The sequence below is a fragment of the Anopheles coluzzii genome, chromosome 2 (assembly GCF_943734685.1).
Source record: "Anopheles coluzzii chromosome 2, AcolN3, whole genome shotgun sequence".
In the NCBI taxonomy this organism is placed as follows: domain Eukaryota; kingdom Metazoa; phylum Arthropoda; class Insecta; order Diptera; family Culicidae; genus Anopheles; species Anopheles coluzzii.
In genome coordinates this window covers 85,414,346-85,648,203 of record NC_064670.1, presented here as the reverse complement: position 1 = coordinate 85,648,203, position 233,858 = coordinate 85,414,346, and the positions used below count along the sequence as shown (strand labels likewise).

Genomic DNA, 233,858 nt, shown 5'->3' with positions numbered 1-233,858 from the left:
TTTATCCGGGTACTTTTTATCCGGCTGTCTGTTAATCCGGGCTGTTGAGAAATGACAGTTCAATACAAAGTTGACATTGCGTTATGAGGAGGATATTTGAAAAAGCGGTTTCATGGCAAATTTCAAATATTCTAATTGGAAAACCATGAAGTTAATAAAATCTGGGTTATCTTTATCAAAACATAAGATAATGTTCCAATAATTAATCAGGAATTGGTTATAAAATATATCGTTTGACTCATTATCTGTGTTATTCACATATCCGGGCGAGAAGTCCGGATAAACGGCGCTTCACTGTATTTCAAATTCTACTACGATGCGAAAGTTGAAAGTGATTAGCTCAACGCCGCACTGGTCAGTAATGAAGAATGATTTTATTATAAAAATGTAAAAAATAACTGTTTAGCTATCTCTCGTGCAAACGTTAGTTACTTAATTTATTTATCTTTTCACGAATAAGACAAGAGAAATTACCTGTGTACTAAAAATTAAAACCATAGACCATTTTTTAGAACATTTGATTTTGTAACAGAATATGAGTAAATTATCTTTTGGCTTTGTCATTAAATTAACGAAGGCATTTGAAAATTCGTCACAATCACTCACAATGTTGATTAAATAATTTCAATTAATTATTTAATTTCGAAACAAATGAACGGGAAATACTCAGCCAAGCCTTTCTCTCTCATTAGCTTTGGCCGCAGCTTGTGTGTAAACAACATCAACGCACAGTGGTCGTCCATTGATTGAGATGTCCAATCATTGACAGTTTGCAAGCAAACAAAAACAAACAAGCAAAAAGCCGCTAAGAAGAGAAGTGTGTGTTGAATTGCTTGACTCGGTCCCTGAACTTAGCATCGTACATAGATATTTTCGTCCTAAATTGAGGCGAGAGGTCGCCAATTCTAACCCAGTGTCTCAGTACAGTATTCACCGTCATCTTTTCTCAAAACAAAAATCTCAAATCGCGTGTACAGCCTGTGTACCACTTCATAGACGAAGTTGTTTTGCGAAGCATACCCAGTCTTGCAGCATCTCCGGTTTGCCTTGAATTAGAAAGTTGAACTCTGCAGCGAGAGTCCGCAGTTCGTCCAAGTCAGTCAAGCCTAATAGTCAAGCCTAGTGATGATGCAAATGAACAACATCAATCTCACCGAGGTTGGAAGAAGAGAGAATGACTTTCAGCACCCAATACTGGTCAACTATAGGTAAGGCCATTATTGAAATAGACCATTGGCGTGCGAATATTACCTTGTGAACGAATTTTTAACAAAACCTTTAACGTAATAGATCTCAAACGCTGAAGGAAATGCCCGCAAGGTTCATATTTGAATGTGCTCAAAAGTTGGAAATGAAACCGCTCACTTCTGCCACGGCAGCAATTTTGTACCATCGATTCTTCCGAGAGTTGGACGACACGGAATACGATCCGTATGTGAGTATCAGCAATGCATGAAATGGATTAGTTTTGTTTGTTTTTTGCTTTAGAATACTCAAGCAGTTTCAAGTGGCTGACTGTTGCAAAGGCTTAACGGGGAGAGGCCCTAAAAGTGCAGCCCGCTTTACTTCGCAACGCATTATATGTGTCCAACAAGTCGAGACGCCTTTGAGCAGCACTTTCCGAAGCGAGCCAATTACCTATCTACGCCAACAAACTGGTTCAAACTTGATCGACTGGTTGCTACATAACAGAGTGTTGTTACGCCCGGTATTGAGCCCACTTTTTGTACACATTTTCCGCAGATGATCGCATGCTCCTGCCTGTATCTGGCCGGTAAAATCAAAGACGACAAAGTAAGGAAACGGGATGTTATTAACGTGGCCCACAACACGATCCACCGTGGTGCCCCGCCGCTAGAACCGTGCGACGAGTACTGGTCGATGTGGGATACGATAGTGCAAGCCGAGCTGTTCATTGCGCGCGTGCTCAAGTTCGACATGACGATAGTGCACCCGCACAAGTACATGCTGCACTACATGAAATCGCTGCAAGATCAGTTCGGTGCGCAAGATTGGCAGGCGATGCCCGTTGCTAGGGCTGCCGCTTCCTTTCTGCAGGATTTTCACCACAGTCCCAAAATTCTCGACTACAAACCGGCCCATACGGCCGTGTGCTGCCTTGCGCTGGCATTTCAAGTGTATGGAGTGCCGGTCCCACTAATGGACGAAATGGATGAGACCACGCGCTGGTACAATGTAAGTTTGCATTTGCAAATTGCTGCTGCAATGGGTCGGCAATGAATCGATCGACTTTTCATGTTCTGTGTTTTATTTCGTTAGATATTCTGCCCGGAACTGACGCGCGAACAGCATTGGGAGATAATGGAAAGTATTATGGACGTGTACGACATGGAGACGATCATCAGTGAGAATTAATTCAATTCCAACGGATTACCACGCTACAGCAAAAAGGAGGCAATAGTATTTCGGAAGCACCACTTCCGGGCAGTATCTTCATCGTTATGATCGTAATCATCTACATACTTTGCATTCTTATCGTTAGCGAAAAAATGCCATTTGGAATTCTCCATTATTTCGTGATACAACAAAAAAGTGACAAAATAGTGATGTGCTCAATCGTGCTACTCGTAGCTGGTGGAGTTAGTGTTTAAGAATGCAAAATACATATTTTCTCAATTCTGTAAAACTGTGACATGTTTTTTTTGTTAACTGCTGTAAAACAGATGAATAATTTCACATCAGTCACCACACGTGGTTACATCGACGAGTTTACATTCTTCATGTTTTATTTTATGATTTCTTCCACTGTACTTTATTCAACATTACATTGTTGTTTGCCATCATATTAGTAGCTTAGTGTTTTGCATCTCTTTTTTTAATTATAAACACTGCGCCACGAGCGTACGCGCGTGCTGTAATTTGTTTGAATTGTGTTTGTTAAAACAGTTTTCTTCCATTTCATCGTTTTGTGTTGGCTTCTCGGTTCATTTTACGTTTGTTTTGAATATGAAATGTACACCAAAAGTTTTCCTCTCCATTTCCCTAGACCTACTAGTAGCAACACATCTCCACTGTGTGGGTAAGCTTATTACATTTACTTTTTTTTTTTTTGATTTTTTTTGTTTTGCTTTTGGGAGGTGCTTACTATGTATACCATCTGTTTATCTAACAGTTTTACAAAGCGGTTTGCTGTTTGCTCCAAAATAACAGTACATTAGACCATACGACGAAGTGGCTCATTTGAATGTGGTGTGTACTACACGCTAGTCAACTGGTTCAGGATCGTTTGTTTTTGCTTTTTGCTCTCAAGTTGTCCATTGCATTGGTTGGTATGTATCTTTTAGATACGATTTTACAAATATAGGTATTCTGTCCGCTACACGGAGCAGTACTTATTACTGACTTGTGCTTCTTTTTTTTATCTACACACATTAGCTCAACTGGTTGTGAAGAGGTACCACCATTGTTTAAATCAAACGATCTGTATAAAAATTCCTCATTCAACCCAACTGGGCTGTGTCTATATGGTTTTGCCGTTCCCTTTCCAGAGTTGTGAAGAAGAAAATATAAGAAAAAGTTTACTTTTTGCTCGGCTTTGTGGATGTACAAGTGTTGATCGGGGGTTCTCTTAGATGGAAGCAGAAAACAAACAAACAAAAAAACTTAAATTAAGCGCTGTACGAGATAGTGATAACGATAAAAATAGCATAACGAAAATTATTCCTTCATAGTTGGAGAAAAAATACTGTCTAGAAAGGAATGTCAAAATTGATTTCCTTCGCTGGTTGGTGTTTAAAACATTACTATCGAACAAAAAAAAAACAATATCGGTCACGATGTGATTAGCTCTTATATACGTCATTGTCATTGGATCGTTCAGTAAGCAGCAACACGTTTTATTCGGTTGTGTGGATATATGTGGGGTTTTTTTTTAAATACAAAACTGTATACCAATTGGATGACGATTTGAATTTTTTGATTTTTTGAATTCTGGCGCGCAGAATACGAAACTAGAACTATGACAATCGGTACTGGAAACATGGAAAATTGTGTATATTGGTGTATGTATGACGGTATTTTTGTTTTCACTTCTGTTCAGTTCAGTGTTAATCCATTGTCGTGTGTTTTAACTCTATGTGTGATCAGCATCTTTACCGTGTCAACACGTGCCCACACACACAAACACACACGCTATTACAATAATATAGCATTAGAATAAAAACTAAAAGTTAGTGTGTGTGCTTTCTGGACTAGATTTCAAATATATAGAACATACATAATTCTCGCTTCTCCCTGTTCCTCGCTGAAAACATAAATACACATTTTACACAAGCGGTTGAGATGGGGAGAGGATCATCACACTCCCTGGTTGACGAGGGAGGGTGGTAAGTCGATCTAGACTTTCCATTAATGGAGCTTTACTTCAAAACTTCGAACAAAAGAGAAAGATACAGAGATGTTACACCTTGTTGGATCTTCTTGAACGCAAAAGTAAAGAAGAGCAAAGCGAAACATCAATCAAAAGCACAGAATCAATCAAAATAGGCAACAAACTTTCCCTCCTGCAGGATTTGCTTCGTACCGATTTTCAATGTGTAAATGTGTCTGTGTGTGTCTGTTCTACATGCCAAACCATCACCAGTCCTCTGTAGCAAACGTGTGTGCAGGATTTGGGGAATGGCAATGGCCAACGGCTATCGTCTAGGCGACGACCATTACCTTCCCCACTTGACACAGCTTAGCACCATACACAACATTATCAGCTCGCACTCGCTTCCTCACCCAGCTCGTCGCCGGTTCGCCTTTCGCTTTACAATTCTTCCTAATTCGCACTAAATGATCCTTGCTTTTGTTTTCTTCTAAATGATGTTTTTTCCCCCTCTTTGTGCGATTTAGTTTCGTTGCTCTGTGTCCTAGGTTCCGTACTTGCTTGTGCGCTACTACGCCTTCACTAGTAATTATTCCTCTCACAGCAATGTTTTTTCTCTCTCCTTGTTTTCATTCTTTGCTCTACCGCTTTTCTCCACGCTCTTTGTGTTTTTTGTTGTTGTTTTTGTTTGTTTTCAAATGTCTTAGCAATGCACTGATAACTAAATAAGTTAATCTGCTCACTTTCGCCGCTTACATAATTAAGGAGGTTTAATTGATTCGTTTTACAGTGTTTCGTTGTATGTCATAGGCTGAAAATAAAATTATATTACCGTTTCTTATTCCTCGCATTAAGGATTAAAATAAATACCTCTTTTTTGTCGCAATCATACATATTCCTATATACCGTCCGCCAAACCGCCTAGCAATGCTACGCTTTCTACACAGTCCTTACCCTTTTTAGCCAACACTTCTTCCCTCGCTCTAACATACTCGCTCCCTATACTGTAGTGGCCAACCATACACAGCATTTCTTCTGTTCCTGCTTTGCCCTTAGCTTTTAATTTTAACTAGCACATGTACTCTTGATTCTCTTTATGTGAAATAATTATGTACAGATGTAATTTCCAACAATAGCGCTATCCCTCCTCCCCTCCAGTTTGTTTTCAACACAGGCTCAGGGAAGCAAACAGAAGCCGTTTGTTTGTTTGTTTTGCTTTTGCGTTTTGTTTTGTTGAGTTTGTTTAACATTTAACTTAATGGCAAAGATGTATGTTGAGTCATGTTTTGTGTGCTCTGTGATAATAGTAATTGGGATAGTAATAATATTTTACAAGCGCAAAAAGTACTTAAGCATAAATAACGTTTCCCAGCACTGCACAAAAGAGGATCCAAGCGTTCACGGTCGTGTACACTATGTTTATAGATGGTTTAGTTCCATTCTGCACTCATTGTTTCGGGGGTGGGAAAACCCCGCTAGCACATACTGTACGGTGAGAGCATCCATCCGGTCCCATGTAGGAGATAGTGGGTGTATGGTTGCTCACAAAACAAGAAGCAAAAAGTGTCACACTGCAACGACTGCGTTTGTTGTTGTTGTTTTTTTCTTCTTCTATCGGTGTTGATCCATTCGAAACGCTTCGCTTACTTCTTCTTGCCCAGCATTTCGCGCCATTTCATGAACTTTTCCTTCTCCTCCTCGAGAAACAGTGCTTCTACGCAGGCCAAGAAGTAGTCCGTTCCGAAGCAGCCCTCCCTGGAAAATGGAAATTAAGAAAGAGAAAAAACATTTTAAATTGAATATAATTTATTAGCACAAAAAATGTGTTCAAAAAGTCAAAAAATTGCTTCTGGTTTGTAGAGTACAAAATATCCGCCTTAAAATCCATGTTTTATTCAATGTTGAAAAATTGTATCAGCATTCAAACCTTGTCGTTTTTTGGTTCCTTTTCAAAAAGCAAATCCCAAGCAATATATTTAAAATACAAAAATGAAAAAAAAAAAACTGACAAGAGTTCTGACAACAGTTCAAGAAAACGTAAAACGATCAAAAACAATAAAAAATTCTAGAGAAAAAAAACTGACAGTTAAAGTTAAAGAAAACGTAAAACGATCAAAAACAATAAAAGATAGATTTGTTCAAATGAAATTGACTAAAAAAAAATTAAATTGAGACTTTGATGTTTAAAATTTAAAACGATCAAAAACGTTTCAATTCGATAAAAAATAATAACTTTTTTTTCTTAACAACGATCAGTACAAAAACCAACTGCTTCGAAATTTTAATAATATAATAAACAAAAATAATAAACATACCATTAAATCATGAGAACTAAATGCATCAAACATAAAAAAAAACACAACGGGTTCGGTTGCTGGTGCTCTGGTACATATTTGGTACTGGTGCCGATCGCTCGTTTCCACTGGTGGTGTAGTATTTCGTGTTTTGTCTCTCTTCTCTCGAAGTTTTTAATCGAACGAACGCTGCAGCAATCCCCCTTCCATCTCACATCGATTTGGCGTCAAGAAAATACATTTTTTTTCTTAGTATATGTAATCTATTTCCGCAGCCCGTAATATCTCGTTTGCTCGTCGATCGGTGTTCGTTTCCGGTGCTCCTCCCTGCTCCAACTGCTTCCAACAGATCGTCACAAAATGCTTAGTGTCGATGGTGTAAAGTTCCGCAATTGTTTGTGGGGGGGATGAGCGATGGGTAGAGAGTGGTGTAGGCACGAACAACACGCAGGTATGCACCGTGAATGCTGTCCCGCGTTTGTGTGTAGTATGTGTTGGGCGGTAGGTTTTATAACGTATTCGGATCAGCACCGTTTAGTACTTTTATCAGCGGCTTAAACTTCTCGATCTCATCCGTTAGCTGTAACGCGTCTATACAGCCTTTGAAGTAATCTGTCGTAAAACACTGCTTCCTGTAAGAAGAGGGTGATAAAGATGGCAGGATGCCCATTCGGGAGCGGTTTAGTTTTGCTATCCATTTTCTTTGCTTGTTTTTGGTTATAAAACTCATTATCTTGCTTTAGGCTAGTATTTGCTGCGATGCTGTTAGTAGGATGGTTAATATCTTGAATAAATATATATTTCGTTAGAATGTTATTTTGGTCAGGACACTAGTATTATGCCTGAAACATTTTATTAATTAGTTAATTAGTTTTAGTTTGTTGTTGTTGGTCACTAAAACATGAAACGTTGCACGAGCGGTGAAGCTATTTGTTTCCCAGTCCCAGCTCACCATTCTATTCAGTATCACAGCAATTGATGTGCAGTAAAAAGCGGTATCCATTTTCTGCATTCATTAAAATCAATCAATCCACTTAAGCGACTTTACACGCAATGAACATGCGTCGATAAATCACAGAACATTAAGCACACGTTCAGCAAAGCAATACAGGGTTTTCTGTGGGTTCTCATAGTTGTTGGACACTTCCTTGACTCTTTCATATTGGAAGTGAACGTTATACGTTGGAAATTTGACTTTATGGTACCCCTTTTGAACAGGCTCCTTGGAAATTCCTATTGTATTTGTCCAAAAAGAGTGCTATAGAATCCAATTCTTGTTATACAGTTCATTTCCAGTTAGAAAGAGTGTCCTGCAGCAATGATAACTCCTGGAAAAGTCTGTAATGTGGTTTGGTTGTATCTGCAAAAGTTTGTATAAATTTTAAGTTGATATGTATAAACTCAATTCCTTTTAGAAGTATTTATGTTTCTTTTGATACCGTAAGCTACAGCATAAGAAGAAAATAATATAAAAATTGCGACCAACCAACTGCATTCATTAACATCTTCAGTAACCTAAGTCCGTAGATCTGCCCCGCTTGGGTTTTGTGTGTGATCTTTTCGCAGCAGAGCAAAACACCAACCCCGCCCGACAGCTGCCGTAAGCGGTCGGTGGACGACCAGTAGGCAACCGCCCGTCGGTGAACGAGCGTCGCCAAGATGTCTGCCAACATCCCGGGCAGGCTGTCGTGCGCTGCACAGTTCCGCAATAGAAGCAATCGGAGTCACACCGAGCATCACAGCTTACGAGTCGTATTGCGTACGAGGTCAACGGTACATGAGAGTTTCATGCGATCACATGCACACACACGCACACTCACACAGACGTACGGAGTTATGTGCAGCAAGAAGAAACCGTTGCCCCTGCCACCTATTCCACCTAACCAATTGCCCTTTTTAACCAGACCAAGGGGCGCTAAAGCGGATCGGGCAAAAGACAACCCCTGCTGAACTAAACGTGCGGGGAATGACTGGGGGGAGTGCACGTACTGCTGACAAGAGTACCGTACAAGAGCATAAATTAGAAACGCGGGCGTCTCTGTTCACGGCTGTTTCTAGAAGCTGTGGCAAACGATAGACCCAGCGGCAACCTCTTGGACGTCTTGCTGCCCGTTTGCGGTGTTTTGTAAAAGTTTTTGCGCTCTCCGGCCGAAGCTAAACATTGATAGGGATCAGCTAGAGATGATGAAATGGCCACGCTATATTTAGTGCTCATCCCGCTACGGAAGCTATTATCGCCACGGGGAGATAAGACAAGCTAAACTACTCATGATTGTAATCGATCGTGGCATGGCGATCGTACGCCCAGCGTCTGCCACTACCCACCCCAGCCCAAGAACGCTATACTCGAACTGATTGCGATCTCGCGTGTCCATTTGTGTGTGTGTGTGCGCACTAAACTAGTTGCGGTATGAATAAACACTTGCGAACAAATCGAACAACGCCAATTAGTATTCAGCAATTAGCTTTAGAGGGTTAGAAATTAGCATGCACAAATCAGTGGGCAACAGCAAATGGGCATTTATGGGAAGGAAAATTTATTTCTGCTTCTTTGTCACAGTGTCTGACATTCGTGTTTGGGTTTTTGTTATCGCGCATGTTGAATTTATTAATTTATTCTCCACTTGAGTATTTCATTGAATATTATCGCTACGATGTGCATTGTGGATGAATTAGTGTTGTAAACAGACACACATGAGTTATGGATTGGAGGCTAAATAGTTGTTTTCTCTCTCTATTTATCTCTCTCTTTCTCTTTCTCTCTCTCTTTGCATTCTCTTCAAGCTGCTCTAGGGTTAGTGAAGTGAACTTTGAAGCCATCAGGGGACAACTTACTTGCAGAAGGACAGAATCTGGGGCTCCCGGAACAGCGAGTAGCAGTCTTCGCATATTCGATCCAACCGGTAAAAGATCTGTTTGTTGAACTGTCCTTTACATTCTATGTCAAAAAAAGAGCTGCGCTTCACGATGCTGTGGTGAGGTAAGGCGACAGTTGACAGTGGTACCAGTGCGATAATCAATGCCAACGAAATTGCTAGATTGCGGGAACACATCTGTAAAGAGAGAGAGAGAGAGAGATTGGAAAGGAACCGAATTAATCATGTATTCAACCATCCGTATCATCGACAACAGTAACTGGATATCCCCAAAAAAGGTAAGAAATATAATGAAATTGAATTTTTATCATCATCACGTTTCCTAGTACCGTTAATGAATTCGACAAAGTGTCAAAGTGAGATTTAACATTGTATGTATTCACTCTTTTTTATTTGTATGCCATTTAACAATCTTCTCAAGGTGGATGTATTTGCGTAGCAGTTGATAAATGCGTCATTCGGGGCTTTCCCAAATGTTTTGCTGACGGATGCAAACGCACAGAACCATCAAGTCTGCAGCCAGTTGTACGGCAGCCACCACTTTCGCAGTCAACTTACGCAAATATCTCCACCGATGAGTGTGTTGGGACGGATGGGAATGGCACAAACAAAAAAGACGCGCACACTTCTAGTGATAATTGTCACTTTAGAAGAAAAAAATGGAACCACATCGCAATAAAACGCTTCCAAAATGTCCTCTTTTTGTTGGTACACCGCACCATGCGTCTCCACCGTACGCGCGCGGTCCGATGTTTACCGAAAGGCTAATTTAATCTTACAGAAAAACCACTCTATCATTTAAATGACACCATGGGACACCGTTGCCAAGCAAAAAAGGCACCAAGAAAAGCGTACAACAACCCTTCACGCCAACTCCAAGCGCAGTATTTGCACGCTCATAAATAACAGGCGGCGGCGCGCGCGCGGAAGAAGCGGAAACACCAAATTTTCAAACGATGCCGACACCACAACCACCCATTGCATGCACTCGCAAGGCAGGCAGACGAGGCAACCCCCGCTCCTGGAGGGCAGATCGCATCACACCGATCCGATCCTACCGAGTGGGGCCACGCCGTTGATTAAAGCAAGAAGAAGTTGATGTGACAGAAAATGCAAATTAACAGCATGGTGGGCTGTGGGCGCGGGAGGCAAAAAGAAAACATAACGCTCCTTCTTTTACTTGTTTTCCCGCCACATAAAAAGAAACAGGGAGCGAATGCATTGGATTGAAAGACGCAACGCTTCCCACGGTGAACGGTGGAACTATAGCCTCTTCCCGTTCCAGTTTCCGCAAATGCAAAACAACCCCCTCGCTGTTTTTTGTGTGTGTCCATTTGTTAACTTCTGCGCGCAAGCGAAATGTTGTAAATCCCAGTGCTTATGCGCTTATTAAACATGTCCCCCCTAAAAACCCGGTTTGGGAGCAGGTTTTTTCCGGGTGGTCATATCATTTTATTTTAATTCGTAACTCCCCTCCATCCCAGCGAATGGCCCCCTCCCCCCAGCACGCACGGCCTCAGGCAACCGGTTCGGCCCATTAAATCCACTTCCTTCCACCTGTTCGGTGCGGTGCGCGGCTCGAATGACTTTATGGAGCCACCCGGTGATTCGTGGAAGGATGTTATAAAATCGAATTTAAATGCCACTAACAGCACACCCAACCCGACGATCCGAGTCGAGCAGACCGGCGAATGAAACGGACATAGCGAAGCGAACCGTCCAACCAACTAGCCAACCAAAAAAAGCTCTTTTAACACTTATAATAAAGACAAATAAATAAAAACCGAAAGTCGCACATAAAGATTTCACGCCGATTGCCGCCAATCGCGGCAGATCTGGCGAAGATCACCTCTCCCAACGCTCCTTTCGGGCCTTTCCTGCAACCTGAAACTTTACTGCCCCATTAATTCTCACCCTCCACCTCCCCTGTTTAACTGGAGATCCCGGCCTGGACAGCCGCGCGCGATAGTCGTTATTTATTTATTTATTTATCTCTTTGTCGGGAATGTGTGTGTGTGTGTGTGTCTGTACTGCTTTTTTTCTTCTATTTTGCACCGGTATCTGCTGCATGATCACATGGCACACATGGTCTGTTCTGTATCGGTCGTTTTGTTTTGTTCGTCGAATTCTAAATCAACCAAAATCCTACCTCGACCGGACCCGGGCGTGTGCGAGTTGTTCCTTTCCCATAAGTGTTTGTTCCTTTTCTTGTGTTTTGTTTCTGTTTTCTTTGCATCGCATCTTGTCTGCTAACCGTAAACAATTATTCGACATCTTTATCATCCCGGTCGTTGAAATATGCCGCACAGGTGCTACGGACAGTCTGCACCACTGCCGGTGTGTAAACATTTCTGTACTGTGCCGGTACTGTCTCCCGGCCAGATAGAGGCAGAGAGAAATTGCTTACGAGCTACGATCATTAACTAGCGCGACCGCAGCCGCACACGTGCGCGCTTGGTTTTTGGGCAGTTAGTCGGGCCAAACATTCGGTTTGGGGGTGCGACGATCATCGCCCATTAATCATCGCTAGTAGTCGTGCGACAGCACCGTCATCTCATTCATAAACAACTCTACCGATATGCCCATGCTGCGACGGTAGACCTAACAGCCGTTAACTGCAGGGGGTTTCGATGAGACTGACATGAAGATGACGTTTTTCATTTGATCATTGAATAATGTGTTGGTTTTGTGAAGAATGTACTTTACCGTATCGTTGTCGCTATAGTGCTTTTTATGTTTTATTATGCATAACCCATTGAACATTTCCGTATTGATCAGATATTTGCATCGATGTTACTAGACTATACAGTCTTTTCTAGTGTCAAGCGCGGTGCTCGACCTACGCATATTTGAGGTTGCGCGATTTTTTTTTAAATTTCAGGCCATTTCTCTCTTTAAGCCAACGAGCTGAAATTTCAGCCTGTCAGTGGAACGATATTCATCATCCGGGTTGTATCCTCGCGACAGTTACGGTTACCCATATTGGATTGTTATCTTTGTTCTGTTTGAAATGAGCTTTATTACTTCTATTAAACTTAAAAAGCATCTCCAATCAATTTTTAACCTTTCTTGGCACAATATTTATTCTTCAGCAAAAAAAAAAAAAAAATCAATCGCTAACCTGATCGCGCCCGAGACAAATCGACGTTTTTTATCATATTTTTTAGGTCGAAATGGGGCCCTTCACGATTCTAGTCAGTTTTTTGTTTGGAGTTTGACAGTTGGAGCCTGACATTCATGTAAACACTCCATACAAACCAATTTCCAGTCTAGATTATTCTAGCCTCAAAGCTAGAATTAGATTCGAATACCTGTACAAAAAATGGCAAAAAGGAGGTGTTTACATTTATCCCAAGGTGCATTAAAGAGATCTGGTGATGGTCTGGATCTCTGGTGGAATCCAGAATCAAAGTGTCTGTAGTCCAGGTGGTCTCATCGCATGTTTGTTTTATAACCAAATTTGAATATCACTTTTTGACAGGATAGGTGAAATTTTTTGTTCAAACAAGCTTTCTGGAGACTTGACGAATACACAAAACACTCTTAAAACCTTCATTCAGAAACAGAAGCGATAAAAATCAGCCTTCTAAATTCATACACCGTGGGATAAGCCCACCTGTATGTTATACCCACTTAGATAGCTGCTCGAAAACTGCTATACAATGCAAACAGCTGACAGGCGGAAATTTCAGTCTACCAACTTAAAACGGAAAGCACCCCTTTGTCAGTTTTTACAGCTTTTTTTTCCAATTTGATTCATTACCGATTAATGCAAAATATTCCACTTTTTGTTAAATGTTTAAAATCGGGAAATACTAGAAAATGTGCTACTGGAAATACTAGAAACTCATGCATATCTTACAACACTAAATTAAGTGTCTAAAACCACTTTTCATCAAAGCTATATTCCCCGTTTGAACCGTACCCGAAAGCCCCTGCTTAAGCAAAATCACAACCCCAAAACAAAAACCTACGCAACCGACACGATCGCGTGTACGCCGCGTGTGCCGCAAGCAAAAAGCCGTTTGATGTTGGGCGACAATAAATAAACCGATCAGCCATTAATCACTCGACCCACGGCACCGTTTATTAATCTTGGTCGCTAATGTCGCACGCAAGCCGCGAGCACACGACGGGCCCGTTTCGCTAGAAGCACATGCGTTTGCGAGCATCACTGCGTGTTGCGTCTTACAGCGTGTGTGCCCGCGGTCTCGACACTTCCGGGGGCGTCCACCATAACCCGGGAGACCGCGCGCCCTTGACAGATAAACGGGAGTTTTGGTTTGTTGTTTTTTTTTCTCCGTTTTTTGGATAGGTTAGTGAACTACATGGCGGACGTGCAAATTTTGAGCTGCAACGCAAATTCGCTCCTACCGCTGGCCACAGAATAATAATCCCCATGATCGGTGACTTGAGTCACTCACGTGACTGAGTTATAGAGGTTATTTTGGTGTGTTTTTGTGTAGTTGCTGTTGTTGGTTGGAGGTGGCAACCAAATGGCAATAAGGAAGTGATTTTGGATCGTTCATCATCCAGCAAGTTTGAAGGTTACCCGGATGCAACCTAGCACTAGATACTCATCTCCAGTCTAAGTTGTTTTAAACTCTCATATATTCTACCAAACCGTCGAGCTTGTTTCACTTCAAAAATTGTAACGCTCGCCCAAGAAGCGACGCGCAGAAAACAGCCAACTCTAAAGATTCTCTAATCAGATTCTTTCCCCTGAGCAACATGTGGCAATTTTGTAAAATCGTTACGTATTCGGATACCTTCAGCTAGCAAACGGTGGGAATTGACGTCAATGACGAGTTGGGCGCGATACGGTCATGCCGGACGAGGCTGCGATGCCTTGAATATACGCCTAATGCCACGATCGCATGATCTCCCGTGTGGAATCGCGTGCCTGTCCAGCATTCATTAACACCAGTAAGTCAGCTCGAGGACTGCCCAACCGTGACTGCGCCAACTGTGTGTTGGGAAAATGGCGGCCAGCAGATCGATAGCAGATACCTAGCTTGAAGATGTTTAATTGCGCACCTTTGGCCGGAAAACTGAACGCACCGCGTCATATCGTAAAACGGTCAAAATCGCGAAAATCTCCTCATCATTTCCAGCAGACCAGGTACGGAGGTTGGCAATTATATTGCCCACCGGTCGGAAAGAAAGGGTTAGATCGGCTGAAGCTCCGGCTCCGGTGCAGGTCGAGCATTCCACGAACCGTGTCATGGCCCTTGATCCTTCGGACTGGTTTTTACTATAAATAAACAGCTACTTGCGGGCAAAATACGCAATGATTACCAATTGGCTGCTGGTGATCAGATACTTTCCACCACGAGTTGGGGGCACTCAGCCCAAGAACCGACGGCCGGGGCGGTAGCAGCAGCAGCAGCAGCGATTGCAACTGCTGCCGTACCTGGGCAGCTGTGGTGCAAGGTGTTGTCGGTGTGGAATCGGTGCAATTGCAACCTTCAATGGAAGTTCGCAGGCACCTTCTCCTTGCCCCCCTGAGCGCACGGTGTGTGTGTGTGTGTGTGTGAGTGTGTGGGGGACGACGACGAGCGCTTTCTCACAGAAAGGAAACGGCGAATACCGGTTCTCTAGCGAAACCGTACTAACAAAACACAAATCACGCGCAACAATCGCACACACCACACACCGCTACGGCACTGGAGCGCGGGAGCGTTTGCAGCAAAGAACGATTACGGCCAAGCGCAAAACTGCGCCACCTTGGCGGTGGTGCCATTGTGTGGCCACTGGCCACAGGATCGCTACACTTGACTGCTAGATCGTGCCCGGGCACGCACACACATACACACACATATGGTCCATTATTAGCCCGCTCAACTTTTGCCCTGGCACGGCGCACGGTGTGGACGACGCTGATTTCAAGGCCGATCGCGGAACCATGGTCAAATGGGCTGTCGTCGTATCGAGATCGAACATCTCACTTTCATGCAGAACGCAGATCGGATGAATTGGCAAAATCGACGCTAAGCTGCGTCAAATGCGCTGCACACCGTCCTACGAGTTATAGCGTCTATCTACAATTGCACTGCACAGTACTTTTTTGTTGAGAAAGTAGAGTAAGGAGGTCTTGTTCCACGGCCCACTGCCAATTGCTTTTTTGTTCCAAGCATTCCCACACCTAATTCCGCGCACGTACTCGCGAACTTCTCGACAACCCTACGCGAGAGGGTGATCATCTGGGAGGTATTACCATGATGACCATTCATCACTCTCCGGTCAGCCATCGTGTCTTCGTGTACTTTTCTTCCTGCCTACTGTTCCATTAGCAAGTCTATTTATATCTCAACCAGTTCAACCGTTTAAAGACAATCGCGACGCCTTAAACGTTATCTTTGCTTCCAACGATTGTTCACCCGGAGGGAGCGAGCAAACGAGTTGGTCTTAAACAAAGAACCAGGATGATGGATAGGAAGCACGAGATACAAATATCGCTACCGAGTTCTTGGAACTATTGATCATTAAAATATAGGAAATAAATAATCGATATTAAATGCAGCTATTACAATTTTACATCTCGCACATGTTCGTCTTACGTGCCGGGAAAGCGAATAATGTCTTCCTGGCCTCGCTGCGGGGATTGACATAGTTAAACGAAAGGAAGCAACGCGACATGTGAGGGCTTTTTTTGCTGCCTGCTATTCTTTCGCATGTAATTGGAAACCAATTATATCGCTATAAAAACGCACCGCCGCCGCACCGCAATGACAGGGAGGGGAGGGAGAAACAGCAGGAACACTTCGGTCGGTCCGATACGACCCGGCGAGAGGGCAAGCAAGCGACAGCGTGTGGTCGGGCATGTATGATGGGCAGGGTGGTTTTGGGTTATTTTTAGCCCCCAACCGCGACCTAAGCACTCCAGTGTAGTGGAAACGGAACGAGAAGTTAGACGGAGACGGGGTGAATAGTACAAGCGATCCACTGCATCTTCCGTTAGTCACACCACGGCCGATACACAGTGCAATTTAACACCTTCCCTTGTCGCAGTTTCTCACCGCTCCCTCTCTATTTCCTATTTAACGCGGCACTTTTGTCCCACTGCTTGAACGGTGACCAACCGGGACAAGTCCGCCGGCAACCAGGCGTCAGCAGTAGCGCTGTCGGCGATCGGTTCTGAATCGCGACAAATTGACTACTTCGGCTTTAACTATATTGATTGATTTGTTTCCCACCATCGAGCGCGCGCGCACTCCCCGATCGAGCCGAGACGTTTTTTAAGACGCGGCAGCAAGAACTTTGAACATCAGCGCCAATTGAGTTGATTAGAATGTGTTCATCGGGATAAGAGAATGCAACATGCCAATGTGTCGTCCCGTGCTGCCTAAGCACCAGCAAACCGGTCATCGGGTCCAGATTGTGATTTATGGCCACACATTCTTGAGAGCACATGGGCCACGGGCTCCAGGCAGGCTTTCCGCGACGTGCCCCGCTTGTAGAGGTCACAGCCCGCAAAGGGCATCTCGCCTGCGACTCGGGAGGCAAACTGTTTTGACCGATTTAAAGTTCCGCCGCGCTTCGATTAGTCCGACTATCATGCGCCGCAGAATGATGTCATCGGTGTGTAGACTCGTTTGTTTGTAGCGACGAGTCCCCGCACCAGCAGGTCACTCCGTTCCCCACGAACAAGGATTTCGAGTGGTTTAAACGGTTGTGACCCGAGCAAAGCGAGCGAGTGTCCTTTCAAGTTGACGCTCCGTCACGCTCCGTCCCGCTTCTTGGAGCACTCAATTGCAGATCAATGAAGATCTCCGACCGAGCACAGCTCTCCACGCTCTGTCATTGACATATTGGCGACAAATCGGGACGTCCGAGAGGTGTAGACACCCTGTCAATAGTCGGCGCGCATGTCAACACGGTACGCTGTACACGCTCCCCATCCCTCCACTGCTCCTCCATAAGCCTATCAATCATCGGCACACGTTGGACACTCTCATATCGCCAAGTGTCATCTCGTGCTGCTGCTGTGCATGCTACAGAAACCCAAAGTGTCCAACAGAGCAAATGCTAGACAACTCTGTAATCACGCCAAAGCCACGACGGTGATGCGCGCTACTATTAATAGCCCTCATTTGTTTACACGGCCATCATTGACGGGCGGAAAGCCATAAATAGATGAACTATAATGGCACTGCAAGACCGACCGCGAGGTGTGTCCGTCGGTCGGCGGGTGTACGCGCGTCTATTTCCGATCCCCCTTTGCAGACGGACAGGTGAGAACCGCTCCGTCCGCTTCTAGCGCTTTTCGCTCGATGGAGAGGAAGCGATCGTTGGTAATTATAGACGCGACGAATGGTGTGATCGACAACTACCTGAACACTGCAGTCACGATCCAATCCACTGGTTGGGGACGATCCATTGATAGGAGGGAACAAATTCTAACCATTCTTTACGGGGAGCAATCCATCATTATGGAGCGTCCACGGCAAGGACGACACACACGCTTACGTCAAACACGCTTTGCAAAAAACAGAACGTCACCACTTTGATCGATCGCGATTTTCTTGCGTAGTAAAAGCTGTGTGTGTGTCCGTATGTACGTGGATCATATTCCCCGGTAAGACCCGTGTGGTATCATCATCAAACCACATTGCTTACCACGTGATATTGGATGCCGTGGTTCAGTGGTGTTCCGCTCCGCTCTTGGGCAAAGTACGCGCCCCTTTTGTCGGGCTGCCCACAAGCTGGCCAGATCTGCCTGTGGGTGTGTGTGTGTGTAGACATAGTGGATTTGCAAAATATTTGTTTCTTTTCAATGCTACACTAACAAATTGATCTCACTGTGAGCTGAGTGAAGCGGGTACATCTAATCACGAGCTCGCGAAACCGATTTCATGATTCATTATCTGCCGCGGCAAACGGATCAACTTGGAGAGATGAGTGTTTGTTTGTTTGTTCGGCTGCATACTTAAGAATTTTGTTTATTCAACAACCTCTCGGCCGCTCTGGGCTGCTTACTGGTACACACACACACACGATTAAATACTTCGGCATTAAGTCGGTCTGTGATTTGAAATCATTCCGAGCGGAAGACGGGGCACGAAATCTGAGGATTGAATGGAATTTCTATCCCTGCTTCCGTACACTGTGTCGTATTTCGTGTGTCGTTTTGGGAAAGCTCTCTGACCGCTTCTGGGCACGGATGATCCAACTCAGAACTTGTAAGTTAGAAAAAATAATGCTTCGAATCAAATACTACGTAATAACTAAGACCCCACAATAGGAGAACGTGTCCTCCCTTCCCCGCCCTGTCATGTTTGGTGGGTGCCGAGTTTATAACGACCTGACCCATTAGGATGTAACGACTCGGCCGAGTTTGATTAACCGTTGCGCTTAATCGTTATGAGCTGTTTTGATCGTTACGATCGCTGGGCCGTTTAAAATCATAAGTAAAACAATTAGCATTTAAACGGAATACCAGTCCGCGGAAACAGTTTTGTCGGGGCCGTGCTGCCAAATGATTTGCATATTGGAAGGCACGTTCCGATGACAAGCTGTATCGCTGGAAACGCGCGATGCTTGGAATGTAAAGCTTCTAATTAGAATTAATGCGTCGCTGGCAGCGTTGCTTTCTAGAACAAGGTTTCTAAGTTACGAAGCTGTTTGGGTGTACTATTTGAGGCATTGTATTCAACTTGCTCTTGACGTATTTTATTAGGTTCAAAATGCATCAATTCCAACCGCTCGAAGTTGAATTGCTCCAACAAACGTGTTATCCAATCAAACGCTCAAAAAGCTACCGCTAGTAATATCTCACGACGTTCCTTAAAAACTGCCGCCACTTTGCGCTGCTTGCACTGCGAAATTAAACTGTCAGCAAAACCCCCGATCGGCGGGAATACATCTCAATACGGGGTGGAATAGTGAAACCGGTTGCGCATGGCGAATTGCCATAGCTTATATATCGCGCCACTGCCGCGCCACATATGTGAATCTCGATCGCGACAGACAGTATGGTACCAGAGCGGCACAGAGAGCCACGACCGTCCACGAACAATCCAGCATATACATATGTGTGTGTGTGTGTGTGTGTGTGTGTGTGTGTATGTGTATGTGTGTGCATACCACCTGGCTTGTACAAACTATGTCATGGGGCTTGGTGACTGCAATGATCCGCAACTCGATCCACCAAGTTGCAGAAATGTTCGAACTCGCGCTAGTCGAACATGCGGCGATTGTAAGGATCCGAACGAACCAGCGTGAGACAAGCATACAGCAAACATCAAACACACACACGGGGGGCACTGATTCGCTGTTTCGTTTCCACCAGCGGTTTCTTGTGTGTACATAAAACCAAATAAATATGTAAATATAAAAGCAAATCTGATTTGCATTTACCACACGTCCGTCGGCGGCGTTCCACCACTTTTGCCACGGAGATACAAATTTCCACGCCACTCTTCTACTTTTTTTCTTCTGCTTCTTCTTCTTCGGCTGATGTGTACAGTGTACAAAACCTGCAGCCCGTTTGGCTTTTGATCAAACCGAATCGCGGCTCGATCTGGGGTTCGACCCGTGCGCTGGCCGAGTACCGAGGCCCGCGGAAAGCTACGGAGAGACGCGACGATCGACCATTCCGGCACCGCAATGTCTCCCCGGTGCGGCCACAATAGAAGCCGAACGAATTTACATTTTATTTCAATGTGTGCCTTGTCAGCGACAAGTTGACAGTACCCGCCCGGGCCCCGGGGCTCGATCGGCACTGCATTCGGCGCGCTCTAACTCTGTGGTGGGCGATGAAAGTCTCGCGGAGGGGCACAGTTGTCACCTGATGATAAAACTACACGCTTTTGGCGAAAAAAAACGTCATCATCATCATCATCATCATCATCGTTGTCTGGTGGTGGTGCGTGTTTGCACGCTGCATACTAATCGGCCACTATTGCACACTATTATCGTCCGACGAATCGCAGGGGGTCGTGCCATGCATGACAGATCCTGCACGATATAATGCTTGCCAAAACACCTGTTGTCGAGAGACGAGCGAGAGTTCAATCTCGCTGTTCAATCTAGCGGTAGTTTCCCACTGCAAATGTGAGGCAGCTGGCGAGATGATCGGTCGAATCATTGGTGCAAAAGGACCTACATACATACAGGGCCTGCTCCCCCTCCGCCCATAGTTGATCTATGCTGTTTTGGGTAGACCTCGAACCTGCTATCACTTGCTCACTTGCTTTTGCTCTTACTAAATCGACACTTACTGTGAAGGGACAACTGCTCGAACGGCACTCGAAAGAGAATACACACAGACGCGATACACTCGCACACGCACCACTGCTTCTTTTAAGTCTGCTACAATGGAGTTGTCGTACACTACCACACACGCACAACGAACCTTTTCGAAATAAAAGGAAGACAATATTCCACCCAACGAAGGATCTTTTGGAACTTGGATCACACGTCCACACACACACTTTGCGGCAGAGTATACACAATGAGAAAGTAGCTCGAAAACTGAAAATGCTCGTTTCTTCCGTCCGTAGACCGTGAATTATTCACACCGTATTGTGGGGCTCGATTCGCGCGGGCACACTCTCATGCGGCAACGTTTTGCTCGATTCGCGTAGTTCGCGCTGTTGTGTTCGATGGTCGCCGTCTCAGACAAGACTAGCCGATCGGCCCGATTGATCGGTGATCTTAATCCAATCATGATGATTCGTCCCCCACGACGGGGCGGCCCGATCATGGCGTCCAACTGCGGCCTCCCCACCACAGCGGCGTCTCTGCCATTCACCGTCCGAACGAAGTGAGCTCTCGTGAGCGAGCGCGCACCTAACACTGTCTGCGTGCGTATACGCTGCATGGTTGGAGTGTGTAGGGAGGGGGAGAGGAGACGTTACGCCGTGATGAACGCGATCGGTCTCGTGGTAGTGATGCTGGTGTAGTGTTCCTACTAGTGGTGTGTCCTCTGGAGCGCACCCACGACTCCAATCTGACTCAGGCAATTGTTAGTCCGATTCCAACTCCTGCAAAATCGGAACCAATAGCTCCACCCGTAGTCTTATTTGCCCGGAGTCGGAGTTGTCCGAAATCGTCAGAAGTCCGGAGTCGTCCGGAGTCAACCGAATTCGCCTGGAGACATCCCGAGTCGCCTGGAGACATCCGAAGGCGGAATCTTGCGGAGTCGTCCGGAGTCGCAACCGTCCGGATGTTTTATGATCAGGAATGTTTTTATGATCAGGAATTTCATCTCCGATTCCGACTCCTGCTGACTTCGGTCGACTCAAACCGCTATTCTTACAAAGAAAGGCCTTTTTCAGCCATGCATGCGCAAAGTGAAAGAGAAAAAAACTCTACGAAATGAAATGCCTTTGGCCAACTCCAGCCGACTCCGGAGGACTGCAACTCCCGACGACTCCAGGCGACTCCGGACGACTCCGGTTAATGCTCGGCGGACATAGCTTCTGGAATCGGTTCCAGAATTTCAGATCGGAGTCGACTTCGAATTTTTCCCCATCACTAGTTCCTACCATGCGCGGAACCAATACGTTGGTTGAAACGACCTGCCACCCTCATCACCAACTGAGTCCTACCCTCCTTTTCGAAAGTAAACGGAGCGCCAGACATTTGGGCGCGCGTGGGACCTGTTCCGGCGGGGTTTTCCCCCCTTGCTAACCGTTTTCCGCCGGAGGAAAAATGCACTGGGCGTAATTTTCTCATGTTCCAACCCGCTCCGACTCCCATCATACCCACCGTATCAGAGACCATTACACAGACAACCCTACCGGAGGGCGGTGGAAAACAACTGCGTCACGGCAGTTGCCCTAGAATGCATCTGACATCAGCTGGAATGAAATATCGGCCGGTCCGATCAATATTTCCCCGCAGCTTCCAGTGGAAAGTGCCCCGGGCATTCGGGTAGTGAGGATAATGATTGAAAATAGCCTATCACCGGGACGCATGCATCATGCACCTCCAATAGAACGGAAAGTTCCCTGCGCACACACCCACGCACAGCTACGCGAGGGTAATTGATCGTCGTGGGAAAATAATAAGTATCCCAAGGAGCGCACCGCAAAGGGTCAAGTTTAGAAATCCCAACGATATCGATGATTCATTCAAATGTGGAGCAAAGCGGGTTTCCGGTCGGCGGCGGCAGCGGTACGTGTCGAGATTGGACAAACAATCTCAATCATTCCCGCATTACTAACGGCGCAACTATGCGGCAAATGGGTTTGTTTTTGCCCATGACCTGGAAGAATTCCTCGCTCTCCTAATTAATGCACGTTGAAAATCTTGAGCGGTGGTGGGCGCCAACAATTCGGCTGCGGACATACACTATCGCCAGCTCATTCATATGTCATGATTCCCCTCCCTCTCGTCCCACTCCCTGTGCCGTGCACCGAATGCACCATTTACGCTAAGTATATTGTTGTGGCTTGTTGCTTCTTCCGACCTATCATTCAACCGATAAACACATATGCCGCATGTACGGCTTTTAAATGTAACTAACTGGTGTTCGCTAAACACGCGCGTTCGGCGGAAATCTGCTTCAGCTCGATCGGGCCGCGATCATCACGTCGATCAATCTCCGTATTATAAATATACGCCATTTCTGCAGCGGATGCAATTACGCCACCGTTCCGCAGCGCAGCGCAAACTTCCAGCGCAATGGCGCAGCAGCAGCGCAGAAAAATCGCCGACCGATAACTGCTCCTCGGCCCAAAGCAGTAGCAGACCGAGCATCATCATGTCGTCCTGGGTTAGTTACGATCTTCTCCCCCAACCGTTCCGGTGCATCCCAGGATCCAGGCCCAGGATTGCAGAACTACCGCCAACACTGCGTGCAAATGGCGTCGCATCTCGCTGCTGCGTGCGTTAATCACGAGGCCACCACGGCGAGGAAGCGAACAAGCGACGGGAGAGAAAGAAATATCGCGAACGCTGGAGTGTGTGTGTGTGTGTCGCGCTGCATCGTCATTCCTGCTAATGTGCGTACATTCCCCCGGGACGCCGGATGAGTTGGGCCAGTTGCTGCCGGCTCTTGTGGAGGCTGCCGGCCGTTCGGTTCGGTCGGTCAGATAAATAAATCAATTATTTATAATTATACACTTTTATCATTGCCCTCCCTTTTGGTCTTCCACCGTCTTGCTCCCGTTTGCCGTTACCTCGGTGCAACCCAGGGGGATGGGACAGACCACCGGCTGATTCACTCGATTCGTTCTCCCCAAGGGGTTTGCTCTCGCGATCGCTGCTCGGCAGACCTTAACGGGAAGGTTGTGGTGCGGGCTGGTGATGGGTGATACGGGCAGAACTTTTCGCCCAGCTGCCATGCACATGCACAACGAGAGAGAGTGCAAGCCAAGCAGCAGTTGGTAACCGCGAACCGGGACCTTAGAGAGTACGCCGCCGCCGCGCGCGCGTACGGTCGGTGTCAACGACAGCGTGTGGTACAGCTGGCGTACGATGACACACCCCTTTCGCACGGCGGCGCACATTTCATAACGTGACGTCGATCGGCGTGGTGTCGTGACCGGGCGATTGGATGCAACCCCTAGGTGACGGTGATGGACGTCACCCAACCTCTTCCACACGCATACACGCACGCACGCACACACGCCCGCGTTGACGGATTGGTAGTTGCTCACCTTGCCGCGTGGTCGTCTTGCGTCTTGCGCACCGCTATAGCGCAGTTGTTGCTGCTGCACGCGGTCCTCTTCGCCGTCTTGCAGATTGCAAAGGAATGCGTCCCACAAAAGGGGTGCTGCACTCATTTTTTTTGCTTTTGCTTCGTCCCCATTCACCCCTGCCCACGACCGCTCGTCTCGCGGCTGCCGCCCTTTTCCCTTTTTAATTTTGCGCTGCACTACGCACGCTGGGCGGAATACTGAGCAGATCCCCGCGCTGTTGGCTCCCGGTTGGCTGGGAAAGTACGCGTACGGCTTTCGAACCAGGCATCGATCGAGGGGCGGATTGGTATCGCTCGTGAGGTGTACGGGTGATACTCTGGCATTGGTGTGGTGGGAGCACAATGGAGATATGCATTGCGCGGGGTGGGTCTGTCGTTGCTGCAATGCACTCACCCTGGGTGGAGGGTGGACCATTGTATTTAAATTCGTGTGCCAAAAGGAATGCGGACAATTTAAATGTCAAAGTGTTGATTAAAGCGCTGCACCGCGAATCCGCCACGCCAGCTCCCACTTTCTCTCTGGTTCGTGTGCGCGCTGCGCGTTCTCCTTCCAGCGCGATAGAACCGGAGAACGGGCTCGGGGGAAGGCAAACGGAGCCAGAGCAGTAGGGTGGCTGAGTGGTGCAAAAGAAAAACGCATGATAGAACGCAATCGACGCGCCCGTTCATTGGCTATCGTAGCGGCGCGGCGTATCGTAACGCAGCAACATTACATCAATTGCGCCTAAAATCTGCTGGCGCATGCGGAAAAGGGCGCGCAAAGCAAGGGCAGCTCGAGCAAGTGTCACGTAGCATATTTTCTCCAGCTCCCGAGACACTGCGCTGGGCAAAGTTTGAAATCATAATCAAACGAGCGAATCAAAAGAGAAGTCAAAAGCCGAGAACGATAGTTCAGAGAATGATTACTTGTGAGCAATCGATGTTATTGTATACATTCGCCATTGCTCTTAAACATTCAACAAAGTGATACAAACATAAGCGGTTGTGATAAAACTCGATGATCAAAGCAACTGAGAAGAGAAGTAAACAAAACCTTTTTTTTGTCCACACCACCCTATGCGTTGTGCGATGGAATTTCCATGCGAAAGCATTTGGTCCCATGCCTGCTCTTGTAGACCCTCCCCACACGTGCCCGTTCTGAAGTAGCCCAAGAATGGTCGCAGCACTTCTTGAACACTTCTTGCCGGGCGTAGAATCTTGACCTGCCATTGAACAACAGCCCCACCAGCCGGACGGCGGCATCCCCTGAATGTTTGGACGGTGTCGAGGAAACGTGTCGCCGACGGTGCGTGAGACACTTTCCGTGACCGATTGCGCAAAGCTCGCCATGCGCAGTCGGTTTCCGATTACGCGTTTGCAGCACGAGGAGCCACCGATGGAATTAGCGTAGCACTCACCCGCAAGACTTACCCTTCCAGCGGGCCCAACAGCACGTTCCGGAGGTGCTGGATAAGACGCCGCTCCCCCCCCCCCAGACCTTCCTTAGCCATATGTGCGTTTGCGTGCGCGTAGTCTCCGTACGACCTTTGTGCTCCCGCGCTTCTATTTCGGCGATTCAACACGCCTAACCTAGAAGCAAAACATAAAATCTCCCCCGCTCCTTGCTTCTCGCGACACGTGTTTGCATCGTGCCGCGGGGCAGTCTGACCTTGTCGCGCGGCCAACCTATTGTTGGCAAAAATTGGCGCCACTCTGCCCGAGGATCGGGAATTTCTGTGTCTCCATCTTCGGGCGGCGAACAGTGCCGGTTGGCTGGCTGGCTGGCTGGCTGGCGCCGAATGGAACGAAAAACTTCGTTTGACCGATATGCTTGTGCCGCCGACGCCGCCGCTGACGGTGTCCTCGATTCCGTGTCGGAAAATTGGATGACAAGTTTGCGAGAATTGCACGGCTTGACGGCGCATTCCTCAGCGCACGAGGGCACGCTGGGAAGCTGACGCCTTCGACGGCACCGTCTGGCTGGTGGAAACGGTTACGAAAGCGAAATGGGATGTAAGATCAAGCGACAGGGGGACGACGCACGATACTCGCATCCCTCTCCAGAGAAGGAATGAAGTCTGCTCCCCTTCAGGTCCGATCGACATAAAAAGCAAAAGTTCAGAAGCAGTAATGTCGGCTAAAGGATATATTTTTGGCACATTGGTTGGTTAGCTGTTGTTTTGCTAATTGTTATACGCCGTTTTTTCGTTGTTGTCTCCGACCCGACCGTCAGTCATTTGTCAGCAGAAGAAGCAGGTTTCTCGGTACTGTCACAACACTCTGCTGTATCTGCTGCGAAGTTCCATGGAAAAAGCAGGCAGAGCTATAATCAGATTCCAACTAAAAGCGGACCCAGGCGGACCTTGAGACCTTGTCGGATGGTTGGTTTTTATCTCCTAATATCCATCTGCACGCAACCCTGGATAGAGGCGAAGAGGTAGCGTTTGTAGTTGAGACATACACAAAAAGTGGACTCGACGATCTGCAAAACAGCGATCTTCAGCAAAAAAACTCACACACACGTGTCCCGCTTAAAAGACTTTTTTGTGACATCTTTTGTGAATTTTGACCACCTAATTGAAGTGTGATTGACGTTACGAGTCGAGAGTAGTAGGCCGAACGTAGATCTTTTGGAGATAGCGATTGTATGGCAAAAAGTAGTCAGCCTTAACAGACTAGGCACGAAAACTATTTTCGCTGGTAATTAGGACAGATTTTTTTTGTGTTAATGTTGTCAGTGAGGCTTAAGATGGCTTCAGAACAACCACACAACTTAGTGATGGGTAAAGTTGGCAAACATCAGCAGTCGACTCCGATCCGACTTCGATATTTTAGGAACCTACTCCGGAAGCTAGTTCCACCCAGCACTATCCAGAGTCGTTCGGAATCATCTGGAGCCGTCCAGAATCGGAGTTGTCCGAGGTCACCCGGAGTCGCAAGGAGTCGCAGTCGGCCTTCGAAATAAAGGCTTGTATACGAAATATACATGCAAAGTAAAAGACAAAAACACAACGAAATTAAATGACTGATCACAAGAACATTGCACCGGACGGGTCCAGTTGACACCTATCGACTCTGGACGACTCCGATTTCGAAAGACTCAGGACTCAGGACGACTCCAGACGACTCTAGACGACTCCAGACGACTTCGGACGACTCCAACTACGAACGACTTCGGGCGACTCCGGATGACTCCAGACGACTCCGGACAACACCGGATGACTCCGATTTTCCCGAAGTCGGACTAACAATATCTGAAGACACATCGGAGTGGTGGGTGCGCTCCAGAGAGCACATCACTACACACTACCATTACTATCTACTACAAAGCATCATTACGCCTTACACATGTTCTTCTCTCGTTGCTTATCAGCGATGCGCCCTAATACCCAATTCAAACCGTAACTGTGTAATAAAAAACGGTCGCCCCAAAGAGTCAGAAATCTAGCGTAGAGCAACCTGTTACGGGAGTTGTTTTGCCTGCGGGCAACCCACCCCACCGAAAGCACACACTCACACACACGGCCGCATACACTCTGAAAATCTGGTGTAGACTTCGTGACGATCGCGCTAAAGATGGCAGCCGCCAATGAGTCTAACTCGTTCTCGGTGCGCAATCAACAAGTCGATGGGGTTAGATGACGGCTCTAGTTTGCCTACTGGGTAATTATCAGCCCTCCCGATCAGGGACCAACCAAGCCAGCCGCACACGTCAACACACACACACAGACCATCAAACGGGAAGATCGTGTACTGGACGCGCGGCAATATGCTTGTTGTGTCTTGTGTCTCAGCGTGTCTTGATTAATTTTCGTTTTGCTGCGTGTTTGGTTTTTTCACTTCTCTCTCTTTCTCTCCCTCTCTCTCTCTCCCTCTCTCTCTCTCTCTCTCAAATCTCCCTTAACGGCCTGCTAACTAATCGTTCTCCGCCGGTTTGACCGCTGGCCAATTCCTCCCCGTGCGCTCCTCCTGCGCTCGTCTTCTACGAAGCGATGCGGTGTTAATTGAAAAAGAATGTGTGTGCGGCCATTTCGTCGCTTGCCACAAGCGCGCGCCTCACAGCGGCCCCTTGGTGATGGTGGTGGACCCACCAGAACTGGTCCGCGTCCGTTTCAGTTCTCCATTTTCCGCGCACCGTTTTCCCTGCATAGCCTGCCTATATTCACCACCAACTGGAGCGCGTATGACGTAAACGGTGCGGATTGCAGTAATTTGAGCTCCAATACTACCCCGGCCTGCCCCGGTCGCGCATTAGTGCTGCTGTCAAAAAGACCGATCCTTGTTTCAGTGTTTTGCGTCGTTTTTTGCGAGGACACCACCATGCCGACGGCTCCTTCGACTTGGCACTCGTGTAGCTCGCCAAACCGACCGCCGTACACTTGCTGCAATAGGACGTGCCCCCTTTTTAAAACCGTGTGGCGCGCGCGAGCGCACTCACGCCCTCCCTTATCGGCGTGTGACATGCGGTAAACGGTGTGTGTGTGTGTGTGTTTTCCCGAACCATTCTTTCTGACCTTCCAAAGGCTCAGCGTCTGTCGCATCAAAAAGCACCGCAGGAAAGGTTTGCACGATGCTGGGGAAGAGAGACTGGGGTGGATTGGTGAGGCTGGTGCCGCTCGTTCGGTCTGTGCCGCCAGTTGCATCGCGCCTACCGAAACCGGTATATTCGGTATGTGTTTGGTGTCCACTTTCCGCCACCGCCATCTCCTCCCACAAGCATCATCAGCGTCATCATCGTCAGTTGACATCGTGCCGAGGGGCGCACGGGGTTTGGTGGACGATCTGATGATCATCATGCTCGTGGTGTGATCATCGACAGTTCGGGTGGTGCTGCACGCTGCTGCAGCTCGGTTAGGAGCTGCAGCGTCGTGCGGCTGTGTCTGTACGTTGTTTGATGAAAGTGGGCTCAGCGTGTTACGTCAGATCGACACGATTTGAGACGATCTGCCCCTTCGCCTACCCTCATCCCTTCCAAATGCGTACAACCCTCTCCCACCAAACGCTGTACGAAAGGGAGGCGAGTGGCGATTCGAGCAGTATTAGTGGCTAAACGATGTGAATGTGGCGAGCGAATCGGTCCACGAGAAGAGGAAATGATCCAACTAAGCCTGACAAAGTTCGCTCCCTGACAGACCGGGCAGCAGTGTACCAGAGAGATAGAGAGAGAGAGAGAGAGAGATAACGAAAGAAAAAGGGAGAGATTGAGAGATAGAGAGACGCGAGAAGGATGGTTTGCTGCGGCACGAAAGTAAAAGTAAAACATACACATTTAGTATCGGTCCTCAAGCTGGTCTCGCCCTAACCCCCTCCCTCCGGTTGGCCTGGCGCGCTGCTCGGAAGTATTATAGCACAATTTTCCGTCACATTCAAAGACCACTCCGGGGCCACCGTCGGGTTATTCGATAACCGTTTTTCTTGCGAGGCAAGTTCCGTTCCCTTCCCGTCACTTTTTCGACAGCCAACAGGGTGGAGAGATGGAGCCAACAGAAGAAGAAGAAAAAAAAACGACTTGCCAAGGGAGAATTGTTCCAAAGACAGTCGATGTAGCAGATACCATCAGTGACAATTGGTACACAGTTCACTGTCCTTTTGCAACGCCTCGCTGCTAGGACAACACTTCACATTGGTCCTTGTGTTTTGCGTCAACCACAAGAAAGATGTGATTGGATTTCTTTTCCAGCAATTACAAACAATTTGGTGACTTTCATAGAGCGAAAGTAGGAGCTGCAACGACTTCATCTACGATCCTGGTATGCGATTGAAGGAAAGGGCAATTTGTAGCCAACACGATAAAGCAGATAACGAATGGCAGGAAACATTCATGTGTATGGGTCGCAAAGTGTGTGTTTGTTTTGTCTGCATTTGCATTTCCTGTCCCGTAGCTCGATCGCGATTAAGATCTCTGTTACCGCGATCATACACGATCAAACATATACAACCACACACACACACACGCAAGTATCAAGCGGCTGCACTAATATCGTGATCGTGATCATTCATGCTGCTCCGTATCTCGTACCGCGTTCTCAATGGTGTATCTTTCTCGTTTTGCTCTTAATTTTTGACAAATGTTTCGTTTTGTTTTCATTTTACCGCCGACGTCCCCCCTGCTGGGCGCGGTTCCGTCCTCTTTGGTGGTTGAATTTCGAGCAGTTTTTGCCTTGCCATTCCCGCCCTGGCCCCACATAATTGCTCCTACCCCTTTTGCGTATTATGGTAGACTTTTCCCTTCATTTGTCTCCCCGACCCGGCAGGTATCTCTTGTAGCGAGATGCGAAATGCGTGCCACCGCGGTTGCTGCTTTTACCCGATTTTGTTTTATTTCGGTGTGTGTGCCAGTAAGTCAACCATTCGCCGCTTACTGTGCGGTTTCACACGAAGGGACGATTATGTGTCTCCCTGCTGATACCCCCTCCCCTCAAAGTCTAGCCAGTTTCGGGCGTTTGGTGAAGATGCAAGGAAAGACTCTCCGGATCTCAGGATTACCTTTTGCGCCTATCCTTTGCTCGCTCTATCTCTCGTGCGAGATAGTCGCGAGACTACGCCAACATACAACCACAGTTGTGCAGTTTCCGAGCACGGCCGCCGTCCACCGGCACTTTCCTCGGCGGTCACTGGCGGTTTGGGTGGAGGAAGGAACCTTCCTTCTTTTTTTTTTGGTTTGAAGACTCCTAGAATATTAGTCTCCTTGCGGTTGCAGATCGGCTCGAACGGCCGTCGCACATACACTGACACTCTGCACTCTGCCCTGCACACTTGCAAGTGGATCAATTGCCACGAATTATTGCCTTCGATCGCGCTTTCCTTTTACACTAACGCGCACCAACAGAGCGCCAACAATTCTGGGCGTTGTGGGTCGACTCCTTCGACTACGCGGCACAAGCACTGTATCATTAGACCGAAGTCATTAAACGGTTTGTTATGAAGGCAATATTGAACACCACCTCTGCACTTGGATCGCGTGTCCCCCTTACTTTGTTTGGCCGATCTTTGGCGATCGCAGCGGAGCGGTTAATTTTGTTTCCCTCCCGAACTGCTCCAAAAACCAAGTTCTGCCACAATATGAAGGCGATTATGGTGTGAACGGATGATAAATTTCCCCGCAAAATTTACTGCACGATTCTACACTTTACCGCGTGCCGATGGCGGGACCGTAGTAAATCCGTCTGCCTCAGAATGGAGAGCAAGCAAATGGTTTAAATTATTTATCCGCATGTATCACCGTCACTTGGTTTTGGTGACGATCTCCGCCAAAGATCGTGATCGAGGCGCAATTTTTACCACTCCAGATGGTTCACAACACCAAAACAAATGACAAGTAAAAAGACACACATTCACACACACACACACACACTTCCCACCACGCACAAGGCAACAACCAGCACCCAACTCTCGCCAAACGACTTCGGGATTCAATTTCGCTTTTGCGAACCAAACTTTTTGCTCTCTTTTTTCCCTTTTTTTCTTATTGCAGCCCCCACTGGCCGCCAATTGCCACTGTTTTCCTCGGTCGCACGGAAATAACGCACACGGGGTAAAGATCGGGTTAGCTGGGGAAGCAACTACAACAACGACAGCAACAACAAAAAGTACAACAGACGCACCACTCGGGTTTTTCTTAGCGTAGCTTGCGGTTTAAGGTACAACGGATTTCGCGATTCGCGAACTGGCACGCGCTTGCTGCAACCACGAGACGACACAGACGATTGCGCGTTTAATAACGTTTTCCGACGTTAGCGGGTATTTAAAGTACGCGCGGGCTTCAGGCGAATGCATGTTAGGCTATCCGGTGAGGAAGGTACGCTTTTTTAGGATGGAGGCAGATATTGGAAAATATTGGGCTAGTGTTGTTTTTTCTCTAGTGAAATATTAAGCAAATTTCATTTAGTTTGCTTGTTGAACAAATTGTATTCAGTATATAATTTTATAAACTCTTGTATTTTATCCATAGTATTGATCCTATGCTTATTTGAGTGTATCGAATATGCATACGCTAGCTGTTATTTTCTTGTAAATAAAAAGCATAGCTTTATATCGTATTTCAGTGTAAAAAAAAACAACTAAAAATACAACAATACTTTTATGCCAACCCAATATCTTTGCTCATGAGGGTGAGCACACACTGGCCAGAGCGACGGCAACAGTTAGTGCCATCCGAAGACATCCGAAGAGAGTTTGCTCTCGTGGCTTGTCAAATGGACGTCTGCACACTGGCCAACATGTATTCTCAAAATCTCACTCTTCAAGAAGGAATTCTGGGGCATATTGAATTCATAATATCAGCTATGGAACCATCTGAGCTTGAAGTAAATCAGCGTTATTTTTTTTTTAATTATTTGCGCTTCATAACTAAATGAGGAATAAATGTTCCCTCAGTTCCCCCAAAAATTTTTTCGATATAAAAGTACAAAATAATAATTAAAAAAAAACTTGTGTTTATATCATTCACAGCAAAACACAATAGAAATGACCCCGTAGACTCCTAATATCTGCAGAGAAACGCCCTTCATATTTTTCATATCTCATTTCACGAGCATTTCCAATGTTTTCATGTTTTATTTCACTCGCACATTCTCGTCCTCTCTGTGTACGGTATTTTCTCTCAGGAACATTGCTCGGAGAGAGAAAACCTATCGCTCATACATTTTAACCGATGTCTTCGGGTAGTTTGTTCCTTCTATTGTGACATTGGACTACTGTACAGAGTTTCAAAATTTTCCATACATCGGTAATGTTTTTGCACGGTAGTAATCATCAATTGCAGTTACAGTTGATCCGATGCCGTTGAAGATGTACAATTTTGTTGGATTTTTTGCAGTCCGCACTGCATTGTTGCAGTGAATAACAATTTGTGCGCAGTTTTATGGCATTGTTTTATGTGAATATCTTGTTGTTAAATTCATGACGAAAAATATGAACCTTAGCATCCAGAGTTGATAAATGACACCTTATTTTGGATGATAGAAATCTATAACCACAAACCTTGATCAATTTAATGGTTCAGCTGGTTAATGCTGGGTTATTCTTAATCAATATAGCTTCTAGGTATAAAAAAATACTCATCAAAAAGAATAAAATAAACCATACGCCTGTCTTTATACCACTTCACTTTCCTACCTTCCTCCGCACCTCACGCACGATGTATAATGGCCAACATAAAAAGTTGATCGCTCGGCGACATTTTCAGCACCATTCCGGTGGGTGAATTGGTGTACGATCGCATGAAATGCCCCGTCCCCAAACCGCAGCGCATCGTTACCAACAAAGTAATAGTAGTAGGCTGCCGTCATTCCAAATACACACCTAAACACACCTGTGCACGGTTTCGAGTAGAACAAAAAACACTTTTATCACTTCACTGCAGCAGTTCCACAGCGCAAATGGGCTGGCCCTTTGGATTCCTTTTGTTTCTGCAACAACAACAACAACAACAACCGATTCAGGGGTACTGTCAAAGCCAAACTAACCTGCTGCTGCTGCACTGTTACTTTGGCGGAACACTTTTGCCTCGTTTTGGGCTACCGCGCAGCGCGCTTTCAGACAAATGCATTTTCCCTCCGTTCGCGTCGAACGCATCATAATCACTTCGGGAAGAGAAGTAAAAGACATGCACGCACACACGAAAGCGAAACTGCGTTCCGATACAACTGACCCACACACATGCGCGTACCGATGCATCATGTGGTAGGAGAAATGCATTTCTCCCTCTCTCTCTAGCCCGCTGTATGCTTTCTTTTTGTTACCCGATCGCACCACCACAAGGTAAGTGCGGCCCGTGAGATGACAATGCACTTGCGCTGGTGTGTGTCTGTCTGTGTATGCTTTTGTACCTGCTGTGTGTGACTGGATTTGCAGTGCCGATGATGATGATGATGCCCATGATGATGATCGTGATGATGACGGTGCGCTCTACTGCATCGTTAAAAACAGTAGGGAAATGAATGCGCTGGATGAACCATTCAGCTGTTTCCCGAACGATCAAATGATCACTGGTTCAGCCGGTTCACGTCAAAATCGCTTGGGACAAGATGAATTCTTTTGTTTATTTATTGTTCCTTATTAATTTGTTTAACTCAGGAATCGTTTCAAATTTTGTATTTGTTATGGTGCTTCTAAGAAAGATCTAATTACTTATGACTGACTTATTTTCGGCACTCGAAAGAAATATCTTGAAGGTTTACATTCTAAATGCAAATACTAAGCTACTCTTGTATATGCAGTAAGCTGATAAACTTTACAAACATATATACAGTCTCTTACAACACACAAACAAATTAGGGAATGTTGTCTCGGAATCTTTGAGTGTGACTAATCAAAATGAATCTTTTCTTAAATTTGCAAGAATATAAAATATTTATTGCATACAGCAAAGGAGGAATGTTTTCTGGCACTTTTCAGATATAAAAAAGATAAAAAAAACAACCACATGCGTTAAAAGCTACGATTGATAGCAGATTTTTTTTTACAGTTTTATGGATTAACCTAAGGACTTGAGAACAATAATCAATAAAAGCTAGTTAATTTTATTAGTGGCTTAGGCAGGTTTAAACCTATTCCGGCTACTGCTTCAAGTTGGAAAAGATGTACAAAATAAAACAATGATAATGTGTTAATGTTGCCAGGGCATAACCGACCTGGCAAAAACACCAACCATGTTTGAGCTTTCGTCCATAGATGAGACTTGGGTCATGGATTAAAAAAAATTGTTATCTATATATTCAAAATGTGTTTAACGTTGTATGAGTGTGAGGACATGCGATATTGATTCTCAGCTGGCTACACTTGTAACACAGCTCATTAGAATTGCACAGGTTCTGTGAAGCAGTAATCAAGTGGTTTGAATGACAACTTGATCACTAGCCTACTCTGAATATCCTTTAGATTGCCCTCAAGGACAGAGTAAACGAGTGCGGTGATCACAGTGACATTTACAAGAAAATCTTTAGTGTCGCAACATAACAAGGGCTTATGCAATATCTCACTGCATTTGCTGAGTAAAAGTGGTCCTTAAACCTGGGCAAAATACCCAAATGTTTTACCCTAGACTTTAGTACTTTGGAACACTAAACTGTGAATCACCTGCAATGGATGAAGCGAAACGTCCAGGAAACTCCAGCTCATAGCAAATCCAACCACTGTAGACAGCAGTGGAAAAATCCAACCACCATACAGGGTTTCACACTTTATCTCAAGACCGCGGGACCCCTTCCCGAATCTGTCTTAGCCAAAGCCAAGACTGCGGTATGATGCTTGAAAACGTTGATGATACCTGAATTCATCGGATGCAATGCTGAATCTGCGGCACATTTCTCGAAACACACTGGTCCGCGCCGAGGACATGCGGTCGAATATTTTTTTACACGGATAACCCTTGTGTACATCAGTGTACTGAAAACAACCTATTATTTTTTTCGTGTTTTTACAAAAAAACATTATTTAAACAGTTCAAACTACTTTCTTGACACTTGTAAATATTTTAATTGCAGAAATATGCATTCACTCATTTTATTAAATTGTCTTTTTTGGTAAAAACACGAAAAGGATAATTGGGTGTTTCTCATACACTGATGTACACAAAGGTTATCCGTGTAAAAAAAATATTCGACCGCATGTCCTCGGCGCGGACCAGTGTGTTTCGAGAAATGTGCCGCAGATTCAGCATTGCATCCGATGAATTCAGGTATCATCAACGTTTTCAAGCATCATACCGCAGTCTTGGCTTTGGCTAAGACAGATTCGGGAAGGGGTCCCGCGGTCTTGAGATAAAGTGTGAAACCCTGTAAGACTGATAGGCGGGCTTTAACCTGTCACCTGCGCGGAACATTCCCCACCTCATGTGTCAATCGCGGTGGAATTGTACGGGCCAATTGCTTCCGACAGCAGCGGGCCGTGCGTAGCCTTCAAGCAGCTAGCTAAATGTAAAGCCCACGAAATAATGCACACCAATTCCATCATCCGTGCAGGGAATTGGTCGCCTTTGATCGCCATGTGGCCTTCTCAACTAGAACAATCTATCAGCTACTGTTTACATACATCCGAGCTAATTGTTGCTAATTATCTAACACTGCATTTGATGCAGTCTGATGCAATTACTCTGCCGTGCAGTGTAAGCCACCTGCCTCTAACGTTTTCCCGTGCCCCTTCCCTTGTTCTTCGCTTTTTCTTTCCGTCCGGTACGGCACGCATCGGCCAGTCACTTCAACGCCTGATCGCAACTGTGCACCGTGGGGTGTTGGGAAACATAATCGACAAACGATCACCTTCCATCGATTGCAATTGTAACACACCCCGCCAGGGGCTTGTCTTTTCCCTCTTCTCCTTCTACATTCTCCGCTCCTGCTCCCCCACTCCCCACGTTTGGGAGGGAAAGGCCTGCGACATCGCCAGTAGCTACGCGCTGCTGGTCTTCTAATTACCGCCCCAACCGGGATCGTATTGCCAGGCCTGCTGACACACTGCACAAACGTGCGTTCTTGACAGTGGATACAAAAATCAATTTCTCGTGCACACCGGTGTCTCCGGTCGACGTTGGGTTTGGTTTAGTAGTGAAGGCGGCATGCTATTTTTACCATTTCGACGGAAGAACGCGGATTGGACACTTGATCGTCTGGATCGATTTTCTCACGACGCTCCTAATCGGGGAGGGAAATGCACCTTGTTTGAAGGGAGTAGGAAGGAAATGATTCATAAGCAGCCGTACGACGATCGTGGCGGTATTGTTAGGAACGATGATGAAGCTAAAATGTAACAACTTATACCGGGTGGTGGTTATTAACGAGTTAAACTGATACCGTACAAATAGCGCTTATGGAACACGGCGTTGTTCGTGTTTTGCACAGTTCGCTTTTTTGCGTAGTTCCCCCACGCGCCTTTAGAAACAAACTGTTCCTTCTCGCGCACTTAAAAATAAAACTCTAGCTTTACTTAATGATTTCTTGTTCTTGGGGCGGTTCCGTGGTACAGTCTTCAACTCGTACGACGTATCAACATGCCCGTCCTGAGTTCTACTCTAGATTGGATCGTCCTCCCGTAGCAAGCACTGGCTATCCAGCAGCGTGGTATTTCATAATGTCTGGAAAGTCTGTATTAGTGTAGACCGACATGTCCGCGTAGGACGGCTACGCCACATAGAAGAAGAATCATTTCTTGTTGCATGTCAAATTGTTTTCATCTTTTTTAGAAGATAAATCCGAAAAAATAACAAGCAAGAAGGTTCATAGGCGACCTATGATAGGCTCATAGTTCAGGTTCAAAGAACACAGTTTACATAAAGATGTTGGCGTCTCCACGGTCTAATCTCCCATGGCGTTGTAACACGTGTTCGTAATGGTTCTTCCATTACCGCTTCTTGTGTATCGTAAAATTGATTTATTTTTAATTCAAACCTTCTTCAATTTTCACACATACAAACACATGCAAGGCGTCAATCTTACATTCAAGTGACTGAAGAAGGTAAGGGCGTCACAAGTCCTACCTTATCGATTGTCAATTGGTCGCATTCATATCGTAGAAACAGTTGCGCACACCACATGGGCGTAGACATTTCTAGAACACGTGTAAGTAGTTACCATAAGCAAGCGAACGATTCGCTTTACTTACTTCTTCCATGCAATCATGCAGCCCACATAACTGCCACGGCCAAATGCCAAAATACTTACTTTTAACATTGTACAGTAACAGTCTCCAATTCTCTAGGTGCTTTCAGCTCAGCAGTGCAGTTGTCAACGATCCGTTGCGATGCAGCCGATCGTCGTCGACGGACGAGAGTTCCGGGCACGGGTTTCTGTAGGTGTGTGTGTCGGTCGTATCGCTCGGTACCGTATGTATAGGTGCCGTCGGCCTTTGTCGGTGTGACACCCCGAAAAAAAGTGGCACAAATTATTAGCACAATTTCGTCCCGCAGCACACAGACCCCGCGGCAAGCGGGCGGCGGCACTACTAAGCTGCCGTACACTTGCGCGAGGGCACCGCTGCACACGTTCCGGCGCTAGTGTCGCGCAAGGGGCGATCGTTTTACGCACTGGCAAACAGTCGCAATACTTTTCCACCTTTTCCACGCCACCGAGCTGCTCTGCTCGGTTGTCAGATGAATCTTTGCGCGTCGGTCGAACAATCTGCAGCCGCGCACGCACCTGCATTCCATCACACGCCGGACCGAAGCCTATGGTTGGTTGGTTGGCTGTTTTGTCACACCTGCGAAGGACGCCAGAGTGCAGTGGTCCGACGGTTTTATGGCTCGATTGACCTCGGCACGTCACCACGGCACGACGCGCTCGGCTAGTTGCTGCCTGCAGTAGCGCTCGTGGAATCGTGGAATCGCATTCATGTTTTACAAAACACTGCTTCCCGGGCCACGGGCAGCTTTTCTTCCCTTGACGACCGGATGTGGGCTTCCATTTTCTTCCCTATCACACACTACTCTGCTGCTATCACTTTCGCTCTCTTTCACTCCTTGCTCGCGCTGCGACACCCGCTCGTTAGCTGTGTATCTTCTATCCCACTTAACCTGTGCCGCTGTCACTACCACTACCTCTCGGCGCCACAACAACCACCGCGAACGACCTACGCCCGTGAGTCTGGTACTCCAGAACCCTGCCAACGGATGATGTGACCGGATTCAGTACAATACTCAAATCTCCGCCTTGCTTGATTGGCCTACCATCACCACCCTTACCATCACCACCACCACCAGCCACCACCACTACCACTACTACTACTACCCCCACCACCAGCGGCAGCTGCTGTAGCAACACACTTCACACAAAATTCGTTGAACGACAAACAAAACACTTTTTCTGCCCCGTCGTGACAATTGTGCCAGCAGAAATGGGGAGAAATTATGCAGCTATGTTACTACACCCGTACCACCATTAAATGACACCCCACACAAACCTGGTCACACACTATTGTGAATCGATGTTAGACAGCTTCACCCTAGCACTGGTTTTCCAAATTTCTATCAGCCGCTTATATCCGACCGTATCGAGGGAAAGGTATTTGGCAAAACCCTTGAACGGTTTTGGGCGAGAAATCCAACAAAAAAAAAACCGTGTCGCTCTTGTTCAACTGATATCGTTGATCTGCGCTAGGCACACCATCACTGGGACCCTTCTCACGTAGGTCAGCAGAGGAGAGCTAAAACAGCGGTCTCACATAATGGATACGTGCAGCTCAGGAACGGGGCCTTCCGACGGTATGTCTGCCTTGCCCCGTGTATTAATGGATATGATCACCAACACAACCGCAGCAGTTCCGTCGCTTCATTGGGTAATTGAATTAAGTGTAGCGAAACGGTGCAGCACGCGTGTAACGCTGGGGCAGTGTATGTGTTCCCTGTTTAGCATTACTATCGCCGGCTTCCCCTTTTTAGTACCATTTAGTACAGTGAGTTCTAAAATGTATTGTGCCGAAACAAAGGTAGGAGTTTTTGTTTGAAATATCACATTCGAAGTGTTAAATTAGAAATGGAAGATAACAACTTTTAATAATCATTAGTTATAAATAAAAGATTAAGCAATTCACTACACTGCAAAACAATGTAAAATGATTTTGATTGCTTTCATAGATTCGTGTTCGCTAGACTATCTAGGACTGCATCAGATCATCTTGCATCATGGTTTACGAAAACTTTCGTAGGTGCATCAATAAGCATGGTTTCGCTTTAAATTAAATTTGATCACACAACCTACAGTGTGTAAGGTTGAAGACTTGCTACGCTACTGTTTCATAATTACCTACATTGATCGCTATTGTTAGTTATGATGAGTGTAGTTCGATGGTTGTTATAAATGTAACCGTAATCACGACAAGACAACTGTTGATTACGCAGAAACTAAAGGGTTTTTGCTTCAATGATCACCGTCTGATAAACTCCTTCTTATTAATCACACTGACTATTCCGCTTTAGTGTACAGCGTATTAATTAGTCATTCGCCAAGCGTTCTGATGGAAACTATTATTCATTCACTCCGCTACGGCTGTCCTACCGGGATTATCCTGTTATAACACTGTCGCTACAGCCCGCACACACCCATTCTCACTTCCAATTTCCTCCGTTGCTTCCGTTGCGTAAACGTGTTTCTCTCTACCTCGTATTTAATAGATCTGCGCGACCCGTTGTCGAGCGCTAGCAAAGAAACTGTACCGCAAATTCTTTAATCCATGCCTTTACAAAACGTCTTATCGACTAGCCGGGGTACTCGCTCCCGTACCTCTGTTAGTCTACGTCTTTGTTGCGGGTTACAGCGGCCCGTCAATCCGTCATTCAACTGGAAAATGGTTTTACCGCGTGCGAATCGTTTCCGTAGAATATGAATTGAAAAATAACATAAGCGCAACAGGTTGTAGTACGGGCGACAGCCAACGAACCAGCCCGGGGACAATAGGAATCTTACCGCTGTCACTAGCAAACTCGTAGCGGATTGTGCACGCAATGTTCTATGTTAGATTGTTTTTTTTTTCTTCTTCTATTAATCGCACCCGCAACGTTTCACAGGAAGTGAAAATTTTCCATTACATTTATTAGCATTCGATTAGGTGGAAAACAACGAGGAAATCATTGGAGAACAAGATGGGTGACTGTGGTGTGACATTGATACATTAGGGATACAAGTGTTAGCAGTGCCAATTAGTTGTTCAACATGAAAGAATTAGGAATATAGGAATATCTATCATTGTTGACTGAATCTAATGAACGATAATAAAAATGTATGCGTACAATTATAGATCTTTTTTGATCGTTTAATAGGTTGTTACAACATTATATAATTTTAAACAAAATTCCAAAACTTAATCTTCTGAAAACTTCTCTTTTCTTCTTTACTTTGTATTATTAAATTTTTATGAACTGGAAAAAGTTCAAATTATTCACAAAGTCAATAGACATGAACTAATTATGATGCAACATAATTAAAAACTACATGATGTAATTTCGATGAAATGATTGAGTTTATAAGAAAAGCAAAATGATATTAGTCCTTTAGGCTTTTTCGTGTTCTGACTTTTCTCCAAAATTTATCAAACCTCTTAAACTAATTTCAGAATAAAAAAACAGTTCTAATTGACGAACTCAGATCTCGATTTGTATAATCAGCGAACGCTCTGCACTTGACTTTTCACTCGTATCAATCGACTATAATTATGCAAAGCAAGGCACCATAAACCTGGCAGGTGCAGATCATGCGATACGGAAAATGATCGTACGATCATACCCCACGCTACTTGAACGCACATGCGCACTGAGTAGTTTCCAGCGATTAATTACACCATAATGACGCTAACAAATTGCCATTGCATTCACACAAGATCGTGTCACGGTAGCGTATCGGAAATGAGTTATCACGTGATTGATCGCGTTTGAAAATGATATTGTTTACCTTGATACTATCCATGCGCTGCACAGGGGCGCCGTTGAAATCCAAGCTCAAGCGTAGCGTTTCCTTCGTACCGAGCCGAAGATCTCCCCGTTACTGGATGCACTGGTTGAGTCGGCTACTCACGTTGCACACTGCTTTAAATTGCACTTTGAATCACTACACCGGTTCGATTCTCAACTGATTTCCTCCAAACCCGAGTGAGTTTGTTTTAGATATCGGAAAGTGATTCGGTTTAGGAAACGGAACGATTTGACTACCGCCCGCCACAAATCGCCAAAGAAGAACGCTTCGGAAGATCGAAACACTGTTACTACTGTTAGGACCAACAGTGAAATACTTGGCGGAGGCAAAATTGTTTTCTCATTTATATATAGAGGATAACGGCTTGGCGCTTCCACCGCGCACTACACGCAACACACCGAACCCGAGAGCAAGCATGGGCCAATAGCAACAGCAACAGCAACAACAAAAAACCCGAAGATAACACACACAATCCTCCCAGCATCCCTCAATTGGCCGAAAGTCCTCCCGCAACCATCCAATGCCCAGGCGGCGAAAAGAAGACGCCCGTCGCGTGGTTTGATTGAGCAGGAAAGAGAACCATCGATTCAGATCGTTGAGTGCTTTCGCATCGACTGATAGTGGGACTGCCGGCTGGTAGTGCGAAAGAGTCGGCAGCCTGTACGAGAGAACGGGAAACAAAAAGGCCACGAAAGCTTCGGTGAGCAAAAAGAAGCGATGTGTTAGTAGATTTTGCGCACAGCCGATGACGCTGACGCGCGCGGCGCGAGAAGCACAGTTGCAAAAAGGAAATGAAAGCTTTTTAGCAGGCGTTGGATTTTCTACCGAGCCACGTGAGTGAGCTTATGCTACGTTTACTAATTTTAATGATTGTAGTACTTCGGACATCGGTAGTATCACTATACACTTTATAGAAAGTGTGTACTTTTACTTCAACTTCATGTTTCTTTATTACAGAAACAAAAACTTCTACTAATTAAATGTTTACATAGGCATGTTTTAGTATCAAGCTAAATCTCATGTTTAAGATTAAATGCAACTTGCAAGGAATTTAAACGACACGGCACCGTAAGTGACTACCAATACGAATGGTGCTGACATTAAGTTAGGTCTGGGATTTTGCAGCAATGTAAGACATTGGGAATTTCATTTACTTTTTCATGATTTAGTTATTTATTAATTTATTCATTTATTTATTTATGTGATCTTAGCGTACAGGATGAGGAGAGTACACAATAAAATTTTCTTTTTTAAAGTTATGAATGCTACACAAAATAAATATAAGTCAACTTAATCACATTTACGATGCCTCAAGCACACATGTGCCACATTAACCAACGTTTCTTTAACGAATCGGCTCTTGTTAAGTGGCTTTTGTGTAATAATGCTTCATAAAAGCAGTGGACGTAGCGCTCGTTCAGCAGTAAACCATCAAAATACTACATAAAATTGCCTCATTATATCTTTTTATAGTGATACGGGTAATAGCACAACTAAGTTCGGCTTCTATTTTAAATTTTCTTTAAAATAAAAATCTTCATTGAGGTAACATTTTGAAGGCATAATAATCATTAACTTTTTGTGTGCTTACGGGATAAAAATGACATGTGCCGCTATTCGATCCACAACGGTGGGACACAAATCATTTTTTATGCTGATTTTTAAATGCCGTTAAAACAATTTAAAACATTGTCTACAGGTTACTGATGTTATTTTTAATTTTTGTCTGTTACGCTATCACACAAAGATCATAAGCAAGTACTACTGATGTTTGTGCTATATAATGTACATGCGAACTATCAAATAAATCATTCCACAATCCACGTGGGATTTTTATTTTTAAGCAAAGCTATTCTTATCTATTGCAAACATCTAAACCTTCATACAACGTAGCTAGATAGTTCATTCGTGCTTATTTTTATTCGATAGACAATAAATGGTTCATCTTGTTTGCGAGCATTTTGAAACCTCAGTGCGCTCAGTGGTAAACGAAATTGTCCATGTGCGGTAAAGAAAAAACAAATTTCTTCACGTCCTGAAAAGTGCTACTTATGTTCAGTGCTACTCCCATTCATCACGAGACTACCACTGCGAAGTGTCCCACTGTTATTGGGACACATGCGCCACAACTCATCCTTGCCGTCCTTCTCCTCATCCCAGGCACGAGGCAATAGCATCGTTGCCGACCGAGTGCTTGTAATTTAAGTTTAATTTTATACATTTTCCAGTATTTCCAGCGAACACCACTTCCCACTGGTCGCCCGACTACACCCACTGCTAGAGGATGTCGCGTGTGTTCGTGTATTTGTGGCCATAGAATTAGAAATGGCACGAGCGGATGTCCCGTGTCTATTTTATTCTAATAACATATATGATAGCGCTACACTGTCGCACAGACGCAACGGAGCATAAAGTGAGAGAGTAATCGTGCGTGCGGTAGGACACCAAGCAATACGTAGAAAATTATAGTTTTATAACCTCTGTGATCAACTCGGTGTGTCCTTGCGTTCGCCCCCGGTGCTCTGCCGTAAGTCAAAGGATGCGCTAAAATAGCTCCCGAAGTGGACGGAGTGGACCGGAGCGCGTTTGCAACAGTGTGGCCTTCGTTTCTTTGCTGCGGGGTACTGAACGCGTTCCCGCACAGTGCGTACTATCAAGGATACAATTTATGGGCAGCTAACCCGCTGGCTTACGTTTTTCCAATTAAACTTAACTGTACGGTCTGCGTTTTCCCCCTCGCTCAGCCACCACTGACGTCAGCACTCAGGGTTTCAGCGTTGTTTGTGCTTGTATCCTCCGAACGCCCTCTTAAGACGTAGCCTGCCGATAGCACTGTTTTTGGCTAAAAAATTGCCAACAGTTGAGGCTGTTATAAAAAAGTGTTGTTATCCTGTGTCCATGAATCAGGTCTGTTAAGCGAGGCTGGCGAGACCTTTCCACGCTTACCTTTCATTTGGTTCGGTGCCGCCGCAAAGTCTGTGAAATGTTTGGCAGGAATTTTAATCACTCCGCGCAGTGGTTATGTGCTCGTTTTGTGTGTGTGTGTGTGTTGCTTTTTTCACGATCAGCGTAACATTTGCTGCCACGTGAGCGTGTGGATGAACATTTTATGACTCATAAACAGCAATCAACTATCTGGCATATCTTCCCCAATTAAGTTTGGGGGGAAAAATCGTTCAGCTCGTCGGTGTCGTGATCAGCGCTAAGGTGGTGGGCAGAGCGTGTCGTCGTTTAGCCGGGTTTAGCCGTGTGCTAAAGTTCCCCAGTAAATCGGTGCTATCATTGATAAAACGAAACATCTCCTCTCCCTCCAGTCCACCACCATTCATTAACATTCGATTAGCATACAGATTTGACGCTTCGCTATTTATGGGCACCGACCGACCGATCGATGGGGAGCGATCGAAACCGGTGCCAGCTTGTCTGGCCGGTGCCGGGCTGATCTCTCTCGTTCAGGCGATCGGTTCATCCACACCTGTTTTTGCGCTGTGCACGGGTTTTATTTTTACTTCTTACTTTTTCCCTAAAAACGATTCAATCTCGCGATGAAACAACAGCATTCGCGAAAGCTTGTCATTGAGGTCAAGATTGTCGGACGGCTGCTTTGTAACATTTGGGAACAGCTTTAGGTTGCTGGGATGGGATCGTGCACACAATTTGAACGATCGATGAGACGAACCTCTGCCCGGTTTAGCCTGCGGGCCCCGCTTGTCAAAAGTCAACTTCACTTCAAACATTTTGCTCGAGCCCGCCAGCCAACCTGTCGATGCCATTAACGAGCCGACGCGAATGCCTCCCGAAAGGCTATAGGCCTGTCGCCCAGAACGCAGCCAAAACGGTGCGGCCCAACGGGAACGGAATGGCGGGGCGGGAGGAGCTTGGAAGGTAACCCAAGTGAGTTCAAACCCGAATCGAACCGGTGGCCATCCTGGCAGCGAGGAGCAGCGTGATGTTGCACCGGCACGCGGGATGACATACGGGTGAGTCATTGCCAAATATATATTTTCGCGTACTTTCGGTTCAGCTCCGACCCTCTCCGGTCCGGTGTAACTTATATGTTAATCGTGCACACTTCAGCACACTCGTTCGCCGGAAACCGCGCAGCGCAGCAAAACAGGTAAAACAACAAATCATTAATCAAAAAACAATTTACCTCTCCCACCGGAGCCGGTGAACCGGTTGTTGGGCAGTCTTGGGCGGTGGCCAAACGATGAGTTGCCTTTTGCCCAAAGGATCCAGCCCGGTCAGCATTTAGATTGATTCATTTGCATCCTTTGGAAGTGGACCGGCATCGCTGTTTGTGTCTGGGGATCGCGAGCGGGGCCAATCTGCACGGACCCGCGAAAGGCGGTGGCCCCGAATGGCAAGAACGAATCTATTCCAGAGTGTTCTGGGAAAGCACTTTTCTTTCCTGCCCGCCATGGCTGGCCCTAAAATAACACGGCAATAACGCCTTTACGAGATCATCATAAATGGTTTACATAATAAAATATGTTGGAATTGATTGGAGCCTCGATCCGGAGGGTGCCATTTTAAACGAAACGAAGAAAAAGCAGAACACTAATCATGGATTTCTCCCGGGCGCAAGAAAACATTAAATCAAAGTTTAGACGAGCCAACATATTCTTAGCGTTAGGCAAGAACAACAGAAAACTAGTCAGTGTGTTCAACTGGAGCAGGATCAATTCTGGAGGAACTGCGTATAGGAAGTAGAATTGTTTTGTTTCAGTGATATTAATCAGAGTATTAGTGAATTTCTTTTTTATTATACATCTCTTTGAATTGTGGTGGCTAAAATTATAAAACGTAAAATCATAGAGTAAAATGAATCTTAAAAAAAAGAGTAAAAGATCAATATAAACTCTTCGTGCTGAGTATAATCCATATATTCACTTGCAGGGCACAACTATTTCTTTCAGTTTTACTCAATGTGCACTGGTTATATATTTATTTATATACTTATTTAGGTTAATTTATTTTTAACATATTTACCTTTATGTATGAAAATAACTGATTACCTTTATTCTATTTTAATTTAATCAATCTGTTTTTTTTTTCGGTATAAATACATTAAAGAAGCTTCAGGGTTGATTATCATATTAAATTCTTGTTATACCACTTACAGCTGTTCCCCATTTGCTGTTTGGCGAAGAACATGCAAATAATCTGGTTTTGTTTGCTAGGCCCGAAAATCGCTTAGTACAATATTGCTTTCAGTTTTGTAAAAGCTATACGAAAACAAAAAGATGTAGGCACACTACACGACATACACGACCTCCGGCCAAGATCAAAACAAACCGCCAACCGATCGAATGTCAAAGCGATATTTGCACTGGCCGTAATCAATAGGGATTGGCACACAACGTGCCGACGTAACCGATGCTTCCCACACGCGAACAATTTAGTAAAATATGGTCGTTGATCAACTGGTGGCCGAGCGATTGTCCGAACGACAGCGATGCTGCCGCATCCGCCATCACAACCCGTGTGCAATTCCCAGGACCTCCCAGCAAGGGTTTCCAGAATGCAAATTCATTGTCTCCATGGATACGACGACGGCGGTGGTCGAACGGCAGCACTGATCGTGGGTAAACGGTTGACAAACGGTGTTGCCACCGTGCGAGAAGTAGTATCACAGGCAAGTTTTGTTGATGCATGATCGATACGTGCCATTCTTAGCTGCTGTTTTGCTGACTTCCATTAAGTTATGAGTCGAAGATCACTCTACTTACATGATGACAGTGGAATGCTGTATGTGCCACACACATACTCACACACACTCTGCTGTCTTACTCTCGCCTGTGCTCCAGCCCTTTCTGGGTGACTGCCCACATCTCATCCTCGCCTTGCCGCTCAGCCAAAGACGGATGTGCGCCAAGCTGTCTGACAGTGCACCCGAAGAAGTATATCGGTGTGGCGGCGATCGCTCGCGCCAAAGTGTTGCTGCCCGCTGCCGCTGGTGATCCGAGGGCAATTAATTTGCCTCACCGCCTCGGGATCGCGATTGCGCTAAATGAAAATAAATCACGCATGCAGCGGCAAAAGGAGGCCAGCCGCTTCTACACTGGCGTGGTGGCTGTGGCGCACCCGACGCCAGCCTACCGCACTTTGGCAGCTGACATCAATTGGCGTGTGGTAGTAGATTAAAACAACACGCTCGATTGTGCACGAGCTTAGAATGTGTTAAAAGAGTGGACGTTCGTTAAAAACGTTGAAACGCATTTCCGTTTAAAAACAAACATGTAATAATAATTAAAAACTGTTAAGGTCATTACGCCAAAAATTAACATCACGAATTGTAACACAGATACTCATGTAAGTAAAATAATGGTTACAAAAAATTTTATGCAATTTCTCACAAACTCAAAGTCTTTCTTTTTTTGTAAATCCAATACTTTCTGCTCATGCCATTCTATTGGTTTTATACATGCTGAAGTATGTCGTGAAGTTCCTTCATGTTAAGCTTTTTATCATGTGCAAGTCTATAGGTTGAGCTCTATAGGTCTATAAGTCTACAGGTTCCAGGAAAAATAAACTGTAAATTGATAAACTGAATTGAAATATTGTGTGCTTGACGCTAAGATACAAAAAAACACATCCCATCCAATTCAGCCTACAAACATACTACTTGTTGATCTTGCTTTTTCTTCTAGTCAACACATCCATGTGTCTGATTTTTTTTTTTGCGTTTGCTTATGTTTTGCAAATCAATAATCGGAATTTCTAGGAAATCCGTGAATAGATGGACAAGATATGCCCACTCATTGCAAAAAAACACAGTGGAACCCCTCATAACGAGTGTAATCCAGTTCAGTGACTCACTCGTTATGGGGGAAGTTTCTCCACTTTTTCTATGTCGTTAGTAAAAAAGTGATCAATTGTTTAAGTCTTTTCTTCAATATTTTCCAAAAACATCGTTTTTAGAACGATCTATTTTGGTTTGTGTCTGATAGACTTTTTTCAGAAATAATCCAATTCGATCATAATTATAAATTTGTTTTGGGATTAATATTCTTTAGCACGGATAAGGTTTTAAAGATTTCGATTAATGCATTGCTATCAACCCACTTGCAGAATACATATGTCATATGTAAATCATCTAAGTGGCAGCAATCACATCAGCATCGAACATGTATGAAGACCCAAATAACTTTATTCGTTATCCGAGATTTTACTCGTTAAGAGAGTTATATGTTGAGCATTTAGAATTGTTGGTTTTGCGAAAAACTCCTTGTAAGGCGTACTCGTTAAGAGGGGTTCCACTGGATTGTTATTCTATGGTCATTACAGACAGCTTCAAATTCCGTCAATACGCATAGCAAATCTTCGGTTCTGTGCAAGAGAACAACAGTACTCAAATCCTGTTGTTTTTAAGGCCGTCGTTCTCTCGGTCTAAGACACTCCTCCTTCATTCAGAATGGGATGTTCGGAACTTAAAATAAGTTAAATACTAAAAAGGTGTATTGTGAGTCTGAATATGAAGATTATAGACGACATTTTGAGGCGAATCAAAACATCCATAATTTTAAATATGAAACATGAAGCTCGAAACTGCCCGGAATATGAATCAAAATATTATTATTTATCGTTTAATTTATTATTTTTACTTATATTTTTTATTAACATATTGTTGTAATTGAATGATTTTTGCAATTTTTCGAGTAAATTTATTGATCATCTTCATTTTTTTTTATCAAATATTTGCTTTTCCAAAGAAGGTTTGCTGTAGTAAAATGAGTAATACAGAGGTTTGACTGATTGAAATTGAATTAGTTAAAAAATATTAAATCCCAAAAATACCTTAAGTGTCCTTAATTCGAAGCAATACATACTTCACAATTTATTTCTAAAATTAATTTCTAGCCAAGTTTCTAAAATCTCTTATTATTACACACAAAATAGTAACAAAATGTGAGGAAAATCACAAGATTTTATTTTGAATCTTTGTCGTTTGGCCATGTCGACACTACAGTTCATAATGTTTTTACTACCTAAATTTCAACGACTTTAGAGAAAATGCTAGTGTTTATACGCAAACCACCTTATAATCAATTAAAAATCGTTTAAAAAATACAGGGGGTCCCCGAGATACACGGTTAATGGGGACCGAAAACGACCGCAAAATACCGCGTATCTCGAATTTCCGCGTAAGCCGAATCTCGCGATTTTCAGCTAAAATATCACTAATTTTCGTGTAATGTTGCAAGTAGGGGGTGGTTTTAGTCACTATATGAATTATCTGATATGATTCTGACTGAATATAACAGTTTTAAACCTTTTGAAATAGTTTTTAACATTCGATCAAAACGGAAATTATTTGGCAATTTACAATTGATGTGTCAAATCAGTACAATTTGTTCAAAGAATTGTCAAATTTAGAATACCGCGTATCTCCGAATCCGCCTATAAGAGGTACCGTGTATCTCGGGGACCGCCTGTATCTCAAATTTGGATTGCATTTTTTTCCTTTTCATTTGTTTCATTATATTTGAATTAACGGATAAAGCTCGTTAGAAATGAGCAGCGATTTTATGGAAATATAACTAATGTGACTATTTTATATCGAAAGAAAATACATGAGTTTGTAAAATGCCATTAAAATTATCATCTGCAGCAGTTTTGAAAAGAGGTAAGAAAATTCGTTTTATCAAATGCCATGTGCCGACGACCACGCGTGTTCCCATCTGCTTGCATCCATTTTGTTTGGGCCATTTGGGTCATTATCGCTCAGCAGCTGTCAAAGTTTGTTTTGTTTTCGTTTGAAGCAGCTCCGTCTGTCTGTAGTTGGGTGTTTAAATTGGAATTGTAGCTCGATTCGCTTGATTTCGCCAACTATATGAAGGTATTGCCGTGTTTGCCAAATATTGGCGTACTCAAAACTAAAGCTCTTCATTGTTTTAGATCCCACCCATCCCGCAGCATGGTACCATCTTCCATACGTCCGGTAGCCACAAGGCGTCGGCAATATTCCTCGACGAGGAGCTCGTTATCACATCCGGATTAATTTTCAGCGATAACGAGAGTTTAAACCAAACGGTTGCTGACGCTACGAAGAACAGTTCTATTGTTGAACTTGGCACAGAGCTGAAGGAGATCTTCGACCTAGACTTTCGCGTAGTGCGCAAGCAGGAAAACGTGCTACAGCAACAGGCAGCCCGCGCTTATCACATCGTACATTCTCACCGGGTGCGGGAATGCATGGAAACGGTGCTAGAGGGATTGCATGTGTGCATCGGTGGCGATTTGAAACCGGTCCGATTATATGCTCCCCTATATGCTAGCATTGTTATTCTGTCTACTAACCTTGCCAAGTGTGTCTCATGGAACCACATTAAGACAGTAATCGACAGGCTTAGGCCAACCGGCAGCTCGGGTCCAAATCTGCTGGATGAGGTGGTCACAGTGTCCACACCCTTTGGCGATGAATCGTTCTTCAATACGCTGAACGTGGGACATATTTCTAACATTTTTGGAGATCACGAATGTCTGCTGCTGCTTGACACACACCTCAGCTCTGGCTGCCAAGGGGGAGCAGTTTACAATCGCAACATGTAATGGTTAATGCAAATGCAATTTTTTGTCATATTTCAATAGTAATGCCCGGTCTGGATTGCAGGAAACTTCAAGGAATTCTGATCGGTTCCACGTTCACGCATCGCAATGAAAATGTTAGCTTTCCGCTAGCGATCAGTATGGAAGAAATTGTGGGAGTTGCTTTGAACCGACGAAACCTCTGCCAAAGCTTACCGATGGCATTGCCGGTTCAAGCATTCCGCTCAGTATGTATGATAGACTCCCAAGGATGCTGGGGAACTGGATGCGCGTTCGAGTTGAACGGCAAGCGCTACATCATTTCCTGTTCTCACGTATTGGCAACGGTAGGTTAAGGGGAAAGGATCTCAAAACGGATAGTCTCTGTAACTCTTACACATTTTGTCTGTCCACTGTTAGGATAACATTACATGCGTATTCAATGATCAGAAAACCATGCACCCGAAGCTCATCTACAAAAATCCCATCTTCGACAGTGCGTACGATATCGCACTGATGGAGGCCACCTTCGAGGAGGCACAATCGTCGAACTGGTTCTGCCAGCTGGCAAATTACATTCCCCGCATCGGCCAGCGGCTGTATGCTGTTGGTTTTCCCGTGCTTAAGTCGTTGGCACGGGGGATAAACTTTAAGCCCAGCATCATACCTGGACGTGTCACCAAGTACAGCGAGGGACTTCTGTTCACGGACTGTTCTATTCAATGTGGTAAATGTGTTTGATGTATCTTTATGGCCCCTTTTCTCATTCCAATTCTCATACTTACAGGTCAAAGTGGTGGACCAATATTTGATGAAAATGGTTTATTGGTCGCAATTGCGGTATCAAACTTTAAAAGTTCTGTGGACAATCTAATCTACAACTGTCACAACATGTGCGTACCTGTGAAGGATATTTACAGCACGCTGGAACGTTACTCGATAACACGCGGTAGAGAAATTGTCTAATTTTTCCATCATTTCCGGGACTTTAAGATGATTGGTATTATTTTCTTTCCTTTCTAGACAAAACTTCACTCGACGGGCTACAGGCGGACTGGAATGTTCGGTGCAAATGGAAGCTAAAACCACCAGTTATTTTGAATAAACTTTAAAAAGTGGACAAGGTTTTAAAAGGGCTTTCAAAAAGGTGTATAACCAGGTATAAAATGGGGTTTACAGGAAATGGGTGTGCAATCGGGATAAAATACATTTTATCAGGTAATTGCTGGCAGAACAAGTTGTGCATAAATTTCAGACGAAAGAAACACTGACGTGTTTTGAAAATATCATAGATTTTTGACTAAGTCGTTGAAGGCAAATAATAACAAAAAGATGGACGTTTGTACAACCAATGAACCACGATGAGCACGGTATGCCGGTACTAACAACTATTTGGCTATGCAATCCATAATTTTAACAAAATAAACTCCACGTGACCACTCGCAATTGATAGCATATCAAATGAATTTTACGAACAAAAGATATCCAACATTAATTTGATGGAGATGTTTGATTAATTAAAACTGCGTAAATTCGTTGAAAAACTCTTTAACTACCATCGGGGTCGTCACTCTATGAATTGGAGCAACATACAAAACAGATTTACATTAAAGGGCAATATACATTCATAATTTGCCATACCTTTTGGATTCTGTGCATGTAAAAGTGTTCAATCGAAAATGTCTATTCGTAAAAATCTTAAGAATAATTACGCATACAATTAAATGTTTATTATTTACGCAATTACTTATTTAATTGCACGTGGCTAGTAGCCGTTGTAACGATCTTGTTTCAAGTGCACTCACTGCTTAAGAAACACTGACATGTAACGGCCCAACAATGATTGCGTGCTAAAATTCGTTAAAAAAATATTCATATCGTTAGGCGAACTCTTTTCTAATTAATCTAGGAGCAGCATTCGATATGTTTATTGAATAATTGTTTAAAAAAAGGTTTTTCAAACAAATATTTCATGTTTTTTTGCGCCATTCGACCACCGCCATTACCAGTGTGCCATCGCCAGAACGTCACTTCGTTTACGCGAGAAGTCACCGTGAAGCAGATTGAAAACATTTGGTGCCCGTGACCATTACTTTTTGTTCTGTGCGTGAAATAGAGACCCAAAAAAAAAGACAGACAAAAGAAAGAATCCTCCAATGTTGTGAATTGCGCAAAACGCACGAAAGGGAAAGAAATTCGTGAAAGCAATCAAAAGACGCGTTTGCCCCGCAAAAGGATACGGACACGCATACGAACAACGAATCGAACAAAAAAAACACACAAAACTACTGCGGTGGAGGCGGTATACGGGCGGAAAACTACATTTCAAGAGAATTTTAAGGAACGCATGCACCTAGCATGTATCGCGTCGGTTTCATAAGTACAAACGCAAACAAACGCATCATCGGATCGGAGCGGAACTTAGCCATCGATAGTTAGTTTTGCACGGTAGTGTTGATTGTTGTACGCGGACGTCCCCCATCCCCATACCGTAGTGCTAGTGGTTTTTGGTAGTGTAAAATCGTAGTAAGCTGTAGTGAAATCCCGTGGCAACGATCGAACTAACCAAGCACAAGTAGCTGCAGTAAATAGCGCGCGTGATTCGCTGGTCGCTAAATAGCCCTTTTTACGGAATTGACGCCAATTTACGCGAGCTCCTCCCCGGTGGAACTGTGGTGCATGCGGGAGTGCAAAGTGAACCCTCTCGGCTACCTCACGCGTAGTTTGGTCGGTAGTGGCTAATAATCGTGTGGTTTTTAGTGTGTACTGAGGGACAGGGACAGGGACACACAAAAAAGGCAGCCAAAAAAGCAAAAAAAAACGAGTCAATTAGATTAATTGTTTTATATGGGTTGTCGCATTTCGTCTTCGAACAATGAAAACCTGTTCACATCAACAGAAGACAGTGAAATGGCCACTACAAGCCAGCAACCGAATGTGGATTACAAAGCGCGTCTAGAACGGAAGCAGTGCCTGGTAAACGCATTACACCATAAATCATACCTCTGTCCTCCTCCCGTTAAGTGCATGCATTGTAGTTATCATACTATCAACACATTAGTTACTTTTGCTCGCTACAATCACGCTGGTTACATACTTCCCTACACCACCAGCATGGACGAAAATTATCGATTTTGAGCTAAATGTCCTAATTTTTACTGTTTTATTCTGTGGCGTGGGTTGCCCTACCCCTGCCCAACAGGCGAAGGAAACACCGGAACCAATATACGATTTGGAGGACTGCAACCTTAAGGATGTGCCCGCTGGCGTGTTCGTTATGTGCAAGGTCCTGCGAAAGGAGGCCCTTACACTGTCGAAGAACAAGCTATCCTCCTTGGCCGGTGGCGGCACGCTGGACGACCTAGTATTACTGCAATCGCTGAATCTATCGTACAATCGTTTCAAGAAGCTGCCCGAAGATATATACAAACTAGAAAACCTCAGGGTAAGAGATAACAAAACTTTGCTCTACTGCATGGTGGTGCACCTTATTCTAACCGTTTGATTTCCCGCAGGAACTATTTTTAGCTAACAACGCCTTGGAAAAGCTACCGATAGCGATAGGACGACTGAAGAAGTTGGAACTGCTCAATCTTTCAGCGAACAATCTAGCGACGGTGGAACAGTTAGCGTTCATGACCAACCTTAGAGTACTGGACATTAGCGGCAACGTGCGTCTTTCTCAGCTGCCCAGCCAGCTGGCAACGTGTGATAATCTCGTAGATATTGTGCTCGACCCGGAACACCTAGTGAACCCACCGCCGGATGTAGTGGCCGGCGGTACGTACGCCATCATCAAGTATCTTTCCACCGGTGAAGTGCATCAGGACCCGAGCGGCGGAACGCTGACGGCCGCACCCGATCGACAAAAGGCAATCGCGACGTCCTCGTTCCTCAGCAGCGAGCGTAACGAGCTGCGCCAACAGGAGCTGGCCCGCGATCGGTACGAGAAGGAGCGCAAGCTGCTCGAGCGCGAACGGCTGGCGTTCGAGAAGGATGTGCTGACGGAGAGCAAGCTGCACGAGCAGCAGCAGCGCAAGAAGCAGGTGCTGCTGCAGCAGCTGCTCGAGCAGCAGAGCGCCAACGATACGCAAGTGCACAAGCTGCAGCAGGAAAAGCAGACTGAACGGGAGCGGCTTATCAATAATATTATCAAAGGTAAGATACGGCAATACTTGTTTTTTTGTTCAACAAATTCCAAGCGTGTTGATTAAATGGTTCCCGTTGCAGACGAACAAACAGCGAACGAGCTGGTCAATAATCTCCTTGCGTTGAAGAACGGACCGGATCCGGCATTCCTCGAGCAGGAGCGGGAAGAGCAAAAGCGGCTGCTGGAACATTTGCACATCCAGCAGAACGATCTGCGCAAGCAGGAGATTCTCGGTGCGATGACCAACCTGCTCGAGAACGAAATCAACATCATACAAAACTTTCATAATCAGCGAGACCAATCTTCGCGCAGCATTCTCGAGCGCGAGTACGAGACGAACAATCTCTTGAACAATGTGTTTTTGAACTACGATAGAAACAGGCAGGACGTTATCGACCAGATCACGTGCAACGAGGACATACAGAAGAGTGCCGTCGCGGCACTGATCGCCCGGAACGACTCGCGCACCTGGGGTTTGGTGGAGCAGGTGCGAATCGTGGAGTCTCAGCTGGCCGCCCTCACTCTGTACGAGATCGAGCGCAAGAAGGTTAACCAAGATGATCAAATAGTAAGTGACTTGCATTGCATATTCCCGCTTGCTTTGATGATTTGCTTCAATTTGGGGTTTTTTCTTCCATCTTCTCTTTCTCTCTCTCGCTTGTAGATAAATCTGACCGACCAACGCATAAATTTGACTTACGTTTTAACGGATTTGCTCAAACAACAGGACCAACGCAAACAGCAGGTAACAGCACTTTCACCTTGCAGCAATAACGGGGCGTGAGATAACTTTTTTGTTTTGTAATTGTGATTTTTCGTAGCTACTTGACACGCTCAAGATGATTGAAAAGCAAAAGGAAAGCGAACAAACCGACTTCTGGTTGCTGCAGTATCAACGGCTGCTCGATCGGCAGCCCGCGGAGGTTTCAAACGACACCGCGTCAATCGATCCGGTGCTGGGCTACCAGTTTTTGGTGAACGGTGTAGTGCACTGTTTGCCGTTTTTGTCCAAACTGTGGCAAAACAAGGACAAGGAGCTGTGCAACATTGCCGACCAGGATTTGCTTAATGCTGGCGTGCAAAACCCTGCCGACCGGCAAGGCATCCTGCAATCGATTGCCAATTACTACGATTATTTGAACTGCAAGATTGACTATCCGGAAGGGGAGTCCGTCTCGGGCACGCCGATGGCAACGGCTCCCAGTGACGAAGGCTATTCGCCGGAGGCGAACGGTCGCCGAAGAAGCAGCTCGGTGGAGCTGGGTCTGGAAGTAGAAGCAACGCCGAGTGCACCGCTGTCTGGTCCCAGTGCCGGAAGTGTGGCCAGAGGTGGTGCCGTCATTTCGTCCGAACCAACCAGTCCCGTGAGTGGAGCGGCGCCGGTAGCACAGTTTGCAGAATGTGTTGTCTGCATGGAGCAATTGGTAAGAAGAACTGTGTTTGGTCACTTCAAGCGGGCTGTGGCATTAATGGTATCGTTTTGGGTTGTGTACAGGTACAAGTGATATTTTTACCATGTGGCCATATGTGCTGCTGCTCTGGATGTCACGTCGAAATTCACGATTGTCCAATGTGTCGTGCCTACATTGAGAGGAAAATTAAAGTAATACAGCCTTAATTGTGTGGGCCCGACATGCAGATTCACGCACCATTTTAACTACTACTGATTGTGTAAGCAATGATGAGCGTTGACGGTAAGGGAGTTGTACAGTTTGATGTAAAACATAATTTCACTTTCATTTTGCAGGATCGTATCACATACCACGGCAATAAATGAGCGGTTCATCGAGGAGAAATCGTATATCAAGCAGGACGTAGCAAGAGTTTGGATTGAATATTTAAACAAATGGGTAAACTAAACCACAACCATACAACATTAGTCAAATTAATATCCATTTTATATTATACCTCTAGTCAAAAGAATACGATTTTCATGATTGATTTGTGTTCTAACACACAAGTACGAAACAAAATTCGTATAGCTTTTCTCTTGACCTGCAAAACAAATCCCTCAATTATCAATATTTGCGACAATTTTTTCAACAGTTATTAAACGACAACATCAAACAAAATTGATTATCAAAAAAACGGACACATTTATACTACCTAAAGTACACCCTAATACTCATCAGTCAAATGTTTCGTGATGCTTTCGGCTTTTAGCTAAATGAAGATGAAAAAAAAAACAAAAATGAAAACAAAAATAGGAAAATATTCCGTACCCAAATAATCATACCTAAACGAGTAGCGAGTAAGATAAGAAAAAAACACCAAACCGTTTTTGTCACATCTAAGATAAATCTATAAATCAATGATATCGTTCGAAACGAACATACAACATAGGCTAGAGTATTTTATTCGGTTTTAAAAATCATACCCTCGTTACGCTCTACAGGTCTAGTGCAATCGCAAGTTTTAATTTTGTTGTTTTTATCTATTAACTTAAGAAATAATTAATTAAAAACTCCAATCAAAAGACATTCTTGTATTTAAAAAAAACACACATACATATTTATACAAGCCGCAATAATATGATTCATTGTTGATGGTTCGGCTTCATACAGACACGTACAAACACAAAATATGATTGTTGCGGTTGATTTTGTAACGCTTTCTCTAAACAATCGTTGCAAGAAGGAAGTTTGTTCCTTGTTTTAAAAATGTTATATAAATGTTCGCCATATCTAAATTAATTATTTCACCCCATAAATGCGTGTGCAATGAAAATTGAGATTTGTTTGGGAGAGTGCCTTTGATGCGTATAATAACTCTAAGGTATATATTGTAATCTAACGTGAGAAACCCTATATGCACACCCTTTTTCCACCGGGAAAGCGAGAAAAAAATGTCAGTTATGCTCAGTTCAGTTAAGGATAAAAGGGATATTGAATTTAATATACGAGTTTGGTTTGTTTTTTGTTTCTATCTTCTATCTTTATATTGAAACAAATCAATTTCAATTATTAAGTATCGAGCATTTACAGTTGCGTATGATAGCAATATAAACTATATCTATATACAATTTGCAAAGCTGCCGTGAAAGCTATTTAAGCTAGTTTTTGCAATCCAGTTAAGGTTACAGTAGTTGAACGCAACTGAACAGGGAAATATAAAATTAAAAGAAAAAGCAAAAATTACTACGTCGGCCAACGCTTTAAAAGCACCAACAATGTAATGAAATCTATACAACAATCACACATGTTTTTATTCGTTTTACTTTACTGCAACTATTGCATTTTTTCTAGTTTGCTGGTAAATATCGTTCAGATTATGGTTACGGTTTGTTATCAAGAACATTTCAATAAAGTTTTATTATCACACGGGCACTGGTGTTGTTATTTAACCATTTACAGGGTTTTCCAAGGGTTGTCATAGTTGTGGGACACTTTCTAGACTCTTTCGTATTGGAAGTGAACTTCATATGTTGTAAATTCGACTCTATGGCACCCTTTTTGGACAGGCTCATTGGAAATTCCTATTTGATTTTTCCAACAAGGGTGCTAGAAAGTCCAATTCCCATTACAATAAGTTCATTTCATGTAAGAAGGAGTCAATAAAGTTTCCCACAGCTATGAAAACTCCTGGAAAACCCTCTAATATATGTTGTTTTATAGTTGCAATTATAGAATGCATTTATAGAATGCAATTTCATTCAGTATACAATATGCCATTAGTAGTTTTCCTTGAAAGCCAATGACATACTACTTAATGTATTAGTTGCTGAAAGTGTCAATTTTGTTACTATTATAGTAACTAATGTGGAGTATCTGGGGTTTTCTTAAAGATGTATTCAATAATATAAAGACAAACGTTATAGTTTGTAAATTACTTCGTGTTTATTGGTAATTATACTGAAAAAGATTCGTTTTGTTTCGTGATTAATAATTACTACATCTGTTCATTGTACTGTAAATTCCTGAACACTATAACACACAGTCGTTGCCACCAGGCGTCTGGTCTGGTGAAGTGATGTGCTGTTATCGTTAAATATCTTACCATTAATGTATGTAATCTACTTGTAGAGGTAGACGTTTTCATAAAACGAACGAAAATACATTCAAAGAAACGATAACTCCAGAAGATTTGCATCGCCACGTGACGTGAACCCTACAAACCGGTGGTCATTATACGAAATAGATCAAACGAACGTTAACTGGACAAACAAGCAATTATTAAATGCTTCACTGGAATATTAAAAAAATAATTCGAACAAAAATCTCAAAACGTAAGTAATCGATCCAAGGAACCCGACCTGACAACTGTTGTCAACTCTTTAACAGGGCATGTCTACTTGCGACGGTGCACTTTCCCACCGTAGCGCACCACGAACGCATTCACGTTGAATTTACGCTTGCATCCGTCATAGTTCATGTACCGAATTTTACCAAAGATTTCGCGCTCCTTCCAGCCCTGATCGTGGATGCCCGCGATCGACCACATGCAACCGACGTACCCGTTCGGATCGCGCCCATCCAGACTGTAGCGATCGTTCAGATAGATCGCCGTCTCAAGCGCTTCCTCGGGCGTTTTCGTCCACTCCAGAATCTTTTTGGCCCAGTACATGCGCAGGAAGCCGTGCATCTTGCCCTCCTTCACCATCTGCAGCTGGGCCGAGTTCCACAGATCGTCATGCGTTTTGGCCGTCTCCAGCTCCTCCCGGCTGTAGCAGTACACCCGCTTGTCCTTCCGATGGTCGTCCAGCGTTTTGCGGGCCCAATCGTACGCACCCTGCAGATTGTCGTAGTTTTTGTTGTGGAAGCAAAAGTTATCCGACAGCTCCCGTCGCACGATCGCCTCCTCGCAGAACGAGGCCACGCTTTCGCTGTACCGCTTGCCGTGCTTCTTCACCGTCAGTACTGCCCGCTGGACCGCGATCTGGCCGAAGTGAAACCAGGGCGACAGGTTCGAGAGCGCATTTTCGGTCGGATCGTTCCGTTTGTCGTTGAATTTGCCCAACCGCTTCTCGACAAAGGTCTGCAGCGTCTTCACGCCACCGGTGTACCCCGGCGTGGCCCACTCGACGGCCTCCACCGTACGGTCCACCTGCAGCGTGTCCAGCACCTGCTTCCAGTTGATCGGATCCGCCTCAAAGTCGGCCGTGAACGGATGCTTCACCAACGGCGGGAACGGTGTCAGGTACGTGGGCAAATTTTTGTTCACCTTCGTGCGGATGGTGCGGGCCGCATACTCCAGCTTGTCGGAGGTGACCCACACCGGCACAATGTTGTGCGCATCGACCTGACACAGCGGGATCTCCATCGGGAGCGCTTTCCTCACCTCGTCGACCCACTTCATCGGCACGCGCAGCGGGCTAAAGTCACACACTACGCCACCGATTTTGTGTTTCTTCACAAACGCCGGCACATTTTCGCCCGCACTACCGCGCAGCAGATGGAACTGGATGTTAAGCTTACGGCACTCTTCGGCGACCTCCTCCAGGCCCTTCAGCATGAACTTAAAGTGCCGTATGGTGGCGTCCAGAAACTTGGGCACCAAGTTGAAGCACACGTGCAGCGGCAGATCGTTCTTGAGCGCCAGCTTCTGTGCGAACAGGAAGGCCCAGTTGTCCTGCACCCGGGCATCGCGCGACATCCAGTACAGCACGCCCTGCTTGCCATCCTCGATGGTCTTGGCATCGGACAGGATGCGAACGCGTTTCTTGTTGAAATCGAAATCCAGTATCGATTTGGCCGTCGCTTTACGGTCCGCTTTCAGCATCGCGACGTAATCCTCCCGACCGGCCGCGCTGCCTTTGTCGGACGGTTTCGGTGGGTCGTCATTTGGCTTTTGCTTTTTAGCTGCCGGTTCCAGCGAGGAGGTGGACGAAGACGAGCTAGCTGACTTTTCCATGTTTGGACCGGTCAGAAGAAGGAATCTGTAATACAGAGCATGGGAGAGATGCGGAGTATGCTGTGTTATTGGTGGTTTCCATGATGCCAGATTCAATCACAAACCTGCACGGTGCGTGGTTCAGTGAGCACTTGATAGAGAAGCGGGAAGCACGAACTAAAAACATAAAACGAAGGTGCAGCAACGCAAGCGAGCAGCGAATCGTTTACCAAACACGCGCGTTTTCCAGCCCCTGTGTATACAAACACATTTTCGCGGAATCTGTCACTTTTCAACATGTGACGAAATTGGTGCACTACGGGTGTGCTGCATTTTTTATTTTTTAAAACGGAAAAAATCCCATCCAAAGCAGAGTAAAGAAAATTATAAATCATTAAATTTTGATATAAAATGCTAATAAAATATGTTTAATATACGTGCTGAAAAGAATGACCGTAAAAGCTCCCACTGTGCATAGATACCGCACCGAATGTCAAACGGGAAATGGCGCTCTTTATTCCCATGTAAACAACATTCCGGCAGCTGGTTCCATTCTGCTTCAAGCGCTTGTGTATCGTGTTAAAAATCGTATTTGCTTCACAAACCTTTCATTTCGCAATGGTCGAACGAATCGAGGATCTGAACCTGCCCAACACATCGGTGACCAGGCTGATCAAGGAAGCGATTCCGGCCGATGTGAAAATCTCCAGCGAATGCCGCGTCGCGCTAGCCCGGGCAACTTCCGTGTTCGTCCTGTATCTCACATCGGCGGCCACCACGGCAGCGCAGCAAAAGAATCAAAAATCGCTCACAGCCGACCACGTGCTTAAAGGGCTGGAGGAAATCGAGTTCGAAAGTTTCATCGAGCCGTTAAAAGGCGAACTGGAGAGTAAGTACCGCAGTTCCGTTGGGTGGCGTTGGGTGGAGCTTGCTTAATCGGAGTGATATCTATCTATTCGTTTTTGATCGTAAAGATTTTAGAAAGATGATAAAATCACGAAAAGACAAGAAAGCGGCCAAACCGGATACGGATACGACGGTGGAAGGTGCGGTAATTGATTTGGAGAACATGGAAAACATGCAGGACGGTTGAATGGCGAGCCTCGCGCGCACGTTAGCGGTTAAGGAATAAACGATATTATTTTGTAATATTAAAAACGCACGGACCCGACGGTGTTGTTGCATGATGTTCGGAAAGAAGGAAACAATACTTCCGGGAAAGTTGTGTAGTAAAAACAGGCTTAAAATTGTATAACTATGACAATATAATGCAATAACAGTCGAAGCAATCTGTCGAAGAATAACCGCTGCGACTCGCTGCGGGGCGTTCAGCCGTTAATCGCTACCCATCGCTCCGATCCACGCGGGCAGTGCGGATTTTTCCCACTCCTTCTCAAACAGCATGTAAATCTTCATGGCGGCCCGTGCATCCTCCACCGAGCAGTGTGAACCGTCTTGGATGTCCTCGCGGAGAAAAACATACGCGATGCTTTTAAGGCTAGGCGTCCCGAACGAGCCCGCCTTTTTCGCTATTGGACGGTAGCGGGATGTGTCCCGAATGTTGCTGCAATGCGAGGGAAAGAGAGGGAAAAGCCGTACTGTACTGTAGGTAATTAGCGCAAAATACGCACACTGCAGAATGAAGCTTACTATTTAGGATGTTTTAAGTTCAGCACCATCAGATCGTTTTTCAATGCATGTCCTACCAGAATTTTGCCATGAATCAGCTGTCTCACTAGCTCACGGATCGTTTTGAAATCTACACCCTTATTCACGTGCTCCGGCCGAATTCCACTGATTTCGGTTCTATAATCCGTAACCGTTTCCTGTGGCTTCACGTAGCAATCGACAATCACATCGCCCTGCTCGTTCACGATGGACACGCGTGCCAGCATGTGCTCTTTGCCGTCCGGTCCAATGCCTACCATTTCACAATCCAGCGCGATCCGGTTCGTTACCTCTGCCGGTAGCAGAAGCGGAGATTTTCGGTTGCTCCTATTCCCAGTTCTTGTGACCTGAGATTTTACTGATAAATAATATAGCATTAGATATTTAGGAAGTTGATATGAGACACTCTATACCTACAATCCTTAACCGATAATTTGCTTAACTGCTCTTCCAGTGAGATCTCTGCAAACGAAACAACAGAACCGATCACTGTAAACACCACCGAAAACAAACATTACCGCGCAAGGGTTACGAGTTTTGATACCTTTTTCCTTTGTCTGGGACATTTTAACCACTAGATGGACATGATTTAACTGTACACGAAATCAGAAAGCTTTAAGAAAACACAAAATCGTCACAACATACTCTTCAGAATTGGGTTGAAAACGGGGTTTCGTTCCACACGAAGCTCGTTCGTTTGTTATCAAATAAACAGCGTGCGTGTTGGTGTTTACATTTTCACTGTCAAAATGTCCCGCAGGGCAAGTCGAGGGTTTTTGACGTTCGAAAATAGCTGCATCTCGCTCATTTTCTTTAGCCGTCCTTTACTCGCTTGCAGTGCTCGTTTCGTGGTTAGCTTTTGTGCCTCCCTCTCCCACTTCGCTCCAAGCGACTTCTTCCACCTTTGTCCACATGCCTTTCCTATATAACCTATATACAGTGAGCGCCGTTTATCCGGGTACCTTTTATCCGGCTGTCCGTTTATCCGTGCTGTTGAGAAATGACAGTTCAATACAAAGGTGACATTGCGTTATGAAGAGGATATTTAAAAAAGCGGTTATAAGAGCACATTTTCATAACAAAAAACGCTATAATTTACGGCACATTTCAACTAGTGATAAAATAAATATTTTTACTCATTATCCGTGCGAGGTTGAGTCCCGAAGAGCCCGGATAATCGGCGCTCCATTGTAATTACATTGACAGATAAAATCGGATGTGACGATCCGACAAAATAAAATAAAAAATGGTTTCTGTTGTACGACGAAATTGCACGTCCAACGTTATCTGTCAAATCATTTATGAAAACTTGACATTCGATAAAATCGCTTGCAATAAAGCGTTGCCTCCAGCCTTAGGCCGTTACCAGACACAGAAAAATTATCGTGACGATAAATGCTGACAACCGAAAAATAACGCTTATTATTGTAAACAAAGAAAAACTGAGTTTTATTTCTTTCAATTTTGATGTTGAAGAATTGTTGGAAAACTTAGCTTAAAACTTAAGAAAAATCCATGTTAAATTTATGTGTGGCTCAGCAGAAGCATGCTAACAGCAATTTCGTTAGGATTTCCCTCACCGATGGGTGAACCGTTATCTGTCGACCGAAAAAGCGTTACAATGCGTTATATTCGATCGTTATAGTGGTTTTTCGGTGTATCTGGCAGCGACCTTACCCTCATATCACTCTTGACATCTGAGTTTGACAGAATTAGGTGTTTCAGAAAATTTGGCTTGTTTACAAACGAAATCTCTGCTAAGGCCTGCATTGCAATGCAATTTGCATTGTTCCTAAGTTCGCCGAAGACTGAATCGTAAACCAACGCATTTTTCACCGGACACACTGCAACAATGGATTCGTTAACAGTGCAGAAACACGAAGTAGAAACTTTGTTTGGCTACGTTCAAGCCTCGATGCTAATATCAACTCTTCATTTGCAGCTGCCTCCCACCAATCAAAAACGAATGGTTGCATTCATCAATCACTTTATCGTTAGCACTGTGACGTTCCTGAACAAGTTTGCCTCCGACTGTGAGAGCAAATTTGTGACCTACGAGCAAAAAATACAAAACCTGGAAGCGTCGCTACTGATAGTAGAAGCCAAACTAGCGTCGATAGATGTTCTGAAACAGCACAACGATGGCCCTCCGGCGAGTGCGGAGATGAAACCCAGCGATAGCCAACCAACTGCGTTGGGAAGCTCCGACGGGGAACCTGTTTCAGCTGCAGAGTTGCAATCCCAACCCGAAATCTCTACGCTCAATCCGCCTGCCGTAGAGAGAGACCCTAAGTACGATCTGTACTTTAAAATGCTCCAGCTTGGCGTGCCGCTCGGAGCAGTGAAAAACAAAATCTCGTTCGAAGGCTTAGATCCTGACTATATTGACCGGTTTCTGTGATAAACAATAAATTGTGTAAACGGTCAGTTCGACTACGACTTGGGCAGCTGATAGACTCCGCCGGCGTAAACGAGCTTGTGTTCGCGAACCTTGCGCTGAAGGATGTGCTTCAGCTCGTCCTGCGTAAAGTCCACCTGGGACGCAAACATTTTCAGCATCTGGTGTATGCGGTCGAGCGGCAACGAGTCCAGGTTGGTCAGCATGGCCTCGATGTACGACCAGAACACCTGCAGCTCTTCCTCGCGCTGATCGCTGGCCGATTCCATCGCGCTCTCCGCCTCCTCTTCCTCGCACACGTCGTTCGGTTGGGCTTGCATCGCGTCGGCACTAACGTCGCTTTCCGTGCTTTTGTCGATCAGCACGAACAGGTTTTCCTTCGTTTCGCGTATCAGACCCTGCGATTGCCAGAACACGATGCGCTTCCGCAGTACGATCGGTGGCATGTTCATCTTCTGGCTCAAGCAATCCAATTCCCATTGCGCTAAACGATCGAGAGTAAATGAAAAAAACGATAGAAGCTCTGTTAAAAACCTGTCCAGGTGGTGATATGATTTGTAGCCAGATGATGGTACTTACGCTGTTCGCTAAAATGAATAGCTATTGCAGCTTGGGCGGGTGTCACCTGCATCTCCTGAACCTTCCCGTTGTGCTCCAGCTCTATCGTGACCTTCCCGTTCAACGGTGTCCATTGCAGCGTGCGGTTCACTTTGTACGATTCATAGGCTTTCGTGTACTTTTCAAACATTTCCTTAATCGAGGTCGGCAGTTCCATGGTTTCCTTCCGGAACGTAGGCCAAAACTGCGACGAAACGATCAGTGCGGACACCTGGCCCGATAGCTCCTCGGCGGTACCGGAGTCGGGTGACAGAATGTGTGCATTGATCCGTTTCGATTCGGTAATGTCCTTAAGCATGACGTCGCAGCTGTGCAGCAAACTCTCGCCGAACCGTGATTTGAGCAGCTCCAGATGCTTCACCTCCCTCTCTACGCTACATTCCGCCTGCGACAGCAACCGTTCCGCCAGCAAGTTGCGATACTCGTTGACGAAGATTTCCTTGCTCCCGTAGATGTCGACCACCATGGAGATGATGTCCGCTCGCTTGTTGGAAGCGATAAATTTCAGTGCGGCCGGTGCCATGTTTACCGGATCTGGCTGCCAGTTTTTCCAATCGGGATCGTCCAGTTTGTCACTGCTGGACGTTTTGAAGATTGGCTCCGTTTCTCCCTTTGCAAGCTCCTCGGCCAGATCGGAAGTGCCGTCGCCAGTGAAGCTCGTGACGACACAGCGTACCGTTTCGGTTCGATTGCGCAGATACTCCTTGATCGGTCGCGTGATCGATCGTAGCAGCACGGTGCTGGAGTCAAAGTGGGCTAACGTCTTCAGCGCTGCCACGTACCCCGTCAGTATGTCCGGCGTATCGACACCCGGGTGAAGCAATCGCTCCCGCAGCATATCACGTACCGTAGTCACGAAGCAGCGCTTCAGATTGATCTTACTCAGACACAGCTTCAGATCATCGACCGCCGACTGGGACATCGGGAAGTTGATGATAATCTGAAAGAACTGATCGACGATCGTGTTTGCGTACTTGTCGTACATGTAGAACAGTAGCTTGCTCTGCATCTGGGCGATGTGGCGCTGCAGAGCCGTATGATGCGGATGGATCTGGAGCGAACCTTTGTTGTAGATGCGGGTCAACCACTCCATTACTACCGTGTTGAGCCACTGTTCCAGACTTTCCACGTGCGAGGTCGCATAGTTTTCCTTCGTTTCGTCCACCTTCGCATCGATCCGCTCCTGTATCAGCAGATTCAGCGTGTAGCCTGCTATTTCCTCCAAAATTCCCATCATCGACAGATATCGGTTCGTGCTGGTGAACGCATCCGCGATCGCCTGGCACTGGCAGTCTCCGGCGGTCATGTCGCACGCGATGCAGCGATTGCTTTCTGCCACATCCATATACTCTTCCCCATCCGAGTGGCTGTAGATGAACACACGGAATGCGACGAAGTAGAACCGGTACACCAGCTCGTTAAAGTCGTCTGGAAGCTGCGCGTGCAGCGTAGTGTGAAAGTGGCTACAAAACACAACCACTTCGTTCGGTAGCTTCCGGTGCACGAACGGAACATCCTTTGCCGGGCAAACCGTTTCCAGTCGCTTTAACTGGCGCCGGAAAAAAGCAAACCGGTCGTACAGCTCTTTAACCGCATGCTGATACTGGATGAAGCTATCACGGGATGGCTTTTGGGGCAGCTTGGCTCTGAAGCGTGACCAGAACTGGGGCACCACAACATGCTGCAGAATGTTTTCGATCTTTGCGAAGAACGATTCGTACACCTCCGTCAGCAGTTCGTTGGTTTTCAGGCGCTGATGCAGCTGCTCCAATTCCTCCACGGTAATGGGTTCTGCTTTAAGCTGTAAGGGTAAATCATGAATGTTGATCTGATATCGATGGCTCTCTTTACAGTGAGAAGAATAAAACGCTTACTTCATTCTTGAAAACGGGAAAAACTTTATCTAACAATCGCTGCGTTTCCGCGTCGTTCGGCATTTTGCTTTGTTTTGGTTGCTTCGACCCGGCACCAGTGTGGCCAGATTATTTTGGCGGTTTTCGGTAGGCGCATCAAAATTTTATCGGTAGTTTTCGATAGGTTAAAACTCGAAACTTAACTCGAGTTGAAAGAAGTGAAACTGAAAGAAGTGTTAAGCGTGATGGGGGGGGGGGGGGGGGGGGGGGGTACTAATGCGCAAAATTAAAGTTCCATTTCTAAAGAATATGCATCCTTTACTTAGGATATGGATTAGATTTGGTTCAGCGGTTACACAAATGAAGGTCTTTCTGAAATGTTGATCTGAAAATGGTACTAGGAATTCTAAACCAAAGAGTAACTAAGATGCTCATTCTTTTTTCTCAGTGGTGACAAGTTCTTTTTATTGGGGCTCCACGCGACCGCTTAGGGCCACTGCAGTGCTCCATTGGATACGATTTTATCGTACGTGCTGTAATTTGATTTTCACTGGATTATTTAGATTGATTTGATTGTTTGGCTGAGTTTCATCGTTCAATGATTACAAAAAATTGAGATTTTTTCCTTCAAACCCAATGTATATATAATCGGTATTTCTGGTCACTTTGCCCACAGGGCAAGGCGAGCTTTTGGCGGCCACCGTCGCAAAACCGTCTCAAAACGTCAAAACCGGCGTCGCCAGCGAGCGAAACTCGTAACGATTTCGAGGCGCTGGCGACGGTCGTTTTTGACGTTTTGCGACGGTTGTTGACCTTTCGAGCGAGCTTTTGCCCTGCGGGCCAGTGTGACCAGATTATATTGGCAGATTTCGGCAGGAGCACTGTTAAGAACGCAACCATTTAACCGTCTTGTGTACAACCAAAAAACATTACGTAATCGTACAACCGCCTACCCGGGTAGGCCATACAATTTGTATGGAAGAATGATGTTTTTTGTGATTAAAAGAGTATGGCTGGTATTATTTAATCCGTTCGTAGCGGGAACATACGGCGCTCACATGAAATTCTAGGGATGGCAACACATTTCTTGAGCCCGCCCAAGTGCCACAAATCCACTAAACGACCACTAAACGGCTTCTAAACGACTCAAGTTCTCTACCTAAACGGAATATAGAAAGACTTCGTTTAGCAGACGGCAAACGACTCATGCATTCTAAAAATAGCGAAAAAGATGGTGGCGCTCTCTGTTGGTGGGATACCCCAACCAGTTGTGCTTCATCGCTTGGAGGAGAGCTTTCTCATTTCCTCTGTACTGTTGTATGGTTTCGCATTGAAGTTATGCATCGCTAGAACTAGAACGGCGATACAATTATTTAAATACTAAACTCCAATGGAAACCACCAGCACTGAAGCAAGTGAGATTTGAGTAATGGTCGTTGGTGTTGATACCCACGTATCTGACCACACGACCATTTATATAGATTTTTGCTCAGAAAGTTAGAAGGCTATATAGGCATGATAAGATAAAACTTGTCGAAACACATTGCAAGAAAAGGATAGCAATATAATAATCAGTTTTAATACGCCATCTATTGATCAAACCAATGAAGCTGTGGAGCTTTCATTTTTTATATGGATATTAAATTTTCCAGTCGTTTAAGCTTAATCTGTGGCGCTTGGGTAGACCATGCCATTGGAATGGTTCCAGAACTGACCGAAACTATTAAACCCTTTTACGCCATCCACATAGATATAAAAGGGCCATGGAATTCAATGATTATAGCTACCTGATACTACTGGCGCAGACGATGGTGCTAGACCAGAGGTGTCAAACACACGGCCTACTAAGAGCCTGGTCTGAATAAACCAGAAATGAGGTCAGAAATAGTCAGAAATATAAATTTTTCAAATTGGACTGGCAAGAGTTTTTATATAATAAAAAGTATTATATACTAGTAGCGGATTCAATAGTGGCCGCTAGAAGACTCGTTAGTTCTATGCCGATATTGGATTTTTTTTACAAAATTCTAAGCGGTTCTGGAACAAATCTCAAACACATCCAGCGTTGAAATCATATCGGTCCAAGTCCTAACCCGGAACTGGTCCTGATCCCATACCTGTCCCGGAACTGGTTCTGATCCCTTACCGTTCCTGAAATGGATACTGAACCTAAAGTGGTTCTGGATCAGAAACTGTAACAATGAACGTGACACATCGTGGTCTGGTCATTTATCCTGAATTGATATCGGCCTTGGAAGTAATCCTGAGCCCATTCCGGTTTTGGTACTTATATTGAACCCATATCAGTCCTGATACTAATCGCAAAGCCATACAGATTTTGAAGCATATCTTAAACCCATACATATCCTGGAACATATCGTGACTAGATTTGTGGAAAATTTACAAAAAAAAAACAGATCTGGATGGTTTCAACAAATTTCGGAATCAGTTCCGAAGGGTAGGTTCAATCAGACACGCAGGAACCACCCGGATACATCCGGAATAACCCATTTCGGTTTAGCCAGAACAGAAGAGGTACCGTGGGTGCGATCCGGAAGTTTTCGTATGATTCCATTTCTCTGGTGTCGAAATCTGAAACAACCATGCCAAAACCGGAGCGGAACCGTGGGTACGATCCGGAAAACCCATCTCTAATCCTGATCCTATTCTCATCATGGAACTGATTCCCAACGGTCTATGCCTGGAACAGATTCTGAATTATTATCGGCCTTTTAATCAATTCTCAATCACTGTGCCTGGACTTGTCATGGATTTAAGTCTCACATGAACCATTTCCCCGTAGTACGGACTGTCTATCCCGCTACGTGGTACTAAATAATTCCCGAAAGCCTGTATAAGCCGGCATGGAATGACCACGTAAGTCGTTACGTCAAATAAAAAGAACCTGGAGTTGTCTTAGTGATGGAATGGATCACTAACCTGTACCGATCCAGGAAACGAAACAGTACCTACTCGGACCCGCTACGATACTGGTCAATTAACCAATTCCAGTTTTTTTTAATAAAATTCTGAAAGAAGAGATTGAAATACAAATTGTCTGGGCTACGAGTTTTCCAGCAGATCAAGACTGTCGCAGATGTAGCGGTTAATAACGTAAGTAAGTATTCCATCAAAACGATTTGTTATCTATTTTCCATGGATTTGTGATACTACTTAGAAAAAAAGCATCTGCCACTGGTGATTTCATTAGATCTTAAAACGTATTTTATTACTTAATTATTATTATTTAATTTAAACATATTAACCTACAAAACGTCCCATGTAAAGGACCATTCCCGTCGGATTGTGTCTTACCAAGTACAGAAACGGTGTATCAAACACCAGCTTGCTATCCTGTACCTGTTGCGCATCGAAAGCGGAACGGTTTCGATACGCAAGCTTTCGACGATTGCGACGCATCAGTTTACTACTGCTGCTGCTACCATCAGCCAAATCCGTCGCTAGCACACTGTGCTTGACCAGATTGGTGGAGAAACTACGGAACGGCAAATTCCTCGCTGCTCCCAGCTCACCACCACCGCACATGGCAAACGAATCCGTCTGCAAGATTTCCGACAGATAGAGGTTGGAGGTGGACGAATCTTGCAGCCCGTTAAAGTTGGCCACATTCGGCTCGAACAGATTCTGCAGGCCCAGCCGTCGAATGCTTTGGGTCATGTTGTAGATGGTGGTTTGTGTGAAGTAGGGCAGCTGTACCTCGGTGTACGCGCTTCGAACCGTTTCGTCGGGGAACAGCTTCAGCACGCTCGATATGCTCTGGTTCCGGAGGTGTGTCTCGAGAGTGGATACATCCGAGTCGGGGGAAGGTTTGAGGAAAAACACCGACACGTTGCTGGTGGAGCCGGGCAGTGCAAGGATGGTTGCATCGAGAGCCTTGGAAAAACCGGTCGAAAAGCCGGAGCGGAATGATACGCTTGGCAGTGCAACGGAGGATGATGCAGGGCTTTGGCTACCACCGGAACGTTTAACACCCTGTGCGAACTGCATCGTACCGTAGGTCGTAGCGGCACTGTTACATTCATGCTACAATGAGCGATAATATGAGCAAATTAATTTTCGATATGTGTTAAACGTTATGACTAAGAGGTGATTGGACGTCTGATCTAGTGATGGGAGCTAGAAATCGGACTTGCCCGATTCCGAATCCGTCTTCGGAATCAATTCTGGAGCCGATTCCGGAGTCGACTCCTAATCCGGAATCGATTCCGGAATAGGAATTGGCTCCGGTATTAGAATCGACTCCGGGGTCGGAATCGATCAGGGAATCACAATATGTTTCGAAAGCGGAATCAGATTTGAGTCCAGAATTAGAATTAGCTCCGGAATGAGAATTAGTTCTTGAATTGAAATAAGAAGTTTCAGAAGCGAAATCAGTCCGGGAATCTCGATGAGAATGGATCGTTTACAAGTAAATTTGGTTTCTTTGCGGTTATCAATACATAGCATTGGACCCAAACGCCAATTCTAATGGAGATGCCGATTCTGATTTCTCAGCCAATTCCGATTTCGGGCCCGCTTATGATTCCGGACCCGATTACAATTCCGGACCCGTGTCCGAATCCGGAACCGATTCTGATTTCGAAGCCGATTCGGGAAACTGATTCCGGACCTAGTATTTGGAATCGATTCCAGAAAACTTCGGAGCTAGCCAGAATCGATTCCGCCGAAAACTTTTCACTAGTCTGATCCCAATACTTACGCGATAGCGATTCCTGCTGATGGACAGCAACGGTGAGCGCAGCTGTTTCAGCGTGTCCACATAGTCTCGCGGAAAATCTCCACTCATGTGCCGGAGCAGCATATCCTTCTGCCGGAAATCAACCGTTTCTGCCACTGCGGAGTAAATTTCCTGTACGCGTGCTTTGAAGAATCGCTGCAACCCTCCGCGCGATTCGTCGCTTAGCAACGTCCGGGAGAAGCTCGATCCTTCCTGGTCAACCGCGCGTGCAGTCGTGCGCCTGTATTTTGGCTTCAAATCTTCGGCGACCGATTTGAAGAACAGATGCGGATTAAAGGAAGTCATCTCGTCCAGCCCAATTACACCGTTGATGCGTTCTGCTGTGGTGCCACGTGTTCCGAGGAATAGCATCGAGAGCGTAGTTAGCGTGGCAAATGGAGAATACACCAAACTTTGTCCAGCCATCATCGATCGCCCCTCGTTGGATGTTGGGTCGTCCGTTAGCAGGTAGTTGTACACGGTCGTACCGAGCGTACTGCAGATGGAGAGGAAGCGCAACAGCTCCGTTTCCTCCTCGTCGATCGCTGCCTTCACTTCCAGCTGTTGCACGGGCGTGGGGTTCTCGTCCGTGGAGCTTACCCGTGTGCCCATGGTTAGCATTTCGCCCAGCTTCATAAAGGAAGCGACCGTTTCGCTTAGGATGGGTTGATCGGGCAGGATCATTTCCGGCTCGATGGTTGCCGGTGCATCTTCCAACGATGACTCATCTTCCCTCTTGTCAGTTTCATCTTCCGTTCGGTCAGCGGCCACTTCCTGGCTAGCGGTGTGGGGGAATTTCAACACCGACGCTACCGTTGCCGTACGATCGACGTAGTCGGTCATGTTGATTTCGGCAGGATAGTCGCTAAGTATGTTCATCTCGGTAAGGTTCGCCGCATAGCTGCTTTCCTTCGGAAGGCTTGCAAAGCTGCTTAAAAACTTCTCGATCGTGTCCATTATGTTGGTGTTGTAGTTGAAGCTTCCCGTTTCAGGCTCCGTTTCAGTGGATTCCACCACATCAGGTTTAGGTGTTTTTGCCACATCGGGTACCGACGAACTGGAACTACTCAAGGGTGTAGAGCTCGGTACCGAGATCTTTTCCGTGGTAGAAATGGATGCTTTGGTGGGAGAGTTGTTTTTGACAGTAGCTTCACTAACCGTTGTCGTCGGTTCGGCCTCTCCCGAGGTGGTGATCATATCGGTTGTGGTGGCAATGGAAAAGATGCCACTCTCGCTACCACCGAGCGCACCTTGGCCGAGCGATTGAATAATGGCGTTGATTGAACTCTGCGCATCCGTGTCGTAGCTCATTCCGGGAATGTCCTCCGTGTAGGGAGCTTCCTGTGAGTCCGCTTCCTCCGTCTCAATACTGGTCGAATCATCGTTAATCGATTGGAGTGACTCGATAATCTTATGTATAGCGTGCTGCGCATCGGATGGTATGGTGGAGGTGTCTTGCAGCGCGGTTTGCTCCGATTCGGTTTGGAAGAAGTAGGAATCGTCATCGTCATCTGATGCTTCGGCTGCTGTTGCTACTGCTGCTGCTGCTGCTGTTGTCGTTTCTTCGTTGTCCAAATTTAGAGAAGTGAGCTGCACCTCATCAGACTGTTCGTCACTGTTGCTGGCAGAATCTTGTGCCGTTGAGCTATCCATCTCGACTGAGGTGACGGTGGTGGTAGGAAGGGTATCATCCACCAATGTGCTTCCCGTGATCGCAGGTTTCGATTCATCATCGTACGCCGCGTTCGTTTCCTTGAAGATTGCATCGATCTGTTGCTTTGACGGCGAGCTAATAGGATCCGTAAACCACGTGATAAATCCACTGGTAGTCGCAAGCTCTTCGTCGGTGGAATTATACTCATCATCGCTTGTGTCCAAATCCGCCAAAGACTCACGATCATCCTCCTCCGTTACTGTATCTTTTAAGGTAGGCTCCGTAGCTTCCGATGTTACTACACGATTTGCACTAACCGTGGAGTCGGGGGTAGTACTATCTGATACATTCATCGTTACCGGTTCTACTGTCAGTGGCTGTTGTACTATTTCGTTCAGTTTGTTCATTAAAAGCTCCGTCGAAGCTTCCGATGATGTTTCCTCCGAGGTAGTGTAGGTAGTTGTTTCACTACTCGAGCCACTACTACTATCGTCCCACTTTTCCGACGATTGTTCGGTCGAATACTCTACAAAGTTGGTGCTTTCCGATACCTCTTCCGATCGGTGGGAGGAGTGTTCGACCGATTGTTCCGTTGGTTTCATAACTGTAGCTGAAATCTTTACCACCACCGGCTGCTCTGCCAAGGCGGGTAATGTCATTTTCGTGCTCGATGACTCAGTCGTGGATTGAGCCGTAGATGTCCTGGGCGTCGGTGCATCGGTGGAACGGACTGTAACCGTTGATGGGTGTGCCTGTTTCAACATTGGCGGTGGTTCCGTTGTGGTTGTCGCCGTTGTAGACGGTTTCAGTGCGGGTGTTTCTGTCGATCGTACGGAGGCTAGCGATGAGGCAGACCACTTTAGCATTAACGCTTCCGTAGTAGGGTTAGAGGTGGTGGTGGTCGTGGACGGACGACCAACAGTCGATTGTTTTATCGGTTTCGCAGTAGTCGTAGTTGTCGCCGTGGTGGTCGTGGTGGCTGCCGTGGTGGTCGTGGTGGCTGCCGTCGTGGTCGTCGTAGTCGTCGTAGTCGTCGTTGGCCGTTCCGTTGTAGTTCTGCGTGTGGTTGGTACTGTCGTGGATGGCAGGGAAGTCGTCTTGAAAACGGCTGGTTTTTCCGTAGATCTCACACTCGGTCTTTCGGTGGTCGTGGGTCGTTCCGTGACTCGTACAGTGGTGGTAGTTCTCTGTTTCGTTGTCGTCTCCACGGGACGAACGGTGGACCGTGCCGTGGTGGTACGTTCCGTTGAGCTTATCCTCGGTCTTGCCGTTGTCGAGTACGTTGCTCGTTCAGTTACCTGCTGTGCCGTGGTAGTGAACGGTTTAGGTGTCGTTCTTAAAATCCAGCGTGTAGTTAGATCTTCCAGTGGAGGAGTAGTGGTCGTTGTGGTCGTTGTAGTCGTTGTGGTCGTCGTTGTACGCTCCGGAGTCACCGATGGGCGTGCTGTCGTGGTCCTTTCCGGCTTAAACGTTACCAAATTTTCACCCAGCTTGTGCAACACATCGTACATGGTGGAGGTACCACCGGGGGGATCGTGCGGTGAATTGATCACGTCCGAGATGGGTAGCTGCTGCTGTTCGGCTGTGTCGATCGCATCATGCCCGTTCAACAGATTCAGCTCATTGTTCAGAACGTTTCTAACGTTCGAGACAACGCTCGATACGATGCGATCGTTGTTGTTTTTGTTGGCAAACAGCTTCAGCTCGGTAATGTCGCTGCCGGCCACGATGCTCTGTATCTCCTTGAACGTCATAATGCGCTTCACCACCTTGCCCTTATCGTCCAGCGTGAAGAACTCGTACCGGTCGGGATTGAGCAGATTAATTGGGCTCGCTATTAACCGTTGGCTGTTGGCAGCGGCATTTCTATAGAACAACAGCCGGACATAATCGAACAAAATTTATTCGTAAGGAGACAACGATATTGTTTGGGGAAGACTGTCTAAAGACTTACTTATTTTTGCAATTTTTGCACACTCCATTGCCCAGCTTGGCACCGTGCGCCAACGGGCCGATGATCAGTGTCAAAGTAAGCAGCAAAGCTCCGAAGCTCCCCATTTGAAGCTTGCAAGAAGCCAAACCGTGTGCGCGTATAGTGTGCCACCTGCGATCGACTGCGATTGGCGAAACAAACACTTCAAAAGAAAGCTGAGAATGCAGAGAAAATAAGACAAAAAAAACAACAACATACACAAACTGGGGTGAAGATTATGCTTGATGTGTGTAGTACAAGAGAATCCCCTTTTTCTCAGACACTCAGCTTTCTCTTTACCTTGCATTCAGCGCAGTGCGTGTCTTGGTGTTTGTTTTCTTCGCCGGCCACCGTCACGTACGGGACGTAGTTTCACACCCTCACGCTCGCCACCTCCCTGGAAAGAATATTTAAGATTTAATTACATTAATTTTCTAACAGGCTACCCTATTATCGACCTCCTCCCCCCTCCCCATTTCTTCACCCTTTTATTCGCCCGCTCGCAAGCTAAATCACGCGCGTAATATAGCAGAATCCGGATCGACCCGAACGGAGGAAAGGAACGATTAACAAATAGTTGGGGAAGCAAAACGAACAAAAAAAAGGAGACGATCATTCGCAACGGTAAAATAATGCTGCCATCGTGTGCAATTGCCGCCGAGGGCTGATTTTTGAGCAGATAAATGCGGCACGAGCAGAACGGTGGTGAGAAGGAACAGCAGCAGCAGCAGCAGCAACAACAAAAAACCGTTAAACGCAAACCGTCCCGTCCCGTCCGGGATGGTTTGCGGGTCGCGGTTTAAGACATTGCCGTGACGGTGGCTGCAAACAGCGCCTGGTAGCGAGCTGCGACAGAAAGAAGCGAATGATGTGATTCTACCATCTCCGTGGGGAGCTTAATCTTTGGTCAAACGCGTGGTCACATCCAGGGGACAAAACGCCACACAGCCGCGATGCAGTTCCGAGTCGGCGCAAACGGCGATTTCTTTGGCACACTTTTACACACAAACGCGCACGAATACATACATTCTTCACGTCCCGTTATGGGCTTCTTTGAATATTAAATGAAGTTGACAGATCAGAAAACTGCCTTCGCGCGAGCGGGCGCACACAAAACCGTTCGATTGACCGGGGACTACCTGGCTGGGGCTCCGAAGCAAATGGGCCAAAAATAACGAAACAGAGGTCCACCTGCGTCTAATTCCGCAGCTTCTTTATCCAGCCCCACTCACGGCTATCTTTGAGCAGCACGATCACCACACGATCGATCGATTCTTATGATTGAATTCTGCTTTTTGGTGAGCGATCTTTCGATCTACCGGCAGGGCTAATTAATGAGGGCGTGCGATCACTGAAGCCACTTGACTGTCGACTGTACGCCAAAAACCCCTGGCTGAAAGCTGAAGTATCGGGATGCACTTACTAAAGTACGCGGACCAAACCAATCAACCCACTGTGTCTCGATCACCTCTCACGACGCTACTGACATTGAACTTGAAACGGTGCGGATCTTGCGCGGGCTGCGGGCTCTCGAATGACCGACCGATTCTTTGGGATGTGTGCCGATTAAGATGTGTGCGCTCACGCATTATGCTCTTTGGAACGGAGAGAACGGGCCCGTGCCTCTCGCCCCGTGGTGGAGTCTCTCGCATGTCCAGCATGTTGGGCTCAGTACCTGGGGGCCACGCGTAGTGTAGCGCCTCCATGATACGGGGAGCAGCAGCAGTGCGCGATTTGTTCGTGGCACGCGGTGCCGGTGAGTTTTCGTTTCTAAGAGAGATCTTCTCCCCAGCACATCTCATCCCGGGCGCGGTGGAACGCAGGTGGTCCGTTCTCCCTGGGCTATTGAGAGCAGCACCAGCAGCAGCAGCACAAGCTACTTTCTATTCCGCGATGAGAAAGTAGTCAGGTGCTCTAGAAAAGATCGTCCAACCGCCGGCGCGTTATGCTCGCGACGGAAGCCACCTGTGTGGCTCACACCCAAACCCACACACACACACGCACACGCATGCAGTTGGTTTGGGGGTTTGGATGATGGGGTCGGTGTTCGGTCGATCGGTCGTGTTGGTTCGGTTATTTATGCATGAATCGTTTCGATCAATTCCCACCGCCCGGCAGCAGTGGCTCCGCTATAAAAGGCGAATGGGTTGCTGACGCTTTTACTAATGCGCAAGCAGATCAGTGCTAGCTTTCTCCACACCACACGTTCGCCTAGCGGGTGCGCCAGTATCTTCGGAGCTCTCCCGGAGTCCACGACCAATTGGCAGCACATTTTGCCCATATGAACGAACGAACGTGCGCAGGGAGAGAAGAAGAGCGATCAGCGTCAGAATGGGTTTGGTCATGCTTTTGAACGATGGCAACCGGGTGCTGCCGGTGTGCCGTGAGGGAAGGAAGTCTGCCAATTTCTTTCGCCTTCAGCTGGCACTCGCTGACACGCGAGAGGACACTTAACCGTAATACGTGGTTCGTAATCTTATCGTTGCGCGCTTCTCTTTCCCGCTCTCTCTTTCACGAAGGAGTTTAAGTGTCCGCTTGCCTAAAACCAAAATCATTAACGGAAATGCAGAGCTTCTGAGCGCTTCTCGAGACATTGGCACACTAACCGGCTCGTTGTGCGGAGTTCATCGCAAATGTTTACAGTGCTAATTTGCTTAACCGTTCTGCTTAAAGAGAGCTAAAGATTGCTTTGAAGGCGCTTGAGAAAATTGAGAAGCCATGGGAAAAAACAAAAGAGTGAGTTAACTGCCCGCCGGAAGAATTGCTCTTGAACTCTTCCCCTGCTCCTGTTTGCAGGCAGTGTTTTGACCGAAATCTCTTTCCGATTGGCCCGGGTGATTGAACCACGACGGAAACTTTATTTCGGGGTTTTTTTTTGTGGGACGAGGTTTTTTTATGATTCATTTCTTTATATGGCTCTATATGGGCGATGGTTGAAACCTACTTAACTCGGAAACGGAATTTGAATATGCCGCTATTCAAGTGATACTTTTTTTTAAATTTAAGATACTGATCTACATATAGCTGTCGATGTTTCAACACGTTGGAAAATGCCGTACAAATGTGTTGAGAAGTAGCGCTTCGGGTATTCGCAGAGACATCAACAGTGACATAAACTTCCGAGAAAACAATTCGAGATCTAAGGCATATGTCTTAAAGCAAAACCATTTAAAACATATTTAAAAACCGATCATTCTATCACAAGTAAGCGATTAAATTTAAATGAATTTTACACTTTTTGTAAAGTGCACTATTCCGTTTACGCGATTATATTAAGAACAGCCAATTGGAACTTCGAGAAGCGTGCTTCAGTTACTATTCATGCTCTGCAGCCTCTTTAGTTCACTTCTCCAACACTGACTCTCCAGTTTGTTTGATAAAGTCAGTTTAATAAACGATCTTAGACAGGATTGAAAATAATACAAAGTTATGATCTAATTCTGATGATTTACTATGAATTAAGGCAGCTTAACTGATTTTCCTTTAAAGTATGTTGTATATTGTACAGCGTATAAATATACTATGATTATTAGAGCTACTTTTTCTTATGACCTATTTGGTATTCCAAAATGCATGATTTTTACGTATCATGGGAATTGAATCGGGCCTGACAGTTTTGTCTGCATGAATAAATAATAATTTTCATAATATTGTCTGCTACAAGCTGGCTCACTGATCGTATACGACTGACTGGCAGACAGAAGTTGCGTAATAAGTTCATAAAACACATCAAATGCTTTATACAGATTTTTATTGTTTTTTGTTTTTGTTTTTTTTAAACATCTATTTTAAGACGTGTTTAGAGCAGTCGTAACAAAATAGGAATATCCAGACACTCATTATAATTATACATAATACTGTTTTGGTCAATAAGAGTACTGTAAAAGTCGTACGAATAAGAGTCAAAAGGAAGTAGTGATAAATTTTGTATTGCAGACACTTGGGTCATACTTTGAAGTGGGATCAATTTGTTGTCCACCCCAACTTGTAGACAACAGTTGCTGTGGCACATTTAAACATTTAAAATCCTTTTGTAATCTGTTGGCAAGCAGTTAAAATGCTTTATGTATTTTTTTTTAAATTTCAAAATGGCCAAGTGTATACTCATACACCTGTTTAGGATTGTGAGTATTTAAATCAATTAACAAAGGCCACAAAGGGAGAAATAATATTAATGAGTTTTCGGTTAAACCTTGTAGCATGTCTGCTAAACAGAATACACAGCACATGCTAGAACTAAGAGAAACTCGGAACATACAATATACATGGTTAATTCACTTTACCTAACACATGAAGAGCGGAACATACAATATACATGGTTAATTCACTTTACCCAACACATGAAGAGCGTAGGCAAAGATAGACAAACGCTTAATAGTTGGAACAGTTTATACATCGTACCCCAAAGCAGGAACAGTTCTACTAGTGTTGTGTTTCATGAATCTTTTGTTGAGATTCATTCATATTAATCTGCAGCGATGAGTGATTTGAATCTCTAAAGTTTCATTAATCCTAAATCTCCAGAGATTCATGGTTTTCAAGATTTTGAATTTGCGCTATCCGGTGGTACAGTAGACAGCTCGCGCGACTTAACAACATGCCCGGTTGGGTTCATGCCTCACATATATCGCGTTTCTCCGTGGCAAGGAATGACTATGCTGCTGCGTTGTACTTGCTAATAAGTCTCGAAAGTCTAGAATAGACAGGCATGATCGCGTAGATCAATCCAAAACACAGGAACATTTGCATCAAGACCCTGAGTTCTTGACAACAAAAGATAAACGCAACAAATCATTAACTTTCAAACACACAATCTGGAGCTAAATGTAGGCAACCCACAACAACACCGATGAGCATTAAAAAAAACCACCACCCCGATATTGGTAGGTCAAATTCGGTCGAACTGTCTCAGGATAGTACAATACCCTTCCAACAGCTTATTCATCATCTCAAATCAAGAGCATGCAAAGTAGTCCCCCTGCCTGAAGGTAAAAACTCTTTGCTTCAACACTTCTAGCAAGGGACACCTCTAATGGACTTCCATGGTCGCTTGGACGATTAATCGCAGGCTCAAATCAGTACGCTCTGCAAAGTTTTCGCTTCAGTGCGGCCTATCTCTGCCAAAACGCTGACCTTCTTCAAATGGTGTTTGAAGGCCGCCGTGTCCAGTGCACATTCGATCATAGTACAACTTGTGTTTTTTAATTGTATCCAAAACATTATTTAATTTTTGCAATTTGCAGGACAATATTACTATGCAAAATATATATGTCGGAATTGTTACAGTAAGAGCAATGCAAAACATAATCCTGGTAATTATTCAATAAACACTGCGAGAAACAAACAATTCGTATAAAACACTGAAAAACATGTTTGCTTGTTTACGCGGGACGGTCTAGAAGTCTAATGATGTACGCGGCAGCCTTCCGCAAGATCAGTCGTGGATATTTTCTCTACTAAGGCTTAATTCATTCAGAACTGGGGCACTTAGCATTGCGTGTATGTTTTATACCATTCATCCAATTAAAAAACTTTCTTTGAATGAATCATAGATTTTGTTATAATGTATTTAAAAAAATATGAAAAAAATTCTTCACTTCTTCTAAGAAATTCTCCAACTTTTCTGTTGATAGCGGTCTATTCACTGGCGCACAGCTGCTTCAGTCTCTGTTCTGGCCAGTAAATTCCATCAATTCTACATTTATATAATATCCTTAGTTTCTGCTCCCTTTTTATTTAATTTTTGATTCATTATTGTTCAATATCGCTCTACTGGGCGAAACTGGGGGCAATTTGGTGGATTCAGGTTTTTATATGAACACTTTATTGTATTGTACTATTGTAGCACGACCTGGATACTTAGCTATAATATCTTACTAGGTCAGGCCAAAAACATGACTTAACCAAACCTAATAAATGGCAAAATTGGTTTCTTAAGGCACTTTTTCTTATACAAAACCGAATCCATGTTCTTATTCGTCACAAACGCGGTGGTCTTTTTGCCACATGAGTAGATTCCTTGCTTGCGGGCAGTCGTCGGGCAGTGTCTCCTTGTACTTTTCATTCAGTGCAACAGTCCACTTAGGCAAACTTAACCGTTTTGCCAGCTCCCGAGATGACACTAATGGATAAAGCAGATAGTTGTGCACAATCATATTACGCTTCTCGTCTTGCATGTCGAATATCTTGGAGCAGAAATTGCACTAAATTGCATGCAAATTTGAAAAAGTGTAGTGTTTTCTGCTTTCAACAAAACGCTGTCCGAAAATTCCATTTTTGTCCTTAAGGGGCAGCACTATAATTCAAACAAAGAGCCCTATTTCTAAATGAACCATGCTTTATTACGATGAGAATGAGCTTCTTAAACCGCAATAAAAGGTAAAATGCACATCATATCATCATAAAGTCATGTTTGTAACATCAAGGACAATTTTTATGTTTGGAACAACACTCAAACACAACACTCAAGTTTATCAAGTCGATTAATCGATTTGCTTAAAAAGCACGTTACGAATAAGCTATCTAATTCCATTCCGTACAAGATCGCACACTCAAAAAATTTCTGACTACGGCCATAATTATTCTAAACCTTCACATAACGCCGTCTTATGTCGTGGATTGTGTAACAAATAATGAATGTGTCTAGGGTTTCCCAATTTGAAGAAATTATTCAACATTACATTACCTTATAGATTTCGCAAGTATACTACACGCTTCACTGCCACAAGTTACCTCTTCATTTAGGCGACTAAAATAACAACCCCATAGCAAGTGATGTACGCCGGTGTATCTCTATGTATGCAAATTTAATCACGATTCAATTAACTAATGCGTATTGGGAACATTAATCTTGCAGCAGAATTGTTCTCCTCATCCATCATGCGAACGCCCGTGTGTGCATTGGTTAAGCGTTACCACCCTAATCACTTGCGGTGTAAACGTTCACCAGCCATAACATGGAAAATCCGGCTGCAAAATCAAGCTTCTGGGCTAAAGTATGTACTGTAGTAAATGAATAAGTGTGGAATATAGTTAAACCAAATGTGCATTGTGTTGTTTACACTTCCCTACTCCATGTTGATGCTTATTGCTGTCTTTTCTTTTATACAGATCATTGGCCTACAGTTGCACGATTCCTACGAAACAGAAACCAATGGCAAAACACCCTCACTTTCAATCGTACGAATCCTGTACAGTATCATTCTGTTCGGTGCCTATCTCGTTGGACTGTACAAAGCAGTAGAACTGACCTTCGTAGTAGAATTTGCTGCAAACAGTCCAAGCATTTTTAAATTTGGTAAAGTATACTAGTCTAGTGTTGTTGTTACCTTATTACATCGCTTCCCTGTTCCGCTCCATCTCGATAGCGTACATGACACAGATCTACTCCGGCGTGCTGGCCACAATCATCTGTTACGCATCGTTGTGGCGTACCGATCAGATGAAGTGTATCTACATCGAAGGGATTCAGGGCAGCAATGTGAAGATAAACGATCGTTACTATCAATTCCGCAACATGCAGATACCGATAAAGTATTCCATCCTGGTTCCTTTTTCGATTGGAATGCTGATTATCCTATCGGTCTGTGAAGCATATGCCCAGTATAAGTAAGTCCGTGGACATGCCTACATGTAACATACACGATTAACCTTCCACTCCACTAACGTTTCGATTTCTTACCATACGCACAGCCATGGTTATTACTTCACGATCATTACTATAGTGTATCCCCTGTGGATGTTTCATATAACGATTTTGGAATTCACAACGTTGGTTAAATCCACGGAGTGCATTCTAACCAAACTGAACTGGTATGTCCCAAACGGAACCTTTCACACAGACACGTCTTAAAAAGCTCACGTTTTTTTAAAGGATGTTAGATACGTTTCTGGAGAGCTTGCAAAGACAGTCCACACCAAGTGTGACGCTCAAGGGAGAAAAGAATCCCACCAATAAGGTGTATCCTCTCAATCGTCGACCGTTCGTGCAGGAGCACGAGTTGATCAGCGGTGAACGGCTGACGTACATGTTCGTGATACACGAGAACGTGGCCAAGCTGGCCGAATTTATCAACGGTGCATACTCGACTCAGATCATTGCGATCGTGACGGTTACATTCGTCAACACACTGTTTGGATTTTTCATTGTAACTAAGGTCTGTCCACTACTCGTCTGTCTTTCTGGCCTCCGATCATCCTAACGTAACGTGTTTTTTTTTTATTCTTGATGACGTTACAGCTCCTATTTTGGAACTATCAAATGCTCGACCTGATACTACGGGCCTGTCGATATGCGTTCGAGTGCATTCCTGCTTGCTTGCTCGTTTATTACATGCTAATTGTGTGTGCATCAACCCACAGTGAGGTAAACTACGGGCAAAGCATACCATTTCTTCCAGTGCTGTAATCATGTTTTTTTCGTACCTTAACCTCTTCCAGCTATTTAAATCCGCCTCTTTGCTGCACAAGCTTCTGCAGTACAAATCCAACTACTTCATTGACGATCAAGCACTGTTCGAACGATCGAAAGCCATCGCCCTGCAGCTGTTGCATAGGAAGCGGTTTTCGCTGTTCGACGGAAGCGGCTTGTTCAGATTGGACTTTACGTTCATTTTTTCGGTAATTCTGCGCATTCTTGTGTTTTGATTGTACGATTTGACCTTCTACCGTAATTAATTTGTAGGTTTTCAGTGCTGCAACCTCGTACCTAATTGTGCTGCTTCAATTTGATCTATCTAAAGATCTAGAAAAGTCCACAATCACAGCTTAAGGCAATGAACATTTATGCACCAAATTCTATTCTCAAGCATGTTCATCGCTCTTTTTGGTGTTATTGGCATTAAAAATGATGTACTACGAGATTCAAACGAATATCAGACAAACAACTTAACGATCAGTGTGTTGTGGTCACCAGTGCGTCTCCATTAGATCCAAAGCGTGTGTCCAACAAAACAAAAATGGACGCAGTCATTTTTTTGTCCTTTCGAATAAAATCTGGCCCACAAAACTACTGCTTCGTAAGCTTTATCCGATTTAGAAGTTCCGCTATCTTAGGGCGGGTGTTGTGCAGAGGAATTGTACATACTACGACCGACACGATGGCCTGAGATTCAGGAAAATTAAAAATGTTAACGAAATGTGACATATATTGCACATTGATTCGCCCGGTGGTCTTCTAGGGACATAAGTTTTAGACCATCCGAGTGGAGGATCCTCTGGGCGTGATTGAGCGACGCATTCTGTGGATTATCTTTGGTGGTGTGTTCGAGCATGGAGCTTGGAGGAGAAGGATGAACCACGAGTTTGCTGAGCTGTAGGGTAATCAATCCAGGCATCCTGACGGTGGGAAAGGCTGGCAGGATACTTTGGCTGGGGCATGTTACGAGGATGCCGGGCTAAAGCACCACCAAGAAGGTGTTCGACAGCGAGTTCGTCACGAGGCACAGGGGAGATTTGACCGCTAACTGAGAGTTTAAGTTTGTGAGAAAAATGCACATTTGCTATGAATTTCCCTTCGCACGATTCCGGATGTTTCATATTTTGACTTTTAGGTGTAAACACCTAAAATATGCTATATGGTGATATGCTATTGGTGGAATTACACGTTACCCTCCATACTTTTTGCATTAGTTCCCCCGGTAGCACTTGCGAATAATTCATATTCTATCCACCGCTACAACTCCGTCTAATCCAGATGACCGTAAGGCTGCGTTTCTTTGAAATTGTAGTGTTTTCTGCTGGCCGCTGGCGAACACCGTTCTGTTGGGCTAAATTCATCCTATTTAAAACCTTCTGCAGGTATTTATCACCGTCAGAATATTAGTTCGTTGCATGCATTTTCATATTTTTCCTCAACATTCCGTGCTTGAATGGACCAACGGATCAATCAATTCGATTCCGCCCTTCTATTCCTAAGTCTGCTTAAGCACAACACATGTACTTGTTCTAGGTCTGCCTTGTATCCTTTCCAAAACGTCTGATTTTCCTCTTCTTGGTTCTTTTTTATCCACAGTGATAAGATAGGCCCGAAACCCCCCCCCCCCACTCCCCCTTCACCATTTGGACCCCATTTTTCTCTTTTTTTATCTGACCGAGCTTAGCGTAACTGGTAATCAAGCCTTGTCTAAGCCACTTTAGCATTATGAGACTGATTAGTATACCCACAAAAGGACAGTCATTCCATAAGAGATCCTTTTGCGACGGGCATGTGTTAATGTCAACGATTCTACGACTGTACCATGGGACAGGACTGGCATGCCTAAAATAAACAATAATAAACAACAGGTTCAAAATGAGATGATGCAAACAATACATGCCACCAAAGTTGATTTCAACGCGCCAGAACGACAATCGAATTCACGCAGACAGCCGGACAACCAAGAGACAGGCATGAATACTGCACAAACAAATAAACAACTCCATGAAACATCTCCAAAGCACAATGAAACTGCATCAAATGAGTAAGTAAGTAACCAATAATTCACAGCACTTGTCTCCGGTGAAAGAACACATCATACCATTTCGGATTTTGGCTTCACACCATAACACATGAAACACGGTAATTTGATACTGTTGGTAAAAACCGCCGATGATGTTACGGTTTTTCTCCCACCATTGTATTGAATTTTCACAAAAACGGGCAAATCTCCAGTACAGTGCACCATTCACCACTTCCAGCAGTTCTGGTTTACTCGTTCTCTTCCTCATCGTCGTCGTTCGAGCTGATTCGGAAGTATCGCAGCTCGTACAAATCCTTATCGTTGGACACAACACGGATCCAGTCGCGGAGACTGTTCTTCTTCAAGTACTTCCTGGTCAAGTACTTCAGGTAGCGCTTGGAGAAATGCACATCCGAGTTGACGTACACCTTCATCTTCTGGCGTTCGAAGCTCACGTTGCTGCCGAGGTTGCCGGCCTTTCCGTTTACCTTGAAGCGCTCCTTCAGATACTTTTCCTGTGAACGGGATGGGAGTCGGATGTTATTAGGGATTTGTTTACCCCTGGCTTCCGGTGCCACGGCATGTCAACAGTCTACTGTATACTTACAAAGTCGGCCACATCCATGATGTTATCCTCGGCGATGTTGGTGCAATCGATGCCATACCGAAGGTGCTCACGCTTCTTCTTGATGGGATTTTTGCCGCGCAGCACATTCTTCTGAGCCGGCTTCTGAGCAGCAGGCTTGGTTTTCACCGCATTGACCGATTTCTCCTGAAAAGCGAATAAAACAAATCCATCAGTTGATAGTGTAATAACACGCGCATTCACAACGATCGGAGGGAACACAGTAACATATCCATTATGCTAAACACAACACAATCGTAACCTATGAATCGTTCGGTTTGTCGGACAGCAAGGAACGACAGCCCCATCGAGTAAGCCCCGCAAGTCAATCGTACACAGTGCTGACACGTGCATACGCTGGGTCACATTTGGAAGGCAATTTTACGGTCTTCCCACGTCACGAACAGAACGATTCATAGCGGCTCACGATCCACTCGGCACACGGTACACGGTGAATATTCATTTTTGTGATTTTTGCACCGAAAACACGAGTAATTTAAGATTTTATTTAACCTACCACGGGAGACATGGCTTTTCCGGGCGATAGCTGAAGTAAGAAAGAGCTAGCGATGGGCGTTCATGAACGGAATCATTCATCCGTTCCGTTCGCGGAGCTGAAGCATTCCGATCCGAACACGGAACAAATGTTCCATGGCAAATATCGAAATGGAATTGATTTTTTAAAATAATTTTTCTTAACCTTTACAGCATTTTAAGAGAAACATATTAGAATTTGTGTTATTTGAAAGAATCTCTGTATATTTTTTAAGGAATATCTTTAAAGAATTCCAGTTTTTTTAAAATGTAAATAACAAAAACAAAATGTCAAAAATATTATTTTTGAGCAACATTTTTTAAATTTTAATTACCTTTAAATGAGTGCATACACCTGAGGTACAACCTGTGGAATATTATTTTTTTATTATAAACTTTATCACATGAATTGAAAAGACAAAATGCAATGTGTTTTAAAAGTCATGTTTAGGGTTAGGGTTAAAGAGTATAATCTTCGTTCATTTATTTTTGTAAGTTAATAAAGCGCTCTGCTAATTAAACTCAGAATTATTTGGAATTTATTAAAATGTGAAATAAATTATACAACATCTTTGAACAAATAATTCCGAACAAATTCATTCTGATCCGTTTTAATTACGCCATGCCCATCCCTAGAAGGAAATCGAAGGGTGATGTTCAGCTCAGTTGGCAGCAGTGCGTTTTGAAAGCAAAATACCAAGGTGCGTACAGACTATTGTCTATTTATCTTGTACACAGCTGTTCAAAGCTGCAAACTTCATACGTCGGCTTATGTATGCAAAAAAAAACGCAAACCAAAACATTGCCGTCCAATAAACATTGCCCAAAAGCCGCAAGCGGTGCAGATAGTGTGGAACGGCATAACAATTTTTTTTCGTAATATGCTCCGCTACAGAGGTGTTAAACAGGCCCTAGATGCCGTTTCTCGACTGGATGCATTTCCCAAAGTAAAGGAAGAATTCGTACAACCGACGCGTGTCGGTGGAACATGTAAAGCTTGAGCCTCTCGATTGAGTTGAAAAAAGAAAAAGAATGGCGCATATTAATTATCCATTACGGAAACATATTTTTTGCAGTATCCCTCATCAGCCGACTGGTGATTGTGTTTCTAATCTACCACGAAGTAACATACTACTTGGACTCGCGATTGGTATTTACATTCGTTCCCGATACGGATCTGCAGTCGAAGCTGAAGGTACACATTGACCTAACGGTTGCAATGCCATGCAAATGTAAGTCATCGTGCCACGTTGTGGCTGTTTCTCCCTTTCGTTACAATACTAAACGCAAGTAAACCCTATTTGTAGCGATAGGAGCCGATATTTTAGATTCAACCAACCAAAACGTTTTCTCGTTTGGTATACTGCAAGAGGAAGACACCTGGTTCGAGCTGTGTCCCAGTCAGCGCGTGCACTTCGACTACATGCAGCATCATAACTCGTACCTAAGAAACGAGTATCACTCGATAGCGGAAATTCTGTACAAATCAGATCACGCCGTCGTATACAGCATGCCCGAGCGGGTCATCATTCCAGAAAAGCCGCACGATGCGTGCCGCATTCACGGTGTGCTTACGCTGAACAAGGTTGGTAGGAATGGAAAAGAGTATTCCTTCAAATGCACTAGCCAATGCTAATTCCAATGCTGTCTCTTGCATTATTGTAGGTTGCGGGCAATTTTCACATCACTGTCGGCAAAACGATACACTTCTCCCGCGGACACATCCATTTAAATAGCATTTTTGCCAACACGCAAACCAACTTTTCCCACCGAATCAATCGATTCAGTTTCGGGGATCACACCGCCGGAATCATCCATCCACTCGAAGGAGATGAGAAACTTTTCGACAATGGTAAAATGCTGCCACCTTAACCACCTGCCGCATGGCATTTTATATGTATTCCATCCTTCCCAGGGCAAGTGATGATGCAGTACTTCATTGAAGTCGTTCCGACGGATGTGCAAAAGTTTTACTCCCATTCCAAAACGTACCAGTACACTGTGCGGGAAAATTTGCAACTTATCGGTGAGTAACAGCGCGTGCCAGCGTACTTATTCATCACGAACGGTACACGTTCACGGGTCGCAAACAATTGCCGATAAGAGCAAATCGTAATGGGCGGGTAGCGGGGGTGAGATGCTTATCTTTACCGTTATGACGGGGAAAAGGGATTTACTTATCGTGCGCGGTACAGGGCGCGCAAACGTGAAACAATACGCAATCGCGGTAGACTTTAGAAACTAGACTTGCACCGATTTGACGTTGATTATAATTTTTATCTTCCAACCAGGGAAGACAACGGCAAAGAAGAGAAAGCCACGTTTAGGGGGAGGACGATTTGAATGCCCGATTTTTATTTTTTCTTGTGCATGTACATTTGAACCGCCTCGCGAGGATATTTGCCCCTTGTGTCCGGTATCGTGAATACAGCGATCAGGCACTTGAGCAAAATCACACCCGAAAACACGAGCGTCTTGATGTACGTGTTCGTGAGCGTGCTGGGCACGTTGAAGTAGATGATGTACACCACCATGTGGCCCACGTACTCGCAGATCAGTATGGACGACACGGACAGGGCGCGCTTCTTCGGCGGGAACGCTTCCGACAGCATAATTTCCGACACCGGCAGCATACCGAACGTGTTGAACACCTCCGCTACGATGTAGAGGAAGGGCGGAATCCAGGTAGCGACCACGTCGTACGTCGCGAGAATAATGCCAAGCGCCAGCATGAACGTGCCCGTGAACGTGGACGAAATGCCGTACATGAACCGTCTCGGTAGCAGATCGATGATCAGGATCGCAAACAGCGAGCCGGCAAACTTGCTCAGCATCAGTATGGACGGAGCCCAGTTGTGCGTGAACAGGCCGAGCGTGAACATGAGCGACATCAGCGACATCTTGGCCGTGTTCATCGAGTAGTTGAAGAACAGCAGATTGGCCAGCTTCACCAGCAGCACCAGCTGGAACGGTGGGAAGTTGCCCTGGCTGAGGAAGAACGGCGAAAGGCTTTCGCTTTCCGACGCGAGCGTCTTCATATCCTCAAACTCGTCCATCAGCGAGGGCGACTCCATCGAAAGGCCGCGCAGCTTGATCAGGTTCGACCGTGCCTCCGACTCGTTGCCGGACGTCGTGAGCGTGTGGATGGGAGATTCGACCACCAGGAACCAGGAGCACAGTAGGGCAAAGGTGGCGAGCGGCAGGATGACGATGCCGATGGCACGGTTCGCGTGCATGTTCGGTTCCACCACGAATACCGGGTTGGTCGTAACCATCGACAGGATGGTAAACAGTGCAATGCCACCAATGATGGACGACACCAGTATGGCGACCAGCTTGCCCCGATAGTTGCGCGAAGCGATCTCGCCCACGTAGATGATCGAAACGACGTGAGCGATCCCATGTCCAAAGCCTGCGCAAAGCGAACGGAAAATTAGGAAACACTGAACGGAATGGCCGTGCTGACATACCCGAACACACCTGCTATAATACGGGTAGCCACTGTGGCCGCATAATACGTGGGCATTGCGAGGAAAAATACGCCGTTGATAATGAAGAAGAACGCCGATAGCATTATCCAGACACGCGTTGGCAGCAGGTTTTTGGTGCCGGCCACAATCAGTATGATAAATCCGCACCCGGTGAAGAAGGACAAAATGGCGAATCGAAACTCGTCGACCGAAATGCCGACCGCCCATCGATTGCCGGACATGTACAGATGCATAATGCTCCAGCCGATGTGCATGCCGCCACAGAACAGGAGCATCATACCTATGGAGACGTTGGAACGGGGGAGATAACGTTTACCAAACCATGCACCACATTTCATTTTGGCGTGTACACTACTCACTGCACAAAATGCAGGACAGCTGCTTAAAGAATCCAGCCATGTTTTCGCCAGCAGGATTCTAGGGCTTTAAACGGCACTGTCTGTATGCACCCACTCACTACTGTACGTACGCTTTGGATGGACGGATGGACGGCGGCGTTGAACGGCCCGAACACGACTGAAGCAACTCCGCCAGAACACTGAAGGTTGCCCGTTTGTACGCAAAACCAGTGAACACTGGCAGACCCCCTCTGGCCTCTCGTCGTATCTATTCCTTAATCTTTATCCGCCAGCCCGGTATCGAAGGCAACCGGCACTTGGGTATGGCCAGTGGAAGACGTTCGAAATTTTACACCGGTGCTACTTGCACGTATTGCTCGCCTACTAGCGCGGGGCAAATCCCTTTTCTCTTTCTGTTTTATGTTTTTTTTTCGGGCGAACTCTATCGATGCGATTATCGATACACGTTATCAGTAGCGTTTGTTTTTTTTTGGGTTGGTGATGATAAAATCGGTAACGGTTGTCGTGAAGGTGTTTAGGCCACCCCCCGTCCGTATCAGGTAAAACGCATTTTAGATACCATTCCCTCCCCATTAACCCGATGTTTGCATTTTACGACCCAACCCCGTGTGTGCCGTGCTTTGTTTTCCTCTCTTCGAATCCACATTGACGTACGTTCTGCAGTGTCGGAGGAGAGCACACAGATTAATTCAGATTACAACACCGCCATTATTCTTCGTCCTTTGATCTTGTTTTTCTTCTTTTTCTCGCAGATATCGACAAGGGTATGCAGGGTGTAGCGGGGATCTACTTCAAGTACGATATGTCTGCCCTGCGGGTGCTAGTCCGCCAGGATCGGGACAGTATTGCACACTTTATTGTGCGGCTCTCGTCAATAATTGCCGGCATAGTGGTGATATCCGGCATGCTCAGCAAGTGCATGCATCTTATTGGAGATGCGTGCTGCAAGCGGCGGTACAACGACGAACCAATAGCACAAAACAACGACAGGACGGCAACCGTCAAAGGGGCCGTTATTGTAAGCTGACAAGATGGCGCACAGCGGACGCGCGAACGACACGGGTAGCGTTTTTAACGATAAGCAGGAGCGGTGAAGCAAATTCAGATCTGAAATAAATCCCTATTGGTGTGATAAAAGTGGTTAGCTTGTTATCATTTGTCGTTTGGAGGTGCAAAAGAAAAAAGAAGAGCACACGAAGCGTTTAATTGGAATATAATGCAGCTGATGCACATTGCTTGATCAGTTCTGTGATTTATTTTTTTTAACTGGCCAACCTGGTCTCGAAGGCAATATTTTGCACGGTTGTTTAGTTAGTGCCACATGTAGTAACATAGTACTGCTGAATGCTTTCGTTAATCATTGATTATTCAAAAATAAATAAATTCACAAATAAATACGTTACTTGTATTATTTTATTCATTTCTCTGTGACTATTAGTCTTCATGTAATACTGTTTATACAACATGAAAAATAATTAATTCAAAAAATAATTCATAAAATTAATTTATTCAAAAAATGTCAAACAAAAACAAAACATTTCGGCATTTACATCCAATTTTACTTTTTTCCATGAATCATATGATAAGCGAATTCTTACGCCACTCGCGACAAGACTTGATTTCGATGAGGCAAAAAAGTACATCATGATTAATGTGTTTATCGTAGATACTTATCTCTTTTCTACGTTGCATTCATCATAATGTGTGCGATAAGATTACAAAAGTTTGAAACGATCAAGCAGCCAAGTACGTTTGTTTATTCACTGAGGTCATTTGTACGTATTTGTTTTTCAGTGCATTAAAATGGCACTACCTAGTTGCTCCATTTAATAGCACACAACATGCAGCTTACCAGAACTAAAATGGTTTTACGAAAAATATTGAACAAAAGTATTAGAAATTCAATTGCATCTGACCACGTGCAATCAACCTACCTGATTATCGATATGTAAGTCCATTTATGCGTTTGATACGTATCTGAGTGACAGAGAGATAGCAACAACAGTCACAAGTATCACTGGTAATTTACGTCTCTGCCACTGGATCCAGTAATTTCATCAACAAACATCCCATCCCTACAGATATACACCAGCACCGACAGGTCATGTTTTAATTGTAGATTAATGTAGATACGCTTATTGTAGATTAATTTTAAAAAAGTTAAAAGGTTATACACACATCTATTGTGCTCCCGATGTATGTAAAGCATAGCAAACATTTAATAAGTTTTAAGTGATATACTCAATGAATGAATCGCTCTGCAATGGGATGGGATCCGAAGCCCTCTCGAGGGTTAATACAGGCTCTCCCATCCAACTCCTATTCCGACACGTCCTCGTCGTGCAGAGTGGTAACGTGTGTCACCACATATCCAAGCTTGGGTACACGGGCTTGACCCAACCCCTTGGGCGGATGGTGACATGGCAAACCAGGAGGGGGGGGGGGGCAAACCCGACGCTAAACAAAACGGTCACGTGGGCGCGGGGCCAGTCACCCAGTCCCATCGATTTATAGACTACGGAAAGCACTCAATGAATTACAGAGAAATTCTTAGTAGGGCCATTTGACCCCGTTTCCCTTGAATACGTTATACCGCATAATTCACCATAAGTATGATCGAAAGAATATGCAGCTTTAAAATTGCCTTCTCGATTATCGGAAGCCACAGAAGGACCTTGTTCGGGGATGTAGTGCGGGACATAACCAATACATCGGCTCTGTTATAGATCAAAGAGATCGAAGTAACCTCAGCCAGCACAACTGTTGCTGCGGTGTGTTTCATCTCAGCAGTCTGGTGATGAATTAAAAGGTTTGTTTTACCCGTGTCCTCAATCAAGTCAGACGTTGCAAACGTTGTAGCCGAAGGAAAATTTGATATAAATGGAACGATTGGGAATTACAAAGCTTAAAAAATTACAATGTCTGGAAGACGAAGGTCGAATTCATTCTCATCCAAGAAGATTTAAGGCAGTATGTGAGGGACCGGGCAACACGATGGTCAGTGCGATGACATTACGAATAGGCCACATCGACTTCGAAGGTGTCGATTTAACAAAAAAATGTAAAAAGCGTTATGCTGATAGTAAGGATATCGAGCATCATATATTCGAGATGGAAGAATTGTTTATCACACCGACGCAACGTCGCACATGATCAAGTTTCGTGGAGCTGAACGAGTGCTACTACCAGAACGTTATTTTGGCCGATGGCACTGCGACGAGGATTGAAGGAATTGGATTGTGTCGAGAACTGTCTCGGGAGGATAAAACATCAAGAGTGGCCCTCGACCATGATTTGTTCGTCCCGAGTTTAGAGATAAACTTCTTGTCCATGAAGAAGCATGAAGAAGTTCTTTCTGACTTAAGCGGTTATCGAATCGTGAAGGATCAGAAAGTTTTTGAAGCAGCAACTATTTCAAGGGAATTGTATTGAGAGTTGCTTAAAAAGCAATGACTGTGAAGAGCATTCTGTTAAAAAGATGTCAAGATACAGTGTGCATCGTAGCGGAGTTCCACGACTAGCCACACGCGTTCCAGGGGGCGAGGGATAGTCCCGAACGTGACATGTCGATAAGAACCATGGACGAAGGACCCGTTGGCAAGCACACCATATATCGGAGCATGCTGAGGGTCCCCGCCCGAAAGGATGCCATTAAGAATTGATGCTAATGGATCCTGGACAACGGAATGTACAACAGAAGGAGGTCGGTGAATTCCATGCATTGAAACGATGAGTTTCAGAGTCCGTTTCAGAGGTGCTCTTCTGCAAAGATGCATAGGGAAGTAAAGCACAGTTTTGTCATCGATCCAAGCCGTTCGAGCTGACGACTGTATTACGAAATAGCCACTAACGAGAGCCCTTGTTAATCCGCTCATACGCTCACACAAATTACACACTTGCATTCGGAAGCAATACTTCGATCCTTACGCACCATGACTTATAGTCAGCATTCCCTTTGAAGTACCAACAATGCGTGTTTTTTAACATTCTTTAACAAATTTTTTAACTAGACCATGAATGAGGTGCAGTGCAAGGTAAGAGTATCGAACATCAGAAACGGTCGAATCTCACTGCAAACGCTCTGGGCGTATGTGAGCGATGCATCCTCCGGACCATCTTTGGCGGTGTGTTCGAGCATGGAGTGTGGAGGAGAAGGATGAACTACGAGCTAGCTGCGCTGTACGGCAAACCGAGCATCCTGACAGTGACAAAGGCTGGCAGGATATGATGGTTGGGGCATGTTATGAGGATGCTGAACTCATGCCCTACCAAGAAGGTGTTCGACAGCGATCCCCAGTTCGGCATCAGGCGCAAGGGAGCACAGCGAACTCGATGACTGGATAAAGTGAAGCGAGACCTGTCGGAGATCGGATGTCTACATGGATGGCAGGCTGCAACCAGGGACCGAACATCCTGGAGAATGATTGTTGACCATGTCACATCGACGTGCTCTATCGTGAGCAGGCAAACAAGAGAGAGAGAGAGCGAGAGAGAGAGCGCGCGAGAGAGAGAGAGAGAGATAGAGAGATAGAGAGAGATAGAGAGAGAGAGAGAGGTAGAGAGAGATAGAGAGAGGGAGAAAGAGAGAAATAGAGAATGAGAGAGAGAGAGAGAGAGAGAGAGAGAGAGAGAGAGAGAGAAAGAGAGAACATAATAAAAATTGATCGTCAACTTGAGCGACCTAATAGCAACATGATGGGCTTAAATCCTCCCACATGATTTGAGACCCTTAAACATAGGTATAACTATTTTGCTTTGGATAAATCAATGAGCCATAAACAGTCAAGACGCCAAATAAGGTAAAAAAGCAGAAGTTGAATATTGTTAAGTATCGAGTTTCTCGTGCAGGCTGTATGTCTTAGGCTCTTTCTTTTTTCTTAGTCCTAGGGCCTTCCTGATGGTTGCTTTTTCTTCGAAGATTGGATGTGGATGCTAAGCCTAGAAATCAAGTGGCTCCATTTTATTTCTGGTTAAGAGTGAGATGTTCACTCTTACACCTTAAGGTATTAAATTCTACTTTAATTTAAAATGTGGCTTGTTAATGTTATGCTTTTTCCTTTTTTTCCTGCTAACATGAATGTTAAAAATCACAGTCAAAAATTTCAATAATAAAATTTCTAGTAACGGCTGATTAACGTTACTTTCCACCAATAGCTTGGATGCTTTTTGCTTAGTTTGCATCCATACAATAGATACCATTTTGCTTATAAACAATGCAACGCAGGTAAGGAGAAGAATAATACAGTTTTATGTTTTTGGTAACATGCAATTTTTAAAATTTTTGTTTGTTTGTTTTTTTTTTTTTTTTTTTTTTTGCTGAGAAAGTTTGAGTTTGAAAGTTTGAATTAAGGTTTGACCGTTTGCATTAACGGTCATCCTTAATTTTATATACAGGCGGTCCCCGAGATACACGGTTAATGGGGACCGAAAACGGCCGCAAAATACCGCGTATCTCGAATTTCCGCGTAAATCGAATCTCGTGATTTCCAGCTAAAATATCACTGATTTTCGTGTAATTTCGCAAGTAGGGGGTGGTTTTAGTTACTTTATGAATTATTTGATATGATTCTGACAGATTATAACAGTTTCAAAGCTTTTGGAATAGTTTTTAACATTCGAACGAAACCGAAATTATTTGGCAATTTACAATTGATGTGTCAAATCAGTACAATTTGCTCAAAGAACTGTCAAATTTAGAAAACCGCGTATCTCCGAATCCGCGTATAAGAGGTACCGTGTATCTCGGGGACCGCCTGTATCTATTTTTTGTTATGCACTACACTAGATACAGTAGAACGTCGATTTTCCGGGGACCGATTAACCGGCGGGCGGATTAACCGTGCGCATAAATCTGACAGCTATTCATACGTACGGCGAAAGTTTGCAGCGATAGTCAATTGGGTAACCAGTTTCTTGTGCAGCTCTGTAGTGTCTAGGGGTATTTTCGAAATTCATTTTTTTTCATGAACAGTTGTTAAACCTACAGTAATTGATTAAAATAATATTCTACTAACGATTAATCGATTGATTCTAGGTGAATTAATAATAAAACTAGTGAATTTCATATGTTTTATATGCGTTTGACATTTATTGGACCATTATCCGTGCAAATCGATTAACCGGCAACCGTCCGGTCCCGAGCTGCCCGGATAATCAACGCTCTACTGTATGTGGTAAATTTGAGCCTTCCTGGATAGCTTTGTTTAAATTGTGTATAGGGATATCGTCTTCACATATTGATTAGTATACTCATGGGTTGTGTTGCATGCAAAAAACAGGCTATTCAACTCCATAATATTCGCTATTGTGAAGCTAAGCGAACATTTGGATAAGGAATACCGGTTGCCCGACTATCAGGGGACCTCATAAGCTTCGCACCTTTTTACATTTATGTTTTCAGTGATTTTTCAAGATATCAAGCCAATATTGTACAAGAGCATAGTTACAGATTCTTGGCCCAGTATGTGTGGAAGGACAATTGAGGAGCCGTTATAACGACGAGCTATACGAAATATACGGCAACCTCACTGTCATGCAGCGTATCAAGCTCGCCAGGCTCCGATGGGCTGGCCATGTTGTACGCACGGAAACGGACGACCCAGCCCATTATGTATTTTTAGGCCATGAACAAGGACAGCGGTGGCGTGGTAGGCCCAAACTGAGGTGGCATTATTAAGGCCGGGATAACGGATTGGAAGACAAAGGCGCGAAACAGTGAGCGGTTTCGGACACTCCTGAGGCAGGCCAAGATCGCAAAGCGGTTGTAGTGAGTAAGTATAGCTGAAAATTATCCTCAGCGACGTGTGAAAAAGTGTTTCGATAAGTGGTCCAAACAACTCTCCACGAAGTCTCAAAGTCAGAAGAAAGACGATGATCTACCACGGCGTATATTTAAAATAACGATAGATGACGTAGTTGGTGGTTTTTGGCTGGATATTCGATAGATGATAGTTACAATTAATTTCAAAATCTTAAACGCATGCTATGTTGTTACTAATTCCCTACGATTTTCAATTTTGTATGGAAAAATACCAATTACAGTCTGAACTCACTGGTCAAACTTCGATTCCCTGCCAACTATTAAATGTTTTAGGCATGTTTTTTCCATGACATCGCAAAAATTGACATTTTTCCTAATAGCCTATGAGATTTATGTGTTTTTTTTTTTGTCACAAAAACTGGTTTTTACATATAAACTCAAGTTTTTAAATTAAACTTTCAATCAACAATCGAGCGTTCAACTAACCTTGAGGCGCGGTCCGTTGAGGAGTAATGTTTACTATAGCATTTAAAAAAAAAACCGTTGCGCAACGTTTCCATCATTTTAAATCCTTACCAAACACGTGGCATCGGTCGTGAACACGCGGCCAATGTTGTTTATTGATACAAGTACATCAGGAACATTTTCAAACCCCGCCCTCCCCAAAACGGAAGCTTTCAAACCCCATACACTACGTGTGGATAGTTTATGTCCCGTTTATAGGAGGGTGCCGTCCCCATTTTGGGTAAAATCCACGCAAACAATACGAGTGTCGCAGTACCAGTAACAGGAAGAAGGGCACGGGTTCGCGTGGAATTGTGGATCGCGATCCCCCCACACACGGTGGTCATTTTCTCTGCAGCGTGACCTGCACAAAGCACGCTAGATGGATGGGTGGAACGTAGCTACTAACAGGAGGTGGGGGGTGGGTGTGCTGGGCAAGTTGCTTTATGCCATAACTTTTCCAAGGTGTCCAGCTTAAGGAAATCAATGTATGTGGCGTGTGGGGACAAACGAATAATGACTGCAGACCGTAATACATTCGCCGTTCGCCCCTCTGCCCGCTTACATGCCAGCACAGGCAGCACTCGGCTAGGGTGGTTCTAATTTTATCATTTCGCCGTTACAAATGAAACGACCAGAACGCTATGATGTGTCGCAGAACGAAACGGTCGCAATTCTTTGACGCGTTTTGAAGCATTGATTTTTCCGATGGTATAATGGGCAAAAAACAAGAACCCTACCGGACGTGGAGCCGGGCGGATAGATAGGGTGGAGGTATTTAAAAAATAAGAGTGTCATAGAAAATAGATCATCAAGCGCCAAATCTGCACAAAAGTCATCGGATCGTGATGAGTCACGGCGATATTTTTAGAACCGGACCGGGCGAGGGGAATTGTGGTGGCCGTCCCCCACCTCACCTAGATATCGTCATTCGCGCCTCTAACACTATTTGGAGTGTGACCTAATGGCAGTTGTAGCAATCAAAATGAGCGAAAAGGAGGAGAGAGAGAGAAAAAAATCACAACATTTATAAAAACAGACGCGGCCGCTTTTGCTTGGTTGGTGTCGTCACACAGGGCGGGCGACCGCGATGCGACAATTTTAAAACCGTTCACAACAACGCTCGCCCGCTTTACCCCGTTCGCGAAAAGGAAGCCGGGGTGAGAAAATCCGCGTCCACACAGTCCATGTGTCAAAGTGTGTGCGCGCGCGCACACGTGTGTGTGTGTCAGGGTGTCTGTGTGTACGTGTGTGCCCGGGATGTGACAGGAGTCAGCGCTGGGCTGATAGGGTGGGAAGGTGCGCCAGGGGGATGGACCAGCGGACGGAAGGGAGGGGGGGGGGGAGGGTTGCTGGGGCCGAAGCGGTGGGAAAATTTTCTCACCATCATCCATCCATCTCAGCAGCCAGTGTGGCAGCAGCACTCAGCCGAGTGAGGAGGCAAAAGGGCCCGCCGTGCTGTTTGTTGCGCGTCAGTAGTAGCGTTAGTCGCGTCGCTGGCCTTTTTGGCAAGGGAAGAGCTGGTGTACTTCGCCGTGGTCCGGGCCATCGGTTGGTCGGTAGTAGAACGTCCGCGTCCGCGTCGTCGTCGTACCCGGAGGATTGGATGGCACAAACCATCGGTCAGTTCTGCTTCGATGGTAGCGACATGGTGGTCTAACAATCGTTGGCTGTGTGCTTGTGTGAAAGGTAAAAAAAATAAATGCAAAAGAAAAGAAAAAAGAGAACAAAAATGTGAGCTCCCAAAATTTTCCAACATCGATCCTATCTGGCAAGGACGGATCTTCCCCTGGTGTTGGCGCAATGTGCAGTGTGTAAAAGTGTGGAGTTTGCTCTTTAGCAAAAATATCAGGGCTTGCAAGAAGGCAGCGCTTTGCCGAAAAAGTGCTGTGAATGCTGGATGTTGGGAAAATTTGTAGCAGCAGAAAACGGAAAATCTGGTTCCGCCAGGGTCTCCGCTTGGTGTTGCGGTAATCGAAAAGAAATCCTTCACCTCATCCCATTCCTCCTCTCACCAAAAAAGCCCCATTTACGTATGTGCGCGAATGCGACGGAGTGACGGTGCGTGACGGAGGCGCACGGAGAAGAGAGAACCCCCGAAACGGGAGATCTTGGGAGTGAAAATGAGCCTACGAAACACGGTACGGATGACACATACACACAGGAAGCAAAAAAGGATACTACGATTTTCCAGTGCAGTGTGAGAGCGGCCAAGGCTGGAGATAGAGAGAAAGAGAGTGTTTGTGTGGTGCTAACCGTGCGGAGAAAAAGCTTGTGCTTGTAACTGCGGGAGCGAGGTGTCCCACGGATATCCCGGTTCTCGGTCGCAGCTCCCTCTCGGCGTGCTGGGGTCGGTTTACTCCGCGGCACTGCGCAGGTCTGGCGCTTCTAGTGTTCTTCAGCATTTTTCACCCATCCTGCTCCTGCCTACCACGCAGTGTGGGAACATACAGAGAGAGAGAGACAGAGAGAGCGAATGGATTAAGTATAGCGACTCTATAGAATATGATGGAGAAGGTGGAAGGAAGGGTGCATCGAGGTATCATGCGAAAATGCCGAACGCGTTTTGTCCTAGATGAAAATGTGGGGGGGGGGGGGGCGGGGAGGGGAAGAAACCAAAGAAAAAAAAGCTACTTTCCAAACGAAATGGACATGCACGGCGCGACAGTGAGATTGAGTCCGCCGTTCGAGTATATACATGACAGGTGCGAAGTTCTTGTGTTCTTGAACCACCGACCACTTGGATGGGTGAAATAAAGTGTAGTTTTCCGTGGCGCGATTGACTCCCTCTCGTTAGTGTCCCTTTGACGCGTGTGTGTGTGTGTGTGTGTAAGTGCGGGCCTCCCCTTGGATTTGTCTATTTGGCACCGATGCTACCGATAGAGGTCCGCTATCACTCGTTAGCGTCGCCTCTCTTACGCTTTTCTCCGCTCTTTATAACACGCAGAGCGCATAAATCCTGATCGCGAACGGAAGGGAGCTATGCGCGATAGCCACAGCGAGTGTCCAACGGGCTGGTGCGGACGGTGTTTTCGATATGGGAATGGTTCTATTTTAGTTTTAATTATTTTTCCACCCCATTCTTATCCGATATGCCGATGTTCGTGTTTGTGTGTGTGTGTGTGTGTGAGTGTGCGGGAATTTGGCTGTTCCTACCTATTTGCTTTCGGCAACGTTTAGCCGTAGTAACGGTAATCAGGCAATAAATTACGAATGTAACAAAAAACGAAGGGACGGACGGGACTACCAGTCCTATTGAAGGCTCTCTGGTGCCGTACCCGAAGTGGAGCAAAATCAGGTATTACGGAAACAGAGCCAGTCCCGAGTGCGCCAGAACCGAAACAATTGAGTTTAAAAATGCCTCCTCGTGGTAGATCCGTAGTTACAATATCCATCGTATAAGAAATTTCCAAAAATTGTAAAAAAATCATCCTTGATCGAATGTTATGTCTATGTTCTTTATTTTCATCGTGCAGCTACAGAAAGAAAGCCACTGCACCAGAAAGCTAGGACAAAAGGTTGTTGCCTGGGTAGGATTCGTAATTTAAAGCAATGATTGGAGCTTTTCCAAGGTATCAGTCCAACTCCCTACAAACTGTAGAGATTATCACCACCAGGAGCGAACTTTTTTTTTGTTCTTTTCGACAAGATATACGGCCGGAAATGCCGAACTGCCGTCGGCAGAACTGATATTATGTAAAGAATTTTGCTCGTGGTGTATTTCGGCCACCAGGGCCAGTGGCAGTGGAGGTGCTATGAAAACAAGACCTTTCGGGTTGACCTCCCGCTAGTGTAGTGTTGCGTGAGCACGTGTGTGATACTGTGAATGGTCAGCATAAAGTGTTCGTGCAAGTTGTGTGTATGTGTGTGTTTGTTAGTTCATTAGCTTCACCTAAGTTTTGTTGCGCGGGACATTCTGCCGTACACTGTTATAAACAAATCCCACCAAAACTACGATGTTCATTCATTTCCTCACTTTATCACCTTAAGTATCCGTATCCTGGATAGCCGTGGAGGTGATATATTGTGTTAATTATGTTAATTTTCCATCGTCTTTTCTGCTGCCTGAGTTGCTTCGGTATCAAGGATTACCGGAATATATTGGAATCATTACGAACTAGGAGATGGAAAGAGAGGATACATTACAAGAACTTCCGGAAAATATTAAAACTTGGTTTTATATAAAAAAAAGGACTGAATTTTGTCTATGTATTATTACACCAGTATTTAATCAAGTGCTGCATAGGTTTCTGAGGCTACAATACATTGAAGCCAATAAATCCAATTTGCACAAATAGTTAACGTAATCAGGCAGCATTGCAGGAGTGCAAATGAATTGAATAATAGTATCGATTAAAGCGGGCAATACAGTATTACCTTCCGTGCAACTCATGTGGGACTAAACAGAAGGGGAATGTCCCACAGTTGTACAAGAATGAAGATGAAGGACACCTTTTTGTTGCATTAAACCCCTACTTAAATTCGGAGTGGAGATCTTTGCCAAAACGGCTTTACTTGGATGGCGTCGATCCAAAAATCCGCAAACAGGTGCAATATTCCATTTATAACATTGGCTGAATCATATTCGAGCAAACACAAAAAAAAAATAACGAAATCGAATTATTTAGTCATTTCTGTTGTTTGACGCTCAGAATTGCTGTTTAATTTGCTTTTTTGGCGGCCTATGTAACTGCTTCTTACCTATCCATTAACACCCCCCCCCTCCCCTCTCTCACTTGCTCGTTACAGCGTCACCAAATCGGTAGGAATAAAGAAGAATTTATAAATGTACGACAGGACTGAAATCAAAGACGATCAAACCAAAGCAAGAAGAAATCGTGGCGGGTTTTCGAAACTATAGCACCTCGGAATTCTGTAATGCACGCAAATGTGCATACAGATCGGGCCGGGGGCGGCGGAGGATCGTGGCGCCTGCCGCCAGATGAAACGTTGCAGGTGGCCGATCCGAAACAGAAGGAAGAGCAGGTACGACACACTGACGTTTAAAAGTAAGTCTATTGTATTTTTTACAATACGGAACCCGCGACCCGCGGTTCTTTTTCTCACTTGCAGGATCTATTTCCTGCCGAAGGACACAATTGGAGAAGCATTGTGTTTTCGCTGCTAGTGATAGGATTTGTCATAACCGGTATAATAACGGCGATATATCTGCTTGGGTAAGAATACCAGAGACACTTTCGGGGATGGTAGGACAACATAACCTGATCGATTCGTATCGTACCTGATCGTAGCTATGTTGACGAGCTGCTCTACTGGTCGGGCAGGCGTATGAAGTTGGACGAGTTTCTGCAGAAAGATATAACGCCTCAGAGGCTACCGTCGGTGTGGATCAACAATCAGAAATTTGTATTCCAGGCGGATGATGGAGGCCTTGCTGTTTTCGACACTGCCACCAACAGTGTAGCCACGCTAGTAACAAATCATACTATGGTAAGACATGATAGGGGTTCTTGGCGCGATTTGTTGACGCGTTTGCGCATATTATGTGCTAACACTTCCTTTTCCCCTTTCCCAACAGAGACAAATTAACGTTAAAGGCTACCACTGTTCTCATGATTTGAAGTATGTTTTGTTTAAGCACAATGTAAAGAAGGTAGGTTCCGAAATATCACCATTTCTTCAATCAAGGGAAGATTGGTGAGTGGTGTGTACTTCTATCATCAAATGCTTGTCTCTTTCCACTTCCAGCATCATAGGTTATCTTTCACGGCTTTGTATACTGTATATGACGTATCGAATGAGTGAGTATAAATCTAGCGTTTTCGCTGTTTTCATCATTTCTATGCTATTCCACCAACTATTTTGGCAAAAAAAAAATCCACAATCTTACCCATGAGGTAGCCATATTCTTGCTCCACAAATCTCTACGTAACACATCAAAACAATCATTCACTCAATTCATTTATGTCGCATTTACTGAACTAAGATGATGCAGAACGGGACTCAGACAATAAATGTTTGTCGTATGTTCACTCCCATCCTTTCAATTTCCTTGCCCCATCGTATCCATTTGCAATCTCTTGAGTTGAAGTGAACCACCTGAAAAGAATGACTTAAATTGATGCTATCACACACATCTTGCAGCCATCATATGCCGGTACGATTGAAAGAATCCCCCAAGGTTCAACGGGCCCGCCTGCAGCATGCCTCCTGGGCCGGCAATACTACCGCCATGATAATAGTGGCCGAGAACGATATATACTTGAGACAATCACCATCAGACGAAGAGGTTTATCGCTTAACTTTCACTGGAGAAGAGAACAGAGTCTATAATGGTGTACCTGACTGGTTATATCAAGGTAGGGTTGCTAAACCCCCCAAGTAAAAGTACTTCAATCGCAATAACTTTTCCCCTCATTTTCCTTTCGTGCCCAATCCCGCGTCCCGTGCAGAGGAGATTTTTGAGTCTTTTAGTGCTTTATGGACCTCAGTAGATGGCACGCACCTCATGTACGCCACGTTTAACGACTCGCGAGTTGGCATGATGACTTTTCCTTGGTTCACGTCAAACACCGTAATTGCGGCCAGCGGCGAAGGCAACCGTGAGCTTTTCCCCGTGTCGAAAACTATACGCTATCCAACGCCGGGCTCGGTCAATCCGGAAGTTTCGCTGTGGGTGATGGATATAAGTAATGTAAGCAATATACGAAAATGGGAAGTAATCCGTCCAGCTGCTCTCGAAGGACAGTAAGTATCTGCGGGGCCCCATTTCGCAATTAAAATGACTACACACACCCACACCCGCGCGTGTATACGCACTAGCACAAAGCTAGCTATACGCTTGTTTGAGTCCATTAATATTCGTATTTCTTCCCTTGCGCGACGTCCACAGAGAACACTATCTTATATCAGCTAGCTGGGTAGGCAACCTGAACGAACACGTGTCGGTGGTATGGATGACCCGCTCGCAAAACATTACGGTCGTTTCCTCCTGCTTCAGCCCTACGTGGAAGTGTGTCGAGGTGAGTATCGAAAGGCAACGTTTTGGGGCGTTTGGGGGTAAGGGAAGAACCCCTTTGGCCATTGTCTGGTGAAACGATTAAATGGCAGCCTAACGACGCACAACTTGCTCTCCGTCCCATTCTGTGCAGCATCATACGGAGCGGGCGCCAGAAAACGAATGGCTGGATATATTACCTCATCCGATATTCTCACCCGATGGGGACAGCTTCCTGTTTATGGCGGGCATTCAGGAGACGGGAACGGAGCATTTCACCCACATCAAGCACATCACAATCACGCAACAGCGGATGGCTGTGATTTCCCACGGTCGCTATGAGGTACGCATTGATATATACGCGTTGGTGACGACGAAGTCGATGTGTGAATTCTAATCAATCGAACCACTGCGTTTGCGTTCGCTTTCTTAGGTGATCCGCATACTTGCCTGGGACACGGTAAACCACCTGGTCTATTATTTGGGTACGCACGGGAAAAAGCCTGGCCAGCAGCATCTATACGTGGTGAAGGATCCAGTCAGCGAAGAAGTGCGAAGGTACTGTCCGCTGTGGGGAGTGACTGACCAGTCTAGGCCTGCTACTGACAATGTTCTAAAAACGCTTTTCATATTTTAAACTTCTGCTTCCTACCACCAGAACGGAACCGACGTGCATCACGTGTGATCTTAGCGATGTCCTTTGGGGTAGCCGTTACTACTACAGCAACTGTTCGTTCTTTGACGCATTTGTCAGCTCACAGCCGTACGTTTCGCAACACATCGGGATATCGTACTACATTCTCGAATGTAAAGGTCCCGGTCTTCCATTGGCTGGTGAGTATCGTGTACCACGCGTGTGCTCCCCCTCGGTCGTGAATAATTAAGTGAGTTGTCTGTGTGTTTGACGCTTTGCCTGCCGTAGTGGTACATGCCGCTCATAATCACAAACTGATGCGGGTCCTGTACGACACGAGACCGTTCTACGCGAGCAAACTTCAGGAGCTGGCGCTGCCGTCGCAACGCTCCTTTGAGATTCCGTTGCCGCATGGGACGAGGGCAGCAGTACAGCTGCTACTACCTCCGAGCTGGCGTGAGGAGCTACGTGATGCCGCTTTTCCAGTGCTGGTTGAGGTGTAAGTATGGAGAATTACACGTCTTCAGAGCGGTTGCTCAAATGAAACTAACGTGGTTGGCACGGTCATCCCCTTTTTACCTTTTAGGAACGGTAAGCCCGGCTCGACGTCCGTGTCGGAAGAGTTTAAGATCGACTGGGGTACGTACATGTCCAGCCACAACGATGTGGTGTACATACGGTTGGATGTGCGTGGTGCTCGAGGGCAAGGCAAACAAGCGCTGTACCGTCATCTGGGAGGTGTTGAGGTGCAGGATCAAATTGCAGTGTTGCGGTAAGTGTTAGCACGTACACACGGACACACACAGAAGTGGTGCAATGTTGTTAAACAAATCGATCGTTCCAATAGATACCTCCTGGACACACTCAAATTCCTCGACGAAACCCGCGTTGGGGTGTGGGGCTGGGGCTACGGTGGCTACGTCACAGCCATGATTCTCGGTTCACAGCAGCATGTCTTCAAATGCGGTATCTCGGTATCGCCCGTTACTGACTGGCTGTACTATAGTAAGTATTTCCCTCGTCGTCACTAGGTTGGGCATACCGATTTGATTGGTAATGTTCGATATACTCTTCCGCTGCGCAGATTCCATCTTTACCGAGCGCATCCTTGGAGTGCCGGCCGAAAACTATAAAGCGTACGTCGAGGCGGACGCAACGCAAAAGGGACGCCAGATACCGTCTTATTCGTACTTCTTGATACACGGCCTAGCCGACGTAACTGCACCGTACCAGCACGGTATCCAGCTCGCTCGTTCCCTGTCCGAGTCCGGGACGATATTCCGATACTTGGTAAGTGTAACTGCTTAAGCATCCGACAGTTAACTAACCGACGAATCGCTAATCGGTACTAATAAAAGGCGCAACCATACGACCGAAAGTCTTTAACCAAACCATGCTTTAACGGCATTCAAAAACCAAACATTGATCCGAGCTACCGAGAGTGCAATGACAAACATTCTACAGCATACGAGATCCCCCTTCTATTTGTAATGCAAGCACTGCCTTCTTCGAAATTTATTGCCCGGAAAAAAGACAGGACATCGTAATTGTGTTCCCGAATGCTGGTGCAGGTGAACAAAACCGATTGCATAGATTTCGTTACCTTTTATGAAAGCATTAGTCCAAATACGTAAACAGTGATAACATTACAATCAACAAACAGATAGCGTTACTAGATAATTGGCCAACATTTTCACTAGTACGATGAACCTAGTTCGCTCAATGCTCACCGGCAGCTATTCGACTGATTACATTTAGTGCCCTTTTTTGGTTCTTTTCAGTTATATGTTTTTTTGGTTTTGATTAGCAAACGTTTACCAGTTCTGTCCTCCTGAAATAATTAATCTTTACTTGCTTTTTGAAGTGCCACATGTTTTTTTATCGATTCCGGAATTGTGTTTGATTTACCTTTGGTAGTGATTTATTAGGTGGCATTGCGCTAGCTTTTATTTGTTTGTAGCAATTGGGTTTTCTTCTAATAGTTTGTTGCGCTTATTCTTGCTTCCCTAGTTTGAATGAGTTTGGTTTAGCGAGTTATGTTTTGTTTTCAAATATAGAATCTATTTACCCATTTTTTAGTAGCATCTAGGTTACGCAAAAACAAATGACATTTCATACTCTACATAAGAAATAGTTAAGAAAATAAACACAAATCAGTAACATACAAATATTAAGGTAATCTTTAAATAATACTCAAAAACCTTGACAAACCCATTATCGCGTTTCACTGCAGAAGATTCTACAGCTTTTAAAATAGTGAAACGATTTGCTTGAAAAGTCTCAACAACCGGCAACCAGAAACACAATGGAATTCAATAAGCATACACAACGAGCATGTTTTACTATTTCAACTCAGTTTGCCAAAAACACCAGAACCACAATAGTCTAGTACTGTTGAACGCGATTCAACTCACAAACTAGTTTGATCATCATTTTTCTTTTGCATCTTGTGCAATCTTTTACTTACTAGATCTTTCTCCTGAACTTGCTTACTGCTTACTCTGTCTGCGCACAAACATAACTAACCGTTATCATTGCCATCTTACCTTTCAGAGCTACGCCGACGAGGGTCACGATCTTACGGGTGTGATCGAGCATGTGTACCGGTCGATGGAGGATTTCTTGCGGAACTGTCTATCGCTCGATTCCGACGAAGACAAACCAACGGAAGCGAATGTACCGCATGAGTAAGGAAAAGCAACCACACAACCACACGAAAAGATGTGCGATTCAACAGTACTGTTGTGCAAATTGTTTTACCGTTTTTCGTCAAGGAGGTAGCGAACAAATATTGTTGTGTTCTTGTTATACAATTTTGTTTGTTTTCGCTAGCTCGTATTACGCAAACTTAATTGCTGCTGCGACTTCGATTGCTGTGTTTTGCTCTCACCACATAATAGATGGACGTACGGTAACTGATAGGTTCTAAAGACAAATAGACATATCAGAGAAATATGGTAACATAATAACCACGGCAGAGCAGCAACATAAACGCAAAATCACGGTACGACCGCTACAACAGACCGGATCAGAGTACACCCATTACAAGTATGGCGACCATACAAAACAAACAGCCCATGTATATGTCGTCGCGAAACGCACTGTTTTATAATTGCATGGAAAGTGGGGAATTAAATATGCCTGCTGCACTTCCGAACATCTATTACAAAGCATATACAGAGCCAGACAATGATGAGAGGATAACGTATACACACTTCAAGGAGCTTTCTAAAGACAATGGAAAAGAACGCAAATGCGTATTGAGGAAAAAAACAATCAAAAAAGACACAAGACAAATTGCGACGAAAAGATACAGAGATAAAAAGAAAGATGGAGAGAGTGAGAAAATGAGAGAGAAAGAGAGAGAGAAAGAGAGAGAGAGAGAGAGAGAAAGTGAAAGAAAGAAAGAAAAAAGGATAGGACAAATGAACGTACAGAATTAATTAAAGTCATCCAATGGCAAACTGGGTATATGCAGGAAAATTATAAAGAAGAAGAATAGTTTAAATAACGCGAACAAGGAATTTAATAGCAAAGCAGTCAAACAAGCAAAACAAAATCAAATGAATTGATTAACGAAAACAGAAACAGTCCTACTTACAATAACGAAACTGATGAGTGAGTTTTTTCGTCTCCTTTAACGTCTATTTAAGTGTAATTGTAGCAAATCAAAACAATGAAATCGAAAACTTAAACAGCGAATCAAAACACAAAACAAACCCGAAATGGCACCACCAACGTATGCAAAAGCAGCAAAGCAAAAACCGCTAACGCAAACAATACAACAGAAACACTTAACTTTACATAGCTGAAACTGTGCAACCGCAAACTGTGTCTACGTCACGTGAAACTAGGATTTAGTTACGTTATTATCGCTAGGTAAAAGTAAACTAAGCGTAAAGCTGTGCAAAGTTATTGTTTAGCGAAGAAGTAAGCGAACCGGTACACTCACTAGCAAATCAATACACACCCGAAGGTACACAGAGAGAGAGAGAGAGAGAGAGAGAGAGAGAGAGAGAGAAAGAGAGAGAGAAATACAAGCAACAACTCATAGCAAATCTTTCTTCCACATCGTAATACAGCTTATTAGCAAGGGATAAGCAAAATGTTGGGCCCACTCTCCGAAAGGGGAACGGCCACAAATTTAACAACTGCAATTAAGAACTCAGATGGTTAGAACAAGCAACATAACACGCAACATGTAATAAATGAAGCGTAAACAGACGCACATATTAGTATGTGTGTGTGTGTATGTATGTTTGTATGTGTGTGTGTGTGTGTGTATGAGTAAAGAAGCAAAAGGAAGGAGCGCTAGCAAATTTAGAGTGTGTAATAAAAAGTCGAGGATTTTTCATAGTTATTTCACGTCATAGTTGTTAGAATTACAGACAAGAGCAATCCAGCAGTAAGAAAACTTAAACAAAGAAGATAGCAAGGTTGAATAAGCAATTACGTCGTGTAGGAAGAGCAACTGAAGAACAACAAGCAAGCAAGCAAACAAACACTTACAAACATGCAACATGAGCCGATCTTCAGCTTAAACGTGTAAAATATTCATCGAAGCGACTTCTTCAAAAAGAAACAAAAAGTCTAACTGTTTTCGTCCACGGTGCAAGTTGTGACCGTCAGCGCAGTGCGAAGATGTAAAATTTAAGCAAACGGCACTCGGATAAGATGCATTGCATGGAGTAGTTTAGGGTTGATGATATTATTGCAATCAATATGTTGTGGGAGACGCCACCGAATGCGCCGTTCTTACACAGCTTCCTCTGCTCCGGTGTGAGAATGGTTCGAAGCAAACTTAAAAACCGAAAACTCCAAAACGATCCCATTAGCGTCAGATACAGTTGAAGCCGTTGTGAACAAATTGGCAACATAATCGGGGCTAAATGCGCAACCATCTTTCAGTTTACAGAGGTCACAGAGGTGAGGAGTTTGAGCTTCCCGTCAGCAACATATATAGATTGCAATGCTAGTTTTGCATAGTTTTGTTACTAACTCAGCAAAACCTTCGTAAAACCAATTCTTCCAATTCTTTGCTTCTTCCATTTTGTTTGTTGCCATTTTTTAACTAAGTCGATTATAAAGAAGATGATGGTACAAAATTGTGTCGATTATAACTTAACGATTATTGCGTCTTCCGTGCTGAAGCTTTTAGATTGACTCGAAATATCTGTGTAATTTTGCGTTCCATGGCAAACAAACCGCAAATCAGTACGATCAGGAAAGGTAAGAACGGTAGAAACGCTTCTCGTTGTACTAAAAACGGTGTGTAAAAGATTTCCGCTACACACTCACACAATAATGAAAACTGCAACATCAACAAGAGAATAAGTAGGCATAAAGCGATTGGACGGACGGAAAAAAGTACACGTAGGAAAAACAAGAAAAAATAATTGTTGTGCCATTCTATTGTAAACATGAGTAAACACACAAACTAGGAGTCTAGTCCGCGACGTCAGTCAGGGCGGGCGCGCACGCGCAAAAAAGAAACACATACACACACACATTTACACTTAAATCGAAATACACCGAAAATGAAACCAAAAAGGAAAAATACGAAACACAACACGATAATACACGGCAAAAAAAAAACAAAAGCGAACAAACCACACACAGAAATGAATAAGATAATCATAATTTATGCTTCCCAGCAAGTTTTCATTACATAATGGTTGTGAAATTGAGAATAGAAGAAAATAAAAACAAACGTGGATAAAAGAAAGCTAACGACAAAATCTAAAAAAAGGAAAAAATGGAGAAAAATTCTGCAACAAAAATTACAACAAAAAAAACAACAACAACTAATATTTGTAAATAAACGTTAATATATTTATAGTCCAAAGAGAAAAAAAGGGAGGAAACAACTTAAAACGAAGGACAGCAGAACCGCAGTGAAATGTGTTCGCTAAATAAATAGACAGTACGAATTTGGTCTGTTCATGGTCGATGCTTTTGGTGACATGTATGTTTTGGGGGTAAGTTTTTTTAACGTAATCTTAAACATGGTGGCAATCACAAAATAACTTCGTGCCCGATTTTGTAGATTTAATTTATAATGGTGTTTGAGCAGTACTAAAATAGTTTTTCTTTTGTTTGTTGGAGTTCAATAATTAATTGAATTGTCTACTCTATCGTTTACTTTTATATCCTTTTATCTTTACCTTTTGGTCATGAGACACTCTGTTCGATGTAACCGTTTGCTTTCTTTTGACGAACAGTTACATCTTTGAAGTATTGGTTTGCATATTTATTTATTCCATTATTACGGCACGCCGTATATAGCCGTTTTGTCATTGGTTTGCATATATTGAAGTTAAAATGTGTGACCATGTTTTATAATAATAGTAAGAATGCTAATAAATAGTAAAGAATGCTAACGTATTAAAAACTTCGGAATATGGTATGAAACATGAAAAATCAATATGAATATCCAAATTTAAGAGCACTCTTTCCATCAACGAACGTCATCGAATGAAAGTTGCTATCCATTGGGATAATTTATTTGATTGTGCATATTGGTTACATATGCCATCCCAAGCTCCAAACTTGAGAACACGGACCTATTCCAGCCCCTTAGGCGGATGCTTACACATGGCGAATCGGGAGGGGAGTGGGCATCCTGGCAAACAAAGTGTTTTAATGTCGAGGGGAAAATCCGATGTTTAACTAAACTATCACGAGGTCCTTCCAGAGGCACGAGGGGCGCGGGGCCAGTCTCTGCCCTGTCCGATATACCAAGTGACTACAGAAAGAAACAGGAATACTGGAAACAGGCTTAATGATGTCGACCCCACGCTATCCTTCTGGATTCGCAGCTTAAAATGAGCTCATGGAAGTACGGACTCTTTGCAGAGTCGGAGCCTTGAAACAATTACATATGTCCTAACCACACTCAGCATGGACCGCGTAGCACTACAAGAGATGCCGTGGTTAGAGAGCGGTGAGCATAATAGGCGTGGTAAGCAGTGCTAAGCATGATCTCACGATCATCCTGGGAGATTTCAATGCAAAAATCAGTAAACAAAACCGCGGGGCCTTGGGAATTACTTAAGCTGAGAAAACATTCTCAATCACTCATTAAAGTTTCTCAGGCACTCTAAACTTGTTCTGAGACCCGAGCCGTCGTTAGTTTTTCTCACTTTAATAAACTAACATAGTTACTCTTACTTTATTTAAGGTTTGAAAGCAATTTTTAAGGGTAATTTTTAATACAGGGTTTCACACTTTCTCAAGACCGCGGGACCCCTTCCTGAATCTGTCTTAGCCAAGACTGTGGTATGATGCTTGGAAACGTTGATGATACCTGAATTCATCGCATGCAATGCTGAATCTGCGGCACATTTCTCGAACACACTGTTCCGCGCCGAGGACATGCGGTCGAATATAACCTATAACCTATAACCTTTGTGTACATCAGTGTACTGGACACACCTCATTATTCTTTTCGTATTTTTACCAAAAAAGAGTATTTAAACAGTTCAAACTACTTTTTCAACACTTGTAAATATTTTAATTAATCGTTTGAAATCCCAGAAACTGATAATGGGGCCCTTTCCGTTTGAAGTTCGTAGGCTGAAATTTCAGCCTGTCAGCTGTTTGCATTGTATAGCAGTTTTCGAGCAGCTGTCTAAGTGTGTATAATATACAGGTGGGCTTATCCCAAGGTGTATGAATTTAGAAGGCTGATTTTTATCGCTTCTGCTTCTGAATGAAGATTTTTAGAGTGTTTCGTTGAGTATTCGTCAAGCTACCAGAAAGCCTGTTTGAGCAAAAGTTTTCACCCTCCTGTCAAAAAGTGATGTTCAAAATAGGTTATAAAAAAAATGCTATGAGACCACCTGGATGTTTACTGGCAATCTGTTTTTTTTCAACTTTCACGTTGAATTGTTAGAGGGTACGTTAACAAATGACGAGAAAGACATAATACAATACAGACAATACTAATACAGAAATACTAATACAGACAATAGGGAAGATAACAAAGTAGACGTATACTAAACACATAAGTCGTTATATCTCTACTCAGTGATGCGGATAGAGAGAGAGAGAGAGCAAGATGCTCAGACATAGTTTTAGCCCGTTATGTGAGGTAGGACGAGCTGGTCCCGTGGTACAGCTTTCAACTCGTACGACTTTACAACATGCCCGTAATGGCAACAAGCTCCGAATGAACTGTGCCTCTCATATGTTGGACTGACTATCCTGCTATCAATTCGCCACTGAGAGCCAAGCTCCCAGTAGTGGCACAGGTTCGCCTTGACCAACCACGGTTGTTGCGCCAAAGAAGAAGATTTATGGAAAAAAACAATGGAGGGAGGAGCAGCAAATACAACGACGAAAGCTATACGAGCTTAACGCCAAGACCAACACAAACGTTAAGAGTTTGGGCCAACTGGGTTTAGGAGTATCCTAGGTACAACGAAATTTGACAAGCACGAGGGACCGTGTACTAGGGAGCGAAAGTGCTTGGGATGCCAGGGCCCGGATGCAATAGGGCACATGCTGGACCAGCGCAGTTACCGTTACTTTGGAAAGGTGACCCCACAGCCCAATCATGATTAGAGTGTTCCAACAGAACCTCAATCATGACCAAACAGCACAAGACTTACTTCTGCAAGGTGCTCGTGCCGAGGGTTGTGATTTTTTAATTATCTTGGACCCTTATAGGGTGCCGTGTAATAACACAGTGATTGGGTAATCGATGCCACTGGTCGTGTAGCAGTGGTTTCAGTTGGGGAATATCCTATTCAGCCCATCATTGACAACCAACGCGTGGACTTCGTTGTGGTCGAGATGCGGGGCATTGTTTTCTGCTCCGTTTACCTACCACCCGTGGGTTCCGACGTGTACTTTTGCAGCGCGTCCTTGATGGGGGACAATAATTGGCGCGTGTGTGACGACAACATCAGTGACCACAATACTATCAAGTTTGTGGTCGGCAGGGCTCCGAGACAAAGCGCCAATAACTTGGGACACACTGCGGTGAATGGGGGAAGGTCGTCCACAAGATTCTTCGACAAGGATTTGTTCGTAGAAATCTTGAGGGCCAGGACATTTTTGGGCACAATGCTACGGCAGAGGAGCTGACCCAGGCCATCACGGTGGCCTGCGATGGTGCCATGCCTAGGCAACCCCCAAAGCGACAGGGCCGGTTTCCAGTTTATTGGTGGACGTCCGAGATTGAGCGGTTGCGCAGCTATTTTCATGGTATGAAATCCGTAAGCAGCAGTGGGAGGGAGCTCGGGTTCCGATGGAACGGGATGCTAATAAGCTCCAATTCATCGTGAATGAGCTCTTTCCCGAGCCTCCCCCGATGAAGTGGCCCGAGACGGTAGTTGGTGGGGATCCGCAGCATCCGGTCTCGTAGCAGGGGTTAGCGGAAGAGTTGAAGGAGATTGCACGCTCACTCAATCCCAAGAAAGCTCCGGGGGATGATAACATCCCGAACATGGCTGCAGCTGCGGCAATTATGGCTTTTCCTGCCGTTTTTTTTCTTACAAGCAGCTTCTGGAGGCTAGCACTTTCCCCGACGCATGGAAGCGGCAACAACTGGTGCTACGTATCAAGTCGGAGAAATCACCTGGGGAGCCCTCGTCATACCGGCCCATTTGTTAGCTGAGTGTGTTGGGGAAAATTTTGGAGCGGTTGATTCAGCGGAGGCTGACAATCCACCTGGAGTCCACTGGGGGACTATCGGAACCCAATACAGTTTCCGTAAAGGGCGTTCGGCCGTGGATGCCATTACTCGGGTGATGGATAACGGGAAAATCGCTCTGGACAAGAAGTGAAAGGGGGATCGTCTCAGTGCGGTGGTAACGGTGGACGTCCGGAATGCCTTTAATTCGGCAAACTGGACAGCAATCGGCCAAGCTCTGCAGCGTAAAAACACTCCGCCTTATTTGCAGGCGTTGCTGCAGAACTATTTTGTTGGCCGAACGCTCTACTACGATAGGGATGAAGGAGTAGTGTCGAGGACAGTATCTGCTGGCGTTCCTCAGGGTTCGGTTCTAGGACCAACACTTTGGAACGTCATGAACGATGGCCTACTCCGCTTGCCGCTCGAAGGACTACGAGCGGACATCATCGGCTTTGCTGACGATGTGGTCTTCACATTTTTGGGAAGGACCACGGAACAGTTCAGCGCTTTGGCGACGGCTAACCTGGAGAGCATCGGGCGGTGGTTGCAAGGAGTCGGTTTGGAACTTGCCCACCAAAAGACCGGATTCATGATATATTGTACGCATCATGTCCGGCAGCTCGGAGATCTTCAAGCGGGCGGTCACTCGATTCAATCCACGGAAACGCTGAATTACCTGGGAGTGGACCTTTGCCGCAAACAGCACCACAGCTGGTATCTAGAAAGGGTGGTCAATAAGGCTTCACGGTTCACGAATGCCTTGACCTGCCTGATGCCGAATAAGCGTAGTCCTAAGAGCCGCAGTAGGAGACAACTCGGCAATGTCGGCAACAGTATTATGTGATACGGAGTTGCCACCTGGGGGCGATGGGTGCTCGACAAGGAGACCCATCGCAAAATGCTCCAAAGGGCGCACCGATCGGGGGTCCTCCAAGTTGCCAGCGCCTTTCAGACCGTTTCGTATGATGCCGCTTGTGTCGTCGCCAGCACCACCCCGTTAGTCCTCCTCATGCAGGAGGATATCCACTACCACGACGAAAAGATAGCGAGTGGTGATGTTCAATCGGACATACGGAAGCGGCAACGGGAGGAGAGGCGCTGGTAAGACCAGTGGACAACGGGTGCAGGGCAACCAGGAGCACCAGGATTGAAGACGAGGAGGCTGATTCCAGACATTAATCTCTGGGTCGGCCGCAAGCATGGGGAAGTCGACGTTTTCCTCACCCAGCTTCTCACGGGGCACAGGTTCTTGCGCTCAGGCCTCAGGCATCCTGGATGGCTCTCTCAACTGCCCCGAGTGCGAGGACGCCGTGGAGGACGTAGAACACGTGCTGTTCCGCTGTCCACGGTTAGATCGGGTCCGGAATGAAATGCAGCAACGGTGCCATTCCCGAGTAACGATGGACAACATCGGGTCGGAAATGTGCGCCCGCAGCGATTCCAGGGAGGCCGTCCGCGCCGCCGCCAGGACAATCTTCTCCACTCTCCAAGCGAGATGGGATGCTTTCGCTAGCTCTTTTTTCTTCTTTTCCTCTATCAATTTTTCATTTCAGATATGCTGTCTTACGTACTTGGAGTGGTGACGATGCAGACCCCCCATTGCCCTCCCGAAGTGTGGGCGATAGGAACGCAGGGTCCGCGTAGCATCACGGAAAGCAGCGTAAAATGCAGCATCATCAGACAAGATCGCCGCAGCAGATGTGCGTCGTCAACCTAGGTGCACCGCACGCACTGCATTACCGCTGCGAGAAGTAATATGCACTGCAGCGTACCGGTAGGGTTGGGTTGGGGAGGAGTATGGGATATGCTCACTCCTCGTTAACAAAAAAAAGGTACAGCGAAATTTTAATATAAAAATCTATAAAAAGAGCTTACTCATGATATATTATTGTAGTTTTGAGTAAAATTCTATTTTGTTTGGGTAGCTATATTTTTCTGACGACACTCCACAATGGAAAATTTTCAACTGAACAGGACGAACTGTCCCTATCGCATGCTACTAGAACAGAAAGAAATCGTTTTATATTGCGATGTTCTGTCAAGACCACAGACTACTATGCTTTAGGTAAACTATTTCGTACAGTTAATATGTACAGTCAAACCATTTTATTTGTTTTTGTATAGATGTGCTTTTGTATGGTACTTTGGTAAATGAGCCATACATTCACTAACGTTGATTATAGCAAATTCTGGAATTGTACAGGATGTTTACCATCCTTACCGCGAGGACACATGAAGTGAAATATACAGCGAAATGAACTATTTGACAGGTGAAATATCTGACGGATAAAGCATCACAGCAACCAGCTGATGTTCAATGTAAACAAATAACGTGCACAAAATCGTAAATAAATCCATTAAATAACATCAATATCGAGTACTTCATCAATTTTCAGTCAACAGTTCATAATTTCTTCCAAATAGGGAATATTCTGCTTAAGAAGACATTATTTTTAATAGAATTTCGAAAGCGGATGTTGTATCTCCCCCAACCTTTTAGCTGTACCTGTCAGATATTTCACCTGTCAAATAGTTCATTTCGCTGTATATTTCACCTTATGTAGCCGCGCGGTTATGGTTGTTGATTATCTGCGACCTGAGGAACTTTTAACAAAGTACAGTGCACGCTGGGTAGCCCGCATTTGAATATGGATTATCGAATTATGTTTTGTTATGCATTTTTAAAACATCCAATTTTTCCCTTCGGTTAACGAGTGGATTATTATATTTCACGCATTTTCAAGTTTTACAGAGAATACTAATATTATTAAAAATAGAGATGTATTTTTCCTTTAAAAAATCCCTGTTTTTGACCGAACACTGTTTCATCTTATGAATTTGGTCGTCAAAGCAAGGATTAGCGAGGTGGGGATTGTAGAGCGTGCACTGTGCCTAATCCATGGCAATTTTTAGCTAGTTTGCAGTTACAACTGACACCAAAGTGCTTGCTGAAAATGCGCACCGAATGCCCAACGGTTTCGAGGAAACATCCAATAATCAGAGTTTCATTTTTCGTTTGGTTATTTTTGCTGTAAATAGAGGTATGGCCGGTCCGGTCGCCGGTCTGGTGGTACAGTAGTCAACTCATACGACTTAACAACATGCCCGTCATGGGTTCAAGCCCCGAATAGAACGTGCCCCCATACGTAGGACTGACTGTTCTGCTATGGTAATAATAAGTCACTGAAAGCCAAGCTCACTTCACTAGTGGGTACAAGCAGGCCTTAACCGACAACGATTGTTGTGCCAATAAAGAAATAGAGGTAGAAATTATTGGAAAAGTTAGGTTAATTATTTCATGTTTCATCTTTTTTACGATGTTTAAATCCAAAGCAAAACCTCAATCTGCCGCCTTTGCAATGTAAATATTTACAGTAAAAATAGGCAGACTAAAAAGAATCTAATTATTGATGTCTGGCAGTAACTATAATTTGTATTTATACAACATCAACGGATTATTTACACCATTGCACTTACCTTGAAATTGATGATATGATGATATTGATGTGGAATATCCAGAGCCTTTCGTTTCTTCACACATAGCAAATAACTGATTTCTTCAATATTAATACCGTCAACACTGTAAAAACACTGGAATCTAAAACCCTTTCCTAAAATGATTTAAAGTTAGATATAGTTCCAAAGAATTATACAAGGCAACAGAAAAGAAAAGTAAACTTTAAAAAAGTCACACGAAAAAAGATTATTAATGCATTGGTTACTTATATTTGCCTTTTTTCTCAAATGGGTAGTTTTTTACATCACGAATTTTATCGCACGCTTTCGCTTTCGGGAGTGGTATGGTTGTTGTTGTTGTTGTACGCTAACAAACTATGCAATATTCGAACATATTAAAACAAAGCTAGAAGAATGCAGCTACGTAACAGCAAAGCTGGTAGAAGGCTGCAGCCTGTAGCAATTCGCAAACGGCTAGGATAAAATTGAATAGGAATTTAAATAATTATTAGTGTATATTTTCGTCCTAATACACTGTCTACTGCTGAACTGACACATTTTTGCACTGTAAACATAAGCCCTTCCTTTCGTGAAACTGTTTCGACCGCTTTTCGGTATCAGTATAAGCGTGTTAAAATGTTCTATTTCTCTTGTATGCGCGTATAAAATCGCCTTCCCTACGGTACACACATTTGACTGAAAAGATTTAAAACCATTCATCAATTGATGATCGAATGATTTGCGAAAAACTAAATAAAACAATAAAACAATCTTAAAACTATAACACCTTTAAAATGGCTAAACATACACAGGTGGAACCGACTTACTCGGACACTAGCCAAACTAACTAAATACAACTCAATAGTGTAACTGTCTAATATATACACAATTTAAAAAAAACAGGCTCACTTTCCAGCCCAATGGAAAACCGAGAATTGCTAACAGTATTCAAATTTCGCTAGTTTAGCATGTTTAGCGGTTTGTGAGCTTTGTGTGTAGTAAGTGTTGTGTGTGTTTGTTTAAGCAATTTCCTGGGCTGGTTCCCACAATCTCCCCTAGTAAATCGCCATTCTACTCACATGTGATAAATATTAATGGTATTGTTACGCATAATACAAAATAACCATCGCACGCTGTAGCTCGCCGCAATTATATGGTGTATATGTGGGAAGGTACAACTTGCAAATGTCTCCACTTTGTAGCATTTCGAAAGGAATCACGAAAACGCTCTACTAAACTTATTCTTTGGCGTGTTAAAGGGAGGGAAAGGGGCAGAGTTATTTTTGACTATCCGGTCGTGTCTCAGTTTCTGTTCACTCAAGCTAACATACCTTCGATTTTTCTAATACATTAATGATGCCAAACATGCGTTACAAATCTTTGAAAACTAGCCAAAAAATCTATTCAACAACCGCAAAGTTTTATAGACGTGTGTAGGACTGGGATAGTTCGTAGGTTTGTGATAAACGTTTGTTCTTCTTCTCCTAATCGTTTGTTGTTTAGCTCTCTAGTACAGTAATATGTTATGCAAATGAACCAACACTACACAACGTGTTTGAAATGAACAACGGCAGACACAACTGTGGAACACTGGAACACTAGGTTTCATCATTTCTTCTACACTCTTACACTGCGCATTGGTAAGATGTTATTTGTATGTGTACGTCGTTTGCTTGCTTGTTTGCTTGCTTACTCGCTCGCTCGCTGGCTTGCTTTGATGCAGTGGGTTTCAGATAACGTTTACAGGAAGTAAGTAAATTTGTTCCTTTTTTCTTATTTTCTTTAAAGATATTGGTGTGGAGAATGCCTAAAGTAAAGCATGATTATAATGGGTGAGTTTATTGGAGGATGCACCAGTCCAATACACCGTATCTTAACGATTGCTGACTTTCCACACGATAATGTAGCTCTTCTCATTGCGATTCTCTATGGTTTGGTTCGGTTCTAGCTCGACACTCGCCTCCATATCACCGTCACCTGAGGGAGAGAACGGTATGAACAAGAATGGAATCATAAGTATCTGTTTAGGTGTAAGGTGCACAATTATTATGACTCTATATTTTCTTTAAACATATTTTACTTGACTAACGGATAGAATTGGAAAACAGCTAGCAACCAATGCATGTTACATTAATGAAGCACTCAGAACATTTTATACAGACCGTTAAAATGCGCCCATTAACGGTTCTACAATACGATCAGCAGAAAAGGTACAACATATTTGAATACTTTGAAAGCTACAGCGGGTTTATATGGTATAAAAATAGAGGCATCATCGAATATCAAACCACATCCAAAATTGTGCGCGTTATTGCGATGAGACTAAACTTAAAAATATAACCTTCCGCCGGAATTTGTTTTAAATTATTGTTGTAGAATTATTATGGTATGAATTAGTGTTGGGTTTCATGAATTTTTCGTTGAGATTCATTCATAGGAATCTGCAGCGATGAGTGATTAGAATCTCGAATCGAATCTCTAAAGATTTATGAACTTCTAAAGATGATTTGAATCTCTAATGATTCATGAATATCCAAGGGTTGATGAATCTCTAAAGATTCACGATTCTCCAAGGATTCATTAATCTTCAAAAATTCATGAATTTATAACATTCGATTATAACATAAATCTCCAGGGATTCATGAATCATTAGATAGGTATGATTTTCAAAATATTGACAACAATGAACGTCGTGGATTCAAGCCGCGCATGACCCGTAGCAAAACAAACTATCCGACTGCCTTCTATTTGCCAAGAAGGTCTCGAAAGCCTGCATAGGTTGGCATGACCACGTAGCTTGTTACGGTCAGAAGAATAATCATAAGAATTTTTGGAGATGTATGAATCCCTTTAGATTCATGAATCCTTCGAGATTCGTGAATCTATCGAGGTTCATTAATCTTTGAGTTTCATGAATCTTTCGAGATTCGTGAATCTATAGAGGTTCATTAATCTTTGAGATTCACGAATCTTTCCTACCGAGATTCATTGAATCATTTCAAAGATTCATTCAGATTCATGAATCTGAATCAAGTTTAACCAACACTATTATGAATAACAAAGTAATGGTACATGGGTGCATACAAAGAAAAATGGTTAATGCTTGGCAAACAAAAAGCAATTAATTTGCATGGTTTTATTGTGTAGTAAATAAATTCATACCACAATTTTGATGAATTATATTATATAACATTATATAACATCAGAAACACATTCCATTTACAGTAGGTGACCGCTAACTGAGAGGTAAACAAGCTCCAGTTAACGAACAATGTTCGCTAACTGGAATGACGTTTCTATGGATTGATTGTTTTGATTGGCGTGGGCTGGAATAAACATACCAAACTTTTTTTCATTTATGTTGATATAAAGTATAGTAATTCGTGTAATAACATAAATTAATAGCAAACGTAGGTGAAAAACCCAAAATTTCTTTGAAAAATGCATATTTGCGACAAATTTCTCTTCATGAGATTCCGGATGTTTCATGTTTTGACGTTTAAGTGTTCGTTAACTGAGAATCACTCCAGTTAGCGAACCTCCAGTTAAAAAGCACTCCAGTTAAAACACATCCAGTTAGCGGTCACCTACTGTACTTCAAACCTTGTTAATATTATAAAACCCTCAACCAATATGAAAGCTTGGGGAAAGTTCTCTAAAAAAAGTGAGATAGCGAAGCATTAATTAAAAACGTTGTATAAGCTACAAAAAGCATAAATCTTTCAAATAGTACAAAACTACTGCACTCAACTATTATGATATGATCAGTTTATATAAAATGTATATACAAAAACTGTATTGTGTTGTATCAGTGAATGTTAATATAAAAATATCATTAAAGCTATGAACAAACATTTCTAAGCATATCAATAACATGACTAAGTTTTAGTCCTGTACAAACGTTACAAAAACAAATCGCAAGAAAACCGCAAGCAAACGATAAAATCATCAAAATAAATAAAACAAACTAAAAGCAACATACCTTTTGCAAATATGTTCGACAACTATTTGGGTGGATTTGTAGGATACGTGGATTTGTTTCATAATGCGTTTTTTTTTGTTTGTCATGGACCATTTGTACCGGTTTTACAGTACGGGTTTTAATACTTGTTTCTTTTTAATTTCTTCTTTTTTTTGAAAATAAGCATAAATTTTAGCTACAAACTGATAAATCATCATACGATGAACTAACACGCCAAACTAATAAATGTGTTGCGGCATCGCATACATCTTCTACTATTTCTTCTAGAATAGAGAGAAAAAAGAGAAGAGGGAAGAGAGAACAATAATGTGGTTGTGTGGAACTAAAGAGGAGTACAGCAACATTAGCATTCAATTACTACGATTGCAAACATATGTATATAAGGCACGTGCACGGATAAGTGCATTAGTGTACTTGAGAAAGAGGTTCATATGTTATTCTTTTTTTAATAGTTTAAACATCAAACCATTCATTTATCGGTAGTACACTGCAACTAAAATACAGCACAAATCAAAAACAGGTTCTAAAACCTCTACGAATACCACATATTATTGACGCGATTTAATTCTCATTACAGCTGGTTTTATATTTTTTTAACACATAATAAGTATATATTAAGAAAAGATTGGCGTTATGAAATTATACGTTTTGTTCAGACATAGTAAATCAAATGAAAAGTTATGCTTTCTCATGCAAACGACACACCCAATATTAGGCGATAATTAAACATATTATAACACAGAGAATCTGTATGATGTGTATTATTTAGCCGATAAGCATAATCGTTCTTCGCTATTAGAAAGAGGAAACATGCTTCTTTAGTTATGTTCATATTAATACAGCAATCTTTGCTACGTTAAGTATTTTAGCACTTAGTTTAAACATGAATTCTTTTAGCATGATATAAATTTGCGACATGAGAAACTATTTCGATCTCAAGTATGTAATCATATAAAAGCATTAAATTATATGGCATTTAATTAAAAGCAATACATTCACACACACATACACACGTGTACTTACCTAACCGAAAATCGATGTATCCCTCTCCGCCGGATATTACCAGCATATCCTTCGAAGTAGTTGGTAGCCCCTGATTGGGCGGGTTCATCGGCACGGACACAAAGAACTTCACTGCATCGCGGTGCCCGTGGAACGAAAGTTGAGCATTTGCGAAGCGCGGTGAGTATGGTGTATTGGAAGCACCGCTAGCGTCAGTCAGTGGAACTGAAATCACCACACCGTTGCCGGTTCCTGAAATCACAATGCACGATGTAGTAATCGTATGATTCCGTGTTTCACTATAACAAAAACAACCGCTACACTTACCTATCCACAGCCTATTGCACGATACCAGCAGAGCGGTAATGCGCACAAACGAAAAGCCGAGCTTTCCGGTGCCCAACATCTTCGACACGTAAGGATCGATGTCGATGTCTTCCAGATGATCGTACGTTTCCGCGGAGAAGAGCCTTAGAGTCGAGTCCAATCTAAAAAGAAGAAAAAAAAAACAGCACAACATGGTAAGTTACTTAACCTTGGGACACGATGCGAGAATCTTCCTTCAATTTCACCAAACACTTACCTTATAGATACCCACACACCCAGCCCCGTAGTAGCCATCTGGCGAATTTGGCTTTCCTTCCGTGGATGAGCTTCGAACGATTTCAGAATGCACAGCGTGATGGGATCGATCACGTGTATCTTGTTGCGGTGAGCCGCCCAAACCTTGTCGCCGACGATCGTAAGACAACGCACAGAGTACTTCGGCGAGCCAAGCGTCAGTAGATGGTAGCTGTTAAGATCCCACTCGCCGCTAACCTGCCGCCGAAACACTGCCAACGTTCCGTTCGCCAGCGCAACGATGACACGCGACTCGACGTGCACTATCGATAGCACCGAGTCGGGCAGCTTGATTTTGTGCAGACACACGTTCCATCTTGCCACGGAACTGTGCACGTACAGCATGCCGTTTTGAGCGCCCAGCCACATGGTCGGACCGATCGAGGAGATCGACTCTTCGATCGCTGTCTCGGGCTGCGGTTTGTTGGGTGAGGAGGTGGTCTCGCCGATCGTATTATCGTTCCCATCGACCGCAATCGCAATGTCTTTCGTGTCTACGCTGTCTAGGACTTCATGGGCCGCCTGCAAGAAGTCGGTTAATTTTGATTAATAAAAACAACCGAACTCACCAGACGAACGCGTGACAATCGTATGATATCGTACCTTACTGTTGTGATTAAGATCACGATCGCTGTTAGCTTCGGTAGCTTGTTCTGGGACTGTATCGGATGGTGGCACCGCTTCCTGTGCTTCTTCCGTAGCTTTATGCTCGTCTGCCGAAGTTGGCGCGGAATCGGCAGCGCTGCGTACAACCTTTTCGTACGATACTTTTCCTATATCGTCAGGAGATTCGCCTGGCTTTTCAAGCATTTTACCTAAAGAAAGAGAGAGAGAGAGTGCGTTGCACAAAATGTCAGTCAGATGATTCGCTGCCCCAACCATCCGTCCGTAATCCGCGGTTGCCAGTAAACTTACCCGATTTGGTAACTTCGCTGTTTTCCAGCATTGCGTAATCCATCTCGAGCGCTCCGCGAACGGTGCAGATGCACAGTAAATGATTCTGGCACACCGGGAACGAATCCAACACTTCGGATGGATTTTTCGCATCGATCACCGTTACCGTGCTGGCCGAATGGGTGCTGGTGCAGATCCACACGTACGAGCTAAGCTCGCTGTCGGCGTCGAGCGAAGCCGGACCGCCAAGTGCCAGCAGCTTTCTTTCCAACAGTTCGCCCAAATCCTTCGGCTCGACCGTCGCTTCGTCGCCCGTAAGCTCGGTGATCTGTGCCCCACCGCCAGTCGTGTCTTTTGCGTAAAATATGCTTGCCGCCCCGACAATGCAGCCTCCGTCCTTTGTGTAGCCGCCCTGCAGATTGACGCCGCTGGCACACCACACCTTCATGTGCGGACTAGCTTCGGCCAGCGGGCGACAGTACACGGGCACCGGTACCGGCACTCCGCTGCCGGTAGGGCGCCCCACACCACCGCCTCCGGCGCTACCAACGCCACCGTTCGCTCCCGCTGCGTTCGATGGTTTCAGACTAGGTAAACTCCAGCCGTACGCTTGCAATCGGCCATCCTCTTTTTGTACGTGCGCCCTTACCTGCCGGTACTGGTCGCGGCGCCGTTGCATTGCCCGCTCCGATTGCGTCAGCTCGGGTTCCTTCGATAGCACCAGTATGTTGCTTGCGTGGCCACTGCGTAGGAGCGCGGCCGAGGAGCCTGTGGCAAGGGCACCGAGACCGATACCGCTGCCGCCGCCACCGCCACCACCACCACCAATGCCACCGTTGCCTGCGCCAATGAGCATTCGTCCCTCGGGCATGGCAGGCAGCAGCGAGGCGGTACCGTGCGCCTGAGACTGCGCACTCACACCGCCATAGCGCTGGTGAAGGCGCCCGGGGGACTCGTTCGTTGGCCTATCGTTGGAGCTAAAGAGATTACTAAAAAACTTCCAAATGCCTTGCTTTGATTTCTTGTCCAGGGTTTCCACCCGGGAGGCACGCATCATCTCCGTCCAGCGCACTGCGTCCTGCAGCTCCATGAACCGCTCCTTGTACTGGTTGCGCTCCATCAGTACGCGCGCCATTTCGACGCGGGTGAAGCGCTTCCGCTGCGCCATCGGAACGTCGCCCTCCTCCTCCTGGTCGGTCGCCGAGGAGGACGCTTGCTTCACTTGCGCTTTCGTTTTCTTCAGCTCCTCCTCCAGCTCGGTAACCTTGGCTTTCAGTTTGTTGCGGGCCAATATCACCGCATTCAGCTCTTCGCGCAGAATCTCAATCTCACCGGTCAGCTCGTCCACTTTCACTATGAGATCGTCCTTCACGATGTTCAGAGCGTTCCTGTGAAATTGATAAGGACAACCGTGATACTGTACCGCATTGCACGCGATAATCGCCAAAATACTCACTTAGTGGCTAGCAGTTCGTTATTTTCCATTATCAAATTTTCAACCTCTTTGCCCATGCCTGTGAACAGAACAAACATAAAACAATTAACTCGAGTACGATTGTACGCATTTGCATGGCAATGTTTAGTTGTATTAGTTTTGGAAGTAAAACAAACATACATGAAATAAGGCAAAATGATTGACTTACCGAAAAAGTTATCGTTAGCTGGAAGGTATAAGAAAAGCGCATGAAAATAGGCCAGATTAGTACAAAAAAGCGTTAAGAGTTTCGGCAACATAAAACAAGCATGTGTGTATGAATGTGTGTGTGTCTGTTGATTTTTGTAATCTGTGATTGTCATGTAAATCAAGATAATGTGAGTTGATTATTTTGGTGCATGTTTTGATAGTGGATAATCGCAAAGAATTTAATCAAGGGAGGTTAAAATTTAGATTAGTCCGGAAATTAAATTTTCTGAATGAAATCAGAGCAGTGTGATGGTTACGTCATAATAATTCCCAATAATTTAACATAAACATGTTGACCAATGCTTGAACTGATAATTTGATGAATGTAAAACTAATAAACATATCTTCGAAGGATTGTCTGAATTTAAGTATATCATTATAATACAATAACCACCCCTCTTCAGTAACATGGACTTCTCTAAAATGATAATAATGCAGTGAACATGCGTGTATCATGTTATAATAAGTGTAGCTGATCTTGGTTAACACACACGTGTAAGATTATGTTGCCCCATACATATAGACGCCCGGCCCCCCCGTACCTGATGATGCATAATCTCCGGGATGTACCCAGGCACCGGTGATTTCGTTTTCTTCGCTTTCCAAATTATCGTCCTGGAAGGACAGCTCCTGGTAAAGCGTGTTTGCCGACCGTTGCTCCTTTTTGGTGGTCGTTTTGCCCGAAACACCGCCACCGGTGGGGCTTTGCAGCACCTTGGCCGTTGAGCTCGTGGCCATTGCGTCGGCCGGCGCGGCCGTAGCCGAGTCCACTTCCTCCACCCGTTCGGTGGCTTTCGTTTCGATTTCGTTCTGCAGCGAGGGCGGCCCCGAATCGGGCCCGCTGTCCTCCTCGCTGCACAGCGTTTCCGTGTCGAGCATGGTGGAGTTTTCCAGCGAGGCGAACCCGTACGAGACGGGCCCGGTAGACCGCATCATGGGCATTAGGCGGGACCGTGACACGTCCAGCCGCTCGGAAGCGGATCCGGCCTGCGAGTGGGTCGAGTTGCCCATCATCAGCTTCGTGCGCTCCATGTAGTCGACGTGCGTTTTGAACAGCTCCGTGTACCGTTCGTGCAGCTTGCTGTACTCCTTCTTCAGCTCCGACTCGCGCTCCTCGAGCCGGCTCGCGTGGTCCATGCTGTTCTTGTGCTTCAGCTCCAGCATTCGCACGATGCTTTCCAGTGACTCGAGCCGGCTGGCCAGCTCCTTGTTCTCCTGCTCGGCCAGATCTTCCGTCTCGAGCAGCTTCTGCTCGGCCTGCTTGCGGGCATTCTTCTCCCGCTCGTACTGCGTTACCAGCTGCTCGTTGTCCTCGCGCAGCAGCTCCAGCTCGACATCCTGCTCCTGGTTGGTTTGGTACGCCGAGTCGAGACATTCGAGCACGTTCACAAGCAGCGGCATCAGCGTCTTTACGACATCCTCGTCGTACCGTTGAATCATCCGTTCGAACTCTTGATAGATGCTCCCGGCGAGTGATTGTACCTGTGACAACAGACAAACGGGGACGGACACACACACATATGGTATTAGTTTGCAGTATATTCTATTTGGCAAAATGTATCGACCCCACGGCTTTTAACAACCCACATTTCATAACATGAAATAATAAAAATAAATGAGCCCCCCGTTCTCCGCTCGAACGACTCCTTGCATGAAAACTCATTAGACGTCCATATTGTGCAGGTTAGGGGATTTTAAAAGCTAGCTCAACGTTCTCAATGAGTGATTTTAAGTTATTTATGGAAGTAAGCCCCAGCGCCCATAACGGGTGTCCTGTTACAATTTGCAGTTTGTCCCGCCGTGTAGTGACAGATTGCAACGGACACCTAGTCGTCCAAGCGTATGGACCGTGGCGGTAGCCTAATTAGATTTGGGCTCCACTTTCATTCAGACACTCGCCAAGCGGAACTGCCCCAAACCGGAACACATAATCGGTCAGTCGCACTGGGCAGCGTCGTGTTTCGACGGGGAGCGGCACTACTACTACTACTGCCTTCAGTTTTACCCCGGGCTGCGAGGGACCAGATAAGAGGAAGTCCAGTGCGGATAAGATGTTTGTGCTACCTTCGCCTTTTGGGCAGACTGTATCGTGTTTTCGTTTTTTTTTTTTGCTCTCGGCGGTCTCATCTTACCTTTTCTGACATCACCATTGCGGAGTCTTCGTGCGTGCCGTACACGACCTCCGACGATTCCCCCACACTGTTCTCCATCCTTGACCGTCGTGTTGCTACTACCGTCGCTAGTTTTGCCACTTGCCCTTGTCCCGCTTTGAGCCCACAACTTCACCAAACTGTAAACACGGTGCGGATTGACGACGGTGATTAAGCGCAGAATTGCATCCCTAATGAGGGTACCATGATGGGGCGCAACGGACAGGAATCGATCGCTGCTGTTGCCCGATTTGTACCGTGATGACTTCCGCGATTTTTGTCATCGTTATTCCAAAACACACACGCGCAACCACAAAACGTTTGCACAAAGCTTCACAACGGCACAAGAAGTACACTGTTTCTACAGACAAAGCATCGGACAGATCGTACGCACGGAAAATATGTGACGCAGTCGCGAAGGGTAGTAGGTACGGAACGATGGGTGGGAGAAACAGAGAGTTCGTAATGTGTTGAAACAAGTCGACTGCACCACTTAAATGCTAGGAGAAGAACGGAAACTTTTACACGCACGACACTGCTGCAGTCGCAGATTTTACTCCGTAATTCATTTTTCGTTTTCACAACACCCTCGCTATTATCATCGTCATCCTTGAAGAAAACACATCCACACACACACGTACACAGCCACACATTCGTATCGTCAGTTGACAGCTGTGTGAATTTTATTGACAGGGGAAGATGACAGCTGTCACTTTATCGCAAATTTTGACCAAATTTTAGCCGTGCATACGCCCATAATGTAGGCGGGAAATTGATTTTTTTGAAAAATTACCCCGAAAGTAGCATGTTTGAGGTGCGTTAATATTTCAAAAACAAAAGAGAGTTTGTGTTAGCTGTTTTATAGATTGAAGAATATGGTACAGTTTCATGGTTAATAGAAACCAAAGATTCAATCCAGTGTTGAAGGAAAAAGAGCGTTTGAAATTAACGGACACCTAACGAACGCTTTGCTGTTTCAACCGACTGTGCGCACAAAGAGCTATAACTGATAATTTTCTCAATTTTCATCGATTCAGACGCCACTCGAATTAACGACAACATACCTGTCGTGGGTTCTAGTCTCGTATGGACTGTTCCCCCGTAGCAAGGGCTAACTATCCAGGTGCGTGGTACCTAATGAGTCTCGAAACCCTGTATATAGTCCGGCACGACCGCGTAGTTCGTTATGCCAAAAAGATGAAGAACATGATGAATGGAGAAAAGAATACGATGGGAGCAAAATTCAAGTTTCTCTTTTTCTTATTTAGCGCAACAACTGTTGACGGTAAAGCCTGTCTGTACAATCAATGGACAAGCACTCATGACGGGCATGTTGTTCAGCCGTGCGAGTGCCCCTAAAGACTATGGCAAACACAGTGGCGGATTAAGGGTATCGGGGGCCCTAGGCGTAAAGACGAGCTGAGGCCCTCTGGAAATGGTACATGTTATTGTGGCGAGGGGGGGGGGGTGGTAGCAGCACTAAACTTGCTGTTAGGAGATTCAAAAGCCGTCGGGGGCCCCGTCGATCATCAGTCATAGGCTCTAAAATTTTTGCTGACGGGGGGGGGGGGGGGGGGGGTGGAAAGGGGGGGGGGGGGGTGGAAAGGGGGGGGGGGCAAATGATTTGCCTGCATTGGGGCCCCAACGGCCATCCTTCCGTGGGGCCTTGTCGCTAGTACTCTGTCCATACGGCATACTATAGAATGGCGATCTTCGGGGCCCCTAAATCGGCGGGGCCTCAGGCGACCGCCTAGTCCGCCTACCGTTAGATCCGCCACTGGGCAAACATCATATTTTCGGATGATAGAATTGAGAAGGAACACAAAAAAGAAATGCAGTTTTCGTTGTTTACACTTTTTAGATATTTAGATACTGTACTGATTTCGGATTCCATATTTCGCCTGGCGCCTTTTTCTGCTTGGCTTAAACATACTGTGGGATAATGCCGACATCATACAGCGGGTGCTGAACTGCCCCAGATGCTAATATTAATCAAGCTTCTAGTTAGTTCGAATTAAAGTAACCTAAAATAACACCACGGAAGACAGTAAACGCTCACCGCCAGACCGTTCCGCACAACGACGACGTATACACTGCTCGGTGGTTACAATATATACTGAATGGCCACATTAAACATTAACAACTACGGACCACACGGATGTGTTTGATACGATACGAAAGCTACCCCAACATTGTGGACAGCTTGCACCAGCAGAAACGGAAGAGTCACACTTTTCATTCTCTGTCACCCCTTTTTGTTACATAGCAACCGGCATCTGTTCCGTTCTCGTTGCGTGAATGTTGATTGTTGATGGTGCTTCATTCGGGCTGTGAACATGGCCCCAGGTGTTCATTCAATATGGCACCGAGATGCAACATCCAATAAGAAGGCGTTTCTAGCGATGGGTTCATTTCAAAGAGGCGGAGTGTGTTAGTTATTGCATAAAAGCAGGGGAAGAAGGACACCATCGTTGCATTTTAGATCGTCTTTTGCGTACACTTAGGATCGTTTCGCTGCGGAAACTGGATACTTTTGGTGATCACTTGGCGAAGAAAGTGATCTAAAACATAGCAAATCTGCTCATCTTTATGTACTACATCGCAGGGGTTGCACATTTACATTTCCCCTCCGACTCGGACGGAGCACAACCCTTGCAATGTGTGGAGAAAATCGTTGGCTTTGTTGTTGGCTCATCAACGAAATAAGCAGGAGAGCCAATGAACATAGGACAGCCGAAACAATTGCAATGGATTTTGAATAACCGAGAAAATGGGTTTTATGTAATGTTTTTCCTCCCCCGGTGCAGGGTCGTTACGCAGCATATACTGCCGTTCCTTGAGCTCAACCTCATTTGTTAGTCCTTTCGCATGCTCGGAACATCGTTGCCAAACGATAAAGTCGCATATGAAGCGCGTATATTGTCGATTAGCAGTTATTAGGCTTCCCGAAACTCTTCGCCCGAGCGAGGGAGATGGGGAGTGGGGTGGTTAGTTGTGGTGGTTTTTATGATGGTGAGATCTGTTCGCTTTTACAGCGAGAATGTAACAGAAGCTTGATTAAGATACAGTTTGCCACTGTACCGCATACGGGCAAGCGAACGAAACGTGTGAGTGGTGTGAGTAATTGGAAATAATCAAGTTTCGATGCTCCGTAACAATTGTTGAAACAATTTGAGTTTAATGAGCGTACGGCAATCGATAAGAAATGCTATTTATTTGCCAAAATGTAGCCGTTATATACTTAAATGTGTTATTATCAGTACATTTCGTGTAATTAATGTGTAAATTGTTTTCTACAGTTTTGTTTCTATAATTAATTATTATTTATTTATAAGCATTCATGATGCCTTCTGGCAGGTTTAAGGTAGCGGGATCAATAAGCGGCAACATTAATTAAGTCATAAAGGTGTTGACTTGAAGCTAGGCAGACAGGAGAGTAGCTTTATTTCATATGGGTACAACCAAACCATTTTGACATCGGAACATTGAGGACATATAATTTTGCCGAAAGGGAGATAAAAGTAAAATATAACCGGCGAATTTTGTTGTTTTTTCATTAACATACAAATGTGTTTGAACACAAAACGTGGTGGTTCACGTGGTATGCAACCAATATATTTGAATATCCTTAACATTAACTGTCCATTATTTGTTAGAATTGTTAATACTTTGTTGTAGCTGCTGTAGCTGTACTGTTTAAGAAGGTGTAGCGTAAATGTATTTATTTGGAAATAGTTTTTAATTGTATGGAACTTATTTGTTACGATGACTTCATTTAATTAACACTCCGTTCTTCATTGCATAAAACATAAACGACATTCTTATGGCTAATGTCACTTTTGAATCCTTGCAGTCTTCTCCTCCGTCCGGATGTCTGATGCTCCAAACAGGTAAGTTAATTCGTGGTTCGTCATTCGCCTCCACTGGTCATGCTCCAACACACTGACATAGAAACTCATCATATCAAAATCATTTCTAGTGATGTCATGTAACAGCTTACCTTTTCTATTTGTGATATATTTTCGATTGTGGATATTTCTGAAGACTCATCGAATTTACGAGTTTGTTATATCTTATGATTCCATATTAGATACATACAATACTGCAACGGATTTCGCTAATATCTTTGTCATCGGAAGCTACGACCGTCCCAAAATAACAAAAATACTTTACTACCACGAAATTGTCCTCATGAAATTACATTCATGTGGGCTCTATCACTGCTTAACATTAGCTTCAACATATCTTGAATACTGTCTTGAAATTCTGTCTCAGTACGTTTGCGCTGAAAAAATGATCAATAATATTTAGTTTGTCTGTGTGTATAATATTATTAATAAACTATGCTAGCTGTATAGAACAACAATTTTTCGAAGCATTTAATCTTGTCCTAGAAGATTTGTAAAAAAAAACATTGTTCTTTCTGGAAAATCATCATTTCTTAGGGAGAATATTACACCTTCGAATCATTTTAAGCATTATTATGTTTATTTAGATTTAGATATATTTATCATCAAGATCGTTTTTCCCCACTGATTCCTTTTCTATACATCACATTTTTTTTATTTTTTAGTTAATCAACTTCCTACACAAAACTTTGGGTTTCATCGTATCCTGAAATCAGCATTAGGTATACAAAGTATGATTTTAAATAATATTTTTTTTATGTGCTCCTACTACTAAATATTGTTGCTGCATACAAAAGTTATATAATTCATTCATTTCATAAAGTGTATTAGATTAGCACATCGGTACAACAAAAACTCTGATTAAAGTGATGGAATGGCTGAACATACCAACCCATTGAACATAATAATAACATTCACGATTTGTTGCCAATCACCTTACGCTCATTAAACTCAAATTGTTTCAACAATTGTTACGGAGTATCGAAACTTGATTATTTCCAATTACTCACACCACTCACACGTTTCGTTCGCCTGCCCGTATGCGGTACAGTGGCAAACTGTATCTTAATCAAGCTTCTGTTACATTCTCGCTGTAAAAGCGAACAGATCTCACCATCATAAAAACCACCACAACTAACCACCCCACTCCCCCATCTCCCTTGCTCGGGCGAAGAGTTTCGGGAAGCCTAATAACTGCTAATCGACAATATACGCGCTTCATATGCGACTTTATCGTTTGGCAACGATGTTCCGAGCATGCGAAAGGACTAACAAATGAGGTTGAGCTCAAGGAACGGCAGTATATGCCGTTACGCAGCCGTTACCCTGCACCGGGGGAGGAAAAACATTACATAAAACCCATTTTCTCGGTCATTCAAAATCCATTGCAATTGTTTCGGCTGTCCTATGTTCATTGGCTCTCCTGCTTATTTCGTTGATGAGCCAACAACAAAGCCAACGATTTTCTCCACACATTGCAAGGGTTGTGTTCCGTCCGAGTCGGAGGGGAAATGTAAATGTGCAACCCCTGCGGTGTAGTACATAAAGATGAGCAGATTTGCTATGTTTTAGATCACTTTCTTTGCCAAGTGATCACCAAAAGTATCCAGTTTCCGCAGCGAAACGATCCTAAGTGTACGCAAAAGACGATCTAAAATGCAACGATGGTGTCCTTCTTCCCCTGCTTTTATGCAATAACTAACACACTCCGCCTCTTTGAAATGAACACTCCGGTAGAAACGCCTTCTTATTGGATGTTGCATCTCGGTGCCATATTGAATGAACCCCTGGGGCCATGTGCACAGCCCGAATGAACCACCATCAACAATCAACATTCACGCAACGAGAACGGAACAGATGCCGGTTGCTACGTAACAAAAAGGGGTGACAGAGAGTGAAAATTGTGACTCTTCCGTCTCTGCTGATGCAAGCTGTCCACAATGTTGGGGTAGCTTTCGTATCGTATCAAACACATCCGTGTGGTCCGTATTTGTTAATGTTTAATGTGGCCATTCAGTATATATTGTAACCACCGAGCAGTGTATACGTCGTCGTTGTGCGGAACGGTCTGGCGGTGAGCGTTTGGTGTCTTATCTGGGATGTTGTACATATGATTTAGTTTTGGTGCATCAGAAGGTGTTACCGCACGTGACCCAAGTGCATTTGTACGATTAGTGCTGTGTGTAGATAACACTTACTAGTGATTGTTTGTGCATGCGAAAAAACAGTGTGTATCGTGACAGAGACGCTGTGATATTGGCCAAAGAAAAAGCTAGTTTTGTGCATTAAAACGATTTAATTCATTATTGCTGGATTGAAGTTTTGCTCAGAATCAAGAATCAATCTAACAGAGTGGCTTTACAGAATGAGCAACCTTGAACCACAACCACAACCGTTGCAGTATAGTATGACCGGTGACACGGATACTACAGATGAGGCGCCGGGACGCTTGGCAGATAGTGGTGAGCTTAGTGGCAATACAGTGCCCAACGTGGAGCTGGCGGTGGCACCAGCATCTGATGTAATGTGCAGAAGTACGAAAACCAGCAGCAATGCCAACTCCTTCCGCATTGAAGCCCTGCTGGCTAGCAAGGAGCACGAGAACAACAATAGTACAGGGGCTGATTTATCACCGGCACGCTCAAAGACGAATAACCTGGACCTGATCGCGGATGGGTTTAATCCGAGCGATGATCGCCACTCAAGGTATTTGATGATTAATTTTTGTTTGTTGTAGTTAAATTCAATGGAATCTTAAAATGGGATTACATCAACTTTACGACGGAGATAATATGGCAACTGGTCACTCCAATTAATGTGAGAAAAAATCAAATGGAGAAATGCTGAAAATTTGCATTAAACATGCAGTGAAGATTGGATAAGATAAGAAAAAACATACGACAGAATAGAAGTAACGTGCACGTAGATTTTTCTGCAATGGGCAAGTTTATAAAAAAATAATATATTCCCTTGTATATTTTTTGAATCGTTTAAAATGAATATACAAACATGATTTACATCACAACAATGTTTCATGTTGAAATAAAAAAAATGCTCGTTTTGTTTCCGTCTTTTTTCTTTGGAACATTCTTTTTATCAGAAACTCTGTGGGTTGTAGCGAAACGCATGAACGTTTTTATATTTAAACAATTCCAATACAGTAAACGAGAATTTGTAGTACGCTATTACTTTTCATTTAACTGCTTCGGATTTGTTTTGGTAGTTTTATATATTTTTTAATTAACGCATGCCAGATAATTATTGATAAACTGCTGTACTGATAAGAAAAAAGCAGATGTTGAAATTATGGAAACTTAAATATTGTTTGTTAAGAATGTCTATTACAGTTAAGGTGTATTACAATGTTTTTCGGGACACTTGCTAATGAGAAACGTCCACCATTAAGGTCAGGATAACGGATTGGTAGACGAAGGCGCGAGACCGTGGGGCAGGCCAAGATAGCAAAGCGGTTGTAGCGTGGGATAATTGATGAATGAATTCCAATGAAAATTATATTCTTATATTTCAACGAACACGAAATGTTTTTCAATAGTACAGCTGTCTCAAATATGTGAAATTGGATGAAACATATGTAACAAGCGTTGAATAATGCTGTTGTTATTGGAAACTGATAAAAAAGTTAAAATGGTAGAATCACGCTTAGATTGGTACAGTTCACGAGGCGCAAGCAGGTTTGCTCTCCAGAAATTGGTTTTGCTCTCCTGATGAAGGTTTTACTCTCCAGAAATTGGTTCTTTGTCTTATTTTTCTTCTTTTTGGTGTAATGACTCACGCGCTCATGATGAGCTAAACAGGCTTTAGAGACCTATTATTAAATACTACGCGGCCGGCAAGTCAGTCCTTGTTACGAGCGACGGTACATACGAGGCTTAAACCAATGACGGACAAGTTTTTGTTAAGTCGTGCCGGTTGACGACTCTACCATGGGATCGTCTCAGTATAAATGATCACACATTTTTATATTGCGTTAATCAATTAACATTTTAACGATCATAAGATTTGCATGACTAAATATGCCAATACAATACTATTGGAAATGTGAAAGTAAGAGAATATCACTAACAAGTCATTCAGAAAAATATTTGCCACCTTAGACATATGTTTTATTTCGACATTCTGTCAGTTAAAATGCGGATTTAATAATAATTTAACAATCGAGATGATTTTAGAGATGATTTTTGTAGAAGGGGAAAATAGTTGTCAGACCAAGAAAAAAACAAATAGTAACAGTTAAAGCGTAATCCCGGAGATGCTTTGTACAGACATTTAATTAAACAAATTATTTAATTTTAACCCTTTTCTGTACAACGCATTTTTTGTGACTGAATTAATTTCTAATCACTATATGTAACCTTTTTTGGTTCTAAAAATCGCTATTTAATTAATAAATGCCGATGGTATAGTGGATTGTAGTATGGGCTCTTAGTTAAAAGTTAGTAATATATCGATCCCCACGTAGACTAAATTTCCTCGTAACAAAATTTTATTGTGTGGAACTATTTTGATAAAAGAATAAAACACAAGCATTTATTATTTTTATAGAGACTTTCAGCCTATTGGTCTCATTTCGAATAAGCATATTATAGTAAGGATTGCAATTCATAGGATTTTTTATTTATTTAAATCCAATTGAAAAATAACTGTGCTAATAGACGTAGAGCAAAATATTGCCGATAGAAAAGTAGCTCAATTTTGCAAACAGAGCTATCTGTCTCGCAAGACATTTCTGCTTTATTCTAAACAGTCGTATTAACCTGTTTGTGAACAAACCAGATTTTCCTGTGCGTAGCTTTTTTAATACAGAACTCAAAAAACATAAACTTAAACTTATTTTAACTTATTTTGTTTATGTTTATAAACAAAAAAGAGGCAGGTTCTCCCTGTGAATTAAGCTACTTTAACTTAAACGTTGCGAGTATTTATCATCGCAATTAATCGAAAATTCATCATACTTCAACGAAAACCAGTGCGTTTTGCGCAAGAGATAAATTTTGTTTTACGGCTATTTGCACAGTAATATATACTAAGCGTTAAGATAAAGCATTAAGAAGTTAACATATCTTTTATACATGATGTTTCGAATATTTAACATTGAATCTGAAGTAGTGCTAACTACAAGAGATGTTAAGAAATGGTTTTAAACACAAACAATTAAGCAATAAGTGGCAAAAACATTGTTTTTTTCAAGATAAATACCGTCTCGCTAGTTTATATGCAAACCAAATCGACGTGGATAATCATTTCCTCAAATATGCCTCTCATTTTGCTTATTGTTTCATATCGCCTGCTCCCCTCATCATTGATTCATGATGCCACACAAAATGGCCGCTTGAAAGTAATGGCACTAGTGGCCCAACGGACAAAGTGCTATCCCAAATGGGAAGTTATGTGGGACTACTAGGGGACGCCAAAGTAAGTTCTATTATGAAATGTAATTAGAGTTTTGGCTCACTCAGGCGTGGTGGGATGGTCGGAAAATGGTGGAAAGCAACCATCCAATTCCATACATAAAGCAGTACGAACGATCAGGTGGAAAACGCGTGGATGAGCAGGAATGAGTAAATGGGAATCCAACGAACGAAGCAAAGTGAAAAATAACCAAAGAAATAGCACGCTAACCGTCGGCACTAATTGGCGATTAGTGCTTTTGCTCTGTAGTAAATAATGAGCCCGGGTGCTTTGGAGTGTTCGTTGATTGGAACAAAATTGGAATTGGTACCTTGGTAGTGGGCGGCTAAGTGGCCACGGTTTATGGCCTATTTTGAACAAGGGAGGGAGGGAGGGGAGGTTAGCGGAATAGGAAGTGAAATGAATCGTAAGTTGAAATGAAAATGGAAGAACTTGAACCGATTTGAAGGATGATTTTTATTTATTTATTGGAGGTTATTTGAGCAGTTAAGGAAAAAAAAAGTTTTTTTTTTAATTTCTTTATACAACACCAAATATTTCTACAGTTCTACAACTTTCAGTAATTATACAACTAGCTAATAAAGATGTCTTTCGATCATCGAACTGTTGCTGAACCTCATTCAATTATTCCTTTTTCAGACCTTCTAGCCAGTCAGTCTTTTTTAACTCACTGTTTATACTAACGCAGCTTTTTAACATTTTTATGTAAAGCTTGGGTTTGATCAAGAAAGTGTTGTTTATTTTTTTAGTTGCTCTGTTGTTCTTGTTTATCTATAAAACAAGGAACAATGTGTTCATATTACAATTACGCATAACTCAGAGTTTCATATAAGTTTTATGGATTCCAAAAGGGAATGATGATAACTGTACATTTTCCGAATACAGTATCTTAAAATTAACATTCATTTTCTTCATTTTAATTTATGAAGAAGAAGAAAAATCCATCGTTTCGTTCCCGATAAGCAAGGAAACGAGCTTGATTACTTTTTCATTCCTATGATTGATGGTTCAAACAAGATGATTTGAAGTAAGCGCGCAGAAGATAACATTTACTGATTTCAATATACCGCCAAATGAATTTAATTTCATTACCGTGATTCGACACTGTGGTCGTTTTTAATTAGTGAGATTAGAATTTCGGCACACAAATCAATGAACTCGCACACACTGAAAATTATCAGTCTCGTAATTTCTATTATGATGAGGTTACTGCTAGCTACTATCAAAGATACTAATAATATCGATACACTTATCACATGAACAATTCGGACGCGTGTGGACCGCCCGAAAGGTGTGCGTTTTCAGCCAAACTTTATCAAAACAGCACCAGTACCAGCAGCAGCAGCAGCAACAACTCCTGCAAAGAATGTTATTGTGGGATCGTTTAATTACCGTACAGAATGATAACTGAAACACCCATCGTATCGCACAGATTAATCATCGTACAGAGGACAGTAGCAATCACTTACATGACAATTCCAAATTAATTTCCTTACCACACGCTGATTATGTGGCGCACCCGTCAATGCTGATTGATGCTGAAAAACACCGTGACTAGAGTACGGCAAACGGCATAGCGTGCCTACGTGCTGGCAGATAGTTTGATTGGCTTATTATTTCCACATGGACGCCCGATACGCGTCACGTTTTCACACCGGTTGGGCTAATTAATGAGCGTATTTGATAAGTGTGTGTGGGACACTAATTGATGGCGAGGTGAGCTGGTGCTTTTGTTATCATTTTCGGATGCAATTGATGAAAGGTGTGTGATTTGTAAGGGACAATTATTGCATTAGGACTTTTGATGGTTTTGTTACGGTGGCGAGTCTACAGTTTAGAATGTAAAGCGATTGTATTAGCTATTTAATAATATTCTTTTTTTCATAATGCTTTTCAACAATAATAATAAGATTTAAAAAGCGATTTTTCATCCAATAATCATCTGAAGCTGAACATTGTAGAAGGTTGTTAAAACTAAACATTGCAGTGCAGTGCATCATGTTCTACTAATTTTTTAACGATTTTTCTAAAGCTCGCCATCTTGGCGGGTTTGATAATTCGAATGTTACATGTTAAGAGCAGTGATTGCGCAGGCAGTTAAAGCTTAAGAAGAGGAAGGCTAAAGAAGAAAAAAAGAAGAGGAATAAATCCTACTTGCATCTTACATGGGAGGAAAGCTGCTAAAAGAATAAAAACCACTCTCATAATCCACGTCATGGTTTGTAACTGTCAATTAGTATATAGATGGGTTGATAACGATTTCTACCGATAAAGGATTACATTTTAGTTTTCTTGCTGAAACCATCAGAGAAGCCATAAATACCCTCTACTATTTATTTAACCTGCTACAGTGGTGGACACTTAAAGTCAGACACCTCATATTTTCACCTATTTGTTGACTTTGGGAAATCCTGGACAGTTTCTCAGACCATATATTGGAAAACTATCTTCACGCATCGTAAGAACATTCTTCAGCTATGCTTTTGCCAATAATCAGGCCGATATATTCAAAAATCTCGAAGCACCATGCATAAATGAATGAAAAGGTATTAAATTTATTGCGGCCCACTGAATGTCGGACAGTTTCCATTCTTTAGCAAAATGACCTACGTAGCTTGCCAACATTGGGCAATATCGTTCGAAATTCGAAATAATATTAGTTATTAAAGATCAATCAATTATGTTGGGTAACACTATGTGCGGATTACATAACCTAGGTCAAGCGCATATGTCTACCAAACCAAAATAAATTCGAAATTGCAGACTTCCACCAGAAGCATCATTCAATAATTGTTCCTCTCAAATCACACACCTTTCATCTATGGTTCGAATTAGCCAAATGAAGTTGCTTAGTAAATTTGTTTTTCAAAGGAAATTATTGTCATTTTAAAGCTATTATTTTTTATAGCAATATATAGCAATGGTAAAGATTTTGATAGTTTGTCTGCTTAATTCCTTAATTAACACAAGTTAAATGAGTGCAACAAAGGAAGGTGCAACATTTTAGGTGGTGGCTACCGTAACTATTGAAATAATTGATTCCATTCCTCGAATAACTTATATGAAAAGTAAGATAAGTAATCCAAGATATGGCATGGATTCATATTATGAAGACATGATGCAACAATTCTAAACCTTACAAGCTATTACTCAAACTTGCAATAAGCGATTTCCTGGGCGCACAAATGATTGCCTCCGTAATACGTGTCATTTTCAAAATCAGAATCATACATAAAAGCTGTTCGATGGTGCTCAATCTAGCTTACTGTGCTGTGTTCGTTTCATTCTGCTGTACATGTCATGTCCACAATTTATGTATGTAGTCATTTTGCCCATCATCAACGCGTTGTGTACCGTTCACCAAATCCTACAAATCAGTAGAAAAGCCACACACACACACACACACACACACACACACACACACACACACACACACACACACACACAGCATCCAATCTAGCAATCCGAAGGATGTACCTTTCACTTCGCCGAAGGAAAAATGCCTCCCCCGGGAAGGAGGGAAGAAGCGGTTGGCAAATCGAACTCGGGAAACTGAACCGAGTCCAACAAATCATTGCGCAATAAACGATACATGCGCATTGTGATTGTGTGCTGAATGCTGGTGGTGATTGCGTTGATCTGCTACTGCCGGGAGGATTGTTGGTGGTGCCTTTCGAGTGCTGCCAACCACTGGGAGGCAAGGACGCCTAGGATGCCGAATACGTACGTACTTATGTACGTGTGTAGGCGTACATGTTTGGAAGCACCCTGCCGTAGCACATAAGATGATTGTGGCGGATTCCATTCTGGCAAGCCCCACGTTTGCCGCCTCCGCGCTTTTGTTCCGATATCAAGACGCCATCCATATCGTTATGTTTTTGGGAGCAAGTCAGAAGAGGGCTACGTTTCGCGTTTGCAGACTGCTGCTGCTGCTGCTGTCTCTCTTGTTTGCCGTCTGCTTCTATATTTCATTTGCCAATCAACAATTGTTTTGCTCCATGAGAAACAGATCTTGCGATTTATACAGTGGGCTGAAGAAAAGTGACATGTTGATGGGGCACATCGTTCGGGTTGGGGACGGATAAATGGATATGTGAGTGTGTTTGTATCGATGGTAATTGGATCGAATGTGTTATGTTTGTGTACTGTGTCCTAAGGCGAGGGAAGAAAGCACCATGGTGAGGCAAGCGGGACGGCGGCGGTCGGTTGAGTCTGATTTCGAGATTTCGCTAATGTGTTTCTGTTTAAACTTTTGTACCACAGTTGTCGAGAGCATCTCTCCGTTACTAATGCAATCATGCGATGTGATTTGTTTGCTGAGCTGAAAGTATCGGCTTCCAAACATCGAACGAGTTGGAGCGTTCGGGTTGCCATATTTTTGAATTGCCAACACGGGAAACAAACGCATAAATCCTACTTTAATCTGTTTTTGTAAGTTTTATAATCGTCATAGATTTGTTGACGACAGGCAATTGAGAAGATTGATTGGAAATTTGTTCAAATCTATAAGACGAGTTTTGTCACGTTCAACGGACCAAGAACTAAGTGTAGTGAATTTAATTTAAATTACAACAAATTATGCATAAAATGCCGTTTTGTGTTTCATTACATTAATGACCTTCATAATTAAACATTGGAGAAGATCAAAACAGATGACTAATTAGCCCTTTTACTACCTTGATGGTTGATGAAATTGACGCGTATTAATTCGTATTTTATCAAAACAAGCTGTACATATAAATCAGTGGTCTCCAATCTGTGGTCCGTGCACCACTGGAAGTGTCACTAACAGATGTGGTCCGCGAAAGAATTTGTTTTTGAAGAATAAAAGCTAATTACTGTACATATCGTGCATTTTTTTCCCACAATCAGGATAAGGTATTAAACAGGCATGGCTAATATAGGATAAAACCATATTTTTGATCAAAAACGTTTAACTAAGTCTACAAAATGCATGCCCTCAATCGATGTGGGCTGCGGTAAATGTATTTTCAAAGCCAAGTGGTTCGTGAACCTAAAAATGTTGGAGAGCACTGATATAAATGATAAGGAAAAATTATGTTGCTGATCACTAATGGTTTATTGATCTGTGCCGAAATTCTTATAGAATCATAATATAAACGTGGCACGGGTAATATGGCTAGTTATACAGTTCACACTCGGTAATCTATACTTGTTCAAATGCAAATTACCGAATGACGTTTTGATGTGTTTTTAAAATATAGCTTTTTTGTCTCGGTTTATGAGTTAATTATTACATTACATATATTTTCATGTGTGGGCCGGTCTCGTAGTACAGTCGTCAACTCGTACGACTTAATAACATGCCCGTGATGGGTTGAAGCCCCATATGGACCGTGCCGCCATACGTAGGACTGACTATCCTGCTAAGGGGGGGAATCCATAAGTCACTGAAAGCCAAGCCCACAAGTGGTACAGGCAGGCCTTGGCCGACAACGGTTGTTGAGCCAAAAGAGGAGGAGTAGAAATATTTTCATTTTGTGCAAAGAAAGCTTGTAATTTGAAAAATAGAAAGATAAAAGATAAATTTTTAATCAAATATCACTACTTTTGACCGAACACTGTTCTTTAAATGATTTTTGTTGTCAAAGTGCGGATTATCGAGCGTGCGGATTAAAAAGGTGCGGATTACCGAGCGTATACTGTATATTAGTCACATTTATGCCTAGTGCCACGTAACAGTGAGCTTGTTAAATTAATTTTATGAACTAAACAACTTATTTTAAAATCTATTTTTGGTTATGATATAGTAAAACTGGCCGTTGGTTCTCATTAAAAAATAGTTTGAATTACAATAATCTTTAAGTGAAAACAATGAAATGAAAAATAATAATCCGGTTACTGAGAGATTTTTTTTACATTTAATAAAAATTTTACTGTCTTAATGTCTTTATTTTAATTCAATTTTAATTAATCGTAATGAAATATTCCTAAGTGCCTGGATAATATCTGAAATACAGATAATCCGCTGTACCTTTTAAACGCAGATTTCAAAATTTGATACTTCTTTGGGCGAATTGTACTCCCAAATTGTAACTTACTCATCAAATGTCAAATGAAAAATAAATTACCTTTTAGTCCATTTTTTTATTGAAAAATTTTCCATATTATAATTATAATCATCAGTCCAAATCATATGGAGTAATTATTGAAAAAACTAAAACTACTCACTTCAAGTAAACTTACACGAAATTTAGTTATAATTTGACGCAAAACAGCAAAATTCTACGTTTTGACAGATTTCTTGGTGGTGCACGTGATAATAGCGCATCTCGGGAACATCCTGTAGTGTAAAATGTATCAAAAAAGGCTTGGAAACACATAATAATTAATTCAATTCGCTAAAGTGTCAAATTTCATCATTAGACGATTGCAAAGGGGTTAACCTTCACAACACTGTTCATACATTTTGCTTAACCCCTAACCACAGGGTATTATTTATAACTGATCTACGCTTCAAATAGATACGCAACAATATCGAAAACTTTGCGCCATACGGTGCCGCTCACCAGAAGGGAATGTCAACGCGTCTCCGTACCTCACACGCGACCCGGGAACCAAATACAGCAAACATTGCGTTATCTAAGCGCTATCTGTTTTGCTACTACACCAGTTGATGGGGTGAATCGTTGGTGTAATGTCAGTCTGTGGTGCTATCAGTGGCCCATAATTGTGTCATCGATTGGCCTGACCAGATTTGATTTGATTGACCACAGCAACTAATTTGGTACATCAATTCGGGAGTACGCCACTGATAAGCAGTGTGGAATGCTTGGCAGTGGGGAGACAACGAGTGGAATATTAAAATGGAATAGATTGTTAAGCAAAGCTGATTACTAGCATCGTACGCATATATAGCGCGGTACATGCGGTGCGAATAATTGATTGATTGATTGAATGTAAACAACTATACTTTTGCTCAAAACGCTTCCACATTTAAGTTAAACAAAGTTTCTACACAATTAGAAATGATTAGATTGATTAGAAATGAACATTACAAAGGATTGATTGCATGAAGCTATAAAATCCAAAGGTTCCTTGGTACAGTCATTCAAGTCATGAGACTTGTCAACATGCATATCATGGGTTCTAACCTCATATGAACCAAGCTCGCTGAGCCATCCGTGTTATTAATAACACACGTCCAGATAAACGAGCAATTTTTAAAAAGCTCGTTTTGATAAGGAGAAGAATAATAAATTTATATGACTTTTGTCTTTATAACAGAAACCATTCAATACCCTTTGAACCTTTGTTAAACAATGCTATTATAGAATGCATAAAAATTAAGATTAATTTAAAACTAACTGAGTTAACTTGTAATGTTGTGCTTTTTTTACCACACTTTAATTTGCTTTGAGCTGACAAACGTAAATCTTACTTGAGGCACTGCTTTCCATTGTTTCAGATCCGAATCGACCTTCTCTTCCGACTCCTGCTCATCGATCAATCCTGGCAGTGTGGAGCCGCAGGATATAGACGATTGTGCAATGAATCAAATGGCCAAATCGTCCTCGCCTAACCAACACGACTATCTGCCCTTCTACAATCTCTGCCCATCGCAGGTGATCTTCACATCGAACGCGTCCACCTTCGACACACATCCGGCCGTCTGCAATAAAAGCATACCGGTAGGTAACAAAACCCAGCCACGGGTCTTTGCATTCACGTGCCGAGCATGTTTGGCGTGAAAGAATTATGCAAATTGGGCCCATTCGCACACATGAGCTTTTTATGATAATTCTGTATGGTAACAAGGGTGCTGTTTTTCTTCCATTTTTATGCACTGGCAGGTTGACGCTGGGAACCGGTTCCATTTCATGCAGCTACCTCAGCTAGAGCTTCTAAGGCACCACAACATCTACTATCCTCGAATCACGGAGCTTACAGGTACGATAAAACGATAATATGATACACATGGTTTGGGCGCCTTCGTCTTCTGCCACAATGACCGGAGCTGTTGGGCTACGTGCAGAGGTTTGCACATTTTGCCCTTTCCATTTTTTTTTGTAACCATTTGGGGTTTGATTGTTACATGTCATAACGAATGAATAAATTTAGCAGAACGTGTTACATTGTTTTGATTGTGTGCGAAACAGCGCATTTTTATATTTGGAAAATCTCGGCAAAATCATAAATAGCCGTTATTTTGCCACTGCAAAAGGAACAACGACTAGACCTTATGCTAATGCTAGTGGCTTATAACCAAGGTGTTAAAATTATGATTATTCTGATTGGACTAGCGGAAACACTGTAGCAATAGAGCTATAAAAATCGAACCAAATACTTTTACAATAGGACAGATAACCGAATTAAAAATGTTGGATACGCGTATGAATTTAATCGATTTTTTAACTTACTAGTTAATTTGACCCAGTTACAGAGTTATGCAAGATAATGTCAACGGTATTTAATAACTTCAGCATGCGTGCAAAGGATTTTTGTAAAATCAACGCAAATTTCAGGGGACTTTTAACAAAAACTCCAATACCTTAATAGAAACTGATTCAGAGCCCATACCGATCCTGGGATTGATCCCGAACGGAAGTCGTTCCTGGAATTTAACAGAATTTATACTGATGCTGGTACTGATTCCAATCTCATACATGTTAGAATTAGTCATGAACCTACACTGGCCTTGGAACTGATCCTAACCCCTTACTGGGCCTTTAACTGATCATGACACCATACCGGTCATAGAATTGATCATGTCTCTATATCGTTCCTAGAACTGTTCCCAAAGCTGTACTGGTCTTGGAAATGGTCTCACTCTCTCAACTCATACCAGAACTTACACTGAATACACCGGTATGGGGGTCCTAGAACTGATCAACACTCTAATCAGATCCTATAACATATACCTACCAGTACTGGAACTGAACCATTAAGACTGAAAAGTTCATCTTAAGAGACATTTGTGTAAACATTTTGTTGTACAAACACATGTTTATACAGTTTATCAGTATTTGTTAAAAACTAATCATATCTTAATGGCACTTAGTTCGGTTTTGTCTAGTCTAGAGATTTTGTACAATGCCCTTCAACGTATGTTGTGTCGCAGAATGCAAAATTGAAGATTTGTTGCTATTTTACCAGCTGTTTTTAATTAGTTTAAATCAGTCTTTCTGTAACATCACTGACACGGCCTATACCCCTAATGGGCTTGAATCGCAAGGACTTATTGATTACTCATAGTTAGTTCTACGTATGAGATCTATACGGAGCTTGAATCCCCATGTCGGAGTTAGACGGACATATTGTTATGTCGTGCGAGTTCCATGGGGCCTATCTGTATCTGAAGGTGTACAGTCATACATACTAAAAATACGTTACCATATAAATGTCAGAAAATACTATGAATTTTTAGTAAGAAGACGTTGTATGGAGTTCCACAAAATTTCCAAATTGTTTGCGAGAATAGAAAAATCAAATATAGTTCAATTGTTAGATTGATTGAAACACTGTTAAAACATTACAAAGTATTATTCATCACCAAATTCCGTTGTTAATCGTTACTTCTAAGAGAATGCATTGCAGGACATACAGTAAGAAAAACGTGAAAATTTTACATTATATCACAGCACAACCCTTTCTAGCTCTATCAGTGTCATGCACGTAGTGTAATTGGGTTGAATTTATACATCCATAAATATCATAATTGCAATCACAAGTAAAATCTTTTGCAAATGATCCCCATTTCCACTGAACCCCTGCCATAAAACGGGAATCCATTGTTTTGATTTATAATTTCAGAACCAAAAGCTTACTGATCGCCCCGCTATCCCGCTTCAAAAACCTTAAGCAATCCTGTAAAGCAATCAGCCGCGTTTTGTAGCGAAACATTGACGTTGATATTATTGACATTGCCGATTTCGAGTCGGTTCGGTTTTTGTACAACCCGTCCAAAAACCGTTGGCGGTTGGGGGTTTATTTTGGCGTGTCAGCCAACTTCCCAGCGCGCAAAAGTTGAATGATTGATTTTTACACTGTTGAGGGTAAAAGAAATCGAGTTATCTCCGAATTTGTTAGCATGATTCCAAACAACCCGCCTACGCAAACACGCGGCCGCACACGCTGCAGGAATTGATATACGCTGCCGTTTGACACCAGGCAAAAAAAAACCGGTCGTAGTGTTGAGGTTAAGCGAGCTGGTGTGGTTGAATTGTTGACATCAACGTGCTCGTTTTTTTCTGTTTTTGTTTGTAGTATCATCTTGAAGATAGATCACAACGAACAATGAGGAAGGGACACAACTCTGTCCGCCGCAGGAAGGGAAAGCGAGCGAGAGGATAAGTAGCTACAATCAAGCAAGTGGTGTGGAAAAATGGTTTCTTTCCTCCACATTAAAAAAAGAATACGATTGGGCTGGACAGTTTGTTTGGGGACAGGTCTCCTTGTCGTCTGGGCGTCACGTAATGTTGTGATTGTAAATTTGATGCCAGCTCATTGGTATGCTCGTGCAGAACGATTTGCCATGGTGAATTGAAACAATTCAGTTGAAATATTTTTTATGGTGTAAGTTATATTTCGACCCTGGTTTTATCGTTACATGCCTCTCATATTAATTGCAGCCTAGTCAACCCTATCACGAAGAACTTGTAGAGTTATTGGAATTTGGTATACTTTAATAAACCTCCTTAAACAAAGATATTTCTACAATTATATAGTGTACCAAAAATGCTCTAAAGAAAAAAAGATTCATTTTTTATGACAATTAAGAAAAGCACAGCCTGCGAAGTACATATGGTTCATGCGATGTTTTTTAATTATGTCATTTGTCCTTGATCCATTAATTTGAACACATTTTCATCATTTTCGAGCCCAAATCAACAATGTTCAGCTGCTTTTGAACATTGTTCAAATGTAAGTAAATATTTGACGTTCAAGTTAAATACTGGCGTCTATCTGAACCTTATTCAATCGTTAGCGAAACCTTAGCGAAACCCCTAAGTTTAGAATTTTGTTTGTGCCTTCATTTCGCAAAAATAGTTTGAATTTATTTGGCAATAATTTCTTCCGATACCTTCAGCATTTGTAATTGACTATTTCAAACAATTTAATTTCAACAACATGAGCGTCGAACAAACAAGCTCGGGTAACTTAAACGTACGTTAATACAAGGGAACGAAAATTTTTAGTTACAATTAAACAATGTTCAGAAAGGCATCAGACTCTCAGTTGGCCGTCAGATGTTTATTTATTGTTGAACAATGTTCCATGGCTCGAAAACGGTGTATCTCGAATGCCACAATTTAGTTTTTTTTTCGAGCATGTTAAGAATTAAGCTAAATTCTATTTTTTTGAATAGTTGGATTTATTAATTTATTTTATTTTCTAAACAAAAATGAATATTCAATTATTCCAGAAAAACGAAACAATTCATTCGTTCAATTAATTAATTTAATAATGACATTAAGTGTTTAACCGGGACGCTCCCGTGGTACAATCATCATCTCGAACGACTCAATATCATGCCCGTCATGGGTTCAACCCTTGTATGGACCGTCCCCCCGTAGCAAGGATTCACTATTCCGCTGCGTGGTAATGAAATAAGTCTCGAATGCCTGTATAGTAGAGTTGGGTCATACGATTCATTTCACGACCCGACCCGGTGTCGGGTGCAAGCCAGTCGGAATCGATTCCGACCCGTGGGTGCAGCAGGTGCGCTAGGTCGAAGTCGGAATCAAATCCGTCCCGCGGGTGCAACGAGTTCGAGTTAACCCGAATGATGAGTAGGTGCATAAGCGACTCCGACCAATTGGCATCGGCGGATCTAACGGTAGGCGGGCTAGGCGGTCGCCTGGGGCCCCGGTGATTTAGGGGCCCCGTAGATCGCCATTCTATAGTATGCCGTATGGACCCCGGAAGGATGGGGAATCATTCCCCCCCCCCCCCCCCGTCCGCAAACATTTTGGATTCTGCGACTGATGATCGAAGGGGGCCTCGACGGCATTTCAAGTTTACTGTTCAATCTCCCAACAGCAAGTTTAGTGCCGCTAACCCCCCCCCCTCCCCCCCCCCCCAACGACACCTCCCATTTACAGAGGGCCTCAACTCGTCTTTCCGCCTAGGGCCCCCAATACCCTTGATCCGCCACTGCCCATTGGTGCAGCGAGTTCGGGTCAGGTCGGATTGAACTTACCTTGAATCCACCTTGGCCCGACCCGACCCGAACTCATTGCACCAACGGATCGGAGTCGCTTATGATGTCTTGCATCTACCGGAAATGTTGCACCTACTGAACCTACTTGTACCTTTCGGGTCGATCCGAACGACTCCGGGTCGCTTACGGATGGCTCCGACCCGATAGGTTCGGGTCGACCGGTCCATCACTACTGTATAGGCCGGCATGTCCGCGTAAGACGTTACGATATAGAAGAAGATATAGAATAGAAGAAGAAGAATAAAAAGTGTTTTAACTACTACAAATCGTTTACAATAATATAGGATTTTACCATGTAAGAAAACCATGATTAGGGATTCAAAATATATAAATTTCTTAATTTAGTCCAAATTAGGTTTAGATTTGAAATGTTTCGTTAAAAAAACGTTTAATCAATCTACGTGCCACAGCTCGATTCCCAACATTCTCTAATAAAATTCATCACCTTTCCGAATCCGATTCGCTAGACACACTGAGGGATCAATTTTATTGCAACATGATGCATATTTCTCCATATAATCTTTGCATACACCAGCCCATCTGTACACTAGCCACATATGGCGTGCATTTTCCTTCACATCTTTCTCCGCAATTCACACTAATTGATTCCGATTAATCGCACCCCGAAAATAGCCGCCCACGGGTATGCCACTGAACCAGTCCCAATACGGTTAAGAGCATAACAAAAAAAAACAACAAATACAAACAGAAACTATAAACACTATGTCCCAGGCCCACAACGCACCCCTGCATGCGCATTCTAACGCGGCGCATTCACTGCACCGGCACCCGTTGAATGTTGGCAGGTTTGCGTGAAAATCATCACCAACTAGATTAGCACGCAGAGCCCAAACAAACATCCTTGCGCTAATCATCGTATCCCACTACCGCGCGTGGTTGAGGGTTGCTACGGAAATTTCCACCATAAGGTGCTGCTACGATCTTTGCGGTATGGTGTGGTGCGCATTTTGACGCTTAGGGCAGGAAAAGTTAGCCAACGGAGGAAGCGATAGAGAACGAACCACCGTTTTCGTTCCCTGTTTTTTTTTTCCTTTACCTCACTCACCAGATTGGGATACGGTGAAACATCTTCCAACCGGAGGGAACAAGCACACACCAGAAAGGATGACGATAATCCAGCGAAAAACTAAGCAAGTGTGGCGAAAAACCTGTCCTTCTGTCTGTCGCTGTCGTGCACCGTGCATGGGTTGGTTTCTTTGTGACGGGACGAGGTTTTTCGCTGATGATCCCCTCGTTGACAATCCCCAACAATCAGCGGAACTTAAACGACCACTTGGTCTTTTATTGTCGCCCATTTAGCATCATCGTTTATGTCAGCAAGTAGGCACCGCAAACTGGGGTGGATTGAAAAGTTTGTGGAACAACCGTCTTAAGTGTTGTTTCAAAATTAATTCATGCGCTTTTGTCGTCGTTTAGTGGCAATATTTTTAAAACTCTTTAGAGATAAAATTGTTTGTTTTTATATGCAGTTATAATTTTTATCCTTAATATTTTTAAATTTTAACGCATATAATATAATTTTAATCGAAAAAATACCCAATTCACACAAGCTTCGAGGACAATTTGTACCAATAATTTTCTGTAAATATTGCTCATTTTACACTATAATTATTGCAATAATTTCTGCTTCTAACAACTTATAACTTATCACTGCATCGCAATTTGTATGGCAATGAAAGCAAACTATAAACGTCCCTCTTTGCGCAATCTTTGAGTCCCTCAGTACCGATCTAACCTGTCAACTAATACACATACACACACGCGTGCGCATCCCTATCGAGGGGAAAATCGGGTCTTACCAGTCTCAACCCAAAACCCAGGGGTTAGGGTAAGAGGCACAAAGTAAATACTTTCGGTTTCAATAATTTGATTGCAGTTAACTAGGGTCACTAATCTTTCCTCGGCTTGCTGGGGATGTTTTTGCCGGTGCTCATTTAATCCACGCACAGCTACGCTCTTTGATTGCACAGCGCGCACACACACACGCACGCACACTTTTACACATATACTATACACCACCCCGAACGGCACACCAATGAAGCGGGAAAATGCCCCGGGAAAAAGGTATCACCGTATACCACCGTTTAACGCCCTTCCCATTAGAGACGATAGCAATCAAATTAAACAAATTAACTTTGTACAATGACATCTGTTCTATTTACTCTGCACGCTGATAGCGTTTTCGGGCGGATCCCGCTTTCTCGCTCTGGCAGCTTCAGTTCGTTGATATTTGTCGATTTTTCCGCCTCTTCTGCTTCTGCTCTTCTGCGTCCTTCGAGGGCAGTAAAACACGCACCGTGCTCTTCGGGTTTGGTTTGTGATTTATGCCAGTTTCCCCCTCCCGCTCCTGACGACCTCTCGGATAACTTTGTTCCGATCACTGCCAAATATGCCGGCCAGGCGACGAATTCGCCCTCTCGAACGAGGAACGTTGCTTCAAAAATTGCTCGCATATGTGCTAACAGACAAATTACTGCTCATCTGATTAGGTACTAATTGAATTATATTCATGGAGGTTTCGCTGCTAGTGGCAGCGGGTGTGGAAGCAACCCCGGCCCGGTCACTTCCTCAAACTTCCTTTCCTCAATTTTCCGCTATCGCACTATCGCTATCGCAGCGCGCAAACCGTGTGCCCTTCCCCTTTAAGCCTTATCGCTCACCATCGAATGCTGCAAATGCTGTCTGCGCCAATTAACAGCAGGGGGCTAAGTGTTTACAATCAATTTGATAATTTGATAAATAAAACCAGTCCTTCGGGAAGCGTTCAAGACTTGACGGTAGAAAGAGAGCGAAAAGACAGAGAGAGAGAGAGAGAGAGAGAGAGGTAATGGGCTCGAAGGATACACAGAGAAGGCAAGCTAACAACTTTACGACACCGATGATGACGATGATAACGATGATGATGTAGGTATATGTAGAGCCATTGCACCGCGAACAGGGACCGAACTATGCAATAGATAGCAGGAAACACCCGCTATACCTTGTGCACTTTGCCAAATGCACCTTGCACACATATTAGCCCCTAGATCGAGTGTTTGTTACGAATCGATTAGTGTGTTCGATATGGGGGTCGGTAATAGTTAGTAGCAAGCTTCCAGTCGAGCGTAATATAATTTAACACTTTATGCATCGCATTAATTAGTCACCAGCGCACTCAGCTCAATGAATCGCATGTTTGTCTACAATCAATCGAACTTGCTAATTGCATTCCATCACACGGTGTAATTGATTGTGTGTGTTAATATGCGATAACTTAATTAAAATAACAACAGTTTTGTGTTTGAATTTTAGTTTCGAATGTAATAGCTAAGTTCCATCTGTTCATGGTACTTTGCAAAATTTCAAATTTACATTATATTGTATTAGCAAATATTTAAAACATACAAACACATAATTTAATTTATTGAATTTAATTTTAATTAAATAATAATTTAATTTAATAATTTTAACAATTTGTTGTAAAATATGATACAATATTATCTTAAATTATGATTGTTTTTTAATACTTTATTTGTATTTCACAACCCTTTTCCTTGTACATTTGCATCTGAGGTAGTACATCTCTACATTTATAATGTCTTTAACCCTAACAGTTGTTAAATTAGATTTATTAAATTCTCTTTATTTTACTATATCACGCTTATTCCTTCCGAAAAAAAAAATAAATTAATAAAATATTACCTCTCATTTCAAAAACATAATTTTATTATAGTTTTAAGAAGATGTACTGTATGTTTGATTCAAAATTCGGGAAAAAATACTTTTTAAGAATTTTTTTTTTTAAGAAACATTTTTTAAATTATAGTAAAACACACTGTCTTCTTTCTGTCTTTCAAAGCCTTACTAATGAACGATGAAAAAACGTTAAGTTTGGTTTATTTAGCCCTTGGAAATGGCAGACGTTGGTGTTCCTGAGTCTACTGCCAGCATCTTTGGTCCCTTGCAAGTTGAGTTCTGAACTGGTGGAATGCAAGCAAAGGTTGATTTGCCTGGATCAACCAAACAAGCTATTAGGTATTGCCTACAACCTACAAGCTATAGCTATAATCAACTTACTTAATACTTGACCAAAAACGCCCTCTCAATTAAAGAGTATTGTGCCTATCATTCTTGCGAGATCGCACTGAATGTGACATTGGCTATGTGGAAGATGTTTATGGATTGGAAACAAGTGATAGTTGCAGTTTTCTTAACCCTCAAAAGAGCATTTGAAACTATGTCGAGGGAACTATTAATAGTCCTTTGGTTTTTTGTTAACAAAAGAGATGAAATATTTTACTAGTTTCATTCCATCTTATGAAGAATACCTTGCGATGGTAAATTGTCTGAACCTATTGAAAATACCCCTTGGTGTGCTTGTTTCATTCGCCAATTTTATTTGAATTCTATTTATTGACATGAGATTAGAACGTGCTACCACACTGTAATGTCTACCGCCTTGCAAATGCCACGGTAATACATGTTGCTCACAATAAAACTCAGGAAGCAAACGACCAATTTAATATTGACTTTCAGCTACTTGACAAATGGCTTAAGTTAAAAAAAACTACAATAAAATGAGAAGCATGCTTATTTCGAACAGGAATCTACAACTTGTCCAAGGATTAGCCAAGACAACATCAACAGTTCTAAATCAATGAAATATCTAGGAGTTGATTGATGATTGACAGCATCATAACATTATAGCCACACTTTGACTGTTTTATTAAAACAATATTTTAAAAAAATCAGTGTCGTATGATTCCGACACACGCTATTGATGGAGACTGCGAAAATGGCAATTCGTTTGTCATAGTCGTATTTTGCGATGTTCAGGCAACGCATATCAAAACATTATGCGTAGTGCTATCTTGAAATGGGTTCAGTCGTTTTAGCCACTTTTTTAATTATTTGAAATGATTCAGAATTAAGGTAATTAATTGTTTTCAGTTTTGAGTGAATCTATAATTCAACAAAATTGAATTTATTTTGCATTGGACATTCCATGTTTAACATACCCATCAAGAATGCATTACCGTCGGAAGATTACACTTGTCGTTGAAATATTACCCGTATGTTATATGAAGTCATTAAGAGTGCTAGTGAACTTCACATTTATAAACTAAATTCTTAATCACCATCTACTATGGTGAGACTTGACTTTAATTCTGTTAAATGTAAGTTAGTTGTTCAGCCGTTCATTTACTCTCTCGTCCTCTTGTTAATGTTGACGAATTTCAAGATTCTATGCCTCAATCTTACTTACTTACTTATCCGGCACTACAATCGCTTTGCGGTCTTGGCCTGCCACAGGAGTGTCCGAAACCGCTCACGGTCTCGCGCCTTCGTCTGCCAGTCCGTTATCCCGGCCTTAATGGCGGACGCCTCCACGCCATCTTGCCACCTCAATTTGGGCCTACCACGCCTCCTCTGTCCTTGTGGACGGCCTAAAAAGACTTTACGGGCTAGGTCGTCCGTTTCCATGCGTATAACATGGCCAGCCCACCGGAGCCTGGCGAGCTTTATACGCTGTACGACAGTGAGGTCGCCGTACATCTCGTATAGCTCGTCATTATAGCGGGTCCTCCATTGTCCTTCCACACATACGGGGCCAAGTATCCTTCTGAGCATCTTCCTCTCGAACGCGGCTAAGAGGGTTTCGTCAGATTTGGACAGTGTCCATGTCTCACAGGCGAATGTGAGTACCGGTACAATATAGGTACTATATAGTCCCAGCTTCGTCCGTCGCGACAGGTTCTTTGAGGTGAACTGCTTTTTCAGGCTGTAGAATGACCGGTTGGCAGCCAGCATCCTTGCGCGCAACTCAACTTCCATACTGTTGTCGTTGCTGAACTTTGACCCAAGATAGGTGAATTCTGGGACGACTTCAAAAGTGTGTTAACCTATCTGCACGTCACGCCTACGTAGATTCGGATTATTTATTGGTAGGTACGCTGATGTTGCCACCATCAGTTTGGTCTTTGCCTCGTTTATCTGCAATCCGAGGTTCTCTGCCGCCTGCTCAATCCCTTGGTAGGCTTCTGCTACATAGGAGAACCGCAGACCAATGATGTCTATATCATCAGCGTATGCCAGGATCTGGGTTGACTTATAGAAGATGGTTCCCGTAGTCTCCACCCTCGAGTCGCGGATGGCCCTCTCTAGCGCCAAGTTGAATAGGAGACAGGCAAGCCCGTCCCCCTGGCGCAGACCCTTGGTGGTAGCAAAAGGTCCTGAGAGTTTTCCATCCACCCTCACCTGGCATGTGACGTTGGTCATAGTCATTCTAACTAGCCTTATCAGTTTGGCCGGGATTCCAAATGAGCTCATAGCGTCGTACAGTTTTACCCTGGCTATGCTATCGTATGCGGCTTTGAAGTCTATGAAGAGATGGTATGTGTCGTTTTTGTATTCAGCCATCTTCTCGAAGATCTGCCGCATGGTGAAGATCTGATCAGTGGTTGATTTTCCGTTTCGGAATCCTCTTTGATAGTTTCCTACTATCTCTTCGACGTGCGGGACAAGGCGATCCTGAAGGATCAGGGAGAATATTTTATAGGCGGTATTCAACACCGTAATACCCCTGTAGTTGTTGCAGTCCAACCTGTCTCCCTTCTTGTATACGGGGTAGATGATGCCGAGATTCCAATCACAAGGCATCGATTCGCTATCCCACACCTCAGTAACAATTTGATGAATCTCGTTTTCTAGTCGTGCACCTCCATTCTTGACCAGTTCAGCTGCAATTCCGTCGGTTCCGGGTGCCTTGTTATTTTTCAGCCGGCGGATAGCCTTTCGTGTTTCTTCTATGCTAGGTGGCAGTAGCATTACACTATCTGCTAGCTATGCCTCAATCTGTATTATTTATTCCTTTATTACACACTTTTCTTCTAAACTAAGCACTTATTGAATTTTTTCTTCCAAACGTTAAGGGATTATTTCTAAACAAGTTGGTGGAGGGTATATCGTAATATATATAATATATCATGTGATGTATTATGTACAGCGTTTAGGTTAAGGATATATTACATAATATTTTGGAGAGGGTATACCATAAAAAATAAAAAATAGTTTTCATTACAGAGTAAGAAGGGAAAGAAATTTGTTTAATCTACAGCCGACTTCATTGTAGTTTTTTTATTGAACAGATCAACACGCATGTACTTACATTTAATAATAATTGTAAGAGTTAGAGACACAACCGGGGAATCAATTCATGTTTGTTGATACTTATTTTTTTATGTACACGCAATTAGTTTTGGTATTTTTGACTTATTATTACATTTTAATGACGATGTCAATGTTTAAAACTGGTCAATTTTAAACTAAATCTTTAATCTTCATCCAATCAATCTGAGATCCAAAGCAGTGCAAGATCCACCACAGTTGCTTAAAATCACTTCTAAAATAGTTGAATAGTTGATTGATTGTAGAGTGTCTTTTGATGATTCCGTACAAAAATTGATCTCCAACATCTATTTGTTTTCTAATGCCACTCATCGAGTTTCGCATCCCATACGAGGATACATCAAGGAAAGGCTATCCCCTTACGCGACAACTGCGCTTAGTATGGCAATTATTCCAGTCTCTGTTTCCTGTGCATAATTATTCATACATTTATTTTCAACAAATCATTACAAATAATGTATTATGAATGTAATAACATACAATTCGTAAGGTTTAAAATTATTCAATTAGAAGAAACACCGTAAAACAAAACGCATTCCGTAGACTAAACCCGATTTCCGGTTGAGTCAGATAATGCAAATGTCCTTCGTTCAGTTAGATATTTCAAGCCAGAGACAAAGCGAGTTGTTTAACACGGATCATAGTAGAAAATCAACATTTTTGACACTGTTTCTCTGATACTCGAGTCACATAATTGGCCTTAATGACAGTAAACACGTTTTACGACTCTCACCTAATGATGTTATAAAATAATGTTAGATTTGAATATAAAAACGAAATAATTATGGTAAATGCAACAAATTGCATTATGTGTATTTTGAAATTTGAAGCTAAATAAGCAATACAGCTTGACCGTTTTTCCTGAAATAATATGTTGCAAAACAAATTTAAATAAAACATTAAACTACGCATATAACTCTGCACCTATGCATGCTTTGAATTACTTTTACTAACAACTAACATTCACTGTAGCTCTGTAGCACCATAGGAAGAAAATGCCATCCGCCGATACCCTTATTTTCTTTATGTATTGCACATGCACAAGCGCAGTCTCAATTGATCATTTCAATTGTCTTTATCAAAGATGAAGTGGGAGTGGCCAAGTGAATGAATTCTATGGCGCAATCTCACAAACTGCATCGGTTCTGTTTTTGCCCCAAATGCAACGCATCCCCCACCCATTGATGCACGTTTGATTGTAATTACTTGTATGCGTTTGTTATGTGCTGAACTATACAGAAAGCGTACAGTACGTGCGTAATAGCAAGATTGCAAATTTAATGTTGATTTAAATTAATTTTGAAACAAAAAGGAGCAATGTGTCGAATAACTACTAGCAGTGTAATAATAAATAGCAGACAGGGATATTGCAATTAGTGCAGCATTTGCCATCAATTGCAAATGAAGTATTATAAAGCGATTATCATTCAATTTCGACATAGATAACAGATTAGCAGTGCATTAACGTTTTGAAGTCTAAACCGGTTTCAAAATTTGCAAACACTGTGGCAAGGTTCAGGCGACTGCTGGCGACTATGTTAGTTGGACATTTTAATATGCAAACAAAATTAGTCCAAAGTACTAACACACAGCAGCGGCAGAGAGGAGACGGGGGTGGCAAACGAGAATAAATAAAACTGCACTTAATGTACACCACCCAACATAAACGTTTTCATTTTGTTGATGTTTCTATTTGCGTCCATTTTCCCGGCTGTTTGGTTTAGGACAAAACTCAGTATACGGAAAAGCGCGACGGCCCCGGACAGCGTTTACCTCCCAACAGCTGCTCGAGCTGGAAAAGCAGTTTAAAGTGAGCAAATATTTGTCGCGACCGAAGCGGTACGAGGTGGCCAACAATTTACTGCTCTCTGAAACCCAGGTAAGGTGTAGCGCGGTTTCGCGAGACCACTGGGTCTGTCGGGTTAATACTGGTACTGGCTCGTCTTATTTTTATTTGTTTTTTGTTTTCTATTGTGTCCCATCTGCAGGTTAAAATTTGGTTTCAAAATCGGCGCATGAAGTGGAAACGATCCCGGAAGGTGAACGAATCAAAAAAGTACAGCAACAATAGCAACAACAGTGGCAGCAATAACAACAACACCACCACCACCACCAACAGCAGTAGCAGCAGCAGCAGCAACAGTAACAGCAGCACCAACGGCAGCAGTACCGGTAGTAACAGCAACATTAGTAACCATAGTAACGGCCCGCTCGGGTCCAGTAACGTTAACAGCGCACACAATGGAGGCGGCACCGGTGGCTCCCTGTTGCACGGAAGTGGCAATAAAACGTCCACCGACCACCAAGGCGCGGATGGTGGTCGTCCCTTCAATCGATCAGCCGGTGACCCGGGAAGGACCGACCACTGTGCGAGTGGTATGGTGAGCAAGTTGTCCTGCATCCTGGATCATCCGAAGGATAAGCGGGACAGTAATGGCACCGGCAAACAGCACGCGACGGCAGCGACGGCGGCGGCGGCCCTCTTTGTCAATCAGCAGTTTCAGCAGACGGTCGGGGGCGTTGGAGCAGGCAGCCCGAACGACATCGTTGGCGTCGGGCCAGCGTTGTTTGCATGTGATCCACCGAATGGATTAAGTTTTCGGCCTTATGTAACGTAAACGCGGACGAGGATGGTCAGCGTGCGAAACAGAAACAAAAGCAAGCTAAGAAAAAACGATAAAAAAGGTAACGCAGAAACCACAGCTATCCCTTCCCGTTGCTCCCTTGGCCCAAATGTGGGCAACAGAAAGTGTCTACACTCTGAGAACTTGATAGGAGGATTAAGTTAGACGTGGATAAATAAAATAATGATTGGAAATCTCTTATGACTATGTTGTTGCAGCTTGAAAGTGGAGGGATCTGTTTGATTATCATGCTTATTTGGCATTGTGGCTGCGGTCGGTGTTGATTTGCCTGAGGGTCTATAATGCTTACCGTGGTGCTTATCGTTTATCCCAAGCCCCCAGCATGCAATATACTCAGTTCATATCAGTTCATGTTATGAATCGAAATATTGACCGTTGAAATGCATGATTTTATGGAGATCAATTACCCTGGTAAGGTAAGTACTAAAAGGGAACTTTTTTGTTTTATTTCTTCATATAAATTATAAACTATAAATAATAAAATTATAAATATATGGTGTTCATAGATTGTATATGAAAACGACACAGAGTTTTTAGAATTAAGAACTTACAGAAAATTTAGGTCGTCGGAGTAGTATGACAAAAGAGGTGTGCCCAAAATAATGAGTAATTAATGTGCTTCCCTTGGAAGAGGTAGCATATGCTTTTATTCATCTTTATTTCCAAGTAGCTAACATCCGCAGAGCGAATCAACTGAGATGAAAAGAAACAACCTAGTGTCAACAGGTTTCGCGTCTCTTTACTTAAACGTCTTACAAAGTCTACCAAATTCAACCTGGTAATTGAAAAAAATACTCCACTTCACAAGCATTTGGGCAAGAGTGTCACCAAGCATTTTTTTAAAGCAAAACTTAAATTAAGCTCCCAAATGAGTGTACAGATGGTTTCCTTCTAATGACTAGATATACTGTGCCGAATTTCATACAGAATAGTCAATTTTTCTCACGGTTTTCAACTATTTTATATTGTGGAATAGTGATGTGCTGTATGGAGCGCACCCACGGCTCCGATCCGGCTCCGACTATTTTTAGTTCGATTCCAACTCCGGCAAAATGGAACCACTAGATCCGCCCGGAGTCGGAGTCGTTCGGAGTCGTCCGGAGTCGACCGGAGTCGTTCGGAGTAGTCGACGACTCCGAACGACTCCGAACGACTCCGACTCCGAACGACTCCGGACGACTCCGGACGACTCCGAACGACTCCGAACGACTCCGAACGACTCCGAACGACTCCGACTCCGGGCGACTCCGGGCGACTCCGGGCGACTCCGGACGACTCCGAATGACTCCGAACGACTCCGAACGACTTCGAACGACTCCGAACGACTCCGGACGACTCCGACTCCGGGCGACTCCGGACGACTCCGAACGACTCCGACGACTCCGAACGACTCCGAACGACTCCGGATGACTCCGAATGACTCCGACTCCGGGCGACTCCGAACGACTCCGACGACTCCGAACGACTCCGGATGACTCCGAATGACTCCGACTCCGGGCGACTCCGGGCGACTCCATACGACTACGGACGATTCCAAACGACTCCGGATATTGCAGCGCGGACCTACCTTCCGGAGTCGATTCCGAATTTATCGGAGTCGGATCGGAGTCGACTCCGGATTTTTGCCAACTTTACCCATCACTATTGTGGAACGTGTGTCCACGTAGGACGTTACGCCAAATAGAAGAAGAAGAAGACATTGTGGAACAAACTTGAGCAGAAAGATATAGATTTTTAACCATATGTAAAAAGCTCTCAAAACACATCTCAAACAAAGAACCGGGAACATATTTATACCAAAGTAAAGCTGTTTTCTACCATTTTTGAAACGTTTCTAAAACAGTAATGTTTACACTTATTTTCACTGAAACTCTTTCATAAATGACGAAATAGGTGAATAATGGCAATGAGATTTGAAGCGGCTTTTGATAAACAGGTTTTAGAGAGATGGTGACGCACTTACCCAAGATTCCGCTATCTATAGCGGACTAGCATCGAGAGGGCACGGGATTAATAAGGTTCAATATATTCAAATTACACCTATCTACTCTATTTGGCGTAACGTCCCACGCGGTCATGCCGGCCTATACAGGCATTCGAGACTTAATTCATTACCACGCAGCCGGGTAAGTCAGTGCTTGCTACAGGTGGACGGTCCATTTGGGGCTTGAACCCATGACGGGCATGTTATTGAGTCGTTCGAGTTGACGGCTGTACCACAGGACCGCCCCATGTTGAACCTGTATAAACTTTTAAAAATGGTGCGACAGCAATGGCTGAGGGCCTAAGAAGCTGCGCTGGTGCTTCGGTTGATCGTGAGAATCTGGAGGCAAGAAGAACTACCGGAGGAGTGGAAGTTGGCTGCCATTCACCCAGTTTTAAAAAGGCGACAAGCTGAAATGCTGTTCTGCAGACTTACATCCCTTACTACAAATTTAGTCGCCCGGAATCATGCTGCCAAATCAACCACTACCAGCTGCCAAAATTCTTCGAGGCAAATCTACCACGAAACAGATTTTTACTCTTCAGCGAATCCTGCAGAAGTGGCCAAAATCCCTACTCACCACCTGTTCATCGACTTCAAGGACTTCTACGATACCATACATCGGAAAGAGGTATGGAACATCATGAAGAGGAACCACTTATCTACTTAGTTGATCCGCCTGTTAGACGCCACCATAAACGGAGTGCAGTGGGGAGTGTATGTATTGTATCGAACTTGATGTTGGAATCGTTCAAATCTCTCAAGGTTCATTCGAAAGTGTCATTCGAAGCGCGGGATTAGACAGCGACATCTGTGGCACGATCTTGTATCGGTCTCTTCGATGTCTTGGTTTCGCGGAGGACATCGATATCATCGGCAGGACAACTGGAGTGTGTATGGCGTACATTCGACTCAAACGTGAAGAAGCAAGAATTGGATTGAGGATCAATGCAACGACCTGTTTGCCAGAGGTTCATCCAGTGATAGGGCCCAACTTTGAGGCGGTTTATTCGGCAGCGACAATCTCGAGGTGGTAAAGGAATTCTGCTTTCTTGGGAAGGTCGTTACTTCGGACTATGCCATTAGCAGCGAATGTCGGCAACGCATTGTGTAAGGACATCGTACATATTTTGGTCTTCACCAACTGTTCATATGGAGACGGATCTTGGATCTTGGACGTGGAAGCGAAGGAAGAACCACGAGCTGCTTGCTAAGTTTGGAAAAAAACTCCAAACTCATTCAGACTCATCCGGATTCATCCGGACTGATCTGCACTTGACCGGACTGATCCATAACTGGTACGGATTGTTGTTCATTTTTCAATGGAAAAGGTAAATAATTTTGCAAGAAATAAATATTGAAAATATAAATAAATTTGTTATACTAAATCCTACATATTCTATGCCTTGTTTGAAATAGAACACACTCGTCAAGATTTGTCCGAATGATTAAAGACAGCCTTTTTGGGAGTTTGGAATTGCATCGCCAAACTAAACTTGTCCGGACTCATCCGGACTCATCCGGACTCATCCGGACTCATCCAGGCTCATCCGGACCGATCCGGACTGATCCGGATATATATCGGACTCAACCGGATTCGTCCGGAAATGCGGAGTCGAATCTGATAGCAATGCTGAGTCAGATTCATATTTTGAGTACCGGAGTCGGAGTTGATCCACTGCTCCACTCCGAATTACCCATCACTACTGAAAAGACGGATGAATCTGCAGTCACAGCGTCTGGCAGCAATCTCAATCTTCTATCACTAACCAATTTGGTCTTATGTTAGCTATATCTCCTGTTCTATACTATACTTACCTAACAAAACCAGAATAGTTACAGTACACAACAATAATTACCAAAAAAAAGTTTACTAAACACGACACTGATGCCACACAACACTCTTTCTATTGCATTGCTACGATTGATACACGTGTAATTGCTGCTTAAGTATTGGAGGAGAAAATATGGCCATCGTTCTGCTGCCTGCGTCCAGTGTGCAAATGACATCACCCTGACGTTTGGCTTTTCTTTTGTCATTTCTGGCTGCTGGAAAAATACATTTCAACAACACAAGGAAAAAAATAATCCTGTGCATTAACACATATTGATACGCATCGGTCGTATTCTTTGGCGAAAACGAAGCCGTTATCAAACATTTTTGGCAGCCCGCGATCGTCAAACAGCAAAATGAATGTGGCGGAAAAGTTTAGCGTAGTGGACGTGTACGATTTAGCGTTGGAAATTGGGAAAGAGTTTGAAACAATCATCGATGCAAATGGAGTAAACGCAGTGTCTGGGCTGATTACGAAAGTGGTCAACGCGCTGGAGCTGATGGAAACGTTGATCTGCCAGAATGAAAGCGAAAATGGCAACCTGCAAGAGCTGCAGGAGAAAATTGCCCAGCTGGAGGCCGAAAAGGAGCAGAAGGCTGCGTCGCGTTCGCGATACGAAAAGGTGAGCATTACAAACCGAGCATAAGGACGGGCGGGGGCCGCATGCACTATCGGTGTTATGTTTCCTTTGTTCACCTGTCTCCCACGTAGGAACTGGAAGCGATTGAAGATCAATGGCGCACCGAGGCGAAGGAGCTGTTTCAGGTGATCGATAAGCTGCAGGAAGAAAACCGTAAACTGCAGCGAGGAATTGCCCAGTCGGCAAGTGAAAGCACTAATCAGAGCGACGAACGCTCTCGGAACGGTGGCACGAACGGTGGCTTTCCCAACGATTCCGATGCGCTAGAGCCGGAGGCGGACAGTGTGTTAAAAAAATCGGAACACAAAATTAAGCTCTCCCAGCTGGAGGAAAAGCTGAAGCGCAAAGAGATGGAACTGTGCGAGAAGATGGCCGAAATCGAAAGCTTGTCCAGCCAAAATGATCGCTTGAAGAAGGTGGTAAGTGAAAGCCGCAGGCGGCAGAAGCTTTCGCACAATCAGATCATTACGCTGTGCGAGGAACGGGCCGACTTTCTGGCCCAGATACAAGACCAGCATCACGAGATCAAGGCACTGCGGATGCAGCTCGGACTGGCCGAAAAGGAAAACGAAGACTTGGCGAACCGGGTTAACGACGACGAACGGCCGCGGTTCTCGACGGTCGAGCTGAAGGAGATGCTGACCGATCGAAATGAGTTGAAAGCTCGCGTGAGCGATTTAGAGCAGGAGCTGATGACGTGCCAGGCCATAGGCACGGGCACAGAGAACGACCACAGCAAACCAAACGCATTGGCCAAAGAACCCAGCAATGAGGGACCCGCGGCCGATTTCAGCGACCTCCCGGTGCAAGGTCCACTCCCTTACGAGCCGGAAGATGCACCGTGGAAGAAGAGCAGCGAAAGTGGCATAAGAAAGTTGTAAGTATGGCGCAAGACGTCGAACGCACTTGCACGCTTACGGAGTCTGGTTTTATGATTCTTTTTTTTCCTCTCCAGCTTCCGCAAATTGTTCAATGAAACTTCTTCCGATTGTTCGAGCTTCTCGCAACGCTCGCTATCGACCCTCTCGAAAATGGCGCTGTCATCGGGACCGCACAGTGATATACCGATCTAAATGGTAAGCGCAGCACAATGTGACTCGGAAAGGGAGGAAAACCCGAACCAACAACGATCATGGAATAACAGGCAAGGAATCACGCGTACTATACACGCCGACAGAGCGCTTACCCAAGCCGTTGGCGGTTTTATCGATTAGATTTACCAAGTTTTGATAAACAGTCACGCGGTACAAAAACACGTGCGTACGAAATATCCGTTTTATTGCCATAGCGCATATTATTGTTAGCAAGGTATATAGCGTCTTGTTTGTTTGTTTGTTTTACAAAACACCGATCCAGTTCGTAGACATGGTTGAAAAACGTTGTGTTTTCGGATAGCAGCAGTGCTGTTACCCCAAAACAGTTTAGTATAGTTCTACCGAACAGTGAATGTTCAAACTTCTTCCGATCAATATCGCTCTCTCCCTCTCACTCTCTAGTAGTAGCGCAGTGCATGCAGTACAGTTGTCTTCGCATAGCTAATCTATCGTTGTTTTGAGTAGCAAAAAAGATATTTCACTCTAGAGACGGTAAATGGAAACAAAAACACAAGACAACATTAACAAGACTTTTAAAGGGATAACATTAACGAAACGACATATGTAGCAGCAGTATGTATGGACCCAACATTTCCAACTCTTCCATTACTATTAGCGATTTAACGGGTTATCTATCCCCAGGAGGGCTAGCTGAGTGGGAAGAAATGGTTATGAGGTATAGGAAAGGAAACAATATTTAACTGGTTCTAGTCATCATCCACCAAGCGCAAACAAAAAGCCAAGGAAGCCAAGTTGTTAGATCTTAGACAAGAGACATTCCATTCCATTCCATTCCATTGACCTCTATTTTAGCATGGGGATGGACTTTAAGGGTTTTAGTTGATACATTCCTCTGTCAAGACTGTCAAGCTAAGTTGAGTTTCAAACTCTGAAGACGAAAGTGGTGCAATTTACATAGATTGGGAACAGGTTAAAGGTAGTATGTATGCGTATGTGCATCAGGGGGGGGGGGGGGGGGATTGGTGGAACGTTGCTAGGGTACTTTTAAATCTTAGAGATCAACACTATTAGTTTATTTACAAGAAAAGAAACCGATGGAACCACTTCAAGAGTATTACTTGAGACAATATGATCAATTAACAGTGATTCTTTCTATGACTTTTCTCCTCAATCCCTCGAATTGAATACATGACTGAAGATGAGTGGTAGGCCACACTTCTGTGCGACGACCTGTCGTACGCATTTTGGCACCCATTGCCATTTACCAAGCACTGGCTCTAGCTCTCGCCCATATCTAGTGAGGAATATATCTCGAGTAGAACAAAATTACTAGTAATATTATCAGCAGGATTTAAAAGGAGAATTTAAAAAAAATGGAAAGGTTCGATGTTGTAAGTTAACCTTATTAAAACTTTTAGCCAATCTTATACTATCATCAAACTAATGCAGTAAAGCCAAACGTATGTAGAAAAGATTCGATCGTGCGTTGTCTTTGCCTCTGCTTGAGCGAAACGAAAGAAACAATCTGCTGCTCCACTGCACATTCTACGATGGCGTAAACATTGCCGCTAATTGGCATGCCCAGTATGTATGTGGCCAGTACTTGTGTACCCCATGGCAAATGACGTAAACAGAGCGGTATTAATTAATAACGACGACCCCACTGTCTCCCCCCTACGTGTGCAGTACCGTCGATATCGTGTCGTATTTTTTTTTTCGTTTCTCTATTGGTCGTTGCGCTGCAATTGTGTCATACCGTGGCTGTGTGCAACCTTGGTTTTCTGACGTTTCTCCTCCTGCTTTGTTGATTTTTCCCCTCCACACACAATCCAATCCCATCAGAGGCGTCCAATGTATAAAAATAAACCTTTATATCATTTATAAACGTATCTAGCATCTTGATGCTAAATGTTAAACATTGATATAAAATATTAAGTAAATAAATCAATAAATCATGATTCACAATTCTGCACATTTAGGGTAATTTGCCAATTGTTGCACAACATCCAATTATTGCAAACTGCGTATAACTTTTTGAATGAACGAATTGAATTCTTCACTAAACAACTAAGAATGTTGCCTGCTGAATTTGAATGAATTTCTTAGGTAAATCGCATAAAAAAAATTACTCGCAAAATAATTTTATTTCGCCATAATCACCACTTAAAGTGAATAGTTTAATTGAAATCTTAAAAATATAGTTAATTATCACTATTTGGTAACAAAATTCAAACTTCGATAGAAAAACATCCATTTCAGTGCTCATTTTTTGTCTAGTTCAGTGTATTGGAAAGTGAGATGTAAAGAGCAATGCACTATATTTTAACAATAAAAGAATTTGGAGTTTTTAGAAGTGTGCGAAAATTAAAAAAAAATAGAATAGGTTTAAAAATCAGCATTTCTTGCCATTATTCATCATTTTTATCCCTAAAATAAAATAAACATGCATTTTTTTTAAACAAACATGTTATATTCTAGGCACGTAACAATAATATTCTGCCTTTATCAATCTCAAACATATGAAATACGTTGGCTGTTCCCTTAAGTGTTGAACAATTGGAAAATTACCCTATTTTAAACAGAATTTTGCTAGAATTCTCGAATGAAGACAGAAGGTTATTTACATCAAAAGTTTCCCGCACCTCACGTGCGTTTGACAGCCCTGTCACAAGTGTTTTGTGCGGCAGATGCTCTTGTCTCGGTGTGTGTGTGAGCCCGCGCAGGTTCGCTTGTGCAATCGTGCAAGCGACGCGTGTGAGGAGAGTTTGTGAAACTGTGTTTGTTAAACGGTGCCAGATAGAGATAGCAGCAAAGTGGGTGGCGGACGGTTATCGGAAATGGTTTATTTATTTTTCGTGTGACTTTTAGCAAACTTCTCGTCGTTCTACTTGCTGATAAGGTGCCGTCGCCATGCTGACCAGCGGTGCCGGAGGGAAAACGTAGTGCTCCCCACCGTTTTGTGTAGAATGTACGTGCGATTTGCGATTAAGCTTTACTGCCGACGCTGCCACACTGGACGCACATTACGCAAAGTAAAGGTAAGCCCTGGAAGCCTCTCACTAGCAAGCGTGGTGTGGTGCGGCCGAGATTTATTGATTTCCCCGATGGTGCAAAATACTTACCTAACCGATTTGTACCTGGCCGTGCTGGCGTTTTCCCGCAGAGAATCTGTGCACGATACTGACGAGTGCGAAAATGTCCGACGATGACACACCACGTACAGCTGTGTCCCCGCCATTAAACTGCGCAAAACCGGAGACCGCACCATCATCACCCGTTGAGCCAGAACATCGCGAACAGCGGCAGCTCGCCGAAAAGGGGCAACCCGTGGTGGAGGATGTGAAAGTGAAACGTGAAACAGAACAAGAAACAGAACCGACCGAACCGAACGGTGCTAGTAGTAGGGTGCTGCCGCCGCCGCTGAACCGACCGGATGACCATGAAGCGATAACGAACAGGCAACGAAAATGCGTTCAATTTACGACCCCAGCAGCGGCGGGCAGCGCGACTGCCGACGACACGCTGCTCAAGTTTATCGAAGGTGAGGAAATATTGGACAAAGAGAACCCGTTCAAAACCGACGAGCTGGCGAGCGTGCTGGAGAAGCAATACGGTGCCGCACACCGCCAAACGGACAGTGTGCGCGATAAAACTTTTCCCGGTAACGCTGCCAGTATCGACGATGATGATGACGATGGCGAAGACGACGGTGGCGATAATACCGACACCGATCTTGACAGCGATAACGTGTTCATTACGAAGGAGGAAGTGCTGCGACAGTCCAAGTATGTGAAGACCTACATTAAAAATCCTGATAAGCAGCTCAATTATGATAAATGTGTAATCCAAAAGCTGAACGCGCTCAAGGCGAAGGGGCGACAGGTGCGGGACGTTGTGGTGATGGAGGGTACCACATCGTCACCGCCGGGCGTGAGACCGCCAATTCCGGCCCCCCGCATGGTACACCAGCGGCAGCAGCTGAGCGATCGAAACAATAACAGCAGACGGCAGCAACGCTCACCGCAAACCGTATCACCGCGTGGCGGAAACCCGAAACCCGTGCCGCGTGCTAGACGATACGACTACGCGGAGGTGAAGGTGCGCATCGGTTCGGCCGAGACGGAAGAGTCGCTGTACGACTCGAATGAGGTCGTCCAGAACGCGCTCAAGTTCGACAGTCGGTTCAGGAAGGTGGAGTTTGGGTCGCAAGACGATATAGACACGATCGCCGAGCGAACCGAGGACGGAAGCGATCAAACGGTTGGCCAAGACACGCCCGAAACGACGGTACAAAGCCGCGAAAGTCCGTCGAAATCCGCGAGTGCGGGCAAAGGGTCGGTGAACGGTTCACCGGCCAAGAAGGATCAGCCCGATGGGCGAAAGTCGACCTTTGCCGAGGATGTGAAGAAATCGTTCTCCAACACGGTAAAAAGTGCCGACTTTCGGAAGTACCTGCAAAGCAAGGGACTCTCCCTGGTGCCGGCCAAGCCGAAAGCTATCGAAGGTTCCCCGCGCGTCAGTGGGCCGGCGGAGTCGACGGAATCGGTCGGCAAGAGCCTTCGACTGTCAGCAATCTCGACTAGCAGTACACCGGCCCGGCTGCAGCAGGCCAAACCCTCGGTGCTCGCGCGGCTCTTCCAGAGCAACGGGCTGTTCACGCCCAAAACGCCAAATGAGCCGGCCTACTCGGCGGTATTTGCCCGGTCCTCTACGCCCGTGCTTCAAAGCTCGCAACAGGGGCGCCTGACTCCTCGCTCTCAGCTCCCGATGCGCTTCGGCAGCTTTAACGGTTCGCTCAATAGACGATCCGCTACGACAGCGGATGTTAAACCAAAGGTTAATTTTAAACAGTTGGTAGACGGGCAGGGTGAAACAGTGGCCGCTCCCGTTCGTCGTCCCGCTTCGGTGAACGAGTTCGAACGGCCGAAGCTGCGTACACACTTTGCCAACAGATCGGTGTCGTCGGTCGACTCGCTCAAGCGTCCGATGAGGAATGCCGGCGTGCAGGTCAATCTAGCGGCCAACGGTGGGCCCAACAACAGTCAAATCATACCCACCAACCACCAGATAGTGCCGGCGGCGCAGCAACGGCCCGGCAGCTGGCAGGGTGCCGTTGCCGTTCCGCACTCGGGGCAGCCACCAGTTGGGATGGTGCAGTCGCCGCCACAACCGCCTCCGGCGGCCGCCTATCAGTTCATCCGTCAGCGACCAGATGCGGCACGGTTTTACGGTGGCGGATCGACGCACACGGTAGCACCCCTCTACTCGGAACCGTTGCGCGAGCTGCCGATGATGGTGCAGGATGAGGTAGATTCTGGCTTCCGGTCCGCGGTAGACAACGGCTATCATATTTACGAGCAGACGCCGGATAATTTGCGCCGCAGCGAGCTGGTTTACGGTAAAATCGGTTACCTTAGCAACACGCAGCTGAACCGTTGGCATCCCCAGGATCGCCGCTCATACAGTAGCATGCAGGAGGGCGTAGCGGGTACGGGCAGCAACGGTGGTACGTACGGCCGCCTGCGACCGGTGTACGTGTCCTCCCCACTGTCCACCCAGTCCACGCCGGTGCGCCGCGCCTCGGACGTACTCGATCGTGAGCAAATCCTTCACCGGATCTACGACTTCTGTCGCCGATCCATACGAAACAGCAGCAAAACGAGCGTGAATTCGAACCATACCGAACCGACCTACCAGAGCAGCAACGGTACGCCCGGCACGACGAAACTCGTGCCCAGCGGAACATTCCCGATCGAACGGCAACGGGTGCAGCGCGTTCAAAGCTTAAACACGCCACGACCGCTCGCTCCGACGAATCAGTACGGCACGGGCCGCTATACGCGGGCCGTAACCGCCGTTCCGGCTGCCCCAATGCACTACCATCCTTCCAACAGCCAGCCTATCGTTACGGGGCGTCAGAATCAGCACGAACGCAACATCGAGAATATCTACGCGTTTGTCAACAAAAAGATGGTACAGATGAATGTGAGCGGAGGAGATGACCGTAGCGTAAGATCGGTACAAACCTCGGCACCCTCCACCCTGCGCCGGGTGACATTTTCGAGCACAGACCGACCACCGGGCGTGGTGATGACCGATGGGCTCGATGAAGCGGACTACGTTAACATTCGTGGTGCTCCCGATGGTAAGCAAACTTTTCCGGACTTTGTTTTTTCTTTCCTCTTGCTTTTGGTAACATCAAATCACACAATGGGAAGAGTAAGCAGCTGGTTTGCGCAATCCTTTTCGCACCCATTCACCCACCATTTGCGTATTTTGCGTATTAGAGTTTCGGTTTTGGCAAGTGTTGGTAATGGTACTTCTTTCTTTGTTGCAGGGCTACTAACATACGGAATTGGTTCACTTTGAGTATGCTTTTACCACTAGTACATGCCTGGAGCTTTTCTTTAGCAGCAGAAGTAAGCTTGCCCGCCTACCAGTTCGTTCGCTGTCGAAGGGTGTCTGATCATCATACCGCACACATACTCATCTCGCATACCTTTGTACCCATTTTCCCCCCTCCCCCCTGCCACCGTTTTCCAATGCTTTGTCTCCATCATGGTTTTTTCCTCCGTTCGTCGAGCTGTACCATAACCTACCTCACGTTGTATAGCTTTGTGCAGGTCTCGTTTGAGTTCCGTTTTTTTAATTTATATGTTACGTTACGTCGTTTATTTATTTATTTTGTTTTTTTTTATATTCTGAAGGCGATCTTTTTTACTGGTTCTTTTTTTAACAATTTACTTTCAACTATAATTTATTTCTCGATCTGTTTGGATGTGGATTGTGTTACAAAGAAATCCAAACTTAAAATTCAGTCATCATTTCAAATGAGGTTCACAGTTCTTTTATCCTTCTTTTTGTATGTTCTATACTTTGTATGTTTGTTTTCTGTGTTTTTCAATTTGCTTTCTTTCTATTTGTGCTTTTTCATAATACCCTTTTTAATGTCTTGTGGACCGTGTGTCTTTCTATTTTGTCTCTCTCTTTCTCTATTTCACTACCACTTTCCCCTCCCCCTGTTGGTTTTTGTACATCTTCATCATCCGTTTTTGCAGGTATCCAGTACAGAACGACACAATGCTGAGAGATTTCAAGTGGGCGCCTGTGTTGGGCGTTTTCGCTAGAATAAGCCAACGTGTAGTAACCGTAACTGTTCGTTCGTAAGCAGAACCGTGATAGCAACACACCGCTAAAATGATAACAAAACAAATATGAAAGCAATATACATACAGTATTCTAAATTTGAACGCTAACGACGCACCAGTCAAACAAACATGCTAACAAAGCTAGAAGCAGAGACCTTTTTGAATCCTATTAGTATCTATATAACACAAGGCATAGAGTTTTGCTAAACCGTTTTTTAAAACATATATAATATATATATTGCGCGCATATACCTACTATACAGACTACATTCATAAATAAAGATGAAAAGCAAAACAAACATTTTATACACCATTTTATATATTTTGTATATTTGAAAATAAACTATTGTGACACCATTTGGAAGCGCTTGAACATTTGCTTTTGTTCTTATTGTTGTTACTATTAACTTTGTTCCATTTCAAATTGTGCTGTGTCTTTGTTTACCGTTTTCAGAATATCCTACGCTGGTGTACTGTAGATGTCGTGTGTTGGTTCCACTGTTTTCGATCGGTAAATATGGCACCGGTTGGTGTCGTGCATTTTCTGTGGCACATTCACGTTGTTTAACTAATTTGCAGTTGACTAAACAAAAAAAAAAAAGGTCCACCAACCGCGCTAGTCTGTGTGTGTGTTTTCGCGAGTATGTAAGCTAACAAATATGATGGTTTATTGTAATTATTTGCTAACAGTAATCGTGTTTTCGTTATGTTACACATTTCATTCGCTGAGTAGTAGTGTAAAGCATATACAGGGTTTCCCACGATTTATTGGTCAGTTCCCATGATTTTTTGGTGCGTTCCCACGATTTTTTGGTCGTATCCCATAGATTTTTGGTTCGTTCCCATAATTTATTGGTATTTTCCGATTGGATATCAATACAATTGCACCAAAAAATTCTGGGAAACGACCAAAAAATCGTGAATACGCACCAAACAAACATGGGAACCCATCAAAAATTGATGGGAACCAACCAATAAATCGTGGGAAACCCTGTAATATACATTGCCCATCATGATAAACGCTTGAAATAAATGGTTAAATACTTCATCAAATACACAAAACTCTCCTGTTCGGGGATCGCACTTGTGTGTAGGAATTGTTTAGCAAAACCGACAAAACCAATAAAAAAACCAAATCGATTTAATGAAATGTGTGCGTGGGAGTGCTTTTGGGGGGGTGGGTGGGATCTCAAGACATCTCGTTTGTGAACATAACTGTGTTCACTCGATCACAGTTATTATGCTGTTAAGTGAAGAGCATTTTTATGGTCGTTTGCGAATTAGTGTATCTCCCGCAAAACGGCTCTCGCTCTCTCGCTCTCTCGCTCTCCCTCTCTTCTCTATTTTGCAATCGTGGAAAGGACTGCTCGTTGACGATGTACACACACACGACACACGCCTGATATCCTGGCAGGAGGCAGACAGCGGCTACTCCACATCAAAGTGAGCATACGCGCTATTGCTCCGGCAACATGGGAGAGATAGCTCTGGGGCATGCGCACTCTGGACGCCGTTTCGTCTTCGAGCGCTTTGGAATGGAGAGCAATTTGGTGTGCTCCTAGTACAAGTATTGAAGGTACAGAAACACCATCGAACCGGGCAGAGCCAGCAATCTTTGAGGCTTCGAAGTAGGGTGGAACTTTTCATACACAAATTTCCGTCGTTCCTGGCAGCGATTTACTTGCTTGCTTTGCTGCAGAAGTTGAAGCTGTGTAGCTGCAATCGTAGATATCGGAGTGCAAGAAATCTAAAACGCCCGTCGCACGCCCAACCAGAGCCGTATCGTGTGTACTGTCCGAAACGAGACACGAGAAGAAGAAGGAAAAAAACGAACTTCCTCCGTAGTATGTGTTGTAACAGAAACGGCACCAGCACCAGCAGCACCAGCAGCAGCAGAATAGAGCCTAAAGGCAGATCGAAAAGGGAAAACCGCAAAATGTATCCGACCACCATCTCCCGCTGCTGGTGGTAGGGTGGACCTGTCCGTCTGGTGCAAAGTGGAACATGGGTGGCCACACACACACTAGCTGGCCGGGGCTGGTCTAGTGATCCCGCTTCTCCCCAGTGTCAGTTGAATCCGCCGACAAGAAACATTCTTCCTGGTTCTTCTGGTTGCTGCTCCGTAACGGGGGCTCGGTGTGTATTGCGTTCTCGGCCTGCTGCAAAGTGAACACCGCTGCTGAGCGAGAGCTTGCTGCAAAAAACACACAAACCGGGTCGTGCAAACCGCGGACGGGGGTCGTACATATATGTGTAGCATATCCTGCCGCAAGGACTGTTTTTCGCACATCGACAGTAAGACAGTGGTGAAGAGTTAGCGTGACTCACACGAGTTTGTTTCGATAGGAAGTGACGAAAACTAACTCCAAAAAGAACTGACCAACCTGCTGCCAGCGGCAAACACTGTCGTGCAAATCGCAAAGAGAAAAACGGGTGTCGATTGCATCGGTGGTCCCTCCCTGCTGTCGTGTGTATGTGTGTGTAGGTGTGTGCGCGATACATCAGGTGTAGAGGAAGCATCGGTTGAACGAGTTTTCCTTCCCGTCCCTTCAACCAGGACCAAACGATGAGTCGTGCACGGCACACCTCCTCCAACCCTTCGGATCAAAAAGGAAGTAGAAGTGTGTGCGTGCGCGCTGAGTGTGTGTGCGTAGAGAGTGTTTTGGTGTAGGTGCGCGCGTGTGTTATTAGCGGATGTGACGCTGCTGCTGCTGGTGCTGGTGGTGCTGGTTGACAGCGCAAAACGGAAGAAGCAGGCTAACCAAACGGGCAGTTAGTTCGAAGAGGGCAGCAGCAAACGTAGTAATCTGCGGCGTAGTCGTAAAGAAGATATTGACGAAACAGCAGCCCCTAATCCTTCTGTAATTGACTGTAAAAATCCTTCCCGTCAGCAGTGTCCGTGTGTTTGTGTGAGTGATTCGAGTGATTTCGGGGTTCGCACCTGAACAGAGGACGTCACACTGGCAGAGCAGCACCGTCGGAGCGGGGAGCATTAGCGGCCGCATCCAAAAAAAAAGAAAGGAAATTCATCAAATATCACCACAGACACACAGCGCAAAATAACGTTCAACGTTCTCCGCAGCAAAAATGCTGATCCGGTGGAAAAGCAAAGATAAAAGCTCATCCTCAACATCGTCATCGTCGAGCACGTCGAAAAAGAAAAGAAAAGGAAGGGAAAGCGGTATGTGTGCCAGATAGGATAGGGATCCTGCCTCGCAAGGCTGGGTCAGGATTTTCCCTGCCAAAATGCGAACATACTGCGTGTGCGTGTGTGTGTGTGCCGAATGCGTTTTGTGCAGAAAAGGGCGGACGGTTTTTCGTGCATTTCGTTTTTTTTGTTGTTTTGCAATGGTCGATGGTTGAAGTCTTAAAGGTTTAGGTTTCTTTAAAAAAAATCGAGAGAGTGAACTTTTGGCCAATATAAGGCGGAAAATTGACCTGTCCATTTTGCGGTGGAACGTCGTCGTCGTCGTGCCAAACACACACCGAACACCCTGCTGTTCGTGCATCCGTGTAGGGTGGGGTTTATGCTACGCCGTAGATGCGAGCGAAAACGACACGACACTCACATGCAAACTCCTTCCCTCCCATCCCATCGCCCCACGCAGGCCCATACATTATTACACACGGTGCCCTGGCGCACCAGGGCATCTACTGGGAGGATGCATAATTTATAGGCAACAAAGTGGACGAGTCGTAAGGAGGCAGGGGGCGGTTTTCGCAGCCCTCCTTGATGGTGGTTAGCGCTGGTCGACTTTTGTCGCTGCCTTTGCTCCATAAGCGAAGATGGGCCCAACATAATCTTTACGTTTCAGCAGACGGCGACACAAGTATGCCATGTTATTCGTCTCCTCCTCAGCTTATCGACACACACAAACACACACACACACACGCAGAGCAATTTTGTACCGGGCCGCGGGCGTGAGCCGCACCTTTTTGACAACTTTAGACCGAAATTGATTGATGTTTCGCTGTGCCGAAATAAGCCCAGGTAACAAGGGTGTTAAGAAAGTGGTCAACTAATTTGCTCTTCTTCACACCTCACACCTTCCCAATTGGTTTTCGTCCTTTTCCGGCATTGCTTTCGCTGGATGTGTGGGTGTGTGTATGTGTCTTCGTCAGCTCTAATCTAATCCGAAGTGTGGGATGATTCGATCGACAAGAAACCATTAAATGGGTCAAGTTTGAAAATTGATACTGCTAACCGGGCCAGTGAGAATTAGTTTTTCCTTGTTGTGTAAATTAACAAAAAAAAACAAGACAGAAAAAGACAGGAAATAATTTATTTGGCAACCACATGTTTTGGTTCATCAAATTGGCCACAATGGTTTTTTGTGTGGTTGCTGAAATTTAATGTTTAAATTATTGTGAACCATATTTATTTTGTTCTCTCTTAAGAAGTCCTTTTTGGATTAACCCTACTCATACATAATACCAACACACAACTGAATAGGACCAATTTTTGTATTCCTTCAGCTGTAATTTGAACCATGACCGGGCTTGCAGATGCAGGGTACGTTTGACATTTGACCATTCGGGTGTCTCCTGATCGGGAGATTTCATAATGCTTCATTCGATGAATTCGTAATAAGGGAATATCCGTTCCATGATGAGGGGACAGAGATAGAAAATGGGGTATAATTTATTTAAAAAAAGCTAATTAAAATCTTCCATTTAGAGCTATATTATTAAATGATCATCATTCACTAGGCCCAAAGCTTCAGCAAATATATGCTCGAATATTTATCTTTTGAATAGGGAGAGACCGTAGAAACGCTTCCTCGACTGTATTCATATCATGTACATTTTTAATGCTATGGCAAAGTTTTCATCATAGTGTATCTTCTAATCGCCTCACTACCATTGACATTGTCCTTCAGCAAAACCACGTGTGTTTGTAATAATAAATAGCTTGATCGCAATTTTCGAAAAAGTTGATAAATGGCGATATTAATAACAAGCGAACCACAGCTGTTTCAGAACAGGTGGCGCTGCCAAGCTTGTTCCTAGTAAATTGTATAGTAAATTCTGTTACTATACCTGTTCAGTGGCCGCCAGCGACAAAGCGCGGCAGCAATAAAATGATAGGCAGTTGATTTGATTGCTCCATAATCTAATCTTGTGCAGGACACAACCACTTCAACCGTTAATTGCACTTCTTCGATCAATCTTCACCGTCACACGCCCTTCCTGCGCACCGCTGTGTGTGGGCGTCATTACGCAGAAAATCATACATCCTGGCCTTTTGCCTTGCCGGTGTGTGGCAACCGCACACTGTGTTTGGTTGACTGAGTGATTTACGTACCACTAAAGCTATCATTTTCTTGGTCCTGTTTCCATTTTCTTTCCCCGCTTCGAACCCTTCGCTCGAAAACAAAATCGATTTGCAGAGGATGACTGGCAAAATGACAAAAGCAACAGGAACCAGCCGACCGATCAAGGTAAGAAGGTTGTACTGTTTAATGAAAAAAAATCGCAACATAAATTGTTCCTTTTTTTCGCTACTGCCCTTGCGCTGTCACCTTGTGTGTGCGCCGCTATCTTGCAGCGATCGATGATAGGCGACGATCGGCACGAAGCAGGGAAGATCCCCGGCGACACACCCTCGGCGGCGATATGCTGCAGTATCAGGCCCAAACGCAACCGCCAAACATTCAACGATCACTCGATTTTGAGGTAAGCACGAGGCCGACCTTGGGCGAAGGTGGCACAAAGAGTGCCCGCATGCCCTTACAATCGCTCGCCTTTCATATTTTCATTCCCCCTTTCGCTTGTATCCGCTGCTACCTCAGCAGACTCCACAGATGCGTGTGTACACTCCGACGAACCAGGGACCATTGTTTGACGATGATCCCGGCATCATGTCCGAGGCCGAAACGGCCAGCACGGGCTTCCGGCGGGGTGGCAAACAGCGCTCCTCCCTGCCGGTCGTAAGAACGCCATCGAAAACGCTGGAGCGGCCCCTTGGGTTAGTGTTTCTGCAATATCGTTCCGAGACGAAACGGGCACTGCTGCCGAACGAGATCACCTCGATCGACACGGTACGAGCGCTGTTTGTGCGATCCTTCCCGCGGCAGCTAACCATGCAGTACCTCGAAGGGCCGAACGTGAAGATATACATTCACGATTCGAGCAAGGACATGTTCTACGAGCTCGAGGATGTGAGGTAAGGTGACGATTGTGGTGGGTCAGTAGAATACTTTCTTATGCTGGGTGTGCTCTGTGTTTTTTCCTCGTTCGTAGATCGCATCTCCGAGAAATTCGAGATCGTTCCGTGCTACGTTTGTTCGAGTCGAACGAAGTCAGTGCGCCGCAGGTCCTGCCTGGTGGACAAAATATTCCACAACCTCTACAACCGGCAGCGATTCCAAACCAGTGGGATCAAGAGCAGGTAAGAATTAGTGTTGGATTTTATGAATCTTTCGTTGAAATTCATTTATATGAATCTTCAGGGATGTGCGATTCGAATCTCGAATCGAATCTCCAAAGATCTATGAATATCTAAAGAATCGTTTAAAGATTCATGATTCTCTAATGATTCATGAATTTCCGAAGATTCTTGAATCTCCAAAGATTCGTTAATATCGTAAGATTCAAGTATCCACTAAAATTCATGCATCTCCAGGCATTCATGAATCTTTAGAGATGTATGATTTTTAAAATATTGAATTTGCTCGATTTCATACGTGGTACAGTGGTTAACTCGCACGTGGTTAACTAACAACATGCCCATCGTGGGTTCAAGCCTTGCACGGACCATCTCCCCATAGTAAAACAAACTATCCGATTGTGATGTACATATCAAGAAGTTTCGAAGGCTGGCATGACCGTTGTTACGCCAAGAAGAAGAATAATAAGACACCCAAGCTCTATGAATCTTTGGAAATTTATGAATCCCTAGAGATTCGTAAATCATTCGAGACGAATGAATCTTTTGAGATTCGTGAATCTTTTGAAATTCGTGAATCTTTTGAGATTCATGAATTTTTCGACAATAATGAATCTTTCCTACCGAGATTCAAATTCATTGAATCATTTCAAAGATTCATTCAGATTCATGAATCTCAATCAGATTTACCCAACACTAGTAAGCATACATCAATCGTTTCACTTCCTGAAGATACGGGAAGTCCGATGATCATAATGGAAAACGCGCCCCGGCTTTTTAAGAGTTTAATAAATCTATTTAAGACTCTGGTATATCCACGTAAAATATGTAGGACATGTAGAAGAAGACGGCTAGAAGAAGTTGACGGAAGTCTATTAAGGTTACATAAAATGATGGCATTACAACGTACAAGACATATCAAAGGTTCTCAGAAGATTTTAAAACTAGACCAGTTTATATCAGACGCTGATATGACCACGTATAAGACGTCTAGAAGAAGGCGGATATCAGATGATGACGAATATCTAGTAGCCAATATAAGACGCTGGTATGATCAGATACAAGAAGCATGGTATTTAGAAGAAGATAACTTCCTACAGAAACATGTATCCGATCTATCAATGTTGTCGCCATAGCAGAACGTCTATGAATCTATAATTTAATTCAATGTTATTCTGTTCTTTCAACTTGCAGAGTTATTTCAGCGAACCGGAGTTCGACTCGGAATACCAACATCAGCACATCCACAAAAGCAAGGTACGGTATCGTTGTTATAATACATTTATTGCTTTTTCGCATACATCGCCTGTACATCACTCACACTTGGGCTATGGCTTCATAAAATACACTAATAATGTATGGGGGGTGGTTTGAGGTATTTTTAAATATGCATACTGTTAACGTTTACGTTCTGCGAGCGTTTCGGCCCGGCCGATCCAGCAAGGCAGCAGCAGTTTTACCGCGACCCCTAGAAATGGCCACAGTGGGTGGACGCCTTAGCCGACAGCGCACCGCCCAGCTCCGTCACGGCATCCTTCCAGGCAAACACCAGCGCCTTGGCGAACGGTTCTGGCGCGCACTTGGAGCATATGTTCATGACGGCTCGCACCTCCTCCTCGGCCGGCTCTTTGTCGTGCTCGCGGATCTCGTCCTCGATGTCCGTTTCACGCCCGACCTTGTTTTTGAAATCGGGCAACCCGAACTCGGCCAGCCCGTCAAAGATGTACTCGGAACTCTGCAGCAGCGAACCGTCCTGCAGCTGGACAAGATCGCGCTTTGCCTTCGTTTCGCCGCTCGGCTCGGAGACCTTCTTCTTCGCACCCGTCGTCTGGCGTTTGAAAATCTTGCGTGCGGTTGTGTCGGTTGGTAGCTGCACGATTGAGTAAGCACCGCCCGTACCCAGTTCGCTGCTGGTGTCCGGGAAGGTAAATGCACCGGTGGAACTGCTGCCGCCGACACTGCTAGACCGCGGGAACGGCTGACCACCGATCACGTTGGTCGATACGAGCTGCTCCTGCAGGAACCGAACGCCCGTGCTGAACTGGCCGTTGACGAAGTTGGTCGTGACGGTAGCACCGTTGCCGGTGGACGGGGTGAAACCACCGACCAGCTGCGACGGCAATCCCTTGGTAGGAATGCCCAGCGTGCCACTGTTCTGCTGGGCACCGTTGCTCGCGAGGTTGATCTTGACGCGCGTCGGAATCTGACCATTCGCCAGCAGCGGGTTCGCCGGCTGGGGTGAAGGCTAACGGGTAGAACAAACCGAAAGACGCACGCAAGAAGCGCTCTAATTAGCAGTCCGAAAACGGCTCTAACGCGCACGCTCCGCTACGCGGTTTCGTAGCAGATTGGCAGCGTTCGGTTTGAAAATGGAAGCTAACGACTTACCGCCACCTGGGTCCGGGGAGTGGTGGACGTAACCTCACCACCGTTATGATCGAAATGGTGCACATGGTGATGCTTGTGGTCTCGGTGCGCCTTGCCTGCGCTCAGCGCCACCTTGTACATCTGCACCGCCGTCAGCTCGAAGTGCAGCCCGACATCGGTCAGCCCGGTAATGGATGAACCACCGGAGAACAGCGTACCGTAGGGTTTGATTTCGTAATTGACCAACTGCGGGAAGGGGATGGGGCAGATTGACCATCGCGTCATCGTGTGCGCGTGTTTGTTTGGGGAGAGAAGAAGCAGCAGAGAGATTGTTTATCGGGTTGGCGTCGTTTGCGCTTTCCAGAACTCGCTCGCGATCGCGACCATTTATTTGGTTGGCTGTGCGCAAGCGTGCCGAAGCGAAAGTGTCTCAAGGCTGCTGCGGACCGAGCCGCGTACACTTACCCGGTTGTGGAATCCGCGTCCGACGCGCTCCGATTTGATCCACAGTTGCCATTCGCCGGTTTTGCCGTTCCACGACGCACAAGCGTGGTGCCACTTTCGCATTTTGAAAGGATAGTTCAACCTGTTTTTTTGGTTCGAATGAGATAATATTCGCTTTCGTGAGTTTCTTCGAGTGTTGTTTTTCTGGAGGTCGTTATAGTCGGTGTGTGTGTGTGTGTAGGTAGGTAAGATTACATAAAATTACATTGTTCCAAGGGAGTCTGTTGTCTGTTGGTTCCCTTTCTATATATCTGGTGCACCTTACCTGAACAGTGACTGGCCATGGACGGCCAAACTGATGTAGCTCATGCCCATGCTGTTGGAAATCCAGAGCTGAATTTCGCGCGGTTCATCTTCGACTATTTATGCGGCCATTTGGTTTGTAGAATTTTGTGCGGGAAAAAAAGTAGAATAACATAAGAAAAGCATTAACAAAAGTGTCAGCAGCGAGTATGGTTGCATCGTCCGGCTAAGTTGAAAGTGAGTCGACAGTTCAGTGGGACACATTAGTATGGGGTACGCAACTAGCTAGTGAACTAGCCAGTGTCCGCGTTCGCCTAGCGAGAGCGAAAGGTGCATTTTTCACGTATCACACGTTGCGTTTTACGTCGAAATTCCGTTCGCTATGCGTAAGCCGATCAAGCCGGGTGATGCCTGCGTACGATCACCGTCGACTCTAAAGCTGTGTAGTAGTAGACAGTAATGCCACAAGTGGGGAGGTCGCACCAGCAGGAACGACGCCCGTGAATGATTCCGGAGCTGCCGAGAGCGGGTATTGGCTGGTCGGCGCACCGTGTCATAACGAGAGCACCGGACTATGTTTAAGCCACTTATTATGCAGCCGCGGCAAAGGAAGCCCAGCTTAAGGAGATTGCAGCGCGTGTGTGTGTGTGTGTGTGTGGATGCACTTTTTGAGGCTATGCATTCAAATCAATCACCACTGCAGTGGTTTAGCGTTACGTTCGGTTGGGAAAAATGTGAATCAGGTTACGCGCGCGCCGCCTCGCCGCGATACTTACCGGAGTAGGTGAGGATCGTGTGGTCACCGGTGTGATTGGTAAATCGCATCCACATGCAGAGCGTGAACTGGTTAAGGGCTGGCAGCTTGTTGCTGTACTTAACTGTGCCGTCGTGATCGAACGCATATTTGTCGAAGCTACAGGTGTCCTGCAAGATGTAAAGTTTGGAGTTAGCTAATTATTTATTTCTTGTCGTTTTCTGCAGAACAGTTTTAATTAGTTAAGCTTGGCGAAATAATTGCAGTGGATGTTTTTATCATTCAAAAGCCTGCCATTGAGCTGCTTCAAAAGACATCAAACAACAACAAGATCCATAAACAAAAACAAGATACATTAGACCACCAGTTTATAAATACCGTTCAGGGTCATGCTTTTAGCTAATCGGTGTAACTATCTTGTACAAGGAACAGATGTTAAGAATTACGTCATTAGCCAAATAAAGGTCAGCTATTATGGTAAACAAATCGTTCTGGCCAAACAAAAACATCATGCCAACACATCCATGGCCTTATGAAGGTCAGACTGTGGTCCTCAGTAGCGGAACTTTCGAGAGGAAAGCTTTCCTAACCCCTGACCGCACGCAATATATTGCGTAGGGGCATATAACCCAAGCTGTAAATCTTTTTTTTTGTCTAGTTATTTCGCAGTTCGCATGTGTGTGTGTGTTTTTCTTGTTTTTTTTTCACACACCCACCCACTAACGATCGACGATCGTTTCAACTGAGAAATGTGTGTGTCCTTCAGTGGAATTGTGCAAAGAAATGTGGCATGTTCTTTCGGTTGGGTAAGCTTTTTTAAGGATTGTTTGTGGGGAACTTGCAGCATGCGAAGAAACCGCAAAACCCAATCAGCGTTGAATTGTGTCATACCAATTTGCTCAAATTAGCTCACCTTGCTCAAGTTCGGTGAATGATATGAGTGGTGTTGATCATGCTTTCCTAGGGTAGGTGTGCCGAATAGTGAAAACGTTACTCATTCATGCAAATACAATGCAAATCTTGTATGACGAGATCTAGTTCGGAGGAGTGTGATGTTGAGGTGGGCTGAGAAATAACCTCCAAAGACTCTTTGTGTCGCTTAGGGTGGAATGTGGACGTATCGAGTCAGTATTACCAGAATCCCGCTTGCCCCTATCAGCCAGGCATGTCTGTACCGGTTGACCAGTTTGTAACGGGCTGAAATTCGCCGCCCTCGGGCACAAGAATCAAGGATGTGGAGCATTTCTTGCCTTTCCTTTGTGTCGGATTTATGACGCCAATGAATTCTTATTATCAACCGCCGCAGAACACAACAAGTCGTCCGAATGAAGGTTAAGCGCGCACGGTCTTGGTATCTCCCGGAGTGCGGTTGTCCTTGAGTAGGTAGTAGTAGCAGCATAGTTCGTGCGTTCGATCTTGATGTTGTGCTCTTTTCAGGAGGTAGTTTACAGATTAACTGCACGAGCTAGTGTGTGTGTGTGTGATTGGCTGGCCGGGTTGATAAATTGTAACGCAATCCCAGCTTCGATGACTTGACGGAATTGAACGCATTGATCATTAGATTGATTCCGTTCTCTGCTTCACTCTATTTAGCAAAAGTGAACGGCTGACAAGATCCTTAAATTTGAAACCTAACTCCTCGCCATTCTTGTAGATGCTTTCTAAACGCAGAGACATTTTATTTTAGCTCTAGAGCTTTTGGCATTTAGCTCTTGCTGTGGTGCATATTATACACCGCGTTTTCGGCGTTAGGTCATTTATGTTTGTGTCTTTGTTATTTCAGGAGAAATAAAAGGAAGTGGCAGCGGTTTTATGATATGATACGTTCTTAATGACATTTGTCAAGTCTCGGCTTTTATTAGCCGAGATCTGTACAACTGTGATCACGACTATGACTTGGTTCAGTTTCTGTCTTGGTTTCAAAAACTCCAGCTTAGTTATGCGATAACTTACATTTTTGATAAACTGAAGTATTAGCGCAATTTGCCAGACGATGCCTTTTAAATACTTATTCCAATTATTTCAAATCTTTTGCAATATTTTAATATTATGCAATCTGTATTTTTTTCACTAAAACCATCGTACTCTTTTACATCGTCTTTCTTCTAGAATGTGTTGAAAAATGGATCCATTTTGACTTATCTGAGTAATAATTCGATCAACATCTCAGTTGATTTACAAACGAGATCGTTGGTGGCATTCTGAAAGGATTTGTTTAACGTACGACTTGTCATTCTGCTGGCATTCGTTTGGTTACTCGTAATGATGCTGATTACAAGCAATTATGAATTTCCATCTGAGATATCAGTAAAATATGGCAAAGCAAAGTAGTTTCGGCAGTATTTTCAACCGAGCTCATATATCATTTTAAGATGCGTAAGATACACTTAATTAGGTCCGAAATCAAGTGCAGCAAAATTCGGTTCAGTAGGTGTAGTAGCCACGCACGTTTACAGAAAGAAAAACCAATGATCAAACATTTGGACACACGGATACGCAATTTCGCGCTACTCGCAAGTGTGTAAGTGGAAAGTTTACAAAATCTCGCCCAATTTTGTTTTTGCGCGCCGAAAGCCTGATTCCGTAATTATACGCCAATTAATTCCACGCCACGACGCAAAAATTGGCTACAGATTTCGCATTTCAGGTCAGCGTAAAATTTGGAAACATGAAATACATATATATTTCCGTAAAATAATTCCACTAACCCAAGGCCCTCGTGCTCTATTAATTGTTCACACATGGTGGGTGGATTGGAAATGGGGTGGGCGGTTCTGTTTGAATGATGTTGAGACATGCGGTTGCGCAGCCCCTCATCGTCATCGTCGGGCGACATGCGATGAGCCGCGATGCTTCCTTGCGACACTCCAGTTAATGCTGCAGCACACACCGGCGAGTGCACTCGTACGAGACACACAGAGCAGAGAGAGAGAGGGCTTATAGGGAACGAGGAACGAGGCTGAGATTGCAGCAGGTTACAAAACTGCGTGTACCAAGGCGCACAAAAAAAAACAAACCCTCCTAAGCGAGCATCGATCTTGGGGCCACAAGAGCTGCAATGGGCACTGTATGTATGTCGCGCACTGCATTACATCATTGTCTTTATGGTGATGTGTTTTGCATTACTGTGTCACACATAAGCTCATAGCTCTTGCTTTTCACCAGCGATCTTTCATCGCGCTAGGGCTGCTCAATCTGCAGGGGAAGGAAAGGCAGGTTCGCGATTTCGCTAGCGCTCGCTAGTGCCATGGAACACCTCCCTGGCCGAGCTGGCTGAGCTTATTGGCTGGCTGGTTGGTCGTTAAATGTGCTTTTCTCTGCTAGCTTGGGATAGGCCACAGCGCCCAGCAGCATATCCGATACCTGTCAGCAATAAAGTATCGCGTGCGTAATTCGCTTGCAAGCACGCTTACGTCTATCCCCCCCCGGGGACGGTAGGGTTGTACATTATTGATTTGCTCGTTTACGTATCGTAATTAGAAATTATGCAGAAATAAAGAAATGGCAAGAAAGAGTGAGAAAGAGAACGAAGTTGACAGCGAAGGATTGTGGGACACGCACAAATGACCACTTGTGGAGACAGGTTACGGTACTTACATCACCGCTGGCCGAAAAGGCAGTCAAAAAGTCGTCCGATCCGGTAAGAATTCGCTCGTCGGATGAGCTAGAATCGGGCAGTATCAGCTTTGGCGCACTGCCAACGACCGAAGTGCCGAGCGCACCGGGATACAGATTGCCATGGTAGGTGGTAACTGTTTGTTGCGGAAGTGCTGATGCGATCGAGAGCAGTGCGCAGGCCGCCACTGCCAAACCACCCGCTAACAACGTGCTCGGGGCAACCATAGTTTCCTTCCCTCTCAGTCCGGAAACGGACAACCAACGGACGACAAAGAAGAAAGTCACACAACGAGCAAGCCTTTCAGTTTCGAACTGTCGGAAAAACACTCACTCACTCACACACACACACTGTCGTGAAAATCCAGTGACAATTTCAAACAATCTATACAGTATCAAACACTCGATCACGCGGCCGTACGCCTCGATCACTGAAGAAACGCCTTTACAACGCCGAGCCCGAATTGCAACTGACGCTTGACGGTGGACAGTTGTGCGCACGAGGCTTACGGCGAGCGGTCTCCCTACCGCCGGTTTTGAATGCTCTGTGCTGTGACAGGGAGGGGGTGGAAGTGGAAAGCCCGACTAGCCTCGGCCAAAAAATCGTCGATCGGCAACATATTCCTTCTTTGCAGCGATCATCGCCACCAGCCAGCCCGCCCCGCTCGCTCACCTTTCGCACGGCTACGAATTTGGCACGGTTGGCAGTACTGCGGTGCGGTTTGCTCTAATGACCGCCATGTAATAGTGCCGGCTTTTTTTCTGCGAGAGCCCCCGCGCGCACACACCAAACGGACGGAGATAGTGTAGTGTGTATATGGCGTTGTGCTGCTACCAACTCCGAGCGTACAAAGAAAGGGCTCTTCACAGCAATGTTTTGCTTCCCTGCTGCTACTTTTGTTTTATTGACTGGACCTGGCACGGACCAGGCAGGACAGACGCGGACAGTGGGCTGGCAATTAAATGGTACTAGCGGTAGCGGTTGTTGTACATGGACACTTCCAAACGCCGCCGTGCTGTAACGCCACTGCTCGTGCGAACTTTTGCATAAGATTTGGTGCACTGTTGACGAGAGAGAAAGAGAGAAAAAAAATCGCAATTGTTTCGTTTATAAATATAATTGATTGCCACCGACAGCGGCAGTGAAATGAAGTGAACACAATTCCATTGAACGCAATAGAAATTGACTTGTAAATGGGCAAATGGCACTCATAACGATATCTTACTCGGTGCACAATGGTTTCACGCAGGACGGCGTGTTTCTCTCGTTACAACAATTCAACCCACGCACACACAAACACTCACACAACTTCTATTCTTACCGTTGATTACATGTAGCTTTAAAATGGCTGTTATAATAAGCTGCTTTGGACTCATCCTTGACCTTTATCCGAAGCATTTAGTTAGTTGTATATCGAAATCACTATGTTCGATATCCGTTGCGTCTAATGGAGTTCTCTCTAATGCATGCCCACCGTTGGTAGATGGCCCGCGGGGGGATGACGCACAAGGCATCATAAAACAATTATCAATATTTCAATTTATCAGAGCGAAGGAAGGCAGTGGGCGTGGAGATAGGAGGAGAAGAAGAAAAAATCAATCACACTCTAATACGTGCAGCTGCGCCGCTACTCGCGATCACTTAGTCATACCAGTCGGTTACCGAAGTTGATCGTGCCCGGATTAAAGCGGGCCCTACTACCTACCTACCTACTACTACTACTACTACCCACTGCACCTGGAAGCCCCCAGGGGGCGTTTGAAACCCACCCGATGGAAATAACACAGGGTGCGGCGAGGAGGAAGGGAGGGAGGTAAACTGTATGTTCAGTAACACTACGCCGTAAAATGAAAATCGCCACCCATCAAAGCGTCGGACGCTCCCGACCCCCGGTCAGATCGGTTTTGGGGTTGAGACTTTGGCGAGAAATGATACATAACAGCATTGCTAACAAACGATCGGGCGCGGCTGAATAGTAAAGCCGTTGTTGCTCTCTTCCCCCCTCGTAGCCACTGCTGGTGACGGGTGAAATTGGCCGGATTGAGTTTGATCGGCGACCAGCACGATCGTGCTCGCGAGCTGCATGGCAAGCACAACACTCCGGGCCCCCGGTAAAAAGGCCTGAGCGCGGGGTGCGAATAGGAGGATGGCTGTGGTCACCGGTTCGGATGTGGCCGGCCGCCTGCCATCTCCTGTCTGCGGGCAAGACCGAAAGATGTGTTTCGAGGAAAGACAAAAACTCGCTCCGTTATGTAATCGGTATCGGCCGGAGAGTGTGTACCACAGCCAGAGATCGATCGTGGAATGCATCCGCACTGGGCGCCACTTGTGCACCAGCGACAGAGAAGGAGGATGCAGAAAATATTGATCCGAAAAATTGTTAATTTTCGTGCAGTGTTTATATCACCTCAGCATCTTCTTCGCGAACGGGCGATCAATGCGGTTGCGATGGGCGCTAACGAGCCCCCCGGAAACAGCTGTGCTGGAGAAATAGTGGAGAAACGTTTGGTACGCGGATTAATATCTCACCCCAGCTGTGTTGAATGATGAAGTCGTTCGATCTTGCTGCCTGGCATATCGGGTGGTAGACGCCTGTTAGACGGTAATATGTTGTATTGAAACAAATTGGTTTATTTGTCTCAAGCGAGCGCCACATGCTGCTGATGTTCGAACCTCCTGATCGCTGATGTAAGGTGTCGAAGACGGCAACACATCGGTGCTCCAAATGCGTGTTCACTATTTAGGTCGAGTTTTGTCCGGCCGCCCTACAACCCAAGCGCTGCGTTGCTTCGTACCCAGCTCTTGCTTCTAGAAGTAAATGCTCCCACCAGATTGCAAGCGGCCGCCAACAATCGACCGGAACGGCTTCGTTTCATGATCGATGCCTACAACCACAATACCAGAAAAAAAAACATTCGGCTGTGCATGGCGGCACGATCGTAAACTTGTCACGTCGCGATGGGTCAACGCATTTCACTTTTCATCTGTGGAACGGTTTCGACCCCAGGCCCGCACGCTGCTGGATTTTCCGATGAACTGATGTTTTGGTTTCGGTCGATGAAGTGGCGGCGCTTTCGCGCCAATCCAAACTGCTGTTTGCGAAATAAACCGCCGATGGCCTAATTTTTGTTGATCAAACATTTTACTTTCTTCGGCCGGCAGTGCACGCGATGAGTGAATTCAGCCCTAATTCAGCGACGGAGCGGCTAATGTGTGCGTTCGGGCAATTAATGCTGGCCTTCGGTGGTGGGTAAAAGGCCGTCTCAACGTCTCAAAAAGAAGGTTGAAAATAGCTGCACACTATCACACCGTTCGCTGATTTCGTCACGGTGAAGCGTTCCTGGTGGATACGGGGCCCGAAGGAGGAGGCTTTATTGCAAACGGGAGCTCCACAGTTTTCCACGGTTGCTTTCCCAGCCAGCCCGGTGATGGTGGATTCACATACATAGATCCGCGCGAGTCGGGATCATCGGGCGGGAGAGCACGGGCAAAATGGCACGCTGGCTTTGGAGAGTCAACGCATGGACGTACGTAATAGCCCATAAGTGGCTCGTAAAAGCATGATGCATACTATCTTACCACAGGGCTGGTAAGGCTGGCAAGCCGCCGGTACATTACTGTTGCTCATGAAACTGTGACCATCGTGTGTGTGTGTGTGTGTCTTTCGGCATCTTGTCATGGCCGATGGGGTCTGGTGCATTGTTTAAACTATGTACGTCACTCACAGGAATAGGACGAGAGATGTTTTTCTATCATCTTGATTGTGTTGAGATGTATAAGCATAAAAGCTTTATAGAAATGTGTTTAATTTAAAAAAAAGGAAACTAGGTATAAAAGGAAACAAAATTCAATTTATGCAGTTCATACAATATACCAAAATTGTAGACTTACATGTCTTCACATTATTCTTTGATTAACATCGTTTATTCGAACCTCAAGCGATATCCATAGCTCAAACATATTGATGGTCGCAGTATTTACCAGCTATATGATTCAGCAAACATCTTACTTTACATGATTTTAATGCAAAGAAAAGAGACAAATTCAAAAGAATTTTGTTCGCCTCCTCGCTAATTCACAGCAACCTACTAAGACGCCGTATTACGTTGGTACCACTCAAACGCTACCAAGAGGAATGTACTCGGACAGAACCAAGGGAGCAATAGGTAAGGCAATCGATTGATGTGCAGCATCTCAGCGCCGATTACGTAACCACCTCGCACCCTGTTTATTCCCCCAGGAGTAGCATCGAAACCGATCCGCTCGTACGGTTCACGCGGCAACATTGCCGGCCCGATGCCATACACTACCGAGCAATTGTACAACATTCCAGGTATTTATTGGATGAGTGCCCCATATGGGTAAAGGGTTATATGATTCGTGTTCATCGAATAATTTGCGGGCCGCATTTTTTTGTATCTTTGTTTTTTTTTTTGTTGCCAGATGGATACATGAGTTCCCCGGAACGAAGTGGAGCATCTCGAGGAGCGTACGAAGAGCCTTACTACAGCCAATACGGTACACGTTCCGCAACCGTAACGCCAATCATCGATGAAGAGCAAGGGTAACACAACACTGATGCATTTGCAAAAAACGTTGCTTTTTATATTTATTTCGAAATAAAAAACCATTTCCATCCATACACTCGCAGGGATATCTCGATCGCGGATGATCAGTACGCCATGTATGGGGTGAAAAATGTTGGACGAATTCCACGAGTGCCACCAAACCAAATGTACGACCATACCAGGTGAGTGTTTATGTTTTTTTGTTTGTTTGTAGAACGAAGTGCTGCTGGCGCCCCGGAATATGTTGGGTTCTGGCTCGACGCGGATGCGCTTCAGCTTCCGGGGGCGTTCGCGTACGCCTCGGCGAAGGTAACGAGCATCTGGTGCAATTGCGCCGCATCGTACGCATCCAGGGGCGAGATGTAGGTCAGATCACGCTTGCGGCGCATGAACGGTTTTCGCTTTTTGATCGCCGACGCGAGCGTGGCCGAACCGGTGATCGTGGGATGGTAGTAGGTGGTTCCTGAAAGTGAATCGAGAATGCGTGAACAAAACAAATCGGAATAGAAATAAAACGTAGCCGGCGGGGCACCTTTGCTTTTGATGGCCTGTACGATCATGCACAGCAGGTATCCGGCAAACGCTAGAAATGCTAGCCCGGTAATACTGATTTGAAATATGGTTTGAACCTTGGACGGTTTCGTGTTCCACGGCTCCACGGAGGAGGACCTCCTGTTGGCGTTGTAATGTAAAGCAAAAGGCACGGTTAACATTTTGGCAACAAATTTACTTAAAAACCTCCCAGCCTGTCCCGCACACCCCCACTGGCACTGTCGTCACCTGTCCGCCGTGGTTTGCATCTGTAGCGGCAGTGCAAACACATTTCGCCGATCGTTTTTGTCACCGTCGACGTCGGGCATTTGGCGCGTTTCTGCCTCCGTCTCATTAGTAGTGTTGAAGAGCAAACTGTTGCCCAGCTCGCTCACTTTGCGCTGCAGCAGTAGTAATTGTTCCAGCGGCAGTCCCTCCAAATAGCGATAATCGTTCCACTGGAGCCGGCCATCGTACAGCAGCGTATCGGTGGCGTTATCGTTGCGTGCTGCGGAGCCCACTTCACTAAGACCGCCAACCACCACTAGGTACAGTGTAGTAACAAAAATCAACAGCCGTTGACCATACCGGCGAACAAACGATGGGCTCATTTGAAAAAAATAAAAACTTCTTCCACCATAAGAGGTCACCTTTTTTGTTTTGTTTTTAGGTAGTGTATCTGCGGTAAGTTGTCGTTGAAAGCGAGGTCTTCTTTGCCGCAAAGCTGGTAATGAAATGCAGCACTTCCAACGTGGCCTAACGTACACCACCGTTGCGCTTTTGGTTTAAGTTTCACTGTCATTGCAGCGTCGTTCCGCTGCGACTGTCGTAAAAGTAGGATGTTATGCGAGGAACTGGAGCGTAGCCCGTAAGAAAATTACTCATCTCGTTTCCTCGTCGCTCAAAAAAAAGTCTAACGTTCGTTAATTTATTACTTCTTGGACTAGTTCCTGTTCCGTAAAATTAATGTAATTCAAGCTAAGCAATTCAATGAAAACCAAAACGTTGTGTATAGTATTTATTAATTAAATAATTTTCGGCAATTTGTTGTGGTCGAAACGTCAGTAGAACGCAGTCCTGGCCTTGGGTTCAAGACTAATCACAACTGGCAATGGGTATTGAATATTCATAATAAACTCTTCTTCTTCTTCTTCTTCTTCTTATCCTTCTTTTTCTTTTTCTTCTTCTTGTTCTTCTTTTTCTTCTTCTTCTTTGGCACAACAACCGTTGTCGGTCAAAAGCCTGTCTGTATCACACACTCTAGTGGGCTTGGGCTTTCAATAACTTATTGATTACCTATAGCAGAGTAGTCTAGTACTACGTATGAGGGCACGGTCCATTCGGGGTTTGAACACATGATGGGCATATTGTTAAGTTGTACGAGTTAACGACTGTACCACGAGACCGACCAATAGATCTAGTTGGCTTCATGCAACCATGTGTGGAAATTGTTGAAATTTATAAACAATTGCAGAAATGTTTGAAAAAGATAAAAGTAGGAAGATTAATTGATAACATATAATATGCTACAAGTCTGGTACATTCAGGAATTCGCAGGAATAAGCACATATTACACAAATGCAGTACTTGATATGACAATTACTTCAGTTGTTTTCGGAATATCAATCATGATCAAGTTATGGAGATGTCCGTGTAAATGTGAAGTTCGCTAGTATAAGATTATTCCACGGATACATAAGTCGTTCAAACATAACAGTTACCGACAACGCCACCGGCCAGTCAATTGCTTACTACGAGGGACGGCATTGTAGAAAGCTTCGTGTTAAACATTTTCAATTGATTGTTCTTCAAATTCTTCTTCCACTTTCAGATCGGAAGATCTTCATAGAATAAGAGTCGAGCATATGGAGCGACAGTTGGCCAACCTAACCGGACTGGTGCAGAAAGCATTGACGCAAAATCCTCAACTACCGCTAGTTAACAACAGCCCAAATATTCTAAACATCCCTGGACAATATCGTAATGGTATGTGTAATTCCTTGGGAGCCAAGCAGCGAATCCCGAACATATTTGTCTCTTACCCGTCGATTGGTTGATCCTCAAGCCTTTTCTTTTATCTTTTCGAATCGATCGCTACATTCCAACTTGTGCTGTGTTTACTTTATTGATGCTGCAACAACAGCACTTCGTGAGCTCCTCGTAGCTTTGCGTTTTTACCTTACTTTGGCAGTTACGTTGGTTGAATCTTATCAACAAAATGTGTTTTTATCATAATGCTTGTACGTGTGTTTGAACCAGTTTTGCATACAATATAATAGCTTTGGCATTCGTTCGTTTTCTTTCTTCTTGGTTGTATGGTTGTGAGTTTTGTGGTATTACCATCGATTTAGGTTTCTATGGGTTGTGGTTTCTTTGTTACATACTTACATTGGCTAGTCTTTATTATATCTTCCAGAGTATTACAATAATGCTATTTCAAGGATTGGAAGAGTATATCACTATAAACTATTTGTTTAAAAAAAAAGTAACAAAACCAACTATCAGCCAACTTCAAATTCATTACTTCGGAATTGCCTGTAATTCCCCCGTCATATTGAAAACTCATATAAACAGTCATCAATGTACAGAACTAATAGAAACATTCACAATTGTTTTGTTTCCACCGTTTAGTTATATGCAGTATAGTTTTATAAAAGTACGATATAAAAATGATTTTTAATTTTTACGAATGCTTCTCATGTTCTCATTCTCATCATTCTGGTGCTCATGCAATAGTTGTGAAAGTTCATGTATGAACTAACTTCTTGCAGTAGTATCATTCGCTCATCAGCATATATCGATATTTACATATATGTATTTTATTTTCCAAACAAACCTCATTCCGTCACACAATCACAATAACTAACACACTCACACACTGATCATTTAGCTGAAGCTACTGGAGATGGTACAGTTTGCACGCGCGAAAAGCCACCAAAATTGGGAAAATCAACATGTCGTAAGTTCAGTTGTATCGAAAATAAACCCATGTTTCCAGACTCCTTTGTCTCTCTTTCTCTCTTTCTCTTTCGATCCGCTTCCGCCCTTGGATACCACTCCCTTTGTATGATAAATTTCCTTGTTTAATACTCACCCTTTCCTTTCCTCTATCACCATAACCCGTACAACATTCAACTAATTTATTCACCACATCTATTTACTCGATATGATATCGTTCCGCTTATCCATTTGATGCCAATAGAGTAGTTCAATGTGTAATAATAAACAATAGTAGATATTAGCAAACTTGTATTCTTGACTCTGTGTTAGTTGGTAAGCGTATGTACAAAAGGCGAACTTTCATTGCAAGTCCTAAAATTAGCCATTCATGCATTACAGTTTATAGCTAGTTATAACGGTTGGTCGCGACATTTGTAGTTCAAATTGGCGTGCTTCTTAATATTGTATCGTTTCCTAGATCTCTAATTGAAATAAACTAAATATATCGCGCTTACCGTCGATGCATAAACATAGCCGAGGGCATAAGTGCGCTAGACATTGTACATAATGTAATTTACGTGCTAAGGAAGCTTTAATTTAACTAGCTGTGTTGCTCATTAGTATAAGTTCATCAATGCTGCTAATTCAAGGCTATACAGTTTAATTCGAGCTGCAAACATGGTTTGTTTTATTTCAAATATTATTCAATGGCATGATCTAGAATGCATAAGCTTCAAATTACTACTTACCAATACTTATACTTCGTTTCGAGTTTTAATATTTTGTATAAAATTGCGTATAAATTTTCGTATGAATTTTTACAATTCGCTAACGATTGGAGACTAACAAACACTCGCGCACTTCGCAGAATTAAATAATTTTAAAACGAATTCCAGTTTCCTTCTTCTTCTTTCATCCCAATTAGCTGAAGACATATTAAATCGACTGCATATTACCTATCTTTTAATTTGTTTCCGTAATGATTATTAAAAACATACAAACTAATTGTTTGTCATAATGTATCCGTTTCATCTACAGATAAATCGGTTTCTTTTGAAAAATCCGTTTCCTTCAGTGATGACATTCAAGGCGTGCCAAAATCTCACAGCCCACAACACTCCGGTAAGTGCAGAATACATAACTGCACACTTAAGAGCACAACACTTAAGCAAAAACAAAACAAAAACATTGTCCTGTAACTAATTTTCCACTAATATCGTTTCTACAGCAGATACAAAACCTCCAAAGCCAGCGATAAAATCTTCTACCTTACCCAGAACCTCATCACAGGGTATGTGTCTTTGTGAGGTTGCCTTTCAGTCAGTGCAGTGTAGAGAGTTTTGGTTTCTTTCCTTTTAGAACGAGATCGACTAAAACCACCACCACCTCCAAAGCCTTTGGTGATGATAGCGGGCAATCAGTACCGCACCGACCTAACACTTGCACCGGAGGTGTACAATCAGCTGCGCGGCCTGCAGAAGAAAGCTATGGATCTGCGCACGGAGGTTCGCACGCTTCGCCGATTAACCCAAACACAGGCCGTAGCGGTACGGGAAGATATAAAAGATACGTTCATGAGAATACGCGCCACCTTGCTTTCGAACTCCGGGTTTGTTTGGGGGCAAGGAGATAAGGAAAGGGTAAGTGAAAACATTGGGTCGATGAGAAACTGCATTGGCTTCTTGTGCATTCTGCGTGTCCTGGTATAAAATCCTGCATCCCCTATTTAAAACTTGAAAAAATCATGTTTTGGAAATTAAGTACTATTTTAATGAACATTCGAAAGCTAGAGCTGAAAACTTGTTATCACTGCCTCTGTATTGCTTCTTTACAGACAAATCTTACCAGAGAAGAAGAAATCTACAAACAAGAAGTGATTCGATTGGAAAAGGACCTAGCCGATTTAGAATCATCCGTAGAAGGTCTCAGAGGTGAAGTAATCAACAGACGAACCCGTGTGAACATGGTCGCTGTTGAAGACATGGCCCTAGTGCTCAGCCGTGCGAGGTAATGACACTGTGGCTCCAGGTTAAGCTGGATCAATCCAGGAATTGCTCCCCGCAACCCCTCTACACCGAAATCACGTTCCTTTTCAGTAAAACCGTCGCTGAGCTTAAGATGCGGTTCCCAGTGCTACAACAAGGGTTGAGAAATCTGATTTCCAACGAAATGGAGCACGTTTGTCGGGAGGAAGCTTTTCTCAAAGATGAGCCCGATCGGCTTGAAAATGCTCTAAGGCGATGTAAAAAGCTAACCGGAACGCTGGTGACACTCAAAAGGTATTTAAACGTCCTCTTTTTGTCCATTTAACACTCGTAGCCTAGCTACTGGCTGTTACTTCATGTTGGCTTCGTACTGACTTATACAAAATGTACTTTTCCCTATGCAAAAGACTTGCAAGCGTGCAAGAGCAGCGATTACCAATTCCGGATACGGCAGGCACTGATGAAACGATCAAACCTCCGGAAACACACAACAACGTGAACAAGGTAAAAATTTATATCAGCTACTGTTACTCTACTTACTAGCAACACTTCTATCCCTTATCTTAAAAACTAATAACAGCAACAATAGCCAATAAAACCAAGTCTAGTTAATACCATTCGAAGCCGTCCTTTGCTATTGGTTTCGATTCGTTCTTTAATTTAGTTCATATTTTCGTTTTCACTTTGTCTCTCTGTCTCTCTCACACTCTCTCTCTCTCTCTCCTTCTTTTGTTTTTTGTTTGCTTTACTCTCATAATCGCTCTGCTTAGTACGGTCTTTGTTGAAATATCCTTCCTAAATTAGTCCTATTTGGTATTCCTATCTCACTATCTATGCCCTGCCTGACACTTTATCTGTCTCTTTATACTACAGAGTTCGTCTCTAATTTTCACACGAATAATAGACGTTAGTCTACTGTAATACATCTAGCTCGGAGGCAATACTATGTATAATTGGTGCGTTGTGGATTTTCGTACCGCTTTTTATTTTACCTGAATGGAAAGAGATATCAAGCGTACAATAATTCCAACTGGAAAAAAAAACAATTCAATTTTAAATTTTCATAACTGATGTATAACAATTTATCCACGCACCTGCTTTAAAGGCGATCAATTGCATAGTATTTCTCTTAAAGGATTCCGCTTTTTTGTGTAGTTCTTTGGAAGAGAATGAAAAGGGCAACACAACCATTACTTGTGCAACAAACAAATTATACTCTAGTACATGGCACATCATTGAACGTAAAACTGCTTCTATGGCTGATTGGTACACAAAATTTGTAAATAAGAACAACCATATACATGATTTAACTGGTTTTTACATCAAACTATTGGCATATTGTGTCATCGGTGTTATACTGATGCGAACGGGAGTGTTCTTTTCAAAAGCAATGCGAAATCTATATTACTTTACTGCTTTCCTTTATTCATAATATGTTAAGTACTTGTTTTTCATGGTTCATGGTTCTAGATGTTTGTATTTCTTTCAATTGAAATTATCATCATACTTTGTCTACCAAACCACATCCAACAATAGCCTTGCTTACTCCCTGTATCTAAATTATGTATTTCCTGTATACGCATTTATATGCCATTTACATGTCCCATCTTCTCAACTATGCATCATCATTTGATGCAATGTAATGTTTTGGCGTGTTTAACACAAGGTATTTGATCGAAACTAGTTATAATTCCATGGCGGATGATATGTAATTTTAAAACATATACTCCAATAGTACGATGTTTTCATCTGCAAAAAAAAACCGTCAGTAAGAATAACAACTAGTTTTATTTTTACTCGCTAGAAGAACCGGAAGCAACAGCGATAATTTAACCAAACATGGGAAGACATTTTTTTTTTATATTTACCAAGAATAATAAGTAGAAAGTGGCATCATTTCTGTTAATTTACGTCACTTAAAAACAATAGTCTGCATAATTTGTTATAAATAATTAAATTATATGAACAAGAGTGGGTAATAATTTAATTTGATATTATTTTTGGTAAAACTAATTATTCTATTTGAATGTAGCATACGTAGCTTTAGTTTGCATATTCCTTCACTGTCCGTCATTCGTGAGCTAACTCGCTGCTGTGAGAACTGTAGTTGCTTCAAAATGCATTCAAAATTTTTAAAATTATCGCAGCATAATATAGAAAATTAAAACAATAGTTAACACTACCCAATTTAATGCCCCATGTGGTAAAGTTTGTGGCGCTAGGTGTTTTATAACTAACCTTATTAAACTTATTGATTAGCGTGTCGCGCTACGCTTTCCTACACTATCTTTGTGTAATTATTTTTTCATTTATTTCTCTACAATTGAGTGTAGCATTTTTTTCTTATTTGAATGGTGTTAAAGATTTTTGCAAACTCCATTTATGAACATTTAACCTAGCATTCGTTTACAATGTTGTCTGTTAGTGTGCAAAGGTTCATTATTATGTCTTTGTTTGTTTTTATTTTTGTCCGTATGTTAGTTGTTTATTTTTCCATATCATACAGATAGCATATCAAACCCAAATCGAATCATACACATATTTTGGTGGATAGTAAATACTTTACAACTATTTTTATGATCAGATTTTGTTTGGAAAGATAAACCTGTTCAGTGAGGAGAATTGCATGCTTATCGTGTGCTAAGGAGATTACTTTATACAACTGTTACTCAATAATTGACTTAACAAGAGATTATGTTGGTCCGTGCTATTCTGTTTTATACTTTCCATATGTCACGATGTCACCCGTTTACTCATATATTTCTAGCACATTTTATTCGAAATGTTTATTCGATAATCCTTCCTCTTTATTCCTGGTTTTTACGGTTCCTTTTTGTTTTTTGTTTGTGTTTTTCTATTCGTCTCCAACTTCACGCATTTATATTTTCTCTAGTACAATAATCTGCCATAACTAATTCGAATCATACTAAACTATAAAGCTGTTTAAACTCCGTGCAGAAACCTCACTAGCGCATCTTGGAGAAGAACCCCTTCCTTATCTTCCCGTTCCCGATCGGCAGCTAAAAAAACTAGTCATCTTTCTTCGCATCACCGCCACCATACCTGCTCATAAGTTTCTTCCGACGAAGTTTGTTTCTCCCGCTCTGCATCCCGAAACTGAATACCCGCTGTACAGCTCTCGAACACTCTCTTCTTAATGTCCTTCCACTTTTGTACATCACCTTCTAACTTCCTCGATCGTGTCCGCTCGATCCCCTTCAAGAACCATTGCGCCCATTGTGTGGTCTGGTGTTGTACCGTCGAGCACCACCTACCTTTTGAGCAGCCATGGTCATATCAGGGATGCCTGTCACCTATATTTCCTACTTCGTGTCCTACTTCGTGATACCAACCAAAAAACATTACCATCATCATTACTCTCCATCATCTTTCTCCAGCCCATCCCCCAAAAACTCAACGAACCCATCACTCACAGTTTTGCGAGAAGAATCGATGCTAAAATGTGCATTCATATAATTTTGTGTTTTATAGTTCAACTGGCGATGGAGTTCTAACTTCAAAGAGGCGATCACTGAGTAAATTACGCTCCTACTTAAATAATCAACAACCAAACCAAAAAAAAAATAGTTTCTTCCTTTTTGTTCTTTGGACGCATATTACTTTTTACTCCTCTTTGTTATTTTGTTTTTGTCAATCCTCAACGTTTGTTTCACGAATGTCCCGTATGATATAAAGTGCAAAAGCAACAACAAAAAATTTGCATATCAAAATCTTCTCACGAAAATCAATCAATTCTCTTTCTCTACTTTGCCACCACCACTACCTACCACCACCATCACACAGATTTTCCCCCTTTTTTTCTTCTATATAGCCATATCTCTATTGGTCTCCCATCTTGTATGTTTTGCCAATGAATCTGCTGCATTTTTGACAAGCACACACATAACCATACACTAGCATTCAAATTATTATTTGTTGCAATTGGCAGAAATGCCAAACTCTAAAAAACTACACTCCGGAAGATACTTAACTATTTTAAATGTTTAAGAGTAATTCGACTGGTTTCTGTGTTCCTATCATTTTTATTGCTATTTAATCCATTTTTTCTCCTTTATTCTCAGATTCAAGTTATTTAAGCTTGCTGTCGCAAGCTCACACTAAAGTTGATTGTTTGATTATTATTATTTATTACCACACACCTAGCCAATCTGTCCTGCAATATGAACTTAATTGTTTCATGGCATTATTTTCTCTGCGCTCGGTGTTTTTTTTTTCTACCATTTCGATCTTTGAATATTCTAAACCACCACAATCACCACAACCACAACCTTTCTTCACTACAACTTTCATCGCACCATAAACCAGATTGTCGCAAGTGCAAACCCACAAAAGCAACCTTCGCCACAATCGTAACAAATCGTGCTTTACGCAACAATATTCTTAAAATACACTATGATAAGATGTGAGTGTGCTGTCTTGGTATGTGTGTGTGTGTATGGGTGTATGGGTGTGTATGTGAAGATGCGTGTACGTGTCTGTTTGTGTAACTGTATGAAAGATGGTGGATGTTTTTATTGTGTTTTCAAATTAATTTATGGATTTACAATCACCAACAATCTGTTCCGCCTGTATCTGTCCCAACCGTCTACATCCACCTTCCACCATCGCTGTTTCTCTGTTTCCTCCAAATTCCTCACAGAACTACATCCCCACCAACACTAATTGAAAAGTTAAAGGTGAACAGAAAAACACTACAGCGCAACAAAGCAGTAATGCAAACGATGAAATCGAAAATAAAAGAATGGACTATATATATGATAAATTCTACTAAAAACCAACTGCCTCATATTAAGCTAACGTTATCAAACTGTATGCCCTCTCGTTACTTGACGTGCATTGGTATCCCTTCTATTTAAAAAAACCAACCTCCTTAACTTGTAAATGTAATAGTTTGTTGGCTGTATCACAATTTTTTGTTATTTTTCACTGATTTTGGTTGCAACTCTGCTCTCCTCCGAAAATGTTTTGCTATGAAATGGTACACTAAATGTCCGCAATCGCCTCATCCTTAAGATTTTACTCGTTCACGTTAGTCCCTGGCCACCGTTTTGAGAGAACCGTTTTGTAGTGGATTGTTAGTATATAATGCATGCCCACTTATCCATCCACAAACGCACACTTACACACACACACTAAAACACACAATACACGATTGTTTATTAAAGTATTTCACTATCCATTTCACCTCTCTGTTCACCATTAATGATCAGCATTGTTGTACCCTTTTTGCTGTAAGCTTAGTTTAACTTTGTATTTCCTTTTATGGCTGCTATCTCTCGAACGAGATAAACACTGTGAACTATGGAAGTTGTTTTGTTTTGTTTAGTAACCTTGTATCGAACAAAGAGCCATTCATTGCGTAGGATTATTTATAAGGTTATTATTAATTCTGTATTGAGAATGTGTTTAAAACATAAAAAGGAAAGGCATACATGTATTTCTTGTTTAAAAACACTAAGTCATTAAAATGGTTCAAGATGTGAAGAAGCTATTGTGATTCAAGAAGCACTTCTCTGCACAAGAAGCAAAACCACGCTGAGTGCATTATAAAATACGTAATTTTAGTATCCAACTGTTGCACTTAGGTGGCAAACACTGAAGATAGCAATATACTTCTGTTTAACACTCAGTGCATCGAACGCTAAATAGAGGATACAGATTTTTTTACTACTACTCTCACAACTCGGTCCCCACACAAGAATTGAACTCACGAAACGGACACATGTTGTTAGGTCGTACGATATGACGACTGTACCATGGGACAAGCCCAGAGGCAGCACACAGCGGAAGGAATAGTATTGATTTTCAATCATCATCTCCCATAGGCATTTGCAGCAGATCGCTACTTATCCTCACGCAGACACGTAATAATATATATATTATTTTTTGTCTATGGAAGTCAATTAATGGATGATCCGTTGGATCTGTTTCCGGTTCACTATTAATTCCATTAATTACATACGAACAACATCACCACTACAACTATACCACCGTCACTATAATGTATATGTAAATTTAATTGGTCTAAAATCGTATTGCCGCTGTATTATACCGTTCACGTGCCGCGTCACATTCGAACGACGAACGTTATCAAATCGGGCAAAAATTTCGCCAAACAAACAACCCAAAACTGGCTGACAATGTGAAACCGCCACTTTCCCCGCATATTGGCTCGATTCCATCCTTCAACTTTTGGTTTAATTATTACCCTGTAACTATAGTGTTTTAGCTGCATTTAGAAACTGTGCAATATCAGTGTTGTCGATCCCTTATCAATTGGATGCGATCCCTGAATATGTTGGCTTAGTACCACTCACGTAACGATAATGCTCCAATTGGAGCCCTAATTGGCCTTAATGAGGAGATGATTTGCAGGTGCTGAAAAGCGATCGAAAATATAAATTGGAAATGATAAAATTGCATTCCAATGTTGAATGTTTTTTTCTTTTCTTTCTTCTAACTGTGTTACCGTTGCGATGAAGGTACATGTTTGTTCTTTATGGTTTTATTTTATTTTATTTTATTTTTTGTTTGAATTGATTGTATTTTGTTTTACTTTCATTAGCTAGCGCTGTTTCCTCCCTTTTTTATTATATGGCTGTGTGAAAAGCACTGTGTCTATATTTAATCCCAAGCGAATTGTACAAAACTTAAAGAACCATTTTTTCTCTTTATCTCTTCCATTTTTGTGCCTTTCTCTCCCTTTCTCTCCCTTTCTCTCTCTCTCTCTTTCTCTCTCTCTCTTTCTCTATATATCTTTCTCTATTTTGTCTACTCTAAAAATGCCATATTTTCACGATTTCAATTCCCAATTGTATCACAAACAAACCAAAACAAAAATGCATTCTACGCGTTATCCTTCGCTCGTTCGCCATATCGCGTTTGAAATCATTGTCTACGGTCACCAACCCAACACCCTCTAATCCTGTTGACCCATGTTGACACGAACGCAGCCAATCCCAAGTCCCCGTCTGGGGACAGTCGTTGCCAGTGGAGGAATCGCCCCAGAAAACGCACTCGATGCTTTGCTAGATGAACTGCAAACCTTTGCTAAACCGCCGAACGGTGTGAACGAGGTAAACTTCAACGATGTTACAGTATGACTTAATTGGTGAAGATGTTTCATTGTTGTTTCAGTTTTAATTTAGTGATAGTGTACGATGGTTGATGTTTGTTTTCTCACTTTTTGTGCTTATTTATTGTTCTATTATGTTTAATGTTTTACATACTGGTACTATGGTACACAACGTTACTATTGTATTCGTTCTATTTGTTAACCTATCATATTATTTCAATATTAGTTTTATGTTTATTGATGTGATGTGTCCATTGATGTTCGACAGCATTTTAGCAAACAATATCGAAGTGTATGAACAATTTTTTCCCCCAATTTTCTTACACTCAGCACCGACCGGACGATTCGACGTCAGACGACAGTTCGCAAACGTTGCAAAACAGCATCACGACAAAGATATCCCAGTCGCAGCTATACCCCTCCGAGCCCGTTTCCTCCAACGTCGGACTACGGCGGCTTCACTCGTATCCGAGCGGTTCGGATACGGACACGAGTCCACCGCAACCGACCCGTCCGACCACCGGCAAACCGCCCGTCCCGGAACGCAACGCCGAGCTGCTCTCGAAGGTGAACAACAAGCGAGTGCCCCCGCCGCCCCCACCGCGCACCAGCTCGCGCAGCCCGCTGGCTAGCCCGACCAGTCCGCACGTGCCGCAGCATCACCGTGGCCAGCAGCAGCAGCAGCCGGCCGTCACGCTGTCCGACTGCGAGCAGCAGCAGCGCACTTCCGAGGGTACGGATTCGGGCAGCGAATCCGTCTGCTCGGACAACTCCCAGCGCCAGCTGGCCCTGGAGCTGCGCCACCAGGAGCTGCTGAAGAAGCAGCGCCAGCTGCAGGAGCAGTACCAGCGCCTGCAGCAGATGAGCAAGAATGCCGTTCCACTAGCGCCGACAACGATGAACCACGATATCAAGAAGACGGGCAGCGAGTCCAACCTGCCGCTCAAGATGGGCTACAACATGACCGTGAGTGGCTCGATGAAGAATCTCTGTGGCGGCTCCGGCGACCCGACGCTGCCCTTCGATCCATCGCAGGGCTCGGTAGCAAACAACGTCGACCATCAGGACGGAGGCGGTAGCGACAGTTCGACCGGTGGGCCGAACTCGCTGGACGGTGTCGCGATCGGTGCGAACGGAAGTGTCGGCACGTTGCCACCACACCTGACGAAAACCACCAACAAAGTCTACGAAACGGACATACTGTAAACAGCATCCTTCTTATCCTTCGCTTCTCCCTTCCACTAGCTACGTAGACCAAAGTGCAGATATGTCAGAACGGGGCCAGCACTCGTTCGTATTACGTTCTGTCGTACATCCGTTGACGACTGTCCTTACGCTTTTGATCGGTTTTCTGAAGGCATTATCAAAACCATATTCGTTTAGTTGTTCCACTATAGAAACTTCGATAGGATTGTTCGAACAGCAATATTGAGTTTGACTTGGTGTAATCCAAATATTATAAACAGCAACGGTAAACGCCATGCAATTAAACTTTATTTTCAAATGTTCTGCACATAATTCATGAAATGATGCAAATAGTTTATCCTGCTGCATAATGTTGCCGATCTCACTTTGTCGCAAAGCGCATAGCCGTTAGTGCACTGCCCATAGAAGAAGAAGAAGAAGAAGAAGGGAAAAAAATCTAAGATCCTTGGTGTCAGCTAACCCTTAGAACCCACTAATGTACAATTTTATTTTCGTAGTACAGATTCGTCGATATCTGTTAGAGAGTAAATTAATTGCGTTTTAATAACATGAAGTAGCTAATAACAATCAAAACTTTGTTTTAAAATCATTTCCAGATAAGGTAGCTAAATGTCTCTAGTAAGCGATCGAGCTGCGTGTGTTCGTAGCAGGATGTTTTTTTTTACACGCGATTGTTACAAACTGTTCAGTTCACACCGGAGCGATAGTAATAATATTGTTGTGTTGCCATATCATCTCTACGTTGGTCCAGTGGCTGATACGTAAATAATGCAAATCTCTAACATGTACCACTCACTATCATACGTATTCCTAACCCCCAGAATGAACGTAAATATCTATTCGTGCTTCGTACGTGTATGTCTACGCATACGTGTACCAAGTGTGAAACAGATTGTGCCCCCCACCACTCTGTGTATTGCACAACCATAAATGCCGTGTTATCCATCGTTCGATGTTTGCACAAAATACAAAAGCGAAGGACGAAGCAACTATAGCTCACAATCTTTCTCTCCCAGCTTCGCAAAAGCCCATTAAACTCCCACTTGTCATCGTAACCTTACTCTTGCCCGAGATGCTTGAAGATGCAAAGCAGACACACACACACACACACCGATCGAACTGTTCCGACTGATCAATCTCCGCGACCCTCGACCCTCAAAAACACAGTATATCCCGTAACCAAACAGTGAAACTTAAAATACTCTAGTCTATATCCCGCAAATGTTTAGGAGCCGAATGTATCACACCAGAACTCAAGCAAAAGGACAAAAATTGGACAAAACAAACACAAAAACGCGTAGCGGGCGGTAGCAAAGTGCTGTGTTGGACGTATGTGGTTACATATTCATTCATTTGCATTAGAGATGAACCTCACCGGCATCCAGGTGCCCAGGTAGACTCCGATGCGAGCAGGCAAGGGAGGCAAGCGAAAGTATATAGAATATTACCAAAAAAACAACAACAAAAATCATTAAACACACCCACACAAACACAATAATCTCATGGCAGCAAAAATCACGAAAAATCACGAAAAATCACGAAGAAGAATATATAAGTGTACTAGTCGACGGGGCAGAGCAACCGAAATGCACCGAAAATATCGCAAAACCAACACACAAAAAGTAAGATTCGTGTTCAAGTTCGCGCACCCCCTTCCTACTAAAATACTAAATCCACTTGGTAACATCGATCACAGTGTGAAAGGGATTAGGGATCCTAGCAGCAGCAGCAGCACAGCTCAGTAAATGTGTAAACGTTGCGCTGGTTCTTAAGCGCAAACGTGGTGGAACGTAATAGTGCAATGCAATTTCAGTGATAAAAGCACACACACACACACACACACACCCATATACACCGTTTCATAGTTTCGAAACAGGTGTGCACACACGATGACGTGATGATGGCGTCGGTTATTTGTTAAAAATTAACTATTTGTGATCAAGCGGCGTAGGTAATAGTGAAACAACATTTAATACACTCACGATTGGCTAGTTAAAATTCATTAATACAGTTAATGTTCTGGATCGTACACGGTGAGCAAGCGACAATTGATTCGCTTCCTTTTACACACGAACACACACACACTCTACCAATGTGCACACATGCGGAGTTCTATTGTGTGCACGTCGATCGTGCCAAATCGATCACGATTCATTTTGATCGATCAACGTGATTCGATTCGATCACGTTGCCGTCGCAAGCAACACCGCGCGCTTTGTTTTCCCGATGGCGCGATGGCACTTCCACTAATGGTCAAACTATTCGCCTAAAAAACGTCACCCGTGCTCGGTGCTGTTTGTCCTGTAGAACGACACTCACGCATCCCTACAGGAAGTGAACTTAACAGAAAGTGCATATTTTACTGCTGTAACAACACACAGACTTCGCAAAACGTTCGTTTATCCCATTCACGTTGCGTTGCAAACCGAAACGACGTTACGTGCACCGGCGGCATTTCACACCTTAAAAACGTAGCTTAAGCGCACGGTGCGTAAAAATCACGACGGTTTAATGCATGAATGTTGATTAGGTTTATAGCGTGTAAGCTTCCCCATTTTTGATAGCTGTTTGCGATCACACAAAACACAAAACAAACACAATCAAAACACACAGACAGACACCTACACGCTGTGCACCGGTGCCAATATGTCGCCACTATTAAACTGGTCTCCGGTTACGATCGTGTCAAAGATGTTTTAGGCATAAATCAAACGCAATTGTTGTTGAATAGAAATGCGCCAAAAGAAATGCGCGAAAGCGAGGGAACGCAATACGGAAGCCGTACTATACTTACTACCACCCCAAAAGGCACACTTCTTTACGTTGGAAAAAGGGCACGATAGGTATAAAACGAAAGAGAGTGAAAGAGAGAGAGAGAGAGAGAGAGAGAGAGAGAGAGAGAGAGAGAGAGAGAATTAGTAGAAAAAGAAACATACCATAGGGCGAAAAACAGAGGGAATGATAAGTATGTGCGAGGAGGAGATAGTTTTAAAAAGAAAAGAAAAAAAGAGTAGTATAATATACACGACTATCCTTTCCTCACCCACCACCACACCTCCATCAAGTTCCCTAACCTTACAGCAGCGGCAGCAAAAGTAGTTGGAGTTTATGCTACAGTGAGTGCCAAGGATATATATATATACATAGTAGCCAAACATGTTTGATATTGATAACAAAAAAGAAAAACAGCGAACACGTGCGTATCACGAACATTGGCTCGAACACGTGGTCGCTAGCATTTAGCACATTAGTAGCGCAGCGCTGGGAAGCATGTTCCGATTTCATTTTCCCTTCCCTTACGTTACTTAGCTTTTGTACGACAAACAGATCAAACAGAAGAACAGAACTGAAGGCAGGTGAAACGCCAGCTGACAACACTAGCGCACGATGAAGCGGAACATCTCCAGCTTCAATCTGGATATCAGCTTAGTGTCTCGCCCCGAAAGCGTAAAGTGTGCAAACGGGCAAATGGGGGTAATTCATGCTGATGTGATGGTTTGGGGTAGGAAAGGCACATTTCAGCATCAAAACGAAGGAAAACACAGCAACAATACAATGCGATTAGCTAGTCGACTATGATATAAACACCCGCAGTCACTTACAACAAATATACACACACACACACACACCAGTACACCCTCACGAATACATACACGTTTGTGTCATTGGATCATTGTGTCAGTCAGTATGCAATATAGAATGTTGGATTTTTTCTACAAGAGAAGCATTATAGACTTATTATCCATTTTTATTATAAAATAATAAAGGATCTTCCACATAAAACAACGGAGCGGTTTTGGTACGGTACGGCTTGCAAGGCTAAAATGATGACCTATCAACCAATACCAAGTAGGATGACAGAGTGATTACACCATGATGTTTTACTATACGCCGTGGATTTTTTTCTGTTGCATATTTCGCAGGTGCCATACCCGTTTCAGGCCAGCTGTTCCGGGCCCAACGGCCAAGCCGCCCGCGAAGGTTTCGGTCGTTCTGGAGCGCTTGGTAAACCGTCTGCTGCCACGGAACAGAACGTCCCGGGCAAAGGGTTTCGGGAGCGTCAACGGTCCAACTCTCCTTCACCAAACTACTTTCAGTATTGGCCTACCAGGCTAATTACCTCTTTTCCAATGTAAATTGGGAGGTCTATTCCGTGGTAGCGCCGCTACTGATTTCGTTACGCGTTGTCGAGAAAGCAATCGTACTCGCCCAAAGCTTCACCCGGGAGAATCGTAACACCAAATAGAGAAACGCACTCATGAAATGCTGGTGTAAGACTGATTTATTATAATGCTTTCCTCCTTTTATACTCTAAATTACAAGCTATCTTAGCCTACTAAGAACAAAATAAAAATTACTAAATTATAAATTCAAACAGCCACCTTTGATGTGGTCGCTGCGCAACCCCTGCTATCGAAGTATTTGGGATTGCATATGCTTTAGCACTGTTATCTGCCTCGAGCTGAGTCGTCTGGTATCACACGTATCACATGACCAGCCTGACCCTGCACTTGAACTTCTTTACATACAGGGCCAAAAGTCCTTCTGAGCATCTACCGATCAAACGCGACTAAAATCATTTCGAGTGTTTGTGAACAAAATGAATCACTTATATAGCATCGGTATATCATTCTAGCTTCGATCGAAGAGATCGTTTCTTTCAGGTAAAATTATTTGAGCTGAAACCCACAACAGCTGCAAAGAGAGTCTTGCAAAGTGTTGCAATCAGCTGCGCTATTGTTTCTAGTTTAAAAAGATACCCAACGATGTAGCACGTGAAGTAGACATGCTGAACACGGTGAAAATGTGATATGTGACAGAATTTCCGTTTCGTTTGGATATCTTTTTGAGTGTCCACGATGCTAGATGGCATTACCTTGATAGTGTCTACTAATGTAGTTCGTGTTGTTCGTTGAGTTTTTCTATTACTTACTTACATACTTATCCAGCGCTACAATAATTTTCCGGTCTTGGCCTGCCTCAAGATACCGCTCACGGTCTCGCGCCTTTGTCTGCCAGTCCGTTATCCCGGCCTTAATGGCGGACGCCTCCACTCCATCTTGCCACCCGATTTGAGCCTACCAGGTCTTCTCTGTCCTTGTGGATGGCCTAAAAAGACTTTACGAGCAGGGTATGTGAGTACCGGTACTATACAGGTGCTTCGTCCGTTGCGTCAGGTTCTTTAAGATGAACTGATTTATAAGGCTGTAGAAAGACCGGCTGGCAGCCAGTATCTTTACGCACTTTCAACTCAGCTTTGTCCCGAGATAGATGACTCTTATAAAAATGCTATGCTTTAAAAACAAACCAGCATAATATAGCTAAACTAAAAGCGTATCACAAAATTTACTAACGACTTTCTGCCTTTTTCAAACTCGTATGAAAATAATTTTAATTATACCAGTCCGAAGGTTCGAATTCCGCACACTGACAGCGCACCCTAGCCAATTACAACAAACATGCTGTCTCGGTCCGGCCGCAAGTGTTTCCCATGTGCAAGAGCGAGAAAGCATGTCTATTTGGCTTGCAGGGTGGTTGCGTCAAAATAATAACAACAAACGCGCGTTTGATTTCTGGCCCAGCTTCAGGTAAATGTGGTAATTTGTGTGGGGCATGTGAACGAAAATCTAAACTAAAAATATGAGTGGTAAACAGCAACCGAAAATTCTGCTCAAAACTCGGTCCACCGATGATCCTGCAGCGGGCCCTTCCGTATCCACCCCCAGAAGAACTCCGACCATCTTGGCCAGTACCACACCACAGATCGCCGGCACATCTAAGGGGTCCGAATCTAGGCATGCAGCATCCGCTAAATCACTGCCGGCTACGGCAGCCCCCGATCCGTACAGCTACACGCCGATGGAGGGGTCCTTGGTGCTGCTGAAGAATCACAATGCGATCAACTATCGCACGCTGGATTTTCTACACGAGACCAATCAGGATTACGTCGTAATCGGAACTATCGGCATGCCCGGCGTTGGTAAATCGACCGTGTTAAACTTGCTCAATACAAATCTTTACGCGCCCGATCAAAGCGACACCAGAAAGGAAAGCATCTTTCCCGTGCATAGTACAATTAACGTTGCGGGCGAAAATGAAGGTAAGATCCGAAATGTGGTGGTGCTAGGACTGCAACTGCTTGGTACTCTTGGTTAATTCATTACTCTTGCTCTTCCCCTCTAACCCACAGTGCGGATGCACATCACCGAGGATCGGTTAATACTGTTGGACTGTAGCGAGCCGGTGTTTGGGCACGCGAGAAAAGACTTCATTCAGAACGAGCAAGACGAGCTGAAGAAGCTGATGATTTTGCTCCGTATTTGTCACGTCATGCTGGTGGTGCAGGAAGAATATTACAACATCCGGCTGATGCGTACCCTGATGTGGGCAGAAATGATGACCCAGGTACTTTCCGCCCAGCCCACCAAGCTTGTGTTCATCCGGAACAAGGTAGTGCCGCACGGCACTAGTCACGATTCCCGCGAACGGATGATCAATCTGTACCGGCAGATGTTTCTTAACGTGGCGTCGTTTTCCGTGACGAGCGCCAGCTTTAGCGGTGACTCCGGAGCACAGGAGGAAATGTTCAATTATGTAGAATTTCCTCGCATAGAAAAAGGTACAATTAGCATCACTGCAAGGACTGTACAACAAGAGCAATCTCCTGCATTACAACAATTTTTCAACAATTCGTTACCATTTTCTTCTATTGCAGGTGAAACGGTGAGCATTCCGGAACATTTGAAGGAAACCATACTGTCGCTACGGCAGATCGTGTACGCTGGACGGGAAAGTATAATGGCACGCAATTGCTCAGAAAAGGCATGGGGCCAAGCGCTTGTAAAGCTAATCGATTGCCCGGAGGGTAACTTTTTCGTCGACAAGTATGAAAAGCTGAAGGAAAAGTACAACCTTCACAATCATGTAAAAATTACGGAAAATCAATATCGTGATCAGACATCGCTACATTTTGTGGAATAAAACTAATGCATCCTCAGAAAATCCATTAAGGTGACTGCACACAATGCATTTATTTACGTGTTTTAGCTTATCTAAATTTCTGGAACACGACAACAAAAAATAACGTCGCATCCAGAACACAACTAGTGTTGGGTAAATCTGAGTCAGATTCATGAATCTGAATGAATTATTAAAATGATTCAATGAATCTGAATCTCGGTTGTAAAGATTAATGCATCTCGAAATATTCATGAAAACTTCAAAAGATTCACTAATCTCTAGGGATCCATGAATCCCAAAGGATTGATACAGCTTCTTATTATTCTTCTTCTTAGTGTAACAACCTACGTGGTCATGCCAGCCTATACGAGCTATCGAGACTTCTTGGCAAGTATCACGCAGCCGGATACTTTGTTTTGCTACGGGGAGACGGTCCATGCGAGGCTTGAACCCACGACGGATATGTTTGTAGGTGGGATTGGGCAAATTCAATATTTTGAAAATCATACATCTCTAAAGATTAAGGAATTCCTGGAGTTATATGATTTTTAAAGGATTTATGAATCTTTGAAAATTTTCAAAAAAAAATTTGAAAATTTCGTTTATGTTTCGGGATTCATGAATATTTAAAGATTCTTTAATCTTTGAACAGTCGATTCGAGATTCGATTCACTCATCACTGAAGATTCATATGAATGAATCTCAACGAAAGATTCATGAAGCCCAACACTAAACACAACAACAAATTTGTATCCCTCTCCGCGATGATTTATGCCCAAGGTGAATACAGTTTACGGCTACAATTGTAACCACCTTGACAGCGCATCTGTCACTGCCTGCTGTCAGTCGAACGCGGGGCCCTTTTCGTGCCCTCCCCTCTGTCCCGCGGCCTAGTCAAAAAACAACCCAAAGCAAGCTAAAAATGACGGCAAAACAATCTACTCGGTAACGCACGCTTTCCGTACGTAGGGGTACGACGTTTTCGCAACCGCAATCCGGTCGATAAAGCGCACCTCACGTACGACAAAGAGAGCAAGTGATTGGAGTTGCAGAGCCATAGCACCATCGTTCCAATCCTGGCACAAGTCGCATCGCGGTGGAGAGAATAATGGCTCAAAAGGAATCGGCACACACCACCGGCAGCGTCGACGGCGACGGCGACAGTGGCCCGACGGCTAGCAGTACCAGCACGAAAAAGTCTCTGTACACCCAACGGATGCTGTCGGCGTTCGATATGCAAAGCTTCGTAAAGCAGGCGAATCGTTTCAGTGCTGCTGCGACGTCGGCCACTTCCAGCGAGGATGAGCAACACCAGTACTCCGGCTCGTCGGACGAGTCGGAAGAGTTTGGCAGCAAGTTCTTCCACCAGGCGGCGGCCCGTTCCTGTAAGTAAACAAACATTGCCGCCCTTCGCGGTACCTTCTCTGTGTTGGCCCTGTGTTGTGGCGATCTACTATGAACGGGTACCGTAATTATGGTTCTACTTCTTTCCAGATCGGGAACGTATGTTCGACTTCAGCACGGTCGGGCCCGAGCGCATGTGGTTGAAAAATTTGCTGCTCTCCGAAACGGAAACCGAAAGCGAAATATCGGACGTGGACGAATACATTCACGAAATGCTCAAGAACCATCTGCGCGAGAAGAAAATTCGGGAAAAGTACAACGATTCGTCGCAAGTAAGCAAACACTTTCCAAGTAGTAGCGCGCTAAATGTAGTGTCCCCCCGGCTTGAATTGCCAAATTTTGTTGAATTTTTAAGATGCTCTGCTTGCTCCGAGACTCGTTTACTTCACGGGGTTTAGCGCTCTGTCAGCTATGTTCCAATGAAATTCCAGCTAATTCTGCTACTCATTTCCACAGAACTCGCAGTACGGCTATTACTCCGCTGGTTTGTTATCGGATAATGACCTCTTCCCCGACCATCGTCGCACCATAGCGGGAAAGCGAAAGTGCAAGATCGATCATGGCACCGGTAAGACGAAGGGCGTTAGGAAAAAGCTGAAGCACTCCAAGAAGCGCAGCGGCGTCGAGGGAAGCAGCTACCCCGCCGAAGGCACCTCCATGCGAAGCTCCATGTTCGGGGACAAGAAGAGCAAGAAGCTGCTACATCTAAAACGTGGCCGACCACCAGCAGCTAGGTCTTCGGACGGCAGTACCGTGGAGCATACGGGCGATCACGACAGCTCGTCCACTGCGGGCGGCAAGCGGGGACGCAAGATGCGCCTGAAAACGCCGGAAGTGATGAACATTCGGCGGCGCAAGATGTGGCAACTGATGGCCAAGAAAGAGGTTGGTAAGCTGCAACGGGCAAAGGCAAACAATCACAAGGACACGATCACCAACTGCCGACGGGTGGCAGCGCTGTGCATGCGTGTCGCGCGCCAGAAAGCCATGCAATCGCAAAAGCTGATGAAGGACACGGTCTGGCGGGCGAAGCGGTTGACGCGCGAGATGCAGGTGTACTGGAAGCGGTACGATAAGGTCGAGCGCGAAACCAAACGCCGCATGGAGCGGGAGGCAGAGGAGCAGCGCAAGATGGACGTGGAAATTGTGGAAGCCAAGCGGCAACAGCGCAAGCTCAACTTTCTCATCACGCAAACCGAACTGTACGCTCACTTCATGTCGCGGAAGCTGGGCAACGTGTCGGCGGAGGAGCAGCTTAAGATTCTTTCCCAGCTGGACGAGGAAAGCAATCCGCGGCTGGCTGCGATCGACAACTACGACTGCGAGCGGATGAAGCAGCTGGCACAAAAGAACGCCACCGAAGCGTTCCGCAGCGAGCGTGCGCGAACAAACCAGTTCGATGTCCTCCAGCACGCAGAGCCGGCGTCCACGTCGAAGGAGTCCCCGGTGCCGATGGAACAGCCGAACTTGCCGAGCACAACGGATGAAATGCCGGTTGCCATCAAAACCGAACCGAACGCTGGTATCGCGGAACTGCCGCAGCCTTCAATGTTCCAGGGCCATCTTAAAGGCTACCAGCTGAAGGGTGTAGCCTGGCTGGCGAACCTGTACGATCAAGGCATTAGCGGCATACTGGCGGACGAGATGGGGCTCGGCAAGACAGTCCAATCGATTGCCTTTCTGTGCCACATCGCGGAACACTACGGCGTTTGGGGGCCCTTTCTGGTCATTTCACCAGCATCCACGCTGCACAACTGGCAGCAGGAGATGGAGCGGTTCGTACCGGACTTCAACGTGGTACCGTACTGGGGATCGCCGAACGAGCGTAAGATTCTGCGCCAGTTCTGGGAGCAGAAGCATTTGCACACGAAGGATGCTAGCTTTCACGTGGTGATAACCAGCTACCAGCTAGTGGTGACTGACTACAAGTACTTCAACCGCATCAAGTGGCAGTATATGGTACTGGACGAGGCGCAAGCGATCAAAAGCTCAAGCTCGATGCGCTGGAAGCTGCTGCTCGGGTTTAACTGTCGCAATCGGCTACTGCTGAGCGGAACGCCCATACAGAACAGTATGGCAGAGCTGTGGGCACTGCTGCACTTCATCATGCCGACGCTGTTCGATTCGCACGAGGAGTTTAATGAGTGGTTTTCGAAGGATATCGAAAGCCATGCGGAGAATAAAACCGGCATAGATGAGAGTAAGTTTTCGGTGGGCTGAAATGTGACGAATTTTGGCGATAAAACAATTTTGGTAATCTTTTCAGAGCAAATATCACGACTCCACATGATCCTGAAACCGTTCATGCTGCGGCGAATCAAGAAGGACGTCGAAAATGAACTGTCCGACAAGATTGAGATCATGGTGTACTGCCCCCTGACCACTCGCCAGAAGCTTCTGTACGTTGCACTGAAAAAAGAGATCTGTATCGAGGATCTGCTGCATCTTACGACGGTGGGTGGCGGCAACAGCAGTAGCAGTGACGGACAGTCCATCGACCGCAACTTTACCTCGAATCTGATGAACCTCGTGATGCAGTTTCGCAAAGTGTGCAACCATCCGGAGCTGTTTGAGCGCCGGGACGTTCGCAGTCCCTTCTGCATGAAGTGGAACTACGAGCTAGCCGAGCGTCCCATTTTTCGAAGGCAACTTTTAATGGACTACACCGTACCGAGCAAGCGGCACTGGCTGCACAATCGATTTTATATATTCAAAGCATTGCAAGTACAAAGCCGGCTGGTGATGGATGAGGGCGGACGCAACGTACCTGAGGATAAGAGGCGATCGGGCCTGTCCAAAGCAATCCATTACGATGACTGGTGCGCACCGTTCAGCTGTGCTCGGCTGGCTGGAGGATTGTCTCCAGTGCACGTGGAACAGATTGCACGTCGGAATGTGTTCTGGTTTTCGTAAGTAATCTTGTCTTAAACATGCGTCACTAGTAGTGATGGGAAAAATGAATTTTTCGTCGGAATAGATTTTGGATTGGTCCGATGTTTTCTGGACTTAATTCCGGATAGTAAGTCCGTAATCAGTTTCCAGAATCGGAATCGGCTCCGGAATTGGAATCGGTTCCGGAATCCAAATCAGCTTCGGAAAAGGCTCCGGAATCGGTTAAGCAATCGGAAATGGGTCCGGAATCGGAATTGGAGGCGATTTGGGCATCTCCAACTCATTCCGGAGCTAATTCCAATTCTAGAGTCAATTCTGATTCTATTTCCGGAGAATATTGTGATTGCCTGGTCGATCCCGATTCGGGAGCCGATTCTGATTCCGTAGAGAATTCCAATTCGGGAATTGATTCCGGAATTGATTCTGAATTCAACTCCGGAATCCGCTCCCGATTCAACTCCGGAATCGATTCCAGCATCGGAATTGACTCCGGAATCGGTTCCAGCATCGGAAGCGGCTCAGGAATCGATTCCTGCATCGGAATCAGCTCCGGAATTGATTCCTGAGACGGAATCGAAATCGGGTAGTTTCGATTCCGAGCTCCCATCACTATAATACAACATGGGGCACATTTTCTCCGCAGGTATCATTTGATTCAGGAGTGGATGAATTGGATATCCGTTCTACACTTTCAATGGGTGTGGAGAGATAGACAAAGCGACAGGTGGACGGATCCCCGTTACTTGCTGCTGGAACCAACGGCGGAACGGTGGACAACGCGCTGCTTTCCATGGAAAACTATGGATCGGCTGTTGTTCACCCATGGCAGCCACACATCATCCATTCCGGTGTACACTCACCGCGATCATGTACTGCACTTTATGTCGGAAACACTAGACCATCGCATTATGCGTAGCCGTAAGCAACAAATTCCGGGCCAACCGTTAAGCCTGCTGCCCGAAATCCCGTACGTTCCCACGCGAAAGCGTTCGCCTACCGTACTGCCTGATGAGCCAACCACGATGCCGAAGTTTCTCTGCCGCCACTACACCAAAGTACTCAACACATCCGGCTGTACTGGTACGGCCTTGCGCAGAATGTACGGCAATCGTGCGTCCCTTGCCGCCTGTCGGTGGAGTTGCAACGAGAATGCATTGGCAGCGGAAAGACAGCTTAACGAGCATGTGCATGCGTCTTATCCACCGCACGGATGGTCCAACATTATCATACCGGACAAGCAAACGCTTGTATCCGATGCAGGCAAGCTGGCAGTACTGGATTCGCTGCTAGCGCGTCTTAAAGAGCAAGGACATCGCGTGCTGATATACTCGCAGATGACGAAAATGATTGATTTGTTAGAGGTAATAGAGAGAGAGAGAGAGTCACACGATGGTCCCGTAAAAGCGTTTGAATTTGGGTAATTAATGTCATTTGTGCATTGTTTGACACAGGAATACATGTGGCACAGGAAGCATCGATACATGCGGTTAGATGGTTCGAGCAAAATTTCCGAGCGTCGCGATATGGTGGCCGATTTCCAGAACCGAGCAGACATTTTTGTCTTTCTTCTTTCGACGCGTGCCGGTGGATTGGGTATCAATTTAACTGCGGCAGATACTGTAAGAAAAGGGGAAGAAAATGTACGCTCCACAAGTATCTTCATCGTTACATCATCGTGTTCTTCATTTGCAGGTGATTTTCTATGACTCCGATTGGAATCCGACGGTGGATCAGCAAGCAATGGACCGAGCTCATCGGTTGGGCCAAACAAAGCAGGTCACCGTGTACCGACTCATTTGCAAAGGCACGATCGAGGAAAGAATATTGCAGCGTGCGCGTGAAAAAAGTGAAGTAAGAAACAGTCGTTGGCTAGAATTTGTGAACAATTACAAAATAAGTTAAATTTCTTAATTGCTGCTCTATTTGATAAATCCCAGATTCAACGAATGGTCATCAACGGAGATAATTTCAAACCAGATACACTCAAACCAAAAGAAGTTGTTTCACTGCTGCTTGATGATGAAGAAATTGAGCTGAAGTGTAAGAATATTACATTTGGGGAAAACCCAATAAATAATTTGAGCAGAGGCATTTCAATTAATGAATTTATTTTCACCTTTCAGATCGCCAAAAGACGGAAGAGCGTCGTTTAATGGAAGATCCAGTGGCGAAATCAGCAAAAGATCGTAAGCAAAAGCAAACGACTGGAAAGGAAGCGCAAGGCAAAGATCGCAAGCGAGCTTCAGAACTGGGAACTGGTTCGTCGTTCGACGAGACTGGTGGTTTCGGTGATTCCGCTGCTCCAAGTCCGGCGCAAAGCGAACGATCAAACCTGAGTGACAACACCAGCAAACCGTTGGATGCGCTAGACGATTCAAGCAATGAAGGTATGAAACGATGTCAGATAGTCGATGTGTTGGGATGACCAATTTTAACGGTTTCCTTTTTCTAATTAAACTCGTCCTATTTCCACAAACCAGCATCTACGATGTCGTTTGACATGATACGGGAACGGGACAGTAAAACGCGACCGGTCACACGTGGCGGTAGTAAACGCGGAAGGCCTCGCGGTTCTAGGCGTGGCGGCGCTGCCGGATCTGGAAGTTCTAGACCTATAGCAACGGAACAACCAACTGCACCAGATACAGGTAATTTAAATTATTGCCACTCTGTGGGTATCTGTGGTGTACATACTTAAATATTTTATTATTTGTTTAAATCAAATATCACACAGAAACAAGCGCATCGGGCACAGTACCGGCTGTTCCATTAGCTGCCCCTGTTGCTACCGTTGCGCAGGTGAGGCGTGGCCCAGGCCGACCCCGGTTAAAAACAAACGGACCCAGCAATCAGGGCACTCGTGGATCTCACGCACGACAGACCATTCGGATACGAAAGCCAATTGGTCCCCTTGTAGTACCGCTCGGTAGTCAGTCGGCGAATGCAAGTGCAGGGAAACGCTTAGTACCGTCCTCTCCACTGTCGTCCAGCACCTCTAGACCGGCTACACCGTCCAGTGCATCCCAAACTGTCCCAAGCTCATCACAGTCATTGTATAACTCACCTGCCTCATCCATAAGCACAACGCCAAAACCATCGGCACAAACCAGTGCCGCTGGCTCAACCAGAGATACCTCCCAACACGTTCCTTCCGTTGGCAATCGACCGACGCATCGACAACCGACACAACCGATGGATAACGATAGTGGTACAGAATGAAGGGTACATTTATGTGTGACCGATTTAAGTACGCCCGAAACTCTCTACTTTAGCACACAGTTTAAATCCAACAGATGGCGCATTATCCAGTAGTTTGATCACCTTTGATCATACAGGATTTTCCAGGAGTTCTCATAGCTGTGGCACACTTTGGCTCCTTCTTACATGAAATGAACTGAATGTAATGGGAATTGGATTCTATAGCACCCTTGTTGGGATTTTCAAGGAGCCTGTCCAAAAAGGGGGCCAATTTCCAACAAATGAAGTTCACTTCCCATAAGAAAGAGTCCAGAAAGTGTCCCACAACTATGAGAACCCCTGAATAAACCTGTATTGTATTGCGGATTTTAAACTATTTAAGAGTCTTCATATCAAGTAATCGATAAATTGCCAAATATCATCAAATTACCGTGTGTACATTTCGATTTACTACACTTCACTCAACAAATGGAAGATATCGTAGTAACAATTTTACTTCCAAACTGCCACACAAGAAAAATTGTTAGACCAACGAAAAGATGCATTAGTCACAGTCAGACTGTTTTATCGAAAATGGAGTGTGTTTACTTTAACGACTCTATTGTATATGGTTAAACTTATTCAATCGTTTGCTTTAGTGAAACGATCTACTAATACCTGCCTGGTGATGAAGTTTAATTCCCATCTGGCCAGCCGATTATTCCTGTTTGTAAGGCGCATATTTTAGTCCGTTAATCATAGCTAATTCTGTTAACCTGATTTTAATTTATATTATACAAAAAGTGATTGATCTACAACTCTATCCATAACAAGTTCGGTATTCTGGCTTAAAATACAATGTTATACTTTTATCTTACTAAGATTTTTCATGTTACGATAGCTAATCCTAGGATAGCTCTGCCAAATCAGCGCCATCTGTTACAAAAGCTGTGTACTAAAGACAGAAGAGGGCTGAAGTAAATTTAAACCACAATACAGAAGTCACGTACTGCACAGTCCTGTATAAAAATTGCTCCCAAAAGACCTCCTATCCGCAATGAAGTATGGTAAACAATTACAAACTAATTTTATTATTTTGTTTTTTACATATAGCAACGACAGAAAATGTTGAGAAAAATGGAGTACTTAACACTTAGCTGAGGAATAGGGCTTTCACTCAGCGTGTTCTATAAAGTATATTTTTACAATTAAACCAAAACTCACGTTCGCTAAAGCTCAAATTAATTTGTACTTGCAAACGAATTAGACGAGACTTCTTAGTAAACAATGGCAGGGCAGCTGTTCCCTGCTGTTTCAGGTAAGTAATCAACACCATCAAAATAAAAAATAGTCTAAAATATGCGATTGATAAATTAGTAAAATTAAAGATAACTCTTAAAATCGCTGTATGAAGTATACTTTTGAATAAGCAGGTGTACAAAAATCTGGTGTTACGAACTGATTCGTTAGGAAACAATCTGAAGAGTTGCCTATTTAGAAAACTGAAGAGTATATTTTGATTTGGTAATCATTAGCTTCATTGTTTGAGGTTAATTGATTTTGATCTTTTTAGACGTATATAACTCAACGCAATCTTAAACGATTAAGTCGATTCCGATTAAACGCAATCTTAATTTTGAAAGTTATTCAGCCGTCGAGGTTAATGGCTACAGTGACGAAAGCTTAAAAGCTAAGTAAAACAAAACGCACATCCGATAAGAAACGTTAGTAATCGCTACGATGTATACAAACAAGAGAGCTACAGGATGGGGAAATTGAGAGACACTTCAAGAGCTCGTTACGCTCACGCGCGCCGGAACACCGGAATGATGCCGAATCGGTCGGTCGGGTACTCCATTTGCCTATAAATAGAGGGGTACGCTGATAAGAAAGCTGCTGCAATTGGGGAAGATCCGCGAAAGCTCGCTCTCGCCCGCACACACACACGTGCGCACTCAGAGCCTTGCCGTGGGAACGGTGGCGTTGTGTATAAGGACACGGGATCAAAACACGGGAGAAAAAAGGATGTCCTGTACAGCTAACTGGCGAGAGACTGGTTTGCCTGGTGAGCGTGCCTAGCGCTCTGCGTGAGCAGTGTGTGGTGTGCTATACGGCACTCCGATATCAGTGCCAGTGATAAGAAAATGCACTGCAGAATCGTCGTCAATCGAACACGGCCGCCAGCCGAAGACGGACAGAAACGGTGAAAGGCGGTTTTTGTGCGCGTCTGGTTGGAAAAGGAGGAAGAAAAAAAAAGCTCACCCAGAAAAAGGAGCAGAAGCTGCTTTTCCAATTGGAAAACGAAGCACGTTTGGCCTAGTTTAAATAGTGTAACGAATAGTCAACAAAAAGGACCAGCATTCAGTGGATATGTGGATGTAGAAAACCAGTAAGCACAACAACGGTAGAAGCAAAAAAAAAACAAGAAATACTAGCGAACAAAAACAGTGAGAAAAGCGCTAGGGCTGTTTTTCGCCCACTCGCCCTTCTTTTCCGGTACACACTCCCAACCCCACAGTGATACGGTGGTGCTTATCACTTTGTTTAATTAGGGTACCAGTGATAATGGACTTTGCCGTGAAAAGTGTACAAGGACGCGACCGAATGCGACATCAACAGGAAGCGAAGGAGGCACCGAAATCTCCGTTTTGAACAATACTCGCAGCATTCGACTAGCGGGAGCTTACCGATAAGAAGCTGCTTAACTGCTGCTTTGGGATCGGTGCTCGAAGCTGGGAAGCAGCCCGTGTAGGGTAGGGAGAGGGGGTGGTCGAGAAGGGTCGCGCAGCGGTGATAACGACGATGGCGGCGGTCTAACGAAGAAAAGCCAAGGGACAGCGCTCTAGCGGGTGCGCGCGGGCTGTGTGGTGGTGAACGTGCCGAGAGTCGAGAGTGCGGGTGTACTGTTACTAATGGCCAAAAGCTTGCTACCGTGAGCGAGCGCAAGCACGAGCAACGATTACGTGGAGCCGAACAGCGGCCGAAAGGATCGCAGCCGAATCCAATATCAGTCGTCCTCACGGGACATGCGCCTGGCGACGCTTTTCGCGCGCTCGCGGCAGTACAATAGTGTACAACCAGCACCGCACGCGATACAAGCCCCTAACGCAACGATGCCAGTGGCGACGATGTGTTGATATTTCAAACGGAACGATGAACAAACTTTTCTGCCGGCTTTCCATCGTCCGTTGATGCATTTGGACGTGTGCATGATGATGACGGTGTCGATGCTTCAGATATCCGTACCGCAATACAGTGGCATCTTGTGTCCGTGTTTACAGGGAGGCAAAACGAGCAGTGTAAACGCTTAGTGGTAGTGGAAATATCGTCCAAGCGTTTGCAACCACGGAATTAAAAGCAATAGAGAGAATGGTCGAGGTGTCGGGCGGACGCCGCACTGCCGCTGGTCGATTGTGATTGGGAAACTATGTGTGTACGCGCCTCCATCGCGTTTATCAGTGGCCGCTCTCGCTCGTGCAAACTTCGATGCCGCCGCCGCACCGGGGGAGACAACAGGACACACACCGACGTTGCTCCGTACGCTTGCAACGCAATGCAACTGATAACGTAATGAGTGTTATGTGCGTGTGCGCTCACGAACCGACTCTCTCTCGCTCTTCTATGCTCGCGGAGCGCTGGTCGGTTGGACCGCGATAAGGGAAGCGTTATCCTTGGCATATGCTTATCACCAACACGTGCGAACACGCCAGAACGAGGGAGCAATTTTATCATCCTGTGTAAGTAGATACACCCGTATACACACACACACATATTGTACCAGCGTTGCGCTGTGTCAGCGTAGTATGTAAGTACGTGTGCTTTTAGATGATAAGAAACGGACGAGAGATCCTTCGAAGCTAGCGCATCCATGAACAATAGTAACAGTGCCAGGACATTCCATCCAAAATCGGTCGATCGGCGATAAGTAGAGGAGTGTTTAGTTTTATCACCATTTCGGTGTGTTGGTGTGCGCTCTCTGGCGTGTGCGGCCTTTACATTACGTGAGTGCTTTCGTGCTGCGTCATGAGCATGTATGATATGATAGTATTGTTTACCACCCTCACAGTGTCCTCCGTCGTGAACGGCTGGAAAAGCTCGCCTCCATTATTATCTTGCAATCTTTTTCCTTGCTCTGCCGACCACGAAGCACGAAGTCGCGGTCTTCCCCTACTGGACGCCCCAGCACATGAGAAGAGCTGGGCTGGTTCAATTTGCTTTCTTATCAAAACCTTCACGGGCAGAGTGTACCGGGACCGAAGAGTACTGCCGGGGCTTTTGTAAGGATGATGCTGAAAATCTCGCAACTGGTAGGTTGCGCTTGTTGTGAGCAATTTCTGCTTTTGTACCCGTGATTACATATTGCTGTGGCGTGGGGAGTTCGCACGTTGCTCCACAATGTCCATATGCTACCGTGGAATGGAGGCGTTAGTTTCGAATATACGCATTGTTATGAAATTTGTTATGAAAAAAGATTATTAAATAGTTTTTTAAATCCACACAACTAATTCTTCTTTGTTCCTATATATTTTCCAATATAAAATGAACCAACTGGCGACAAACCACTATTTTCTTAAAGTTAGTTCAAAATAGGAAATAAAAATAATGTATACTTTTTCTTACCTTTTTTGATTCAATCTTTCTACTGGATTCGTTCTAAAGCCTGTAAAAACACTGTTCCCTTACAGATTCCAATAGTAATAGCCACAATAACAGCAAGAACAATGGTAGTGTTTGGAAGGACAGCACTAAAGATGACCAACCTAATGTGTCTCATCGGCACAATTGTAGTAATTTGCTTGATAGAGTTGATCGTCGCGCGCGATATGTACGATCACTACGAACACAGCATGCGGCGCGGTCACCGGGGGCTTCATCAACAGCACCAGCACCAGCAACACGAAGAGCAACAGCAGCAGCAGCAAGAGCAGCACCATCAGTACAACATTAACCATAACAGCAAGCACAATGGCAATAGCAACTACCACCAAGCCTACTGTGGGAGGCAGGTGAGATTTTACGAAAAATCGCACCACTCCAAACACGCCGGCCATCATCAGCCGCGCGTGGAAACGATCGCGATGAAACACAAGCGTCACTACGCCAGCCAACATCAGCGCACTAACGCGTCCATCGGCGGGCTGCAGCACTATACGCCCGGATCCTCGTCCTGGCCCGACGGTGCACCCGAGGAGCACGAACAAACGTTTCTGATGCTGCAGGACGACCAGGACGGGGACCAGCAGCAACACGATGGCAGTGCGGCACCAGGGTTGAAGCAGCTCAAACACCACGGCCCGGTGCCGGTGTGGCCCGTCAAGCGGGAGGCGGTGGTCGAGGGTGACCTCATCCTCGGCGGTCTCATGATGGTGCACTCGCGCGAAGATTCCGTCACGTGCGGCCCAATCATGCCACAGGGTGGCATACAGGCGCTGGAAACGATGCTCTACACGCTGGACAAGATCAACGAGCAGGGCCTGGTGCCGAACGTGACTATCGGTGCTCACATTCTGGACGACTGCGACAAGGACACGTACGGGCTGGAGATGGCGGTCGACTTTATCAAGGGCTCGATCAGCAATATCGATGACATCAACGACTACGACAACTGCAGCAAGGGGCACAAGAAGAAAATCATTTCCGGCGTGGTTGGGGCCGCTTCGTCCGTGACTTCGATACAGGTAGCGAATTTGCTGCGATTATTTAAAATACCTCAGGTAAGACGAGTCGTCAATCAAAACATTTTAAGCCGATTTCGATCGAGGATGTGTAGTAATGCGACGGACTTTTGCGCTTTCTGTTTCTGTTTTAGGTTTCCTTTTTTTCTACAAGTCCAGAGTTGAGCAATAAACAACGATTCGAATATTTTTCGCGAACTATACCGTCGGATCATTATCAGGTGAAGGCAATAGTGGACATCGTCCAGAAGCTGGGCTGGAGCTACATTTCCATTATTTACGAAGAGAGCAACTACGGTATAAAGGTACATTCATTCAGCCTGACAATCAATCAACCTCATCTTTGCTTCCTTCTCTTACTAATTCTGTATGTTGGTTATTTCCAATGTTTTCAATCAGGCATTTGAAGAATTAGACGATTTGCTATCCAAGCATAACATTTGCATAGCTGTTAAGGAGAAACTAGTAAAAGATTCTGGCGTTGCTGATACGATAGCGTATGATAACATAGTACTTAAGCTGTTAACTAAGCCACGTGCTAAAGGTACGGTGTCTCAATCCAAGCAAACGGGCATCTTTATCCAAACTCACTGAACTTCCAATTCTTTATTTGCTCTCCTACCTCCGGCCGCACAATCATGGCAACCAGGTGTTATTATATTTGGATCAGACCAAGAGGTGGCCGAAGTGATGAAGGCAGTCCGGCGGCAAAATGTTACAGGGGTATTTTCGTGGATCGGCTCGGACGGATGGAGCGCCCGCAATCTGGTGTCGGACGGCAACGAGGCCGAGGTGGAGGGTACACTGTCCGTACAACCGCAAGCCAATCCAGTGATCGGGTTTGAAGACTATTTTCTCAATCTGACCGTTATTAATAATAAGCGCAATCCTTGGTTTGTAGGTGAGTGTTTTGCCCGAAAAACGCCAATTACCTTTAGAATGGTCCCTAACTATCCAAACTCCAAACATGCGTCGTTGCTTTTCCGTGTTTTGCAGAATTCTGGGAAAATAATTTCCAATGTAAATATCCCAACTCACCGTACACGCCGTACAATAAGGACTACAAGAAGGTGTGCTCGACCACGGAGAAGCTTTTGAAGCGGGATCTTGACTTTGAAGATCAGCTGCAGTTTGTGAGCGACGCCGTGATGGCGTTTGGATACGCGTTCAAGTAAGTGTGAGCCTTTATTGCGAAGGATCGCAACGCGCGACGCTAAACACTGCTACTCCAATTTTAGAAACATGCATCAAGAGCTATGCGGCGGCAAACCGGGTCTATGTGATGCGATGAATCCTACCAAGGGATCGGAGCTGCTGAAATATCTTCGCAAGGCGGATTTTATCGGTCTCAGCGGCGATAGGTTCAATTTCGATGTCAACGGCGACGGTCCGGCTCGATACAACATTATCCATTTCAAGCAGGTAGCACCGGAACGGTACACGTGGATAAAGGTCGGCGAGTACTATCAGGGTGAGCTGCGGTTGAATATGCAAGGTAAGGGTACCACAAGAAAATCCCTTGAAACAAGTTACATCGATTTACACTTTATCTCTGTCCCCGTATCTGGTTAGATATTCAATTCCGCACGAAAGATTCCATGCCACCGGAGTCGGTTTGCAGCAGACCGTGTGAGCGGGGCCAAGCCAAAAAGTATGTCGAAGGTGAGGGATGTTGCTGGCATTGCTTCAATTGCACACAGTACCAGGTATGTGTAGCGGGGGAGAAATTGTGCTAAACTCCTTTTCACCAGCGCGCGAATGTTAATGTGTTTCGTATCTCCTTCCCTAACACTACCTGCAAACCAGATACGAAGTCCAAACGATGAAACACACTGTGTCAACTGTCCAAGGGGAACGCTACCAGACGTTTACCACGAGGAGTGCCAACAGATTCCCGAATCTTACCTACGGCCGGAATCATTCCTAGCAATTGGTGCAATGACGTTCAGCTCATTTGGCATACTGATTACCTTCTTCGTTATCGGTGTATTTTTGAAGTACGGAGACGAGACTTTTGGAATAGGTCGTCGGAGTTTTCTAATGTGTGTTCTTTCTCCTTTTTGCAGACACAACGATACACCCATCGTTAGAGCATCCGGCCGAGAGTTAAGCTACGTGTTGCTTAGTGGCATATTGCTCTGCTTCGGTGTGACTTACACGCTAGTTATCAAACCGAACGATATAGTTTGTGGGGTCCAAAGGTGAGCTCGTAAAACCGGATGATGGTGAGATGGAGACAACAAGATCTTAACACTCGCGCAATGTTTTCACTTGTTTGCAGATTTTGGTCCGGCTTCTCGTTCACCGTTGTCTACGCAGCGCTACTCACCAAAACTAATCGTATCGCGCGCATCTTCAATGCGAGCACCAAATCAGCAAAACGTCCGTCTTTCATAAGCCCGCACTCTCAGCTAGTCATATGCGGAATACTGGTTTCCTTCCAGGTAAGCAGCAATCAAAAGCAGCTATTCCGAACCGCATTTCCGACTTATCTTTTTCATGCTCCAAACACTCCAGATTTTAATCAATGCAGTATGGATGATCGTGTCCCCTGCTCACGCCATGCACTACTATCCCACGCGGGAGGATAATCTGTTGGTTTGCAACTCCTACACCGATGCATCCTATATGATTGCATTCTTTTATCCTATCTTTCTGATCGTCATCTGCACCGTATACGCCGTGCTGACACGGAAGACACCCGAAGCTTTTAATGAGTCTAAGTATATTGGTAAGTGAGGGGTGGGGGGGGGGTAATGATCATCGTTGCAAGGATTAGGACGGTTTAACACTTAACTTAATACGTACCTTGACAGGTTTTACAATGTATACCACTTGCGTTATATGGCTTGCATTTATACCACTGTACTTCGGCACGGCCAATAATGTTCAGCTTAGAATATTTACAATGTCCATGACAATTAGCCTGTCGGCAACAGTGACGTTAGTATGCTTATTCTCACCAAAGGTAAGTAACGCCCCCTGCCTGGTCCACATTTCTATCTCCATTTCCATACTCAATGCTCAAAGTTTACTTTAAACCTTTAAACCCACACACCCCATTTTGCAGCTTTACATCATATTGATTCGTCCGGAGCGAAACATACGACAAAGTATGATGCCCATCCGATATAGCACAATAAACAAAACGACCGGTTCGGCACAGTCATCGGTGATGGCGGCGGTCATAGTCACGGCAGCCACGTGCAACGAGAACGAGAAGGTCATCAAGAATGCATCCAACGAAAACATACCGGCCGCGTACTGATACACAAAAAAGGTGAAGCTTAAGGGAGGTGCAGGGCAACGCTTCAAAACCAAAACAACACAACAGAGCAACAACAGCTAAAAACACATCATGAGCTCCTATGGTGGCCGCTATTATTGAAAGTTAGTTTTTAACGACCAATTACATAAATTGTGCGACGAGACAGTGGGAGAAACAGAGATAGTTGGTTTAATTTTCTAGCCATGTTTGGAACTCAGTTCGCATTGCGTGTTAAATGAGAGAACATTTACGGGGGATTAAGAGGAAATAACAGAGAGAAATAATGAAAAAAATATAAATATATAGTATCCGTTCAAAATGACTTGCCTAACTGATTTTTTTTCTCGGGTTCTACATGTGTTGGATAGTACAGATAGGAATTGGCTTACTTTTGGTCTCCTAGGACGAAATGTTTTGCTTTTTCACGTTTCGTCAAGTTCGCTGTTCGCGATGGTATCGCTCGTTCTTGATCGCTTCATTTCGTCTGCTTCCACCGAACAGCACGACCAAAGCAAATATCAAAGAGTTTCGGGGAGCGTCAACGGTCTAACTCTGCTTCACCAGAATTCTTTCAATATTTGCCTACCAGGCTAGTTACTTAAGTTACTTAAGAGAATTCTCTTAAAATGTAAGCGCCGCTAATGATTTTGAATTGTGTCACAGAGATCCAATGCTGGTGTAAGACTGATTTATTATAATAATTGTTCTCCTTTTATACCCGTTATTTATCGTTATCATAGCCTACTAAATATGAAACAAAAAGTTATACAGTGGAGCGCTGTTTATCCGGGCTTCCCGGGACTTGACCTCACCCGGATAAGCGAATAACACGGATAATGAGTCACATGATATATTTTATCCCCAATTCCTGATTAATTTTTGGAAAATTATCTTATTTTTTGATAAAAATAACCCAGTTTTTTTAACTTCATGGTTTTTCCACAAGAATATTTGAAATTTGCCTTGAATTATCGGGTCTTTTGTTATGACAATGTGCTCTTTTAACAGCTTTTTCAAATATCCTCCTAATAACGGAATGTCACCATTGTATTGAACTGTCATTTCTCAACAGCACGGATAAACGGACAGCCGGATAAAAGGTACCCGGATAAACGGCGCTCCACTGTAATATGATACATATGTAATGAGTTAGGCGATAGCTACGGTCGCCATATGATGAGCGTACAGCTGTACCTCAAGTACCGTCGCGGTAGGTCAGTTTTTACTGACATGAGCCGAGGTGGAATAACACTTTTGTTCGAAGCGGACTTTTCAACACTTGATCGTCCAGGCGATCATAGAAACCTTTAGGAGGTTTCCCTTACTGGAAACGTTGGAGTTTAGAAGCCTTACCTTGGGTAGGGGGACATAACTAAACTCTTGAAATAAGTTGGAAGGCGAAGTATTAGGAAGCGTAACGTCCTATCTTGGCAGTCCGAACGAATCTGACTTGCCACGGTCGGAATTGGTTTTATTTATACTCAATGGGTTTCGAAATATTGGTTTTGGAATGTGTTTTTGTCCTAATTAAAGGTTATTGATATGAGGTACAATTAATACATTTTATTGGAGTGAGGTGTCTGTCAATTTGTACCTATGCTGCGCTTTTAGTGTTTTTACAAAGGTTCTGGAAAGTTTCAACTGTTCTAGCCAAAGAACGAGTGCGTTCGTCGATCTTTGCCTACACTGCGCTTTTAGCAATAAGTTGCTATGCGTCTCTGTTTGTCCACTTTGCCGCAGTAACGCTTGAATTGCTTATGTTGCGCATTTCGGTTGTTTTCGATAAATGTCTCAATGGTTTTTTCTATGAACGGTATGGTCTGGATGTGTTGCTATGGTGTGGATTGATTTGCTGATGTGTTATAATGAATGTGTTGCAATGTGTCTATAGCTGATAGTGTGTATTATAATAAGTTCTGTATAGCAGATATGCTACACATATATGCACAGCTACCTCGATCGATTTGGTCACTGCGCAACATTTGCACTGCAGTTTCCTCTAGATGGCAGCACTATATCCTCTTCTGCACTAGTTGTTGTTTGAATAGTGTTGTGTTCTGCCCTTTTGTACTTTAGATACTTTATTACATACAAAATAAATAATACAACTGTTGTGGATAGACGTGCCGAGCCCTGGATTCGCCGTAGCAGTTGCGCTGCTGCTTGTCGACATCCAGGAATCGACACTGCGCTCACGCACACTAATACGCCGCACTTAGCGATGCGCGCTAAGTGTGTGCAGAGCGCACCTAACGCAGGAGTGTGTAACAGGCTACCGGTCGAGCAGGGCTCCCGGTAGGGCTCACGGTGCGGCTCGTGCGCGCGGCCCCAGACATCAATATATTGTGCTTTGTATTATTTGATATGTGTAATAAAGGTGTAAAATAGTTCAAACATAAAAGTGGCGACGAGGATGGGATCCTCTTGCGCAAGGAGGATCCTACAGAACCCGCGGCAGCCATCGCGTTTCGTCTGGCCTTTCTGCAGCGTCAGTGCAGCGGCCATCGCGATGGCACGGTTCCCTGTGCTTTTGGATACCGCGGAACATCGGGCCGCCGCCACCGCAGACACCGTGGCCCCGGCTGCTGTCCCATCACTGGCGACCGCTGCAATGGGCAGCCGGCTACACACCACCCACTGCAGCCGCATATCAAGGGCGACGGCACATTCCGCCCCAGCTCGAGCCCTGCAGCACGTCATCGGCGAAGCAGCTATCCCGCCGCAGCTCGAGCCCAGCAACACCAACAGCAACGCGCAAGTTGCTTCGGCTGCAGCACCGCAGCACGTCATCGGCGAGGTCGCATTCCCGCCCCGGCTCGAGCCCTGCAGCACATCATCGGTGAAGCAGCAATCCCGCCGCAGCTCGAGCCCCGTATCACCAACAGCAACGCGCAAGTTGCTTCGGCTGCCGCACCTCAGCACATCATCGACGAGGTCGCAATCCCGCCAAGGCTCGAGTCCGCCTCATCATCGGCAACCCGCAGGTTGCTTTGACTGCAGCACCGCAGCACGTCATCGGCGAGGTCGCATTCCCGCCGCGGCTCGAGCCCCGCATCACCAACGGCGACACGTAAGTCGCCTCGGCTGCAACGCAGCAGCCTCGCATCATAGGCGACGTCACATTCCGCCTCAGCTGCAGCATAGCAGCCCTCATTGGCGTGGACAGGTTCCGCCTCACCTGCAGCAAACCCAGCACGTCCAGCCAGAGACGCCATCGCTGTGGCCGGCCATTGCTGTCGCCGGTCATGGCCCTGCCGGCGCAAAGTTTCATCGTGGCACCACCGCCACCTCCCGGCAGGCGTAGCAGCGACGCTACAACCCGAGGACGCGAACGCGGCATCATCGCCGCCGCCCCGGGACAACGGTGCACCATAGCAGACGCTCCCGAGGACAGCGAACACGGCATCATCGCCGCCGCCTCGGGACAACAGGTCACCATAGCAGACGCTACCCGAGGACAGCGAACGCGGCTTCATCGCCGCCGCTCCGGGAGCAACAGCCGCAACCCGAGGAACGCGAACGCGGCATCATCGCCGCCGCCCCGGGAACATGAGCGCAGCAGCATCACGGGCCCCACTACGTACCATCGGTCGAAGGGTGTCACCACGCTGGTATTCCGTTGTGGAATACCACCCGCGTCGGTTCGACCCTTCGGTTATTAAAAGGGGGAGATGTTGTGGATAGACGTGCCGAGCCCTGGATTCGCCGTAGCAGTTGCGCTGCTGCTTGTCGACATCCAGGAATCGACACTGCGCTCACGCACACTAATACGCCGCATTTAGCGATGCGCGCTAAGTGTGTGCAGAGCGCACCTAAGGCTGCGCTCTGGCACCAATCGAACACGACAACCGACTCGAACAAACCCATATAATCATATGGAGGTGCACTGTCAGACACAAACAAACAAACAAGACAAACATGTCAAATCCCATACATTTTTCATGTTCGATGTCGTGTTCGATTGGTGCTAGAGCGCCGGGTAACGCAGGAGTGTGTAACAGGCTACCGGTCGAGCAGGGCTCCCGGTAGGGCTCACGGTGCGGCTCGTGCGCGCGGCCCCAGACATCAATATATTGTGCTTTGTATTATTTGATATGTGTAATAAAGGTGTAAAAAAGTCCAAAACATAAAAACAACACAATTAACAATCACAATTAACAAGTGCGGTGACCGCGCATCAGCCGCACCGAGCGCGCCTGCCGAGAGCTCCTGCTCGATCGGCTCGCTAACACACTCTAATTGTGCGGCGCTCGGCACACACTAAGCCTTGCGCTTAATGTGTGCGACAGTGTGCGTGACATACTATCGTCCTCCTGGACGTTGACCGGTGGCAGCGCAACTGCCACGGCAAGTCCAGGAGTCGGCACGGCGTTCGGAGTCGTCTGGAGTCATCCAGAATCGGCTGCAGACGGAGTCATCTGGAGTCGGCCGAGGTCGGCCTGTATAGGAAGTGCACGCGCAAAGTGAAAGACAAAAAACACAACGAAAGGAAATGTTTGATCACAAGTGTTGTGTCTTTAGCTTGCTCTCAGGTACTTTACAGGGTTTCCCACGATTTATTGGTTGGTTCCCACGATTTATTGGTGCGTTCCCACGAT

At 44.3% G+C, this 233,858-nt stretch overlaps 23 protein-coding genes across 44 annotated transcripts; 14 read left to right on the top strand and 9 right to left on the bottom strand.

The window, feature by feature from the left end:
- Positions 1-782: 782 nt before the first annotated feature.
- LOC120948291 (cyclin-Q) lies at positions 783-2,647 on the top strand. The gene is made up of 4 exons (XM_040364457.2): positions 783-1,208; positions 1,291-1,435; positions 1,744-2,196; positions 2,281-2,647. The coding sequence occupies exons 1-4, from the start codon at positions 1,126-1,128 to the stop codon at positions 2,374-2,376; spliced, it is 777 nt and encodes a 258-aa protein (XP_040220391.1). The 5' UTR covers positions 783-1,125; the 3' UTR covers positions 2,377-2,647.
- Positions 2,648-2,721: 74 nt separating this feature from the next.
- Positions 2,722-41,792, bottom strand: LOC120948292 (ion transport peptide). Of its 9 annotated transcripts, none has more exons than XR_005750940.2 (4): positions 41,505-41,792; positions 9,460-9,677; positions 6,646-7,256; positions 2,722-6,085 (listed from the first exon to the last, which is right to left on the bottom strand). XR_005750940.2 is itself a non-coding variant. In XM_040364458.2 (3 exons), the coding sequence occupies exons 1-3, from the start codon at positions 41,517-41,519 to the stop codon at positions 5,974-5,976; spliced, it is 345 nt and encodes a 114-aa protein (XP_040220392.1). In that variant the 5' UTR covers positions 41,520-41,792; the 3' UTR covers positions 2,722-5,973. The 9 variants fall into 9 exon arrangements, 1 of the variants encoding a protein (XP_040220392.1); XR_005750941.2 differs by lacking the exon at positions 41,505-41,792 and adding an exon at positions 37,788-39,233; XR_005750947.2 differs by lacking the exon at positions 41,505-41,792 and adding an exon at positions 33,597-33,640.
- An 8,450-nt stretch (positions 41,793-50,242) lies between these two features.
- On the top strand, positions 50,243-52,278 carry LOC120951716 (uncharacterized). The gene is made up of 6 exons (XM_040370574.2): positions 50,243-50,367; positions 50,427-51,076; positions 51,142-51,403; positions 51,477-51,783; positions 51,844-52,005; positions 52,080-52,278. Exons 1-6 carry the CDS (start codon positions 50,362-50,364, stop codon positions 52,166-52,168), a joined length of 1,476 nt encoding a protein of 491 aa, XP_040226508.2. The 5' UTR covers positions 50,243-50,361; the 3' UTR covers positions 52,169-52,278.
- Positions 52,279-53,087: 809 nt separating this feature from the next.
- On the top strand, positions 53,088-58,529 carry LOC120949726 (E3 ubiquitin-protein ligase LRSAM1-like). Its single transcript, XM_040367208.2, has 8 exons — positions 53,088-54,032; positions 54,259-54,501; positions 54,572-55,214; positions 55,287-55,774; positions 55,871-55,951; positions 56,028-56,630; positions 56,702-56,877; positions 56,954-58,529. Exons 1-7 carry the CDS (start codon positions 53,904-53,906, stop codon positions 56,822-56,824), a joined length of 2,310 nt encoding a protein of 769 aa, XP_040223142.2. The 5' UTR covers positions 53,088-53,903; the 3' UTR covers positions 56,825-56,877; positions 56,954-58,529.
- An 826-nt stretch (positions 58,530-59,355) lies between these two features.
- LOC120951724 (deoxyribodipyrimidine photo-lyase) lies at positions 59,356-61,396 on the bottom strand. Its single transcript, XM_040370601.2, has 2 exons — positions 61,161-61,396; positions 59,356-61,081 (listed from the first exon to the last, which is right to left on the bottom strand). The coding sequence occupies exons 1-2, from the start codon at positions 61,220-61,222 to the stop codon at positions 59,494-59,496; spliced, it is 1,650 nt and encodes a 549-aa protein (XP_040226535.2). The 5' UTR covers positions 61,223-61,396; the 3' UTR covers positions 59,356-59,493.
- A 135-nt stretch (positions 61,397-61,531) lies between these two features.
- LOC120951892 (DNA polymerase epsilon subunit 3) lies at positions 61,532-62,206 on the top strand. Its single transcript, XM_040370889.2, has 2 exons — positions 61,532-61,924; positions 62,010-62,206. The coding sequence occupies exons 1-2, from the start codon at positions 61,654-61,656 to the stop codon at positions 62,126-62,128; spliced, it is 390 nt and encodes a 129-aa protein (XP_040226823.1). The 5' UTR covers positions 61,532-61,653; the 3' UTR covers positions 62,129-62,206.
- Positions 62,207-62,257: 51 nt separating this feature from the next.
- On the bottom strand, positions 62,258-63,453 carry LOC120951891 (RNA exonuclease 4-like). Its single transcript, XM_040370888.2, has 4 exons — positions 63,248-63,453; positions 63,121-63,165; positions 62,686-63,061; positions 62,258-62,599 (listed from the first exon to the last, which is right to left on the bottom strand). The coding sequence occupies exons 1-4, from the start codon at positions 63,267-63,269 to the stop codon at positions 62,371-62,373; spliced, it is 672 nt and encodes a 223-aa protein (XP_040226822.1). The 5' UTR covers positions 63,270-63,453; the 3' UTR covers positions 62,258-62,370.
- Positions 63,454-64,408: 955 nt separating this feature from the next.
- On the top strand, positions 64,409-65,130 carry LOC120951150 (WASH complex subunit 3). Its single transcript, XM_040369698.2, has 2 exons — positions 64,409-64,585; positions 64,646-65,130. Exons 1-2 carry the CDS (start codon positions 64,556-64,558, stop codon positions 65,102-65,104), a joined length of 489 nt encoding a protein of 162 aa, XP_040225632.2. The 5' UTR covers positions 64,409-64,555; the 3' UTR covers positions 65,105-65,130.
- On the bottom strand, positions 65,063-67,701 carry LOC120951149 (anaphase-promoting complex subunit 2). Its single transcript, XM_040369696.2, has 3 exons — positions 67,594-67,701; positions 65,681-67,520; positions 65,063-65,585 (listed from the first exon to the last, which is right to left on the bottom strand). Exons 1-3 carry the CDS (start codon positions 67,654-67,656, stop codon positions 65,137-65,139), a joined length of 2,352 nt encoding a protein of 783 aa, XP_040225630.2. The 5' UTR covers positions 67,657-67,701; the 3' UTR covers positions 65,063-65,136.
- Positions 67,702-70,773: 3,072 nt separating this feature from the next.
- On the bottom strand, positions 70,774-78,099 carry LOC120951765 (uncharacterized). Of its 3 annotated transcripts, none has more exons than XM_040370661.2 (5): positions 77,360-78,099; positions 76,237-76,333; positions 75,919-76,099; positions 72,293-75,830; positions 70,774-71,616 (listed from the first exon to the last, which is right to left on the bottom strand). In XM_040370661.2, the coding sequence occupies exons 2-5, from the start codon at positions 76,241-76,243 to the stop codon at positions 70,834-70,836; spliced, it is 4,509 nt and encodes a 1,502-aa protein (XP_040226595.2). In that variant the 5' UTR covers positions 76,244-76,333; positions 77,360-78,099; the 3' UTR covers positions 70,774-70,833. The 3 variants fall into 3 exon arrangements, with proteins under 3 accessions (XP_040226595.2, XP_040226592.2, XP_049461269.1); XM_040370658.2 differs by having other exon boundaries at positions 75,919-76,112; positions 77,360-78,098; XM_049605312.1 differs by lacking the exon at positions 77,360-78,099 and adding an exon at positions 77,076-77,340.
- Positions 78,100-83,308: 5,209 nt separating this feature from the next.
- LOC125906393 (putative gustatory receptor 28a) lies at positions 83,309-84,826 on the top strand. Its single transcript, XM_049611142.1, has 6 exons — positions 83,309-83,544; positions 83,629-83,748; positions 83,810-84,092; positions 84,176-84,334; positions 84,376-84,555; positions 84,620-84,826. Exons 1-6 carry the CDS (start codon positions 83,309-83,311, stop codon positions 84,704-84,706), a joined length of 1,065 nt encoding a protein of 354 aa, XP_049467099.1. The 3' UTR covers positions 84,707-84,826.
- Positions 84,827-86,498: 1,672 nt separating this feature from the next.
- Positions 86,499-87,621, bottom strand: LOC120951557 (60S ribosomal protein L22-like). Its single transcript, XM_040370337.2, has 3 exons — positions 87,518-87,621; positions 86,983-87,147; positions 86,499-86,890 (listed from the first exon to the last, which is right to left on the bottom strand). The coding sequence occupies exons 1-3, from the start codon at positions 87,527-87,529 to the stop codon at positions 86,624-86,626; spliced, it is 444 nt and encodes a 147-aa protein (XP_040226271.1). The 5' UTR covers positions 87,530-87,621; the 3' UTR covers positions 86,499-86,623.
- A 635-nt stretch (positions 87,622-88,256) lies between these two features.
- LOC120950778 (endoplasmic reticulum-Golgi intermediate compartment protein 2) lies at positions 88,257-92,524 on the top strand. 2 transcript variants are annotated; one of them, XM_040369064.2, is made up of 6 exons: positions 88,257-88,524; positions 88,611-88,766; positions 88,842-89,119; positions 89,200-89,386; positions 89,450-89,560; positions 92,137-92,524. In XM_040369064.2, exons 1-6 carry the CDS (start codon positions 88,416-88,418, stop codon positions 92,409-92,411), a joined length of 1,116 nt encoding a protein of 371 aa, XP_040224998.2. In that variant the 5' UTR covers positions 88,257-88,415; the 3' UTR covers positions 92,412-92,524. The 2 variants fall into 2 exon arrangements, with proteins under 2 accessions (XP_040224998.2, XP_040224999.2); XM_040369065.2 differs by having other exon boundaries at positions 88,258-88,481.
- On the bottom strand, positions 89,857-92,119 carry LOC120950777 (uncharacterized). Its single transcript, XM_040369063.2, has 3 exons — positions 91,385-92,119; positions 91,015-91,305; positions 89,857-90,946 (listed from the first exon to the last, which is right to left on the bottom strand). Exons 1-3 carry the CDS (start codon positions 91,422-91,424, stop codon positions 89,889-89,891), a joined length of 1,389 nt encoding a protein of 462 aa, XP_040224997.2. The 5' UTR covers positions 91,425-92,119; the 3' UTR covers positions 89,857-89,888.
- A 7,518-nt stretch (positions 92,525-100,042) lies between the features above and the next one.
- On the top strand, positions 100,043-110,273 carry LOC120949906 (dipeptidyl peptidase 4). 5 transcript variants are annotated; one of them, XM_040367499.2, is made up of 17 exons: positions 100,043-100,337; positions 103,398-103,634; positions 103,722-103,825; positions 103,901-104,099; positions 104,188-104,262; positions 104,358-104,410; positions 104,754-104,968; positions 105,062-105,356; positions 105,502-105,631; positions 105,761-105,949; positions 106,040-106,164; positions 106,265-106,440; positions 106,529-106,739; positions 106,827-107,012; positions 107,088-107,245; positions 107,325-107,530; positions 108,794-110,273. In XM_040367499.2, exons 2-17 carry the CDS (start codon positions 103,527-103,529, stop codon positions 108,929-108,931), a joined length of 2,568 nt encoding a protein of 855 aa, XP_040223433.1. In that variant the 5' UTR covers positions 100,043-100,337; positions 103,398-103,526; the 3' UTR covers positions 108,932-110,273. The 5 variants fall into 5 exon arrangements, with proteins under 5 accessions (XP_040223433.1, XP_040223435.1, XP_049461343.1 ...); XM_040367501.2 differs by lacking the exon at positions 100,043-100,337 and adding an exon at positions 101,302-101,353; XM_049605386.1 differs by lacking the exon at positions 100,043-100,337 and adding an exon at positions 101,369-101,477.
- Positions 110,274-119,583: 9,310 nt separating this feature from the next.
- On the bottom strand, positions 119,584-130,329 carry LOC120948257 (JNK-interacting protein 3). 3 transcript variants are annotated; one of them, XR_007453377.1, is made up of 11 exons: positions 129,652-130,329; positions 128,062-129,001; positions 127,479-127,496; positions 127,292-127,349; positions 125,857-127,223; positions 125,545-125,756; positions 124,904-125,463; positions 124,648-124,808; positions 124,342-124,572; positions 123,319-123,581; positions 121,202-121,313 (listed from the first exon to the last, which is right to left on the bottom strand). XR_007453377.1 is itself a non-coding variant. In XM_040364391.2 (10 exons), the coding sequence occupies exons 1-10, from the start codon at positions 129,727-129,729 to the stop codon at positions 121,210-121,212; spliced, it is 3,729 nt and encodes a 1,242-aa protein (XP_040220325.2). In that variant the 5' UTR covers positions 129,730-130,329; the 3' UTR covers positions 119,584-121,209. The 3 variants fall into 3 exon arrangements, 2 of the variants coding, with proteins under 2 accessions (XP_040220325.2, XP_040220327.2); XM_040364391.2 differs by lacking the exon at positions 123,319-123,581 and having other exon boundaries at positions 119,584-121,313; XM_040364393.2 differs by lacking the exons at positions 123,319-123,581; positions 127,479-127,496 and having other exon boundaries at positions 119,584-121,313.
- A 4,817-nt stretch (positions 130,330-135,146) lies between these two features.
- On the top strand, positions 135,147-161,204 carry LOC120952183 (putative uncharacterized protein DDB_G0279653). Its single transcript, XM_040371372.2, has 5 exons — positions 135,147-136,283; positions 146,437-146,659; positions 146,822-146,918; positions 160,104-160,258; positions 160,368-161,204. The coding sequence occupies exons 1-5, from the start codon at positions 135,943-135,945 to the stop codon at positions 160,995-160,997; spliced, it is 1,446 nt and encodes a 481-aa protein (XP_040227306.2). The 5' UTR covers positions 135,147-135,942; the 3' UTR covers positions 160,998-161,204.
- A 3,828-nt stretch (positions 161,205-165,032) lies between these two features.
- On the top strand, positions 165,033-167,550 carry LOC120950932 (RILP-like protein homolog). The gene is made up of 3 exons (XM_040369348.2): positions 165,033-165,465; positions 165,555-166,360; positions 166,439-167,550. Exons 1-3 carry the CDS (start codon positions 165,199-165,201, stop codon positions 166,554-166,556), a joined length of 1,191 nt encoding a protein of 396 aa, XP_040225282.2. The 5' UTR covers positions 165,033-165,198; the 3' UTR covers positions 166,557-167,550.
- Positions 167,551-169,243: 1,693 nt separating this feature from the next.
- On the top strand, positions 169,244-174,059 carry LOC125906531 (uncharacterized). Of its 2 annotated transcripts, XR_007451909.1 has the most exons (4): positions 169,244-169,576; positions 169,702-172,683; positions 172,876-172,957; positions 173,597-174,059. XR_007451909.1 is itself a non-coding variant. In XM_049605686.1 (3 exons), the coding sequence occupies exons 2-3, from the start codon at positions 169,734-169,736 to the stop codon at positions 173,623-173,625; spliced, it is 2,979 nt and encodes a 992-aa protein (XP_049461643.1). In that variant the 5' UTR covers positions 169,245-169,576; positions 169,702-169,733; the 3' UTR covers positions 173,626-174,059. The 2 variants fall into 2 exon arrangements, 1 of the variants encoding a protein (XP_049461643.1); XM_049605686.1 differs by lacking the exon at positions 172,876-172,957 and having other exon boundaries at positions 169,245-169,576.
- An 885-nt stretch (positions 174,060-174,944) lies between these two features.
- On the top strand, positions 174,945-208,798 carry LOC120953317 (coiled-coil domain-containing protein AGAP005037). 4 transcript variants are annotated; one of them, XM_040373138.2, is made up of 21 exons: positions 174,945-176,867; positions 179,077-179,127; positions 179,235-179,362; positions 179,479-179,852; positions 179,930-180,077; positions 181,269-181,331; positions 191,640-191,724; positions 191,799-191,891; positions 192,002-192,122; positions 192,210-192,308; positions 194,489-194,643; positions 195,548-195,616; positions 196,636-196,719; positions 196,826-196,888; positions 196,957-197,237; positions 197,432-197,604; positions 197,694-197,876; positions 197,990-198,086; positions 201,075-201,118; positions 204,557-204,679; positions 205,009-205,119. In XM_040373138.2, the coding sequence occupies exons 1-20, from the start codon at positions 176,774-176,776 to the stop codon at positions 204,633-204,635; spliced, it is 2,484 nt and encodes an 827-aa protein (XP_040229072.1). In that variant the 5' UTR covers positions 174,945-176,773; the 3' UTR covers positions 204,636-204,679; positions 205,009-205,119. The 4 variants fall into 4 exon arrangements, with proteins under 4 accessions (XP_040229072.1, XP_040229070.1, XP_040229071.1 ...); XM_040373136.2 differs by lacking the exon at positions 201,075-201,118 and having other exon boundaries at positions 174,946-176,867; positions 205,009-208,798; XM_040373137.2 differs by lacking the exon at positions 201,075-201,118 and having other exon boundaries at positions 174,948-176,867; positions 179,482-179,852; positions 205,009-208,798.
- Positions 181,338-188,009, bottom strand: LOC120953318 (uncharacterized). The gene is made up of 6 exons (XM_040373139.2): positions 187,540-188,009; positions 183,965-184,112; positions 183,211-183,304; positions 182,907-183,027; positions 182,463-182,687; positions 181,338-182,319 (listed from the first exon to the last, which is right to left on the bottom strand). Exons 1-6 carry the CDS (start codon positions 187,783-187,785, stop codon positions 181,543-181,545), a joined length of 1,611 nt encoding a protein of 536 aa, XP_040229073.2. The 5' UTR covers positions 187,786-188,009; the 3' UTR covers positions 181,338-181,542.
- Positions 208,799-211,336: 2,538 nt separating the features above from the next.
- Positions 211,337-212,909, top strand: LOC120952256 (nonsense-mediated mRNA decay factor SMG9-like). Its single transcript, XM_040371491.2, has 3 exons — positions 211,337-211,984; positions 212,075-212,503; positions 212,600-212,909. The coding sequence occupies exons 1-3, from the start codon at positions 211,525-211,527 to the stop codon at positions 212,863-212,865; spliced, it is 1,155 nt and encodes a 384-aa protein (XP_040227425.2). The 5' UTR covers positions 211,337-211,524; the 3' UTR covers positions 212,866-212,909.
- A 759-nt stretch (positions 212,910-213,668) lies between these two features.
- Positions 213,669-229,579, top strand: LOC120961336 (chromatin-remodeling ATPase INO80-like). Its single transcript, XM_040385046.2, has 25 exons — positions 213,669-214,229; positions 214,339-214,520; positions 214,705-216,448; positions 216,515-217,157; positions 217,784-218,501; positions 218,592-218,759; positions 218,833-218,991; positions 219,078-219,180; positions 219,264-219,527; positions 219,621-219,788; positions 219,875-220,356; positions 223,884-224,054; positions 225,003-226,031; positions 226,127-226,297; positions 226,392-226,536; positions 226,642-226,893; positions 226,989-227,163; positions 227,231-227,487; positions 227,565-227,698; positions 227,799-227,989; positions 228,059-228,193; positions 228,274-228,436; positions 228,510-228,723; positions 228,809-228,960; positions 229,063-229,579. The coding sequence occupies exons 1-25, from the start codon at positions 213,953-213,955 to the stop codon at positions 229,258-229,260; spliced, it is 8,295 nt and encodes a 2,764-aa protein (XP_040240980.2). The 5' UTR covers positions 213,669-213,952; the 3' UTR covers positions 229,261-229,579.
- Positions 229,580-233,858: the final 4,279 nt, after the last annotated feature.

Excerpts from the sequence above, each read along its gene's own strand:
- LOC120951150 (XM_040369698.2), top strand. The coding sequence starts at position 64,556 with ATGGATTCGTTAACAGTGCAGAAACACGAA. Across the intron at positions 64,586-64,645 it reads TAACAGTGCAGAAACACGAA|CTGCCTCCCACCAATCAAAA; the intron begins GTAGAAACTTTG and ends CTTCATTTGCAG.
- LOC120953318 (XM_040373139.2), bottom strand. The coding sequence starts at position 187,785 with ATGGTTGCCCCGAGCACGTTGTTAGCGGGTGGTTTGGCAGTGGCGGCC. Across the intron at positions 183,028-183,210 it reads CATGGCCAGTCACTGTTCAG|GTTGAACTATCCTTTCAAAA; the intron begins GTAAGGTGCACC and ends CCAAAAAAACAG. Across the intron at positions 182,688-182,906 it reads GACGCGGATTCCACAACCGG|TTGGTCAATTACGAAATCAA; the intron begins GTAAGTGTACGC and ends CCCTTCCCGCAG.
- LOC120949906 (XM_040367499.2), top strand. The coding sequence starts at position 103,527 with ATGCACGCAAATGTGCATACAGATCGGGCCGGGGGCGGCGGAGGATCG. Across the intron at positions 104,263-104,357 it reads TTAAGCACAATGTAAAGAAG|CATCATAGGTTATCTTTCAC; the intron begins GTAGGTTCCGAA and ends TTCCACTTCCAG. Across the intron at positions 104,969-105,061 it reads ACCTGACTGGTTATATCAAG|AGGAGATTTTTGAGTCTTTT; the intron begins GTAGGGTTGCTA and ends CGTCCCGTGCAG.
- LOC120951716 (XM_040370574.2), top strand. Across the intron at positions 51,077-51,141 it reads GCAGTTTACAATCGCAACAT|GAAACTTCAAGGAATTCTGA; the intron begins GTAATGGTTAAT and ends TCTGGATTGCAG. Across the intron at positions 51,784-51,843 it reads GGACTGTTCTATTCAATGTG|GTCAAAGTGGTGGACCAATA; the intron begins GTAAATGTGTTT and ends TCATACTTACAG.
- LOC120949726 (XM_040367208.2), top strand. The coding sequence starts at position 53,904 with ATGGGTTGTCGCATTTCGTCTTCGAACAATGAAAACCTGTTCACATCA. Across the intron at positions 54,502-54,571 it reads ACAAACTAGAAAACCTCAGG|GAACTATTTTTAGCTAACAA; the intron begins GTAAGAGATAAC and ends GATTTCCCGCAG. Across the intron at positions 55,775-55,870 it reads TTAACCAAGATGATCAAATA|ATAAATCTGACCGACCAACG; the intron begins GTAAGTGACTTG and ends TCTCGCTTGTAG.
- LOC125906531 (XM_049605686.1), top strand. The coding sequence starts at position 169,734 with ATGTCCGACGATGACACACCACGTACAGCTGTGTCCCCGCCATTAAAC. Across the intron at positions 172,684-173,596 it reads CATTCGTGGTGCTCCCGATG|GTATCCAGTACAGAACGACA; the intron begins GTAAGCAAACTT and ends CCGTTTTTGCAG.
- LOC120951765 (XM_040370661.2), bottom strand. Across the intron at positions 75,831-75,918 it reads TGCAAAAATTGCAAAAATAA|AAATGCCGCTGCCAACAGCC; the intron begins GTAAGTCTTTAG and ends GTTGTTCTATAG. Across the intron at positions 71,617-72,292 it reads TCAGCAGGAATCGCTATCGC|CATGAATGTAACAGTGCCGC; the intron begins GTAAGTATTGGG and ends CGCTCATTGTAG.
- LOC120951149 (XM_040369696.2), bottom strand. The coding sequence starts at position 67,656 with ATGCCGAACGACGCGGAAACGCAGCGATTGTTAGATAAAGTTTTTCCC. Across the intron at positions 67,521-67,593 it reads TTCCCGTTTTCAAGAATGAA|CTTAAAGCAGAACCCATTAC; the intron begins GTAAGCGTTTTA and ends TTACCCTTACAG. Across the intron at positions 65,586-65,680 it reads TATTCATTTTAGCGAACAGC|CGCAATGGGAATTGGATTGC; the intron begins GTAAGTACCATC and ends TCGATCGTTTAG.
- LOC120951891 (XM_040370888.2), bottom strand. The coding sequence starts at position 63,269 with ATGTCCCAGACAAAGGAAAAAG. Across the intron at positions 63,166-63,247 it reads GTCCCAGACAAAGGAAAAAG|AGATCTCACTGGAAGAGCAG; the intron begins GTATCAAAACTC and ends TTTCGTTTGCAG. Across the intron at positions 62,600-62,685 it reads AACTTAAAACATCCTAAATA|CAACATTCGGGACACATCCC; the intron begins GTAAGCTTCATT and ends CTCGCATTGCAG.
- LOC125906393 (XM_049611142.1), top strand. The coding sequence starts at position 83,309 with ATGACACAGATCTACTCCGGCGTGCTGGCCACAATCATCTGTTACGCA. Across the intron at positions 83,545-83,628 it reads GAAGCATATGCCCAGTATAA|CCATGGTTATTACTTCACGA; the intron begins GTAAGTCCGTGG and ends CCATACGCACAG. Across the intron at positions 84,335-84,375 it reads AAAGCATACCATTTCTTCCA|CTATTTAAATCCGCCTCTTT; the intron begins GTGCTGTAATCA and ends AACCTCTTCCAG.
- LOC120952256 (XM_040371491.2), top strand. The coding sequence starts at position 211,525 with ATGAGTGGTAAACAGCAACCGAAAATTCTGCTCAAAACTCGGTCCACC. Across the intron at positions 211,985-212,074 it reads CGTTGCGGGCGAAAATGAAG|TGCGGATGCACATCACCGAG; the intron begins GTAAGATCCGAA and ends TCTAACCCACAG. Across the intron at positions 212,504-212,599 it reads ATTTCCTCGCATAGAAAAAG|GTGAAACGGTGAGCATTCCG; the intron begins GTACAATTAGCA and ends CTTCTATTGCAG.
- LOC120950778 (XM_040369064.2), top strand. The coding sequence starts at position 88,416 with ATGCTCCGCTACAGAGGTGTTAAACAGGCCCTAGATGCCGTTTCTCGA. Across the intron at positions 88,767-88,841 it reads GGTTGCAATGCCATGCAAAT|CGATAGGAGCCGATATTTTA; the intron begins GTAAGTCATCGT and ends CCCTATTTGTAG. Across the intron at positions 89,387-89,449 it reads TGAGAAACTTTTCGACAATG|GGCAAGTGATGATGCAGTAC; the intron begins GTAAAATGCTGC and ends CATCCTTCCCAG.
- LOC120951892 (XM_040370889.2), top strand. The coding sequence starts at position 61,654 with ATGGTCGAACGAATCGAGGATCTGAACCTGCCCAACACATCGGTGACC. Across the intron at positions 61,925-62,009 it reads GTTAAAAGGCGAACTGGAGA|ATTTTAGAAAGATGATAAAA; the intron begins GTAAGTACCGCA and ends TTGATCGTAAAG.
- LOC120961336 (XM_040385046.2), top strand. The coding sequence starts at position 213,953 with ATGGCTCAAAAGGAATCGGCACACACCACCGGCAGCGTCGACGGCGAC. Across the intron at positions 218,992-219,077 it reads GTGCGCGTGAAAAAAGTGAA|ATTCAACGAATGGTCATCAA; the intron begins GTAAGAAACAGT and ends GATAAATCCCAG. Across the intron at positions 226,894-226,988 it reads GCGCAATCCTTGGTTTGTAG|AATTCTGGGAAAATAATTTC; the intron begins GTGAGTGTTTTG and ends CGTGTTTTGCAG.
- LOC120948292 (XM_040364458.2), bottom strand. Across the intron at positions 6,086-9,459 it reads CAGATTCTGTCCTTCTGCAA|GGAGGGCTGCTTCGGAACGG; the intron begins GTAAGTTGTCCC and ends TCCATTTTCCAG.
- LOC120948291 (XM_040364457.2), top strand. The coding sequence starts at position 1,126 with ATGATGCAAATGAACAACATCAATCTCACCGAGGTTGGAAGAAGAGAG. Across the intron at positions 1,436-1,743 it reads ACACGGAATACGATCCGTAT|ATGATCGCATGCTCCTGCCT; the intron begins GTGAGTATCAGC and ends CATTTTCCGCAG. Across the intron at positions 2,197-2,280 it reads AGACCACGCGCTGGTACAAT|ATATTCTGCCCGGAACTGAC; the intron begins GTAAGTTTGCAT and ends TTATTTCGTTAG.
- LOC120951724 (XM_040370601.2), bottom strand. The coding sequence starts at position 61,222 with ATGTTTTTAGTTCGTGCTTCCCGCTTCTCTATCAAGTGCTCACTGAAC. Across the intron at positions 61,082-61,160 it reads CTGAACCACGCACCGTGCAG|ATTCCTTCTTCTGACCGGTC; the intron begins GTTTGTGATTGA and ends TCTGTATTACAG.
- LOC120948257 (XM_040364391.2), bottom strand. The coding sequence starts at position 129,729 with ATGGAGAACAGTGTGGGGGAATCGTCGGAGGTCGTGTACGGCACGCAC. Across the intron at positions 129,002-129,651 it reads CAATGGTGATGTCAGAAAAG|GTACAATCACTCGCCGGGAG; the intron begins GTAAGATGAGAC and ends CTGTTGTCACAG. Across the intron at positions 124,809-124,903 it reads GGTGTGTGGGTATCTATAAG|ATTGGACTCGACTCTAAGGC; the intron begins GTAAGTGTTTGG and ends TCTTCTTTTTAG.
- LOC120950932 (XM_040369348.2), top strand. The coding sequence starts at position 165,199 with ATGAATGTGGCGGAAAAGTTTAGCGTAGTGGACGTGTACGATTTAGCG. Across the intron at positions 165,466-165,554 it reads CGCGTTCGCGATACGAAAAG|GAACTGGAAGCGATTGAAGA; the intron begins GTGAGCATTACA and ends TCTCCCACGTAG. Across the intron at positions 166,361-166,438 it reads GAAAGTGGCATAAGAAAGTT|CTTCCGCAAATTGTTCAATG; the intron begins GTAAGTATGGCG and ends TTTCCTCTCCAG.
- LOC120952183 (XM_040371372.2), top strand. The coding sequence starts at position 135,943 with ATGAGCAACCTTGAACCACAACCACAACCGTTGCAGTATAGTATGACC. Across the intron at positions 146,660-146,821 it reads TCTGCAATAAAAGCATACCG|GTTGACGCTGGGAACCGGTT; the intron begins GTAGGTAACAAA and ends ATGCACTGGCAG. Across the intron at positions 160,259-160,367 it reads TACTGCTCTCTGAAACCCAG|GTTAAAATTTGGTTTCAAAA; the intron begins GTAAGGTGTAGC and ends TCCCATCTGCAG.
- LOC120951557 (XM_040370337.2), bottom strand. Across the intron at positions 86,891-86,982 it reads TCATGGATGTGGCCGACTTT|GAAAAGTATCTGAAGGAGCG; the intron begins GTAAGTATACAG and ends TCCCGTTCACAG.
- LOC120953317 (XM_040373136.2), top strand. The coding sequence starts at position 176,774 with ATGCTGATCCGGTGGAAAAGCAAAGATAAAAGCTCATCCTCAACATCG. Across the intron at positions 196,720-196,825 it reads TCACAGCCCACAACACTCCG|CAGATACAAAACCTCCAAAG; the intron begins GTAAGTGCAGAA and ends TCGTTTCTACAG. Across the intron at positions 197,605-197,693 it reads CTAGTGCTCAGCCGTGCGAG|TAAAACCGTCGCTGAGCTTA; the intron begins GTAATGACACTG and ends GTTCCTTTTCAG.
- LOC120950777 (XM_040369063.2), bottom strand. The coding sequence starts at position 91,424 with ATGGCTGGATTCTTTAAGCAGCTGTCCTGCATTTTGTGCA. Across the intron at positions 91,306-91,384 it reads GCTGTCCTGCATTTTGTGCA|GTATGATGCTCCTGTTCTGT; the intron begins GTGAGTAGTGTA and ends ACGTCTCCATAG. Across the intron at positions 90,947-91,014 it reads GGCTACCCGTATTATAGCAG|GCTTTGGACATGGGATCGCT; the intron begins GTGTGTTCGGGT and ends CGCTTTGCGCAG.